General features: G+C 41.9%; 4 protein-coding genes and 3 long non-coding RNA genes across 8 annotated transcripts; 6 read left to right on the forward strand and 1 right to left on the reverse strand.

Annotated features, from left to right (window-relative positions):
- The first annotated feature begins 35,889 nt into the window (after positions 1 to 35,889).
- On the forward strand, positions 35,890 to 37,549 carry LOC125887756 (uncharacterized). Its single transcript, XR_007449202.1, has 3 exons — positions 35,890 to 35,985; positions 36,956 to 37,039; positions 37,335 to 37,549. It is a non-coding gene; the product is annotated as an uncharacterized LOC125887756 (long non-coding RNA).
- A 32,222-nt stretch (positions 37,550 to 69,771) lies between these two features.
- On the forward strand, positions 69,772 to 71,496 carry LOC125887366 (T-cell surface antigen CD2-like). The gene has a single exon (XM_049574122.1). It carries the CDS (start codon positions 69,934 to 69,936, stop codon positions 70,948 to 70,950), a length of 1,017 nt encoding a protein of 338 aa, XP_049430079.1. The 5' UTR covers positions 69,772 to 69,933; the 3' UTR covers positions 70,951 to 71,496.
- A 23,540-nt stretch (positions 71,497 to 95,036) lies between these two features.
- Positions 95,037 to 203,259, reverse strand: LOC125886892 (A disintegrin and metalloproteinase with thrombospondin motifs 20). Of its 2 annotated transcripts, XM_049573252.1 has the most exons (39): positions 202,824 to 203,259; positions 202,253 to 202,614; positions 197,498 to 197,666; positions 185,090 to 185,346; positions 181,738 to 181,821; positions 179,883 to 180,007; positions 179,756 to 179,796; positions 179,306 to 179,411; positions 174,647 to 174,793; positions 169,582 to 169,723; positions 168,782 to 168,886; positions 156,725 to 156,870; positions 156,217 to 156,398; positions 154,400 to 154,536; positions 152,597 to 152,714; positions 146,463 to 146,558; positions 143,472 to 143,638; positions 143,102 to 143,231; positions 142,215 to 142,341; positions 141,898 to 142,108; positions 140,719 to 140,883; positions 140,118 to 140,288; positions 139,023 to 139,142; positions 134,709 to 134,816; positions 132,265 to 132,429; positions 131,336 to 131,605; positions 128,845 to 129,006; positions 128,413 to 128,589; positions 114,909 to 115,076; positions 106,964 to 107,137; positions 105,943 to 106,113; positions 103,956 to 104,168; positions 103,639 to 103,768; positions 102,657 to 102,751; positions 102,472 to 102,566; positions 102,176 to 102,309; positions 99,584 to 99,675; positions 99,226 to 99,330; positions 95,037 to 98,938 (listed from the first exon to the last, which is right to left on the reverse strand). In XM_049573252.1, exons 1-39 carry the CDS (start codon positions 202,912 to 202,914, stop codon positions 98,849 to 98,851), a joined length of 5,748 nt encoding a protein of 1,915 aa, XP_049429209.1. In that variant the 5' UTR covers positions 202,915 to 203,259; the 3' UTR covers positions 95,037 to 98,848. The 2 variants fall into 2 exon arrangements, with proteins under 2 accessions (XP_049429209.1, XP_049429210.1); XM_049573253.1 differs by lacking the exons at positions 197,498 to 197,666; positions 202,253 to 202,614; positions 202,824 to 203,259 and having other exon boundaries at positions 185,097 to 185,233.
- On the forward strand, positions 116,550 to 124,633 carry LOC125886923 (uncharacterized). Its single transcript, XR_007449104.1, has 3 exons — positions 116,550 to 116,834; positions 117,716 to 117,769; positions 118,919 to 124,633. It is a non-coding gene; the product is annotated as an uncharacterized LOC125886923 (long non-coding RNA).
- A 19,675-nt stretch (positions 203,260 to 222,934) lies between the features above and the next one.
- On the forward strand, positions 222,935 to 226,698 carry LOC125886908 (sialic acid-binding Ig-like lectin 5). Its single transcript, XM_049573281.1, has 7 exons — positions 222,935 to 222,980; positions 223,170 to 223,260; positions 223,363 to 223,677; positions 223,973 to 224,290; positions 224,449 to 224,727; positions 224,969 to 225,080; positions 225,249 to 226,698. The coding sequence occupies exons 2-7, from the start codon at positions 223,188 to 223,190 to the stop codon at positions 225,403 to 225,405; spliced, it is 1,254 nt and encodes a 417-aa protein (XP_049429238.1). The 5' UTR covers positions 222,935 to 222,980; positions 223,170 to 223,187; the 3' UTR covers positions 225,406 to 226,698.
- Positions 226,699 to 227,120: 422 nt separating this feature from the next.
- LOC125886909 (sialic acid-binding Ig-like lectin 7) lies at positions 227,121 to 238,321 on the forward strand. Its single transcript, XM_049573282.1, has 7 exons — positions 227,121 to 227,212; positions 227,402 to 227,492; positions 227,578 to 227,892; positions 235,819 to 236,106; positions 236,257 to 236,535; positions 236,769 to 236,880; positions 236,983 to 238,321. Exons 2-7 carry the CDS (start codon positions 227,420 to 227,422, stop codon positions 237,143 to 237,145), a joined length of 1,230 nt encoding a protein of 409 aa, XP_049429239.1. The 5' UTR covers positions 227,121 to 227,212; positions 227,402 to 227,419; the 3' UTR covers positions 237,146 to 238,321.
- Positions 230,340 to 230,933, forward strand: LOC125886926 (uncharacterized). The gene is made up of 3 exons (XR_007449107.1): positions 230,340 to 230,382; positions 230,626 to 230,737; positions 230,909 to 230,933. It is a non-coding gene; the product is annotated as an uncharacterized LOC125886926 (long non-coding RNA).
- Positions 238,322 to 273,023: the final 34,702 nt, after the last annotated feature.

A 273,023-nucleotide genomic window follows, 5' to 3' on the forward strand; every position in this document is an offset into this window, starting at 1 on the left:
AGTGATGTCTCGGTAAAAAAGAATGGCATTTCGTGACACTATCCCCCGTGGAAACACAGCGACAGCTCTCTAAAAAGACAACCACATTTGGTGGATAAAAAGCTGCTGAAAATGCAGCAATGTCTCAGTAAAAATAGCTGCTTTTAGTGGTACAATCATGGCAGGAAACAAAGTAATGTCTCGGTACAAAACAATGGCTTTTCATGACATTATCCCCTGTGGAAAGACAGCAACGGGCTGCTAAAAAGACGACCACATTTGGTGGCTAAAAAGCTGCTGAAAATGCAACGATGTCTGAGTAAATACAGCCGCTGTTTGTGGCACTGTTCTGGAAGGAAATGCAGCAATGTCTATTAAAAACAATTGCTTTTTTTGGTACTATTGCGACAGGAAACAAAGCTATGTCTTGGTAAAAAAGCCTGCTCCCATGCCAGTGGAAACACAACCACAGGTCGCTAAAAAACAATCACGTTTGGTGGCTAAAGAGCTGCTGAAAATGCAGCGATGACTTGCTAAAAAGCAACCTGTTTTGTTGTTCGTTGGTCTCGAATAGTGGTCTGCAGTCATCCACAGCTTGGCGGGCATCTCGTCACGCTATTCAGCATCCCTTCCTCCTCCCGATGACAAAGTCAGATTATACACGATGTCACTTTAGAAATGTTGATAAGCTACGTTATGTACAACTTTAACATATATGTAGTTAGCAGAAACATGCAATGCCAACATTTTCCTCTGGTGAGTGAACTCTTCTTCTCTCGTTTCTCATTTTAGCATCAGAGCTAAGAGTTTTAGATCTACTGAGAGATATCTGACCTAAATCTATTTTATATTTCCCTGCTTTATATTTCAAAACTACACTGAAATTAAGTCAACCCTGCTAGCATTATCTTGAGGCAAGGAAACACAAGTTACAGCACAACATCTGAAAGGAGGGCATTTCTAAAGAGGAGTGTGTGTCAGGTTTCTGTAACACAGCACTGAAGCAGACAGATATCATTTCAAACCACTGATTATTTTGGGGAGCCATTTTGCCATAAACCAGAATGTTCGACCGGCTAGACCTGAATGTTAAAACCTCTCTCGATCACTTATCTTGCCTCTTTTCAGATCTTATCTCCAGCTTATCTAATGAGATATTTATGGCCGCCTTGGAAAAAAAAAACAAAAAAAAAAACCCCAGAGCAGCATCACTTACATGACTTTGGACCATAAAGATGCTCGGCATACTTTCCAGCGAATCTCTCGTTAATGTGGCATGCGACTTTCCCCCCGTGATTTTAATAACATAGAACTTGATTCTGATTGCTGTGTATCAAATGTAATCCCAGTGAATTGCTGAGCATTAGGGCCCCAATTGGTCAACAAACCGATGTGTTTTTTTCCCGTCCCAGCTGTTTTGTATTTGTCGTGCTGTGTGACAGAGCAGCGCTGAATGTGTCGGTCGGATTGTCGATCCTTTTAACAAGATTAGGAGCTTATGGCACTGCAACCCTTGAAACAGGAGCTCACCAGCAAATCTGCTTTAATTACAGATGACATTTTCTTCTTTATAAGTGCTATTTACTGTTTGCATGTAGATCCATGTAAAGGTGCAATGACTTCACACTTTTCTTTGTCTCTCTTTGTACTCTTTTGTCTCTGTCTTTTGTCTCTGTCTTGCCCTTCAATAGAAGCTCTCTTCGATTAATTATTAAAAGAAAATCCCTAATGTGAACCTGTGTGCTTTCAGGTAATGGAGCATTTCTCAAAGTCAGATCACTGACTGGGAGACACAGTTTTACAAGCATGTGGGAACTCTGCATTCAGCTGTAGTGAATCCCTGCATCTATATTCTATACTCAGGAAGTGTAAATGCATCTGGTTGAGTAGTAAACAGTGGCATACCATGAGGGTTGTTTGGTATTTGGCCTGAAATTAAAGTAATTAGGCTGTCTAAGGGACACAAGTCTCCATTTAACACCTCAAGCCACCAACAGTAATGTAGTTATAACACTGGTTGCCAGGTCGAGTGAGGATATTTGCCAAAGTGCTAGTGTGGTCTTAATCAAGTGGTTTGCGCTGCCTTCCATGTTTGCTCTAGTTTTTATGTGCGGCTGCATGTTTGCTTGGGCCCAGGCTGAGTGAATATGAAGCTTAACTAATTTTGCTGAGATAGTTAGATTCTTTATTATGTGAGTTATGACTTCATGTAACCGACTGGGGTATTGCTCATTGGAGTGTCAGAGATAAAGAGCAGCCAAGTCACCAGAAGCAAATGTCGGCATTGCACGTTTCTGCAAAACACGGATGCATTACGTTTGTACATTTTGTATGTTTCATACATTCATTTGTCATCCATTCATTTTCCTTCACCCCATATCCTGTTAGGGGTCACTGGAGGGCTGGAGTCTGTACCAGCTGACATCAGGCAAGAGGCACACCCTGGACAGGCTGCCAGACTATCGCAGGGCTGACACATCAAGTAGACAACCATTCACGCTCACATTCACACCTACGGCCAATTTAGAGTCACCAATTAACGTAGCTTGCATGTGTTTGGACTGTGGGAGGAAGCCGGAGTACCCAGAGAAAACCGACACTGACACGGGGGAACATTCGAACTCTGCACAGAAGGGCTCCCCCACCCTGGGGTTTGTAGGGGTGGGGGAGCCCCGGGTGGTGCAGGGGGTGTTGGACAACTTTATGCCGAGGTGCAGACCACTGCTTGAGACCAACAAACAACAACAACAGCGATTGTTTATTAGGGAGCCATTGTTGCGTTTCCATTGGCAATTGTGGCACCAAAATTGGGTGTTGTAAGCAAAACATGATCTTTTCCGGTACTTAACCAAGTGTTTTTGTGCCAAAACATAACCACAATAAGCAGACATTAGACACAGTGTTGTAGAAATGTAAAGTTTCAATGTATTTGCGACATAATAACGTATAATGCAACATATCCACTGCCTACAGAAATGTACAATGCCAACATTTATTCTGGCAATTGGATTGTAAAGAGATACAGCTGGGAACTGTGTCTGCCCCTGAAACATATTCCATACACATATTTTCCTGTAATTCCATTTGAGATATGCAGTAATTGCTTGTTGCTGGTACATTACTCCCACAAAGAGAGAAAATAAATCCACTCTGAGGCGCATTCAAACAATTTGGGAGGGGATTCTTTTTCTGAAGAGATCTTGTTTCTTCAAGTTTACTCAGGAAATCTCCAGTCCAAACAAAGGCAGGAAAACAAACAAACAAGTGACTCGGGCAGAGGCTGATGGCTGAAGGCAAAGGCGGGACCAGTTGACAGAGCAGCTGGACCTCTTGACCAGTCACCTGGCTGCTGTCCATACTCAAACACTGGTGACTAATTAGGGACCACTGGTCATCCCAAAGCCCCAAAAGGCTCAGCTTTGCTCAGTCTGTTGACTCGATTTGTTGTTGGACAGCTTGTCACAGATTGACAAATGGGATCACATTACTAAAACAAACAAGTTAATGCATGAGCTGGAGATACAGCGAGCCAGTCAGCTCCTGATTAGTTTCCACTGTAAGAATGGCAGTAATAAACTCAAGGGTCCCACAATAACAATAGGCTCATGGCACTCTGTCTGGCTGGCTGATTGGGCATTCTGTGAATACCAGGCTATTATAATTGATATGCTTTACTGTAGCCTTTGTAGTCTCTAATTGGCTCTAGCTCAAGCTCTCCTAAAATAACTACAAACAACCACTGAAACAAGAGATGGCTTGTTTGCTGACAGCATGCTAATTATGGAATTGTTACAGGGAAGAGGAAGCAACCAACTGCTCGTTGCAATGTTATGATAATTTGCTGGCCTCCATCCCTGTATCTCTGTTAAGGTTTGCTCGTGTTATCATTATTTGTTAATGGTCTAAATGCAGAGCAGGAGGAAGTACAAGGAATTCCTTCAACCCTTTGGAAGATACTTTCATTTTGTCAGTGCACATCCATTCTCTGCCTTAGGGTGCTAACACATTAGGACAACAATCGGCTGTTGGTCAATGTCAGGCCATCGGTGAGCCACTGTTGCCCTAGTTTTTGTGGTGTAACCCACATTGTCGGCTTTTGTTGGCTTTTTTTTGGCTGATTCAGCATGTTGAATTGGCGTCTAAGATGGCGAGGCCCGCCTGTGACAGATCATTCTGATTGGCACTTCAGCTCAGCACATAAGAAAAACAGAAGTGAGGAAAGTAAACAAACGGCTCAAGTCAAGAGGGAGTGAGCTCAAAAGAAAGTTGTTATTAGGTAAAATTACATTTTAAGCCATTGAGCTCTTTATCAGAAACAGTTTGTGATGGTTTGTGTTATTGTTTGCTTACCCACTGTAAATATGCTTTCTTCTTTCAACATCAGGTTATGTTGTTGATGTGCTAACTGGCTAACTAATGTCTTGAATCCATCCTGTTAGTTTTCTGGTGTCCCTGTGTGAATGAGGAATACAAACTACTGCTGCCTGCTGGTATGGAGCGTTATTTCCTCTCACGCAAGCCAGGAGCATACATGCTGGTTGGCTGTTGGCTATAGTCTTTGCAGTGTGTTCAGGTGCAACTTTATGGCCAAAACACAGGCAATGTGAGGGGACAGACAATCTTTAAAGGGATAGTTGATCAAGAAACCCTCAGGAAACCTGCAATGTATTGCTTCCACACCTCTGTTTTTTTTTTTAACAGAATAAAGGAACAAAATGTAATACATTAAAAAGTAACTAAACCCCGAAACCACCACTTTTTTACAGTTGAAAACTAATGTATGTGGTTATTTAGTGGTGTTGCTGATGGAGTCAGATCTTGATATTTTGGTGGAAAGTATTTAAATTGTATATGTTATAAATATGCATGCAACTGCCATCTAGTGGTTGAAACCTGGCTGTTGCAATCAAATTTTGGTACTGGCTGATTTGGTGGCAGCTTTTGTCAGCAACCAACAAATCCATCCGCCTCCTCCCTTCCACTCTGCTGGCAGCATAGGGGAGTGACTGGGCATGTCCAAGCCCTCCCCACAACCCGCCCATATTTATACTTTTTTCACTTCTACAGGCATTTTTTGAATTTCCAAGGTAGAGGCCAAACCCCCTGAAACAGTACTGGGCTTTGAAGCCAGTAGTGGCCAAACTGTATAATTACAACTTCCAGGTCCGTTGCGTGATGCCATTGGCCCAAAAAAAACTTTCCACATAGCTGTGAAAGAGACAACTGTAAATTAGTAAATAATTTTTTTAGATCATCACAACCCCTCGTAAAAGGGTGCCTTTCACAATCAGGATTTGATCCATTTGGTCTAAGAGCCCAGAAGACTCACAGGATTTAATCATTTCGTCCCCATTCAAGATAGCCGAGGGCTTAAACTGAAGTTAGCTGCCTGGATGGCAGAAGTCTCTAATGTGCTTTCTCTATGGTCCAACGGTGCAGAGGATCAGAGTAATTTTAGACAAAGAAGTAGAACTTTTTTGGCTTCATGTGCCACTGAGCAACTTTCATATGAATGAATGGGGCCTTGCCTCTGATACTATATCCAGTTCTCTTTATACACCCATAACAGAGGCAATGCAGCCAAAACTCTGGTGTTTAGTTAGTCTTCAATTAGTGAGCTTTAGTTGGATTTTGTTACCTTCATACCGAGCCAGGCTAGCTGCTTCCACTCTTCATGCTAAGCTAAGCTCACCATCACCTGGCTCCAGCTTCATATATACGATAGAGAGTGGAATCAATCGTCTCATCTATCTCCTGAAAATAAAATGAATAAGTGTTTTTCCCAAAATGTCAAACTATTCCTTTCAGCTATTGAGGTTACACAATAACACATGAAATTTTAGTTCACATTGGCTCGGAGAGGCTCCTTTCAGCAGTTATTCAAAATTAATGTATTTTCCTGATATTGTATCCACCATCTGCAATCATACTTCTGCTGTTCTCCCATTTCATTTTAATTTATGAACGAGCTGCATCCTTGGCATTTTTTCAAATGGAGTTTCCTCTCTTTGATTTAGGTGTATCCCTGAGGAAGTTTACATATGCAATAATCCTGTTCCCTGAAGCGTATATTGTTTAAGCGAACAATATTTCCACCTTAAAATGAGGCTGTGGCCTAATTATGATGAAATAATGGTTATTAAATTACATAGTGAGAAATTAGAGTTTGCATGCAAAGCTAGGCACCTTTACAGATATTTACAACCATCCAAACTCTATTAAAGGCTGGATACAGATGGTGCTTCTGCATCTGCATAACTTTGATCTCTGGCCAATTTGTAAGGCTTCGGTTTGTGTATTTTCAGCAGGGAATGTGCACATGCAGGTGGAGAGTCTGAGTGACTGCACTAGTTGACACACAATGCTCTCCTAGTCCAAGGCACGCTGACTGAGGAAGGTTTGTGGGCCTCCTGGCAGGAAAACCAGGGAGCTGGGTGAAAGACAAACACTAAGAGGGTTTGACCGAGCCATGCGCCCAAACAGATTTGAGTTCAATGCATTATTTTCTCTTTTCTTAGAGTTTGGTCTGCATCTTTGTTCGTGTGGGCGAGCTTCCTCGCTGAATTTTTCACGCCCCTTGAAATGTTATGCCTCAAACATAAATTGTCAGAGGATTAGACCCTGATGTTAGCCGGTTTCCGTTGCTGTTTTTTTCCATCTTTGTGTCCTCCCTCAGCCTTTCATTCTTATCCCAGACACTGCAATGCTTCTGCTATTAATTCCCCAGCTGTGGATTGAAGCTCCTTTAGGCATGCTGCATTCCCCAGGCCGGTCTTCTGTCGCCTGTGAGATAGCACAGAGCACACAACCTGCACCACTATTAAGATTCCTTATGTTACCCAGACAAGGGACATAAGAGGACCTCTGCTTACTCTCGGCCTCTACTTTCTCTTTGCCTCTATAATGTCTTCCTTCCTTCCTCTTCACCCCCTGTCTTCACCAAGGATTCCTCATGCTCCTGTATTTGCTCCAGCTCTCTCCCTGTCTGAGTTTTCAGACCTTGTCCAATCATAACTAGCACTCTGGCCCCGGTGTTTGGTTTCGGTATCACTGTTGGTGGCTCTTCGACACTCTGCTTGGACTGCAACACCTCCTCCCCAGCAGTTATCCCCTTGTTAAAAGAACTTTGGAAGACTGACGTTACACTCCAGGCAATTTTTTATGCATACTACCCAGAGTGTGATTGCGTGATTGCATCTCCAAGGGAGAAACTGATGAAGAAATCCACACCTTCGTACACTCAACACAAACTTGAGAACGGCTGTGGTTGAGAGATGTCGCCTGGAAGCTATTTGTATAATTTCTAATCCCTTTTCAGTGTTATCCCCTCTCTTTACTTGGCAGTGGGAACCGTTTGCAAAAAAGGGGGCCGACCCAGTGGATAGTGTCTGTTTCCCTCATAACAGGGGCTGTACATCTTCAACTGCAATCCTGTGCAGCTTTCAGCGGCACTAGGCTGTAATTTAATGTGTGCCTGTGGAATTCAGCGCGGGGTCATATTGCTTCAGTAAAATACCATCAACAGCTTTGTTCCGCCACAAAAAAATACATTAACAAAATGAGGTCAGCCGCACTTCTGGGCGACACTTTGCGTACCGCACATTACTTTTTACAGACTTGTTAGAAGCCGAGAAAGGCCAGATAACCAGATTTACAACCCTGGTTTGAGTATCAGCGCTAGCAGGCATAGGGTTCTGCTTTTTCACTGTGACCCTGTGATCGTGGAATTTGCTCTGATGAAAGGTGTCTTTCCATGCAAGGCTTTTTCATGTTCGTGTAGATCCTGAGGATCATCAATCTGGGGCTGCGCCAGTACAACTCTTTCTGCACCTCTGCAAGACTGACAGGCTGATGGTGGAATGTTTTTTTGGAGGGGTAGGGGTGGTCTTGGAAAGGTAGAGTGAGGGTAGCAGCTCCTCAGAGCAATCTGCCCCATTCTCTAAATTCCTTGCTGGGCAACCTGCTTTAGAGGAGCATGTTTCAGTTGGAGATGCTTGTCTGTCGTTCATCCAGCAGGAGTTTTTTTCACTGGAAAACTCAGGGCCTCTGCTTTGCACCCCTTTCCACAATCGCTTAAACTCTCCTTTCTCTCTCCCTCTCTCCTTCCAACCCTCTGTCCCGTGGAAATGCGCCATTGACAGATCTTTATCAGCAGCCCCATCCCTGCTCGGGCTCGCCGTATGCCTTTGTTTTATTTCACCGACCAAGCGCTGAGCCAGTATGAGGGATTTGTGTGTGCTTCCCTCTGCAGCTCTGCAGCCCTAATGTGAAACTGGTGTATTTGTGGTCGTGACAATCCTTTTCCACTCTACGAATGTTGCTCGGGATGATAATAACATGGGTCCATGCCTGGGGGACAACGCAGTGTGGTCAGGGTCAGCCGCAGATGGTTGTGCCTGTGGAGGATATAAACAGCGGAAATGTCAAAACAACCCTCGGACAAGTAAAAGGAGAGGAGGCAAAATACAGAGAAAGTGAAACAGAGAGGGGGTAAAAATGTGCCAATGAGCGAGCGTTGAAGACAGATGGAAACAGACATTACAAAGAGGAAGATTCTAAATATAGATAACATGAGGAGGACATGTAAAACTGCCCGCTTGTCCTTGTTGGCGTGATTATATGGTGATGGCGAATGGAAAGTATGTTTAGCAGTATATAAAACACAAGGCTGTGGGCAGGAGGTGTCGCCTTTCACCCCCCTGGGCTGGGGACAAACTGGCTGGATGAGTCTCCAGAGAGGACCAATTCCATCCAGCCTCTCCAGGCCTCGTCAGACTCCAAAGCTACACTACGTTACCCAGAAGGCACGGCCACCCAGGCTTCTAAGGGTTGGAATGGACAGAGAGAATATAAAGTGTTAATCCATCTCAGCTCTCTCTGTTGGCAGCAACTACAGGACGCCATATGTGAAGCCAACTGCTTGTGATTTCCATTTCCCATCATTCCCTGTTTGTTAATATCTCTTCACTCATTTTCCCTATGCGCAAATTGTTAACTAACATGATGTGAACACCGGAACAGGCTCAAATAAGTCATTACTGGTAGCATGTGTAATTGAACTGTAGTAACCATCCATCACTCCATCACTAATGCCTACATCTCCCTGCTCATCTCTCAGCTCAAAATGTGTTATCCAGTGGATTTTTGCAGGCTCTAGGACAAACTACAGATTGTACTTTCCCATTTTTTACTGCCGCCCACCAAGGACACAAAGAGTATAGAGTGGATCAAAAGAGAGACCTCCCCTCTCTTTCAGACAAAACTCAGATCAAACAGAAAAACTAGGCAGAGCTGATCAAATATAAACTGACATTCTGTTACTGTATTGCCTTTTGCTTGCCTAAAATGTCTTCAAATCATATTTTAGTGCGCTGTTAGGCTGTTTTCATAGTCTGTAAATCAAGATGAACAATGCTCCTCCACTTACTCCCACTCTACAAAAATGAGGCCAAACTATCTTGGATACACCCGCTGCCATCTTGTGCTGAGGATGTAATTTAGAGCCAGAGTCTGCACAGTAGCGAGTTCCTGCCCACGCACCTGTCCAACCAATTGTGAGCACTGCCATTGATCATGAGCACATCAGCTGGCTCAAACAGCTTTTAATCATGATGTCATCATGTCCTCATTTTAGAGCACCAAATAAGATAAGAAGTACCTAAAATGACAGAAACCATCTTTGGGAAAAATTTGTTTGACGCATACTTTGATTTTTTAGTTTAGCCTGTGTCCTATCCACTAACATGGCCGGGGTGAGTTTTGTGAGCTCTTCTCCAGCCAGCCACCAGGGGGAGATCAAGATGTTTTGGCTTCCCTTTTGGGGAGCTGTCAGGTCGTTTATCTTCCTGTACAAAAGTACGCACTATTGCATGCAGTATGCACACAATTGGGACATACTACTTCCTCATAACGTTACGCCCTGAGCTTTGACCTAGACCTACCTATGGCTCTGATGTTGTTACTGTGCAAGTAGTAATAACTGTGCACATTGTAGATTCTGACATATTATATTCACGATAGTAACATTACATTTCTCTGTCATTGTTATTTAATACTTTTGCTCTTTTTGTTGTTGGTTATATTTATGATTATTTTATTCAATTAAACAATTGATATTCCTATTATTACTAATCAGCTGGTTATCCGTCACCTGAATACACTGTCACCAATCATTGCAACTTCTGACAGTGGATGTGACGTATCTTTCCCTGCGCAGTGGAGTGGCTTGCAAACTGCAAAATCAGATCGGATGTAGTAGTTCATCCTGGTATTTTCGGCATACTGCATTTGGCATAATATTTATCTTACTATATAATGACGAAAACTCTGTGTGTTTGTTCCACGTTTTTCTCCTCACTGACTTGGTCAATCCATGTGAAATTTGGCACAGTGGTAGAGGGTCATGGGAGGATGCGAATGAAGCAATATTACATCAATTGGCCAAAGGGGGGTGCTATAGCAACCAATTGAAATTGCAAACTTTGAATGGGCATATCTCATGCCCTGTATGTCGTAGAGACATGAAACTTTGCACAGAGATGCCTCTCCTCATGAGGAACACATTTGCCCCAAGAACCCATAAGTATATAACTTCCAGTTATATAGATTTTCCGCCATTTTGAAATCAATCTCTTCCTAGGAAGTTTGAGCGATCTGCATGAAACTGGGTGAACATAATCTAGGGACCAATATCTAAAGTTCCCTCTTGGCAAAAGTTGGACAACTTACTAAAACTGAGCTTCTATAAGGCAATGACTTTAACTATCTGCCTTTCAATGTGCTACCGCAACTAGCCTACTAATGTACAGTTCTATCCCACTATTGGCAATGGTATTACTGTACTTTCAGTAAAGCAATCGTACTATCAAATTCACAAAAACTCTGTCTGAATACATTGCTCTTATTAATGGGTTCAGTTGACTACTTAATCTGCAGTTTCCTATGACCTGTATCCCAAACACACACCATGTGAAACTGTATGTGGGCAACTGTGCACTCAATGGGTATGGACTAGTTGGGACATACTGAATCTTTGTCTGGTATACCATATAGTATGGTAGTATGGGGATTGGAACACACAGTATGGCTGTAATACGAGAATTTGTGAACAGGAAGTGGGCGCCATACTGTTTCCTGTATTTTAAAAATGAGATCAAACAGTAAAACTGAGCGATGCTGGTCAAATTCAAAACAAGATCCTGTCACTGTGTTGCCCTATTTCTCTCTTCAGTGTTTTCAGAGACATATTTTAAGCTCACTGTTTAACTGCACAAGTAGATTGTTTGTTACCACCAGGCAGCAATATTGTTTTTTTGTTAAAAAAAAAAAAGTGAAAACAGCTCGTATCACATCACCCACCAGCAGGAGTGTTTATGTGGCAGCACAGTACATTGTGGTACTTGTAGGTTTTCTACATCTTGAGCAAACGCCACAGCCCCTTTTCTCTGTTTCCTCTGGTCACGTAGCACCACTTTCAAAAGTATTTCTGGTGCACAGACAGTCAGACCGTTTTTCCAGCAGTGAAATACGTCTTTAAAGGACAGTTATGCTTTTTACGACCTTCAATTAACCTTTGAGTGACTCATCCCAGGAGGTCACTTGGTCATGTCTTTGGCATTTGAACAAACAACTGGTGCTGTTGTTTTTCTGATGAGGGTTGCCTCCTCAGCTTGACTTCATGTCAGAGCCATAAAATATAATAAAAATGTGTTTCTAAGCTGTCTGGTTCTTTTATAATGCTCCAATGCCTTTCTCATGTGTGAACACAGTGTCCTAGATGTGCTTTTGCCAACCACATACTGACGACCAGATGCGTGATTTGAAGGAAAGAGCCCAGAATAGAGACGGGTGACACATCTCACTGCGCCATCTTTCAGTCTTCTTCTCTATGGCTCGCTTTCTGTTTCCTATGCACGCACACTCAAGGTGGCATCAACTGCATGACTGGGAATGTCGCCTCACAAAGACAGTTTGCTTGTCAGTCAACGCTTTCCTAATTAGACACACTGTATCTGTGAATGTCATCTGGTTTCATTGCTTTCAAAATGATCTGCATCTCTCACTGATGTGGAATTTAATGAGATGGGGACATGAAGGAAAGCTGGACCATGTGCGTGGCCTCTGTGCCACTCTTAATAACCCAGCTATGACTATTGTCAGTGCATCATTACCATTTCCACTGTGTGATTTCCATTGTACACTGCGCTCATTAAAAGTGTCACCAGAGAGATTTCACTTCTTTAGCCTGAAATAAGCCAACTCGAGGCCTTTGAGAGACGGATCTGTCTAATTAGCCAAAAAGAGGATTTTCCCCTGAGATCAGCTTCTAAAAACACACACTTGACCTTTTGAAATTTGGAAAACAATCAAACACCTGTGCCAAGCAGGGAATTAGCTGAATCGGATATCTGAAGAAACAATCATTACCTTTGATCCTGCATCTGTGTGTGTGTGTGTTTACTTATGTGGCAAGGCCCCTGTGAGCGTACTCCATTTTTAAATGTGTAAATGGGGAGTCTTGCTGTAATACAGGATTCTGCAGAGACAGACATGCACACACACTCACAAACACGCAGAGTTGGGGGTCATGCTGGCCCATTAACAGCCAGTCTTCTGTGACGTTCAGAGACAAACACTATTATAATATTTATGACTCATTTACAAAAGCTGCCATGTGTGGGAGAATTAGATAAATGTTTTCCAGGGAAGTGACATGTGGGTGACTGTGACTGAGGAAACAGTGATGGATTGTGACTACATGGTGAAATGCATCAATCAAAAGCTAGTTTCAGTTTTCCATCCTGTGTACTCATGAACTGCAGCCTGGAACAAAATGACGCCGTGCTTTAGATAAGCTGCTGTAAATTCACTTCATAAAAAGAAGTTTTACACTGCAGATGAATTTTTTTTTTTGTATGGGTCCAACCTTGGCAGTAAACCTCAAAATTAAGGTGTCAGCATTTACATAATAAGCTGACTTGGAGTCTTTTGCACGCTCTCTTCTTAGGCAACTGTGTAAAATTAGATTTGCATATTAATAAAGGTCAATAAAATAAAGTGTTGAGTCACGAAAGTTTGAAGAAAAACAAATTACGTTGCACAACACAGCTGAACTCATTAACTGGGATATGAAAACAGCGTTTCCTAATACTGACTTGTTCTGTGATTCAGACCATCACATGTGTGTGCAGTAACCTCCGAGGCTGAAAAATGAGGCCAACATGGAAGTGCCAAAAACTGCAGTTCCTCTAATGGCCACTTGAGGCTGCCTCCAGAAGCGAGTCAATCCCCATAGACGCCCATGTTAAAAAGCCCAAATTAACAGCAGAAATAAACATGTTTACAGTTTTGGTCTCTACAGCTAATTTCCTCCTTCATGTCACCTGTACGGGGGGTGATTTTTTTTTTCTATAACTCACCTGTTGAAATGTTAATGAGGCTTAAAGTAATGTGTAATTAAGGGCGTGGCTGTTTCGAGTGTCAGGCGGGTGTCATCTGTTGACAAGTCTCTGTTTCAGCGACAATGTTGGTTAGGTAAAGTAACCAGATTTACAAAGTATAGGTGTAACCGTAGCTGTTGCAATTTCAGTGTGTTTTCAGTTCATAAAAGTTCATTCTAACATTTTGGTAGGCTAAAAAAAAATATTTTTCAGCATTTAATTGTACTAAAAGATCCTCAAAGAAGTTGGATGTTCAGTTTTTTTGGTAAGCACATTTTGCTTTAATGGTTTTAAACTTGTTTTTTCACTAGTAAAATTTAGCATTAGCATTATCACAACTAACTATAGTTGTAAATGTACTGCGCCGACCAAGCTAGCGGCTCACGTGAGGGTTAACTCCATCTTCTCATCCAAATATGGCCACTTCTGGCTCCAAAATCCAAGATGGCGACAGGGAAAATACCAAATACAAGGCTTTGAAATGGGAGTCTATAAACCAGTTGGTGAGGTCACAGTAGCTACGTCGATCATAGAGTCTGCCAGAAATGAGTCCTAAAACCTGGAAATTAGTTTGCATTTTTCCACTCCTGGCTCCCCCATCTCAAAGTCAATGGGTTTTTTTTATGTGTTTTTGGTTTTGGATGTCTGAAATAAGGTCTGTGGTCAGCACAAGCTTCAGAGACTTTCACGTTATGTTCTCTGACATAAAAAAAGTCAGTAAATACCACACTTGAGAGTACAGAGCATCATCATGCCAAGCTGCACTGAACTCGGCTTTACAGTCTTGTTATGGTGGTGACTTTAGGTCATGTGACTGTAGAGTAGTTTCTTTATAGCCTATTGTTAGCTTTATACTTCTGGCGATTACATTTAGGCTTCAGTAATCGTGAAAGTGGTGTTAATTTGTGAAGATTATCTTGGTGAAGAAAACATCTAAGTATCATAAACGTTTGTTTGCCACAGAGCTTATTTTCATCAATAATCCAAAATCCAATGGAAAAAAATCACATAGGCTTTTTGATGAGGGAACCAAGGCGATGCTAACCTCTGCGTCGGCCTACAGAAAAGTGTCATCCCTGGGGCACTTTATTTATATGCTACAGTCTCTGTGTTGGTAATACGAGCAGAAGGCTGTGGTTTTTAAGTAAGTCATTGTAATGTAAAACTGACTGTACATACTGCAGGACAAACAATTATATTTCTTTAAATATACCTTAATATTCAATTTAAAAAAATCACCTTAGATTCTGTACCCATTTAGGGGTATCTATCACTTTTAAAAAGAGATTAATGTTAATATTAAAATGACTGTTTATAGAGCTTCTTGCCAGTTGAGTTATTAACCACATGGCCAACTGTGTAGAGAAGAACAAAAGACAGCACCCTTAAAATCCTCTGTCCTCAGTATCCTCAAATGTGCATATCGCAGCCTGTTCAGTTTAATTGTATGCACTCTGTATTGGGCCTCATCTGCATAGCAGGGTGTGGAGAGGTCTGTCCTACTATAATTTCCCTGAATGGTACATTCATACATACAAAATAACCTAATTTGACTGTGATTTGACAGGCTACAAGACCTCATGTGTCCTCCAACAGTTAACAGAAATACATGCTTATTAAATCTTTGCTCTACATCACCACATTACAGACTGCGTAACTGTAGAATCCACCATCAGGAATCACTGACCCTTAGTTTCTGTAAGCTCGTCATACAATAGAGGCAGCAGCCACTTGGAGATCAGTTATAGAAATGTCTGAGGAGCTGTCATGTGAACAAAAGGTGTTGCCACTCAGATGGTGTAGCATAACGTCTGTGTATACACCCCTGTCAACTGCTCTCTTTCTCCTGTTCAAGTGCTCATCCATCAGTTTAACCCAACACTCCTTCACTGTCTCCTGCATAATCAGTGTGGTGTGGAGTGATCCGAGCGCCCAGGCGACCAACAGCCGCGAGCAACGGAGAGTGTCATCGCCCTCCTTTTCCTGCTTCAGGCATGAGGCATTTGAGACACTCTGCTATGGATCATGTACACAGTCACGCAGACACACAGCACAGGCAAAACTACAGCTACACACTTTCAGGTCAGAGAGGTGACGGTTAGAGTGTCGGAGCTGTGTCCATCACTGCGGATATAGTCTGTCACCATCATAATGGGATGGGATTTGAAAAATATGCCTGCAAGAGAGACAAATAAGAGCTCTGGACAGAGGAGGATTGTTTAAGTGTTTGTAGTTTCTGCGGGCACTTTTTGATGAAGACAAATTATCCTCTTTCAGCCAGCACTGGAACAGCAATTGAGTTGGACAATGGGGCCGATCAGGCCAGTATGGAGATATAAATACAGGGTGAACTAGGAGCATAATTCATTGTCAGGGCACACATATTGTTCTGGGTTATATTAGGCAACGGTTTATTCCAGAGAGGGAACGTGGGCCAAGACAGGATCACGCTGCAAAAAATATCCATCTTTGAAAAGGCACTTATTCTTTTAAACATTTAAACACAACAAAGTGGAATATTTTTAGACTCAGTCCGAAATAAACTTACTTACTTGGTCCTTTTTGAAGTCCTACAAAGTAAAGCAGAGCTCTGTTCTAACTGAACTACCTCAAACTGTGGGGCAGGAAGCTTTAAAGCTGCACTAATCAATAATTTCATAACGATGGGACAAATGACAAATTATAACTCTGCAGTTCTTTGAGTTTACAGAGCATTTTAGTGTCTTTCAGCCCACTGTTTTGGTTTTACTGCCCACAACTTTATTGTTGTGGTTCACTCTTACTGCTCATATTTACCTTATTTTTTGTTTAACCTTTGTTTAACCAGGAAGTCCCACTGAGGTTGGAAAGCTCTTGCACCAGAGAGACTGGCCGAGGTAGCAGCCAATCAAAACACATTAAAATGCAACAAATACAACATATAATACAAAAATCCACAATAAAACAACAACTATTCAAACATAGTGGCCTGTCAAGAAAAACAAGCACGTCTCTACATTCTTTATGATGTCTTAAATTCATCAGTGGATATTCATTCATTCATTCATTCATTCATTCATTCATCTTCTAACCGCTTCATCCTCTTGAGGGTCGCGGGGGGGCTGGAGCCTATCCCAGCTGACATCGGGCAAGAGGCAGGGTACACCTTGGACAGGTCGCCAGACTATCGCAGGGCTGACACATAGAGACAGACAACCATTCACGCTCACATTCACACCTACGGACAATTTAGAGTTATCAATTAACCTAGTCCCCAAATCTGCATGTCTTTGGACTGTGGGAGAGACTGTGCCCGGAGAGAACCCACGCTGACATGGGGAGAACATGCAAACTCCGCACAGAAGGGCTCCCACGCCCGGGATCGAACCAGCAACCCTCTTGCTGTGAGGCGAGAGTGCTAACCACCACACCACCGTGCCGCCCATCAGTGGATCTAATAATATATAATATAATAATAATAATAATAATAATAATAATAATAATAATAATAATATAAGTTTTTCTAATTTTAGATGTTTTTGAAGGTTGTTCCATGTTCAAGGTGCACAGTAGGAGGATGTAGTTTTCCACACATCTGTTTGCCCAGTATTACTTTGTAGATAAAAGTGATTTGTGTGATCTTGATATCCAGGCCCTGCTCCCTGAAAGTCTAAGATTTGAATCATCATTCGGAGACCCCTCAGTTGATGGATATTCTGCAAGTTGAGCAGTCACTTTTTAAAAAAATCTTTTTGTCATTCAGTGTGCAGCTACATCTGGGGATGTTTTGGTCCCCAGATGTAGCTGCAGGGTGTGCGCTCCTCTCTTTCATGCTGCTCTCCTGTGCAGGCAGCTGCAGACCCAGAGCTAGGGTGAGTCGGAGTGAGACAGAAGCAGCTGCATGAAGGAAGAGAGGCTTTGCCCAGTAAGGCGAAGAGATAATGTTGTTTTCTGCCTTCAGCTCACAGCAATTTGATATGATACAGTCTCTGGGCTTCATTTGATAACTAGTGTCTGCCAAAAAGTTGAACATTTCCGATTCATCATTAGCATATTTACTATGCATTAGCTTAGAGGGCTAACTTGGCTTGTTTACTGTAATTCATGACAATGCTGTCACCCTGGACATCCCGTCGAAACCCTGTTCAAACTCGTAATCTCTCTTTGGAAGAAAAGAAATGAATAGTTGAATATTCATATTGAACAGCCAGATTCAACTCACATACTTATGAATTAGGTACAGCCCTTAAAATTTCATCAACGAGCTGTGATAAATTCACTGTACACCACCCACCTAGCAGCAAATGGCAGACAGACAAAGCATGTAACTGCTAAAGAGACAGATATTCTTCTCCGGGGATGGTGTAGACCAAAACAGAGCTCGAAGAAAAGCATAAGAGTTAACTTTGTCAGATCACCAGGAATACGCCTGCATGAATTCTTATATTGCTTCATGTTTTCTAAATGTGAAAACACAACTGTTTTCTAACATGCTAGCCATGAGGCCAGCCTGTCTTGGAGTTCTGGCTCCATGTGGACCAAAAAAATGGATCAGTGCTTTAAGGCATTGTTAGCCCACTCAATAGACAATTTCATATAGACATGAGGAGAAATCGCTGCAGCGAAACAATGACTGGTACAGAATGGTGAGTATTTATTCAATGTATGGCAATCTAAGATCCTAAATAAAGGATCGACACTGCTGACACTAGCTCTTTGTGGTGATACTCATGTCGTAACAACTGCTTAACTGTACATAAAAGGAGACTCTTAAAGTTTGGGCTAATGTGAACGGCTATTCATGACTTCCCCTCAGGGCAGTTAAACTCTGGTGAACAATACAATAAGGCATCAGAGGAAAATGAGACTGGTTCCAGTGTGTTATTATGGCGATACCACAGAACAATACCAGACAGATGTCACTGCGAATGAGACAAGCCGTGATGAGAGGATTGAAGCGGTGTCATGAATGACATAGTTTAAGAGACATGAGTCACTGTGCAGACTGTTTTCCTCACTGCTCTTTCTCATACTCAGCCATATGACTGGCTCCTTTGCCCAAGTCAGCAACATAGTTCTGGGCTGGCAGTGTCGACGAGTGCGTGTGTGTGAAACAGAGAGGAAAACAAAAGAGAAAAGAGGTGATTGTGTCTGAGCTGAATGTTTTCATTGTCATCTGTTAAATCTTCCTAATGACGAGACTGCAGACTGTTAAATAAACAGTTGCAAATGAGCCCAGCAGCATCATACTGCGAAGAAAAAATGTTTAGTCTAACACCTAAATTACCCAAAAGAGTAGCAGCTGCATGATTGCTTTTGGAGATGAGTCAGAGCATGTCTATTCATTAATACAAGTGTTATATATTAGTTTATAATTAATCTTAAATCGCCCCCCTGCTGCACTAGTCCCTCCAAGATATCTCTAGTTGTCGATAATAAAACATGTATCAAGTGTACAGCGTCATAAAGCCAAACTGGAAGCACAAGAAGGCCTGACAGTCTGTACAGATTTATGTTGGGTTCGCGCTCCAAGGATTTACACCCTTTTGCCTGAGCACAAACCACAGCTGAAATAACCCAAATGGGTCCAAACCCTCAAGCAGTCAGTACCACTTCAAGTGAGTAGCATGAATTATATGGAACATTCTCTTTTTATGTGCTATAACGGTATGAAGGAGTAGAGAAAAAACATGCTAAGATGGTGTCATCTTTGCAGGATGTGATAATAATCAAGCAGAATAAATTACTCTTCTATCAAGGCACAAGTGAAGGAGGGGGTTTTATATGCTTTGTTTGATGGAGGGAGGGATCCAGCAGCTGGACCAGTGGTCTTTGATTCAATCTGATCTTTGTCAGAACCCGCAGCCTGTCCACCAGCTGTGTCCAAACAACCCACACCCTCTGCCTGCGTCTGGGAGCCTGACTGGTGGTGGTGGGAGGGAGGCGAGGGCGTGGGTCATCTGAGGGTGTACCAAAAGCTCTCCCTCTCTCTCTCGCCACGCTACAGTAACTTCTGCTTTTGACATGTGGAGGCCCCGGGCCCATCCATCCTCGCCCTGACAGCTCAGCTGCTCATACAGGCAGCGGAAGGTAGACAGATTTGGTGTAGGCTTGCTGCTTTAAAGTCATTATCTGTGATGTTTTTTTCATTTATAGAAATGTCTGTTTTTCTCTCTGTCAGTTCATATAGCACTGTGATTCAGTAGTGATCCTTAGCCAATCAAACACTTACATATTTGCTGTTGTTAACACCTCATAGTGCTGTGGCGCACTGGTGTGCAGGGATTGTGCATTTCACACTTTCAGCTGCGGTAGAACTGAGATTTTACAGCTAGGTTTAGTGGTGAAGAGTCAATCTACAACTCTCTAAAATGCAGGAAAATGACACCACAGTACCAATAATTATTATACGAAAATACTGGAGCATTGACAACTAACCAACAAAAGTGTCTAAATTAGCAGAAAAAAAAAAGTCAAATGAATTCATGCAACTCTGGGTATGGTAATAATAAGCTATGCATGCTGAGCAGTAAAAGCAGAGCATTAATACAAACCATCCTCAGCGGACAAGCTGGCTCGTCAAAAGTTTCGTTCCACATCACACTGATCCTCCCTCAGAAAAGGAGCCAGGGGAGAGATTGGAAGAAAAACCTGGATGAAATAAGAGCGATGTTGCAGTGCAGATGGTGTATCTTAATAGATGTGAGCTCAGCGAGCTGTGATAAGGGACCATGTCTACTTTGAGCAGGGAGAACAGGCAGACCCAGCTCAGGGAGCTGTTCAGCATCTGCAGTCAGACATTAATAGATGACGACGAGTACTACGTTGACAAATTGAATGCCACCGATGAGTAATGGCAAGAGACTTGTAAAACAGAGACTGTCACAGGGAACCGCAGACTCAATTGTTCCCAAATGCATTGGTGCATGTGCACAATAATGGAGAAGAGGTGTACCTGAAATACTGATTATAACGTTTCTACTTTGCAGGTTACTTATTTGAAAAATGGGATTGCAATTTTGATGCTGCAGGTTTCACTCCCAACTCGTCAGTGACGCTGGAACCCCTCCTGTGTAAGTTCTGGATGTTCGGGGATGGCAAGTCATTTTACGCTTATTGCATGTATTGTGTCTTTTCTTTTTTCTTTTTTTTTTTTAAGATATTTTTGGGGCATTTTTAACTTTATTTGATAGGACAGACAAGTGTGAAAGGAGGAGAGAGAGGGGGAGGGAGTGACATGCAGCAAAGGGCCACAGGCTGGAGTACAACAGCCTTGTACATGGGACGCCTGCTCTACCACTAAGCCACAGACGCCCCATGTATTGTGTCTTTTCAAGATAAACTTCACTTTTTATAGAAAGTGTGCAGTTTCTGCTTGATGAATGCTTACAGTCTGTTTCACAGTAACAGTGAACAGTGACTTCCTTAGGTTTTGGCAACAACAGTGCGTGGTTAGATTTAGAAAAAAACATGATTCGGCTGTAAATAAGTATGTTTGTTAGTAATGTAATATAATGCCTTGTGACATATGTCACTAGCATTGTGTGCTACACAAACTAGCACACTACGGATGTGGCTCAGGAGGTAGAGTGGTTCGTCCACTAATCATAAAATTGGCAGTTTGATGGATACATGTCGAAGTATCCTTAAGCAAGATACTGAACCCCAAATTTCTCCCAATAGCTGAAGCAATGAATAAAAAGAAACTGAGTAGAAGGTGGCACCATGTATGGTTGCCTCGACCACCAGTGTATGAATTTGTGTGCAAATGGATGAATGTGACATAGTGGTCAGAAGACTAGAAAAGTGCTCTGCAAGTGCAGACCATTTTACCATTCACTACGCTGTCATTAAAATAACTCAACTGACTTTTGGTTTCACATGGGACATGGACAGCAGGCTTCCAGGTGAAAGTCCGCAGTTTGTTTGACCCATCTGCAGACCTTTCCACTCTTTATACTGTGGTAGTTGCCCAGATCGTCAAAGCATGCCTCCCTCTGGTGCGTCTCATACAGCCTCTGTGCATCGGTGTCTGACACAGAGTAGCAAATATGTTTTGACTTTTTATTTTTGGACAAACTTTAAAACTAAAAAGCAAAACTGTAGATGGAGATGTGCTTCAATTAGGTTATGGACTATGTATGTGGCTGTAACTGATATTTTTCAAGTGACAACATGAAAACTGTTTCAGTGTAAGACAGCTCGCTCATAGTGATGAACCTACAGAGATTTATCACCGAAATCTGCAGCTCGTCTCGGCTTTATAAAGCTTCACAGTGAGCATCAGCTCATTGTTTAGCTGTCCGGCCCACACCTTTACTGTTTTGATTATCTCAGTGCTGTCATAGTGTCATTTTCAGCCTCAGCAGGAAGATTAGAGAAAAAGCTCTAAAATCCCACTGTACACAACCAGCTCAGCATTAAACAGCTAAGCTACAGATATGAGAGCATTAATCAATCCTTTCATTTAACCCTTGATCAGGAAGTGAAAGAGCATATTCTCCAAAATGTCAAACTATTCCTTCAACATTTTTACTCCTACCAGCATTGCCTTTTCCCAAACAACTGGATATGCACATGCCTTCTGTCTATGGCTATTGTAGCTATGGATATTCTGAATTTGCACAGGACCATGTAGTACAGACGCCCTCTGGTCATGCAACTGCTAAACTTACATGGTGGCTTTGCCCCTCTATAGCGTTTGACAGTAATCTTTCAACGTCTTTGTAAACTATGTACACACAGAAACCTGTGGCTGTGAATAGGCAAAATGTAGTCTGAATCCAATCTCTCCTCACACTGGGATCTGGGGATACTGTATTAATAACTGCAAAGAAGCAAAGCAGCACACTCCGCTTGCCTAAAATGTGCGAAGACCATAATAAACTTTCAGCCGGCTGCATGCTGAGAATAGTTCTGTGTTCCGACACCTTTTCTCCTGACTGGCGATGTTGCAGCGAGAAACATAGCGAGGGATTGAGTCATATGGTTTCACTTTGAGGAATATACTTTCCTACATGCTCTCTGAAAAGCTCCTGTTTCCATTTTTGTAGGTGTGGTCTTCTATTTAGGTCACAACAGAACTCAGAGGAGAGGAATTCCCTGTGTATCCATGCGAGGGAGGGTTTTTAATGAACTGCTCAGTGATTGATATGGGGCGAGCCAGGTTACTTTTTCATGGAGGCACGACTGTTACCGCTTCAGTTTGGGAACAAGCGATACATAGCCAAGTTTATTTTTCTAAAAAGAATCTCAGGGAACTGCTGGAACATGCCTGATCCAGAATCTGATGATATGCATAGTGAGAAGTCACAGGAAAGTCTGTGTGTTCAGAGCCATGATTATCCTCATGCAGGGAAAAATTGGAACCATACACGCACAACTCTTCATCAGGTTATCATAAGCTGCATACCGAATCGTTTTTCATGTGTGCAAGAAATGCACGTGTGGAGATTGAGGGTGGAGGATCCGTGTGTTAAGGCCAGCCAGTGTGCTTGCAGTCCAGCCAGAGCTCCCACTCATACCCCAGGACAGCTTTCTGTGATGAATAAAGAGGATGCTTTATGGCCTCTGGTCCTGCCGGGTCTTGGCCGGTCATGCACCGCAGCACTGTAGTTTATTCCAAACAGCAGAAAGCAAGCGGTCTCATTAAATGTAAAGTCGGTTTGCGAGTGAGTTTGTTACAAACCACATATCAATTTCATTCGCGTCTCGGGCATTTAAAAGTAACCTGTGGTGGATTGTACTCTTGTATAGTCCTCAGAGGGTGTAAAATGTGGGAGTTTTTCTCCTGCATTTTATACGGAAAGGGAGTGATTTCATGACTTCATCCTGCAGAGACGGAGGATATTCCAGTTCCTAATGTGTCATCCTTCGGGCATCACCTTGCTGGAATGCTTTCCAAACCACGAAACCATCAGCAGATGTTAAACATGCTGGGAAAATGTTCAAACCCATCTTTTGGTTCATCAGAAGACAATTCTAATACCTTAATCCTTAACGCTGGTGTGAATCCTTACCTGACTGGATACAGTCTGTCATGGAAATTGTATTAAGATTAAAACTTTTCCTTAAAGGTCCAGTGTGTAAGATTTAGAGGGACATATTGGCAGAAATTAAATATGACATTCATAACCATGTTTTCAGTAGTGTATAATCACCTGAAAATAATAGCTGTGCTTTTGTTACTTTAGAATGAGACATTTATAACTGCATACGGAGCTGGTCTTCTTCCCCGGAGTCTGTCATGCTTCTACCGTAGCCTAGAATCGACAAACCAACACTGGCTCTAGATAGGGCCTCCTGCAGTTTTGCCTCAGTTATCGTAGTTCCCCTACATGCTTAGCACGCTATCCATACATCCATTTTCATCCGCTTATCCAGGGCCAGGTCGCGGGGGCAGCAGGCTAAGCAAAGCACCTCAGACGTCCCTCTCCCGAGCACTTTTCAGCTCCTCCTGGAGGACCCCGAGGCATTCCCAGGCCAGATGAGATATGTAATCCCTCCAGCGTGTTCTGGGTCTGCCCCGAGGCCTCCTACTAGTGGGACGTGCCCGGAACACCTTCAACCCCTTTCAAGCTCCCTCCGGATGTCCGAGCTCCTTACTCTGTCTCTAAGGCTGAGCCCACACACCGAGGAAGAGGAAACTCATTTCGGCCGCTTGTATCCGCAACCTCAATCTTTCGGTCACTACTCAAAGATCATGACCATAGGTGAGGGTTGGGACGTAGGTGGACCAGTAAATCGAAAGCGTCGCCTTCCGGCTCAGCTCCCTCTTTACCACGACGCCATTTCATCTCACGCTCCATTCTACCCTCACTCGTGAACAAGACCTTGAGATACCTGAACGCTAGATACCACTAAATCCTTCACAATAAACCTTGAAGTAAAAGTATAAATATCATATTGGAAAAAAATACTCCATTACAAGTGAAAGTCTTGCATTCAAAGTTTACTTAGCATGAAAGTGCAGAAGTATTACCAGCAAAATGTACTTAAAGTATCAAAAGTAAATTGCAAAAAAGTTGGATTGTTAAAAATTGTTTTGTACTATAATCTGTACTAATGCATTATTACTAAACTCATGGTGTGTTCTGGATATAATATCTGGAACTGAAAAATAACTAGTGACTATAGCTGTCAAATAAATGTAAGAGTAAAAATGACAGTATTTTCCTCTGAAATGTGGTTGGCTGAAGTAAAACATATCATAAGAAAAGTACAAAGTACTTGAGTAAATATACTGAGTTCACTCCACCACTGGACACTGTCTAGTTTGACAATTAGCAAATTAGTTTGAAAAACTGTCGTCACATTTTGACCCCCTTCCATCTGACTGGTTTTGAGCAACACTAGCAGTTTTCTGTGGTGTTTGTGCATGAGTAGGCACTTTTCTGCATGTATGCTTTTGCTTGTGTTCGTCCGAGCCGGCAGTGTGGATTAGGTCTGGTCTCTGGCTCTCGTCAGCACATGCCGGACACGGCGCTCTGAGGCCCTGCATTCATTCCATGTTGTTTTCATTCCCCCACCTTCGCTAGGTGCACAAAAAAATGTTTTCTCAAGTCTTCGCATTCCAGAAAAAAAAAAAAAAGTGCTAGCATTTACTTTTACACACACCTGGATTGTGGCCTTTCATTTGATACCCAACATTTTTCAATTATGCAGCACAGCCCCCAAAAAATATGCACCATTTTGTCTTCTGTGCTAAACCGTTTTGGCACACGGGACAAGCAAACAAACTGTAGGTGAAGCTTGATTAAACACATATTTCCTAATCCTTTGTTTATCAGAGAAATCTGCATTTATCTTGGCCATTAGTGCTGCCGAAAATAGCTGCATGAACATGATTTTTTTTCACACAGAGGGGCCCTATCACTCTGTTAGCACTGTAAACTGGAGCAGGAAATAAAGGCCTGTAATTACAGTCAGATACAGAAGGTAAGGAAGTGAACTAACATTCCTGATCAGAGTGCAGCCTAGATGGAAGACACACGAGACTTCCTCCAGTACACATTCATTTATTAGCTTTTCATTAGGGAACTCACCCTCAGTTTGATCCCTCCCCAAATAAAGCTACACAGATTTTCCAAGAAGCAGTTTTAGGTTTTCCTGCTCCTTATAGGCAACCTGGGGTCATGATTTAAACGTCTGCTTTCAGTGTAAAGCTAACAAGAACACTCACCACCACAACATGACCAACCACTCTATAAACACACACATCATGGTTTCATCAATCCTGGCATAACATTGTTATTCCATGTTGACGCTAATGAGTCTTTTTTTCTTTGATCCTGATGACATCCTCTGACATTCTGGGCCTGGGCAGCAGACAGGAAGCAGTTGGCATGCTCTGGCACATCCTGAGTCTGGCCAGCAGCTCTGCAGATGGTTTGAGCTGAACGTGTTGTGTCATCTCACAGCCCTCTTACCGGAATCAGACTTGGCTGAACACCTCCTGCCCTCAGCAAACCGCACCACCATGTATTAATATAATTAATCAGGAAACATTGCTCACAGGAAGTTAGTGTTATGTATCTGCTTGTTTTGTTCATGTTACTGTTAATCACACATTTACATGTCTTTGCACAGATCAGATACAAAATGTTGCTGGATTGCATCCAGACTAAATTCAGGTTGTGAGTCATGTTGCTTCTATGTGGCTTTTAATATTCAAAAATATGTGCAACATCTTGGGTTTAGTTTGAGTTTAGCTAGATAACCCTAACTCCTCTACCCTTTGGCAGTGTGTGCTCATTTTGGCCCTCAGCGTTACTCTCTTTGTCAGTTTGGGTGCCACAAATCTGCCCATCCAACCTGATCTGTAGCTAGTAGCATGGCAATATCAGTCTGTTGGTCAATAGGTGCACCACTGAAATTATTTCAACAACTACTGGATGCATTGCCCTAAAATTTTATACAGACATTCATGTTCCCCAGAGGTTGAAGCCTACTGAGTCGGGTGATCCCCTGACTTTTCCTCTAGCACCACCATGAGTGTGAAGTTTGTTGTTTTAATATAAGGTCTCGGATTCATCCCCTCAGGGTGAATTGCAACAACTCTGGTGGCCCCTGACTTTCCATGTAGCACACACATCAGATCACATGTTATATCTGCTATGCATTAGTATACTAGCATTGTCATTGTAAGCAAGTTCGCATGCTGACATAGCTCAAAAGGCCTCTCTGCTTAATAAGCCTCAGAGCTGCTAGCGTGGGTGTAGACTCTCTTCTTATACTCTCCTGGATGCATCAACAGTCTATGATCTCCCTCAGCCCTAGTGTGAGCTTGCAGATCATTGCCAGATATTTTCTAATCTACATTAATTATATTAGCAATGATTCCAGCTCAGTCGGCAGAGGAAAATGTAGGCATTGTACGTTTCTGCAAACCATGAGGATACATTACATTTGTATGTTTCATATGTATCATATAAATGTTTTAAAGTGACATGGTATGAGCTAGTTTTGTCATCAGGAGGTGGAAAGGAGGGTGGATGACGAGACAGTTGCCAATCTGCAGACCACCACCCAACTGCAGACCACTGATTGAGACCGGTGAGCAATATTGGTTAATTTTTTAGCAACCTACTGCAGCATTTCCAGTGGCATTTGTGGCATCAAATCTTTTTTTTTAAATTTCTTTTCTTTTATCAGCACATCACTGCATTTCCACCTGCATTTTTAGCACGGAAAGTGGATGTTTTTTAGTGGCACATCGCAATGTTTCCATCAGTGTTTGTGCCACCTGATGCTGCTGTTATTTAAGCTACCCGTCCCTGCCTTTCCAGCAGGTTTTGTACCACCAAACTGGATGTTTTAAGCCAAAACATGATATTTACTTAACCATATCCAAGTTGGTTTTGTGCCTAAACAATAAACATAACCACGCGTTAACTACAGCATTGTTGAAACTTAAGTTTTAATGTTTGCACCTGCATTTGTAGCATGGAAAGAGGATGTCTTTTAGCGGCACATTGCAGTGTTTCCATCTGTGTTTGTGCCTCCTAACACTGGTGTTTTTTGAGTTACCCATCCCTGATTTTCCGGTAGATTGTGTGCACCCAACCTGTGTGTTTTAAGCCAAAACATGATATTTTCCTCACCATATCCAAGTGGTTTTTTTGTGCCTAAACATAACCACATGTTAACCACAATGTTGTTCAAACTTTCAGTGTAGCCACGACATAATAATGTAACTTATCTGTGGTTTGCAGACACATACAATCCAAACACATTCTGGCGGTTGGGTTGATGATTCACAAAATGATTTCACCTCCTCTACTTGAAACCTAGAGTTACTTTAAAACCTTGAAATTACAAGCATTTGTCCACTTAAATCTACTTCACTGGATTTAAGTAAAATGGTTGGAGTTTAATCTTTACTTCTCACCACGAATGTGAGAAAAATCATACATTTCTCAGCATGTGTTTGTGTTATAGATGCATATTTACTGAGTGATTTGTATGATCGCTGGTGCGATAGAGGGGATAAATGCCTCTGCATATCTCACAGCCAGGAGCATGGATGACTGTCTGTCTCATAGTTGGGTAGTTGCCCCTATGGCACCTTGGATCACACAGACGACCTCATACCAGAGAGATGCGCTGTACTGACGAGGAGCTGAGATTCTAGCACCACACAGACAGCCCTGAACAGGGCAGGCTTTCAAAACAACGCTGCCAGTTCCGTTTCCTCTCGCTGATGGTGTGATTTGTGGATGAGCTGAACAAGTCTCCATTGTGGCAGCAGCAGGTTACCCGAGGCCTGGACTCTGCTAGACATTAAAGTCACAAAGCATATGTAGTGTTGTCTCTACTCTTCAATTCCCTCCCCATGTCTAAATGTGGTCACTCCTCCACAGGCCATCGAGAAGCCCAGTTTGGAGAGCTAAAATACATTCCCTTCTCGCAGGATCTTGATATGATTCACAGCTCAGTTTCCAGCGGATATGTGCTAGCATAGTTTTTGCTGGAGTACTGGCCTTTAAGCAGGAGGCCCCGGCTTGCTTTGTTGTGGTGGGAAGCAGCGCTGCTATCCCAACAGAGATCTCTGTCGCACGGATTTCGGACAGCAGGAAAGCCAACAAGAGGGGCTTTCATATGAAATCCCCTGAACTGGTTGCTACTGTGCCATCATACTTCCCCTATACCTTACCCAGCGGAAACAGATCCTATCTTTCCTTATCGTGGGGGTAACTTAACCCATATTTATTCAATTTCCACCGGTTGACTGCTTGCAGAGGCAACAGTGACTCACATCATCACATCATATAAGCAGATAGAGAGAGATACATAGTGCATAATGTAACTCATAACTCATAAAAGCTGAAATTTTCCCACACACCAGGATAAGATCCAAAAACTCTGTTAAAGTTTGGACCTGGCTAAAAGGAAAATACCAATAACAAGCAAAGAAAGACAAGCTACGTCTCCTTTTAACAAGAAAACATGTCAAACACTCACTTGGCTCCCTGAGCTGGACAAACCGTTGAAAACAAGCCGAAGGCAAAAGTGGCAGCTAAGAATGAAGGGGAAAATGATTACGACCGCACAGACTTTGGCTTGGACATGACGGATTGTTTACTGCCAAGAACAGCAACTCAGCCGAGGAAACAAGATCATTCTGACACTTTCCGAACGAGTCCCCGGCTCTTGTGGAACACGCCATTTACTGACCAAGTTTAATTAAGAATAAATTGATTTCAAGTTTTATATGGCTGTAACTTGGATGGACACAGCACAGTACACACATAACATAAGTCATTGGAGGGGAGGTTTTCCCACATGATATTTCTCCCATAAATATGAGCCTGCTGCAGCTTTGTCAATAAGCATCTGCTCTTGACGGGATAATATCTAAAGAACAGACACAAATTGAGGGGTTGCATGAGGGCTCAGATAAACATCATGTTGCTGGCTCGCTTTTCAGCCAGGAACACTCCCTGTGCAGCCACAAGAAAAAAAGCTGACCTTCTATAAAGGTTATGTCAAAGTCTCAGCAGTGTTGACCAAGTGAAAGGTTTGAGCTACTGCCTCTAGGACAATGTAGTCCTGAACATAGAAATAAAAAGAGTAGAATGAACATTCCCATCCAAATCAACATAGCAGGATGGTCAGAGCAGCAGCCAATTTTATGTGCACTGTTGCCTTTGCAACTGATGTAGCCATGGATGTATAAAGAAACCTTGTTACAGCGTAGGGGGTGGGATCGCGTCCATTCCTATAAAAGTTAATCAGTGGCACAAGAAGCCAAAAATGTTCAACAGCCTGGGTGTAAAATTACCCGGATTATTGCCGCTTCTTCTGCATCATTGGGCCCATAGACTAGACGCACTGAAGACTACGGTCTGCTAAACCAGCTACTTCTGGTTAAGCACTCCACTAACTTGACTGGGGATTATATGATTTTATCTTGTTGCTCTTCTAGACTTTCCAAAAGTACAGTGAAAGCCATTATGTGGGGGTTGTGATACTCAAAAATGTATCCACTTATTTACAGACATCTCTTTACCAATGAAAGTCTATGGGAAAAAGACTTTTCAGGGCCCAGCAACATCAAGTGATGGACTTGGGAATTGTAATTCTATTGTTTTGCCACAATGAAAATTGGCTTACTGGGGGCCTGGTTTTAGGGGACTAACTTCTGTATAAACATCTGTAAACACACTAACTTGCAGCAGGTCACAAACTTACTGAGGTAAGGTTTTGCAGTGATGACGAAACGACAGAGTAGTAACATTATGTTTTTAAATTCGCCATCCATTACTTTAAAATTAAGTACTATAGCTGCATCTGAAGAAGGACAGCTGCTTACTTGTTGAATTAAGGATTTATTTTGACCAAACAAGACAACACTTTTTCACTCCGACCTTGTCACATAGACGTTTGGTCATGGACTTGCCATGTCCAGATATTACGTGAAAGGGCCCTAGGTGTGTTGGTTTTTGACGCACACGGACACCATGTCAAGTTCTACCTCTTACATGCATTGTCTTCTCTCAAAATACACTTCAGTTTTCACAATGAATGTACAGTTTACATAGAGTCTCTTTTGGAATAAACACACTACGTCAGCACAACATTGTAACTTGACGTTTTTTGCCTTCAACTACTAACGCACGTAGTTGGGTTTAGGAAAAAAGAACAGGGTTTGGCTTTCTAATCTTACAGGATGGGAACATCACTCTCCTGGGTGAAAGTTGGTGTTTGTTGGACCCATCCACCACCTGTCCCTCCCACCATACTCAGACTTTTGTTGCCTTAACTTTCATTTGTGTCCCACTGCATTTACCCCTGACACCGCCGAGCGCCATTACACTAGGATGGCGACCGCCCACGAATCATGCCGATGTTAGTCTGAGTGGGCAGAAGTTCGCTGCATAGATCAGCCTCTCATTGGGCGGAACGAGCCACCTGCTGAAGTCCCGCCCTACCACCTCTGGTTGTGTAGCAGTTTAACCGTTTAACACGTCCTTTACTAACTTTTGCGGTGTTTGATCTTGCGGGGATGTAGCCATTTTTTTGCCATGGTTCGCATCCTGTAGGCGATATTTTTGTGGGCGTGTTACACCAAAACCTGTTTCCCCCCGGCAATATTTTTGCAAGCGCACCGTTGCTGTGGCCAGGCCCAGAACGATTGTGATTGGTTGAAAGAAATACAAGCAGCCGGGGCGTTTTTTCCTCCAATCTTAAAGTGAGAGTCGGCCCAGCCAGACCTTTCTTTTCTTGAGAAAGGTCTGGTGAGCGAGACTATGCCGATGTTAAAGGACTGCTTTTTCATCTGACACCGCAAGTCAATGCCCAAGTGCCGGATTTCAACAACTTTGGAGTGAGATTGTGTTCAAGCAGAGCTGGTGATTGTTGGAACAGTGGACCGACTGGATTCGTAAAATGGTTTTGGGGAGTTTGTATGATGTGTGTTTTATGAGGAGTTAATGTGGTAGATAACCTAACGTTAGTCAGTTAGTTCAGTGAAAGAGAGGATCTTGGACTGGTGTATGGTCGTATTTCTCTGTTTAATAAGAAAAATAATTGTAAGAATAAGCCAAAACGGAGTTCTCAAGCTAGTGAGTGTGGCACACCTTACAGCCCCACTGACATGTGTTGTCACTATAACAACTAACAACAATCGCCATTTTCTTTTTAAATAGTCAAATGACCACCAACAAACAGATCAGTGTGTCTTTTCTATTCATTTTATGACTATGGTCCTGACTCACGCGGACACAGAAGCTGATGTCGGCCCTCGGCCCTTGAGGTGTCTGCCTGCTTCCCAGTCGTGGAGGGTCTGCCCTCACAGCCACAAGGTTCACCACTCAGTGAACTCAGTGCCTAGAGGGTCAAGGGTCAAGAGCCCAGGGCCAGGCCACAGCCTCAGCAGCTGACAGTTATGCTTACAGATCATACTCAGCTAGCTGATTTGTGGGGTTTACATAGAGCATGGGCGGGATTGTCAAACAAAGCTGTTTATGGCCTACGTGTTTACCTGTGTCCTGCCCTGGAACATTATTTACAGCCTATTATTCTAAAAATACAACACATGAGATATTTAACAGCAAGGACAGGAAGCCTCCAGTAACTATGTCGCAGAAAATGTGAGAAAATATTACTCACTTCATGACAAACAGCGACATTCGTCTCCAGGCCATAAAAAGGTGTGCATACAGTAAAGCTTTTAAACTTTTAAACTAGCTATGGTGAAAAGCTGATTATCTTTTAAAGAAGGACAGCAACAACAAAGTGGCCCATTGCAAATCTTGTCAAGGCTTTTTGAAGAGCGCTCTCGTAACGCCTGCTGACCCCGGGGTAGAGTAAACATTCCATTTGGCCTTCATGACTCGCCAGTAATTACCCAGACTGCCCCAGGGCCTTGCTCACTGCCTGGCCGGCTAACAGGCTGGCTGATTTTTACTAGCTAACAGACATACAAAGAAACATGCATGCATTTCCTAACAGGTTTACCCCACATTAACGAATCGAAGTGCATTCACAAGGGGCTTGTAAACTGACCTTCATAAAAGTCGGACTCAAAGCAGGGGGATTCTTTCTAATGGAAAGCAGCTTGGAGGTGTTTTAATGGATGTGCTCAGCTTTTTCCATTCTTGTCAACTATCTGGAATGTTTTTACATTAGAAATGTAACTTACCCAGATGTGTCAACTCAGTGAATTGCAGCACTGGAGCGCCTGTGCCTCCTTACATACAATCATTACGGCATGTTGACCACTGAAGGCTGCTGTCGGTTGCAGTAGTTGTTACTGTCTGCCAGCCTCGACCCTGGATTGACGCACTGACGGCTGTTTCTGCCAGTGTGCTCACACATTACACACACAACCACACACACACACACACAGGTCTGATTGTCCTCTGTCCGGCTCCACTCCCTCATTATCTGTGTAACTGCATGTCTGAGACCTTTTGCTCAGCGGCCAAGCCAAGTCTCCACAATGCAGACAAACATCCCAGCCATGATAATTCACCTGTGAGACATGAATTTGTTTGTCTCGCCTCAGTAATTTGGTTAAGATGTTGCTCGTGTTCTGATGTTCATTAAATCTGGTGGAAAACTTACAATTAGGAGCCTCACATGGAGGCAGGGGACAAATCTTCCAGTTCAAACTCTTTATTGGCCTGACTAAGTAAAGATTTGCAAAGCCTGTACTGCAAGATTTACAGTCTTCGTAAAATCAGACTGTTTGTACCCATTTCTCTCGCTGTCTCTAGCCCCTCCCCTCTGCCTCACCATTCTGTATAAAAGGTACAATCATGGGATAGGCGGACAGAGTTGTCTCACCTTTGAGCTGGCAGTGGAGGGCGCAACAACGCCAAATGGACAACTGTGTAAAGTAAAAGGGACAGGCAGCAGGATTGGACGGGTGTGTTGTTTTGATGATGTGTTGTGTGTGACCCACCACGGGGAGATTTAAAAAGCAGCTAGCAGTAGGCAGCTAACTCAAAACAGAAGAGAAGCAGCCGAAAATGTCCACAACTTGGGAAGACAATTAAGTGCAGGCTGAGGTACTTACACCTGGGCCAAACTACCTGCGTGAGCAATGCAGGTGCGTCGCAGAACCTCACTTTTTATTTTGGTGCCTGTGCTAAGAGATCAGAGCAGCCACACTGCCCACATGAGCAGCGCTGCTCAGGTACAGCACAACTGCTGCTTAGCCCCAGAAAATCTAGAAAAGAGGAGTTTCACCTACTTTATCTGTGTGATGCGCGCAAGGTCTTCACTACAGTTTCAATATCTTTATCTGTCACAGTTTCTCTCCAAATAAAAGCCCTCTGATGTTTCATTATTTGTCAACACAAGGCTTTTTATTGTGAAATATTGTCACGACCATGTTGTTGACTATGCAGTGGCTTGCACTGCTCCATAATTAAGTGAAGTACCAGCTTTAAATTGTGGAAATACAGTAGCTACAGCAGCAGGCAGCAACAATGCTGTCTGTGTGAACATCTCATGCTTGCAAGCCGCAGCAGTTCAGTGAGGTAGCTGTCACGCACTGTTCATGCGGGCAATGTGGCCTGGGCGTTACCCTCCGAGCAGAGGACTAGATCAACTGCCATATAGCAGGGCGGTAAATGATTGCCACTGTCATTGTTCACAAAGTGCTGCCCAGCGAGTATGTTATATTTCCCAATAGAGGCCAATGCTGTTTTGTTACACATCACGCCTGTCACATGCTGGGGCAACGTTATGCCTGCGTTGTCTGGTTCTGTATAAAAAAGCAATAAAGCAAGTCATGAAGGGTCTTCGTTGTGGCAGTATCGTGGGATCTCTGTGTTAAAAGGGTTTCTGTCACACACACACACACTCATCTGCCCCCAGGTATGTACGGTGATGCTTGTACATGTCTGTTTGTGCAAGATTGTGACCCCCCTTGAGCAGGTGATTCACAGTGAGGGATTGAAACAAAGGTTGAATGAATCTCGAGAGCCCATGCTGAAAGAGTCTGGGTGGCCAAATTAAAATGCACTGAGGAATTTAGTTTTTGGCAAAGAACGGCTGTATGGGGAAAAAAAAAGAAAAAAATGAAGTATGAATTTGCATATTCTGCACATCTAATATCAGTAAATTAAATTAAATTTGTCATGTAATGACAACGGCTGCAGCACAAAATATTGCAAAGGGTAAATAAAACATAAAGAACTTTAATTAAATCCAACTTGAGATCCCATTACAGTAACAACAACAACAACATCCCTCTCACACACAGTTTACCTTCACATTTAAGTTGTCTCAGCACAGTGGCCAATTTAGCCAATCAGAGTGACACGATCGTCAGCTTAAATAGTAAATGAACGTGTTGTTACTTTGATGGATGTGCGTTTCCTGAGGGCCAGCACTCCTCTCAGCGTAAAACCATACATCATTTTTAATTGGCTGGGGTGGACTGGAACTTGTGATAATTAAAATGTAAAGTCCTGGCAAATGAGCTGCCTTTCCAGCAAAGCCCCACAATCCTACTACCTTTACATCCATTAGCGGTTTACCAATAAACTAAGCATGTGTGAGCCTTTAAGCATGTTAACTATATGTATAGGAGCTGGGAGAATGTCTGGCGGATGAAGAACATAAGGAAACAAAAAAAAAATCTATGGCAGCTGTGGTGGAAAACAAAGCAATACATATTTAATATCTTTTTAAAATACTTTTAAATCAGTTTAAAAACTCCTTAGAATAGATTTCACAGCACAAAGCCATGTTACCATGTGTTGTAGCAAGTGGTTTAAAGGGACTAGGGGAGACTCCTGAGCTGAATGCAGGTACTGTTCATGCAAGGCCCTCTCTGAATACATGTTTACTCAACCGGTCACATGTCCAAATCTAAGCAGGAAAAAAAAGCCATATTACGGTTTTCCAGACAGATTAACCCTAAGATTCAGGTTAACAGCCCTCCAGCGCAGGAAATTCCTGTTTCACATGCTATGAGGGACTCTGTCGTTTCTGTACTAGCCAGAATATGAATTTTGATCTGTGCTGTAACGACCTCTGCGAATGTAATCTTTAAATTTAAGGAGTTTTGAAATTAAATTAGTCATTTAAGTCTTACAGATGGGAGAGTTTCTACAGTGTCTGGCAACATGTCAGACATTTACCATTTCATATACGGTTGAAATACTGAACCACACACATACACTTACAAGCCTCTTTAATGGAATAGCAATGAAAAAATTTTAACTTCACACAGTGTGTTTAAAGGTCAAACACAACTTTGTGTAAATCGTATCCATCGTCTGGTACAAAATTGAGAGGGCATGCAAAGAGTGAAATAAGATTTCAGTGAATGGTCGTGCCACATTAGGGGTGTCCGACAATAAAAGATATTCCTGGAGCTCGTGAAGAGAGTCTGATAGGGTGGATTTTCCATGCTTGTGTGCACCCAGAGTCTGTGTAAATAAAGGGAAAGGGCTGGTAGGGCTCTCTCAAGGCTGTGCTCTGCTCAGGCCTTATAAGGAGGCTCGCTGATCAACAGAGCAGTCGCTGGGACATTTGATCCACAGAGACAAATGGAGAGCACTTGCACTGGAAACAGTGGGCAGACCGTCTGGGGGAAGAGGAGCTATCATGGTTAACCATCCTGAAGGTATCACTCACATGTCTCAAGGCACTTTCCAGTAAGTTTAGTCTGAATTAGGAATGTCAGTTTAGCTTGATTTCAATTGCTCAGCACTCATAAACTGGTATTTAACTAGTATATTTTTAAGAAAATAGCATGAAATGATGAAACACAAAAGGCCTTTCCTTTCAGTCTGGTGCTTCATTGACTCAGTGAGCTTTAGCGCTGCATTTCAAAGTGCTTTCCATTAAGAGGTGGTAAAATTTTAATGTTTTTGGAAGTAAGTAGTTGTTTTGCTGACAAACAGCTGGCTAGCCCACCGTCTGGGCTTTAGGTGTTAGCCTTAGCCACTGTGCACCACCCAGGTCGAGTGGAAGCACGGCGCTGCTCATTCTGTGATTACCGCCCAGCTTAATTTTGATCCACAAAACCCCTTTAGCATTGTTAACTGGCATTTTTGGCCTTTTTATTGATTGGATAGCTTTATATAGACAAGAAAGGTGGGAGAGGGGGGGTGACATGCAGCAAAGGGCCACGAATCAGAGGTGAACCTGCACCGCTGCAAGAACTCACGACATGGGGCACCTTAGCAGGTGAGCTCGAGGTTGCACCGAGCCAACATAGTCAACAATGCTAAAGGAAGTTTGCAGCTCAAATGTGAGCCACTTACTCCCCCAGCGCGACCTGCAGGAAACCAGAGGGTGAACACAATGTCCTCGCAGGAGCACTGTTGGGTCAGGATGTTGTTTACTAGCGGTAATCGCCAAATTAGCGGTACCACTGGCTAGCCCCCATCAGATCCAGGTGGTGCACAGAGCAGTAAACTAAAGAGTTGAATGAATCTGAATCAGAATGGCTTTTTTATTGTCATTGTATCATTAAAAAACACAATGAAATTAGGGATGCTACTCCTGTAAGATGCTGATATTGGGCTTTATAAATAAAATTGAATTGAATTGAATTGAATTGAGTGACTGACTGAACTTTGCACCTGTAGGTAAATAAATATTGCAAGATGGAGCAAGATGATGATGCTTGTTTGTGCAGCGGCTCTCTGCTCTCCAGTTTGGTGCCTTTTTGTGTAAGTGCTGTTTTTGATTGTTGAGTTCTGTCAAGCAAAGTATATAAACTGAAGAGCTACAATAGACTGACGTGTGAAAAACATTTGGTTAACCAATTAACAGTTAACCATTGACATTGATCTGAATGTGTGGAGGCGTTAAAGCATCTGGAAGAAAAGAATTTTCTTTTAAGAGTCATCAGTGAAGATATAAATCATTTCACTGTTAACGTGAAAAGAAAGTCCGATGAAGATATACTGTAAAATCTGTCTCAGCTGACTGTAACATGCAGGATCAGCTTACTTTGCCCCACAGGCATCAGCTGCTGATTCATCGAAGGAGCTGGGATGAGAAGGTGCTGCAGTTCTCACCGAGACCTCAAGATGAAAGGGACGAATGTGTTCATTCCCAAGAGCTGTTGACAGCAGAGCTGACTTCCAGGTCAGGATGGGTAAGGATCATCCACAGGGCCCAGACCTTTGCGGTAACCATCAGGAAAACAGCTGGTCCTGGGCTCTCCTTCCACCCAACCTCCGTCACTCATTCCACTTAGCAGGAGCTGAGTCAGACACGAAGTGGACACTCCTCTTACCGCTAACCACAACCCCAGACAGTTTACTGTTATCTCAAGCTTACTCCATCAATGGGAGCTTTGACAGTCTTGGATGATTGTAGGGTGACTGTGAAAGCCCATGCGAGGGATTTCTCAGGGCATCTGCTTGTGAGAAATCCTCCTGTTGGTGGTATTTTCTTGGCCGTACGCTGAACCTGAGAGAGTGATAGTGAGAAGTCTCATCATGCAGGCGCATGCGGGGCCTCAGGTGGCACAATAGATGTGAAACAGCAAGAAAAGTCAAGCAAGACGTGTAGGAGGTGAGGGCAGGGAAGACCACCAATTGCACAGCAGTGAGGCGAAACATTACACATTAGCACCGCTGGTTCACTGGCTGGCCTTACGTCGAAGCAGCCCAGTTGAGTAATTCAGCCCTGTGACCCAGTACCCTTATCACTGAGTGTGTTTTGATCACTGATCACTCAGTGGAGCCCCCGCAGGTTCCACATCATATAAGCCAAAGGGGGTGAATACCTGTGATGCAGAAAGGCTGTTTAGACATGGTGTTAAGTGAGTGACAGTGCCGTGGTGCAGCTGTGTGGCTGACAAGTCCAGGATGCAGAGGCAGGTGTGAGGACCAGACCACCTACAGTTGGAGCTGAGAGGACACATTCCCCTCCCAGTCCCCCCTAATAGTGCAAAGTGTACCAAGACAGTCAGCTCCAATTTATGTGAAGTTTGCATCTCTTCCTCCTCGTTTCTGTCTATGAGTCTTTACATCTTTATTTAACCAACAGAATGTTTATTATGAATGAGACCCTAAAATTAACTCCAGGTACAGTAAACTGGTGAAGAGCAGTGTTTCCTAACTGTTTTGGCTCCTGACCTCTTATGCTGTATTCACATTGTATCGTGCAGACTATAATTATAAGCAGTAGAGTGAGGAAAAACATTCACATCAACATCATCATCATCATCATCATCATGTTTGAGATATCAGGGTTTTCTTACAGCTACCATATTTCCTTTTTGATAAGAATAAACCGAGAAAGAGTCAACAAAATGGAAGTTACATCAACCTAAAATCCAACATTTTAAAGAGACTATACAAGGGTCATTTGTATCTGGTATCGCTTCTTAACAACTACAAATACACAACACAACAAAATTCCCTCATTTTGATGTGATATTCTGTGAATGCAACCCCTTGTCAATTCATATGCTAACTGGTTGTGACCAGTTAAACTAAAAAGAAATATTTTTTCAGGTGTTACCATGTTGTAACCCCTTGTGAAGATTTATTTAGGACATAACTATAAAAATAACAATGACAATGCAGATGTTAACAGATATGTTAAAATCTACAATCTGTGCAGTTATAAGTTTTCAGTTAGACTACATACATTGCAAAGTAACAACAGCAGAGCTCTATAGGTTGATCTTCATCTCTGGCATGGCGTTTGTTTTATTTTCACGGTAACAGGTATAAAAGCAAGAGGGTCTGGGCGTAATGTTATGAGACAGTAATATGTCCTGATTGCGTGCATTCTGCATGCAACAGTACATACTTTTAAAGGGCAGCTGCAGTACCTACTAAAAGTAAAAAGAAAAAGTATGCAATTCGGAATGCACCCATGGTCACTTTTTGCTCCAAAAAACCCAGCTGGCGACAGCTGAAATGCTGAACGTCGCTTTAAAACAGCAGTCCACAAACCAACAGGTGACGTCATGGTAGCTACGTCCATTATTTATACAGTCTATGGTTAAGCATAGGAAAGATCATGATTTGGGTTAAATGTTTATGAAGTTAACACATCGTGTCTCATGCTTCAAGTCAATTTTGATTTTTCCAAATTTTAACCAAGACTATAACTTCTCAACAAAACAAACGTGCATTGAATAAACACAACCATAAAAAGCCCTAATCATGCTATAGTTCCTAAAGCAGCTTTTGTAGATAAAAACAAATTCTGAACATCTCACTGAGTGTTTTGAATTATCATGTGGCTTGGAAGATTTGTCATTTAAAATGTAATTTTCTACAATTATTATTATTTTATTATTATTATTATTATTATTATTATTATTATTATTATTATTATTATTATTATTAGTAGTAGTAGTAGTAGTAGTAGTAGTAGTAGTAGTAGTAGTAGTCATATTTTTTTTCCCCTCTTTAATTTGTTTACTTTTTGGATGTTGGGGGAAAAGGTTTTGGTTAGAGTTAGCATTTCTTCACTTTATAAATGAAGTTAAATAAAACTGTAGTAATTCAAGCGGGATAAATTTCTCTTAAAACGTATTTGCTGTTCCAGATTAGTAGCGCAAGCATAAATTCTCTGTGACACGGTCGGCCATTAAGAGATAATGGGGATCAAAATAAATAAACAATTAACAATGAATTATTCTTGTAAAGTTTAGACTCATTTGTGGATAAAGTCATTTGATGTTTTCCTCCAGTGTAAAACCCTGTTCTGCCCTGAGGTTGTGATTTACACAGCAAGAGGCCCCTCAGTAAACAGAGGGAGCAGACGCACTGCTCAAGGGCTCCTCATTCATCTCCTCATCCCAAGGACACTGACAGCTGGCCTTCGTGACGGGACAATGAGTCCGAGAGGAGCTCCAGCAGAGAGACGCTGGCTAAGGGCCCTCTCTGCTCCAGAATGACACTCTCTCTCTCTCTGAAGGGGTTAAAGTCTTAATCCTCCTCTATTCTCTATGGCATAAGGATTAGCCAGACAAAGTTAATACGCACACCTTCAGGTTAGGGACCAGAGGAAGATCCCTGCTCTGTGGCTGCTAAGCCTGTCCGCTGTTTGCAGACAACATGCAGCCTTCACTGCCCTTATTGGCTGAAGCCATTTTGGCCAGAGGGTGACCACCCCTATTTCAAAGCCCTTTATGTAGAAAGAGCAGATTGTTTGACTTGTCCCTGTGTACTTTATGCGTATGCATTTTGTCACCACTTAACCCCGGAGCTAGGTCATGATTGAGATAGAATTTGCATTCATTCACCATGAAAATATTCTAAGAGTTGTGTAAACAAGCACATAAATAGAGCGATTTCACAGCTCGCACTGCTGACCCTCAAAAGGGGGTTTGTTTGCCGCTGCTCAGCAGTATATAAATATTCAATTGCCTGTTAGCCACGGCTGCTGCTAATCCTCTGCAGAAGTCGCTGCCAAGTTGGAACATATTTGAGGGCAGCTGGATAATAAATCACAAGAACTCAAACACAGAAATATACCAAAGAGCTGGCTGTTTACGCCTTTTGTTCTGGAGCGATGATGGTTGTGACAGAGGGCTCGTGAGATGGGACAACACACATCAAGACCTTCAGGCTCTATATGGACTGTCTGTGCTCTGAAGCAAGTGAGATGAAAGAAGAACACCACTTGTGATGCAACAAAGCATTTACTGTGCACTGGACAGCGCTCTATGTCCCGGAACTTCTGTGATGATCACATGATGTTTTATGCATTTGCATCTGTTGACCCCAGAGTGAATCACTTTTTCAAATGTTGCTCATGATCCAAAACAATTTCTGATTCAAGCAAAAAGCAGAAATAAAAATAAATGGTGATCATATTGCAGAAGATGACTCACTTCTGCTAAGTTTAAAAGTATTCCTATAATGAGTGGTTTAGTACTCATCACCATGATCGACTGAGGCAGGCATCAGGGCTGCATTGTCTGTACAAACGTGAAACTATTTGTTTCTCCCCAGTGTGTTATTCCACGATGATTGTAAAGAGCTCTACATCTGAAGATTTTAAATCAAAAGCTCTAATCAGAGAAGTGGAAAATTAATAACATTCTCAAGCATTAAGAGGAAAATTGCGTGCTGTCTGCTACTTTCTTTTACTTTTACAGTACAATAATTCACTCAAACTGTTTATTGGCTTAAGCAAGTGGATACTGGTATGTTGTGTAAGTGAAAACAGGTGTCCAGTGCTGTGGCTGGTGGGGAGACATACACCGTCTGCAGTATGTCTGTATCTATGCATGTGCTGTATTTCTCATATCATCTATCTGCCATGGGCCTGCAGTTCCTGCCTTGCTACAAATGAACAAAACATGAACAAAAACAAGGCAAAGGCTTCTCAGACCCAGTGAAGTCAGTGAGCGAATGCTACTGCATTAAACTTCATATAGTGGCACATTTCAACCCAGAGGCATATTTTGAGTCCAACTATTTAGCTATTTTTCAGTTTCTCATGTTGTGGTTATTGACTTTTATTTTATTTCATTTTTTGGCAAATGCAACAAACTTAATATTCACCCTTTCCACCGGGCAGTTTAGTCCAGTCCAGTTCAGTTCAGTTCAGTTCAGTTCGCTATGCTTTTTTTCTGTTTCCACTGTGAAAAGTTGTGGATGGTACCAAGGGAACCTTTCTGTACCATCCCCATTTTTCGTCACCCCTCTGTTGGGGTACCTAGCACACAGATCTGGCACAGAGCTGTGAACACCGCAGTCTGTTGATTGGTCATTACAGGACGGTCAATCTTGCTAAAGGTATGGACACACCAAACCGACATCAAAGAACTAGCAGCGACGAAAGCCAACTGTTGTGTCGTCTATGTCACCTCACATCGCCCTGTGTCAGTTGCATTTGAACACACGACAAAGACTACATCCGACGGCCAGGTAGCATGTTCGTTCTGCGCCTGCGTGAGAGGAAATAACGCAAAAACGGAAACCGGAAGTCCGAGGATATATATATATCTATGTGCATGAGATAAACAAAGTAGCGGAGTGAGAGAGCGGTACATCCTGTCAGCCCAGGGGTTTCCTATCTGTGCAGTCGAGCACCGCAGCACCTCCACGGACTATTACATCCAGACGGTCCCGGTGTTTCCTCCGCAGGCTCCACTTCACTCAGCTGCCCGATAAACCTGCTGCTTCTTCCCACTTTAACCTGAATAACAAACAGGGGCTCGGTGCTCAGGTTGGATCCAAACGTTTATATTTATTCATTTTGACCGGGTTATGTGAAGGTACCATGTCTGACGGGTTACTTTTGGATCCAAAGGTACCATACCGAAAGTGTTTAGTGGAAACAGGGCTGTAGAGTCACCAATTAACCTGCATGTCTTTGGACTGTGGGAGGAAGCCGGAGTACCCGAAGAAAAGCCACGCTGACACGGGGAGAACATGCAAACTCCCCTCAGAAGGGCTCCCACACCCCAGGGTTCGACCCTCCCTCCCTGGGTGTGGACCCTCTTGCTGTGTGGCGACAATGCTAACCACTTTATCACCGTGCTGCCCACAAAATTAATAGCCTACATATATCTATATGCTACATGTAGCGTATGTTAACTACATTATATTATATTTATACATTAAATATAAGGTGTTCGAATTAGGACCAATTTTTTTTCGATTTTAAGTATAGCCCAGATCAAGGTGTTAAAACCAGCCCTGTACCCTCTGTCCCAACTGTTCCAGGGAGGCAGAATCTTTTGAAAATGCACTCCTTGTACAATTTACAAAATCATGCTTTTCACATTTGTGGTAGGCTCTACAAAACTTTGTCAGCAGACACCTGTATCTGTTTAAGTATCAACTTATTTTCATTACTGTTCAAGTAGTCTGTGAGCAATGGAACGTTATTTCATATCGGTACAAAAATGTCCCAACTGACCCCCCTGTCCCCTAATATCTACCTGTAACTCTATCCCTCTATTTATTATTGCTTATTCTGCTGTCCACATGCTTTGTCTTTAACACAATTAAGTTCTGGAAATTGTTTGAGGATCTACAGTCTTTGCCAGAGGTACTGTAGGTATCATGGGAAACATCAGCAATTCTGTTGACAATAGCCACATTTGGTTTATGGGACAGAGTACGACCACATATTCCACAGGGGAACACTGTGGCGACACTCAGGACATTGTGGAATATTTGTGTGACATTCGCAGTCGTAAATTGGCGCCTGTGCTCACACCACCGCTGTCAATCACGTCGGATGGCCAGTGAGTGAGCATGTGTTTGCTGAAGCACTGTCTTGCCACAATAACATGTTTACACTGTGGAAAGGAAAATCTACTGGGCTTCTAGTGAAAACAGGCTTGTGTCGCTGAAAGATTTTGATTGGTTAGCATCATTACTGATTCAAATAATCGAAAGCTGGAAAAAAATAAACTTCATGTGTAAATGAAAAGATTTTGGGTGAATTTTGCCTATCACCAATTTTGCCTGTTACCTTATTCCTACAGTTATAAACATTTCCATCTGGGTAATACTCAGTCCTCCTCTGTTGTCCAATAAGGAGCTCTGCTTAAACAATTTAAGATTATGTCGCTTTGTTGAGGGCACCTATGAAGAGAGAAGTGAGAGTCACACTGTTCCAACACACTGGCACTCTCTGTAATGAAATGTGTAATTTTACACTTCTTCAGACACCCCTGTATTGTGAGCTCATAGCCTCAGCCAAGTCTGCAGGAAGGAGCTGTTTAAAAGATTAGTCCTCTGATTTAAGCATTGCAGTTCTCTAATACTGTCCAACTCATGATGGGTAGTTTGAAAGATTATCAATCGATGCAGCAGAACTTAAGTTACTGCCTTTTTTTATTCCATGCATTTTTTTCCACAGCAAGACCTGGTGTCCAGTTTATCCAAAATGCATCTCGACTGTTGATAGTTCAGTTGGACATTCAGGTGTATTCATGAATGTATAAGGAGAACTGGATGCAATGTTGGAGGTGTTGGAGGCCCATTAATTCCTATATAAGTCGCACAGTGGTGCATGAAGCCATAAAAATTGGTCCTCCTGGTGTAAAATAACCCCAAACTACCACATCTTTGGGCCCACAGAGCAAATGCACTAAAGACTTTGCTAGTCAAGTGGCAAACTTCCTCTGGCTGAGCTTATTATTTCAGGTTAAGCCTTCCACATTGAAATAATTTGATTGGAAAACAGTATGTCTGACTCATTAAACATCTTTAACTTAAATGATTTATTAAAAAGTACCTGCCTGTGAAAGCAGGGAGTTGTAGATCAAACCCTAACATACAGCTTTTCACTGGGAACTCCTCTCCATCTGTATACCATGAAGCCTTGTTCCATAGTACCAGACCCTCCCCAGGTATCAGTGGAATCTATGGAATGGCTAAACTTTGTGTAGAAGTTCTTATGAGATCACCTTGATCCATCTGTAATCCCACACAGATAAGATGTATCCTACCATATCTCAGGTGATATAAAGAATAGCTCCATTCATCTTGTCAATGAGAGGGACTCTGTGTAAAGCACAGAAGTCCCTCTGCTGACCAGAGTATCCATCATTGGTCATTACAGGACATGAGTGGCAAACCAGCATGGCTCAGATCCAGGTGGGACTTGATTGCCAATCGGGCCGAGCAAATTCCAGAGTTCTGTCTGGCTAAAGGCACAACGCAGGATATCAATAAAGAAGCTGGAGCTTTGGAGGGGTGCTTTAATCCACAGTGAAACCAGAGCGGCCTCTGTCACCGAGCCTTGTTTATTACTGAGGGGATTAAGGTATTGCTAGGTTAAGAACAACTTTGATCATGACTGCTGGCTCCTGGAACACACAAAGGCTTGAGCATAAGCCAAGGCAACAATTACCAGCCGACAGAGGGTCATTAGACAGAGGGCTGCTGCCCACGTTCCAGACACTCCAACCCCCCCAACCCCGACCAACCAGGACCTTTGATAACATCAAACCCACTTCCACTTCTCCAAGCTTCGCCACAATCACGCCAAGCAAGGCTGCCTAATGCTAAGTGCAACTCTGACAGACTCTGCTGAGATCCAGCATTCCCCACAACTAAAGAAGAGAGGAGTGGCCCAACAGGAAGTGTCCAGGGTGGGCCAAAGTGGGAGGCTGTGAGCCTGCGGGTGGTTAGGTCCACGGAGAGTTCCTCAGATCTGGCTCAAATGTGATGCTATCTCTCTGCTGCGCCTTGAGTAGTGTTATTTTAGTATTACAGTTTTACTGTAAATGTGACTAATGTGTTTTTTTACCGAATTTATAGCTTTTTTTAGAAATAGAAAATAACATCCCAAGGGTTGGGAATGTGTAGATGTTTTTCCAAGTCAAAAGTTAGACAGTTGAATTCATTTAATGCAACTTTAAATGCTCAGCTACATGTACATGGTCATATTCCAGCATTTTCTGGCTAAGCAAAATAACTAAAGCTAAATTTATACTTGACACATGTAAAGGTAAATGTATATAGTAGGTTTTGATTTATGGATCAGAGGCAGGTTTACCCACTGATAGCACCACCGTAACACTACACAGAAGTTGTGTCAATGATCAGGATGCACTTTAATTATTCACCCAACCCTTTGTGTTTACGGTCTTTCATTCACTTTGTGATATAGAGCGATGATGGAAGGAACACCTTGTCTCATCTTTTAACAGGGAGACAATTGCTGTGCCATTTTTTATGTTTTTATTGACTCTGATAGTTGCCCCAGGGCCTCCTACCAATGGGACGTGCCTGGAACACCTCCAGCGGGAGGCGCCCAGGAGGCATCCTCGTCAGATGCCCGAACCACCTCAGCTGACCCCTTTGAATGCAAAGGAGCAGCGGCTCTACTCTGAGCTCCCTCCCTCTCTACCACATTCTCATTAATATCATTGTGGAGGTACACAGATCAAAACACTTTCAAACATATCTGTGCAAAGGAACAGTGAAGTAGTTATGCAGCAGTATTGCACAGTACTTTCTCTCCAGTCGGACCATCTTTGTGTCCGCATTGTTTGGCTCAGTGGTTTGCTACACACATGCAGTGTCACAGGCCATTCTGAGGCTTGTAAAGGAAAAAGAATCAAACACAACTTTGCCTCAGGTTATCTTTCTGGTTGTCTCCAATCGTAACGTGTGTGTGACAGTTTAAATTAGAGCGTGAAATCAGCAGGCTGACCTTTAACCCATCTGGTCCTGTCTGCCCTCTTGAACCCTGTCCTGACGTAAAACTAAGGTCACTCACCAAATGTCTGCAAGGTCAGTGAAGGGTTAATATACCTGTAAACATGGAGGTGGAGAGGGTTATATTGCTGATCAATTTCCAGAACAGAAGTGCTCGCCATCCAATTGCCAAAAAAATGCGATTCTCAGAAATTTTCACCATGTCAGTATTGTATGGACTCTTGAAATGAATTGTCTGACACAGTTACTGGGCCCAGATCTGCTCAGTTCTATGCCAAAACACTGACTCTCTGAATAGCCACAACTTAATCTGGGACATGCAAGTTCCTATCATGAATATGTAACACTAAGTGTAATTACAAAAGCCCGTCTCCTGGCTATAGTCCTGTTTTGTGACCCATCCACCACCCCAACGTGCCTCCTCACACACTGCTCAAAACCACTTCCTTATTTACTCCCGTCAGCGCGTTAGTCATATGACAGCAGCCTTCCAAAATAGGTGGGCTGTGGACAAATTACTGACTCATGATGACGTGGGATATGTACAAAACAGTATGAGAACAACCTGCATCATTCATGGGGCATTAATTCATAGGATATCACGTGAGTGTGTATTTGTATTGTGTGTATTGTATTGTGTGTATTTTCATAAGACTGATTGAAGATGATTATTAGAACCATTCTATGAGAATACATTGAGGCTGGACAGTTGCCATTACACAAACAATGTCAAATATTTTCACATTTTTTTAATCACCTTCATTAATTGTCACTTTAGACAGTGGCACGAACAATACTTTCATGGAATATAACACAATACTACAATACAATAAGGTGATTATGATAACCAGTATATTCATAATATTATTATATCATAGTTATATTTTTGTGTCAACAGTGAGAGTGTTAGAGTTTTGGCATACCAGCCCTCCTGAAAGAATTCCACCATTTATTTGTTGCGGGAATAAGTGATGCAGAGATGTTGTCTGTCACTGAAAACGTGAGGAAGAACAAGGGTAAAGGTGTAAAGGAAGTCACTGGTGGAGGTGGGGGACAGGCGTGGAGTTTGTTTTGTTTGAAGAAGTGGAACGTGACTGATTTGAAAGAGAAACTGAGGATTTGTAGCTGATGTTGAAGGGATTTTTTTGACCTTTTTACGACTTTTGGCACTTTGTATTTAGGAGAAAAATTGAATTTATTTACACTTAAAAGTTTTCCATTCAAGAATTTTACATTAAAATTTCATTAACCTGTAAAATATGGCCTTTAGCACATTTTCTAGAGAGTGTTTCAGTCTTGCAGCAAATTGTTGTATCATGTTGCATACATGTCTGCACAGTGTTATATTTTCACAGCTCGCTATCAGTAAATACTGTACAGTATGTATTGGACTAAAAAGGAGTTGCAAGCCTTCAAAGGTAGAGTTATTTAAAGCTTTGAATGGGTCAGTTGGGCTCTGGAGGTGTGGTTACAGTTGGCATGACCTGTTGTGGAGGGGCCCAGTGTGATATCTTTTCATGGGGCCCAAAATCCCTGGTGGTGCCCCTGGGCTAAGCGTCTGTCAAGAGCTTGATAACGTTTGACTTTTCTTAGAGTGGTGAGGTCCAGGCCACTGTTACACCGGCTACTCAGTCTTAAATCATTGGGTCAGGACAGTGAGAGTGGAGGGAAAACACTGCTATCTGTTCTAATGTTTTGCTTCAAGATTAGTTTGTGCAAAGTAGAGACGACTGGATCTCAAACTGCCACCAGCTGTGCTGAGCTCAAGACATGCTGCCAAGTTTGCTTGCTAATCAAGCAGCTTACAGAGCAGGTTTCTTCTGTTAAATGTGCTTGTGTAAGATATGTAGTCTCATAAATCTTTGAGTCGCCCATCAAAATTCCAACTCAGCAGTGTTTGTCAGTGAATACGCAGCGCTGACATAATCAACAACACTCCCTTTGGGTCTGATTATGCCACAAAATGATGCAGTCCCTAAAATGTTTTCCACTCGCGCTGGAGTTATTGCTTTCAGCTGGCCGAGCATCATTGATCCCCGTACTAAGCGCTTATATTGTACATATCAACAGGAAACAAATCGGCAGCGAGCAGACCCGCAGTGTTTTGGTTAAAGTCGTAGACTGTGAGATGACTGGCAGGAAATATGTAAATAATAGCTTTATATTTACCCTGGTTTCCCGCAGAAGCCACAAAAGCTGACAGATTGACAAAATTGGAAGGTAAATAAAGTGTTTTGTGACAGCCGTACATCAGCAACTGCATGAGTAAACATCTTGCAATAGTTGTCATGTCTGAGGAAAGTAGAGGATTTTAGGTGGAATCAATTGAGGCATCAGTCTGCAGAAAAAGTGCTTGCTGGACCTTTGAAACAGTCTCTAAAACCCCATCCACCCACACCTTTCCGATGTGGAATTAGTGGGATTCATGGCATCTTGACCTTTTCTATGATGGCAGGCATTTCACCCTGCCTTCGAGCATGGCCATTTGGAACAGCTATAAACACTGATTCATCTGAAACATGCCCCAGCCTTTAGTACAGCAGCATTTTGACAGTATTAAGTGGAAATTAGAAAGTTAATGTCCAAAAATCTGTTTAAAATCTGTTTCCCTTTACTGCAGAAAGGCAGAGAGAAATTTCTTTGTGCAGAAAACGTAATAAGAAACTGATTTAAGAAGTCCTTTTCTTGGAAAGTGAACACAGACATTTGCTGTATACTTCAGCTGTCCAACCCACAGATAGAAAAGATTCCTAAGTAAATGGGATTAAAAAAAAACACAATTCATGAATTCTATTTTCCCCTTATTATGCAAGCTGTATACTCGAGTTGAAATCAAATTTTCCATGTTCGAGAGAGGGTTTCTGAGCCAAAGCATTTAGCTTTGAATGCAAATGTGTAAACGTATATTATGCAGCGGATATATTGAAACATACATTTCTTTAACTCTCAACAGCACTGTGGTTGATGTGTGGTTATGCTTAGGCACAAAAACCACTAGGTTTTGGTTAGGAAAAGATAATGCTTGGGCTTAAAATACCTGTTTTTGTTGGCATAATCACAGCTGGAAATGCCACCAATGTCTCGCTTATAAACAAGTGGTTTTATTGTTTGTTGGTCTGCAGCTTGGCAGCATCCTCACCAAGGTGTGGTGCCATCAACCATCACGTCCACCTCAATGACAAAGTCAGCTCATCTACATGTAGTCAGAGCTACATCACTTTAGAAACGCTGATATGATACATATGAAATGTGAAAATGTGACGAACATGTGGTTTGCTAAAATGTACAATGCCAACATTTTCTTCTGGAGACTGCGCTGAATGCACACAGTCAGCAGAACTTCAAAAATTTTCACCACCTACTGCTGCCCCTACTAAGAATTTTCCTGGTCAACCAGTAGTCGTCATTTAGGGCCATTAGTTGACAAGTCGCCCGCATGTTTACAATATTAATTCAATTATTAAATGATATATTTTGGGCGGGGCAACACAATGGTTTGAGTTGAAGGTGTGAGAAAGAATAGTATCAGTAACATTGTTAACACTGTGCTACATTACAGAGAAATACAAAACCGTACTAATGAACCTTCATTAATATAGGCCTATATTTTATCTACAAGTGCACATCACACACTGAGCGAGCTGTCCGTTAATGACACTGTGGGCTAATGGGCATGTAGCTACTTACATGTTTCACATGATTCGTCATGTTTGTAGTCGACCAATGAAGATGAGTTTACATATCACCTTGGGTTCGTCCTTCACCTTCTCAAAATGATCCCACACTTTGGATTTCCTGCCCGACATGTTATTAACTAGCCTGTGGAATAACCGCAGGTACCAGCCCTGGAAATTAACGCTGAGCGTGGCCACTTCCTGTGTCTGTCCTTTCAAATTAAATTCCTGCATGGTCCGGTCATATAGGTTTGATTTATTTTGACAAGGCACAGCTCCTTCACAGCTCCTTATAGAGTTTCACGTTTGATTGTTTTTTCTCTGACTAAGTGACCAATTAAATCTTGCCAACTAATGACTTTTCTGGTCAACTTACCTTTGGTCAACTATTAGGGGGCAGCCCTACTCTCTAGTACATCCTTCCTGCATTTGGTCATCAATTTGTCTGATACAGTTCATCCTTTTCTTTCACTTGCTATCACTGCATCTCACAATCTGCAGTAGAAACCACCACATGGGAAAAACTTGAGTCATAGTGAACGCAGAGGCTTTAGCTTACAGTGCAGTATCCGACAACAGTTTGCAAGCCTTTATAAACATGCCAAATTTGATTGCATTTTGAGTATCTCGAGAGCTGTAGTCTTTGACACTGTCCAAAGAAAAACATCAATTTACTTTCAGTTGCTCCAGGCTGATTTTTGAACCATAGGCGATATTTTGTCAAGGCTTTTGGGAATGTTATGACAAACACAGCACACTGAGAGTTTATAAAACCTCTGCTATCCCCAGATTATCCTTGAACTCTATGTTACCTGTAGTTGGTAAGCTATACTTGGCAGCCATGGCTGACACTGAGATAGGCCACATGACACACACTGCTGGCCTTTATTTCATTATTATTCCAGATTAGAGACGGATTTTATTCATTTTCTGTAATTTATTAGTTTTGACTATAAATGGCAGGTGAAGTTTCATTTGAGATTCAGGGCAGTGCTCATGTGACCTGAATCCAAAATCTACTCCACAATATACTGATGATCCTGCTGCACACAGACATTTCATTCGAGGCTGAAATATTCTGTGCTGCTGCAGTCATGTTTCTAAATGAGGGTTTTCCAAACAGGGGATTTCTCTTTCATACTTTCCCTCCCTCTCTATCTCTCACTCTCTTGGCAGACGTGCAAAGTAAAAGTGTAGCGTATCATTAGATCAGCAATGGTTCCAAGGCCTCTGCCCCCATGGCATGTTCAGGCTTTCCAGCGAGACCTTACTCTTATCGGAGACAACGCTGCATTCCACTGCGGGCTAGATGGAGTCACATTTTTCATCCCTGCATTGACAAGATTTACTATTGCGCCCACTATCTCTGTGATTTGTAGGTACAACCCACTTTGAGAATCTCCCATTTACCTCTGCTCCCTCTGGCACAACACAAGGCTGAAATATGTTGAGAAATATGCTTAGTGTTAACTTTAGCACTGCCCTGTCAATGAAAATGTGTTTTTCTGTAACACTCTGTCTCTTTAGAGATCCAATCAGGGTCAAAGTTGTCTTTTCTTCATCTTCTTTTTGACTCATTAGTCCATTAACAGGAGGAATGGTTCATAAGATGTCTCGGTAATAAAAAGGAAAATCTACCTTCCTGAGCAAGAAGCAGATTTATGTATGGGCCAGTACCTACTATACACTGCTGAAAGATCCAGTGTGTAGGGTGAGCAGGCTGGCAAACGTTAAATATAATATTCACAGCTATGTTTTTATCAGTGCATAACCACTTGGAAATAAGACTTGTTTTTGTTACCTTAGAATGAGCTATTTATATCTACATACAGAGCTTCTTCTTCCACAGGGTCCACCATGTTGTTTCTACAGTAGCCCAGATTGGACAACCAAAACTGTCTCTAGATAGAGCCATTTATAAATTCACATCAGCCACTGTAGTTCTCCTACGTGCTTGGCATATGGGAGAAGTTTAGTTGGTTGCAACCTCCAGCGTCACAGCTAGATGTCACTAAAACCTACACACCAGACCTTTAGGCTTTGGATAGTACAAAATAAATTTGTCAGAGTAACCACTACTGCTAATAAAACACTGGTGTATTTGTCCGATGCTATAAGTTATGAGCATGAAGCTGAGTAAATCTGTACGCATTTTTCTGTTGAGTTGAACTTTGGTGACCGGTGTTGGTCGATAGCAAACCCTGCTGACCTCGAGGGAATGGAGAGCTGGCAAGAGCTCAAATGGAGGAAGCTATCATAGCTGTGTTGCACCCGGTTGCACCATCCTCTTTCATTATCCGTAACCGCTTATCCTGTTCAGGGTCGCAGAGGGGGCTGGAGCCTATCCCGGCTGACTGGGCGAGAGGCCGGGTACACCCCTGGACAGGTCGCCAGACTATCACACAGCTGACACAGAGAAACAGACAACCATTCACGCTCACATACACACTTACGGGCAATTCAAAGTCATCAGTTAACCTCACCTGCATGTTTGGACTGTGGGAGGAAGCCTTGGAACCTAGAGAAATCCCACGATGACACGGGGAGAACATGCATGTGCTGCCAGTTGCACCATCCACTGTTATTTAATATGCTGCTGGAGTATATTGCTCCACTGATAAAAACACTTTTTAATGACATTAGCATCCATTTTGAAATGCATGTTTTAGAATTCAATTTGCAGACAAGAGTGCAGATTTCATTACAACACTGGGGGGACACATAGTGCTCCTCCCTCAGGAAACCTTGAGTGTCAAACACTTCTACTATGCAACAATTCTTGCCTTTTTTGGATTAATTTATGGTGGAAATGTCTTTAATTCAGTCAAAATAAAAGCCTTCTGCTGCTTTCATGCTTTATCAGGAGGAGGACAAATGTAAACGTTAAAAATAATACTCTCCTCCGATGTTTGAAGAGACTATAACAGGTATTTGATCTTGATCTTGCATTTACGTCCATCTGCCAGTACCACTTTAATTACTAATGCTATCGGGCCATGTAAGCAGTTCGTTCATGTACTGTAAGAGGCAAACGGGAAACCCTACTGTTCTTTTTTTCTGTTGGGCCAAGCACCAACAAACTATCCTCTTTCAAGCCATTCATGCGGCCAACTGGCTCGTCCTCTGTCTTTTAACTTTACCCACCAAAACACAGAAGCTTCAGTATTCAAGGAATGTTTGGCGAGGTCGACGCTGCAGCCCGATTACAACTCATGAGTTAAAGAGCACGAGGATTACAAGGAACTGACAGAATGGCCTTCTTCCTGCATTTAATTAAATCCCCCTTTCTGTCTTTCTTTGTATCCACAGACAGCCGAGTCTGTGCCGCCAGAGGCAGGGCACCATACCAGGGTGCTGTAAGCTGTTTAACCTACATGAAAGTGTCACAGCTGAATAGAGAGGATGACCCCTTCTCTCTGGTCGCCATATCCTTCTCAAAAATCATTTGAAGTTAAGCTGTGTGTTAAACGAATCTCTGGTCGGCAAAGATAAGATGGACTCTACGGGAGGCCTCCTGATGGCCTCTTTGGGGGTTTAGTGATAAAGATTGAATAGAATATAACTGTATTTAAAGCTAGATAAACTTTTCTGAGAATATACACTGGGACAAAATACATTTTTTTGAAGTTTGTGTGTATATTTTGGCAAGAGTACATAAGGGAGGGGATTGACTTTTCCTCCCAGTGATACACACACTCAGCCTCAGCATGTAATTATCATGAAATCTGCTTGAGTTCAGAATTCTGGGGATTTTTATGCAGTCATTTATGAAATGTACTTTGGATTGTCTGGAGCTTTGTTGGAGCAATGTTTTAATCGAGTCAAAGGGGGTTTACCCTGGAGAAAAATATATTTTAAAGGTAGACGCTTGATATAGCCTTCAAATATGCAATCGTGTCCCTTGAAAGCTGTCTGTTATTTCCCTTCATATTCAATAACTGTACATGGAAAATTAATTTAAAACATTAAAATCTTGTGCTGTCATTTCTCCAAAACAAACAAACAAACAAAAAAAACAGAAACACTTGGATGTCTTTCAGCAGTTAGTTGTGAGAGGGCTGAATGATGTTGAACCTGATACTGGCTAATCTCTGGAAAGGCTCCATCCTTGTTGTCGTCACATTAAAGACATGAGCAGACAACTGGCCAAACACTTCAAAGCACTGGGAGGAGAACAATCACTTTCAGAATTACTGGTTTCCTTTTGGCTTATCCCCTTTGCCGAAGGAATTTCTTGTATGTAAATAGCTGTTTGCACGGATTTGATCAGCTCGGACCACACCCGACCATCGCACAAGCCAAACTGTCTCGTCTCACCCGCTGAAATCTGTGCAACCATATCACAGAGCCAACAACATAGCCTTTCTATTGCTCTGTCAGATTCAACGGACAGACATGACCGACAGCTTTATCTCTTGGATGCGAATACGTTTTTTGATCTCTTGATCTCTTCTCACATTTGAACCCACATCAAAAGGCTTTAAGCTATTCAAAGAAGGTGGAGAGTATGGCATCCTGCCTTCGTGGGAGCTAATCCAAGCCAGGCAGAAGCAGAGGAGAGGAATGAAGATTGATGGATGGCCTGACATACAGATGTAGCTTGTGGCGTTGCCGGAGCTGCGGCGCTGCGAAGCCTCCGGGATTCACACACTTTGTTTAAAAATCTGTCACTGTACTATATTACAGCCACTTATGTTTGTCTCATGTCCTGAGTGTGCTTTGTCAATTTCTGCACATCTAAAGCTTCAGCAAATATTTTCACTTTTTATCTTCGATGGTCTTTATGCTCACATAAATTCTTAACAGAGATATCTAAGCTTAACTGACTTTAATAAAATCAACGATAAATGTTCCCTCTTCAAAATCTATCAAGCACTTGACAGAGAGTTTGAGTCAAGCGCTGAGAAATATTATTGCATATATTAGCCTACGTATGTCAACAGATTGCTATCAACAAAAATAATCACTCAGGTGTCATCACTGTGCCGTTGCAATTAAACCTTGGAGACTACAGGAAGTGACAGCACCTGGCCATGTATGCCAAGAAATACAGCACAAAACTGAAAGAGTTTTTTTTTTCCCCATTTCTGTTTGTGTATTGATTTTTTAAACTGATACAAAGTGTTCATTTGTGAGCTTTGGAGGTGCTGGAAGATTTTTGAAAGACTTCTGTCAGTCTTTTATTTTCCTTCTTTTTTATTTTTCTCAAGATATTTTTTTAGGCTTTTGCCTTTATTTGATAGAACAGATATGGTGTGAAAGAGGGAGACAGAGGGGGGATGACATGCGGCAAATGTCTGCAGCAAGGACATAGCCTTTTGTACATGGGGCACCTGTTCTACCAGGTGAGCTAGAGGGCACCCCTCTCTTTCAGTCTTTACAGTGAACTGGGCTAATTGCCTCCTGGTTCCAGCTCCATACTCAATAATGCACAAACTTGAGTGGTATTGATCTTGTCATTCCGCTCTCAGTAAGTTATTGTATAAGCTTATTTCCCAAAGTCTCAAACTTTTCCTTTAAGTAATGTTTGTTGGTGTGATATGAGAGGTCAGTAAACTCGAGGCCTACTGGGAATTACCACCACACTTTGCACCTCTGCACAGCTTTAGCCACATTCAGCTCTTTTTAGTGTTTCCTGGCAGGCACAGCTCACAGCTTTCCCATCTTATACCCCCACTCATTGCATGGGCTTAACTCGGTGCTTCCTTTAAAGTTGCAGCACATTACATATGTGGAACTACTATACTGTGGAGAATCATCAGGCTCATGTCAGGTATGAGCTTGGTTTGGGCTGTGGTTGTGTACAGCTTTGAGTCTTGGTTGGTTTTTATACCTGGTGCAATGGTAAGCCAGACTATGAGTAACCCTAGCCTAACATGCACCCCTTCAAAATTCTGATAAACTTGTAACTCTCAAGGCCTAAAATCGTCCTTCTCTTTTCTGAGATATGTTCTCTTGCAAAAATGAGGTGCATGCTGTCTCAGGCCTCCAACAGAAAAGAAGAGGCACCACAAAACAATCCTCCTTTATAAACTCCACCCCCTCATTAGTGGGCAGGTGTGTGAAATCCACCTGAATGCCACCAGGTGTGACTCGTTTTTACTAATGAAACAGACCATCTTGCTTTGCATTACTCGTTAACTCAGAGAAAAAGAAAATGAAAGATCAAGAGAGAGACATGAAGAAAATCTGGATGAAATAAAATGTTTGACTGTGTGTATACTTTAGCCTAAATCACTCTGACTTTTAATTACCTTCACATTTTAAAGAGCACCCAGACCTGACACTCCACTGTTTATAAAAGCATCAACAAATGGTGTCATGTTTCCAAATTTAAACATGATGGTATAAACTGTATAAAGTGTCACAGCAAGCCTACATTTTGACTGGTTCTCAGCCAGTCTGCCTGACAAAGCAGTAGTCCCAGACTCTTGAGTTCAGTGAACCTTATAATTGTGGCTTGTCAGTGTGATGAAATAGTGCATTTTTCATTGCACTAAGTCAGGCTGCTATTTCTCACCTCCAGCTGTGCAGTGATTTACAGCCCGGTGCTGTGTCCAGCCTGACACACACTGTATTTTAGCTTGTTCAACAGAGTCATTTAAGCAGATATACAAGCATTTAATCACAGGCTCTCTGATTTATATCCCCACACCCTTGTTTGTTTTTAAAGTTATACAGCATTCATCTGCAGGTAAATAGTCATGGAAATTGATCTGCAGGATATTGTACAGTAAACCATTGGTGGATTTTGAGACAATGGGCCCCTGGGCACAGATATGCAAAAGGCCTCACAACCTCTTCTACATAAGAGCAAGACACACAGACTTTGTGGTGTTTTTGCCCCTTTTTTATGTTGTTTTTGTTGTTTCAGCTCTGTGTTATCATTATGCACGTTTTTGTGGTTTTGTGTTTTTTCCTGGTAATTTTATGTGTGGTCATTTTGTGTCTCCCTGTGGCTGTTTTGCGTCTCTTCCCAGCTGGCACCTGCCGTTAATATGACGTTAGAAAGACGTTGGATTCTTGCATCTTGGTCAGAATGAAATCAGGTTGACGATATTTTAAATGTCTAACAGTGTTTAGTTATAACCTAAAGACTAAATGTCGTTGTTCTGCGTCAAGATGGCGTTGACATGAGACGTTTGGAAGACACTGGATTTTAGTTGACCATCAACAGCACTTAAAACCAACAAAATAGAAATGTCATCTGTTGTCAAATTGATGTTGACATTAGACTTTGTCCTGATATTGAATTTTTGGTCAACCTAAACAACATTGGTGGCAAGCTGGGTACAGTAGCAATTTTCAACACATTCTCACTCGAACCTCATCACATATCAACATCTGGTCCTGGACCTTCCGCTGGGTCCTAAACTGGGTTTAGGAAAAAAGAACACGGTTTGGCTTTATAATCTTACAGGACACAAAAACCGCCCTTCCGGGTGAAAGTAGGTGTTTGTTCAACCCATCCACCATCCTTCCCACCTGCCCTAGCTGGACTTTTGCCGTCTTAACTGTCGTTCTTGTCGCGCTGCGTTTCCCCCTGACACCACAGAGCGCCGTTAAACTATAATGGTGACTGCCTGCATATCATGCCAACAAAAAGGACGGCTTTTTTCATCAGCGTCTGACGCCTCAAGTCACTGCCCAAGAGCCAGATTTTGACGACTTCGGAGTGACACCGGGTTGTCATTTGTGTCTCTTTGAGGTCACTTTGTGTATCCTTGTGTAGTTGTTTTGTGTGTGTGTGTGTTTTTTATATCAGTTTATTTTCTTATTTTAACCTTTATTTAACCAGAAAAGCACTTTCTTCAGGCAGCAACATAAGTTACAGACAGAAGAAAAAACACAGAATAAGAATGTACAGCTCTAAAGCAAGCAATATAAAACACAAAGTAAGATCACTACAAAGAAAAGCCAAAAATGGGGAACTGCAGGTGGTTGGGCTTGTGCCCGGTAGTCCGGTTCAGTCATCCATCCAAGCAGTGAACACATGTTAAAAGTGTGCTCTCTCATATAAAATGATTAAAAAAACAAAGCCATTAAGTTAGCAGAGCAGACAGAGAAGAAAAACCTAATTTCAACAAAAGTAATTAAACAAGGAGATTAAATGGGTTTATATTTTGAATGGGATTTTACACTTCTCGGTAAAAGAGTGGAGATAAAAAGAACGCAAGTAAAAATGAGCAGAGGAATGGCCTTTATTGCAACATTCAGGTTTGGCAGCATTGTTAGCAAACAAAAGGAAAGGCTCTGGAACAAGTAGGATGCTTCATCTGTGATGGATTAACTGATCATTGGTCATAAAGGCAAAGTGCCGACCACAGGATGACCTTCAGGCAAGTACAAATGGCATAATCTGTGGTGAACATCTCTCAGAATACAAGTGTTTGTTCATTCTCTCCAGCTGTTCGGCAAACTTTGTCTTAACAGAATTTCTAGACTTGGCTTTGATGGACCTAAAAATCTTGTTTTGATAAAGTAATTGTTCAGGGATGGTTTTGGTATAAACTCATAACAAATGAAGCTTTCCTGATTGGTCTTAATTACACAACTACATTAAAATAATGGAGAGTTGTTCATGTCCAGAGCTTATGGTCAGCCACAGAATGCCTCTCTTAAATATCCTCCGTTTTCATTGGCGAGTAAGACACTGGAGAACAGATGCCCTGCAGCCATAAATAAAAGAAAAGGGGAACAAAAACAATCCTTCTCAGTTGTTTAAACTTGAACTCCAGCGGGCTGATAGGAGGAGGGGTTTCGGGGTCATCGGTGCCAGAGTGATTCCCTTCTATGCGATGCCTCCCATCGCACATCAAAGATCCTCAGCATCAGCAGATAACTGGCCGACCCGGTGAGCAGAAACAGCTGGGCCAGAGCAAAACAAAGATGATATAAGCGGCTTCCTTTTTGGTGGCGTCAACAATGATAAGCCCCGGGCCTATATCGTGCTTGAAGCGCACTACCCCCCCCCCCCCCCCCCCACGCCCCACCCCACCCCCACCACAACCACCAGCACCGCCAAAACCAGACAATTTAGAGAGCCATGTAATGCAAGAGGAAACATAAACTGTGATCTTTTGAACTCTGTCAAAGGAAAAGGTCTGGCTTTTGTCTCCATAACCATTTTGGGGAAGTAGTGGGAGCGACTTTAAGTTGCAGGGACTGTAATCTGTGAAAACATTCAAACATGCCCTCATGACAACAAGGGAGAATAAGGAAAGTATATCAGAGCAACACAGGATGTGATTGGACATAAAAATGATGTACATGTGAGAAGATTTCTCCTTGAGTTAAAAGTCTGACAAATTGTGTCCTGGTTCCTCTGTTGCCTCTGTGGAAGACACAGAGAGCTCATTTTACACCAGCCATCATGACAAATCTCTAAAACACAACAGAACAGCACACTTACGCACTTCCTGCAACAAATAGAGAGCAAAACTCTTAACATCTCATGCTGACAGACACGACAGCCGAATAAAGATGCTTCTCAAATGACTCACGCTGAGCAGAACAGTACAGACTGCGGGGGCTGCAGACCTTACACATGGACAGAAGATCGTTTCTAAAAAGATGAAGTTTTCCTGGACGTTACCCAAAATGGAGGTAAACATTTTTGTGGAATGTCAAATTTCCCGTTGGATTGAGCTGACAATGCTCCAGGCCTGAATGAAGATCAAACTTCAGATGTTGCCGGGAATAAGTTTTGCAGGAATAAACATGTTTACAGCCTGGTACAAAAATGGTTTTGGTCTCTATAGCTAATTTCAACAGTCATGACAACTTTATGGAGTGATTATTTTTCCATAATTTACCCATTTACATTCTATCAAGGCTTAAAGCTACGCATATTTAAGGGCAGGGCTGCTTCAGTGATAGGCCGTCTGAGAGGTGTTGCAGTCTAAAAGTTTCTTTATGCTTCTGCGTACACTTGATGCAACGTACGCACCGCATTTGCTGTGTGCCTATAGTTCATGTTGGTCTATGTCGCTACGCAGTTCCCCGCCAAAGCGCTTGGGAGCGCGGTGTTCTTTTATAGGCCTACCTAGACTCTGTGACATCTATGGTTATTGCTTGTTCATTGTTTGTTTATCTTCAGGTTTTGCTCTAGTCACAGTGAAGATAGCGACTAAGAGAGAAAGACTGTTGCTGGAGCTCGAAATGATCGATATTGAACAACAAATGCTCTTATTACAAATGTTACGACGATGACGACGACGTAGAGAGAGGCGGCTGCGACGATGGTCCGTTTGAGGCGGTGTTGTGGTACTGCAGCAGGAACCTTGCGAAACGCCGGAAATTATGTAGTCTGTGTTGGTTACAATGTTTTGGAGGTGCACATCGCATCTCTGTGTCGGTCACAGAGGGACGCAACGCCTCCACGAAGCCCTCTGCGTCGTAGGTTCGCAGAAGCATAAATCTTGCTTAAGAGTCACATCCATCCCCTCACTCCTTCACCGCCCTACTTGCATGTCCAGACATGGTCACCTTTAGCTCCAAGAAACCAAGATGGCGACAGCCGAAATGCCGAACTTGAGGCTTCAAAACAGCAATCCATAAACCAATGGCTGATGTCATTGTAGGTACATCCATTATTTACTACAGTCCATGGTTTAAACTTGTGTATGAAACTTTTTATTTTGCTGCTCATATTGACCAGGACTCTGTGTGGCAGAAGAGGTGTTGTATCTCAGTGTGACATTTCTGGTTGAATGAAGGATCAAAAGAAGACTTGGTAGCACACATTAAACTTAACATTCAAAACATTCAAAAAATCTTATTCACTTTGTTCCCCCAAATCTATATGTTCAGTCATTGGCTATGTTCGTACAACAAGCGTTATTGCTCAGTTTGGATTTATTGCTAATTAATGGCTGATACTAGATTACTAGACTTCCATTGTGAACTGGTTATGGTCCTGAACTGACACGCATGCACAAAATAACAATGACAAACACCTCACATACAGCACACTGTTGTACGGAAGTAAACAAGACCACTGAAGTCAGCACTGATGGTTTCATGTGTAAGTTAATGTGCAATAAGAGCCAGCAAATTCATGAGCAGCTGATAACGAGGATGAAAAGAAGGAACGCCAAATTTTTAATTATGACTTTTTGTGGAGCTATGGCTGCTAGTTCTGTACGGAGGTGTGAGTGGGTGCAGAGTCAGAGCCAGGAGTGGTGGAATCGTGACGTGAGCGGCTTCACTGAAACAGATCTCATCCAAAATTTCAGGGATGTCAAGAGTTGCTTTTAACTACATCTGTTCACTGCAGCTGTCTTCCACGTTCGTATTCACAGAGTGACCAGCACAGAGTTGTGATCCAGAGTGACATTAAAGTCAAATATGACCGTTCAGACTGAGGTCTCATTACAAAAAATCAGTCAATAAACTTTTTGTCCATTAACAATGGGGTTCTTATATAATCTCAAAAAATGACAAGGTTAATGGGATAGAGCTGTGTGAGGACTTATACAGGATTATGCTAATGGGAGGTCTAATATGATTACTGTGTGCACACGCTGTAGGATGATGAGATTACTTTCACTGTTGGATGGTGAATACTTGTTATGTTAATGCATGTCTATATGTGACAGTTAACTTCTCCTAATTAACCCCCCTTACTTTGACTGATCTGACTGGGGTGCAGGTCCACTCAGAAAATGAAGACTTAGCTTTGGCCGCATGTTTTTAAATTGTAAATTGGCAGCCTGAGAGTAGGACTGGTCTTTTACAGCTTAACATGCGGCAAATAATAGACGAGGTCTGTCATTTGGTAATCTCTGAGTGAGAGCTGTACAGTGATAATCCTTTTGCACGTCATTAAATAATTTAGTTGGGTACTACATCAGCAAAATATTGTGGCTAGTAAGCTAACCAGTAAGTTAATAGCTCGGCGGCTATGTTAGCACAAGTTCTTCGCTGTAGTCTGAACAATAAGTTAACAATGTGTATTAATGAAAAATATTTGTACCACATTTGTAGCAGTTCTGTCTCATAACTGACTGTAAACCTGCTTCCTCTGTGGCACTGGTTACAATCCTGAAGAGCAGGGTTATCCAAAATTATGTGGTGCAATGAACATAATGTGTGAGTTTTCACTGGCCTCAAATGTCAGCACTGATGAGAGGGTTTGCAAGTAAACAGTCTAAATTTGTGCATCAAAATTCACATGAGGTATACTCTATAAAAGAAGCAAACCAAAGATATGTTGCATTTGCACCTTTCATAGTATCATATCAGGGTTTCCAATGTGACGTAATAAATTAACTATGGACGTGGAGGGGATGGTAGATGGCGTGTCACCTAGGCGAGACTGCTGCCAGAGTGCAGACCACTGTTTGAAACCAACAAACAACAAAACCAGTGAGGCATCATTGGCATTTCCAGCTGTAATTGCGCCACCAAAAACCTGTATTTTAAGCCCAAACATGATCTTTTCCATTTCCACCAGTGTTTGTGGCACCAATCCTGAGTGTTTGTAGCAGCACATTGCTGTGTTTCCTATCTGCATTTTAGCCACCTGATCGGGATTTTTTTTACTGACCCATTCCTGCTTCTCCAGCGGCTTTTGTGCCACCAAATGTGGGTGTTTTAGGCAAAAACATGATCTTTTCCTGACCAAAACTAAGTGGTTTTTGTGCCTAAACCTAACCACATCTTCACCACAGCACTGTTGAGAACATTTCAGTGTATCTGTTACAATTTTTTTTAAGGTTTGCAGAAATGTACAATCCGAACTTTTTTGTGGCAGTTAATTTTGGTTCATTATAAATTTTGGTGTTATCATGGCCCATAGAAAGCATCTGTCCATCCTGTTCAAAGCACTTGGCACATAGCAACAACACTGTCCCCGATTATATTGACTTTGGAGAGCAGGAGGGGCCACCCAGACCCCCTCATCCCCCCAGGGCCATCCAGAGCCACAGCCGCGTCTGGTGAAAGTGTGAGTCGAGGATCTCACAGCCAGGCTGTTACGCCTCCATCTGGGCCCCTGAATTAAACATCAGTTAGGCAGACAGGCTCCCTGCCTGAAAGCTTCAGGCACCAGGAACTGAGGCCAATTAACCCATGCCCGCTCTATTCAGACCTTACTTTGTAGCCAATTAAGAGGGCATATTACAGAAGGGGATCAAAAGGGATGATAAAACGGTTGGGTTTGATTTGGCATCAGGCACGTAGGGAACTTTTTTGCATAAAATCATACTGACAGAAGGGGAACACTTTGTCCTTACAGAGATTGCAATTATTATAAGCTAAGTAAACATGTTCAAAATGCCCTGGGATAATCGTTTATAATAACTGGGCCAACATGAACTTTTGTTTCCCCAAAGCTTCTAAGAGCACTAACAATGTTTGCTACCAGCAGGTTGAGAATAACAGAGCTATTTTTGTTGAAGCACTGAACATGGAAACTCTTGCCTTGACATCAGGCACTGTGTCACATTATGTCACGATGGCATCAGACGTAAGTTCATCTTCACTACAGCTCGCTTCCTCTTCTCCATCTCTGACGCCCGTCTAGTGTGAGGAAATACTTCTGCAGATGAGCCGAGAAGAGGAAACACATCAAGAGCAGAAGTGAACAGAATCAGGACAGTTGTTGTTCTTCTACCATTGTAACAGATGGAGATGATCGCAGATGTGGCACAACCACAAGCTTCCAGTCCAACAGCCGAGTGCGTTGCTATATTTCACAATAAAATGTACTATTGAGAAAATCCTGTCTCTAAAGATGCCTCATTAATTATTTTCCTGTCAGGAAAAATAAATGGATTTTATAGAGGAGCTATGAGGTGGAAACACCACTTTCCCTACGTTGTGAATGAGAAAAACATTTGTAGGTTAACATGATGCAGACTGTGGTTGATTTACCTCTCATGGAGCGGTGCTATGAGTTTCCCCCGAAGAATATGTCCTTCATTCCGTGCAGGCTGTAAGTATTAGGACAGTGATATGTTTTTCATTGCTTTGGCTTTAAGCCAAGGCATTGAATTTGAAATGAAACACTTGCTATATGAGGCTGTGGCTGTTCACAGTGATATTAGGTGAAGGACTTTTTGCCTTTGGAGGGAATGGAGAGGGGTTTATATGAAAATGAACACAATGACTACATGGTTTTTCAGATAAGGATGTAAATACCAGTAAGTTAAAGATGGAAGTGAGTGCGTTGACCTCGTGTTATTTTAATTTTATTTCAAACACAATGCACAGAATCACAAGGGAAAAACTAAACTGTCCTTATACTTACATGTGAAACATTTTGGATGATATACAGTTCCTACAGCCACTAAGGGTGCTTTCACACCTGCCCTGTTTGATTCGGTTCAATCGAGCTCAACTTCATTTGTCCCCCCAAGTCAATTGGGCAGGTGTGAACGCAGCAATCACACTTGGGTGCGCACCAAAACAACCAGACCGAGTCCTTCTTGAAGAGGTGGTCTCAGTCTGGTTACAAACGAACTCTGGTGCGGTTCGTTTGTGGTGAGAACATGTTCCAACCTGGATCTGAACCAAATGCAGTCACATGACACATTGTTTGGGTTAAACATGAGCGGAGTTTGCATGTTCTCCCCGTGTCAGCGTGGGTTCTCTCCGGGCACTCCGGCTTCCTCCCACAGTCCAAAGACATGCAGATTGGGGACTAGGTTAATTGGAGACTCTAAATTGTCCGTAGATGTGAATGTGAGTGTGAATGGTTGTTTGTCTCTATGTGTCAGCCCTGCGATAGTCTGGCGACCTGTCCAGGGTGTACCCTGCCTCTCGCCCGATGTCAGCTGGGATAGGCTCCAGGCCCTCCCGCGACCCTCAAGAGGATGAAGCGGTTAGAAGATGAATGAATGAATGAATGAATGTTACAGTCCTGGAGGATTATTAATGTGCACCTCCTCCTGTACTGCCTTAATATGCACATTCAGCACATCCAATGCATCAAAACATTGTTTTCTAGTTGGAGCCACGCCTCGTTTTCAAACTGTATGGTTTGCCTAAAATGAACAATGACAGCAATATAGTCCACGATGAGCAGCGCTAAAATCAACCTGCGTAGTTGTCCCTCCATTGTGACATTAGAAAGTGTCACACTTATCTTCCAAGTGTACTCTTCTTCAACGTTTTGTTTACTTCCTGGATTTTCCCACATGGAAATTCTGACCAATCAAGAGCAACTTTCTCACGCAACGCTTTTGATCTGGTCTGCTTGTAAATGCTGTCGTGAGAACACGAACCAACTCTAGGCAATTATGCAACTCTGTAACAAAATTAGTCCCTGATTCGGACCAAAGCAAGACAGCTCTAGGTCTGAAAGCACCCTTTGGGGTGGGGAGAATCCACCCTGAAGACTTTTTTGGAAACTTTAAAGCTAGACTGACCATGTTTGAGCATTTTAAGCAATATTTGAATATTGGGGTGAACGTGTCCCCCCAGTATATAGAATTACTGCCTAGTTCTCCGGAGCAATTTTTAATTGACAGTGATTTATGAGTGAAAGGTGCTTTTTTTTTTTTGTTTAATTGTTGTTGTTTTTTTAACTGAGATCCACGGGCATACAGGGAAGATGGATCATTATTTAATAGCCTACAATACTGACAAAAAAATCAGATAAATGTTTTCATTTCCCCAATGCATTGATCTTTTGCTGGTGGTGCCGACACAACTGTGATGTGTGTGCTAAGATGGGGAATGTAAAAAACTGGATCATTAAACCCTTCCAGCTGAACAACCTTCATTGCATTTCTGTGCAAGTTTTTTTTTTACTTCAGGTACTGTACATTGCAGAATTTAATCAAAAAGGTGTAGTGGGAATAGACACCTTCTTTGGCTTATGTCAGCTTTGATATGAAACACAAGCATACCATGTGTCTGCTCTGCTTTTCCCCTCTGTCTGTGAACCTGCTGCTTTCAGCGCGCGCACACACACACACACACACACACACATGTTCCTATCTGTGAGCTGGCAGGGAAAATTCTCAGAGATATAATCTTTACAAGATTTGTAACTAGGAATTCATTGCATTCAGCTCTCAGTACGCCCCCTCCGAATAGCTAACATTTTACACCAATCTTTCCCTTCAGGGTAGGAAAAAGTGTAATGACGGTGAAACTAAAAGAAACAGGTGTTCTTCTTGCTATAGGTGTCTTTGAAGGTCCTGAGAGTTACAGAGAGATTGTGAATCATTGCTAATTGCATTAAATTATAGTTGTGGGGTGCAAAATGAACTCATTCTGGTGTAACTCCAGCCAGCACAGCTATAATGGTACTTTGGATGCTGCGAATTTTAGAATGACAAGGGTATGTCTGGCTGTTACCTGAACAATGACTCTGCTTTGCTGGAAATGCTGTAGGGGATTTACAGAACGCTCACTTGATTATGATGATTAGGGAACATTTCAAGAACAAATTTTTTGATTTATTGTCTTGAAAATATGCCAACTCAGTTTCAGCTCCACCAAATTAAAGACCAAAGCAAAAATGTGCCACTTGGAGATTCGGATTAAAACCACAGAGCCAAATAAGGTCAGAATATATCTGGGTTTGGCTGGAGCGTCTGTTATTGTTTGTTTAAAGTTACAGACTGTTGTGCAGCTTTCTGTACAAGCTCCTCTCTCAAGAGAAGATTTACTGAAATGATTTAATTACATTTTTAATTGACAGCATAGCCCCGTCTCTAATTACAAAATACGCATACTCTCGAGTTGAGCTGCTCAACTGAACGCACCAAAACAAAAGCATTTGCAACAGATATTTACACGAGGTGGTGGCCCCTCATTATTCAAATGCTTTATCAGAAAAGGCAGCCCCTGACTAAAGCAATTTAGTGTAGACAAATAAAAGTAATTTGTATTCTTTGACAGGCAAAAACCAATAACCAGGATGAATAATGTAAAAGCCAGCGGGGAAATATCTGCCTGATAATAAATCTTGGAACTCCCTTCATAATGTTTCAGTAACTTAATATACTCTGTATCTTTAGTTGCTGATATATTAAACTGTGCATTGGTGGCTGCGTTCTGTTTGCAGAACACACGTCAAGCCGGTTATAACCTGATACAGTTATTCATGTAGTGTCTTTCAGATCCATATTGATTCACAGTATGTGCAGTCTGAGATGTTCATCTTAGCAGTTTGACATCATGTTAAATAAGCATAGTTTAAAATAATCTATAAATGTCAAAGTAAAGCACAAGTTGTTTCATGTTTTAATAATTAAAACATGCATTTCATGATGCTAAGAGTGGCAGAATTACTTCAAAACTGACTCATCATCAACACCGGCTGTTCTTTGGTGACCCTTTGCAGCAAATCCACCGGTGTTTGTGGCACTGAACCTGGGTGTTTCTCCCCTACACACTGCAGCATTTGAGCCAGCTAACCTGTGTTCCTTTTACTAACACATTGCAGCACTTCCCAGCTGCATTTGCATCACTGAACCTGTGTGTTTCCATCAACCCATTCCCCTCTTCCAGCAGCTTTTGCGCCACCAAACAACCACATTTTACTCTGAAGTCATTGAAAACCGACACTTAGTCATTGACTCCCAGCATCAGACATCAATGAAAAAAGCCATCCTTTCACACTGGCATGACAAGCGGCCGGTCACCGTTATTGTTTAAGGACACCCGGCAGTGTCAGGGTGAAACATGGCTGGACAACAACAAAGGTGGTGGAAGTCCAAGTAGGGCAGGCGGGAGTGGTGCTGCTGGTGTTCACTTCCTGTTAGATTGTTAAGCCAAAACCTGTTCTGTTTTCCTAAACCCAACCAGTAGCGTGTGTAAGCAAAAAGGAAAAAAGTCGCAGTGTTGTACTGACATAGTGCATTTATTTTGAAAGCGACTGTATGCAAACTGTACATTTCCTGTGAAAATAGAAGTGTATTTTGAAAACAGACAATGTCATGTAACAGGCTGAAGTTGACACGGCATCCACGAACGTCAACAACCAACACACCCAGGGTACTGTACCTTGCACATCAGATCTCGACATGGAAAGTCCATGACCAGAGGTCGGTAGTAACTAGTTACATTTACTCAGTTACATTTACTTGAGTAACTTTTTGGATAAATTGTACTTTTCAGAGTAGTTTTAATGCAAAATACTTTTTACTTTTACTTGAGTACAATATTTGGCTACTCTACCCACACACGCACACACACACACACACACACACACACACATACATATATATATATATATATGTATGTGTGTGTGTGTGTGTGTGTATATATATATGTGTGTGTGTGTGTGTGTGTGTGTGTGTACACACATATATATATATATATATATATATATATATATATATATATATATGTGTGTGTGTGTGTGTGTGTGTGTGTGTACACAGTATATATAAGAATATATTTGTGTTTCTTGTGCCTTGATTTATGTTATGTTTGTAAAGATTTAATTTATTTTTGTTTTAGTTAAGGAGTATCGTTTAAAACACATGAATTTGCAGATTATTATTTTTGATTGATTCATTACGTTCATTTTCTTATTTTACAAATAAATCAGACGTTACTCAACAGTTACTCAGTACTTGAGTAGTTTTTTCACCAAATATTCTTTTACTCTTACTCAAGTAATTATTTGGATGACTACTTTTTACTTTTACTTGAGCTCCTCTACCCACCTCTGTCCATGACCAAAAATCTATATGTGACAAGGTTGAAGTGAGAATGTGTTGCACCAAATGTGGGTTCTTTTTGTGCCTAAACCTATAATCACACCTGCACTATACTATAGGTTACTAAGAAACATGAAGCTTCAACGTATCTGCTTGAGTTAGGGTAATATGTTTTATATATTAGTGTTGATACAAAATACAAGTTACCAATACAAGTATTGGTAGGTTTAAGTTATTAGCCCTCAGCAACTGGCTACAAAAGAGAGTCAACAGATGGACATCTGCTGTTGTGTTGGATGGGTCTGTCACCACAGTTAAACTGGCAGGCAGAGTTTTGAGTTACATGTGACACCCAGTGCTTTGACTCTGATTCTATTGTTATCAACCTCGAACTTTAACCCTATATTTAACCCCACCTCTGTCTGAGGCCTTTTTTAAATCCCCTTTTCACTGCTCTTTATTCCTCTCTTTCTTAAAAATGTATACAATTTCTCTTCTCTCTTCACATTGGAATGTAATGTGAATATTAATGTATTTTTTTTTAAAAGATAATATCCTAGACAAAAAGTACTAAATAAATAAATTCATGCAACCAATGCCAGCATATGTTTTTACCTTATTTCAACATAAAATGTTCCCCCAACAACTGTAAAATGTACAAATCAGAAATGGAATATCTGTAAGCTACATTTCCCAATACGTAGTAAAAGTTACTCAACTGTAGTTTTGTTTCCCTAAACAGAAGGGGTTTCAGTGGGTTATCGAGCAATGTTTTGACCGCAGTTCTTTGCCATCGGGTCATGCTTATTGCAGTCAGTTGCAACATAAGACACATATTTCTATATATTGCTGTTACTTCCTGACGTGGACAGAAAATCTGAGTTGCTGCATGACTTTGACTCTGTTTTTTTTTATCTTCAGAGAACTGAAAGCAGACTCTTGACTAACAGAGTTCCCTTCCCACTGAAGATTCACTTCTCTTAAAAGGCTTGAAGTTGGTCATTTATGTGCCAGTCATATTCTGAGTGGCGAATGTAACAAGTCATCTTGACGGGGCTGCTTCTCGAGCAGGGCTTTAAGATAAGATATTAGACCACAGACTGAGGAAAAGTTGAAGTGATTATTGTAAGGATACCTTGATCTACCCTGGTACATCATGGCGTGTTTTGCTGTCACACTTGGTGTCATCATTCTGTCGGGATCCATCAATCTCTCAGCGGCAAACAAGGACACCTGTGATCTTTACGGTAGAGCTGGACAGAGTCTGACTCTGCCGTTTGTCTATGAGGGACTGGCAAGCACACATGTGCTGAGATGGACTCATAACAGCACCATCATTTTCTACAGACAACAAGGCAGAGTGTCCGTTGGAAAGTCAGAGGACATCTCTACAACTGGATCTCTTTTGCTGAGGAACCTACAATTCTCAAGTGCGGGGCTCTACCAAGCAAATTTGCTGAATCCCAATAGTACGCTGGCTAAAACATGGACCGGTCGTCTCTGTATGCTGGACAAGGTAGCAAAACCTCAAGTCACTTATGTGTGTGACGCCAAGTCTAGTGCTGTGAAGCTAAATTGCAATGTAGCTCAACCTCAGGGTTTGGTGTTCTCATGGACACTCGACGGGAAGACCTTAACAAGCGAAACAAGACAAACACTGAGCATATCACTGGCACAGCTTAAAGGGGAGAGGAGCTTCACATGTAGTGTGGCAAACAAAGTCAGCACAGAGAAGAGTGACACTGTTCATCCGACCTGTAAAAGTCCACCGCCACCACCTGTTCTCTGTTTTCCATCCAAAACTGTTATCACAGTGCTGGCAGGAGGAGCAGGTCTGATTCTGATTCTGCTCACCATAATCATCATATTATGTTGCTGCCACAGACAAAACAAAACCCAAATGAGACGCAGGGACAAAGGGGAGCTGAGGATGCTTTCCCTAAGCAAACGAGAGCCGGACTCCATCAGCCCGGAGTATGAGACGATGCACCCGAATGGAGACTCTCCACCCCCGGTTCCCAAGTCTTCACCCAGAGCCTGTTACGTGAGTGTTTCTCAGCCCGAAGCTCAGCCTGAAAACAAGCCTGCACAGCTATCTACAGCTGCTGAGGGACAGCAACCTTCACCTGTGCCAAAGCCGAGGACGAAAGCTCCCCAGACACCAGGCGTCTGAATGTGCCTCTCCAGGACTCCTCCGGAACTAAGACAAAAAGGCATGTTTAAGAAAGGCACTTCGGAAAATGTTGTATTTTTGCCCACGGTTTTTGCAGACACATTCTTTATGACTTTAATGTTTCAGATTATACCTATATAGATGCAGTCATTTGACAACTATCTGAACAATCTGTGTCTGAGATCAATAGGCTTAGTCATGATGTGACTCTTGACTAATAGAGTTTCCCTCCCACTGAAGTTTCACTTCTCCTAAAAGGCTTGACGTTTGTTTAGTTTCTTAGAAACTTCAAATGTGATATCACAACTTATCTACGCTGAAGTTTTGTTGTAAATATTTTCCATTTAGCTGTAGTGGTGGAGTTAAGGGTTGGTGTAGTCTGATCCCTGGTACACATTATAATAGAAGAAACTGTGATAGATGAATTTCAGTATTGATGTATTGTTCCAGTGTGTAATGTTACTTATGGTCCAGTCTGTTTATGTGTTTTATTATGACTTCTCTGACTCCAGAGCCATTGTACTTCTTTGTTATAAATAAAGCAATTTCCAGACAAAAAAAGAATGTTTTATTGTGAAATACTTGATATAATAAATTAAAGGATATCGCTGGTGATATTCTATAATTTTTTATTGTCAACAAATCCCATGAAAAGGCCAAAACCAACGAAACATTATTCTGTCTTTCAGCACTTTTCAGCTTCCTCAAACCTGTCTGCGGCTCTCAGCTCTGAGTTTGTTGATTCCAGCTGGAGACATAAATCTTAGAAACAAAGATACAAATAGATATAAATGTTCTCATACATAAAAATGATAATAATAATTTTATAAAACAGCTGAGCACTGTAGTTTGTAGGTTTAACAAATGTTTCTCTAACAAGATTAAACTGTTTATTTGATGGGGACTCATTTAGGCAGTGGGTCAATACAAATTGGTACTTTAACAAGTATTTACAGCACCATGATTTGTCTGTGAAACTGGTAATGAAGGAAGATGTCACCCTATACGTCAGTGTGGCTGACTTGTTTTGAGACAACGATCGTGTATGGATTACTGAACGGGGCTACAGGGCACAGGCCCAGGGGCTCAGAGTGTAAGTGGGAGCAAATATCACCGACTCTAAAGCCTGGTTCACATTACACGATTTTCACCGTGATTTTGATGTCGCAGAGGATCTTGACAGCCACCTTGGGTCAGAGGTGAGTCGGCAGATAGTCTGCCATGACGAGTCCTCATGTGTGAACAAGCCTACGAGCAAGTCGGCCCCTCGTCTGTGACTGGATATCTGACATGCTAGAAAACTGGAGAAGTCTGACACAACTGACAAAGAGCATCAGCCAATGAGAGGCAGGATACGTCCCACATCAGCACGCAGGAGGACAAGCTGCAGGGTTGCCACTTGCCAGGTCCACTTATTAGCCGTGACTTTGGGCTTGTTTTTTTTTGTAAAGTTGCTTACAAACATTGGTAGCCAAGTTAAAAAACGTAGTTTGGTGACATCACCGCGTTATCTGGGGCTCTGTCGGCGAGGGCTCGGTGGAGAAATCTTGTGGTGTGCACACACAGGTCATAACGCAGTTGGCGAGACTCCCGATGACAGAAACACACGTCGCCAGGTATGAACACTTAAAATTTAGAATAGTCTCAGTGATGCAAAATCAGGGTGAAAATCATGTAACGTGAATTAGCCTTAACACGCACTGACTAGGAAGAGATTCAAAATGAATGCAAAGAGATGCAGAGGAACCGGAAATAGACACAAAATGACTACAAAAAGGGGAAAAACAACCAAATAAGACACAATTACCTCAAAGAGACACAAAATTACCTCAAAGAGAAACAAAACGACTCCATAGAGATCCAAAATGACCCAAAAGAGGCTAAACAACTGTAAAAGTGTGTGTTTCTTGCTCCTATGTCAAAGAGGTGTGGGTGCGTTTTGCATATCTGTGCCCAGGGGCCCATTGTCTAATAATCCGCCCCAGATGGTGTTGATCTATGGCCCAGAGAAAAAGGTCTTAGTTTTTACAGTATGTCTTCATGGGAATTTGCTGATAATAAGAAAAACATAGAATATTGCCAGATTTTTCCTAAAGTTTGTTTTGGTATGGTTTGAGAACTTTTGTATCACAACAAAGATGTAATGGAAAAAAACAAATAGGAGGAAATGTGAACACTTCTTGACGTCCTCTGTTGAAAACTATTTTTGGCAGCTCCACTGATATCTGCACTTTGCGTTTTCTGTATCATCCAGTAATCACACTGTGTTTATAAAGATGGTGTTTGACATAAAAATGGCCGTCAGAAATTATTTTATATCACGTATTTGTACGGAAAAGGCGAACTTATCTGTGCAAAACACAGCCCTTTGTTCCAGCTTCTTACATGTCAGCATTCTTGCACTTATTAAAATTTGCTTGCTTGCAAGAAGTTATTAAAGGGAAAAAAATCAATAGAGGAATGGATTAGCTAAGGCAAATATCTATTATCTCCAATGGGTAAATGGTAATCCACACATGAAAGTGTTTGCTGTCTCGCCTAATGCTGTGTGACAGCCACATAATGGAATCCCCCTGAGCGTCATTGCCTAAAACTTACAAGCCAATGTCATCTTTTGTCAGGCCCTGCTCCACTCCTGCTCTCTTTACATGGCTGAAATTTCAGCCCAGCCAGCAGGGATTTGGCAGTAAAGCTGGTATCTGCTCCTGGAACAATGCCATTTGTCTTTCTTGAGAAGTGCTGAGACTTGGCTGGCAACACGCCCCGTCACTTCCCCTCACTGGCTAAAAATGTGCACCATATACATAGAGAGACTGATAGAGCAACACATATACACATACAGGCATACTGTACTCTCAGTGCACACCAGGGACTATATTTCGAGATACAACTTAATGAAACACATCTCATATGCCTTTGCCAGATTTGCCCTGGAAATGGGAGGGAAATACCTCTGAAATGTGTTTAATCAGTGGCTCTTGGAGTCCAGTGGATATACCCTTTTGATCTTGAGAGTGTGTGTGTCCAGGAAAAGGGTCAATTACCCATGGAAAGTATTTATACTGATGTCAGATCATTCTTATTACAGTTCTCTTATTGTCACGAGCTGCCAAGTCTGGGGAAAATACAAATCAGAAAATCAGAGGTCAGCCAGCTCACTGGCCTTTTTCATCAGATTTGACTGAAAATACAGAGATGATTATGACCTATTAGCATTCTTGAGCCAGTGTAGCACTCTTTGACCTCAGTTCTTTTTCTGAAACTCAAAGCAGTGAGTTAGTTAGAGACAATCTTCCAATCTGTCTTAAGTTTATTGACAAAGCAAAGCGGCCAATTGCTCTTGAAAATCAAACAGAGATATCCCATAATAACTTTGAATATCACGTTGTTCAGCCTAATAGCCTTTAAACGTCATTCAGTGTGGAAAATGTGTAGAGGGCTCAGGCTGTGGTCTTGCTGAGCACATTAACATTGTATTAAACAGTGTTAAATCCATTTTTAAACATACTATTAAGAATCAAATACACAGTATCTGTCAACACAGCAGTCCTATTTATCTGTTCTCCTGCATCTGAACACCTCGCAGTTTTTTTTTCCATACTTTTTTCACACCGCACATGCAATTTGTGGACTGGCTCTGCACGGGCTGTGGCTGTCTGCAACACACCAAATCAATTTCACAAATTTGCTGAGGAATCGGGATGCACTGATTTTTAATGGAGGCAGAATACTTTCCAGACCTCAGCGAGATTCAGCACCTCACGGACAGTGGCAGTGGAGTTTTCTATCTGACTTAATAATACAATGTACCTTTGAACGGAAATTTTACGATCGCCACTTAAATGGGTTACACCAGCTACTATTTGTAATTTATGTTTGTGTGTAAAGCTGTTACTAAGGTAAGTAACTGTTAGCTATAGTTTGTCTTGAGGAATGAATTTAGGTCGTAAAATCTTAATCTTCTCTCTCTGATGTGTAAATTGGTTGAAGGAATTGAAGGAATGATTAATCAAAAGCAATGCATGTAAACAAAGAGTCACGGCAGCATCACAAGCTGAAACATAACTTCCATAAACAGCACAGTAGCAATCAAACTCTAGCTTTGTCACTTGGTTTTGTTAGCTATGCAGCAGTTGCACCTGGCTGGTAGTTGGGTGTTAGGAGCTGCAAGGTATTATAGTAGCCTCTTGTAGTATTACAAAAAAAAAAAAAAAAAAAAAAAATTAAAAATCACATCCCAGCTACATCAGCTGATCTCAAACAGCCCAATTAACTGATGGAAAAACTGATTGATGGAAGGGAGTCAGCTGACAGTTGACAAATCTCATTCTGCATGCCTGCCCACTGTTGCTGCTTCCACTGCAAGCCGCTTTGCGACCCGCCTCCACCCCAGCTCCTCCTTTTCATGCTGTGTCTGTGTCTTATCAAAAACATTTCTGTTTGTCATTGACGCTGGCTCTGTTCTGTTCCTGGTGGTATGTCTTAGGCTTTCCATGTAGGCACAAGGAAGGGCAGGGAGGTTTGCTCTCTCTGCCTTAGGCTTTCTGTGTAGGCCTAGGAAAGGCAGAGAGGCTCCAGAGTGGAGCCATACGTCAAATATAATACTGCAAATGGAAATAAAGTTTTTTTTGACTAAAGTGGTCCTGACTTGTGATTTTTTGTTTGTGTGGCATCATACCAGTGTAAAGTCTATGGGATGAGCAATAACACGACTATGATAAATCCATGGGTGCAACCTGTTTCAAAGGAATTCTACACAGCAATCAGAGCATATCTATGATTCAGAGTCTGGGCTGGGATTGTCTCCACACAGCTCTCAACATGGAGGTGGCTAGCAGTGTGGACCAACGTGTGCTAACATGGCAAAAGTGCTGACAGAGCTAATGGTGTTAATTTAGGGGGGCTCGAGGGTGGGCATAACACTTCCGCAACAACGCCGTCCTGATACTGCAGGTCAGGATGGCATTATCTGTGGTAACTGCCGTATGAGCGCAGCGCAGAGTGGCTATTAGCTAGCCTGTGGGATACACACACAGTTACATGCATTAACATGCGCACACAGCAGGATCTTCTACAAAAGAGAAGCTCAGATAACAACACACAGAGGAAGCGTGACTCCATTCTCTGCACAGAATTCCATTACTCAGCTATATCTTTACATAGCAAACAGTTGTTTGCTACTGTGTTATTGTTCCGAGTTTTATATAAAGCTTCTTTGATAAAGGAATATGTAAATCTCTATTCAATGAACACTCCCCTAAATTTGAACTTTAAAGGATCAGGTGCAACTGCTTCCTGAGATTGCAGGGATTCATAACACAGTACTCTTCAGGTATTAATTTAAAGTTTTTACTCAAAAGAATAAAATGCAAAAACCACATTACAACTTGGCACAAAGCCCAGGGCTGCAGTGGGGTGATAGTTCACTCTTTAAAATAAAAGTGCCAAAGCAAAAGTTCCTGAAGAGAGATGTACTGTAGAAGGGATTTGCCAGTTTCTTCACAAGCAGGGCAGCGACTTGGAACCATGGGAGATTAAAGCCAGGACCCCCGACTGGGACATCTTTAGCGTGAGTCCTTAAAGAACCTGAACAGTATTACATGATGCTCTCTTACATGAGGTTTGCACAGACTCAGTATCCTCGGGGAAAGGAGGTCACCTGACATTTCAGATGAAATAAAGTGTAAACCAAAAAGCTGGCATGACCACACATCCTGTCCTAGCGAAGTTTGACCGTTGTGAGTGCTTCTTTGTGATGGTTACACAAGGATAGTTTGTTGAATCTCTGTTTATAAAAGGATTTTTTTTTTTTACCGGATTTCCCGAGCAGAGCAGTTTCTCAGTCTCCTCCTTGCACCCTTGCCAAATACTCCATCGTTGTCTACTTTGACACGGTGCAAGAGACCCCTGCAGAGGCAAATTTCATGAAACCCCGTGCAAAATAGGCTTCCAACACATCTCTGATCTGTAGCCCAACAATTTTATAATTTTTTGTCAGGGATGAAAGTTGCAGAAAGCACATGTTTTTAACAAGGTCCTGGAAGAAAAAACAGAGAATAGTTGCCTTGAAAGATTTGATGGGTTTTTGGATTCATTTTTGTGTTTTGTTGCTCAGTCCCTGCTAACGTCTGCACTTTGAAACAACAGGCCAATAAAATTGAGTTTATGGGCTGGCTGAGATCACGGAGAAGAAATCTAAACACACATATCTGGCTTTGGCTCTATGTACTGGCTTCTTTTTGAGGGGCAAATGCACAATTATCACCTTTTAACCAACACTACAGAGGCTAAATGAGAAATTGCTGCTTGAGTCCCACATTTGGCATCTGCAGTGGTTAGGAATGCATGTATAAATCACTTTGATACCATATCATGTGCCCGGGAAATGAGACACAGGGGTCATACAGGAAGAAGAGATGGACAGAATCAACGTTCAGACCATATTGACAGTGTCAGTAAGTAGAACAAATATTCCCATAATTTAATTCTAATACCTCAGCAGCTGCTCTGAGCCGCAGAGGCTGGCGTGTGAAAAGAGAAAAGGCTGGGAAAACAACAGCCCTTTGTCAGACACAGACTTAGACAGGAGCGCTGCTGCCATTTGTAGCCAGTGAAGGAATGTGACAGCGCCAAGGTCTACAGACATGATACAGAACATCACTCGCTCTCAGCAGATACTTTAAAAATAGTTCAGTGGAGCAAAACACCACTGTAACATGGTGTATTGTTTAGTCACTGGGTAAGAATAGTGCTTGAAAATACTGTATGGATCCACTGGCCACATTGAGTAACACACTTTTATTAATCCAACTTTTTCTCTCTGCAAATACCACTGTTGCCTCGGGAAGGTTGTTTCCATCTACAGGGTTCCTGCAGATCCTTAAAAAGTCATTGCATTAACTGATCTAAAAATAAGGAACATTATGAGGGGTTTTTTTTGTTTGTTTTTTTGAGGATGCTGCTCAGCTTTCAAGTGGTCAGCTCGCAGCCAGTGTTAATGTTGACGATTTCCTCCTGTTTCTCCGTAATACTATCTTTATCGTCATATTTACCCAACGCTTATCTGCAGCCGGTCATTCTGCTGTTAATGAGAGCGTCATTGTGTACAGGACGATGAATCAACACCCACCTCCACCTTCAGCCACACTTTTGGGAATGGTCACAATGGGACCAGATGGGCTCCTTCTTAATGAGTACAAGCTGCTGCTGTTTTTATTCACTTTTTATTATTTCTTGCACTTTGAGCACCCTTTTTGTGCACAGATGTTCTAAATAAGTTGACATTTTTTTGCATTGATCTCAATCTGTGAACCTTTTTTTGTGGCTGTTTTGGTGTGCTTGTATCTCCTCATCTTTCTCTGACATAGCAATGCTGAATCTTAAAATAATTGGTAATATCTATCTTCAAAAAATAATTGACCAGATACCTTACTAATGCAGATCATCATATCCTCATGCAATGGTTCATAGGATAATCCTATGAAAAACGCAACATAAATAATGTCACATAGGCTAACATACAGTTACTGGGGGAGGTTTAGTAAAGGTTTAGGTTTATGTGTGTCCCCACCACCCCAACCTGCCTTCTTACAGGACTGCTTCATTCTTTACTCCGGTCAGTGCATTGGTCTCGTGATCGCTGCCTTCCCAGATACACGAGTTGCACACAAATTACTGGTTAATGATTATGTAAGATATGTACGACTTTTGGTGCATTACTTTTTGTGTGAAAACATAAGAACAGTACATGAGAGCAGGCTGCAGATCAGGAAATTGCAACCAGAGACATTTTTGTTTCTGGCCAGGATGCTCAGAGCAGAGGATCCACTGTCCGCCAGCTACCTGTCACTGTACCTTGGATGACATGTGGAAGTGCAAATTCAACAAAAAATGGCAATTTAAACAAGATTTTATGATATGGCTGACAGTACAAGGCAATGCATGAGGCTCGGTGTGTTCAGGCAAAACGTTTTTTAAACTCAGCATGATGGAAATTAAGGCAGAACATGCAGACTGGAAAATAAACTATTGTGTGGAGTATGTTTTTATGTTTTTTTCTTTAATGGTATATCCTATTTATTTCTTCTGGGCGTTGTGTAGACTTCACAATATCGACATAATTATATCCCAACCCAACAGACGTAGGGTTTCGGCTCGAGTCAGGAATGAAAATGGGCGTTGGGCACGACAATCCATCATTTTATCCTGTAAAAATGCCGTAAGGCAGCTCCTGAGTCCAAGACACATTTTCCTGAGGGGACAATAAAGCATATCGTATCGTATCGTATCGTATCGTATCGTATTGTATCATATCGTATCGTATCGTATCGTATCGTATCGTATCGTATCGTATCATATCGTATCATAAAATCACCAGTAACGTTCAACATTTAAAGTAGATCATCTAACTTTTTCACTGGAACAAAAAAGTCATGTTGTATGTTAAATAAATGTTTGGGCCAAATTGTCCCTAACTCCCATCATTGATGTTGATTCTTATTTTTTCTCTCCAAATTTAATTATTGTCATATTCATCTTCAATTCCATTCTCAGAACCCTGCATTTAAATGTAAGGCAATCATCAATACAAATACTATCTACAAATTCATAAAGCTACGCGTAAGCCTGGTTCTGTTTCATAAATCTCAGTAATTGTGGCACAGGGGGCACGTGCATGAGCCCTGTTTCCACTCCCACAGTTATCCCTAAATGGACATGGATGCATCTGCATCTGGCTCGAGGTGTATCTCACAGCTTGCCTCCATCTCCGGCTCTGCTACAAATTCCAGGTGAAGCTTTCATTCAGGGGATGAGTCTAAACAAACATTCCAGGAGAATCAGCTGAAGACAAAAGACGGGGGTAAACTCCAGTTCAACAAATGCTGTAAAGCAGGCCTGTCATTTCCACTACAACCAGAGCTCTGTAATAAAAATGCTTCTATCAGCCAAATTACCCATCCGCGGTCGTGCACCTGATATAAATCAGATGGATGAAAAATTCCACCTCCTGGTCTAATAAGCATCTTGTGTGCACAGACTCAACAAAGATCAAACATTTCTCTAACATTCTTGGAGATATGGTGTGCATGTGCCAACACAAAATTACAACCTGGCAAAAAAATATTTTTACACTCCACTGTGTTTTTGCACAGTCAGACTTTTTTTTTGTGCTGTGCTTTGACATGTGGGGCAAAAGCATTTAAGATGAGTCTCCCAGATAGCTATAATACCTTTTGAAGAACACCCAGAAGAGATAATTTGGATAGTTTGAAGCCTTTGTCTTGGGCTACCGGCCGATCTCCTCTCAGAGAAAAGGATCCCTTAAGCTTCATTGTGTGTGGGGATTTATGCAGGGATGACAGCACGTCAGTGATGGGCCATGCAACAATAGATGAAGATGAGAGAAGTGTAAAGGTGCAACAGAGGGCTAAACAACACAAGGGTTTGCTTTGGCTATGCCGTGCCTATCTAGCAGAGCATCAACACAACACTCCAATGTCCTCTCTGTGTGGCCTTGGTTTCTTCAAATGTCTTTGAAAGGTACTCTGCCTTTTGTGGCCTCGTACTGGAAAATCACCCTAAAAGGACTTTATCACCAGAATAGATAAGAGGGTTGGAAAAAATGTGTGTTTGCAGGTTGTTTGTTGCTGCCATGGAGACAAGCTAGTTGAGCGAATTACTAAAAAAAGTAAACACACAAATTTAATATGAGCAAGGCAAACAGAAATTACAATCAATGTCAGACCAAGCACATTCACTCTTTTGTTTTCAGTCCCAAATGCAGCAATAATAGGTACAAAGTATGAGCCATTTATAATGTGTGTTATTAGCTTATTAGCTGTGTGTAGTCAGGAGTCCAATAATGACACAACAATAACACACACAATATGACTGATGACAATTACAGAGAGTACAAATGTATTGTACAAATGCGTACGCAAGGCTTATTACTCCACCAAGCACGACTGTCTAATTAGAATACAGCTAATCATGTGTCTAACAAGTCTTCTGGGCCAATTAATCTGAGTCCATCTTGTCCTTATGGCAACTGACAGACAGTCTGGTCAAAGTGGCCTCTGATGCTGCACTCCGTGCCAATAAATGTGTCACAAGCAGCTGGGTAGTGTACGTTGTTGAGCTGCGCTACCATATGGAGTGCTAAAACGGAATCGGTAATCCTGCTGCCATTGTGGCATGTGAAGAGCTCATGAATCTTTCTTGCAGGACACATTATATTTCATTCAACACTGTCTGGGATGTCCGTGTGCAAAACGGGAACAAAGGCGAGGGGCAAAGGCATGAGGCTTGAATTTGAGGCTGCTTTCTAAAACTATACAGGGAGGCTGCGGCGTAGAAGGTCGCTACTTGGTTCCTTTTTAGGGCTCAAGACATGAAAGTTGAGAATGTATGTTTGTTACGTTGCAGAGCAGCCACCATTCTGATTTACTATTTGCTTACAGAACACACTGTTTCTCACAGGAGATGGATTATAACCTCAAGAAAAGATTCCAGCTCTGTCTCACGTTCTGAAGAACACTGGCTACGTCTGAAATTCCAAACCAGCATGTGATGCTAGAACAGTATGTGAGATTTTATAGTAGTATGACACCAACACTATGTGAATTGCACACTATTTCCGGTGAAATATTACGATGTGCAAACACTGGACACTACGCCAGCATAACATGCAATGCGGTCAACGAGAATATTTATAACAGACAGCCAATAACGTTTCAATGTAAGTGTCAGTGTAGGGTTTCACTTTGCTAGATGGCATGTGCCACTGAACAACTTTTACAGGAACGGGGCCCAGCTCCAACAGTCTCTAGGTCTCTTTATACATCCATAGTTACTGTTGCGATGCTTGTTAAGCTTTCTGCTCCAGCATAGCAGTGCGATGCCGTATACAAAAACAATGGAAGCTTGATCTCTTTGATTGGTGATCATTTTTTTACATTTCACACAGAGGTAGACAAATTCAGACTTACTTGGTCCACGTGCACCCCCAGAGTGCTTAGGTGAGGTCGAGGCTTTAAAATAATGTAGCAACCAGACCATAAGCAGCAAGAGACACAGAGCCAAACAAGAGTGAATCTGCGGTTGGCTTTTATTTTCACTTTTGCTGGCGAGTGTGTTTATAACCACTGGCCTACAATCCTGTATAGTTTACCTTTAAATACATGCTCGATCACTATAAGCTAAAAGAAATCTCCCAAACATCAAGAAAGAACGGCACTGTTGTTGTAGCCTATCGCAAGGCAGCGAGTTAAGTGGACTATACAATAAAATTAAATGTATTTTGTCATGACCTAACCACTATGTTCGGATGTTTACTAAAGAACAATATACCTGCACAGAGGTTGGATTTCTGCTTCATTATTATCATCTTTGTTTTCTTACGAATATGTTTCGCTTTGACAAGAGAAGAGGTTTTGACGATGAGGACTAGTTTGGGAAACGTTAACTCTCTGTCAGGTAATGAGTTTGGCTGGAGCTGCTGGACTCTTTCCCAAATCTCAAGAGCAGGACACAGAGCCACTAACAATAGCCTATACTTGAAAATGGTACGTGTCAGTCTTTAAAGGGGCTTTTCCTAACATAATTTGAACCCCATAAAACAATGCAAGTAGTTAACGTTGTGTTCTCGACCTGGGCAGTAAATCCACACTGTACTGTTGATAGTGAGCTTGTTAGCTTAACTCCCCAGGGCAGATAATCATGCAGTTTAATACATTCCTTACAATTTTGCTGTTGTTTTTGGATTGAAGAAAGATGCAACACTCCTGATCCTCATTCTGATTTTTACTCTTACGCCGAAACACACCAAGCAGCAGCCAAGTGCGGCCTGCAATGAGCTGCTATGCAATGTCTGTGGTGAGCTGCAGCGAGTCGGCCAAAGTTGGGGATAGATTAACTTTAAGCAGCAAATTGTGGCTGAGAACACCCACAGCCAATCAATAAATACATTCCTGTGACTCCTGTGACATGTTGACCTACGATACAAAACATTTCTTCCCGCCTGAATCACATAAACACGCTTTTGGCTGCAGAATAATGCCTCTGTAGTCGCACTTCCCCACTGCTCGGTGTGCTTGCGGCATTAGCCTTATGCACACCACTTCATCATCATGAGAAGAAATGCAAAGCTTCTTGATGGCAGCAATTTACAATTAGTTCAAAAGCTGCTTCAAACACAGAGACAGATAAATTAAGGTGTTTATTTAATGTATTATGTTGCGGAGCCTCTCTGTTCCTCGTAAAATGCATCTATTCCTCCACTAAATCCTCCTCTCAAAGCTCAGTATTACAGGCACTGAGTGGATGGCTGATGGTGTACTTTAAAATAATATGAGTGTATTTGAATATAAGTGTACTCTATTATAGAATTAGAACATCTCCAGATGCCAAATTGAGGCTGGAGAGCTTTGTTAGGAGCTATAGTGTGGTGAAAGCTTCTCATTGGCTTTTGTGCAGGCCTATTGAAGTGGTTTTGTCTGTGTTTGAGGAGCACTACCACCAGACAGGCTGGATAGAGTGCCCCTCTTGCTACGCTAATAGACTAGCATATTTGAGTGTGATTGAAGCACACACACACACAATCAAACAAATGGCCTAATACAAAGCAATACCCAGACACTCACACATATAGACACCGTGTCTGTAGCCCAGACTGGAAGGCATGCTCAACACAACACAGCATCACTTAGACTGGCTCTTAATTAGAGCAGGTAGACAGAGGGGTGGAGATGTTTTGGGGGGGAGGACGCTGTTTGGTTTGAGGGCCTTTTGAAGGATGAATAGCTGGACAATAGTGCGGCTTTCTTGTGGGTTAAATATGATCACACCCTGATAAAAGGAAAGAATGATTGATAATCACAGCAGAAGTTATTTTCATTGAGTCTCGGTGGTAGAGAGTGTGCAACCAAATGTTTAATTAAGTGTCTAGGAATTTTCCATTTTTCTCTTGTCTGCAGACTGTATCCTCCTTTGACAGAGGAGGGCTGGTGTACACGTCTCCTGGGTACAAGAAACCAAAACCTATTATGTAGTAAGCGCAGAGAAAAAGTGGCTTTGAGGACCTTCAGAGACATGATTGATGTGCATTAACCCCGTCAGATGCAGGGTTATGGATCAGTGCAAAACACGACATAAATCACTTCCAAATGGTCTCACCTACCACTGGTGCTCCCTCTAATGCCTCTATAAATGCAATACATTTTCAGTCTGCGATTGTAAGTATTGTTAGACTAGCAGCAGAATTGCAGAAATGATCCTAGCATGTACTTGTTAAGGACAACAGTGCCCTCCTTAGCTTGTGTAAAGAAAGGCCACTGTCACAGTTTTTTGTCTTTGTATATCTCCTCAAAACACAAATTCCAACGGCAAAATATTTTGAATTCTGACAATAATGTCAGAACAAAACTGTCTGCATCAGGTCATTGCATTTGGCAGTTGTGTGTTGTTGACATTAGCTTTGTTTCCTTCATTGCCTAACAAATCTGCAGCTATATGTGTAAAAGTTACAATAATGATTTTCCAATCAAGAGTTCTATCTCTACTCTCTAATAGGTGGAAAAGTAGAAAAACAACAGCAACAACAACAACAACAACAATGGTTTCCCATCCCTTGGCCACAAACTGGACTTGAACATTTCAGGAAGAGGAAAAAATACAGAAATGACCACAAAGCAGGGCGTTAATATAGACAGTGCAAGCAGTGCAGTTGCACTGGGGCCCGTGAGGTGGGGGGGACCGTAGAGGGCGTGGACACTTATGAGTGATTGCCACCTTGAAAATATGCCTGTGTTCAAAGAAGAACTCTCATTGAATTACAAGCAGTGCCATTTGCTACCTATACCCTTGAGAAAGGAAAATCCATCTCCTTCATGTTTATTTTTTTTTTCTCTGTAAAATAGTCAGTAGCATCTATAACAAAATGATATGCTTATTCTATAACTGTAAATCAACTGTATATAAATCAACTATTCTTTAACTATAAATACACTTTTAAGTTGTTGAATTAGATTAATAATTTTTTATTTTCTTTCTGTATTTTTTGTGATATACAGATATGCAACGATGATTGCTGGGTAATACGTATCCCGTAGTATACGTATTACCCCATGTCCCATGTAAAGTCTCTGATCATGTGACAGGAGGATATGTGTGTGATGGCATGCACCAGGGCCTGTCATAATAGCGTGCACTGGGGCCCGTTGTAACCAACTTAACACCACTGCCACAAAGTATTGTTTTTTTCACCAAATAAAGAAGTATTTAATTTCATTTAATTTAATTTAATTTCTTGTTGTTATGTTTTTGTTTTTATATGTATATAAAATGTTTATTTCAAGCACATTGAGCTATTCTTGTCATATGAAATGTGCTATACAAATAAATTTGACTTGACTTTACTTAATACATTATATATGGCTATTAATAAAGAAGTATACTATATATTATTTTTGTTTGCCAAAAGGTCAGTCACAGACAAACGAATAAGCTGTATGTGGCAAGACGCCAAAGAGAACATTGGGGTTAATGCATTATTCTATTAGATAACACTTTCGATCAACAATTTTGACTTTTTTGGGGTGACTCTATCTTTGAGAAAGAGCATTCTGGCTCTGTGATTTTTTTTGTAAGGTGCAGTGTGTAGGATTTAGTGGCATCTAGTAATGAGGAATGCAGATTACAACCAGCTGAAACTTCTCCCGTATGCCAAGCGTGAACTCCTAGTTAGGATTCCATCACTATTCATTGATCAGGAGGTTTTTACCAGAAGCAGAATTACCTGAAAAGGTCCCTTCTTCTCCAGCACAAACAAACCAATGATTTAAACCAGTAAAAACACTGAATATAGCAGTTTCAAATTAAAAAAAAACAGTGTTTTTCCGATGCTTGTCATGGAGGGAGTGCTAACTATGGTGGCCGATGGGTAAACAGAAATGGCCCTATCTTAAGCCAGTGTTTAGTTTGTCCATTTAGGGCCACTGTACAAACATGCCGGTGCAACATGGCGGATTCTGTGGATGAGGACCTGCCACGGTTCTTATTTTCAGGTGTTATGCAGCTAGGAAAACATCCTCATTATATTATACTTTCTGCCAATATATCTCCCTACACCCTGCACACTGGACCTTAAGTTTGATGCATTGCCTCTAGTTTGAAAACGTCTGGTCCTCTGCAGCAGGAAAACAATCGAGTATGGAAAAATGGACATAATCTATTCTGAGCTACCTTGACAAGAATTCCCTCGTGACCACTAACGTCTTTTTCATAAGCTCTGCAAACTTTTCCATTGAATAAATACAGCATGTCACTTCAAACCCCCAAAATATTAAAGCCACGAGAAAAAAAAAGTATTTTTTGGGGGGAGGATTTCTGTCGCTTGTATGGTCTATTGTCTGTGTCATCACATGACAGTGTGTGTGTGTGTGTGTGTGTGTGTGTGAGACTAACTGGGTTGTACTGTATATACACCTCACAGGCCTCTTGTTAGTGTGAAATGCATGCGAACAAAGGCGACATTCTGTTAAGAGGTTTAATATACCCTGGTGACGTGAGCCACAACAGTGTGTAAAAATCTCCAGAAAGCTCATTTGATTGGAGTGTTAAGCTGTTAAAAATAATTAGCTTTTTTCCCCCTCTCTCTTGTTATCCAGTGTCTTGCCTGCTAGTTTCACACACAAAAGACCGGCTGCAGCTCACAGCTATAGTCGAGTCTGGCCTTCGCCTCGTTCATTCTAACTATATGCTGACATGGGGCAACATTTTCCAGGCTGTTTAACAGCCTCAAGTTTTACAATGGGAAAGTATTTTCCACAACGAAAACACTGCCACTGGTCATAATGTGTGCATTTCCTAAATGACTGTCAGCAGGCTTTTATGACTATTTAGCTTTGTTCATTGTGGGAACCACAGCTTATGAACCAGAGTACTTTAACCTTAAGAAGAGCTGAGTAATGTGAGGTATTTTGCCTTATTGCATGGAGTCCTGACAGAGATCCCTGAGCAGATAATAATCCTTCAGTGTCTTCTCCCCAGTACCAGCCTTAATGTGTGATTCACACTGCAGTCTCACATTCACGGATCAAACAATGCAAGTCCATTTTTCACCACACCACATGTGCACACGGGCTTTTGGCACATACATGCGTACCCCAGGGGTCCGACACCAACCTCCCACCCCCTTCATACCTCCTCCAGTTGGACCATGTCTGTCTCTGACAGCATACCGCCCAGCCATGTGCGGTGAATAGGTGGTCAGCCCTGGACCAGGGGCTGCAGTCGGCCACACATCGCATGCAGCTGTTACAAAATGGACACTCTAGACATGTAACACAATACCTAAAAATGACCTCATTCAGTCTCAGCCAGTTAGAGTCAAAGCTGACACGATTTCTTTCAAAAGCGCTGGCAGCCAGGCTGACGGTACAGTTTATAATGCCTGTGAGGCAAAGTGCCAACGGCTTCTACCCCAAACTACTGATAGCCCAGTTGGCAGGGGGAGATAACTGTGTAATCGTGTGTGGTTTTCATGGATTTTCAAGCAGACATGGTGCATCAAAAGATGAAACTGATACTGTTCAAGGCCAACTGTTCCACTATAGGATGGATGGGTGTGTGTTAGTAAGTGAGTGAGGGGTGGGGGGGAGTGGGAGTGTGTGTATGTGTGAGGTATACAAGGACTTGAGCTCGCTTAAACAACCGTCTCCTACTGCAACAACTTTCACTGGGAAAATCGTTTCAGAGCAGGAAGCTATATGGCTTCTGCTCTGTAAGCAAAATACAGAAAAGGCTGGAGTATTGACAAAGTGGAGCTACAGTAGTGCCCAATCATCAGATCACTTCAATCAATCAATCAGTGATGACACACACAAGAAAATATGTCCATGCAGACTAATACACAGTTTGCAGAACCCATTGACAGACTACAGGACTTCACAAACACCACAAAGGCAGTGATGTGTCACATGGGGGGAACAAAAAAAAACCTAAAACAAAATGAAAGCATAGCCACTAAAAGGTGTGTGTCTTAGGTCACAGTTGATGTTGCATGAGCCTCCACAGAACACCATGGAGATAAGCCAGTCAGTGGTTGTGTGGTGCTTTGTCGCCATCTACTGGCCGGCTGCAGAAATGCATTACAATGTTTACAGAGATCCTCACCATATTACCACACTAGTTCAGTGCCATTGACAGTAAATGTAGACGCTCCTGTTTTAATTTGTGAACTATAATGAAAAGGTTTATCTAAATTGTAAAGATATTAACTTTTCCAACAGAAGACTGTGATTCTGCCTCACAATTTTCAACCATATTTCATCAAAAATCATTAGACCTCTTGTAAATCACCGTTATTACTGGCGATGAAAATTCACCCCTGAAGTCTTCTTACAGAGGACATTTTGTCGTGTCACAGTAAGTAAAGCACAGGTGTAAATAATACAAATCAATTTACCTGCTTCGATGTCAGGGTGCTGGTAATGTCCTTTCTTGTTCACTGCACACTGTCAGAGCTTACTGGGACACTTGAATAAACTGGAGCCATCGTTAATGTTGTAAGTAACACCTGTGCTGGTCCTACAATGACAAGTCTGTGTGTCTGCTGTGTAAAAGGCCTGTACTCCAAGGCAGTGTAAAAATAGAAGCTTAACATACATAGAATAACAGCGCCAGCACACACACTGAAAAATATTATTCTTAATACAGCCAGTAAGGATGAAATGCAGCAAATACAATGTTTTAGAGAGGAAATAGATGTCAGTCACTGCTCAGTGGTTTCATTAGTCAGCACTATTCTTTGCAGTCGTGTACTGTACATGGTAAAAGCATTCTAGAAAACAATCTGAAGAAGCCTGATGCTAATCCTTGATGTTCTGTAAGCAGCAGGACCCCTATCATAAACTATACTTTTATGCTCTTGATGGTGAGCTAATGCTGCTAACAAATAACTTCCACCTGTCTTTTTTTCAACAAGATTGTAGTGCACTTAGATGCACTTTTGTGCTGACAGTCATTATACTTTCTGCCTGTCATGCCCTGGACTGAAATACCGGTAACAAAGATTGCAGGCCTCAGCACACACTCTAATATTTATTTCTCACAATTACTAAAGGGGTATTTTGGCATCATGATGGGCGAACAGCAAAATAACAAAAATATGGGACTAAATTAATCAAACTTAAATGACGTACTCAATCAAATATGAAGCCAAAGACAAATTTCTATGCTACAACAACTAGCAACAAGATCAAATAAAAATGCTAACAACCCCTGCAGATCCTAGGGCTGCTGAAGATACTTGCATGATACTGTTTATGTTTTACAAAGGTTTAGACAAGGCAGGCTGTCTGCTAACCTGCAGCCCATTAGCCAGCGGGTGAGAGACCAGAGAGAGGCAGAGAGAGATCCATAAGCACATAGAGTGGGTTAGAGCAGTAGAGCATATATATATATATATATATATATATATATACATATATATATACATACAAATACAGTGTTGTTATATGACCTCGAGATTGTAACTTGTACAAAGGCTCCAAAGTCAGTCGGCCAGGAAGAATCTAATGCATCTGCACTTAACAGGAAAACCTGTATGGACCATAACAAAACACAACACAACACAACATAACACAACACAACATAACATAACATAACATAACATAACTGTTGAGCTGTCACATCACATCAAAAGCAGTGTTTAGTGCCATAAAACTTTAATAGAGATGTTGAAGAAGTGAAGTGAGAGGGGAAAAAAACTGGCATTTATTAGAAAGAAGATTACTGAAACAGAGGTGAGAATGGGCTTTGGGAAATTCAGCAAAACTGAATAAAGCTAAAGCAAAGCAGATTAAAAGCTTACTCCTTTCTCCCCCTCTTTCAGTAAATGGCATTTTACCTTCTCAGCTTCACCTGACTGGAACCTACACCTGCACAGGTGAAGTATAGGGTGAGTTCAAGCTTTAAAATCAAACACTGATGTAAGATTTTTCAGTTACTGCAGCACCCAGCCTCTCCCTGCTACAAAGGATATCCCTGATTGTACTGCTGATCTACAACATCCCAGGCAGGTTACCTACTGCAGGGTGCACCCCTTTAAACAGATCACAATCCTGTGAAACAACATAAAACAAACACATTAAACCAAGTCGTGATTAACAATTTATTAGATAAACTTAAACATTCGACTGACATTGATAGTTAAACAGACAAAAACACTATTAATGTTGAAACCTTTCAGAGTAACATAATGTAGGCCATCACAGCTGCCTCCTGCAGGGACTGTAGGATCTTGTTTCAGACAGTAGGGGTCACTGTTTACTCAGTTTACAGAAATCAATGTTGCAGAACTATCACAGCAGTGAGAGGTGATGAATGTTAATCACTTAGCCTTTTATGCTTGTATTTAAAGTGTCAGATATGGTTGTAATTTTGGAGCTGCTTCACAGACATTAAATGGGAATGAGCTTAATCCTGTTGTAGTATTCTCCCTTCTGAAACACAAAATGTCCCCATATATGTAAAATATTCCCCTGGTTGCCTTAAGCACACTAGTTGTTCATGTTTACTTATATGCTTGGACTCTTTTAGACCATAGGAATGACACTTATGGATTTTGAAAATGGGTGTAGTTCCACGTTAAATAGCAAATGCTTAATGTCAGATATGATATTACATTAATGCTAACAACACAGAAAAACATTTGTGCACAGCACAGTTACATTAAAAAAAACATGCTAAACTTAAGCATCTCACAAAATGTAATCTCAAACTTAATTTGCCTCTGAGATTGGGTGCATTGCTTCACGTGTCAGTGCAGCCCAGGTGAAGAGTGGTGTGTGGAAACGTGCTTTTTGGGGCAGGTTGCAGCTGCAGATCGCGTTGGAATGTCTGCGCTGTTACCTCAAAGCAGACTGTGCTTCATGGTAAACATCAATCATTAGTGTCTTTTATGAGGATTCTCTGCGCAGGTTTGTGTTTTTCAGCTCAGTCATTAAAGATGTCTGGTTTACACTCACAGCAAACAGGCCAGGGAGACTTTTCCCCCAACTCGTCCATACAGCCCAGAGAGTCTGGAAGGACCTCAGCACAGCATGGTTTCACTGGAAAACTGCTTTTGAGGGGAGCTGTTGTCGTGCTTCAGGACTCTTCCAAATCCTTAGATTAGATTTTAGGAACCGAGGCAGGCTCCTGGCATGAAATCAAAGCAGTTCTTGAGGGACCAAAGTATCTGTTTTCATTTAATGTACAAAGCTATCTCTGTGCAATGAGCCCTGGAAAAGTGGCTTGTATGTAAACAGTTTGCCTTTCGCTGAAGTACCTGCACCTTTATTACTGACTCATTTTGGTGACATAATTCCTCGAAAATGGTACTTTCCACCTCTTGGTAAAGTTTTCAAAGCTTTCTGGGAACTTACCTCACCCGTTGATTTGACATAACAATTTGATGAGTCATGGGTAGTTGACAGCTTCAGCTGTTTCCAGAACTCAAGAAAATGTGTACTTCAGTGAGAAATGGATTTAAAAGGTATTTGCTGTGTTTATGTGTCTCTTAAGTGGAACCGAGCTCTAGAAAGTCGTGTTGTGGAAATGCAACCTGCACCACTAAGTGAATCCACATGGAGCCACAATCTGGCGAGCACAAACACCCAGCCAGCGCTGACCTGATGCCCTTCTTTCTTAACCAACTGGCCTCTTTGTGATGGAGATGAACTTTGCTATGGTGATAACACAGACATGAGTTTTTGCTCACATTATTAGTTTTAACTGATTTTGTTGTCTCTGTTTAACAAGTCCCCCTCCAATGAAAAAAAGTTTCTTATTCTAACATCACTTGGTTGTTTGACCTTCACTGTGCAGACTGATGTATGTGCAGCAGAAGTGATACTAGAAATTAGCTTTTTTTTCATCTGCCATAACGGGAACATTTCTCTGTGGTTAGCTTTGACTATGCTTATAGTTTAAGACCTGTACGCACGAGCTTGATTTTGTGACACCACAACTAGTTTGGGAGCCAGATGTGGTCTAAGTGTAACATACACAAATGTGATGTGCAGAGTTGATGCCTCCAGTGACAACCTGCTTTAGCAGTGACGTACTGTAGATACATCTTGTGTGAAGAAGTTAAAACCGTGAAATAAATAAAATTTATAATATTCATATAGATATTGTTTAGGCGGCACGGTGGTGTGGTGGTTAGCACTCTCGCCTCACAGCAAGAGGGTTCCTGGTTCGATCCTGGGTGTGGGAGCCCTTCTGTGAGGAGTTTGTATGTTCCCCCCGTGTCAGCGTGGGTTTTCTGCGGGTACTCCAGCTTCCTCCCACAGTCCAAAGACATGCAGGTTATTGGTGACTCTAAATTGTCCGTAGGTGTGAATGGTTGTCTGTCTCTATGTGTCAGTTCTGTGATAGTCTGGTGACCTGTCCAGGGTGTACCCGCTCTTGCCCAATGTCAGCTGGGATAGGCTTCAGCCCCCCCGCGACCCTCAAGAGGATAAGTGGTTAGAAAATGGATGGATGGATGGATGTTGTTTAATGACACAGAAACATTTTTAATTTGCCTTTAGTGTTCATTTTTCAGGAGGTTTTTTCCTACCAGGAGCTGAATTATCCACAGAGGACTTTACTTCTCTGGAACAAATGGAGCAAGTGATTAAAACCATAAAAACACTAAATAGAGCAGTGTCATGTTACAAATCAATATGCCTCAGCAAGTCGCAGACAGGCCGTTAGCCCAGCACCTGCTAATGTGTGCTCACCTTTTCTCTCTGATAACTTAAGATCAAGACGTTCAGGAGGTTTTTACCAAAACAAACAGGCCCGGTGATTTAAACCAGTAACAACAATACATTTTTTCTGCAAACTGCTGTGGCCAATGCACATGCACAAATGCAAATGGCCCTATCTACAGCCAGTGTTTGGTTTGTCTGTTCTGGGCTACTGTAGAAACATGGCGGACTCTCTGGAAGAGGACCCACTCCCTATGTAGATATAAACAGCTCATTCTAAGGTGACAAAAACACAACAATTCTTATTTTCAGGTGATTATACACTAAAGAAATCACATTTTTAATATTATATTCCATTTCTGCCACTATATCCCCCTAAATCCTACACACTGGACCTTTAAGTTGTCTTAAAACATACTTCTATCAGAAAGCATATCCTCATTTTATCTGAGCTGCCTGTATATTTTGTTTAATCTTTTGCCTATTGTTACATATGTGTCCTTCTTGTTTTTTAACATTCACTTTTTATCTATTTTTTCTCTTGATGACAATTTATGACATTTTAGTTTGTGTAACGCTCTATGTCTTATTATGTGTTTCAGCTGTTTATGTTTTGAATGTGTTCAGTTTTACTGTAAAGCACTTTGTATCTGTGTTTTAAAAGGTGCTATATAAAATAAAGATTATTGTTATTACTATCAGCATTGATATTAATAGTAATGCTGTCTTAAAATTTAAGAATCAACTGGTTTAAGGACCCAAAATGCAGAACTGCAAAACACTGGCCACATGAGGGGAGAGAGGCATACTGCCAGATCCTAACATGTTGAGCGATTTCACAGAAAAGAGAAAAAAATTCAGCTTCATGGTGTTGTTGGAGGAAAAGTCAGGGGATCACTTAAAGTCAGAAGGATTCATCGTCTGGGGCAGTGGTCTCCAAGTGGTGGGTCGCGGTCGAAAATTGGGTCGCAGGTCCATTTTGAATGGACCGCAAGTGACTCGTGAACATGTCAAGTTTGTAAAAACACACTATGTTTTAAAGTACAGAGAAGTTTTGGCAGAAAACTTTTAATTTGAAGCCCCATTTCCTGCTGTAGAGTGAGGGACTAATGGACAGCTACTTAGAGACAGCAAACTAGCCCGACGGCATGGGCAAACACAGTTATAACACTGAATATAAAAAACTGTGTGGCCCTTGAACTAATGACTAAGGAGAAATCTGGACCCTGTGGCTGCACCAGTTGGAAACCACTGCTCTGGGGAACATGACTGTACTGAATGTCATGGAAATCCATCAAACAGTTGTTGAGATATTTCGCTTTCAACTTTCACTGACGCTAGTCCATACCCACTGAGTGCACAGGTGCCCACGTACAGTTTCACATGGTGTTGTGTTTCTGTGAATTTGATAGTACGATTGCTTTACTGAAAGTACAGTAGTACCATTGCCAATAGTGGGATAGTTAGTGGGCTAAAACTGTACATTAGTAGTTGAGGTAAAAACATTGGTCCACAGGGGGAGCCACAGCGATCGGTCGCATTTTAGCCATTTTTAAGCATTTTTCTGTTGTTATAGCGCCACCCAGTTGCCAATTAGAGTTAAATTTCTCCAGTCACCTTGAGGCGTCCTGTTCTACATATCTACCAAGTTTAGTAAAAATCCATATGGCGGTTAGGCCTAGATAAGAAATGAGCTCTCTAGCGCCCCCATTTTGTTTGATGGGGTCAATAATGGAGGGGTCCCCTCAGATTATGTGTGGTCATATGCCTACAAAGTTGCGCAGTGATCAGTGAAACCCTTGAGATGTTACACACCTTTATGTGATGAGCCACGCCCTCTGCAATATTCATTGCCTTATAGAAGCTCAGTTTTAGTAAGTTTTCCAACTTTTGCCAAGAGGGAACTTTAGATATTGGTCCCTAGATTATGTTCACCGAGTTTCATGCAGATCGCTCAAACTTCCTAGGAAGAGATCCATTTGAAGTGTTTTTCAAAAAATTCAAAATGGCGGAAAATCTATATATCCAGAAGTTATGGGTTCTTGAGGCAAATTTGTTCCTCATGAGGAGAGGCATCTCTGTGCAAAGTTTCATGTCTCTACGACACACGGGGCATGAGATATGCCCATTCGAAGTGTGCAATTTCAATCGGTTGCTATAGCGCCCCCCTTTGGCCAATTGATGTAATATTGCTTCATTCGCATCCTCCCATGACCCTCTACCACTGTGCCAAATTTCACATGGATTGACCAAGTCAGTGAGGAGAAAAATGTGGAACAGACACACAGACAATCACTGTATCTAGAGCCATGCTGCTAAAAATAACCATAAATCAACTTGTGAGTCAGCTGAAAAGCACCTTTTATTATTACTTATTTTAAACAAGGTTAGTATAGTAGCGAGACATACAGTATAGGTACGATTAGTAAGCATAGCACCAGAATCATCATTCATTTCTTTTATACAGGCTACATACATACTGTAGGTACACATGATTCTTTAAAACATCTTTGGATAAAGCATGGCAAACAAGCACACTGTTTCTCTGTTCAGTACCAATGCCCATTCAATATTTAGCACACTGTTTACAATTCAAGTATGAATATTAAAAATACACATATATCATAAGTTACAAATCTTAACGGTTATTACAAAAAAACCAAACAGGATTACATTTCTACAAAATTTTATGGCACATAGTGCATCAAGTATTCTTTAAATTTCTGATACAGACCTCATAGAACAATTGCCCATCATAAAAATGAACGATGGCCAAAGGTTTTCTAGCTGCTCATTGACTTTTTTTAATATATTTTTCAGCCATTCTTTAAATCAAAAGAAGCTGCATTGTCTGAGAAGAAGAAAAATAATCTGCGTCTATCTTCTAACTTTGGTTAAAGCTTAACATCAGAGTACCAGCATGTTAGATTGCTTAATAGCTGTAGTAGTAGTGGTCATGGTGAGAGTCGTTTATGATGAGTTAAGTTAAGGGCAGATTTCCTCATGCAGTGGTTCATCTGATTTACCTGGCAACAGCTAGATTTTCAGCTACATTAATTAGAGGACCATCACATGCATTACAGGCAGATCCTACATCTACCAAAGAGCCGAGAGCCAGCGTTTTCCTTCTCAAGATCAGAGGTAATTCCAGTAGTTCAAAAGCACCATTCAAAAGATCCTCATTTAAGGTTAGTGGTTATACACTACAAACAGTAGTAGGCTAATACCTTTTTTTTTTCTTTTAGCAAAGCAGACAAAGGACAAAAAACATCAGACAATGGCTTCTCCGTTTCGTAGTAGTCATTGTGCCTTAAAACATAGAACATGTCTACAGTCATTACAGAATAAATATGGTCAAACATAAATATATTACAACACATATCTCAGTAGAGTATGGATGTCGGTGAGAGGTAGGGGTTGCAGGTACCTACAGTAGGCCCAATGGAGGGTGTGAGGTGAGACGTCACACCTGATACTGTGTCATGGTGTAAAAGATGAGAACTGTCTGTGTGGTGTGAAAATTAAAATAAAACAAAAAAAAATCCTCATGGTTGAAAAAAAAAAAAAAAAAGCCACAGAAAACTTTTACTCTGTGCTTAAACACTTGGAGATACTGAAAGATGTCAGTTATTTCCTCACAGCAGTAGTGTTTATTCTGCCTCTATGTGGCAGCCATGTGTCAGTAAGTGGACTGTGCTGGTTTCAGTAGTTCTGAGAAATACTTGACGACAGATGACAGCAGACAGACGTTAGAAACACACAACAATGAAAACGAACATCATCTAAAGTTGTTCTGAAGGCTCCTCACGTGCTCCTAAAGTTTGACCTCTGACATAAGGCAGGTCATATCAGTAGTTAGTTGCAAGCTCTGTCTTTAAGTCTAAAGCCCAAACGGAAGAGTTGACATTTTGAAATATCACGTATTCACCTTTTTGCTGACGGTAAGATGAGAAGATTGATAATACTCTCATGTCTGTGTGGTAAATGTGAAGCCAGCAGGCTTAGCTTAGCATAAAGACTGGGAATAAGGGTAAACAGATAATCCAAAGGTAAAGATCATGGATAAATATGAAGAGAACTGGACACACTGTTGGAAGCAGGACCCTGTACATTCTTAGGAAAGTTGCTCAGTGGTGCATGAAGTCAAAAATGTTTAACTGTCGGGTATAAAATTACCAGGATGATTGGCATCTCTTCCACATCGTTGTACACGGCTACTTCTGGTTTAGCACTCCACTAACTTGAATTGAGATAACATGATTTAATCGTGCATCTCCTCTTGACTTTCCAAATGTTGTCGGACCAAATGGATCAAATTCTTAAAAACTTGAAATTAAAAATGTATTCACCGATTTACAAATGCCTCTTTCAAAATGTAAGTCTTAGGGAGAAAATCTTTTTGGGCCCAATGGCATCACATGATGAACTTCAAAGCCTGTCACACTTCCTGAGGGTCCTGTAAAGATGCCGGACTAAAGGTGCAGTCACTTAATTGAGTGTCCGCTCCCTGGCAAACTTATGTGTGATGTCAAGACCGCAGGAAGTTACTGCACACGTTCAAGCTTTTATATATGCTGCATATGTTCTGACTATATACAAAGATGGACACAGGACAGTGCCCCAAAAGTGAAACCAAACCATCTCAATCGCCCCCTGGTGGCTGGCTGCAGTATAGGTCATAAACCCCACCCCCTCTGTGCTAACAGATAGGACATGCGTACACATGAAATAAACTTTTCCAAAAGGTTTCTGTCATTTTAGATGGTTCTTATCATGCTGATGTATTGTATGTTCAAGTGTTCGTTTTTCAGATAAGTTTGTTTTTTAATTAGTTGTTATGCTAAGGAAAAGGGGATTTGGGGTCATGATTGACAGCTGTATGTGTCAATCTGTGGCATGCCAATGGTGTATGAGTGTATGGGCGGGAGCTTGACACCACGGCTCCACTCCTGGAAATGACATCACCAGCGCCCCTATCTGGGATGTTTCGGCTTCATTTTTGTACAGCTGGAAGAAGTGGAGACGCATTGTCCATCTATATACACAGTCTATGGTTTACATAATGGCCTGGCCTATTACCCCCTCTAAAACTACTACACATTGGTTTTGTACAGAGTAAACAAATCGGATACATGTTCATTTGTGAGCTGCTGGTGGGCGGATTTTGTTATCTTTAGACAGAGCCGGGCTATCAATTTCATCCTGATTCTAGTCTTTGTGATAAGCTAATCTAATTATCTGCTAGTGGTTACCTCACATTTATCTCATCTCACTTTCAACAAAAAAAGTAAATAAGCGCAAATGTCAAATTATTCCTTTAAACTTGTGTTAGGCCAAGATGATCTGCAGTGTAGCTCATTTAGTAGTCTCAGAAAAATACAGTGTTCTTGAATTACTTCTTTTTAAAATCAGCCTATTGGTTGTCATCCTGTAAAACAACAACACAACCATCCCTCACATACTATTGCAGTGTCTGTAGCACTTCTTTGTCATCAGAAGACTGCAATGATTTTTATACTGTCTCATTCATTGCAATTCAGTTAGATAAGTTGCAACTAAATACTTACAGTGTAGCTGTAAAAATAAATATCTATGTACCGTGGAAATTCACATATAACAAGATTGGTTCCAGGTACTTCATGCCAAAATTCTGGCTTTTTTTTTTTTTTACAGAATACACTTCACAGAAGAGAAAAAAATGTTTTTTAAAGATGAGAATTTCTTCCTTTAAGTACTGAGTTTTTTGAACTGTTTGTGTAGATGCTTTCTCAGTGTTTTGAAGTTTTGTATCCCTTTGTATAATGTTAAAATAAAAAGCAAAACAGTGTCAGAAAAAAAAAATCATTTTAGGTTCCAAAGCGCAGATGTGTTTGATAGCTATTGCAACACTGTTGGCATGCAAATCTAGCTGGCTCTTCTTCAGAGTTTGCAGTTTGGATGAAGGACCCGACAGTGGTCCTGTAGTACTGCACAGTACGTAGTGTCTTGAATGCTTTAGCTGCCATTAGGAAACTGGGGATGTTACTGTGGGATGATTGCTGTTAAATGCTCCTCCGCCACACTCACAGATGACGACGTGGTCCAACAGATCACTGTTATTGCATGTTCCTTGGCTACTGTCTTCAGGAGAGATTTAGGGGGGTTTGGTCTCTGCATGGCCCTCAGTGGACTTGAAGGAGTAGGCCGTTGTGAGCTTGGGGAATGCACTTCCCACAGAAACCACCACAGCGGCCGTAGATTCTTGTTCCATCCTACAGACGGAGACAAATGAGAAAGGAAAGAGTGGGCAAAGGGTGGCTTTTTACGCAGAGAATAAACGCTTCAGAAATGTCACTGGGGATTCCTCTTTGGTGAATCAGACAGAAATACAACACGCAATTCAGATGACATTTCAGAGCGACAATCTCATTCCAATACTCCAAGACCCAGCATGAAGCACAATTACACCCCAGTACTGTATCTATATTCACAACGTAATCCATTCTCTACGAGCCAAATGGCATCAGTCATGCAAAAGACAACCATTTAACCTTCTTACCTCAGATCTGTGGACTTTGACGGAAACATAGTTGCCCTGTGATGTCCACTTGGTGGCCTCAGCTACTTTGAGACCAGTGCCAATCAGATTAATGCTGAACTGGCCCTGAAAACACACATCAGATTGATTTATTTCTGAGCTGTTCTTTAACCAGGAAGTTTGAGCTCATTCATACTCGTAGAAAATGTCTGTGACAGTAACTCAAGGAGTAATACTGCAGAGTCGTGTAGTTTCGCTGCAGGTCCAGGGAATTATAGCAGCAGATGTTTAGTAAAAAAAATCACTTTAAGGCCACTAACACACAAAAACTACACATGAAACATTTCTATGAAGTCACAATGTACAGTATTTCACCAACCTGCGGACACTTGGCTGCACTATAACAATCTCCCGCTGTAGCAAAGGGCACAGGTCGACCGTGAAGAGTCTGGGAAAACTGGAGGTCTGTGACTGGTAAACAGCAAAGATACAGATCCAGAGTCAGAATGTGCAACAGCAGGAGTAAACATAGACAGAAGACAGCTGCTCTAAGGTAAATAACCACACAGAGCATCAGCAACTTCAGTTTATGCAATTAAATTTCATTGCAGGGTTGATGTCACTTCACTGTCATCGCCAGACGTTTTTCTCTTTCTAGCAGACCTGTACACGAAAATGTTGTTGCAGTGAGATTTGGAGTTTGAAGCTAAATACAGTAATTAATCTGCTTATCAACTCTAAATCCCTTAAAGGTACAGTGTGTAAGATATGGCCAGAATTTTATTTAAAGCTGTGAAGAAATAACACTTTTGACATGTCGCAGATGTATTGTGCTGCACAGATAAGTACTGAAAGTAGCATGCTAGCCAGCTAGCCCCGGCCTGTCTTGTCTCAGGCTGTTCTCATGCACCACAATTTGTATTTAACACCTGTAATTACAAGCCAGTATTTCCCGTAAAACCCATGTAATTGGGAAGGCTGTGATCATGTGATCAATGCACTGACGGGAATATGGAAGCAGCAAATAGACCGAAAGTCCGTGTGTTGAGGCAGGCTGGTGGATGGATCACAAAACATGGGACTTTCCCCCAGGAGACTGATTTTTGGGACTGTGTGAAACGAAGTGAAGTTTGAGTCATTTTAACATACATCATCATCATCATCATCATCATCATGTGTCTTTGCCTGAACCTTACCTACATAACTTTATGACACCCAACCATGTTTCTTTTTGTAAACCTCACCTACATAACTTTACGTTCTGTATGTAATGTGATGACGCCTTTCGTGTTAGATTTTATTAGATATCATACAAACCGTTGTACGTGCATTTTCGTAAGATACGATACAAACTGATGTATGAGGATACGTTGCTGGGCTTGTAATACCACTTGTTCACTGAGAAGTGAGCCCCTGTGGCCTCCAGTTTGCCCTCAGTCCAACATGAGAGGACAAAGAAGTAGAGCCATTGCCCCCCCAGTTAGTGGCACAGTAAAAACAATGTGTGGCAGCAGAGAAAGGAATTGATACATGGTAAAACAAGAGTAAACACTGATGTGGCTTTTCACTGCTTGAGACAGCTCTTGGCGAATAAAGATATGAGGTTTAATGCTCAACTTGCAATGTTCCTTTCTTAACTGGTAAATAACTTCTAACACTGGCTATCTAGTGTATCTTTAGCGCAACTTATGACAACATAAGTGGTATTGAGAAACACCCCAAATGGCGTCGATGTATGGCTCTGATGTGGCTGTTTTCTTGCTACTATGGTCTAGCTCAAACTGAGCTAAGCAAGCTATAATGTAAACTATAGTCTGAAACACGTGTGAAGATTATAACACAGCAGTGTTATTTTGACTGGCTCATAGTTTCAGCATGTTTTGTGCAAAAGTGATGATAAAAGATTTGATAAGAGACGTATTAAACTTTGAGCTTATGAATCCAGGTATGTTACCAGCGTGGAGCCAGATCCAAAATGAAACCGGCTATCACAAACAGCACATCCCCGTTACAGTAGATTTGTGATTAAACCGGCTTCACGCATATCAAATCTTTGTTTCACATTTTGACTCAGTGACTCAATCTGATCCTTGTTTCCCTGCCTCTCCTGTTCGTTCCCATTTACCCTGCGTTGTCACACATGATAACCATGACCGGTACCTTTTCCTGCCCTCCCTTCACGTTGCCTGTACAAAATGATGGTAGAGTTCACGAGATGCTTCCCTTCATCTTGAACTCATTATCCCCCCCTCAGCTCTCTTCAAGCTGCCTGAAAGCCAAATGAGTACCATGCAGAGGGGGTGGGGTGGGGAACATGTGCTGTCAGGACCCATACCAGACGAAGACGATGGGAGGATGACTGTGTAGGTTCTAATCCAACTTCCCCTCAGCACACACACACAGACACACACACACTGTACACCAATCCACATTCTCTAATCAAAGGCATACTTGGACACAACAGGGAAGGTGGAGCTGACTGTAATAATGAGCAGAGGAATATGGCCTGAAGATGTGTGTGTATTAGTGTGTCTGTGAATGTGTGATTGCTCGCATGCTAGTATGAGTGTTTGATATTGATGCGACCGGGTGTGTGCGTCTGTGTCTTTGGGTCTTCTTGCATGCGCTGGCCAAAGAAAAGATGTGCGAGGCAGCATCACATATTGTCTGTCTGTGCATGAGAGCAGGCACGCGTGTCAGTACGTTGCATGCACGCATTCCTCTATTCCCGCGCTCACGTGTTTGTGCTGAGAGGCCCGGTTTCAAGCCCTCGCCTAGCGATGTGAACACAGAGCGCTGAAAGGTCATCATTTTGACTCCAGAGTGGAAAGTACGGGGAAAGCTGCACATATTGCATTTAGACGAGGCACTATTAAGCACTACGGGACGAGGCGTCTGAGGGTTAAAACAACACTGATGTGTGGTCTCATTACAGTAGACAGTGTAAGGCAATCACACAGTAATTACGCACTCATTATCCTCAGGGAGCCAAGGTCCACACGAACTTTGTGGAAGAGTGTGTATCCCGCTGCTGAGTAGTCATTCCTGCAGTCGCAGTCCTGTCTTCTGCTGCCGTTGTACGGACATTCAAATGGGTTCAGTAGCCTTTGTATTAAGGACAATGAGTGTTAGGACTTATTCAAGACAAACACAGGAATCTGAACGCTCCATCAATCAATATATTTGTACACATGCAGCACAGTAATTCATATAATCACTGAGTCACAGCTCAAGTGGCAATCAGTCATGGCTGCATTAAATACACACCTGTGTCCATACACCTCTGAGTAGTTGTCTGTCTGACCGCTGCGCAAGGTCACATACTCCTTGGGAAAATCCGTCTGCATCTCAGCACAGTAAATCTGAGGGCAAACACACATTGAGACGATACATGAGAGCCTGCCGGGAAGCTACAGGTTGAGTCATGATGTGTTCTGACAGAACAGGCGCACCTGTAGGATCCGGGACTTGACTTTGAGATAGTACTCCCCATCTATCTTCACACCCAGTCTCATCTGGACGTCTCGGCAGGAGGCGAACAACTGGCCTGGGAGACGAAATATGAAGAGAGGAAGGAGAGGTTTCAATGCAACAGCAAGGGGACACTGATAGCTGAAATCTGCTTTTGAAACTCTGCTTGTGCAAGCCAGTCAAAAAAATGTGTTGTAAACAAATGCCAGAATGATTGCACAAGCTAATGCATTAAACTCCGCTATGTGAGAGGATTGTAGCCTGGTTCTCGTCTTCTTAAATGAGAGCTGTTGTAAATGTCTCATTATTTGTGCTGCCTCCTCTGCTTTCCCAGAGTGCTGTAGAGCTCATATCATGCTGATTAGCTGATTAGCATTAATACTTGACCGCAGAACTGGCTGTCACCCGAGCATATCATTTTAATTTCGCCAGTGCCTGACTTGGCAGAAGCCAAGTTGGGAATGAACAGCCCAATGCGCAAGTACTGAAAAATTTGAAATGTGGGGGGGCGAACCTACAAACTTTGGCCCGCTGCCGGGTTTTACAGAGCTTCACAAGTTCACAATGAAGGCTGCCTCGGCCCCAGCGCACACACCCTGAGGCGTTTTGACAGACTGTCCATTTCATAATTTGTAGAAATCCGCTGACTGTCTATTTACTGTTCCACTAAGTATTCACTCCAAGAGGCTTTAAGTGGAGGTCGCTGCTCTGCCTAATGTGTTAAAACAAAGCAAAAAGTTGGGTTTCTGTAAACGCAATCAGACACGGTGTTGGTTGCCATATACAGCACAGTCAATTTAAGACCATCACTCTGCAAATACCACGTTGGCAGTAAGCACTGCATGGATCAGATGGGAGAATTTTATAGATATATACTTAACAGCCAAATGAGAGAAGAGAAGAGAAGAGAAGAGAAGAGAAGAGAAGAGAAGAGAAGAGAAGAGAAGAGAGAGTTTGACCCACATTCTCTATCTTGACACGCAGCCTTGGACTCAGGTCTCTCTGAAGGACGGCAGTGTTTGGACGGTTGGCCTTTGGACGTCATACACTCCACTCTGCGCTCCATCACTCCCGCCCCGCAGGTCTGCGAGCACTGGTAAAAACACACACAAAAGCATTCAATCCCACAGCTCCAAAACAATTAACAAATAAGCTGCCACCAGATCCAAATCCACAAATGAGATTTGTCATCAGAATGCACAAGTCACCAAAATGTTTTGCGAGAATGGTGATTAGCTCGAGAGGATTTCTCACTGCCTAACAAGCGCTTTCTGTTTCACCTTGCTCCACGGGCCAGCTTTCCAGTAGGTTGTGTGCGGGCAGTCCCTGAGGAGGCAGGGCCGGGTGCCAGGAGGGTGGGGCTCGGGGCAGTGGGTGCTGGCAGAGGAGGACTGGGCAGCAGCAGCGGCGTACGGGCGCAGAGCCTGAGAGGAGGGCATCATGGAGCAGGAGACTATACGCTGCTGGTAGCCCACACCGCAGCTGGCAGAGCACTGAACCACACACAGATACACACACATGGACAGTTACTAAAGACTGGCATGAGTAAATATTTGCACAGAGCATTAATTATATACAGAAGGGGATTTCTTCTTGTGGGCCTCAGTGGTACTAATGTGCCACTGATCATCCAACTCATTGTCCACGCCTTCCTTCCTTTATTGAGCTGATTGCTGCTGAAATATGGACTGTATCTCTGTCCTGTGTAAACTCTGTCTCCAACTTTTCATGACCTTAAAAAAGCAGCCTTGTTCTCAGCTTTATCACAATTTACTTAGTTAATACAATGAGTTTTTAAATGGTTTATTCGGCCTAAAAAGCTGGAGAATGTCCCAACCTGTAAAATAATACTTAATTCTTTAGTTTATCTGAAAAAGTCAACACCGCAAACATTTGGTGATTCATGCAGACAGCAACTAGGGAGGTTCCATGTTTTCCTATGTGAGGATTTGCTGCTTTTCTTTGTTTCATAACATTTTAAATGTAATACTTTTTTTGTACTGTTGGCTGGATAAAGACCCTGACACACCAAGCTGACAGTCGGTGGTCGGTCAGTGTCAGCCATCACGAGCGTCCATGAGTTTTTGCAGTGTGCCCCACGCTGTTGGCACTAGTCGGCCCTTGTCAGCTGTTGTTTGGCTGCTTTTTTTTGGCCGATTCAGCATGTTTAATTAGCCTGTTGATAAGTGGAATCACCCTGATTGGTTTAAGTGCTATATCGTAGGCAAGTGGGCTTGCTTGAGTTTCTTGAAGACGTTTCACCTCGTTTGACCCACCTGGCCATCATGTGTGTCGTTAGGGTTAGATGGGTCCAGGTGTGATTGAGTGTTAAGTCACACAGTCGGATAAAGTCAAGAGGGCCTTAGACTGAAACAAACTAAGACTGGATGGATTAAACTTTTTAGTCATTGAGCTCTGCAGCAGAAACACTTCGTAATCGTTTGTGCTATTGTTTGCTAGCCCATGGTGAATATCCTTTGTTAAGTCCACACTGAGTCGTGTTGGTAATGTGCTAACTGGCTAACTAGCATCTTGACTCTGTCCTCTTTGTCTTCCGGGGCCCTTTTTGAATGATGAATACAGACTACTGTAGCTTGCTGCCATGGAAGCTACTTCCCCTCACGCAGGCACGGAACGTACAAGCTAATCGACTGTTGGCTGTAGTCCCTGCCGTTTTCTCAAGGGCACCTTTTTAGCCGACACACAGGTGATGCGAGGTGCCACAACACTTAGCCTTTGTCACCTCTTTCTTTGATGTCGCTTAGATGTTTCTGGGCCTTAAGACCAGCAATCTGAAGATGTTGCCCAGAGGAAAGATCTCTTCTTTTTTCAAGCCTATTACTCTTAAACATAACTGAGCTTAATATAATGTCAGTATGAGATTTTGACCATTTTCTCACACTTCTTAAATTCAGCTCCTGGGAAGTAGCCCTCCTCTTGTCCCCGCCCGATCCTATTTTAAGATCCTAAAATGTTCTTTTCCTTCTCTTACTGCTGTAATCTTTATTTGTATGAAATAATCCACTCTTGAGATAACAATAAGATCCAAAAGAAACATGATTGGCTTATAAATGAGCCTGCATATTTCAGTAATTTATCTTGGTGATCAAATTCAAGTCTTAACTCTGTATTTTATCTGTTGTCAGAGTTAAGAAACCTCTGATGAGCCTGTGAAGCAAAAGATCTGTGTGTGTTTCACTATTTTTTTTCATTAGCTGTATTAGCGGTAGAACAAAGCTCAGTTGTCAGTACTTCTTCTATTCCCACCTGTGACCACTCCCCTGTAATCCACATGTAATGGCAGGGAGCTCTTTTGCAGGGCTGGTGTGATGGTGGCTGGGACGATGGCTCACAGTAATCGCCCTGGACGGGTGTCATCCCCGGGCCGATGCATCCCACCTTCCTGCCTCTCATGCCTTCTCCACAGGTTGCATTACACTACACGGAAAATAGCAGCACAGGAGGAAATCAGTAAGAGTGAAGAAGAGCTGGCAGAGGGGGGGCAGTGTTGTTCTTTCAGCAACATCATCGACTTCTTAGACTCCTGCTTGCCTCTTTAGCTCTCCACACAGACACTCCTTTTTATGTAAAGGTTTACACAAGTAGGGGAAAAAAATGAAGTGTTGTGTGACAATGCCAGCATTAGCTCGAGAGAGGCACAATCCCAAACATGTGCTCTGGTTGATAATGTTTCCATAAAAGATAAAAGTTAAGCCGGGTGTCCCTCAGGCCCTGTAATGGTTTATAGGAGCATTTAAAAGTAATGATATGGACCAGAATCCTAAAATTAATTTATGTAAAACGTCAGCTGTGTGTGTATTTTTGGGGCCAAACTGTGAAAGAAACGAGGCTGTGAGTTCTCGAGGCAACGCAGACAGGAATCTGAGCACTGCAAACATTCTGCAGCAGGACGACACGGCGCTATGTCCCTACATGGTGCCCCTCTTTTATGCCTTGCTTTGGAGGACAAAGCACAGGGCATTAAAAAAGATGAGCAAAGAAAACAGCCTGCTAGCATGACACAGAACAGTGATGCTCAGCAGGACAAAAGCGATGATGGCCATCAGTACTTTGAGATTTGACATGATGTGCCGACTGATGGTTATCGCTAAAGCCCTCACAATAGATGCGAGAGAGCGAGGGTACCTGCAGGTCGTCATTTAATGGTGCAGAGAAAGGGAGAAAGAGCGGAGATCTCAGACAATAAAAACCTTAATGAGATGGTTTAACATCTGTTCATAGGGGGGCTGTCGATAGGAGGAGAGAGAAAGAATGAGCCTGGACTTACTTCTTCCCATTCACCAGCGACCCAAGAGTAATGTGTGCATTCTGCAGTTTGGCAAGGACGGACAACGGCAGGACGCTGTTGAGCATCACATAGATCATCTCTGACCCGTCCAGTGCCTTTCAGTCTGCAGTAAACATCTCGGTTCTGGACTCCGACTCCACAGGTGACAGAACACTGGTGAAACGGACACAGAGCACAAGTATGATTGAGAAAAAGGCAGTGAATGAAAACTAAATTTAAGGCTTAACATGTTTCCCATACTGTACATAATGCAGCCAAGGATATAATAGCAGTCTACTACTTATTTTCCAACTTCAAGTCTCACACGGAGCTGATCTTACAGGAGAGTTTACTCATCATGAGTAGTGATGATGTCATCAGTGTTATCTTGGCTTGGACTTGGAGACTTCAAATTTCTAACAGAAAGTCTGAAACTGAAGGGTTTAGAGATATACTACGCAAGGTTTTCCTAAAAAACAATGTATAGACTCGTACCTAAGTTATCCCTCTCAATCATTACTTATGACCCACTAGAAGTGCACCCATTTGTGGGTGTGTACTCCCACAGTGCTCAGGTAAGGTCCGGGCTTTATAAAAGTAGTGACCACATGCCAGACCTTAAGCAGCAGGCTTCTAAAGCTCAGTTCAGACCAAAGATTCGTGACAAGATGAGCTGAGACAAGAAACTACTTGCAATGTGCCGCAACTAGATGAGACGGTGTATCATCTCTATACAACAACTCTCTGTACTTCTGTTCTGATTTCTAGCTTTTCAGACTTATTTTGTGGCTGAATATAATTTGTAGCTTCTTATTAAAATATGAGTGAGGACAGTGATTTACAGTGTGGCACCTGCCACAGCAAGTGAACACGCCATCTGCGGTCACTTCGACTTGACCAGTGGACTTTATTACAAGCCGACTGGCTATAGAAACAGATGATGTGCTTTACGTTCTAAAGTCAGCCGCTGGCGATTTGACCAGGCTTGAGTCGAGCTCAAACTGGCCAGTTACACCACTGCAACTTTTCTCTGCAACATTCTAAAAAGGTTTCATCTCGTCACGAATCATCAATCTGAACTGGCCTTAAGGAACACCAGAATATAGCGAGGCAAAATGCCAAACAGAGGTGAATTTGGGTTTGGTTTTTACCTTCACTTTCGCTGGTGAGTGTGTTTATATACGGAATTGACAATTCAGCGTAATTTATCTTTAAAATAAATGGCCATTTAGAAGGTTGAAGGGTCTAATGAAAGATGCAACTGACTTCTGTTAAGGGAAGTGTAGAATCTAGTGTTTTTGGAGTTTGACTAATACTGTGGGCTGTAAGTCCAGATACGTCCACATCTGCTGCTTCAATTTCAGTCCCTCTGTATTTGCTGCAAAGTTGTCCCAGTGACTAACCACAGTACCGCAACAACAAAAGACATTATAAAAGACATGTCTGTAAAACTGCTGACAAGAAACCTTAAATTGCTAACAAATTCAAAGATTACTAGGGATGTAAATCCCAAATTTCATCACGATATGATATTATATTAATTCCTTAAACACTGTAACAATATTTGCTGATATCACAACATTTGCCATGATATGATTTCGATTTGATTTGATTGATTCAGGGGCCTGAGATCGATACAAGCTGACATCAATCAATATCCTCAGTCTTTTCTTTGCTGCTTACCATTATCTGCCTCGTGCTTGGCCACTAGCGCCATTTGAATGTTTAGGAAAGTGGTGTTCTTGGACTGAAATGGTGACGGACATACAAAGATGATGTGATGTATCAGTGTCTTCTCTTTGCACTGATGATATTGGGTCATTGATTAGATCAATGTAGGCCTGTTGTTACACCCCTAAATATTACTCTTTTTTATTTTATCCCATGAAGGTGTAGTATTTCTTATACCTTCCCAAATACTAGGAAAGCTATTTTTTTTTTTTTTTTTTTGCTCATCCCGATTGTAAAGTCTATAACAGAGTCTGGGGGGCCTGGAGGGCATGCATTACATTGAGCTGCACAATGTGGAAGCAAACCAAGAGAGTAAACTACATATATGAGCTGGGTTAGCAACTTTTATTGCAATGAATGGGCGACATCTTATTATAGTCATTGTAGAATGGGACAATAAACATGTCCTCTACAGTGAATCTGTGAAATAATTATCTGTGATGTGCTTAAACACAGTGGCACAAGAGGAAGAGTCATTAAGTCAGTCAATTGGTTTAGTGATGTGAAATTTACTTACATGAGCCACCAAAAACTACTATTCGTAACGGACTAAATGGGGCTGCAACAGCAAAACCACTGAGTGTACTTAATTTAGCAAGTATGTATTTAACTGCTTATGAACTTGAGTTGATATTTGTAGAAGAACAATTGTGTCATTGCGTCTTTCAAAAGTTTCAGAGTCACTTTAATGTGACAATATTTAAAGATGTTTGTTTGGTCTGCAGTGCCAGATTAGCTGCTTTGATGCCCCTGAACAATGAACTTAATAAATCCAAAGCCGGTTTGACGCTTCTTTGTGAGACGTATATCTGGGGTCACACAAAGGTCTATCTCAGACATCTCTTTGATGTGCTTTGAGAAGCATACCTGCATACTGAGGAAGCACTCTGTAAGGCTTGAGCTGATCAGCCTGATTTCTCTCCAACTCTCCTACAGACCTCAAAGAGCAGTGCCAGGCCTCAGCGATCTCACACAGTCAGAAAATCTGCGCATTATACAGCCAGTATCAAATTTCCCCGAAAACTTCCAGATGTATTTGTGTTGTTGGTTTCTCACTGCAAGTGTGTGTTATCATTGTGGAGTGTGTGGTTGAATATGAAGGGTCAAGTCCTTGAGTTTGGAAAGAGAACAAAGAGCATCGTAGGAAATCTAACCTTCAAATAAAAAAATACTGCTTTTTAAAATTTTACAAAGAACGAAAATAAAAAGCTGCTGTTAAATAGATTTTTGTCAATGTCAGCTACTGCGGCTACAGAAATCTGATTCTGTTTCCAGAAAGAGATGTAGTCCTTTTATCTGAGGCGGTGGGGACATCATGAAACTACAGATGAAAAATAAGGAGACTATTTCATGATTTCATTCTAGTGTTGGGCGAGCCTCACCAGACTTTAAAGGGTCAGTTCACCCAAATCTCAAAGCATATTTTCCCACTTTTCTCTAGTGATATCTAGCCATGTAATTTTGTTCTTTTAGCCTGGTGGTAAGAAAGCCACCTTTGATATTTCTGCTTATTGAATTGTATTTGTGCTGCTCACAGCATTGAAAAACTATATTTGAAAAACCCAACAACAATGTGTCTTTTCAAAAAGGCTATCCATTTCACAATTGATAATCCACGAAACACACTAAAAAATTGTTAAAAACTGGAACCAGGGAGGTCAGTTTCGGTTAATTTTGCTTTGAATATCCCAACACCCATTAACAGGTAACTAGTCTCTATATACAGATTCTACATTCAGTGAATGTAGAGTCTGTGGGCAAACCTCGGAGATCTTGCCTCTGGAAGAAGAGCTTATATATAAACGGAAGTTGAAAACGGAAATTCCTCTGCCCAAATCAAACCGGAATGCCAAAAAATCGGGGGTCTGTCCCCAGAGGCTGTATCGCCATCTGCCGGAAGTCAGACGTCGAATACAGCCGATGGGTTCCGAGAATGACTGGTAACTAACTGATTAATTTTAAGTACAAAAAAGCAGAAGGACTTGAACAAGAGGTCTTTCCTTTTAGTCCTGCGCTCTACTGAACAAAGCACCATAGATTTAGAGGTGGTGAAATTTTAACGTTTTGTGCTGTAAGTGCCTTTTATCTAATCTTCTGTTGGCTTTGCAGAAACACAGCCGGCTAGCCACATTATCATGCTGAAACGTATCGCCCACTGCCCACCCTCTGGTCTCCTCTGGTTAGCATATGCCGCTCTGCACACCACACTTGTCAGGTGGGAGATAGCTCTCAGCGCTGCTCATTAGCAATTGCTGCTGTAGATGCCTTGCTGCAAAACATGGTGCCCATCCTCCAGTTTCCCCGCAGAAGGCCCTTGTGGGTAAGCGGCTTCATTTTGATCCACAAAAGGCTTTAGTATTTTTACTACCGCTTACAGTGGTAGTTAACAATGCAAAAAGGGGTTTGCGGTTCAAAATTGAGTCGCTTATTCAGTGGAGTGATCTGAGGGGAGACCAGAGGGTGGGCACAATGTTTCCACATCAGTGCTGTTGGGTCAGGATGGCGGTACTACTAGCAATCACCAAATAAGTGGCGCTGCTAGCTACTCTTTTAGCTACTCTACCAAACCAGGGTGCTGTGCAGTGCAGTAAACGGAGGATTGGCAAAATTAACCTATAGACCAAGGGAAGGCAATGCATGCAGCTCTTTAGCCCCTCGCCAGTGGCTCCCTGTGGCTTTGACAAAAAATTACACGGAGATTAATAAAGTTAAAGTATGAAATTATCCTAAATAGGCCACTGCAGAGTAGCCACCTTGTAGTAAAACATAACAATGAATGCTAATTTAGATCTATTAGTACTGTTTGTAACATATATTTAAGACTTAACAGGCTGTGTTAGTTACATCACAAGGCTCAAATATGTTTTGCTGCTCCAGACAGATTTTTTATCTATCTTTTATTTAATTCTCTTTTGATTGTCACCAAAGGTTGCCAACCTCTGCTAAAGACCAACATGTGTAACTGGTTGAAAATATTCTCAGTCAGTTAAAAGTTGACATCCACATTTGGAACGACTTTCTACCCCTGGAAGAAAAATATAAAATATATTTCATTTAATTTGGATGAACCAACCTTCTAACAGCAATCTAAAATACTTCGCAGGAAAAACGTGTGCACAGCATTACAAACGACCACTAAAATGAGAAAAATTATTCTCATGTCCTCGACTCAATGGGCAGTCCAAACCCCTTCAGCTCCTCTAACATGTTGCCCATTACACCCCCAGTCAGAGGTGACTGAGAGAGCCGGGTAGCTGTGGAATAACTCAAACAGTGGGTGCTGAGGTTTCAAAGTTGTCACATGCATGGATATTAAGATATAAAACATGTCTTTATGCTCTAGTTGAGGATTTCATGGTTGCTGGTGGTATGCGGAGGAAGATGATTGCTTCCAGACACCAGCGGGAGAGAGTGAGTGAGAGGGGAGGTGGACACCCTCAGAGAGTAGGGAGTGGTAAGAGTCTTGTGGAGGGAGGAGGACATGGGTCTTCATGGACCTTTTGGGATTTAACAGTTACTTGGAAAGGAGGAGGGATATGGTTGATTTTCAAACAGGGGATGAAACGACTTGAAAAACTCTCGGTATTTTTGGGAAAAAAATTAGTGATCAGGAAGTATTGGTGAAAGCATATTCACACATGATACACACCTTAGAGCAGCTAAAACTAATAGTTTTTATTTCACCAGTGGATCCCGTGATTGTATGTGAAAGGGGGCACTCATAGTAATGAATCACAAACATTTATCACCCTCTGCAGAGCTTTATAGTGTCTTTTTTTACCCATTATTTTAGTTTTCCAGCAAGTAACTCGATTGTTTTGGTTCACTCTCTGTCTCATTTAGCAATATGAAGTTGATAATACATCAGTGCTCGGTTCTCAGATGTTTCTCAAGCCTCTGAGCAACTTATTGGGACAACTTTTTGAAATTGGTCCAGTATTGAGCGAGAACACTGCAGTGGAACCACTCAGGGCACTGTACTGTCAATGTATGTCCACTAAAAGTCATTGTTTTTGCCACTCACAGACACAAGTTGTTATTCTAAGAGTCTGACAACATTATGGAAAAGATCTCTACAGATACAGACCGTCTGTTAAATAGTAAGATCCTTTTTGTTTGAACCAAAAACAGCCCCTATATCGCCATTGCTAAAGCCACCAGACTCCATTTAAATAAACAGTAATTTTATCATTGTGACACACACTTCATTCAATGCTGACAGAACAAAACGAAACTCACATAAACCATCTTGGTTTGTCTTTCCACTGTTACAATAATCACCGACTACTGGTCGAAATAAACCTTTAATTCAAGTTAGATGTGAAAAGTGAGAGGATGGACAGACATCAGAGAAGCAGCGGGATAAAACAGTTTTTGGAGCTAAAATATTTTCACATCTAACTGGGTGAATTAAGAGTTTATTTGACCAAACAAGAGCTGGTGATTGTTGAAACAGTGGAAAGATGAACCAAGGCAGTTTTTGAGAGTTCTGTGTTGTTTGTATTTGTTAGTATTGTTTCCTTCGACTTTGAATGAAGTGTGTTTTCTTATGACAAAAAAAGCCATTTTGGGGCTGTTTCTAGGTAAACAATTGGATCTCACTCTTTAACAAATAGTTTTAGCTCTGTAGAGATCCTTTCCATAATGTTGTCAAACATTTAGAATTTAGAATGAGCCTGAGCCTGTCAGTGGCAAAAACAAGCACTTTTAGTGGATGTGCATTAGGGCTGCAACGATTAGTCAACTAATCGATGACTAATCGACTATTAAAATAATCGGTGACTATTTCAGTAGTCAACTAATCGTTTTGAGTCATTTTTCATAGAAAAGTACTGTAAAAGTACCTCAAAAAACTCTTATTGCAGCTTCTTACGTTCAAATATTGGCAGCTTTACACACTCTCCCATGACGGTGAACTAAAACCCTTTGGCGTGAGTACAAAACAAGACATTAGATGACGTAATTTTGGGGTTTGGGAGAGACAGACCAACATTTTTCAACATTTTAAGACATTTTTCGATAAAATGATTAGTAGCCTAATCGAAGAAATAATCGACAGATTAGTCGACAATTAAAATAATCATTAGTTGCAGCCCCAATGTGCATTGGAGGTACATTTGCCCAAAGTGGTGACATTGCAGCGTGTTTCGTGGCTTCTGGCTGTAGTGCTCTCGCTCAATACTGGACCAGTTTCAAAAATTTGCTCCCATTGGTCACTTAGACACAAAAACATGAAACATCCAGGTTGAAAAAATCAAAAGATACCATATAAGGGGCAACTGCTGGAAGCTCTTTGTATTTATTGTGTATTTTTGAACAAACAATATGCTTGTTTATCAATGGAATCTGACAGATAGTGACAAGCCATTGCTCCTTCCATTCTACTCTATGTCTTAAATAAATTCAGTTTTGAATATTTTCCTCCCTGTGGGATCTCGACGTGACTTTCAGCCAAAACTGTGCTGCAGCTACATGCATTTCCTCTTGGTAGCAACTATAGCGGCTTTGTGGTCGGCTCCACAATGACTGTGACCTCACCCCCCTGGTGACTTCTCTATGCGTGGCCTTTACCCTGCCAGTGTCTGGGTGCGCTAGTGTACAATGGTACAGAAACCTGCTGTGCTTCAGGACGTGTGTCATTCTTAACATCCCGCTTTCATCTGTATGGGAGGCCACGCTCGGCTGCAGCTGCAGCTCTGGATCTCCATGTTTACTGCGTTTCATTAAGATAGCGTGTTTTGAGCAGCAAAGACATTCTTAATCAGATTTAGTGTATGGAGTGTGATTTACATGAACAAGCTTTTGTGTGTCACGTAACACACAATGCTCTCGAATGATGCTGGTCAGTGTGTGGTCTGACGAAAAGCTTCAAAAGAGAAACTCCTCGTAAAGCTCTACTGTAGATTACACAACTATTTCAACACTTTGAATCTTTCAAACCCGACTAATCTTAATGTCAAGTGCACCACATAAACAGTTTTACAAATCCAGCCTGTGGTGTTTAGCTCACACTTGTGGAAATGACACATTACTCTTGACCAAGAATAAACTGAGTGGTGATTGGTGTGTACATGTCCTACATCTGCAACCTCTGGGAAACCTTCTGCTGTGTTTGTGTTTCAGCTGCTAGCAGCAGTTACTGTTAGTACGCTCCCCGAGAGAGAGCCTGGGCTATTTTGTGAGCCGGAGGAGATGGCGAGAAGAGCAAACATACCTCCCTCCACCTGTTGGCCTTCCAAGTGGGGCATCCCCGCGCCCGACAGGCCTTCTGTGTCCGCGGCCGAGGCAGATGACTGCAGTGTTCCTCCTCTATTTTGGTTTGGTTCTGATAAACACAGGCTATCTCCCGCTGCTTGGTCCCCCGACCACAACTCACTGAACACTGGAGAGGGAAGAGAGAAGGGGGATGGGTGTTGGGTGTTGGGTGGAGAATAAGACAAAAGAAGGGCATGTTAGCTGAAGAAGATCATAGCTTTTAGTCTCTACTGATAGTGGTCATAATCATGGATACAAAAAGGTATAACCAAATGTAATATTTAAATGCTGTGAGAACCAGGGGTAAAATTTGCCTCTCGAGAATGGAGACAAAAAGGAGCTCAACAAAGCCATTGAAATAAACATTGGTGAATTACAAAATGCTTTTCTCAGATCATTTAAACCTCAACTCATGAGCACTCAGTGCACCCGACAGCTTCCTTGTTGCATTTCATGGCCAAGTGAACACACTGCAAACAAATCTAACTAAACAACTTAAATGGATTTCACCAAAAGCTTTTGTCAAACACTCACACGCTGATGGAATGCAGCCAACTATTTAACCTGTAAACACAGGAATTACTTTTAGAGCTGCTGTGAACGGCAGAGGCCGAGGCAACAGGAAGAACAGACGCAAAGTGAAACACGGATGCATGGCGAGACAATCATCTGGTACGAATAAGGTACTCAGAAGTACTTCAGGAGAGCTTGGGAAACGACGACGAAGAAGAAAGAGGAAAAAAAACCCACGATGAATAAAAACCAGACACCCTGATGACAGCTCTGAAACAGGCCTGAGATTGTAGATGAAAATATTCTAGAGTCTTCAGTCCCCATGAGGCCAGACAGCAATTAGGGTGCCCGCTATTTCTGCTTGACGAGTGAGCGCCCCCATACAAAGCCAATCCAAAAATGGCGGCTGGAATCGAATACACAAGACGAGGAGAGATGCATTTTGTCTTAGCGTATTTTCCAGTCCAGATAATAAACATAATATTGCATTGTCCCCTAATTATGATCTCAGAATGTTGCATAACACCAAACACACACATTTTTTTCCTGTGTGCTCATAGTACCAATCATACGACAGATGATGGACCATGGAAACCTAAATATCTTCTAGGATTTTGTCATTTCTTTCTCCAGTTTCTAGAAGCTACAAGCCATTTCTTATTTAAAAAGAATACTTCTGATCAAGGTTTGAGTTTCTATTTGAACCCTTCAAACAAAGCCAGCTCCAGCCTTTTCTTCTTAAGTGTGGTGCGGGCTGTGGTTGACACTGCACACACACGTATCATACGCATTGTAATTACCATGGCATTTTAAACACAGGGCTGCCTCAGCTGACGGAGAACATCAAAGCAGAGGCCAGAGCTGAGTGACTAGTCCTGAGCATGGCAGATTCACATACCCGCTGTGCACACTCACTCAAAAATGATAACAGAACTCCCTCTACCTCAGACAAGAGCAGAGACAGGCAAACATTTTGGAGGTGAGGAGAGAGAGGGGGGTGAGGCGGAGGGCAAGCCCCTCCTTATGGCTGTAAAAGCAGGAGGAAAAAAAAAGAGACAGGAAAAAAAAAAAAAAAGGGAGGAAGAAAGGAAATCGCAGCCATACGGGCTGCGCTCCCCCAGCTGAACTGTATCTGCATTTCAACGGTGGGAGAAAAGACGCTCTACGGCGAGGTGCTCCTCCCTCCGCCCTGCCAACCTCATCTGTCAGCCATTAGTTAATCAGGGCTGGTAACACAGAGCACAGAGAGCTGGCACAGCTCGTGGGACCAGAGGACAGCTTCACCTCTGAGAGCAAGAAGAGGGCAAGGACTCAGGGACCTCTGCTTCACCGATCTACAGCTGGGCTGCTTCACTCACCAGCACCCACTCAGGTAAGACTATTCCACTTATCACTTACTTTCAGCCGCTACAAGTGTGACAAGTTGCCATCTAGTTGCTTGAAAAATAATGGTGCGTGTATTTGGAAAATGTCAAATGTAAAATGGATGGTTTGAATGTCCTTTAAAAGCTGGTTCCTTATTATTATTACTGCTTGGTAATCTGATAGCATGTGGTGCCTTGTACTGATGTAATGTGACTTTATCTGAACTTTAATATGTCATATTCATCTTAAACAGATTATGCGGGTGCTCTGGTGTTACTCAAATGTGTTGCTGAGGTTTGAGACCAGGTGTTTTGAATATATTGGAAGATTCTCACTTTAACGTGAGGAGACAAGCGACTCCTTGAGCAAAAACACATAAATCAGTGGGTCACACGGGAAATGAAACACTCTTGAGACAGATCTGCCCGCCCACATTGTCCCAGCAATTAATTTCACATGATGAGGCAGGTTAAATCTACTATAATCCGGTGAGGTCCATCTTGCGGATTACTATAAAATGGGATGACTCAACTGCTTTTGTAAAACAAGTTTCCTCCGAGCAGAGCAGAACTTCTGCACAGAGACACATAATTGATATTTAAAGCCATCCATAATGAACAGGCAGCTCTAAATTATTCTACTTAGCGGCTCCAAAGCGGCTTCCTTGATTTCACAGCTCTGGAACAAATCACATAATTGAGTGTGAAACCAGCCCCAGCTAATTCATGACTTTTCTACGTGCTACAAAACCATAAAACAGCCTTTGGAGTTTCGATGTCTGACTTGGATTCAGTCAACAGAATGTGATTTCACACAGGCAGATTTCTTCTAACAGGATAACCAGACTGATATCAGATACTGTTTGTGAGCATTATTGTCTTTGTCTAGGACTGGCAGGCGTCAACCTCGACATGACCCCACCCACTGCTTCACTGTGAACAGGTAAGCCAATAGGACACATGGAAACTGTTAGGCATCCAAGAGAAACTCCACTAGAGTTTAAATATCTGTCACTAAGCCAATATGGCCATCAGAGCAGCTAACGCTGTACAGTACCTCACACAGAGAAGGCAAACTCCACAAAACCAACAAAGATCAGAACTGCTTTGTGTGTACATGTGCATTTATTTGATCACTGATCGCTACAGCCTGCTGCAGTGCATGAAAACATTTATTACTGTGAGAACTATAATTATGCTACAAAGGTTTTTTTTTGTTTGGTGATGAAAGCAGAATCGAGGGTTTTGAAAACAATGGTTTATGTCGGGGCTTCGAAATCAAAAAGAGCCTCGTAAAGATCATAATGTGAGTTCTGCCAGACGTCAGGTTGTAATAAATGTGATGTGATAAATGCCAGATCAGTTGTAAAGATACCTGTATTTAACATTATTGTTTGACATGCTGTTTTTTCACCTTGCTTCTTAACCACTCTGATAATGTCCTGCGAAATAATTAAATTATGAACAGGACTACAGCCAGGTTAGAAATAGACCGTGCACGCTGAGACGAAATAGCGCATTATGAAGTGTAAAGGTTGTTAAAAGCCAATTTAGACCACAAATGAGTCTTTTTTGGTGATGTTTCCTATATTTAGTGATTCTAAGTGAGACCATATCTTAAAATGTGAGAGCCAAGGTCGAATTCCAATCACATTGCAGCACGCTCGCAATGCAAAAGGATGGTAATACCAAGCATATGGTAACTGTAGTTACATAGACTCTTCAAAGGAGCTCAGTGTTGACCCGGAGCAAGAACAAACTTGCAAGTGCAGACTGTGAAGGGAGTGTAGAATTATACCCTGGGCTACATGTTGTCAAGGCCGTGAGACACAGAAAGAAAAGATAACTGCTCTTTATAGTCAACCATGCAAAATCTTAATTTATCTGCACACCGAAATCAGGCAGGGAGCAAGTAGTAATAGTTGGGAACTGAATGCACTTTAAGATAGCTTCATGTCTTTTGTTAAAGCTTAATCACCATGTTCTCTGGTGCATAGATTAAACTGCAAATCAGAGAAAGAGGGAGACAAGAGGAGATAAAAGGTTCACAGAACATTCAGGCTGCTTCTCTGTTCATGGTCTTGTTTTGCAGGGAGGTTTCAAAGACAGAAGTCAAAACAACATATGTTGTCAACATGGGAACAGCTGGTAAGAGCGGCGTCATGGGGCAGAGGAATGTCAAGAGTCATAGATCTTTTATCCATCAGGCCAAAATAGCTACCCGGACTTGTTTGAAACCACGCACGGGAGCAGTGTGAAATTTATACATCCAACTCACCTCACACTAACCTTTACTAACTTTATCCATGACCAATCTTACAACATGCTTTGAACTATAGAAACCAGATGATGAATTTAAAAAAGTACATGCAAATATATCCACGAGCAAAATACAGATATACTTTGCTGACAGAACAGTCCAGTGCAGTGATGGATTTCAGCTGTGACAAGTTGATTTTGCCGTATTATTCATCGCAGGATGGGACTGATTGTGTGATGTGGAAATAATTTCCTGCCTCTGTCAATGCAGTTCCTGACAGACACTCAGCTGCAGGAGCTGCAGCATACTTCTGATTGGCGAAAACTAAACAGTATATTCTGCGCTCCATGCCAAGTATGACTTTGCCATCTTTTAAGAGTTAAATAAACAACCGGTTGAGTTGGCATATACAGTTTCTCCAACACAGTTTCCTTTTTAAGTCAACACCACTCAGAAAAGATACACCAAGAAACCATAAGTCAAAACCAAATGACAAAACAGACGTGTTTTTCCGTCTGTCTAAACATTCCACTGAGAGCTTTTTCCATTACCGTGTTATACTGAAACATGCAGCCCTGCTCGAATCAGTGTTCTGCTGCAGATGGGAACGAGGGATAACTTTAGAAAAGTTACTATAAAGACAGAACTTGAAATATACAACAGACCAGCCGTAAGGTTATAAAATAGCGACCTTTGGCACAGAACGTTCAAGTCTGAGTCCCTCTTCCTGCTAAATGTTGCACAGCTGCTTTTCTAATCTGTCATAGCAGCCAGCTTGCCACAGCTTGCATACAGGGAAGTCTGGAAAAACTCCAAACGGGATGATCCTGACCTTGCATTACAAGGACAAGAAAGATAAAATATAGAGCAAGTGACACAAGAGAAGGAGAATACAATTTTTTACATTGTGTTTTCATAGTTTAAAAAAAAAAAAGGAAATGGAGGGAAATCAACACCTGGTATGTGTGTCTTATTACCACATATCCAATATCCAATTTATGGCAGCATTATAGAGGCAACAGGGAGCTTTTGGTACTTAAATCCAAATAGCAGTGTTTACCAGAATTGCTGTTGCTTTTTATACGTTACCACCCAAACCCCTTTGTCCACTGTGCCTCTTTGAAGTAGTGCTAAACCTGTGCCTGATCTCAGCCAAGTCCATGGGTCCTTGATGTCAGACAAAGGCCTCCATCAGAGGAAAAATCCACCCGAAAATAAACAAATAAATAAATAAAAATAGTTATTCCTGACATATCCTGCCAACCCAGTCACTAGAAAAAATGCTGGCATATACGTTTCTGCAAACTACAGATACATTTTGCACGTTGTCATGTAGCAGATACGTTGAAACTTTACATTTCAACAACACTGTGGTTCACATGTGGTTAGGGTTAGGCACAAAAACTCTTGGTTATGGGTGGCACAATGGGGGGCACAATCTCGGCAGGAAACCAAGCAAGGGATCGCTACAAAACATCCACGCTTGGTGCCTAAAAATCTGCTGGAAACAGCAACAACTGGCTAAATCACAGCTGGTTTTGTTGTTTTTTGGTCTTGAACAGTGGTCTGCAGCTTGGCAGCCATCTTGCTTAGGTGTAGCACCATCCACCATGTTCCCCTGATGATAAAATCAACATGTAGATTACATCTCTTCATACGTACAAATGTAAAGTATTTGTGGTTTGCAGAAATGTAAAATGCCAAAACTGTCTTCTGGCGACTGGGCTGACGCTGCCTGGTCAATACACGTCAAGCTCAGCTACAGAGGATCTTCATCTGTCTACAACATCAAAAACAAACATCAGGTTTTGGCTTCAGCCTGTCAGACTAAACAAGGAGGGCCTTCTGTAGACTCAACGGTTTCCAACGATGGTAAACTCTCAAAACAAGAGTTGGTAAGTAACAAAAGATAGAGGCATTGGTAATGTTCATTGTTGGGGTTGATATTAAGCTATACAAAGAATAAGAGAATAAAAAACACACACCTCATGGAATTATAGCACTTTGAACATTAAACTATTTTTGTTATCATTGGTTTTTGTTTGCATGTCACTTATTTGCACTATTTTTCAGTGTCTCATAAACAAAACAATTAACCAAAAATAATTGGCCGATTAATTCACAATGACTAAATCCTTCAGTGCAGCCTTAGAAATAATCTGTGCACAAATACTCAAGGGTGGATTTTTCCTTTGCATGTTGGTGTCTTTTACTATTAAGCGGAAATTACTTTGATGAATGGTGCATCAGGCACTGACTGACATACTGGAATTTCCTCACATCTGTGGACCAGTGGCCTTGCTAACATAGAACCATTAGAAACAGACCCGACAGGTAGCTAACTCACAAGGAAAGCGCAGCACACACAAACTTAAATAGTACGATACAAGTACAGCTAAGTCTCTGACCCTCTACAGTGCAGCTAAACATCACACAGTCTTGTATGTTGGAGCTGAAATGGAGGGCTATTAGCTCCTTGTTACCTAAAGTGGGCTTGAACACCTAATCTATCACTGCCTCTCCCTTAAGAGGGCGGAAAAAGCTCAAACTCCATTTCACTCCATCAACTTGATACCATCGACAGGCCCAAACAGGACCAGGCCCCAGCAAGTCTGACGCGGTAGCCTCATGTGAGAAGAATACACATTTAAGTGGAGTCTTAGAAGCGACTCCTAGAGGCTTAAAAACACTTTATAATACCTGACCGACGAGTTGAGGAAAAGCAGGCGCTCTACCTGTGTCAAAGTGAGGCCATGTTCCCTATTATTCGATGAGCCTGGGCTACACCGACCTAAATGCTTCCAGACTTTCACGCCCTGTCTCCTCTCATTCCATCTCACTGCATCTGCTCCTAACTCAGATCACCCACAAAATAACATCTACCCTCACTAGATGGGCTGCTCTCTTAATTTCTTCCAATGCCCTGCACAAATGCACTGTGGTTCCGAGTCAACTCTGATTCCTTCAGATACGGTTTTGCTCCTACAGGCATTAATATCACTGTTTAACTGCTCTCTAAGCTACAATAAATAGTGAGGATGTTTATGCAGGTGCTGGCAAACAAAATCTATGTTACGGTGGGTAATATGTTAACTTTATGTTATCCGACTGCTTGACCTACACAAGCCTTCCATTCCTAATGCGAAAGCCATGCTGTGATCCAAATATTTTGAATCTTCAGATAACATCTCGCAGCATCTGGTTTTCTGCCTCCCAAGTCTTAGTGGTTTGCCAGAATCTGCAGGCCATAGTGCTTGACTTTTAACCAGCAAATCATCAACTGAACTATTTTGCTTTCTCTCAAAAGGCCGAATTGAAACATTATCTCCCGACTCAGATTTAAATTAAAGCCATGACAAGAAGAAGGGGGGACCTTCCAGCCACCGCCTCGATCGCTCACACTCGACTGGCATATGGGCAGCATCAGGAAACACAAGCCCCAATGATGTTGCGACCGTCTGACCCCGGGGTGACAGGTTTGGAGGGTGTTCTTGCCCACTGCCCCCCAGGCCAAAGTCAAGTATGTCAACGTTGTGCATGTGGGTTTCATTTGAAGCAGCATGATTAGTTCACAGACGCTCAACTGCGACCCCCCCTTCCTCCTCCATGGGAAACCCACTCTCGACAGGAAACGGTATGTTTTTGTTAGCAACAAACAGGCATAAATTACAAAAATGGAGCCTCGGTTGCCAATTCATCACACACAGCCTTATTGTTACTGCTCGCACACGTTTGACATCGACATTGTTTTTAAGGTAATTACTATTAGTTAATGATATTTGCATTCCTGATCGTTTATGTTGAACTGTGTCTGCAATCATGAATTTGTGCAATAAATGTGATAATTGCTTCGTGTCTTTTCTTCTTTATATATGACAAATGTGTTTTGATGATTTGGAAAATGAACGCAGCTTTGACGACGATCAGTCAAGAATATAAATGATCAAACATCCAGGGAGAAAAATGGAGGCAGATTACTTTGGGGAAACAAACTAAAGCAAAGATCTAATTACATTTAAATTGTACTGCTGTTCTGTTAGTGAATGCCAACATATAAAATTACTCTTGTTGGTCAAATGTTTATGAAGGAGTAATGCACATTTGTGAATATTGTCAAGATGGTAGCATACCATCATTAATAAAGCCATTACCTCTTAACAAAGTTTATTTCCAGGATTTTAGCCTACGTCTGGAACACGAGAGGAAATTAAACGACTTGTCAAAAATGTCTTACAAGTAATGATATCTGTAGCGTAATAAATACATGAACTCATTTCCCAAGAGGTGATTAAGCAGTATGAATAATGAGGATTCTTTCTCGTGTTTTCATGTGTAAGATACATTTAAGAATACATGTATATATTGACGAGCTGCTGCTGCAAACTGATGTGACTGATACTGCCGGTGCAAGTTTTTTTATTTAGCATAGGCCTGCTACGGACAGAAGAGGCCACTGCACAAGGTAAGACGCACTCAGAAGCCATGGGAGATATTTTGACAATGTTACATAATACAAGAACCCCTGGACTACTTTATCCTCCTCTGGCCTCTGGAAGAGCATCCCCCACACGTTTGCCATTTCACTAAGACAACGTTTAATTTTTGGTTCCATAAAAAGATTAAAATGTTTAAAAGATTGTATGAATGCTTGCTGTAATATCTGATAGAGGGGTTGGTGTATAAAGGTAATTTGATAGCCAATGTTTGCCTCTAATTTAAGTCATTTAGTTTAATTACGTGTATGCTTCACTACATAGAGCTATGTTAAAACTCTGCTGGTTAATTAAAGGTTTGCATTTGTATATTCTTGTAATATGATCTGTATTGAGTGGTTTGAAGGCTATGGTAAAGTATTTACTTGAGTTCCTACAGTATTTTAATATACAACCTGATATATTCTCACACAGGTGCTTTACAAAGCTATGTTAATGTGTGTTTTCCTTCAACGAGTGACCTCAGGACAATATCAAATACATAATTCAATAAGCAGCTTTCTGTAAATACTAGCTTTCCAGGGGCTTTCTCTTGGATCTCCTCAGCTAAACAACCCTTGCCAGCATGCATTAATACCAATTATTGTTGTAGTAAAAGTAATACTTTGTCGGTCTCCTGCCAAATGCGTTACAGAGAGCTCCATTAATGCAATGGTAAACAGATGTGCCACCCAGCGCCAAAGTTTGATTTGAACCGTATATGTTTTCTCCAGGGAGATTACAAAATAAAATGTGAAAACGCATAAAAGGAAAAGGCCTGCAGGGTTTTTACACAACGTTATGCAGAGGTATGTAAAGTGCTCCAGATACTATAGACGCAGATTTTAAGTATGCCCCCCAAAGACTGAATTATTATAAGGATTACTGAAAAAGGCTGCTATGAAGTCAATTGAGGGTCAAATACCAAAATACCACATAATGACCTACAAGTCAAGTTCTTGCTATGAGCTGTTTACAGTACCTCACCTACACACTATACACTGCATAAACTGTACCATGCATGCACCGCAGCATATCACTGTACTATGAAACTACTGTGTATAAAAGAACTGCTTTCCCCTCTTAAAGCAATAAACTATAATCTAAATGTTACTTTTCTGCAGTGAACTGTGTCTTATTTTGTTTTCCCATCCTGTACTGCTGCTCCCCAGAGAGACATCTGCAGGATTTATATGTGTTCATAACCTAGCATAAGTCCAGCTCAGCCTGTCGAGTACAAAGCAATTGCTAAAGCTGTTAAAGGTACAGTCCTGTATTTTGTTTGCCGGCAAAATATCGCATTGAGAAACAACACAAATGTCACAGTTATGTTTCTTTAATAATCTTTACAATGGGAGAAAGCTAATTCAACATGTTTATGTATTTATGCATGTGAATGAAATAAATAGCAAAAAAAAAAAAAAAAAAAGAACAACAACCAACCAAAATATGCAAAATAAAATAGAGTTGTCCCATTGAGTTTGGCAACTTTGCACCATAGGGTTAGAACAATTGAAGGAGTGGGTGTGAAACTGCCATGGCTGAGGAGTCTTGGTTGTAGTGGAAGTCTTGGTTGAGAATGACACGCACACACACACACAGCGAGAAAAGCAAAGGAACAAAGAAGGAGACTGCATACATCCTTACTGAGAGGATGCCGACATAAATACAGACCCAACTGCAACACTTCACCTGAAATATGTGTCACTATAGTTTCACGTTGCCTTAACCAAAACATAATTCACACGTCACAGTTTAAAACTGCTCGCAGAAGCCTGAATCTGCAAGGCTGCACCATCACTGCAAAGTGTCAGAGTGCCTGACTCAGAGTTAAACACAGACTGTACATGGCAAAAATACTGTAACTCCTGCTTTGAGTGAGCTGCACATTTGCTGGGATAAGTAATAACTTGTCACAGAGCTTTTAAACTCTGACCTTAAGGTGTAACTTGATGCCTGGCTGAACAGCAGTATGCCATTGCTTAATTGCACCTGCAATCACATCTATCAGTGATGTCAAGGTGCACTGACACACCCTGGAGTACACCTCTACATCACTGCAGCAAGGCAGGGGTTAAAGGGATAGTTTGGGTTTTCTCAAGTGAGGCTGTATGGGGTCAATAGTCAGTGTATTACATGCAGTAGATGTCTGTAGGCGTGGCCCCAGATTGGAAAAGCATTAGGAGAGCTGACACGGAAGCTGGACAATGTACTGCTGTGGAGGGGGCAGCAACAAAACATATTTTAGCCACTTAAAGATGTCCCACCTAAAAAAAAGTATACGCTATACCACCAAACCCCATTGACAAAAACAGTCATTTTGGCTTGTTGTATACAGCAGCTGCTGGTTTACCGCTGCCTCATTCGGTTGGTTAGTTTGTGCTATTTTGTGACTCTGAACTAATCCTTTTAAATGCCAAAGTCACACAATAACACAAACAATATACATTTTTGAAGCAGTGGTAGACCAGCAGCTCCTGTGTTTAGGAATGCTAAATCATTGTTTTTCTCAATGGAGTCTGGCTTTGAAGAGAGCACAGATCACGGCTTCAGTTCCTTGTCGGAAATTGTTGTTTGACAATAAGATAAAGCACTGAAAACTTTCTAAATAGGTGGCTTTAGGTGGCTAAAATAGATTTTATAACTGACCCACCCACAGCAGCACATTGCTTAGCTTCCATGCTGACTGACATCTACTGTACTGTATGTGACACACTGAGTACCTCAAACAACCCCACTTCAAAAGCTCTGAACTGTCCCTTTAAACACCAAAGGTCAGAAAAAACAAGATTTTCAGCAGGTGTTTAGTTGCTCTTTGAGGCTATAACAAGTAAAAGCAATAGGAGCAGCTTTGTTGGACCTTATTATTGAGATAAAATCTGCTCTGCATGCTTTATTCTGGCCGACTAGCCCGGGAGATTCAGACGTATATAATGTTGTGATGCAGTAAACTGCCAAGTATTAATAGTTTCAACCTGCTTGCTTATCCCAGTGGCATGATGTTTCAAGTTCACACTGGAAACAAAGCTGGCTGTAGATTCTGAGAATGTATGTGACTCAGTACAACAGGGCCAAAGCCACTTATACGGGATTGTTACCCATAAGCCTTTATGGTTGCCCTCGGAGTGTTGATATCACTGATCAGGACACATGGCTGCAGACGCTGACGGAAGTGGCCCATCATCTTTGCATTGGTAGCGTTCATTTGACGTGTGTATAATGACAAATAATTCAAGTAAAGTGTTGCATCAATGTAGACTGGAACAAAACATTAAAGCTGCAACAATTAATAATCTACTGTAAACAAATAAATAATTTTCATTTGAAAAAAAAAAAAAAAAAAAAAATCCTTCAGAAATACAAAAACTGGCCAAAGGAATAAAGAGACACAGCAACAAATGACTTGAACTTTATAAGGCGGAGGTATCTGTGTGCTTCAGTTTGCTTTATGGACAACGATGAAAGCTGAAAAGAGAGCGGCTCGATGATAACCCCGATTTACTGCATGGACAGTTTTGTGTTCAGTAAGCTGCGCTGATGCTGCTTACCACTGACAGAATAAATAAATTCATACTAAGCCTGGAAATATGATAAAACTCTTAATCTTCATGATACCGACAATGCACCATTATATAATGTTAAATTCAATAGCACCTTATCATAAAGAATATTAACATGACTATGAATTGCATTTTAAAGTTGCTGTTTTTGTTCATGCACTCATCCAAAGTGCCCTCCCGACAACCATTTTTGTGACATTTGACAAAAACAACTGTTGTGCCCGATGGCTTGATTGTATATTAAGTAAGAACCAGGTGTAGGAAAATGAATGAATGAATGGTAATTACAGTGTAGTTAAAACCATTTATGCCTATTTTCCTATGTGATACAGACTACATATACTGTTAAATATACTGTTAAAACTTAAAATAACAGTTAATATCTTAAGATATTGCAATTCTGCATTTTAAGGCACTTACTTTTAATGTAGTTTTTGGGATATTATTTTTTCAGATGTATTTGTATCTTTTGTTTGATAGTTTTATTTACTTCTGTGATCATTTAAAATAGTTTACCCTGACAGAGATGAAGCCATTCTAAATTGCAATTCAACTTAAGTAAAAAAGACATTATCAAAAATACAAATGAAACATGTTTTGAAAATATTTTCCTCTGTACAAACTGTATGTACTCATCGAGAGATACGAGAGGTCTGACCAAGAGCACCAGCGAAAATATTAAATAGAATATTCAGTAACCAAAACTAGCTACTCGAAAAATAAAATCATACTGTACAAAGATACACATACAAAATGCACCGACAGTCATTTGTTGCTGTTCAATAAAGGTCATAATATTAACTCTTATACACAAATATACACTTGTGTACTTGGGATACAGGGTGAAGACAGCAATAACAACACAGAACATTTACTTCACGCCTCATTTATGAAATAAATATGTTCTAGAGTTATGCTTCTACAAATATATGGCATTGCTGGACAACACTGTCCTGATTTATGGGTCTTAATTTGGAGCCTTAGCTCGAAATGGGATCCATGTGTTTTTAATGATCCCTTAAGTGGAGCAGCATTGTGTTTTTGTGTATTTTTTTTTTCTTGATTCTAATCAGCACCATGCCACTGCAGGGCCCATCTGGGTGGGCTGAAGCTGAGCTAGCCCACAGTGGCGCTAGATACCCAGCGCTCACTCCGGGATCTCCTACAGTGTGAGGCTAAAGACACACTCAGTGCACACGTCTGAAGTCATTTTAGCACACGATATCTACTCACAGTGACGTGCCCTCAGTGAGGAAGATAAGTGTTGGAGGAAAACGAGTTAGTACTATCGTACCGGCTTCCATGGTCGGCGTTGCCAGGAGGCAGAGCCTGGGCAGGGCTGCAGGTTGCATTGCTCCATGTCGGGCGGCTTGTCAAGGATGTCACAGTTGTAGTCGTTGAGCCTCTGGCCGTTGGGCCTTTGACAAACCACCAGGCGGGTCCTCCTTCCTCCACCGCAGGTCTGGGTGCACTGAGGATAGCAGACAAAACATTCTGTTTAATGATGTTATAGTTTCAGCAATGACTTTATAACAGCTGTTTCAGACTGAGGTTGGACGAATGCCTGTCTTTGGTACAACAAGTGATTAGACGGAGACAGACGGACAGACAGAGAAGACATAACAGATGATAAAACACAAAAACATGTATGGGAAATGTAACAAGGTTCACAATGAGTGAGTGGAAGAGTATGACAGAGTATTTCCAACTCTATATATAACCTCACCTCTCCCCAGACGCCGTAGTTCCACAGAGGACAGGGTCCAGAGTCGCAGCCTTTAGACTCGGCAGGTTTAACCCTCTCATCACAGTAGCTGTTGCTGCGTCCATCGGCATCCTGACAGACCACCACTCGCCTCTGGAAGCCTCCTGCACAGGTACTGGAGCACTGCAGGGCACAAAGTGTGTCAATGAGGCTACGATACATGCACACACAAAGGTACAACAGATGCTTTCTGCATAAAAAGCCTAGTATGAGTAATTAAACACGACTTCTTACTAAGATGATTGGAATGATTGGGATGGCTGGAATGGACGAAACTCAACTTCCATTCATTATTCGTACTACTTATCCCAGGTGACATCACAGGGCTGACACATAGAGATAGACAACCATTCACACTCATATTCACACCTACGGCCAATTTAGAGTCACCAGTTACCCTAACCTGCTTGTCTTTGGACTGTGGGAGGAAGGTGGCAAACACAGGGAGAACATGCACACTCCCGCACAGAAGGAGCTGGCCGTCAACCCTCTTGCTGTGAAGCGACAGTGCTAACCACTGCACCACCGTGCCACCCATTCAAGCCTCAGTTAATCATTTTTTTCTGACACTAATTACTTTATCCCACAGTTTTCGATGCAAAAGTTTTCAGCCAACATGCATGTCTGGTCCTTAAATTCAGGTCCTGACTTTTAAAAAAAATGTTGGGAAACAATCTATCCCAGATACATGACAACTTTTTATCATGTCATTAAGTTCTACTTGATGAAGAAGGCTGTGTGATACGATGGAAAGCTCCAGCAAACGCCAGTAGTCTATCATCTAGCATATTACAGCATGGTGAAGGATTTTACAGATTCTGCTGAAAGATATAAGGTAAGAAATAAGTGTTTACAAACCAGAAAAGGGTGCACAAATATAAACACAAACACATATGCGACACACAAGCTGCTGAATTTACTTGAGCAGAGCTACACTGTTCAAAAAGACCCTCCAAACATGGAAAACATCAGTCCATGACGGACAGTCTCGAACACTGGACAACACAGCCTTCAACAGAGCAGTAGGTGCACTCTGCATCCAATTAAAATGACACATCCCCACTGTCACCGGGAGTGAGCACATTCAGTGCTCTCTATATGTGAGGGAGGGCAGCACACAGTGAGACTCAACAGCAGTGCTTCCAGTCAACTTCATTAAGTGAGACTGAACAGGGCAGTGGGATGAATGCCTCTGCTGGGGGGAGGGAAAGGTTGGTGTCAGGAGAATATAACAAAGTTCCTGTCTTGGCTTTAAAGATAAAACCCAACTAAACATCTATGGCTTTCACACACACATAAACTAGATCTCAAAAGTCAGTTTCACAGTAGAATAATCAGGTCTTTGGCCAACATTAGCTGCAAAATGTTGTCAATTATCCTCCAGCATGATTTTGTCTTGAAAGCTGGGCTCTGTTTAAATGAAAACTTAAACGAAACTGAGCACACACAAACAAATATGAAAACATGAGCACAATCTCAGCGTGAAAAAACACGTACCATACAACAGCAACAGATTTAATCAACCAAAAACTGAAGGCCCTCAGGCATCCTGGAGGTGATTGTGGGTGACATTAAAAGCAAGAATCACCCATTACACCTCCATCATGTGAGGCAAAAATTGCTCTTTGCTCTATTTGCTCTAGTGTTCAGATAAGGTCTGTTCTGGGTACACAAGAGCAATTTCATGGCAAAACATATGCCAAAAAAGGCACCATGCAAGCAAAACTATACACAGGAGCCCCTATTCCAACTGCACCAATGCACCTAATTTGGCGCAAGCAGATTCCTTGCAGATGTGAAAATACCAGACACGGTTAAACGCAAAAAAAAGACCTTGAGCCTGACAAAAAAAAACGCATTGTGCCTGCTTTTTTGACAATTTGATTCAAGGCCAAAGACATTAAGAGAATCTGGAACTGCCCCAAACCATTTGAGTGTGTTCCTGCCCAATCAATTTCAGACTAAGTTTCAAAGCTCTACCTTGCGGTAATTTAGAATATTTCTTGGTTACACAGCTGTATAGAGTCCTAAGTGTCTATATGTACACTGACACACCATATACATATACATATACACTCTGCAGTCCTTAGCATCGCATCCTGTCCTTTGGTGCTGTTTGTAAAGTCCTTGACTATGTATGGCCGTCTGCCCTGAGAAATGAAAACATCTGCTACCTGCAAGTGTGTTTACAGACACACATGAACACAGTCTTCATGCAAACATGGTATACATACTATGTATCATGTTGGCCATACATAAAAACATCTAATTCTTCATTGGCTTTCTAAAGAAAGTCATGTTAGGTGTGCTAATAGGGAATCAGGCTCGATAAGAAGATCTTAACTGTCAGTTAAGGATGCAATGTCCAACTAGGATTTCCAAAATGATTCTTCCACAACGCAAAATACTTCTGCACATCCATATTTCCCCAAAGATCACATGCTGAACATACTGCGCCCCAGGGTCCGGTCCTCCACTGGTTGTCTGCTGAGGGCACATTCCAGCTGCTGTGCCCAGGATGGCGCCCTGGGTCCTGAGGATATCCGTAGGGCTGGTCGTTGATGCGCTGACGGTGGTAGATGGAGGAGCAGGGTACAGCGGTGCATTCCTGTTCTGTCGCAGGTTTCTCATCCGGGTCACAGAAAGACTGATCCACTGGCTGGTGGTAGTTAGAGCACACCACCTGTCTGGTGCTTCTCCCAACGCCGCAGGTCACTGAACACTGGGGACGGCGGAGAGCAAGGTGTTTAAAACCGAGGTGAGGGTTCAGGACTTATTAAACTACTGATTTAAAAAATAAACAGTAATTTAGTCTTCAAAACGAATTCCCATTTTCCTCTAATTCTGTCATAAATAAGATTTTTGTAGGAGATTTTCCAGGTTCTACATCAGCCCATGGTTTGCGGACTGTTGTTTTTATTGACTGCTGCCATTTATTGCTTCATGATGTGAAGCCTGATGAGTCTGTAACTGAATACAACGGAACTTGAACTCAACCTAATATGACATGAATTGAACAAACTTGAGACTTTGTCTTTAGAGAAATTTCCTTTGGGATTTTATCTTTAGAAGGACTTCATCTCACATGAACACTTGATTAAAAGATCATGGCAGTATCTGTAGATCATCCTTGGCTCCTGAACTGCCAGTTAAACAAACACCGCTGGTCTTTCAGTGACATCATAACAGCTTTTGCTTTTTTTGCCATGCTGACATTCACAAATTAATACTTGACTGTCGAAGATCACAGCAGAACCAAATGCGCACTTTGTTTCAGGGTCATTTTGACATTATGGGAAAAACAAACTGAGTGATGACTGAAAGTCTCCGCAGTGGAAAACATCTGTATTGATTGGACACAGTGTTGAAAGTTTTACTCACAGGAGACCACTCCCCGGCACGCCATTGGCCACACGGGCTGAAGCAGGCGGAGGACTCCGGGGGCCTGGGCAAGTGGGCGCAGTGCGACTCGTCAGCCACTCCTCCTTGGGCATCTCTGCAGCTCACGTAACGCGCCCGCTTTCCCTTGCCGCAGGACACCGAGCACTGGAGGACAAGCAGATACAAGCAGAGTTGGGATAAATATTTGTCTTAAATGTTTGTATCATGTGGTTTTTAAAGTGATGCCATTAGCTGCATTCTACTTTCCTGACTCAAAATTACGGTAGAGGTAGAGTGCAACTGTTTAGAAAATGCACCACAAAATTGACTGGTTTTAAGTGACATGTAAGCTATGCCATACAAAGCAGCAGCCCACAATGGTAATGAGAGCATACTATATACTGTATACAATGTATAGCATGTATCTATGGGTCTATAGTACCTGTAGTAAACATATAATTACCCAGATATTGTATAAAGTTACATTGGTAAGCTGCAATTATGTTAAATTTGAAGTTACCAGACAGCCCCTTGTTTCTTATAAAAGCATACAAAATGCATGTGAAAAAAAAATCAGCATTCCTAATGATTTATTTCATCAGTTTCTGTGCAGGAAGAGGATTTCTGATCACTTTTTCATGGTTAAAAAGTTTCTCCACCACAACGCAAAAAAAATTCAAATTCAAGAAAGTTGTTTTTCTTACTTTAAGATTAAATCTTCCTTTTCAATATTTTCTTTTTCAGTATTTCTACTTTAGCTAACAAAGAGTTACACTTGTATCATTCATTCATTCATTTTCAATAACTGCTTATCCTGTTAGGGGTTGCTGGGGGCAAGAGCCTATCCCAGCTGACATTGGGCGAGATGTCAGGCACACCCTGGACAGGTCACCAGACTATCACAGGGCTGACACATAGAGACAGACAACCATTCACACTCACATTCACACCCAATTTAGAGTCACCAATAACCTGCATGTCTTTGGACTGTGGGAGGAAGCCGGAGTACCTGAAGAAAACCCGCACTGACACGGGAAGAACATGGAAACTCTGCACAGAAGGGCTTCCCCATCCTAGAGTTTGAACCCCCCACCCTGCTGTGAGGCGACAATGCTAACCACTGCACTATCGTGCCACCCACAGTTTAATATAATCAGCATCATTCTTGCGTTTGGCCAAGTCGTCAAGCTAGTTTGCTGTTTCTGTCAAGTACCTGTCCGTTCTCTCACTCATTCTACAGCAGAAAATGTTACTTCAAAATAAAAACTCTGTGCCAGAAATTCACTGTGCGTCACTTGCGGACCATTCAGAATGGACGTGCAACCCACTTTTGGACCACGACCCACCAGTTGGGAACCACTGCTCTACAGTATGAAATACTTTGCTTGTTTATAGAGATGAGTGTTTTGCAGTTGAGTAATACTCCCTGTCATGTGCTCACCTTGTGAGAAATAACAGTCATTTCTCAGACTGTAACAGATAAGGCAACATTTTTGTGGATTTTTTTACCTGCTGTCACAAATAAAGGCATTTATGTTTTTTCTCTACAGTTGCTGGTGTCCTCAAACGACTCCCTGATCAACTTTCACCTGCTTACACTTTATATCTGTACCCGTGCCATCTCAGCAGGACATCGCAGTAAACATTTCTGAGGGGATGAATACCTAATGCAATCAAATGGCTCCAGCTCAAACAGGCATGTTAATATCCCTCTCATATCAATGACTCTCTGAAGAGGATGGCAGTTCCGCTGCCCGGGGGGGAATGTATGCATGTGTGCGTGCACACGTGGTGCGTGTGTATTACGTGTGTGTCTGTAAGACCACACTGGCGCTGGCCTCTTTGACATGTGAGCTCACACCGACTTTCAGATTGACAGACGGGGTTCAATCTTAGAAACCGTAGACTCGTGTTTAGATGAAATCTGGTTTTCATTTGCGACGGGTAACAATGCAAACTATCAGGGAGACAGAGGGGCCTCTCAGCTCAGACAGTGGAGCCTGTGTGTGTGTCCGCATATGTGTGTGAGTGTGTAGATGCAGCAGGGGGTAAAAGAGACAATGCCAAAGAGGATCAAGGTCCTGTACATTATGTACTATATGAAGGAATGTTGGGGTATACAATAAAGTTTAATATGTCAACCTAATATGTGCAAACACACATGCAGGAGACCCATCCTTACTGGAGTGTGGTTTTCTTCAGTTAAACACACACACACACCCGTATATAAACTATTTCATCAGTATTCTCATTTTTCATTCTTTGTCAAAGACAGAGGTAAGTCTGATTCCAGAGCCCAGCAGATCATTTCCCTCAAGCTACACACTTTGTTTACCATTCAACAACAACTGCATCACTTTTGTATATTCTTTGGACTGACTAAAGTAAACCCACAGAGTGTAATGTGCTCCAATAGACCCAATAAACCCAATTTGTTTCCTTACCGCAGTCCAGGAGCCGTATCTCCACTGAGTCAGGAGCTGAGCGGAGTTGTCAGGACGAGGTGTGCTTTGCACCGGAGAGGCCCAGGCACATGCTGGCATCTCACAGTCCTGCAAAAACAAACATGCATATGCAGTAAAATTAGTAATTACTGAGAGTTATAACTCACTACACTGAAGCTGTGAGAGTAAACATGCCAAAATATTTTCTAAAGGCATTTCAAAGACTCCCTTCGATCCAAAAATCAAGGTTAAGATGTCTCCAGCTGTAAAAAAAACTTGACTTGTGTTGTTTAGTTCTACTTCCCAAAGCTTGTAGACCCAGCTTGTAGGATGTCTGTCTATATGATCGTGACCTCAATTCTAACAGCTGAGACAGATCACTTATCTGCAGACTGAAAGGTCATCAGTTCAACACTCTGCCTCCATCAGTGTCTTATGCAATACCCTTAAACCACTCAGGTACAAGTGTGGTGCAGCCTTATGGTCTGTGTCCACCTTGACAGTGATTTGGACTTTGGGTCAAAGCAAAGCAGAACAGGCCCACATTTAAAGAAGCTGCTGGTGTTAACGAGGGCCACATTTACACTAGTAGGGTTTTAATGATCTCCGTACATGAGTGTTAGTGCACCTTTTCAGAATCAATTTTCATCCATTTAACACAACTAAAAACACATAACACATGGCCATTCACATACACTAGGCATGCACATACTGGTGTAAACAGGAAGCAGACTGTCTACTCTGCAGTTTGCTGCATACAGCCAGTACTACAGGGATGGCAGAAAGTACAAACTAAGGCGACATTTAAGAGCAGTACTGGCAGGGAGCAACATCCACAGACAGAGGAAGCAGCAGCAATGGGAAAGGAGTACGCTAACCACACATAAAGGATGAAATCACAAGAGGCCTAGCTATAATATTTTGGTTAAGTAAGCAAACGTGAATGTCTGTCATCGTTTCCAAATGTCTCTGTTTCCGCCCTTCCAGACTAAAACGCAGCACCGGAAGTTTTTAAACTAATATGGGGTCAGCAGTGTTTTCAAAGGTCTCTGTTTTAGGGGTTCAAAAATGCCAGAGTAAGGTAGCAATAGTTAAGAGTTTTAAAATGAAAACGTATTTGTGTGTATGTAGCCTAGGTCACAACTTTTTAAGTTTGCAGTGAAGGTCATGTGCCTAATTTAGGAGCATCATCAAAGAGTGAAGATCGAGGATACTCCACATGTAATTAGATCTGCTTTTAACCAATCAACAGATGATTGAAATGAGCTCTGTTTAGCTTACACACCAAAACAAAGGAATGCACTAGTTTGCTGAATCATGCTTGATTTTAAATCCTGCGTTTCTAGTTTAAGTCATTGCTCCAAAATAATGGGAGTTTAAGAGGTACTAAGTTGGCTCTGCTCGTCTTCCTCATCGTCCAAGCTTGAATTATTATATTAACAATGGATGAAATGACTGTGAAATGTGGAAGAGGTAGCTCATAGTGATGAACCCACTGAGAATTACTGTGCTAAGCTCCAAGCATTTCAACATCTCATTGTTTTGGTTTTCCAGCCCACAACTTAAACTAAAGCACATTATCCCCATTCTTGCCTCCCTACACTGGCTGCCTGTTAGCTACAGAATACAATTTAAGATTCTGATGTTAGTCTACAGAGTGTTAATTTTGTATAACGTGACTGTTGCTGTTACTGTCACAATGTGGCAACAGTACGAAAACAAGAAGGATACAGTTGTTGCTATAGGTGCAAAAATAACAGTAACGATATATGATAATTACTGTTATTATTATTTTACTGCTATTATCACTCAGTTGTTTGTGTTTCTCTCCTTCCTTTAGTTTTTGCTTTTCTGTGTGTGCGTAAGAGCTCTTTGGATCAACTCTGTGTTTAAAGTGCTACATAAATAAAGTTGACTTGACTTGACACAACTTAAAGGAGAAGTCCAGTATTTTGCACTTTGAGCCCCATTTCTGGCTTGTTTATGATGAAATCGAGTGGTTGAGGCCAAAATAGTGATGTTTGCTCATTTTCAGAGAATTTGGCTTTCCTCTGCCTGGCTTAACACTGCTGCCTATGGCCATGTGTGAACCTGTCCTAAAACCACCCTAAATGTTCGTTTTCAAAGCCATGAAACTCACCGGGTGGTCAGTGGTGTTTGTTGATGTTTTGACATAAAAATCGTAGCAAGCTGTAGTTTCCATCTGTGTTTTCGCTACTCATCTCGATTGTGGAACTATTTTTTTTTCACCTGTGTGTAAACTTCCGCTTGATCGTTCGTTTGACCCTGAAGCGTTATACACTCCAGCCCACTTGATGGCGATAATGCTCCTTTACGTGGGTGTCACCAACCGGCAGGAACAGAGAAGCAGAAGAAGAAGGTTGTCGTTGTGTTCAAATGCATCGTACTGCGAAGGTTGTTTACAAGCGAGTAATCCATTGTGCAGTTGTTTAAACTTATTACAAAACTTTATCGTTCGCTCTCGTTCTTCCTCCAGGAGCGCACACAGCGAGCCGGCACTTTCGCTGAGCTAAAAGACTACAATGACTACAACCTTGTTGTAAACAACCCCCTCTCCGTTTGCGGTGGCGGATTACCACCAACAGACAATGAGGCTTCTATAGAAAACGAACGGATTACACAAATTGTCAAATAAATCATCACGGAAACCATAGTTTGCTACGATGTTTATATCAGAACATCAACGAACACCACTGACCACTCGGTGAGTTTCATGGCTTTGAAAATGAGCGTTCAGGGTGGTTCTAGGACAGATATACACATGGCCATAGGCAGCAGTGTTAAGCCAGGCAGGGGAAAGCCAAATTCTCAGAAAATGAGCAGTCGTCACTATTTTGGTCTTAGCCGCTCTATTTCATCATAAACAACACAGAAATGGTAGCCTGGTTCCAGACCATAGACCCCGCCCACTCAACTGAGTAGGCTTGCATCTCTGGTCTGGCATACTGCAATGAATTTGCGATTTATCTCTTCCACATGATGGACGGACCAATGAACGCTGGGGGTGGGGGCGTGTCTAGCGATTAGCCAATCAGCGCCACGCTGATGTCAAGCTGTGCGCCGGTGGGTAACTGGTGAGGATAGCAACAATGGTGACCACAACAGATCCTACAGACCACATTAACGATGCTATCGAGGTATTTCGCCACTACTCGCGTTAATGGAGGACCAAATTAAGGAAGCTGCTAAACTGGATTTAACGGCGATGCAGCTGGGCGTGCACGACGATGGAGACATTTTAAACGGGCAATGCTCGCTTGTTTTCGGCACCCCTGAGGCATGGATACTAATGACGTCAGATTGTGGGTGAGTCGTTGATCTCTACTGATTGGTTAGGGAAAAAATCAAATTCCCTCCCCCTTGTAAATCGCCCTCAATGGAGGCAATGTCAGACTGAAGGTTCTGGGAGCTTCAGTCTGACACTCAGGCTACAGAAATGGGGCTCAAAGTGCAAAATACCGGACTTCTCCTTTAACTGTTTGGTTCAGTCCTTCGGCTCTCACCTGTCGCAGCCAGCAGTTGTTTTTGCTGAAAAAGTCCTGATAAACCTTTTGTATGCTAACAGAACAGACTGACAAAGTCTGTAACTAGCTAGTGAGGACAGCTGAGTACTTTGTGGGGGTGCAGCTTCTGTGCTGCATATTTCCCTCAGGAGTTACTGGAGGTCAAAAACAGAGCCAAACTGAAAATGAATATTTAACTGACAGCTGTTATATTAGCATTCATTTGTAGTTGTGGTCAGAGACATGACTCCAAATAAATGCTACTGTTGCTCTGTGTTGGCTGGATGTTTGAAAAGAAAATGGCTGAAGTGATAACAGGCCAATGTTGTGTTTACCCTGTGTTAACAACTGCCCTCAGAGTGGCCAAAAAAATCACTCAGTGCTGCTTTAAGTTGGCTTAGCAGTGATACTACCTTGTCTGATTGATTTAAAGGTTAAAATAACCCAGGCAGCCTTCACTCAGTAGTTCTTTTAAGTTGGCAGAAGCACATTTTGAAGTGTCCATAAGGGTGCATTTTACTGTACACTTCAACTTTAAGTCTTATTTGAAACATTAACTGTGAATATATTTTTTAACATCAGGGCGGTGAATTTTCCCGAAAACTAAACATAATGAGCCTCATGTCTTGTTTGTGTCCTGACCTCAGATGATGCATATGACATCTGAATTCAATCTTGCGTGCAGCATTAATCCTGTTAATCTTTTATGACTCGCATCTTATTTACCCTAAGAGCAAATCAGACTCTGAGACAAATACGGGTGAACCTTGAATTGAATGTTGTTTTTTACCTGGCTGTCTCTGGGCCTCGCCGCAGCATTGCACTCTCTGTCATCTACCGTGTCACCATAGTTCCCCGACACACACCTAACAGCTCTCATCTGGTAGCCGTGGCCACAGGTCACCGCACACTGAAAGACAAAAATCACACACAATCATACACACACATAAACACAGGAAAGGAGAAGCCCGGTCAACCGCAAAGCTATCTCAAACTCTATCGAAGTATGTCAAGGTTGATATCTTATACGGGGCCTCAGTCACGACTCAGCAGAGCCTGGGTAAGACTCTGACATGCATGCATACACACACACACATATGGACACATGCGTCCACATACACACCCACAGTCTAAACTCGACCCTTTACCCAATTCTTACCTTACATACGAGGTGATCCGATCGTGGTCAGGTACAACGTGAAAGCAGAGGAAGTGCCACAGGATCGGTTTATTTAAGCAGCAAATTATGATTACACAGGCATTAACGAGCCGATATATTCCAGCTCTGTAAATACCACTATCTGACTTCATACAAACACGTGTGGGAGGGCATTAGATCCAAATGTATAAACCAGACTATGAATGGCCAAAGACATCCATTCATACATGTTTCATTCAATTTGTGCTTTACCATTAACAGGCCTAAACCTACACAGAAACACTTGGAAAATTAGAAATCTGAATGTGTGTGTGTGTGTGTGTGTGTGTGTGTGTGTGTGTGTGTGTGTGTGTGTGTTTGCGCACCCTGGGTCAGGTTTAGTCTGACAGGATATGAGGGCAAAGTGAAAGCACCATGGAGGAAATGGCAGCTGGAGTCAGAGCACACTCCTCCGTAACTTGCCGGTATATCGGGTTGCATTCACACACACATAACTTGAAATATACACCAACGCCGCTACACACCACATTCTCTCTCTGTGACGACACACACGCACTCACATGTGCACACACAGAGTAACAGATACGAGTCAAACACCTAGACAGCAAGCCACATGTGAAACCCATTTCCTCGGTCAAACACTGCATCAAGTCACCTCGCCCCTGTGTGTCTATGTCTCATCTGTGTGTGTGTGTGTGTGTGTGTGTGTGTTTCTGCAGGACTCACCGCTCCCCAGACGCCAACCTGCCAGGACGCACACTCGGGCAGCTCGCAGCTCCCTACAGCAGGAGGTTTGCTGGATGGGTCGCAGAAGTGCTCGCTCAGCTTTTCCTCCCCGGCTCCCATGCTGCAGGACACTTGTCTGTGCCTCATCCCCTTCCCACAAGTCACCAGGCACTGGGTGGGGAAGGTGGGTGTGGTAGGGTGGGGGATGATGGTGGAAAAGGAGGAGAAGGAGTAATTAATATGACAGAAAGTGTGTGGACGTTCAAAATTTCATTCATTTTCTCGATACAAAATAGTTAACAGCACACATTTCTATGCTAATTTCTGCCACTGGAGGAGGAACACACATGCAGGGCTGCTATGTCGGGCTGGACTGGATGTGGCTGGTAATCTAGTAATTGCATTTTATTTTATGGCAATCTGGTGCCTCCCCTGTATTATAATTTACTCCCCTGACCTTACTGTTAAACCCGAGTAGTGCTGAGCTGTGCTGAAGGCTGCCTTTTTCGCTGTAGGTGTGTAAAAGATATTAGATTTATCCTTTGCAGTCTGCCTCTAGAGATTAATAAAGGTGTATTTATAATATAATAAAGGTTCCCACCTCACTCCACTCGCTAACAGTCCACTTCGGACACGGCTGCTCGTTGCAGCTTTCAGTGACCACCCTCTGGTATTCGTTGCAGTCCCGGTCCACCAGCCGTCTACCCAGGTTGTTCATACAGTAAGACTCTCTGCTGCGGCTCCCGCGTCCACAGGTCTTAGAGCACTGTTTGCAAGAATACAGTCAACATGTTCAGCTAATTTAATCACACATTCCAATCCAGTGATGCATAATGAAATGATTTTTTTTACAATAAAGAAAATCAAAAACAGTCTTCATATTGACTGGTCTCTGTCCAAAAATGATGAGCAACACATATTGTATATTAGGGGTGGGAAAAACAAATCGATTCACTTAAGTATCTTTTTTGAAATCAATTTTTTATCCCTGAATCAGAAGTAGAAAGAAGCTGTCACTTTCATTGTGGTAATCTCGATTCAAGAAAAATAAGGCCAAAGCGAGGAGGTAGAAAATGGCAGATGGCCCTGCTCGAATAGCATCACGAATCCCCGCCCGATCAGCAAACTACCTGTTGCTGCCGTTACCAGATTAGACCCAGCCTGTTCTGAACCCTGGTGCTGGGGTTTGCACCAGCTGAATTCGACTTAGTACAGCTGCTACTAAGTCCATCTCCAAAGCTCTTTCTCACTAGCTTGCCCAAACTTTTCTCATTTGTGGTCTGATAACACAAACAGAGAGAACTGGTCGAGGGGCTAAGCGAATCCATGCATTGCACACAGCTCTACAATGGAATAAGATCTTACATATTTCAAATACTTTACTGTTTTAGGGTTTACTGGAGTAACATAGTAAAATAAAACCATAGAAACAGTTTATTTACCTCTTTTCTATGAGGTATGTGATACTGCTGAGATAGAAGTCAGAAAGACTGACTGACGTGATGTGCACTCTTTTAGGAAATATGTCTCGTGATATACAGTCTCTGGAAGTGCATGATTTAACTTTTTCCTACTGTCTAGTGTTAATAACGAAAGCAAAAATAGCATTAATTGACAATATTGAACATATACAGTACATATCGAAATGACACCCATGTATCAAAAAAAAAAATGAATGCATATATACATTATTAGACATTAGAAATGTAGAATAAATAAATACTCAGTCTGTTTGGCCAGTAAATATATATATTACAGGTGTAATACAGTTGGATTGTACCTGTGACCAGGCGCTGTACTGCCAGCTCTTCAGCAGACAGTCCCCATGGCAGGGCTCTCTGGTCTGAGGTTTAGCGGAGTCTCCACAGGCACTGGCCTCCATCCTCTCACTCTGTCTCTTCATCAGGCTGTACTTCATACACTGAACATCCAGGCTGCGGTAGCCTGGGCCGCATTTAGCAGAACATTCGCTCTTTCCAGCGACATGCCACCTGTGTGAGAGGAGCGGGAAAATTTTTTTAAAAAGTTAAGCTGTGTACACTGTGCAGGAATTTGTTTTTTGGGTGTATGTGTGCGTCTTTGTGCAATAATCCCCACCTGACTTCACAGTCAGTGTTGCAGGGCTCAGCAACAGCAACAGGACGAGGTAAATGTTCACAGCGCTGGTCCGATACCTCGAGGTGATCGCTCTTACGCACACACACTGCCTTTCGTCTCCGCTCACCTGCATACACACATGTACACAGACACATGGGGTGGGGGGGTGGGGGGGGAGGGTTCACATCAGATAACATCTGGCAGACAGTTCGCTTGCCAAAATATCACATTTCTTCACCTTTAACAAGTCTGACCAGCTTTCTGACATCCAGTCCTTCATCAGACAGCCTCAGGGGTCCATGTTGGTCTCACACCCTACAATTACATCTCTTTACTGGATCCCACTGTGCCCTCTGACCCACTGGGAGCCTGACTAACTTGCTTCTAAAGGGGAAATTTGAGGGGATTATTTGGGTTAAGGGGCAGACGAAGGGGAAGGTGTTGGGCGATGTGATTGGCCGGGGTCACATTGGGGTTGCCAGGAGGGGGATTTATGGAAAGAAGGGATGAGTGAGTATGTTTTTAAATTCAGAGGTGAGTGTAAGTGATGCAAGAGAAATGCTAATCCTAATGTGCCCTGACACTCAGATCCACGTCCATGTAATACGATTTCATGCAGTAAGAGCTGTAAGACACATTATGATTCATAATAATCTCACACTTTTTAACACATTTCTGCTGGTAGCTTTTTAGAGTTCACATCAAAAGTAGCTGTGAAATTTGCGTGTCAGACTGCAAGGCTCTAACAAGACTGAAATATTGCAGTCTGTGAAATAACTTTAGGCCTAAAAGTATAATTGAGAAGATTTTCAAGATTCACTGAAGCAAAAAGAAAAATGATCAGATTCTTCATGTGTGGAGATTTGGAAGCCGAGCTGAGGTCTTACCCTGACAGATGCGGTTGCACTCGAGCCAGGAACCTGAGGGATCCCACACAAACTGCTCCCTGTGTTCCTCGATGGGTATGTTGAAGGAGTAACGGACATCTGGGTTGTAGAGGTTTCCCACACACAAGACCTGGGGAAACAATGGTGGGAAAAGCAAGGTCAAAAGATTTCATAGTGCTTTTCTTACTTCGTCCACACAGAGATATCACCCTTTTAGATCGGGCTCAGTATGTCGGTAGATAAGAAGACAGCAAACTTCTGAAGAGATCAAGACTAAAGGATGCAAAACAGAAGACTACAGAACAGTAAAAACATAACCTCCTTGGCGGAGGTAATTAAGATCAAAGAGGAGAAAGTCTCCTCCTGATACCTGCAGAATGAGCTCCTCCTCGATGCGGTCAGTGCAGTTAATGCGCTCCACTTTTGTGTCCGAGCCGCTGTAGTCGATGATGGTTCCCTTGAAGGTGATTTCCCTTTTAAACATGGCCACTACAAAGTTCCCATTTAAGAGGGAGTTGGACTGGCTGTCGGATAATGCTGGAACAACAAACAGACACAAACCGTAAACAACACTGTCCAAACGTGAAAGAATTGCTTAAGTGAAATGTTTGGTTTTATTAAATGAGTTTGGCTCTTGCAGACTTGAGGTTTTAGGGAATGTTTACAAGCTGTGGCATTCATCATTTCAGGCAATATGTTAAGTAAACAGTCTTTCAGTTGCCAACCTATTGTTCTGCAAAGCCATTTTTGCAGGGAAGGTATGTTGAAACACTGGTGGCACTAAATTACAGTTATTCGGAGAGAGACGAGAGAGAGTTAGGCTGCGTGACTCTTCCTAATGACTGACATTGCAATGCAAACAAAGGATCTCCGCTGACTGCAAATATAAACATGTACATAAACATACACGCACAAATTACACACAGGAACACATGGATAGACACTAGCATTTGGCAAACTAGCACATGAACCCAAAATGAATGCTGACCACCTCTCTCTCTTTCCCCCGAACACTATGATTCCAGAAAACATGCAGTTAATTACAATCTCAGAGTGCATGTCGCAACAATGTATGTGATTAAGTCTCTAGACGCAACTTTGTTTACAGTGAGGTCTGTACGTTGTTGGAAGCCAGCAAGTCATCTTTAGCCCAGAGATGACTGTGGGGTCTGTGGGGTTTTGACGACGATCTGCAGACTCTGGTTGTCATCATTGACAGTTTGCAAAACTGGAAAAAAACAATACTTTGGAAAATGTGCAGATACACAGCCACAGAGTGCACCTAAACACATCTGAAATCTTGTAGTTGTTATGTGCCTGATGCTGGCTAGGAAGACGCTTCTTTTTAGGCATATTTTGCAGAGAAATGTACACCTTAAAGGAATGCTACACAATATTCAGAACATATGCTAAACACCGGCTGAGCAGCTAACGGTGCTAACAGTATGAGCAGTGCTAACAATGGCAACAGTGTCGACAGAGCTGATGGTGTTAACAGGAGGAGGGGGCTGTGCCGATATCAGTGGTACCTGTCATATAAGCAGAGTGCAAAGTGGCAGTGATGATCTAGCCAGTGGGATACACATACAAGACTTACACGCACCTGCGGCCAGATAGTCTTCCACAACAAAGAACCGAGAAGCTTAGATTACAACGCATGCACGGGTAGCATGACTTCTCTGCTCAGGACACCATTACTTTGCAAACAAATGTTTGCTATATTAATGCTCTGAATAGCATACAGAGCTCCTTTAATGCTTGAACAGTGGAAAAAATGGCTTAAAATGACATGATGGCACATTACAGGATTAAGTTTGTTCTCCAGTGCACAAGCTCTACTAAATACCTGCACGTCTTGATACAGATGGGTCAAAAACAAAAGGAGAAACCAACATAAAGTGTCTTTAAAAAGGTGTTGAGCCACCATCTGCTTCCAGAGCAGCTTCTCTCTAAGCTTGGCAGCACTGATTCTCCAGGTCTCTGACTCAGCCGGCGTGATGAGCGCTTTTTCTGTAAGATCTTCTCTCATTTGGTGCAGTGATGATGGCGCTGAAGAGCACTGCCTATTACATCACTTCAAAAACTTCAATAGGCGTTACTTAAGTTGAGATCAGTGACTGCAGAGGCCACAGCAAATGCTCCACATCATGTTAAAACTTTCCCTAATAAAGGTCTAGTTAGGAAGAACTTGGCTCTGTTCGAATACTTGTGTAGTATGACAGATGTTTTGTACAATTTATCCAGAGCAGCTTTCTATAGCAGACTTTACAAAGGGCTTCATGATAAAATACATAAGAAAGACATTAAATAAAGACACAATACAGGAGTAACAAATAATATAAAGATTGAAAGTAAATAAATAAAACTTAGCAAACGAAAATCTACACAGATCTGCTTTCTAAAGGTGTCCAAAGTGTCTAAAGTGTCCAAGTCCAACAGCAGAGATTTGAGCCACAACATCAAAGGCACAGTCTCCTTTTTTTGTCATGACCGCATTGATCTTCTCAAAAAAAAAAATTCTACATACTGCATCAGCCGGAGTTACAACATTGACAGGGCGTTGCAAATACCAACCACGTTTAATACAGACACCACCACTCGCTCAGTGTGTGGTTGTGGCGCTCAGCAACAGCAGGAGTCGAGCCTTTCACAGCAGCATGGCAGCGAGACCCTGCCAGATGTGTTTTCTGACAATCTGACTTAAAACATCTTGAACCCGACTTGAACCATCTGAAAATGGGCGCCCGCCCTTACAACATAGGCAAAACTCCTTTTCTCTGTTTTTTCCCCCACCCTGTCTATCTCTCTCTCATGTGCAAGCACATACACACACACACACAGAACCCCCCACACACACACACACACACACACACACATCTGAGCCCGGTGGGTCCATCTAACCCTATACCCCTATATCCACTTTCATGCGGCCTGGGCTCCACATGCCTCTAATTAGCACCTATTGCTGCCTCATTTATCTTTCTCAGGGGCTGACACTCCATTTGCTTTCCCAACCAACCCCTCTTTGCCATGACCAGATGGACCAACGCCCCTCCACGTTTCCTCCACATACACTCAGTACAAATGACATTTCCTTTCCTTTATAAAAACAGTTTGACAACAGTTTGGCCCACGTCTCCTCACCCTCCTTCACTAAAAGCCTGCCTCTACAGCTCTGGGTCACCAACTCTAGGTGGTTTATGGTCATGTTAGGGGATAATGGCATTGACCTATGAGATGAGGGCTGAAGGGCTGTAATGTATACATCTTATTAGGTTGGACTGCTTCCATTTTGGATTGATTGTCCCAAGAAAACCTGTAATTTAATACAGTGTTGCTGTAAAACACACAGCACACTCACCGAGGTAGTTGTCGTCCTCTGGCTTTCCAGAGTAGCTGACCTGTTTGATATCAATGTTGGTGGCTCCGGCTGGGATCCGCACCACTGTGTTGTAACCTGAAGGGGAAAACATGGAGAGACAGACAGACGAAACATGAGAGTGAGACAGAGAGCGCGGAAAGTTACACAATTTTTTAGGGAGTCCCAAAAGGGAACAAAGTAGCCACAACAACAGCACTGAGCGGTCCCACCTTGATTTTCATAATAGCTTCACTATGCTACACCAAATCCCAGTCAGGAAAGTCCGGTTCTAACCACGGGGGATTTGAATGTCACACTTGGAAAAATACAAAAAAAAAAAGGTCCCAGTCCTCTCAAATAACCTGCAGGAAGCCTTGTTTTAGTCTCAGAGGCCCGACCGTGAAATGATATGTAATTATTCCCTGGACCTACCTTTGGCCTGTAATTACTACACCGGGCCTGTTGTCCAATGATAAACTAACATACAAAACGAGTGAGCATGAAGGAAAGAGAGCACGTAAAAGCCAAAGGGGCGACAACAAAAATGCAGCAATGGAGACTGAACAGAGGACAGGAAACGAAATAAGTGAAAGATCAAGTAGAGGAAAAATTATCTGTATCATCTTGTGAGAATTGCTGGGCGTGAGTGCTTAAATACATTTTTGGGACCGACCGAAAATGAATACATAGCGACAACTATTGAAAACTTTTAGCTGACACCGAATGCTTGCTTAGATTTGTACTCTTCTTAACTAATTTTTTGATCATCTAGTTTAGGAACTAAATCATTTTGCCGATTCAAGACTGAACTTTAGCTTTGTACAGTTTATTGCGAGTAAGGTATTTTAAAAAAAGCCCAAACAAACCCACACAGCATAAGCATCAAAAGATTTCTAATGATACAAGTTATACTCATTAAAAGAAGTTGCTACAGATTCTGTACATAAAGTTAAACATATACTATGCAGAAAGTGTCATCTACTATATGTGAATCAGAGGCACGGTGGTGCAGTGGTTAGCATTGTCGCCTCACAGCAAGAAGGTTCCTCGTTTGAACCACGGGGTGGGGGAGCCCTTCTGTGAAGAGTTTGCATGTTCTCCCTGAGTCAGCGTGGGTTTTCTCCGGATACTCCATCTTCCTCCCACAGTCCAAAGACATGCAGGTTAACTGGTGACTCTAAATTATCCGTAGGTGTGACTGTGAGTGTGAATGGTTGTCTGTCTCCATGTGTCAGCCCTGTGATAGTCTGGCGACCTGTCCAGGGTGTACCCTGTCTCTCGTCCAATGTCAGCTGGGATAGGCTCCAGCCTCCCTGCAACTTCTAACAGGATAACCGGTTATGGAAAGTGAATGAATGAATATTTGTGAATAGTATCGTCAATGGTCAGTACCTTTTCATAAAGTGACGACCTAACCTGCACGCTGTGTAAAGATTCTTCAGGAAAATCCTGCATAGCATACCTTTAATTCAAGATATTTCAGATTTCTTAATTGTCACTGTGCAAACAAACAACAAAATTCAGGTGTGCTCGAGGGCCGGGCTCAAATATTAAAATAACTACTAAATAGTAATAAAATTATACACAAATGTAGATACCTTTACCAACTCCTTTACCACTCTTTACCAACATATGCAGATAAAATGGGATAATAAAAAGTGCTCATGCATATTATTGCACATAAAATAAGTTACTGCACTTAAGAAAAAGAACTGTAATGTGTTTAGGTGGGTTCACTTCAGTCCACAGTTCAGTATGATGATGGCTTAGGGGTAGAGACTGTTCATGAATCTTGTAGTGTGTGTTTTGATGAACCTGAGGCTTTTTTTTGAGGGCGACAGGGCAACAGATAACAAATGTAATCTCTCACAGATTAAAAAAAAGCAGAGCTGATGAGAAACAACTCAAAGACACTGCTGTTTTTAAATTCAAATCCATCACTTGAGTAAAAATATATCCTTTAATAGCAACATTTTGAGGATTACAAGGGAAGAAAGTTTTAGCCATAATGTACTCATGATGAGCCGCTGTTTGGTGCAACAACAATTCTGTACTTCTGGCCTCTTGGTAAGCCCAGTTGAATCACTGGAGGTTTAAAGAGATTACCACAGGTGTAGTATTGGTGTATAATGTCTGTTAGATACAGTTGGAGACTGTCAATATTCACTTTCTGAGAGTTCAGCTTGAGAATTTGAATTGATATTTATCTGCTCAGACACCATGTGGCCTTCCAACTACTTCCTGCTGTCACCAAAATAAAATAAAACCTGAATGGAATGAGAGAAAAGGTGTGAATTGATGTGATCTGATGGTTAACCTGACACCTTGAGCCACTCGGGGGCAGCACTTGGTTTATATATCTTTCTCTCATCAGCAATGTAGATCCACACACACACACACTGTAACATCATCACATGTCAAATCAAACATGACTGAAAAACCTATCCATTGGAGGCCACACTGTACAGGAAGCTACTGCTACAAATTTCTTCACAATAAAACCTTTCCGCCACAACCCAGAAACCTATTTACAATTTACTGCAACTGTGTCTTATGTCAAATTCCTCTCCTAAACACTGGGGACAGGATAAGCTAAAAAAAAACAGAGGCGTACGAACTTCAGAAACCACCAGCACGCACCCCCTCTGAGGAAACACGCTATCCACAAGCCATCAGAGGCCTCAAAGATCCCCCAGCTTAGCAACTGACCACACACACAATCCTCCGCCACCACAGAGTGACCCAGTGATGAACAGTAAACACACCACCCCGGGGAGAGAGAAACACAACTGCGCTGAACTTAAGGACCACTGGGCTTTACCTCAAACATGCCTCCCTCTGCCACTAGCAAGAGAGAAGATGATGTATTAATAGCCTGTGGAGGAAAATTAGAAGGCGTCACGAGCTCACCCTGGTGCAAGTTGTCAGACGATACTAAGTTGATGACAAACATCTGCGTGTTTTGTAGTTACTGTGAATGGATTATTTTTCCACCCTGAAACAGGAGGCATTTAACCTCCAAGTTTGTTTTTCTTGTCTGCATTTCATGCTTTCAAGTCAGGAAGATTTAGAAAATGTAAGTCAGCATCAAGTCCTCTTGTAAATCTCAGATACAGCTTTAAGTCTTAACTGACTTGAAACTTGATAATCTGAAGACATGAAACAACCAAGTGTCAAAACACAGGACAGCAACAGGCAGATCTCATACAGCTGCATAGTTTAATTATAAGGCATGTGCAATGAAAGGACCTAGGTTTATAAAAACACCATCAACACTTACAAACACCCTTAAAGGGGCAGTGTGTAGGATTTAGTGGCATCTAGCAGTGAGGACTGCAGATTGCAACCAGCTAAAACTTCTCCTACGTGCCAAGCATGAACTCCTGGTTAGGATTCCTTCAGCGTTCATTGTTGTGGAGGTTTTTACCTGGGGCTGAATTATCCACAGAGGTCTCTTTTTCTCTCAGACAAATGGACCAGGTGAATTAAACTGGTAAAAACACTGAATAAAACAATTTCAGGGTACAAATAGATGTTTCGCCTATGCTGGTTGGCTTGTTGCAGTCAGGCCACAAGCCCAGCGTCTGCTCAGGTGTGCTCACCTTCTGTGTGGGGCAGTAGCGTCACTAAAAGTAGTGACGTTACTAAGTTAACTCCATTTCTCAGTAGCAAGTTGGTAATGTCACTCCTTTCTGAGTCAAATAGCCAGAAGCACAGTTGATTAATTGACAGAGTAGCGTGGGAGCGTCCACAAACGTTACAAGCTATTTTTCTGGCTATTCTTGGCAAGACCTGCCCTACTCTGCCTTTGATTGGCTACATTGCACTTCTTAACACGTCTGTCACTTGTCTTACCCATGGACTGAATATATCTAGTGGATTTGCAGTGGACACAACAGAAAAAGACACAAGAAGGGGCAAGAATAGAGACAGAGAACAGTATGAAGTAGGGAGAGAGGAGAGAGTGTTCATTCTGTAATGCCCCCAGAAAAAGAAAAATTTTAATCTAGGTGTGTTATTTTCAATCAATCAATTTTATTTATAAAGCCCAATATCACAAATCACAATTTGCCTCACAGGGCTTTACAGCATACAACATCCCTCTGTCCTTTGGACCCTCACAGCGGATAAGGAACCCCCCCCCCCCCCCCAAAAAAAATACAAAAATACAACTGAGTATCATCCACATAACAATGGAAATTTATAGAGTGATTTCTAATGATGTTACCTAAAGGAAGCATATATAGAGTAAATAGGATTGGTCCAACCACAGAACCTTGCGGAACTCCAAAACAAACTTTAGTACATAAGGATGATTCATTATGAATGTCAACAAACTGAAAATGATCAGATAAATAAGATTTAAATCAGCTTAGTGCAGAACCTTTTAGGCCAATTAAGTGATCCAGTCTCTGCAGTAGAATTCGATGGTCAATTGTGTCAAACGCCGCACTAAGATCTAATAAAACAAGTACAGAGACGAGTTGATTTTATTGTTTATACTACTGTCTTTTATTTATCATGGTTTTATTGACAGAAAAACATACTTTGGAATTCTGTTTCTGAATCTGTTATTTGAGGACAGGTCCAAATGTCACAAAGTCTTTTTGCTTGCCTATTTGTTTGGCTGACACTTTTTCTTATCGCTGAGCTAACAGTGATTTGATAAAAATTTAAAAAAAGAAATGTAGCTTTGCATGTAGCAAGGTACTTTTGCCATTTTGCTGGAGAAACATAGCAAGCTTAGCTATGTATGTAGAGTAGCTAGTAACACTGTAACATAGTAACACTGCTCACCTTTTTTCTCAGATAACTTAAGATCCAGACATTCAGGAGGTTTTCAACAGGAGCCAAATCATCAGCAGAGGCCTCTTCCTCTCCAAAACAAACAGACCCAGTGATTTAGAGCCAGTATCTAGAGCCAGTATTCGGTTTAGCTATTCTGGGCTACGAAAGAAACATGGCGGTGGTACGCGGTGATCCCCACAGACGAAGATACACTCCCTATGTTGATATAATCATTCTGTCACAACACAACAAATCTTATTTTCAGGTGATTATACACTAAAGAAAACACTTATGAAATTTAATTTCTGCCAGTATATTCCCCCTAAATCCTACAGACACGACCTTTAAAGGAAAATGTTCCAATGCTGTGTCACTTCAATAATCAGTAACTTGGCACTTAGAAGACTTGAGTTGTGACTTGGATTTTACCCCACAAGATAAAAAAAGAAACTTTGGTTTAACCTGTAATTTCGGGTCATCTAGTCTGGTGAAGAAGGGAAAGAACGATAAAGACAAAGATTGACGAAAAGAAAGCAAAGTGAAGAGACAAAGGTAGAGACTGAGAAATAGAGAGACATCAAACAGAAAAGGACAAAAGGGTGAAAGACAGAAAGACAGGCTTAAAACCCAGGAGCAGAGGGATATCCTGCCTGGGCTGCACTCCCACTTGTGTTTCTTAAGGTCTAGCCAGATTTCCAGGGCTGAGCTCAGTGCCTGGTTTGGTTCAATACAGTCCTCAAACCCTGTACCCCCAACAGCCAACAGAGTGAAAAAAGAAAGCAGATGGATAGAGACGCTAAAGCTCAGCGCCAAACTAATGCGGAGTAAACATGACGGAGGCCACACCCAGGGCTTTTATTCTAATGCTTCTGCTGTTTTGCTGCCCAGACCTAAAAAGGATTGGATGCAATCAGCAGTTGGCCCGCACTGAGGCACCGCATTAAGCAGGACAGTTCAAAGGGGTGATGTCAGGTTTGTGTTTGCTATCGAAAGACCTGACAGAGTGAGATCGCTGTTTTAATCAGTATCTGAAGCTTTGGAGAAGATTGGTGCTCTGCGTTTTTCCAAATTCAGCTGAGGCACGTATCGTTGCTGAAAATCAAGCTTAATATGTTTAAACATATCCAGACATGACATCAGCACCTAATACACGCATGCAGCATGTCAGCCTTGCAGCCACGTGGCACTGAAGTCTTTCTTAGCTCTGCTATGTTTACTGCGTGTCAGATATATCATAGATCCTCCGCAGAGGCTGCTGACACACAGTATGTTTAATAGCAACACCTTTTTTTGTAAAGAGTCAGCTATTAGTGTACTGTGCATGTAATCTGAGCAGCGGGACTTACCGTACTGAGCGTCGTTGAAGGTCCCTGCCAGGGTTTTGCACGATGAGTTGTCGCCGCCGCACACTCCGCATTTGTCATTCCTGGCCTTTGAGTTGAGAACGTGGTCACAGCCTGCTTGCTGAGGAGGGACAGATGAAGAGAAGATAGACATGTGTGACTGTAATATGACATCCTGTACTTAAAGGAATACTTCACCCCCAAAATGATCATTTGTTCGTCAGTTACTCCCCTCCTGTTACGTTGAATTCATGAACAAAATTTAGTTTTTCTTGCATGCCTCTGCAGTGGACAGAGGATTTAAAAATTGACAAAATTCTCAATGAACTGATGTCATGATATCAAAACATCGGTATACAAACTCTCACACTTCTTGTGCAGTATAATCCAAGTCTCATTTATCTGGTACTTTCCAAACACATGCACTCGCCAAATTCTTACTACTTCAAACACCTCCATATAAAGTGTTCAGTGAATATGCATGTGTTTGGGAAGTACTACACATACGACTGGATAAATGAGACTTATACTGTAATTATAATATATTTATATTATTATTATTATTATTATTATAAATTATAATTATACTGTACGAGTTACAGTGTTTCCCACGTAATTAGAATCTATGCATGCCATTTTTTATTTTCTTTCCTGTGTGTTGTTGTGTATCAGTCTGCGCACACGTTTTACTTATATTTAGGAAGATATTGTGCAGCCCTAGGTCTTTGTATCAAGATTCTACATGGTGTTATGAACTTCCCTGAGTGTTTTATGTACATTTTCAATAGCCTAGTGTCACACTCAGTTTTCCTGTGTCATGGGTCTTATTAAAGTGTATTATAGAGCTCATGAGTGTCAAGGATGTTTCACTCATTTGGATGTTTCTCTGTGAGGAAACACATGACAGAGGAGTTTTTACCAGAGGTTTTGCGGGTCCATGAACAGAGTGCAGATGGAACTTTTTTTCCTAAGCAGCAGTTTGTGGAGTTTTGAGTTAAAGGCTGGATAACTGATGAGTCGATCCAATCAGAGCTGATCAGATCAGATCGATTAGAGGAGCAGCTCTTGCAAAGGTGAGTGAAACCAAACTTTTGGACCCAGTGCAATGAATGGATAAGTTTTACTTTTACGGTGCCTGACATTCTGCTGTTCTACCTGCACTTGGAGTACACTCTGCACTTTGAGGATTTGGAGCGATGAATGGTTTATTAATTCCGAGTATGCAACTAATGAATGGTCCAACTCCAAATATAGAAAACCAAAACACGGCGGCAGATGTTTTAATCACGGCAGGTCACGACAAATAAATAAATGTCTGGGAAACCCCGACTTGTGTTTTGATCTTCGTGTGTTGAGAAACACGGACCCTCATGACTTGAATTCATCAAGAATTTCCTTTTTGGTCTCTTGGTTAACCAGGGAGCTTGCGAGAGAAATTCAAAGTACTCCTTTAAAATTATAAGTTGAAGCTGTTTTGAAATGCACATTTGCAAGCACTGTTTCACCTGGACACCATGCACTTGACAAATGCAGGTGTTTCTGATTATGACCTCCAAACACTTCACTGAAAACTCAAGCTGTATCCTTTCCAGTAATTACAAAACGTGAATCATGTTAAAGTATGAGCAGGCAGACAGCGTTCCTGCAGCAACAGCCAAAATGTAACACTGACACACATATATGAACCTACATATCATGATAGCATGAGAATAAGTTAAGGCTACGATGACGCTGATGCTGGAGCTTGTGTGTGTGTGTGTATGTGTCTGTGTGTGTGTATGTACAAGTTCATTATAAGAGACATACCCTGCAGAGGCCTTGAACACAGATGTCGTAAGTATCTGGCCCACATGGCGTGCCGTCGATGACGCGGTCCTTCAGCTGATAGTACGCCATAGTCCCAGCAACTCGGCAGAAGAGCTTACAGCGATCCTTCATTAGTACTGCATGGAGAAAGAAAACAAACTATGGAAAAAGTTGGACTACAGCTCATTAAGTTAATGAGATTAATAAAATAGAGATCTTGAACAATAACAAGATAAAAAGCCTCGAGATGACTTGCACGTGCTGATGAAATAAAACTAAACATAACACTTTTTTGATCTTGTACCTATTTAAATTGTTTTGCAAAGTTCAGAGTCACTCTCTGGCTTGAATTGCCAAATTTTTATCCATTGTTTGGAAGAATCACTTTGTATCTGACAGTGCACTGGCTCGGGGGCTTGGCCTGTTTGCTTGTACAGCATCAATTAAATGAATGAATCACTTGCAGTAACTTAAACATGGTGGTCTTTGCCAGATGGTAATCTCATGTAGCCAGGCAGGCCATCTCAGGAAGGAATGAGATACGACTGCAGGAGGGAAAGCTGCCAGGAGGTTTGTATGGAAAGGCCGTGTGTCGCTTTAATGTTGCTGTTGTTTAATGTCAACTTAAAGGGATACTTTGCAGATTTTCCACCAGCTTTGTATCATTACACTGTGGGTAGTTTGTGTCAATGAACTGTGGTAAATGTCCAGCGCCCAGATCTCCCTGCTCATCTCTCAGCTAAAATCTGCCAGATGACGCATTTTATGTCATCCAGTGGGTTTTTTACTGGCTCTAGGGCTGTTGCTTTGACTACAGATTGTACTACTGCATTTTTGAATGCCCACCACCACAGACATAAAGAGTATAGAAGCGGATTGAGATAGAGAGTCGCCCTTCTCTCTTGCTTTCTCTCTTAAACTCTGACCTTACAGTAAACCTAGGCAGTGCTGATCAAATATAAACCAAGATTCTGTAACTGCATTGCCTATTGCCTTAGATGTCTTCAGAAACATATTTTAGTACTGTAATTTGAGAATTTGTGAACAGCAAGTGAGCACTATACTGTTTCCTGTATTGTAAAAAAAAACTGTAAACACAGAGATCACATGGCAAAACTATGCAGTGCTGATCAAATATGAAGACTGACTGCATTGCCTATTTCTCACCTAAAATGTTTTCAGAGACATATTTTAGCGCACTGTTTAACTGCAATTCACAATCATTTGTTACCAGCCAGCCACCATAATGTTTCCTGTGTGAGAACGGCCAAGTTCACATTACATCACCCACCAGAGAAAACTTTTTTTAGTCTGGTGTGGTGCAACGCTTTGTGGTTGATGTAGGTTTTCTACCGCTTCAGCAAAAGCAAATGTCACATCCTCTTTTTTCTGTTTTCTCTGGTCACATATTGTATTTTATCTTTGCATAGGCCGCCGTTTTAAGACCATTTTTACAGGGGTGGAATATTTCTTCACGGTTAACCTCATGGGTGTGCAAATTATGACATAGAGAGGACACATACACAGATGCGTACTCTACCTTACATATGCACCCACTCTATCTTTTCTCCTAATGTATTCAAAATGCATTACATTCAAGCGCCGTACACAAGCATTATGATTTTTTATGTTTGGGCCTCCCTCCTACACACAATGTGGTGGGCCACATTCAAGTTAAATGCATCAAACACACAGTATCACTGCCTTCAAACTACATTGTATAGTCGGGTGTAAATAGTTTCCATCTTTGATGTCGCAGCTCAAGTTACCGCAAGACATTCAAATTACATGCTTTAGGATGAAACTGGTGTACTCACTGCCACTGTACTTGGGGACCCAGCGGACGGTGGGAGGTAGACCGTTGATGTTGAAGTGCTTGCCATCGAACTGAGAGCACTGCTCTTCGCGGAAATCCTTCCGTCCTCGCGGACATGGCTCAGTGTTGCAAGAGCGGAACTTCATCCTGCGACCCACACAGAACTTCCCGCCATTTCTGGGCCTGGAGTGAGACGAGACGGATCACAGGAGCACTACACTTCTACACTTCTTTCAGTCTAAAGATCATGTTTGCTCTTGTTTGACTGGTGCTTTATGACTTCAAGCCCACACTGTTTACTTTTAAATTCACACTATAGAAACAAGCTGTTGCTTTAAATCAGTTTGAGGCTAAGTGAATCTGACATGTAGATTTATTTCTCACTTTAGCTTGTTTACACCTCTTGTTCAGGCGTGACTGCTTGCGTTTTTACTGCTTCTCTTACTGGTTTAGTCTTACACATATTTACAGTCTGTAATGGCTCTGATTGTCAAAACTGTCTTCCTTACTCAGGCTTGTTGCAGTCTCTGGAGGTGCTCCGGGTTCCTCCACCACAGGACCTGGAGCAAACACTGTAGGGCCCCCAAGGACCCCACTCCCCATGGACTGGCTGCAGGTCCAACTCCTTGTTTACACACATCCCGTGTCTGCAGTACTGCATGTGAATAGACACAAAAAAACATGACTGCAACTCCTGCAGACGTGAAGACAAACACAAACTGCAGAATTAGTGCAGGCACAGCTGGGAGTGGCGTTCCTCTTTGCCTTCTTAATCCTCCGTTTAGATTTCAAGCTATATCTTAAAAGAAATCCTAATTCAGCTATTGTTTACCCTTAAGGAAGGCGTCCAACTCCTCCAGCTGTCCAAAGAGAAATGGGAGAGGGAGGGAGCGGCATGGATACAGACAAAAATAGAGATAGCGGCAGACAGTAAAAGAGAGGAAGTGTCAATGAGAGAAACCAGAAACTGAAATGTGCAGTATGTGCCACAATAGTTTTTTTAGTGATAGCCAAACCTCTAATGCATTTGTGGGTATTCTTTTTGAGGGGAGCTAATTGCTCGGCTCCTACTCTGTTCTTGTCACGTATCCCTACCCTCAGTCAGAAGTGCCAAAAACTGCAGTTCCATGAATGGCCACTTGAGGCTGGATGCAGAGGCATTTAATCCCCATAGACACCCATGTTAAAATGCCCATCTTTACAGCACCAATAAACATGTTTACAGCCTGGTACAAAATCAGGTTTTGGTCTCTATAGCTAATTTCACCCTTTATGACAACTGCACAGGAGGTGAATTTTTAAATAACTTAACTGTATACATTGCATCAAGGCTTAAAGTTATGCATATTCAAATGTGGGGCCACTTGAGTTACAGGCTGTCTGCGAGGCGTCGCTACAGTGTATGAGTCAGATACACCCCTTGTTCTTCCACAGCTCAACCCTCTCATCCAAATATGGTCACGTCCAGCAAAACCTAAGATGGCGACGGCTGAAATGCTTAAGTCGAGGCTTTAAAACAGAGTCCAAAAACCAATAGGTGACGTCATGGTAGCTATGTCCATCATTGTATACTGTCTATGTATAGAAGTCTCTGGTGAGTTGCAGAGATTAAAAGTAAGAGACGGCAGTGTGAGTCTCACAAGCTGTCGAATTTTATGTAAAACATAGCTGCTCCACAGCCTCTGTCTTTGCACAAAGTCACACTGCTGTTCACATGAGTCCCCTGTTTCCGATAAAGACCATAAGCCTGATGCAACACATTGATACAAATGGTCTTGGACATTCAACACAAAAGTTTATAAGAAACATATCAAAATGAAAACTATTTGCTCTGCAGGGACAATTGAGGATATCCAGAGTAATTCTTTGTAAATCATCTTCAGCTTGCCTTGTCAACACAAAATTACATAATATCTTTCATACAGCAGACCCACTCTGACAAAGGAAATAAGGCGCCTGGTATCAAACAGTGTGTACCCATGAACCAACCTTTGCCAAGAAGTGCTAACACTGCTTTCATAAGCAAAGCACGGCAGGCCCATTTCCCTTTGTGTGTAACCAAATCCCCTTCTCAGTGACTAAGATATCGGAGGGTCCTGTTCACTGAAAGAATGCAGGACAAGACGGCGTCTGTCTGGGTACGTAGCCCGCCGTCCGGGCACACAGGCACGGGGAGCAGTGGCACCGTGATAAGGAAACTCTAGAGTTGTGATAACAAGAGGAACAAAGTTCATTACTGGCTTGACATCAGGAACTACCTTCTGCTGTTCAGCTGTCTATCTCCTCAGATGCACAGTTTTAAACCCACAGAAGGATGCTCTTTGCAGACACCTCAGTGTGTTCATTTTCTTACAGAGTTTGGTCCCTAAGGTACATGCACAAGTTGTTACTTCCATTGCCAGCTCTTTCCAGATGAGAAATGCATCTACTATCCTTTTAACTGGCCACTCTCCCAATCCCCGACAAGACATTCAATCCCTGCTCCAGATCCAAAAAGACTCTTGAGACCTGAGAACAGACCTGTGTGATATCCGCTTCAGTGAATTTTCATAATCACGCTAATAAACCAGGGAGGATATCAATCAAGTCATCTCCTCAACAATGGCAACTCTGACCTGCTTTAACATTAATTCACAACTTGCAGCCATTACCTCTGGTGAACACCTGCAAGTGCAAAGTCATTTGCGCAAACACATGTAAACATACAGAGAATTTGGCACGGCTGCCTCTACTATCCTGGCCTAGTTTGCATGTGTGTTTTACACACTTGCGGGTCTAATGATGGAGTGTAAAGTCTGCGCACAATGACAGACAGGTGTTAACAGCTCCAGGGTAAGGACTAAACAAGCCACAAACATTTCCATAATGCAGACCTGGTTTGAGTTTCTTCCTGTCTGGCTCCACTGTAAATGCAAACCGAGGGCACTGATAATTTTGTTGGAGCGCAAACAATGGATTTAGAGAGCAATTCAAATAAAAGTCACTGAGAGGAATGTGATAAAAGATCCACATGAGTTGAAATGACTTCCACACCACGAAAAGGCAAACAGGCGCTGGTCCTTGTTGGTTGAGCAGTTGTCTTAAGAAAAAAAAGCTAAACAATTGGAGTTCATAAAATTGTTGAAGAAACACATTTTAAGACATTTTTCCAGAGTTTTCCTTTGACATAACAAAGAGTCTCCCTTCCCTTATAACTCTCACACCCCCTTCCCCCAACCTCAGCTTAAGGACTGTCAACCGGGACCTGGGCATCTCCTCTGTACCTCCTTTACACAGCCACCCATCCCCCTTATCCCTGTATGGGAAATTGCAAGGGCCATGCAGGGACCACCGCAGTGCAACCAGGCGGCAGGGCCCGAGGAACTGTCAAACACAAGGCGGACTGTCTGTCAGAGAGGACCAAAGCCTGTGTAAGCCTCTGAGGCATTCCACTCCCCCCGCTGGCACCCTGTGTTTACAACCGTTTTGTTTGGCTTGAAAAGGTGATGTGGGTGAAAAGAAGAAAGAAGGAAAGGGGGGAGTGGAAGGAAAAAAACATCTGTGTGAGATGATGTATGTATGTGTGTGTGTGTGTGTGTGTGTGTGTGTGTGTGTGTGCACATGTGCGACTGTGTGTTAAGTGTGAGAGTGATTGCTCAGAGTCTGAAGGCATCTGGGGGCCACGCTCAATTCCAATTAGCCTCTCTTTCCGAAGTGCACAAACACACCCTTGGAAAACGTTGAGGTGAAAGGCTGGAACGAGCACCGAGGACACCGGCAGTCACTCTCCTAGAAAGACTGTCAAAATTTGCTCTCAGTTGGGTATGTGGTGAGACATTTGAAGGTCTTGTGAGAGGAACCTGTCCAGCTGTGACTAGCATGTGTTTCAAATTAGGAATTCCACAAAGACACACGCTGACTCACCAACTCATACCAAGACATGTGCATATGTGCAAACACATATCACATGCATGCATTTAGCACATACTGTATCTAAATATGATGCACACAGGGAGGTGCACATCATACCTTTGCCTCTTTCAAATCACAAACCAACAAAACTAAATAACCAACTCAGCCAGTAGTCACCAGCATGCTAACCCTGACAGTGGGAATAGTATCTAAGGACAGCAGCATCTGCTCCGAGCTCCTCAGCTGGCTGCTTTGGAAGTTAGTGCCCTGTAATTGCCAGGAAACTGTTGCAGAGAGCACCTCATTTCTGAACCCAAGCCATACATCACTGCAGGAATGAGAAGGCAGAGGACTGATTTAAAAAGCCCTCCGCTCTTTCATTTTAACACGGCCATTTCCAAAAGGCTTCACCTTTCATGTTGCGGTGTCTTTCTCATGGCTCTCGGTTCGGAGTTCACTTTGACTTTGGCCTGTTGGGGGGTTTGCGTCTATGTCTCTGACGAGTCCTCTCCACAATGCGCAATCAAAACAGAATGCAACAGGAAAAAACCTGAAACATCTGGAGTCACCTGTGGAGCAATGTGGACCACGGCTGCAGCTGATATTCAATATGTCATAACTCACTGTTGCATGTTGTATAACTTGACCTGGAGGTGAGAGGCGATAGAGAGCCATGGAGCTATACGGTAGTACGCGATTATCTGCAAAGCTCTCTCTGGGCGGGCAGGGGACTGGAAATAAAATGACAGCTGTTATTATAGACTGGATTTACACAACTTATTTCTCAGCCAAGGCGTGCATGTCTTTCCCTGTTAGTTCCATATTTCCTCTTTCCGTTGTGTTGAAAGGGTGTTAAGACAGGAGGAAGAGAGATGACAAGAGGGAGGGGAAGGTAAGCAAGCGAGTGCAAGAGAAACAACATGATGCAACCGTGACCCCAACCAACCTCTCTCTATCTCCTTACTTTGTTTCCTACCCTCTTTTTCCACTCTCTGTGATCCCTTCCTCCCCCACATCTTTCCAAGAAGTGTAAGGGTTGTCATTAGAGTGAATGAGTGGTTTGGCCCTGTCAGCTGTTCCATTCACGTGCACTTCAGAGACACTTTTACTGATGGTATTTCTAACTTAAGATCTCTTAACAACTGCTGGGACACACATACCTCTTGTAACCTTATAAAACTTGGCTTGATCAATATTTTTGGTGTCCTTTGTTGTGATGAATCCATGGAGAATTATTTTCCAGCTCTGCTGCTCTACAGAGATTTTTTTGCCTCTTTTAGCTCATTATTTTGCTTGTTCATTTATGTTATATTTTTGGTGACATTGGGCAGCACAGTAAGCTGTAAGCTCCAGAGGTGGGCCAAGTCATTGTTCCCAGACGTCAGCTCTATGCAGAGCCTACACCATAGCCTTCGCATGTGGCCTACGCCGTTGTGAGCATTTATAATTGGTCAGTGGTGTGTCTGTGTTACTCTGCAGTTACACCTCCAAAACACCAGTCGGCATCGGGGTTTCGTGAAGTGCTGTAAAGTTTAGTTCAAAACACACATTAAACATGGCTTAAGAGAGACGATTTCAAACACAACAAGTACACAAATTGGCTTCACTATAACTCGGAGCATTCACAGACAAAGCACCTGTCTTCTGCTGGACACATTTTCCCCACAACTACAATATGCTAATGTTTTTAGCACAAGCCTATGGCATCTTACATTGTAAAAATTAGCCTAGCAGCTAGCAGACTTTTCCTTTACTCATATGAAGCCAGGGACAACAGCAACGTTTAACAAAACTAACAGCTCCATTACAGCTCACAAGGCTCACCGACAAAACAACTGTCTTATACTAAACACGTTTTCCACACAAATATAACATGCTAATGTTATTAGTGCCAGCCTATGGCATTTTACATTGTGTGAATTAGTTTAGTATAGGTAGTAGAGGTAGATTTCCTCTACCAATATGAAGCAGAATAAATCCCAGATGGATAAATCACACACAAGACTTCTAATGCTTTTTTGTGGGGACTTTATTGTCTTCACAATATCTTGTTTCTTATCTGTGAAATTAAAGTAACTGAAAGCTTTGTTTCCACTGAGGGAAATAGTTTCACCTTACAAAAATAGACAGGAGGTCTGCGTCACCGCAACGTGTACTTATATTTCTGGGGAAGTGCACATCAGGCTACAGTGTAGGGTACGGCATTGATTTGACGCAGAAGTGTAAATCCCACTTAAGTCAAAAGTCTTTAGATTTAAGTCCCACGTAAAGCCTCAAGTTAAGACTCACATGTCCCAAGTGAAGTCCCAAATAAAGTGCTCTTTACCAAATATAATTGCATTTTAACAACAGAGTACTAATATGTCAATTTACAAAGATCATGAATGCTTTTTAAATTTTTTATTCATTTGTTAAAACAAGTTTGTTAAAAAGTTACTTAGCTGTTGAGCCAATGTTAGCTAAGCATTACCTTTAAATGACATGTTTTAAATCTTTGGGTTTGGGAGAAAGTTTCAAGTATTTTCAAGTCAAAAGGCTCAAGTCCAAGTGAAGTCATGTGTGTTTAAATCCAAGCTGAGTTTTTGATTTTGTCAAGTTGAGTCTCAAATCACTCGAGTCTGACATGAGTCCAAGTCATGTGACTTGAGTTCACATCTCTGGTAAAGACAACATTGACACATGGTCGCCATATGAAATAGAAATGTTGCTCCATGTCTGCTACATGTGTGAAAAGGCATTTGTTATAACTGCTCATAAGGTGCATCGTATGTCAGGTGTAGTGTGAATTTCAATTTTGCAATTATTTACACATTCTGCAAGTATCCAATGAATATATCACTTTGTTCACAACATTCATTTATATTGATAAATGATTTTTGTCACATTTGACACCACACTATAATCATTCGAATACAACTTCCTCCTTCAACACAGCCAGCAATGAAAGCTCCACTCACTGGCTACTGGACAAAGTAAGTCCATCACCGAACGTGGCGAATGCTAAAACAACAATCCTCTTGTTAGCCCAAATCCACAGATATGTCCGTGATGATGGCAAATCAAAGTGCCAACATCCTGCAAATATCCAGAGATTACCAGAGAGTGACACTGATACCAGTTCACAATCCAAAGCTCCGGTACAGGCACACACACACACGCACACACACACACACAAACACAAACACACACCCTGTCCCCACATCGTACGACAAGTCTGTCAGGCTGCCAGGGAGCTCCAGCCAACACTCACCGCCTCCGCCAACAGACTCCATTCTGCCCTGGCTTCACTTTTCAAGACCTCACTATCTCACTTTAATTGGCTGAAACCAGAGCAGGTCATCATTCTTTTCTGAGGAATGCTCTGGAAATCAAAAACAACTTCCCGTTTATTCACTTACACTAACCACTCAATTAAGCCCCTATTAAGAGGATCTGGGAAACTTTTTAGGTTTTACACCTGAAGAAAAGCTCAGCAAACAGATGTTAAAATCAATGAAATTAAAAAACACTTAATTATTTATGTTGCACCAAATTCCCCAAATGGCAAGGGAGCTTTCATTCAAAACCACATTCAAAATGACAATAAAATGAACAAAACTGAGGACAATAAGAACTTTGACAACCAAACACCACAGTTTATTTAAGTTCTGTCTCCACTTTTTTCCCTCCGCCACCCACTGAGAAACGTTGGTGAGAAGCAGAGATCTTAAAATGGTCGCGATGTGGATACAGGGCTATGCGGTCTCTGGCTATGGCTTGACAGACTCTTATTGCCCATGCTGGCTGGCCACTAACAAACACCCATAAACACACACGAGCATGTGTGCCTGTGCGTACACTAACATTAAAGGGAGGTAATTCTGCAAGAACAGAAATGCAACACACACAAAAGCACTACACACAATCAAAACACACACACAAACAGACACACAGACGCACAGGCAGGATCCTTTTGAAGAGTGAGAGGGACCGAAAAGGGGGGGAGTAGGGGAGAAAGAGAAGGAGAAGAGAGGATGGAGGGGAGGGAGGGTGGTGGCGGTATTTATAGACAACAAGTGATGGGATGCCCTCGTTAGTGCATGGCCCACTGAGCCAGATGACAGACGCGCCGCCAAGAGGTCATGTGACCGCATTACTCACTCCGGCTCCCTGTGAGAGGGCCCGTCGAGCAACAGAAAGGGAGCAGGAGAGGGAGGAAGTGGAGGAGCAGAGAGAGTCAGAGGAGAAGGGGAACAGAGGGGGAGAAAACTACCCATGAACCCTGCAGTGCCCGTTGCCCTATTTCAGCCAAGCTGTATACAAACAAACTTTTTTTCACCCTTCATTTGGAGGACGTGCCACTTTTGGGGCGCTGACCTCAATTACCCGATGCGGTCACAACTCTGTTTCGTAACCAGATAGAACAAAAACTCTCCCCAGACATCGCAGTCACAAGAGGTGACAGCTCATCGTTCAGAAAATTTACTTTTTAGAGAGATGACGTTTCCTGTGTAATTGCTCAGAATGACACGGCGGGCTTTGGTCTAATGATAGGCTTCCACAGAGATCTTTAAAGGGGAGCTGTGGTTGCTAAGACAATACCTGCTGCTAGTTTCCCCCATGGAGGCCATAGCTGTAATCCTCTAGATCTGACACCCCCCACCACACACACACACACACACACACACACACTCACTCCCCCTTAGGGCTCTACAGACACCTCAGAGCCAGGAGCTCGACCCAAGACCCTGTAAAGCCTTAGACCTGAACCTCATGACTTCTTTGAAGAAAGAATGAGAAAGGAGTTGGCAGAAGAGGTGAGAAGGTGTCATGGATGCAGCGCGTTAAGAACGACGAGGAAAAGAGACAGAGAAAAGCCACAGTGGACAAATTCAAGATAAGCACCAAGAAAGAACGATACAATACTGATGCAAAAGAATCAGGAAGAATCATCTGAGTTTGCAGATTATCTTTTGAGGCACGCGAATGTACTCGCACACACACATACACACAAACACACCGTACCAAAATACCACATAAAAGAGCTCTTGTATGGGCAGGTGAGTGTTGGTGCAGGGTCCTCCTCTCTTTCAACTCACACTACTTCAAACAGCCCCCTGCATGCACATGAAACTGGGCCCTCAGCACTACAAACAAAGGTGGTGCCTCCACTCAGACACACAAAGAAATGAAGGAAAACAGTTTGTGTATTTGTGTATGTGCATGTAGCAAAACAACAACATTTAAAGGTCTATTTAGCATTGATGTCATATTTTAACAGCAAAATCATTCATGACAATTGTTTTTATGAACCTGCAATAATGCTAAAAGGTCAGCAAACCACACTAAATCTTAACTAAAAGACTATTTTGGATCTCAGAAGCTCATTTTTACTGTTTTTGTGTTTTTTATTTTCATACGTTTTGTTAAAGCGAGGATTTTCATTGCCAATGACTGTTTCTTTGTAACTGTTGTGTATATGACAATAAATAACTTGAAATTTGATCACATAATGATAACACATTTCATTATATCTCAACAACTTTTGGATGGACTTGCATGAAACTTCACAGAGACCATCTAGTCCCCGGAGAGTGAATTCTAAGGGCCCTGACACATCAAGTCAACAGTCAGCCCTTGCTCAATGCTGGGTCCACAGTGAGCGTCTGTCACCCTACTTTTTGCGGTGTGCCCTGCGTTGCTGGCACTAGTTGGCCCTTGTCAACTGTTTTTTAACTGATTCAGCATGCTGAATAAGTGTCGGAGCCGACACAGCCCATCGGCGAGAGAAATCACTCTGACTGGCAGTTCAGCTCAGTGCATGAGAAGACAAACGGAAGTGAGGAAAGTAAACAAATGACTAAAGTCAAGAGCTCTTTAGCAAAAACGCTTCATAACTGTTTTTGTTACAATTTGCTAGCAAACATCTGTAAGCGCTGTTAATGTGCGAACTGGCTAACTAGCGTCTTGAAGCCGTCCTGTTGCTGTTCCGGTTTCCCTTTTTGGATGAAGAATACCGACTACCACCACCTGCTAGCATGGCGAGTTATCTCCTCCTCTTACGTAGGTGCAGAATGTTGGCCACTGGCAGTGTGTTCAGGTGCAACTTTATGGCTGGGACAAAGGTGACGTGACGTAACACAACCTTTGTCGTAACTAGTTCCTTGTTGCTGGTTTGGTTTGTCTGGGGCTTAAAGCTTTTGGTGATCCCCTGACCTTCCCTCGAGCACCACCATGAGGTTGACATTTCTGGATTTTCAGTGAAATGTTTTGACAATTATTGGATGGATTTCCACAAAATTCAACACAGTTATTCATGTCTCTCAGATGATGAATTCAACTTTTCATCTAGCACCACCATCAGGTTAAATTTACTTTGTCTCATACTTCATTATATGTTACTTGCACATCTAAAAAGACACCCCTTTTAAAATAAATTTAGCCTGGTTTTAACTCAGGTCTCTGTGGACCTGCAAATTACCAAATCAATGTTTACTGGGTTTCAATAAAGACCAGACATCTATTGTAATCTAGCTTAGTCAGCTCAAATTGGGTTTAGGGTTTTTAGCTTATTAAAGCAAACCACTTTGTGTGATTAAACTAACAGTGTTTCTCCTCAAGTGTTTCTCCCACATTTGGGCTGAGAGCGGCATGGGAGCTGCGATCCCAGGACCATTACGGTTTAGTCTGGTTGTTGTGGTTGGATTAAGATGTTAGCTATCCCCTGTTAACCTCTCCTCACTAGACAGGGCCTGATCCAGGACCTAACATGGTGAGGAGGGAGATGGAGCCAGATGAAAGGATATGAGGGATATAAGACTTACATGGGCCCACACTGCAAGAGACTCCTGAAGGGCAGAAGGTTAAGGAGAGTAGAGAACCCTCCCTCTTTCTCCCTCCCTGATGCATGTTCCGAATGCTAAACATCAGCCCACCACATCCTCATCCCCCCTGTACCTCCTCCTCGCTCTACTCCTCCCTCCTCTCCTCCCACCTCCTGCGCTGCAGAATCACTGATGTGAGGTCTTTTGTGAGAGTGCTGGCTGGCCTCAGCCTGGGCTCTGTTACGGCCTGACCACTGACCCACTCACCCGCCTTTTAAAGAGGTTTTAGGGTCATGGGTTCACAACAAGGTGACTCAACTGTGAACGGCGGGTGGCATCCTCTTTCAAAGGGCCCACGTCTTCACCTTTCCCTCTCAAGACTCTTTCTCCCTCTTCTTCGCCCCCTCTGTCTCTCTTTTCTTTCCTCTTTCTCTCTTTCCCTCTCTGCCCCCCCCCCCCCTCCCCTGCAGCCCGTCTTTCCATGTATCCTCAGTGACTGACCCGCCGTCTCAGCCCTAATTAGCATAGCATCCCAGAGCGAGGAGAACATGAAGGCTAATGGGGGTTGGGGCCCCGTAACAACACTGAGGGTAAAGCTTCAAGTTTCTAACTAGGGCCATCACCTGACCACATTTACATGGGTTTCTGCAACCAGAATGCAGGCTGGAGAGTAATGCATGATAAATTATTCCTTTTTCTTGGTAGAGGAAGTGAAGTAGAAGGGAAAGGCATCAGGATTCAGGGCAGCGCTGCATGGGAGGTTTGGCTTGTGTCAGTAATGTATTTTGTCTGAAATACAATGAGGCCAGCTTTAACAACAACGCTGATTAGGGAACAGAGGAAAAACATTCACTGTGGAAATACGGTGATCCGAAACAAATACTGATCTATATTTAGGTTCAAAGCTAACTCAGTCTGCTTTCATGATAGCTGCAAACAATTCATCGCTATTTTCTTTTACTCTGTGTCAAATACTAGTTGGGTGGGCTTAACTGCGACAGGATAATTAATGTGTCAATTCAAACTATCAAATGAAGCGAAGAAAACATTTTGGTATGAGTTAAGGAGAAGTTAGAGTTAAGTTAATTTTGTAACTTATAAAAATAAACTGTGAGCATTTTCCAACAATGTGACTGCAGCTGCATTGAGACCCAAACCTCCACCCCAAAACTGACAGGCTCTGAACATCAACTGCAGCACAAGTGTCATCATTAGGGCTGCCCGCTTTTAGTAGACCAAACATTAGTTGACCAGAAAGGTCATTAGTTGGCAAGATTTGATTGGTCACTTAGTCAAAGAAGGAGAAAAACAAACAAACGTGAAACTGTATTAGGAGCTGTGCCTTGTCGAAATAAATCAAAACCTATATGACTGGACCATGTGGGAATCTAATTTGGAAGGACAGACACAGGAAGTGGCCACGCTCAGCAGTCAGACAGGAGTCAGGTTAATTTCCAGGGCTGGTACCTGCGGTTATTCCACAGGCTAGTTAATAACATGTCGGGCAGGAAATCCAAAGTGTGGGATCATTTTGAGAAGGTGAAAGACGAACCCAAGGTGATATGTAAACTCATCTTCATTGGTCGACTACAAACATGACGTATCATCTGAAACATGTTAGTAGCTACATGTCCATTAGCCACTTGTTTATGTTTTACAAAGGGTTTAACCTGAGCAATGCCATACAACAATAACAGCAATCATGTCACATATATTCTAAATGGTTCAACGAGTTCAGGTATCAGAATTTGTATCGGGAAGGAAAAATACTACTTGAATACTTCTAGAGTTAATAAAAAGCTTTAGTATAAGACATAAACCTTCTATGATCTGCTCATTAAGCACCACAGAGCCACATATGGACCAACTTACCATTCCATGTCCACAGTCAGTCCCATCAGCCAGTGGCATGTGCTGTGTGCGACATCCTTTATGGTCCCCCTCTGCACTGGTACACCACAGCCTCTTGCACTGTTTCTGCAGGAAAAAAAATAAAGCAATTAATCATATTTGTCTGAACAAGAAAAGAGCTCGTTTAATGCGTGGGAACACAAGCTTCCAACATGTGCAAAATACACTTATAACTAGAAATGTTTAATTTATTCGATAACTTTTGATTTCATCCAGCTGACAGCTGAATTTAACTGCTGTTTCTTTCCATACTGCCTCTTTCTTTTGGGAGGAAGAGTGTGTGATTGCAGACCAAAACATTGCTGTTGGTTTCTTCAAACGATTTTTCAGTCTAAGTAGCCGGGAACTGACACTTTCTTTTGTGCTTCATTGCTTTCTAGACATGTGCAAGATGCATTTTAAAGGCCCGGCATTGGGTTTTAATTAGTGGTCGTGCAGTCAACAATAGGCAGAGTTTATCTGCCTCTTTGTATGTTGTTAAACTGCATGTCACACATTCCACATGGGAATTTACCATGAATGTATTCCATTGAATATTACAATAAAGAGTCATAAAACTAAACCCAGTTAACTGACTGCAGTTTCATATCTGTTGGCCTTTATGGAAAACTGCTTTGCTCAGATGTCTGAGGGTTCATTAAAACAAGGTTTTCTTGTACATCTGAGCAGATGACAACCATTTCAGATCTACTTCCATCTGAAGTCTTAATTCTTCACTTTTTCAGTGTGGTTTTGTTCGCTTTGAAAGCAAGCCAACTTACCATGTAAGGGCAAATTTGGGAACCGGGTCCAAACATCAGTTCACACTGTCTGTTGGCATTGTAGATTTGACCAGGGAGGAGGGTCGGCAGCTCGTACGTCCTGCCTACAGGTTCATCAAGAAGGCACTCTCCATAGCCGGTGCTAAAAAAAAAACAACAATGTGTGTACAGTAGATTAAAAGGAAATCACAAAACCATACAAGTGTGCAAACAAATACACATGCATGCACCAGGCCAAGTTTCACGGTATGAACATTTTCAGGATAATCCAGTATTTTCTGACGCCAAAAAGTGTCAACACATGTCATCTCTTTCATAAAAGCAATGTAAACTATTTCACTGTGTGTGATCATCCTCAGATGTGTTTTCCCCTGTGGGTGGTCTGAAAAGTTACCTAACAGAGAGACTGACACCACTTCCCCTCAATGGCCTGTTAGTAAATGCTGTCACTATGAAACTGGAGTCAGGCGCCACTGACTGAATAAAACAGCATTCTGATACAGGCAGAAAAGGCTCTGCATACGAGGTGTATTTCTCTTCGCAGAAGAAAAGCAAGAGAATTTGGAACCATAAAGCTCCCTGATTAAGTTACATAAATTGGTGCCAGCACCGGCATTGCAGCATAATGACAGATTGTGCTGTGTATCAGCCACGCCCTGAGCCATGACACAGTAACAGAGACAACAAAAGCACAGCTGGACTGAACGCATGCACCTACACCCTGCATATAAAGCCATCAACCTTTACGGCCATGAAAAGGCACAAGTCAAACGTGTTAGCAGAGCGAGCCGAGCCTCAAAGGATCTCTTCCTTTTCTTGTTTACTTTTGAGAAAGGAAACTGGCGGATGAGACATGTACAGATGTGTAATTACACAACATGTCTGTGCCGCGCTGACAAATTTAATCTGGGATCGAGCTGCTAAAACACCTGCTCCATACAGCACCAGCTGATGTGACAGGCCGATAATTACACAGGATTATCCTGAGTTACCGTCACTTTGTTTCTTTCCCCTTTCATTTCCAGACATAATGTCAGAAAACTGGAGCAAACAGTGCTGGGTGGCAGGGGAATGAATGCATGAGATGAATAAACCTGCAGTTGAAGATACTGTGAATGAAAACTTTACAGCAGCCTGTCAAAGAATCGTACAGACAGTCCATATTACAGCATCTTTCAGCAGTTGGTCATCTGTCTAATCAGTGTCCTGGAACCTAATGGAATGATTATTAAGACCAGGACAGACAGACAGACGGAGGGAGAAGGGGTCACTGTGGTCATTTTTTAAATGAAACGTCTACTTTTTCTTTTTTTTAAGAATATTGGCTGCATGCGATTCAAGATGGCGAGGCAATTCCTCTCTGGCAGCAGAGGAGATCCCACACCTGGCAGCCATTGAGAAACTTGAAAGTGAGTTTATTTATAAGATGACTTATAGTTGGCTGTTTTGTGCTTGTCATAAGAGACTAAACAATAATAGTTTCCATGTACACCATACTGGGTTTCCCTGCACAAACAGTGCAACAAAGTCTGCTCATATGTCAGACTGATGGTTTCTGCAGAGGGAATGACACAGAGCATCACTGCACAGTGCTTGATCAAACAGCGCCAAGTAAACTGCAACAATGCTGTCATGTCGCTGACAGCATGTATCGATTACTGTACAGGAAGATACAGAAAAATATAATGAGAGAGGTTCAGTTGAATTTGAAGGAACATACTGAAAATAAAAATCCATCTTGATTTTATTAAAGTCTCCCTGTGCTCAAAAACATGCTTTTCTTCTGTTTACGTCTCCTAAAGTGAATTATCTTGACTATACAGACTTGTAACTGGGCAAAGTTTGTCACTCAAGAGGTGTTTTTACATTACTCTACTGAAGGGGGGCAGTATCGTGCATTTCCTTGAAATCTATGATACTAAACGTACACCGGGCAGCTTGATTAGGTATGTCACTAATACTAAAGCCAATTGGGGGTAAGAGACTTTGACACCAGGCCCGCGGGAAAGCTGCTCAGCCTTGCAGCCAATGTTTCCCAGTGGCCACTTACTGTATTGCAGCGAAAAAATCACCTGCGGCCCCAACAGGACTTTGCCCATAGGCCACCACTATAAAACAGACGTCCGTAAATCTGTTGACAGGACACCTTGAACTGCAACCAAGGTGAGCTATGACTCTTTTTTTATTATGGATTTTTGATCCATGGTTAATTCGAAGGTTTTACATTTGTAAAACTCTAAAAATCTGCAACTTCATCACGATATAAAGTCTATGAGGCGAGCAGGGCCAGCAGAGGAAACACTACTGCACATTTTTAGTGGGCCACATGCCATAGAAGAAACCCTGAGGCTTTTTTTGGCGTATGCACCAGGCAAGTAACTCCACTGGAATGAATATGCGCCATCTTGGGATTCGGTATCTAGTTATTATTATAAATCTATGTTTGACATAGAAGCAGCAAAGAAATCTGACACTTGTCAACTTGTCAAAGAGCAAAAACTGCACAGTGTGTAGTTTTTGGATGTAAACCAGACCCTGGAGCTTCCTTCAGATATCTACAGAAAAACCCCATCACAGCAGATATTATTGTATGTTTTACAATCATTAATGCAGTCTCAGTCACTGCCATTTAGGCTACAAGCTAACAAGCTAACAAACAACAGAAGTAAAAAATGCTAATTACACTTACTATTCTGATACATCTGCTAAACACTGATTCTGGTGACTCCTCATCTGAGTCTGGGTCTGACTGAGGCTCAAACATACGGATGAATCTTTTCTATGTTTCCTCTGACCTTAGCCATCATGCTGGCATTGCTCTTTTACTGGTCAACGTAGCACGAGCAGTGCTGGATAGAACAGAAAGCAAAACTTAGCGCAAGCAAATTTCTCAATGAGGGAGAAAGAATAGATCTGCTTCCAGCCCCTTTTCAATTTTTTTTGCATTATATGGGAAAACCATGTTTAACAAAATATCAGTATAATTACATTTAATTACTTAAAACATGTATGGACAGGGACTTTAAGAAAATGACAGATTGAAAAGTATTTAAAAATGGCTTCACATGGGGTTTATTTTAAGAGTTGTTGCTGCCAGAATGGTTGGGCTAATGTCTGAGGTGTGTAATGGAGAATGATAGGGCTTGTTGCTACCAATGACTGTGTGGTTTCAACACCCAGCGAACTCAACAATTAGTAGCTAACAACAGTCAAGGATTTGCATTTTACTTTTTATATTTGGATTTTGAGGCATAAATCAAACGGCACGGTGCCACGGAGGGAATGAATGGTTGCTTTATGTCGCAGTTGACACATAATCACACTGAACAACAGCAGGACGCTTTTCATCAGCTCTCAGGTGCGGGAGTTCAGCGCACATTATTACAGCGACAGTGAGATAAGGGGGGAGAAGGAGGGGAATCCGTTGCCATTTGAAGAGGGATGTTTGAGAGGTGGCGCAGCCTTTCGTTTTTTAAACTGGTAGGAGAGCGGCGCGGATTGAATTTGCTCTTCAGGGAGAATGGGCAGTCAAAACACTGACGTACTTGACCAGGTCGGCCCGCTGAGCAGGAGCGGTACTGTAGAAGTGGTCGTTTGAATCAATGCTCCACATTGTTGGCTGGAGACAGATTTCAAAAGCACTTGGACGACACTCTCAAGGGTTTTCCCACCGCTGCGGCTCCCATACTGAATTACTCTCTTCATACCTGCATTGTTTCATACGTTCCATATGGTTACCAAATGTTCAAGTTTATCTCAAATGTGTCTGAGGTTTACATCATACTCCTGGTTATTGTGCAGCAATCAGCCCCACACAGAACCCCAACACAGCTGACAGTGACCGAACCAAATAATAAAGAGATTCATGGAGATCCTCCTCATCTTCAGCTGAATGTTCCGACCGCTCCACGTTGAGGTCATAGCTGGCTGGAAACTATGTGAAGCACAACCTTAAAACTCCATACGAGGCGTCGCCTAAGACTGCGCTCTCAAGATGCATCTGGTCAACAAGGCCGTCCTTTGTGAGAGCCTCCACAATCAACAGAGGAAAGGAGGCAAAGATTAAAGGGTCATGTCCAGGGAAGATATAATTATAACTGACATTTCCCATCTTAAAAGAAAGCCTTTCACCAGGATCAGTGACCACAGAGCGGGTTAGGAGTTGCTGAATGAGCCGTTGCCCGTGTTACAGGTTTGAGTGTGGAAAGCAGGCTGGTGACTCGATTACTGTTTGCCCAGCATCTTGAGAGCAGGGCTCTGTCTGAGTGGGGAGACAGCTGAGGGGCTGCGGAAGACACATCGCTCAGGTCAGCCGAGGAAGACCCCCGGATTCAAACAGGAAATACTCTTTCAACACCAGGCAATAACAAGTCCACACAGTTTACATTGCGCTGACCTGTCTGCAGAGCGCTGCGAGGGACGTAGAAGCAGTTTGTTTAGCCGGCCACGTCACAACAAGAGAAAGTTAATGGTGTGCTGAAAATGTGGATGTGATAATAAGAGATTGGAAAATAAATGGTGGAGCTTTCTCTACCATGAGAACAGTCTGTTATCAGTCATTTGCCTTATAATTTAGTTTAAAGGAGCAGTGTGTAGAATGGCAACTGGAGGTGAGGGCTGCAGATTGCAACCAGCTACACCTTCTCCCATGTGCCAAGCATCAACTCCTGGTTAAGATTCCTTCGATTTTCATTGTTCAGGAGATTTTAACCAGGAGCCGAATTATCTGCGGGGGTCGCCTCTTCTTCAAAACAAACAGACCAGTTGATTAAAACCGGTAGAAACACTAAATAAAACAGATTCACATAACAAATCAGTGTTTCTCCAATGCAGTTTGGCTCGTTGCATAAGCACCTAACTCAATAACTTAAGATCCAAGCGCAAAGAAGGTTCTTACCCAGAGCCGAATTATTCAAAGAGTTCTCTTCCTCTCTAAAACAAACGGAACCAGTGATTTAAATGCGTTTCCCGTTAAAATCAGTGTTTTTTCCAATACTGTTTGGCTGTTTCCCCCTAAATCCTACACACTGGGCCTTTAAAATTGGAAAGAAGAGCTGGTACCTACTCTAGAAACTCTGTGATGTACTTGCGGCTGCACTTGGACCACGACCAGGGATTGGTGTCATAGTTGAGCGTGGGAGCCATGACATGATACTGGTGCTTCATGCCCGCCTCCCGACACTTTGGGTTGTCATCGTGAGGCATGTTGAACCTGGTGCGGAGAGGGAGAAGAAAGGGGGGGGTTAGAGATGTGGCGAGGGATATAAGGAACACACACAAAGTGATTATCAGCTGCTTAATGGCTCAGTCGTAGCAAGGAGGATAAATGTCACAGGATTTACATTCAGCCATTTTTAACAGGGGATCACTCCACAACGTCGCTGTGGGTCGCCACACACAGATGCAGACACATCTACGAGTGATACTTCACACTCTGCACCTTTCCCTCCGCTCGTCTGTTTTTTGTTTGCGTCTTGTTTTACATACGTGTCTCCCAAATGTTTAGACAGTAAAAATCCCAGACAGGCTTCAATAAAACTCCAACTGGCCAGCAGGTGGTGAGACATTTTAAGCAAAACGTCATTCTTTATCTATTAGCATCCATCCGCTCGACCATCATGACCAACATGCTAGTGAAAACCACCTCCAGCTCACCACCAAGAGGTCAAAGGTCAACATCTCACATTCTCAAAGAGCTTAATGCAGGGGCAGAGGGAGGGGCAGTATGTCTCTGCACATCAACGCACATGTATGTGGCGCCAGTGTAAACATGTATACATCAGAGCCACGATAAGGGCTGCAACTAATGACTCTGTTTATTAGCTAGGAATTCCTTGCATTCTCTGACCAACGGTCCACAATGACGAATCCTTACATTTGAGAAGCTAAACAAGCTTGGGGTTTTGGCTTAATAATTAACTTAAAAGCTTAAACAATTATCAAAATAGTTGGTTATTAATTTTCTGATTGTTTCAGTGTCACAAAATGCAATAAAACGAGAGACTTGGCAGAAGAGCAGCTGAATCAAGTGAAGTACACAACATGGCATCTGCAGATTAATGAATTCATCCAGGCTGTCTGCAGCTGGCAGTCTCATAAAGCAAGTCTTCTTGATCATGTCCAGAATATCGAGTCCGATGGGGATGTCCTGTTTTGTGCTGCGGTTTGGCGCACTCCCATAAATACATGCAGTGCGTACACGCAAGCTCACACATGTGTATATACACACAGGAACCCATGCAGCTGTATGATGTCTGAGATGTTTACAACAGGATGTGGGCCAGTGCTGGGCCCTGGACTGTGGCTGAGGGTCAATCCATACCGTCACACAAACAAGACCTAGCATGGCTGGCATGAGGCCCACCCTACGGGGGCCGAGGGCCTGAAGGCAAACACCCAGGGAATAATTAAGCCCCTGGCACAGTAATGAGCTCTGCACACACACATCGAGCTGTTGGCTGATGCTGACAACATCAGATCTGGCTCAAACGGTATTTGCAAACTATTCTTTGTCACCTATGATGCAGAGGTGTGTCGCAGTGGTGCAGACAGTGACAGGTAACTTTAAAAAAGATCTTGATAGTTTGCTATGCAGACTTTTTTATTACCATGAAAGATTTGTGACGAGAGCCAAACAATTTGTACTCCTAACACATTATGATGATTTAGATCTGAAGGGAACAAATGAGGATACTGGCTTGAAATCCTGAGATGAGAGGCTTTTAGCATAATTAGGTCATAAATAAGAAAGTGTTATGGCTCTCTGTTTGGCAACCTCAAGGGACAGATCAATAGAGGAGTTGATTCCAGTGGGAGTGTATCAACCCCGGCACTTAATTATTAGCATCCAGGCTAGAATGTGATTAGTTAGAGTCCACTCACATTTACTCAGCGCTCAACAGAACAAATTGATTTGTTCTCTGCACATGACATCCTTCATGCCGCGCTGTCATCCAACATGATTTTCAGCGAGACAAAAACAGATTTCTGTGCTGAAATGCCCATAAATTACTGTGAGAGTAAGACATGCTGCCGGAGCGATGACGACCTGAATTCCTGCAGATTGACTGTACATAAATAAGAGTCGGAGCAAACAGCGCAGTCTGCAGGAACAGCCCTTATCAGCACTTCAACAGAGACAGAGCTCAGTGACACCAGAGGGAAAAATGGATTCCTAACTTGTCAGTGGATTACACATCTTAGCTCCGCAAAACAAACCATCTCTGACAATTTCGGTAATTGTATCCACTTAGCCAGCTTGCTGAGTTTAGGCGTGATCAGGATAATGCCGGTGAAGTGTTGTGGTGTAGCCTTTCATACATCCTAAGATGTTAAAGCGGAAGGCCTGTTTGCAGCTGCAGACTCTAACGTCACATCAAAATGTCAGGAAGATTTAGACATTTAGAGCCTCGGCATCGTCTAGTGACAAACTTGATTATATGTGCCACCTTTGAACGGCTATCAAGTGACACCGCCTCGCCTGAAAATCCCCATGATGGCTATTAGCAATCACACGTCCTTGCGGTCATCTGAGAAAGGCCTCCTCTCCATTAGTCTAAATCTTTCTTTAATCTGCAATGGCTCTTGAGGCTCCCACTACCTGACACTGGCTTTCCCAGAGCGCTAAACACTCTGGAGAGCTCACGCCTGTGAATGCAGCGATTAACCACGCCAAGAAGAGGCAGAGCCAACTGGGCCTCCAGCTGCTTGAACTTAAGCATAAACAGATCCACACAAGATGCAAAGGGAAGACGAGGGGGGAGCCGTAGATTCTGTCCATCTGGCCGCTCTGGTCCGATCTCTCCACTGGAAGAATGTGTGAGCGGGGACAGAGGAGGTAGAAGAATATCTTTCATTCTTAACCAGTGGCTCACACACACACGACACTGGTCCTTTTTACCAGCCTGCAAAAACAGACAAGCCAACCGGAAAGAAAATCTGTCACTCATTCTTTCTGGGAAGGAAGAACAGGACAGAAAAAGATGTGTAACCCCTAAGTATCTTTACATCAAGTTTTTTATGTAGATTGTAATTTAATGCTCTGCTCAGAATACATGTGTTTGCTCAATATAAATAAATTCTAGTTGGTATTAAACATCTTCACTTTAATATAGACACACTCTGCAGCTTTAAATAGTGTGGTTACAGAGTCAGTGAGAATGCTGAGCAAACCGAGTCCAACCTAAGTTGTTTACTTTTCATTGTAGGTAATAGCTTGTTTATGAGTCTTTCCACTTTTCCTGTAATGCGATCGGCTGGTGGGCAGAAGCTAGAGAAGAGCGTATGCGGTTGAGCGAGGAAAGAGAAGAGCTCGGATAGAAGCAAGAGAGAAAACATCTAGGAAATTTGGTGTAACTTGTGTTTGCAACTTATAGTGCTGCAGAAACTGGAGTGTATTACGACTGCAGACTAGTGAAAAGCTGCGAGTCTGTGCTGTGCATAACTAGTGAAGCTCAGACACAACCTGTTGCCGCGTTCTTGAAAGCTGGCACAAAAGAGGCACAAGAGTGGCAGCAAACCTTGCATTTTCCAGGTGATTGAAGACGCAGCATGTGTACGGCCCCTAATTTCCAGGGCTGGTACCTGCAGTTATTCCACAGCGGTTATTCTTTCTCACACCTTCAACTCAAACCATTGTGTTGCCCCGCCCAAAATATATCATTTAATGATTAAATTAATATCATAAACATTTGGATGACTAGTCGACTAATGGCTCTAAATGACGACTATTGGTCGACGAGGAAAATTCTGAGTCGGGGGCAGCCCTAAGTGAACAACAAAGATAATGGTTTAACTAACTAGGGAATGATGTTTATGAACACAGGGTGCTACCTATTAAAATACATGCTAAAAGCCCCACAGACAGATGCATCATCTTTCTCAAAAACATGCCCAAAAGTGTGCTTGCTGAGACGGAAAAGAAGATGTCCGTGTCAAAGAAGAACCTGTGTGTTAACCATGATTCAATTAACTGAACTGGATTAAATGTCAGAGGCTCTAATGAGTGATTTTCCATTATTTTGTCTATTGGATATTTGGAATAAACATCTCCCACATAAGAGACAAAGTCCTGTGTTTTGACTTGGTCATCTGGATACAGATTATACATACAAGCCTTTTTTTCCACTTCGTACAAGTGGCAATATTTGCTTGTTGTGAAAACACACTCTGGGAGACAGGCATGTTGTGATAACACTGCCATTACTCGCCAACAGACAAAGTTACATATGACGACACTGTGACATCTTCAGCTTGTGTTATCAGTCTCTTGGGCTGATACATGGAGAAGGGGCTGGGAACAAGCAGACAAAATATTTAGCCTTGCTCTGTCTGACAAAGTCCTGTGTGCCACTCTTACGAAATCTTTGGACGTATTTACTGTATTTGGAGAACAGAGAACCCTATGTTATTTTGTACCACATATCCACACTGAATTTCATCGGAGTCCTCTCGAGACAAAGCTCTTACACATACAGGGTTAACTTCTTGAGCTGTGTAGTAAGGTATTACAGACTGGCATGTTATTAAAAGTCAAGTTTTTCACTTTATTATGTTTTGCACCTGTGTCTGCTGCGCCCTACGTCTCTTGATAAGAGGGCTTTTGTTGGTCAAAGCTGGCTGTGAGGGGTGAGATAGTGTGTGTGTGTGTGTGTGTGTGTGTGTGTACAGTATGTGTGTGTGTATGTTGGGGTAGGGGGTGGAAGGGCTCTGTGCTGCAACTTACACATGGCCCAGCTCATGAGCGATGGTGAAGGAGGCACTAATTCCATTTTCCTCACTGATGGAGCAGCTCCGGTACGGGTCGCACATTGTCCCCAGCTCTGCGAGCCCTAGAGGGTCACGTACACGCACGGAAAAACACACAAATGCACATAAACACTTACAGACACACAGCTATTTGAAGAAAAAAAAAACTGCTGCTTGAGTGTTAAAGGCGATTAAACCATCAAAACTTTTGTTCCGTAAGAGAGATTAGCACCGCCACCGACTCCCTCCATCCTCCCTCCCTCCTCCCATTTCTACCACTCTGCTCTGTCACTATAATATTATTAGCTGACAGCCTGCCGTAAACTCATTACTGCACAGTTTATGAGATGTCGTTAACAGAGTGGAAAGTCAATTGAAACGGACTTGAGGTGGAGATATTTGTGCAAAGAGAAAGACAAAAATTTACCTAATGTGTCACATTTATCTTTCGCACGGCAGATGTCTTCTCTGAAAAAAAGAAACACACCACTCTGTTAGATCTCTTTCAGTTTTCTTGCAGCTTGGCTTTTTGTTTGCAGGGGAAGAGTGTGTACCTGGTGATAAGGAGTGCCGTGTCATGGTGAGAGGGATGGTTGTCATCCTGGATGTTTTGGCTCTGCTGCCAGACACAGAAGTTGTGGAGAGTCGTGGCGGCGTTGAAACTCACTGTGGGCCCTTCCTGTTTTGGGTGAAAGACCACTGAGGATGTAACTAAGAAACCGTGTATATGTACTGTAATGTTGTAACTAGTAGTTAAAGTAACTACGTCTTGAAGGGGCTGTATTCGAAATTAGGAGCATATGTTGTCCACATGGCTCCCAACATAGAAGCCACTGAGCCAGCAGGTAGCAGCTAACAGTACCACTCTATAAACAGCACTAGGCCTGTCACAATTATTATGTTATCAACTTATCAAGGTCAGCAAAAATGATCCATGTCATGTCCATACATGGTACAATATTGCCTTTGTGTTTGTTAACATGAGAATGTCACCAGCATTTCAGTCAACATGATGCCAGAATAAATAGCCAGCAGTACATCGCCTGTTAAGAAATGACTCTCTACACCCCTGTGCCAAATGTTTAATACTAATTTAAGTGCAGTTTTGTTAAAAGAGCCTGAGAGTCTATTGAATTCATTGCTTAGGTCAGTGGTTCTCAAATGCTGTGCCACGACAGACTGGTGTGCCTTGATTACCACACATAATTATGGCAATATTCAGCTGGGCCTTTACAAAAAGTTATGAATTAATTTTTAATTGACTGGATTAGTATGTTGTGCACACCCATTTCCTGATAAAGAGGCAAACTCTACCTTAAAAAATGGATTTTAATTTAATTTATTTAAAAACCTTCAAAGTGTGTGACACATCACGTTATTTTACATTATATCCCATTTAAGTGGATGTATAATTGGTGCTTTGATGTAATTTTAAAACGTTTAAAATGAATTCTTGAATCATTATGATAAGAAATATTTTATGAGTAATAGTTGGTTGGAAATTGTCATTTGATATCAGTAAATAAAACAAACATTTATGTTGTGATAAGAGTGATAACATGTTACAGAGGCTATTGTGCACAGATATGAATACAGGTGTGACTTGAGATTTTGGCTTACCCTTTGGTGCGCCTTGGGCACAAAAAGTTAAAAAAGATTTTTTTTATTTAAGACATTTTCACATTCCATTTCCTATATTTGAATATTCTTAAGAATTAAAAGTTAATTGCACTTTTAAAGGATGTATTTGCATTATTATGCTAATATTTTATTATTGTGTCTATGGCATAAAATGGTCTTAAAATAAGGATAATATAATTTCTCGCAATTTTTTCTGAGGAAAATACATCGGCCACCAAACGTAGCTATGGTGACAGGCATAAACAGTGCAAAACAACATTGCTGACAGAGCTAACAGTGTTAACCGGGGGGGTGTTAAGCTTCAGCAATGACGCCGTCCCAATAACAGCATGCACGTGCATGTGCAGCCATACCAATTTCCAACAACAAACCATAGAGAAGCTCATATTAAAACACAAACACAGAGGAAATTACCGATGACAGCATTTTACTCGCTTTGTTGGGATGACGTGGTCTTTGACACAGATTAAGCCAAAGATCAGGAGCCTCCCACAGCTTTCCAAACAATGACAATTCCCTTTATTTAACTATTTAACAATCAGTCAGAGTGACCAAACAAACTACAGTGAGCCAGCCACCTCTCATTTGCAGGTGGCTATCTGCCTCACTATAGTATCGTTTGTTTTCTCTTGAGACTTGAAACTGACAAGGCAGGCAGTGTCCTTTCAAACAGGCCCCACAGAGAAAAGGCCAGGCCAGGGACACCTGCACTGACGTCAGCTGTGTCAGAGACCTGGATACAGGTAGCATTCAAGACCCCGCACTCACCTGTTCATTGTGGACGACGACTAGCTTGACAATCATGATGTTGATGAGGTTTCCTACGCTGGGGTCTCTGTACACTGCTGCTACCTGTAACAAAGACAAAACACACAGACAAAAAATGCAAACCTCCACTAACCTGAACCAGAGCACAGACCGTGACAGTATGAAAGCTAGTCTCCTTCCCTTAACTCAATACTTGGAATGAGAAAAATACAGCTATTACTCTGTCTGGTTAAGCTCCATGAGGTTTAATCAAAATAGCAACAGTTCATTCAAGTCAAAAGAAACGAAAAATGTCTCCTTCAGGCTAAGTTTAATCAACAGGGTATTAAAACCAATTACAATTCCCCCAAAGACCTTGGCAAAGAAAAAATAAACTAAAACCTGGACCCAGCAACAAACGTGAAACTTCAGCAAAGCTGGAGTTCAGAGCCCCTCTGTGAGGACAGCAAAACATTCCCTCTGTAGTTTTTACCCTCCGCTTCTCTTGCCTCTCTCGTGCACCCCTGTCACGGTCGGCCAGCAGTCTCCTGAGGCCGTGCGCTGCCTCCTGACAGGAACTCATTAGTCCACTATAAACACTTAGCTTGTCTTAGCCTGGGGGAAGGCAAACGTGGCCCAGGCCTGTCCGGAGTGGGCAAAGGGAGCCTGTCTTTGCATGCTCGAAGTCCAACTGTGACGCAGGACATGCTCTCACCCCAATGTATGTTATTGTATCATCAGTGCAACAACTGCAAGAACCAGAAGTGAGAGGGGCTGAGCAGGGCCATAGCTACCATCAGGGACACTGGGGCTATACTTCTGGTAAAAATTCTGGACATTTTAGGGGTCAAATGGCAGGACGAGGAGTCTATGCTGTTTTATAACGCACATTGTACACATAGTGTTCTTTTAAGAATGATTCTGATATGTGCATCCGTACGAAAAACAAACATTTTAACGTAAAGAAAAGAGATTTAGCTACTAGCTGTTATCCGTCTGCAGTCCCTGGCCAAGTATAGACAATCTCAAGGGATGCTTTGCCAATTTTCAACCAGCTTTGTATCACATCAGTGTGGGCAGTATGTGTTAATGGACTATGGTAAATCTCTCTCCATCTTGCCAGTGCTCAGATCTCCCTGCGCATCTCTTTTCTGTTCTTTTTTTTTTTTAAGATATTTTTGGGGGCATTTTTTAGCCTTTATTTGATAGGACAGACAAGCATGAAGGGGGGGGGAGAGAGCGAGGGAGTGACATGCATCAAAGGGCCACAGGCTGGAGGCGAACCCGGGCCTTGTACATGGAGCGCCTGCTCTACCACTAAGCCACCGACGCCCCATCCCTGCTCATCTCTGAGCTGAAATCACTTCATCACAGATTTTTGCTGGCTCTTGGGCTGTTGCTCAAACTACAGAGTGTACTCACACATTCATATCACCTGTCACCACTGACGTAAAAGTGTCGAGGCAGATGAATCGAGGGGGCCACCCCTCTCAAACTCAGACCAAGCTGCAATGTGTGGCAGTGCTGATCAAATATAACCGAGATTCTGTCACTGTATTGTTTCTGTCTCGCCTAAAATGACTTGAGAAACATATTTTAGGTTATTGTTTAACTGTAATACGAGATTGTTTGTTATCAGCTGACTGCCATACTGTTTCCGGATAAGAATTAAGCATTACATCATCCACCAGAATACAATTAAGAGAGAGCGTGTCCCCTATAGATGCCTGTCTCTAATATAGGCCTTTTGAGTTCGGTGATTTAAGCAAATAATAGCCCGGGCTATTAATTTAAGTTTTACGGTATATACAAAATGTGACTGAGGCACTTATTAGCATAAACAAAACTTAAAAACCTCAGTTGTATCAAACCCAATGGATCAGACTGAGTAGATTTCTCTGTTCATATTTTGGCTGTTTTGGTTAAACTGTGGCTAAAGTAAAGTGACTGAGACACTGTGAAAGAGCAAAGGGAAAAGTCTGTGTGTGTGTGTGTGTGTGTGTGTGTGTGTACCACTGGTCTGCAGACATAAGCATGGCAGAACTAATGTTTTGACTTCAAACCTGGCAATGAAAAAAGGGCCTGGCACATTTAACACTGACTGTACCCGTACAGTCTTACTTAAGGATAACACGCCACTGACAATCATTACTCCGCTATATGTTAATGAGTGTTTTGAACAGTCTGTCTGACACACTGCTGAGAGACAGACAGCAGAGGGTACACACAGTTCAGTACAATTGATAACCTATCCAGCTCTGACACACGCGCACTCCTCCAACACTCTAATACATACGGAGACATTCAATCACAGTATTACTGGCCTGATTACCAGCCAGCTCTCCCAGTCAGATACAGAACTCATAAAGACATCAAGCTGCTGAGTCAGGCTTTTAGCAATTGACTGTGCCGCTTTCGTTGAAGCAGCCGCATGCGAGGGTCACATCAGGGTTTACAGCCAAAATGTCAAACAGTAACATGTGAGGCTAGAAAAACACAGACCTAGACTGAGGGTTTTTGTTACACATTTTAAAGGCTTTGTTCACCAAATTACAAAAGAAAACAGATCTTAACTCTAGTGTGCTGTGGAGATATTCTGGGTTTTATTTGCCCTGGGTTCTGAGGTGTCAGTTTCTGAGATTTCTGCCACCACCCTAATACAATAAAGCTAAATTGATTTTTTTTTATGTGGTGCTCACAGCATTGAATAAAGCTTTACGGTAACATTTCTTTTGAGAAAACGACCCACTTAGTGGGGAACAATTCTGAGCTCCCTGTTTTCATAGGGACTATTTCCTGAGAATGTAGGCCCAGTGAAAACCGCTTACACAGGGTCTCATTATCGAGAGTAGCAAAACCTTTTTTAAAGCGTCTGTATGCTTTATTCAGAACATTAATATGTATGTACAGATATAGTGGAGTAATGGCGTCCTGAGTAGAGAATAAAGTCATCCTACCTCTGTAATCTGAGCTTCTCTGTGGGTTGTTGCGGTAGCTGGTCTGGTTGCGCGTGCATGTGCATATCCTACTGGCTAGCTAATCGTGGTTGAAATACTGGGATATGAATTTTTCATTTGATATTGAAAATTGTATTGGTATCATCGTGAATGAGATGATATGGCACACCCCTAGTCAAAATTGAAACCTGAATTAAGATGCCTGGACAGATTCTTTCAAACCCAAATTATCTGCATGGCAATACACAAATACATTCAAATATGTAACAATGGCACAACAGTGTGCATGCACACACGTACTGTACATATTCACCTACAATGACCCTCAAACCAAATCATCTAACAATACTGAACAACATTAAAAATCTTCAACACTGAGACAAAATAATAATTTTTAGAAACATTGTTTTACTTACTACTGACATGATTGTTAGGATGTAGTGCTCTAGGTTGCGTCCATGGTGACGCACCATTTTGGCATCCGCTGTCACCATCAGCTCAACATAGCGAGGGTAGGAGAGGAAGCGCTTGCGTCTGCGTGGGGGTTTGGGGTGTGTGCTCGTGGAGTTGTTGTCATAAATGTGTTGATCATCTATCGTGGCTCTGAGAGAGATCAGCTCCTCTCCCATACTCCCTCTGCTCTCAAAAGCAACCGGCCTCTTGGAGTTCTCTGCTTTAAGAAAGAAAAATGATGATGAGTGATGATGAGGAGAGGAAAAGATGTTTGGAACTTATTCATGGGAATTAAAATCTTGATCATGGGGGAGAATTGGAGTTTTAAATACTCAAAATTCATCCACAGTGGACACTTACTGCTTTATGCTGTAAAGGCATTTCATGAGAGAGCATGGTACGTGTACAGTTAAGAGCCAAAGGTTTTAGCTTAGCTGAATTCCAATGACATAACAGAACCATGCTGGACTTCTATGGCAAATACCCGCCATAAATTATTGTGTCATTCCAGTGCTCAGGAAAGAAGTTGTACCAAGAGACACGGGGTCAGTGGTGAGCTTTGAGTGTAAGAGTTTTTAGGTCAAGCAATGTGCATCTTCTCAGCCTGAGTGTAAGCCACACAAACAGAAAATCCCATGACGACATTTTACCGACTCACAGAGGGACTAGGCTCAGTCTGCAATCTGCAAGAGGATATAAAACCACCTCAAAATATCGCGTCTCTCTGACCCAGTTTCTTATCTGAAAATGAGGTAAAATGTGGACAACCACGCTGAAAGGTAACATAAAATACAATGTGTATATGATGCCAGATTGAAACGATTCCATTTACAACCTTGAGGTGAGCGCTTTCAACACAAGCCCGAGATGAGAGGGGGGAAAAAAAAGATCCAGGACATCAGCCATATACTGTGCATACTCAACTGGCATTCCCTCAGCTGAACTGCACGTGTTGAGCTGGCCATGAGCGATAGATTCCTTCACCATGACAGAGTGAGGTTAAAAGAGGGAGGCAGAGGCAGAGACACAGACTAGGAAAGCCTGAAGAGCTTGTTTCATTGGAGGAGAGGAGAAGAAAAATCTGCAAAGGTTAAGGTCGAAGTGTATTTAATGACATATACACTTATGACAGATATGACTGTCTGTGCACAGGGGTGATTCTTGATTTTAGCAAAAATGCACGTTTGGGACGTATTGAGCATACAGCTAGATAAATGAGATTTAAATATACTGCACAAGTTGTGTGAGAGTTTCATATGTTATAGTTTTGCTGTTAAACGTGAATGCCTATCATTGCAGAATTTTTTTATTTTTGGATTTTCATACACCATGGAGGCAGGCAAGAAAGTTTTCATCCCAAATTCAATGCAACATGGAGTGAGTAATTTGGGGAGGCTGTGGCTCAAGGATACAAGATACTGGACAGAAGATAATTGACAAGATACTGAACTGAGCTGTTCCATCAGTGTGTGAGAGCGTGTGAATGGTTACTGGGTAGCAGGTGGCACCATGTATGGCAGCCTCGGCCACCAGTGTGTGGATGTGACACGAAGTGTAAAAGTGCTTTGAATGGTCGAAGACTAGAAAGGCGCTATACAAGTGCGGCCCATTCACCATACTTAATATACAAATGAAGCTCTTGCGAAAGTTCAGTGAGGAAGACAACACTTTTCATGCTCAGGCTGTACGTTTTCATTCACCCCTTGCATGAATGCTCACTCAGTGTCTCTGGGTGTCATTGTCTGGGTCTGTCAATTGAGCTGATTCACAATCATCCAAGAGTACAGCACCACACCTCCTCTGTCAGCCTATCATCTCCCTGCTCCTCATTTTAAATATGGTTCTTTCTCTGCCGTAGTTCTTTCTAGCTGCTAGTCCTGCGCACCCTCCACCTCCCCATCACCACCTTGTCTTTACAGATTCATCCGCCTCATCTACCTCAGTAGTTAGCAGCCTGAGAGTCAGCAGCCACCACCACCAGTGTCTGGACTCCGTGGGGGGGATTTATCTTGCTGCTGCTCAGACGTCCGTCAATCACACACTGTCTACCTCTGGTGTCCAAGCACCAAAGACTTCTGTTAAATTAATCAGCACAAATCATCTGTACACTCAAATTCTATATTAGATATTATCTTCACTTCATTCTTCTGTCTCTCCTGATATTGAAATGCTCACGTGAGAGCAGGGGGTAGTATTCCTTTAAGACTGTAGCCTGTCAGAGTTTGGAAAGAGAGCTCCAAATTGCTCAAAAACAAAGGTAATTCTGTTTGGGACACACAACTGCAGTATATTCCTGTTACTGACCAACAAACCAGCCCATACTGAAAACAGAGCTATGGATCTTTCTCAAGAAAAATCTCTCCAGCATCATCAATCAAGTTAATGGCAAACACATCGCAAAATCATCTGTGTATTCTGAACATCAAAATCTTTCAGCCGCAATCGATAATTTATGAGCACTGGATGGATTTCAACAGCCATATTGTGTTGAAACAGGCCATCTGAGGACTAAGTATTCACACACAGGCTATTGTGCTGTCCAGATTTGCGACGATGCGTTGCCACATGCCATACGGTGTAAGAAAGACTGCTTGCAGTAGCTTCTGCCATCTCTCAGCCAGGGGAAGATGGATTTCAAGGGCTACCCGACAAAGTGAGAGATAAATGTGGCAGGAGTGAGTAGTAAATCATGCAAACACACAGACATGACAGCTGTATAGGCACAAACTGAGATTTTTCATATTCACAACTCATGCAGCCCCAAACACACTCAATACTTTTAAGTCAGTCATCACCTTCTGCTGTGTTTTGTGTCGCCTTAAAGGAAATATGCATGGGAATGTGGGAAAGTAAAAAATTTCAGAAATAAATTAAACATAAAATGACATTCACTAAATAAATGACTTTTTAGTAATTTTATGACTGTCAGTGTTTACGAGCCAAGCATAGTTTGGAGTCCGTCATCCTAAACAACCCCCTCAACTTTAGATAACCCGATCATAGTGAAGAGTTCCATTGTCTTCTACAAACTCAGTCTTTCCAGAGACTCACACAGAGAGAGATTGTGTGCAACTGTTAGGTCAGAGAAAAGCAAAAAAAAAAAAAAAAAAGAAAGAAGAGAAAACTCGCTGGGTGCTCCGAGATTATTCAAGTGATGCCCCCAGCGGGCACGCGAGGCGGAGCGTGACTCGCTGGCACAAAGGCACACAGCTCTTGCTACCGTGAGGCCCAGCCCCATGCCAGTGCCAGCATCCAAGTCAGCGCCAAGTCTGTCTGTGCCCGTGTACACAGCCCAGGCAGCTGGGCCAGAACAGAGCTTTGTATTTTCCAGGAAAAATCTTTCCGAGGCCAAACCCACTACACTAAACCCCTTAAACAGACTCATCACTGCAGACAGTCTGACATCAAAGGGATTATCAGAGAACAGAGGAGTATCTACATCTACAGAAATTGGTGTTAAGTCTCAGAGCAAGCGAGTGTGAGATGAGAAGAAAAGAGAAGAAGAAGAGGAGGAGAAAATATGGTCCCTGTTATAATAGCCTTTGAATCAGTGCAGATTAGCCACACACAACCTTTCCCAAATCGCCTTAGGTTCAAATCCCCCTCTCACTAGGTAGTGAGCCGCTACTTACACCATGAGAAGACAGGGGTGACTGCCCTGACCCGCCGGACATACAGAGACAAGACATCTCCCTCTGAGCACTGGGCATCAAATCACCTACACACGCACATCTCTGGATTGTAAATGTTGGAATTGATTACCAAACATCAAACTGTGAAACGTTTAATTTCTCTTTGCACCAGCAAAAATTTCACGACCTTGAGCCCGTAAAATCGAGCTCCAGCGGTTCTTCATAAGAGAGAACAATAAAGCGAGCCCTGCACAGCATGAGAGCATTTATAAATGTTGTAATTTAGTTGGCTCCAGTATGCACATAGCTGAAAGAGAACCACACCACACTCACTTTTCTGCTCTAACGCCTACTTGAATTGTAAACTTACAAAAAGCTTTTTTATCAGAGTGCCAAAATATAATCAAACCCAACGAATATTACCAACAATATTTATCTACTCACTCAATAACATGTTCAATTGCACGCCAAGTGCCCCACACACATTATGAGCAAACATTTTCATACATATTTCAAGATTCCAGTTGGGTTTGAATGCTGCATGTGTTTACACTTAAGTATTTATTTACATATATTCACAAACATTCACAAGTATGGAAGCATTTTCAAGCTTGTGAGTGCACTCTCTGGTTTGAGTCCATTCATGTACATCCACCCTGTCCTGAAGGATCTCATTGAGATTTCAATCTAGATCAAAGAGCTGCTCTTTGACTCTCCTTCAGCTCACTGTCAAAAGTATCAATGCCAAGGGCCCAACAATGGGGAACACACATTTCATTGTTGAACTAATTAACATTCTTTTACAATGGCCCACTGAGAGTTTAGGCGCCCTATTCCCCGGGTGCCAATTAAATAGACAGTATACCTTACATTGTGTATAGGTGCTGCCTTGGTTCTACTGTATACAAGGTCAGACACTCTGGTTACTGACAGTACGACTCAAGAGGGGGAAAAAAGTTGAAACTCCTGCAGACAGAGGCACAATTAAGTGCAATTCTGTGGCTAGACAGAGAGAAGCAAAGGCAGCTAATTGTTGCTGCTGAAGAAAGCTTTTAAAAGTGAAGTGGCATGGCTTTTGACCTCACTGGAAGACGGTGGGCTTTGTACACTAACAGTGCTCTCTGACTTCAGTTGTTATTTTCAGTTCAGAGACATGCTAAAGACAGCATGGCGGTCAGCTAAAGAATGTGTTTGGAGTAGCAGACCTCCTCTGAGGAGACAAAACACTACTTATGGATCTGGAGTCCTAATGATGGGCAGGGGCCTGGAGTGTTTCTTTTTGTCAGACTCAAGCTGAAACTTTCTGACTGTAAGATTTAAAGAAATTCATCCTAACAGACTGCAGAGGACCTGTTAACCTACTTGAAGACTGCACAATTTGATGTTTTAATAACAGAAAATGTTTAAAAATCTGCATACAAATACACATGATGTTAGACAACCTCTTTGATTGGCTGTTTTTGGAGAATACGAGCTGTAAAAAAGAAAAAATGTCATTGTGTTTTACAGGATTGTGCCTATTTAAAATGTAAAAGTGCCATTGACATTGGTTCATCTGAATAATTCATCCAAGAGCTGTGGAAGTTTACGTAAAAGAGGCCATATCTACAAACATCTGGCAGCCAGTTAAAGGTATTCAGTGGGGAATATCAAAAAGCAAATTTTTTTGTGCATGTGCCAAATTTGGTGAAGATTGGATGAAAATCTCTTTGGCATTTACTGAAGCCTCTAGATCCAGACTCATATCAATTAGTACCCTCTTGGTTGATGGCCACGCTTTTTCATCATGTTTGATTCAATTTTTTTTTTTTTTTACATATTCTGGTGACAGACATAAAGAGGGCCAAAAAGATCCCCCCTGGATCGAGGTAACCAATGAAATAGCATCTAAAAGGACACATAGTGTGAGGACGCGATTTAAAACTATACTGACAACCTCTCCCCTCATTTCTAGTCTGTATCATAGCAAGTTCTGCATCTAATCTGCATGAGGAATCCACTTTGAGAAAGGAGGTTATGGTTTACAGTAGGCACGGGGTGGTGTCACGGTAATACCAGGGTATTTAGAAATCCCAAAGGTATGATTTTCAATACTGTCAAAAAATACAAAATACCCTTTTTCTATTAAACCCATACGAAGATGCTGTACTGAAGTGATGTAGTGTACAACATGCGCCACCAGAGGTCTCTACAGGTCAGTCTCTACAAGTGGAACATTGCTGAGAAAGACAGCAACTGCGAGTGGTGGGGATAACGTTACAGGATTGGTAAAAAAGAAAAATGCCTCTGCTCCTGTTTGGGAGTCTTGCCAAATATACCTTCAACTTGAGATAACTTCTTCCACACATCATCTCCGTTCAGCCCACTGATGTGTCGGCATCCACCATGGCAACAAGTGTCATTAAGTTCTCTGCAAGAAGGGTGCTGATTTCCTATCTATTTGTTATTCTCTGGGCCATAAGTAACTGCATCTTAGAAACACAGCATTGTAGACTCGACAATGACATACATGCTAAAATTACTTCTATTACCAGTAGCTCATTTTTTTTATTGTTTCTTGTTTTCCTTTTTTACAAAAAATACTGCCATGTACTGTATGATATGAAATATCAGGAATGTATGAAAAAACAGATGCTACCCAAGCCTAGTTTAAAGTTAAAGTGTAAATATAAGGTAAGAGGCTTTTGAAAACCACAGCATGATAAAACCAACAATTAACATGGCATCTGACTTTGGTGTCTAACAAGAAGAGGGGCAATTAAAGGATAAAGGATAGTTTATTACAACTTGGATGTTATGTTCCTAGTTTTGGCCATCATTCCTGCCGTAATTGCAACATTGCATCAACTTCTGGGAACTGCATCGTTGAGTCAGACAAAGGGACTTTGCAGTGGCACTGTTACCATGCTTCCAGATCTTCAAATTACTTTAGTGAGTATGTTATCATAAAAAAGATGGACAAAACTATGAAAACTAGACCAAAGTTGAAAGTCAACAGAAAGTTAAAAGGAGCAACGCACCTTGAACACAGTCAGCATGGATGAAGTCATTACATCTCCCATCTTTTTGAGCATACCAAGAGCCTATTTGAGACCCCGAGACAAACAGTTCTGCCTTGACATATACAAAGCAGGTCTGAAGGTTTGAGTGATTTCTGGCCTCTGAGATGATAAACAGCCAGCGCTGCAGGCGATGACACTGATGCCTCACTGGCCAGCTCTCAGCACTGCCTCTCCCAGTCCACCTCAGTGGGAAACTGTCGCTCACCTGTCACCCCCTCTCACCTCTGACTGTCACCCATGCCACCATGCAGTCAGTCACTGTCACTCAAGTTGCTCCAACCGTTCCAATCAGACTCCATCTGTTAAGAATGCCCAGACAGTAGACAGTGGCAGAAAATAGCCCCAGCTGGAATCTGTCACGGGAACTCCCGAGACAACACAACACATTGGGTTCAATAGGGCTGAGGCCTCGGGGCAGGCAGACACATGGCTGCTATTAAAGTTATGGACTGTCTGTAGTTGCCCAGCCCTGTTCGGCCCTGTCCAGAGTATCTGTTATCTTAAAATCAGATGCCAATGAGTGCAATGGTTCATATTATTAGCTGCTTGAATTAACTGTCACACAGTGTTGTAAAATATAAGACAATGATACAACAAAGCATCAAGCCTGAAGGGAAAACTTGCATATTACGCAAAACTAACACATGTTGGCTCAAGACTTGCAGTCAGTGCATGGAAAAACACGTTTCAACTCATTTGACTAACTAAGACATTAACATCTTGGTGCTCCAAAGAAAACGCTATGTCCATTCGAATGGACAATCAAAAGACAAAAGAAATTTTGATTGTTTTTCTATGAAGGCCGATAGCAAGGCCGTGGGTGAGAACACTACTTTAGAGAAGCAGGTGTAAAAGAAGAAAGGCGGGCAGTGGGAGGTGGGGAATAAGCTGGGGCCTCTGCCAAGCTCTGCAGCAAACCCGACAGGCACATGCAGTGCAGGCCAGGACTGCTCAAACACATGAAGAAAGAAGCTCCTTGCTCCATTCCTCTACCCTGCTTCGCTCAGCAATTCCCAATACTCAGCGGGAAGCTTCATCCACTGACGGCCAGAGAGACGACATGCACTCCTGACACACACTCGAAAGCAAACCACATCTATGCATGCACACAAAAGGCCAAAAACAAACTTTTTCTTCCTTGCAACAATAGGTACTTCCTGAAATGGGGGAGGTTCAATCTACCCAGGGGGCATCAGGGCAAAGAGCAAGCCTAAGCCTTTTGGAGCCATCTGACACTCAGAAGCTCCCCACCATCTAAAGCCACACCCTAAAGGTGAGAGAGGTTGTCTGAGCGATCAGCGCCCGTCCATCACACCCTGCCCGGCCACCTTTCCTGACCCCTGTCAAGAGCTGCAGTTAAGAGGAAAACAAAGAGCTTAATGCATACATAGTTCCAAGTGAGGCCCAGCAAACAAGCCAGCGAGCCCAGTAACCACGCACCTCTAGGAGGGGAAAAAACTCAAGGTCACATCCACCCGTCCAGTGAGTGACTCCAAACAAAGAGGAAAGTGAGGTCACAATCAACAAGTGCTTCCATTCACATACATGAAAGCGCAAAGGGAGAGCGGGCAGCGATTCAAGTCGGCTAGTTCAAACCCCAGGCGGGGGAGGGCATTTTTCCATATAAATGAACCCATTGACCAAAAACCTGATGCTAGCATTTGAACTACCATGTATACACAGTGGGCACCAAGGGGGGAATCCTATACAATGATTGTGTTGAGGGTCAGAGGCCACAGATGCCATGTGTGCCAAGTATTGCTGCATCAAAGCCAGTCACTTCGCTGTCCGAGCTGCCCTCAGTTAGCCATCAAGAAATCGGGTGAAACACTCGAAAGCCAACACTGGAACGCTGGTGTTTGGGTTTACGGCCGGTGATGTTCGCTGTCAAGCTGTCTGTATTCAAGTCACTGTTTCTAATTCAGACAAAATATGACACCCCACGGTTTTGGAAACGCAGCCAACGAGTGTGAGAAAGAGATACTGCACGGCTCCCCTTCCCTCTGTCTCTTGTTTGTCTTCACATGGTTTTTAGAAAGCAAAGGGAAGAGAGCGAGAGAGAAGAATCTGCCCCTATCTGCAGCCACCCTCATCCCTGTGGCTATCTCTTTCGAAGGACGAGGCAGGGATTCACATGCAAGCTCAAAGACAGATACCCCGTAGAATGTGTCATTAAAGGTCGGAGCCGTGTTGTGATTTGAGCCCAGTAAGCTTCTTCCCCAGAGGCTTTTAAAAGCCAGAACCAGGCACAACAAGGCGCTCTGTGACGTTAAAACATTAATCACCCACTCAACAGCTATCTACACTAGAGGTATTCTAAACAACAGGGAAGCCACCCAGGTTGGCAGACAGAAGACTGATACAGTTGCTAGAAATGTCAGTCAGTGGGAGCAAATTTCAGGGTCATGTTCGGATTCTTTGATTCGCTCTTTTTTGATTTGCAAAGTCTGTTGTGGTGTCTAGTGCAGTGACTCTTTGGAAACATCTAAAACACATTTTAAATTCACATCTATTCTGCAACACATGGAACAGACACACACGGTGAGGAAAAGCAGCTGAGGACAGGTATATAACCATGTCATGATGGCTGAAATAACAAAACCTCATTTTCCATCAAGGCAACACTTTAAAAGCTCTTATCTTTGCACTTCAGTTTCTGGCACTTCACCGCTAGTGACAGCACATGCACGAAAAAGTCAAGTATTTGTACGTGTCAGAGATGACAAGTTAAAAACAAAAGTTCATCTTTGTTAAGTTCATGTGGAAACATAGCCTTCCTCTCCTTTCAACAGGTTTTTGCAGAGTGTTCAGGGACTGTACAAACTCTGGAAACTCTTACTGTGTCTGTAGATACAGAAGTTCCAGTTATTGTTCTGGCACTGTCTGTAGCGCACCGTGGCAGAACTATGACACATCATATCTGAGGGAAAAGCTTATCTCACCAGAGGTATCTCTCCAGTGATATACAGTTTGTTTCCTGGAAGTCTGGTTGATAACATGCAGCTTGTTTCATCTTTGTCTTTTTCAAAAAGATATTTTCTTTTATGACAGGCAAAGAATAATACTCACCATAGTGTGTACATAGCTCTTACAAAACAACGTCTTTACAGAGCAAAATGCTGGCTTGCAAGCAGATTGGAAGCATTGTTGGCTATTCTGCACTTCCACGTGTTTGGACCAACGGTGATAGTTGACATGTTTCTGACCTCCAAGGCCCAAAAACCTCTTCAAACCTGCCAACGCCCTCAGCACTAACTCCAGCTCCTAGTTTTGATTTAAGGCAAGAGTCCTCTTCACAGGAACATAAAGTGAAGAAAGAAAGAAAAAGAGAGAAAGGGTCATAACATGATTGACCCTGACAAAGAGTGCTTTTATAGCTCCTCATATAGGGGAGATATTGGGAAAGGAATCTGCCCCCCGCTAACAACACAGGTTCTCCAGTCTGTCATGTTCGTGATGAGATAAATCAGAAACTGTTGTTTCTTAACTTGCTATATATGAGTTGCCTTGGAGAGTTATACTGAAAACAGAAATGCACTGTGAAGTGAAAAAAACTGCTGCAGACAAATGCATCTGTTAACCCTTGAGTTACCATGTCTCAAGAGGATAAGCAGTTTTGAAAATGAATGGATGGATGGATGGATGGATGGATGGAGGACAAAATGTTAAAAACACCTTGGTGGAGCTAGAGTAATAATGAGCTCTGAATATTAGGGCTGGATATTGTTTGTTTGTTCACTCATTTTTTTGTTCATCTGTTCATTCACTCACTCGTTCCTTGTGCTTGTGCCTGAATCTTATAAATCTGAGTCTTAATTTTGTTGGAGCTAGTATGCTGTTTCTGTGCTTGAGTTTCACATCGCTTTGTCTGGCGTTGTCTTGAGTTCAGAGCCTATCATTATGAGTATTTATGATCAGACTCGTTCCTGAGTCATGCCCGGCCTCCCCCACACTCTTGGGAGAAGCTTCGAATATTAGCTGACAATTGTTACCAAATCTTCCGAGCCCAAAAATGGCATTCAGGACAGTCCTACAGTATATCTGTATATATGTACATAATTTGATACGAAGAAACATTAACCAGCAGTTAGATTTTCACTGCCCCCCAAAATACTGCTGCTCAGATCCTTTTCCCAGCTAACAAGGATTCTACTCGTTGGTCCTGTGCTCCTCAACACGTTTTTCTCTCTCAGCAATTAGGCTGTGGTTAGGAGCCCCATACTTAGACGCTGATTTAGTCTAATGGGAAACATAAGGAAAAGAAGGATAGACAGACTGTACAGACACGGTGTAGAGCGGAGACAAGAGAAGGGAAGAGCTACATGTTATCTTTATCTCTTTAACACATTAAACCAAGAGGCAGATGTCAAAATCCAAGACTAGCAGCAGCCACTACAAGCGTTTTGCAAGCAGAACAACACGTGCCGAGCCAGTGTTTATATCTAACCTGCTAGTAGCAGCGTGTACTGCACTCCTTCCCATAAAAAGACAGGACAGGCCTGTTAGTCTTGGCTTAGCGTGGCCTTCAAAGAGCACATTTATCGCCACATCTGGAGAGGGGCCTATCTGATAAAGCTGAGGAGCCACAGCCTGGGACACCTCACAGTCCTACCCCCGCTCCACTGGTTCTTTTAATCCTGCTGCTCATTGTTTACCTGCAGCCCTTTGATGAAGCCCTACAGGTGTTTCATCCATGTACGCATCTTCCTCCCTACTATCTCATGCTGTACACTGAATCATTCCTAAAATACCAGTTTATATGTGGGATTATGTGTTGAAAAGTCAGGATAAGACATAATGTAACTGGATAATGACAAAGGAGGTTCCTGGGACATCAGAAGTCGGGGTCATTCACCAAGACTCCACTCACAGTTCTTCAGGGAGAGTATATTGTAAAGTGCCTCAGAGTGGGGGCGGAGAGACCCTCCAGATTTCTCAGTCTCTGTTTACCACACACAGACTGAAAGAGTGAAAGGGCAAAGCATATTAAGGAGGTATTGACCTGGCCCATCAGGTCAGTCCAAGTTCTTTAAACCGCCGCCTCACACAATGGCCACCACCAGGCGACAATGGCCGGGTTCAGACAACAAGCAAATCAAGCGGCCTGCACATAAAAGATTTATTGCATCACGCAACAAAGGCCGCCCACGGCGCTCCCTGCGAGGACGACTCTGAGGCCCTCCATCGCGGTGAACTCCGCTCGGTCACCCCGCTTTCTCTTGAGGGCCTCTCCACCACCCAAAGGCCTCAACCATAAAAATTCAAATGAAATTGGGGGAACTTTCAAGCAGTCTCCCATGCGGAAAACCTCTCCAGTTCTTTTCATCACAACTGCAACCTGAAAAGTAATTATTCCTTCCCTCTGAGCTCCTGCCACAGACCTGGGATTGAATGCTCCTGCAGAATGTGAGTGAAAACACCAGGCAGTGCTGGAGCACATTTCGCTTAATTAAGTTGAGGAGTTTTCAAAAACACCCCATCATCAAGGCTGAAATATTTTGGGTAACCTGCAAGCCAAAGATCGTGACTAGGTATAATTTCCATTTTGTGTTTATTGGTATTGCTCAGAAAGTGAATGCAGGTCTGATGAGGTTCATCAGAAGGTAAGTATTTGTGGGTGAAAGTCAGACAGACAGTGGTTACAGGCAGTAAAGTTAGGCAGTCTGTAGTCTGTTACCTGAGGCAGCACAGGGCTCTGCGCTGTTGTCGGTGTGCGAGATGTTCTTCTTCCTCTCGTGTCGATAGACAAGATGAGGTTTGTTGTGTTCTTCGTCATATTCCTCCCCTGCAGCATTTAAAAGAGGCTCCATGAAGTATTCACCATGTTGTGTCGTAAACGTTCCAATCTAGAGCAGAAAAAAAAGATGTCATTGATGGCTTTGGTATGAAGCATGCGCTTGCATGTGTGCATACTGTACTGTATGTGTGTAGGTTTCATTTACAGATTAGGGTACAGTATCATTCAAAGAGGTTGCTGTTCAACTGCAGTCATTCTGTGTTGCCCTTGGGCACCACTGTGCACATTATTTCCACGCTTTTGAGCAAGCTCTGTTTTTTGACAGGTGCACATGGAAAGAGCATGCTGACTCAGAAAGGTCAGATAATATCTGTGACTGCTCACTATCAGTCATTGTGTAAACTGTAACCATGACAACAACCAATCATAGCACATTTTAAGCCTTTTATACACTTATCAATGCACAAGTAAGTCATTAAATCATTTCACACCTTCTTGCACAGGCTTTTAAGAGTGCTTAATGCAACTGTGAGAATGCATCTCCCCGTAAACCTGACACTGGGACGAGTGACATCATCATACACGGACAGAGCTGCTGACAGAGGAATGCTAATATTGATTTGGCAGCTCAGTCCTTCACAAAGCTTCTTAGCTCACTCAGCCATGAGGCACAATGGTGTTTGTATGGTAATTTCATGTGCACACTTAAACAGGATATTGGACACTGGAATGTTATCTTTAAGGCGGCATTATTCCATAACCACCCCCACGAGTGATGGACGCTTGACAATGGAAAACATACAAATCAGATATGGAAAACGTGTACAAACTGTGTGTGTACCTTTCCTCTCCGCCTCTCAAAGGGTGAAGGATTAGTTGGCTCGCGCATATGCACCATACTTCCTCGAAAGTGCTACAGGCCTTGAGTGCTACATGTGTTCAGCGCTGCAGTGTAATGAGCTTGTGAAAACAAGACACAGGATAGAAATAACCACACTGCTAGAAAAAAAAAAAAAAAGCACTTCAGAGCCTCAGTGTTCAGGTTTGCAATGTATGAATGAATCAAAGTACTGGCAGAATCCAGTTACAGTGTGTTAGGCATGGCAGCAAATGCTGATAGTTGCATTAAGACTTAGGCCCTTTTAATTAAGGGGCAAGTTCAGTATTTTTCAACCTGGACCACATTTTCCATGTTTTTGTGTCTAAGTGACTCATGTGAACAGCATTTTTCTAAATTGGTCCAGCATTGAGCAAAACTGCTGCAGATGGCAGTAGCAAAACAGGCTGCAATGTAATCATTTTGGGCATGTTGGCAGCGTCAGTTTATCTCAACTAAAAGTGCTTATTTTTGCCACTGACATTTTAGATTATTATTCCAAGTGTCTGACACCATTATGGAAAGGGCCCCACAGAGACAGACCTTTTTGTTAAAGAGTAGGATCCTTTTTGTTCAACCAGAAGCAGCACGGACATTGCCATCGCCAAACCCACCAGACTCCATTAAAATAATGATAAATTTAGTGTCGTATAACACACGTCATTCAAAGTCGACAGAAACAATATAAAAGTCTCAAAAGCCATCTTGGTTCATCCTCCTCCACTGTTACAACAATTACCAGTTCTGGTTTGGTTGAAATAAACCGTTCATTCACCCTGCTGGATGTGAAAACATGCTGGCTTATACACGCTAAAATTACTGTTTATTTAAATGGAGTGTGGTGGAATTGGTGATGGCGATTTCTGGCTGTTTCTGGTTAAACAAAAAGGATCTTTAACAGAAAGGTATATCTCTGTAGTGATCCCTTCCATAATGTTGTCACCGCCGCATTCACAGCTGCTCGGTGAAGATATAAACAGAGGGTCGTTGCGGCCTTTTTTCACTGCTGCCGGCTGCAGCGCTCTCGCTCAACACTGGATGAATTTCAAAACTTGTTCCCTTTAGTCACAAAACATGGAAAAAATAGAATCCAGGTTGAAAAATACCAAACGTACCCTTTAAATATGAAAATGCTACAGCCTTACTACAACTACCAGTTATAGTGATCTTAATATAATGAATGATTTATGCAGTGTAACAACTGGTAGATGTTCACCTTTATCTTGTAAATCACTATCTGTGGTGAGTTAACTTTAATTAGATGATTATGGTTGAGCCTCTCTTAAGTTCTCATGTGGTGTTAATGGAAGGCTGAACAGACAAATGCTCTGTTTAGTCAATGGAGGGGGCAGAGTTTCAGGGTTTCCCAGCATTAGCTCAGCAGCAAATCTGGCAAAAGTTTGGACAAACACAATAGTTGCTGTTCAGCAGCGGGTGCTGAACCGGACCTTACAACTGAGGGACTCCTATTTGAAGCGAGGTCGCCTTCATGACATGGATGGCATGACTGTTGGCACACATCTGTTTTTATCAAATCCCACAAAGACACTTTCAAACCCCGGTGGGTGCTGAGTCATTCGAAAGTGACGCACAGTTGCAGTCAATCTCTGAAGTTAAATAGGACATAAAGGTGTCATGAGCCTGATCTTTACACAGAGGTACATGGCTTGGTGCTGGAATGAAGATAGCCTCATTACTCAGGACAGGCTGACTCACCACACACTTCTATTATGTGAGTGAAGTGAGAGAGCGAGCTCCTTTAGGGGCATTTCCCACGCTGCGAGCAATCCTTAAGTTCCTCACGCACAACCTTCATTGGCAGTTGTCTCCTCTTCACAGCATTTCTCCCCTTCTCTGCCCGTCACAGCTCACTTTGAAAAGGCCAAAAGCTCCTCAACCCCCCCCCCCCCCCCCGAATCCCCCCTGGGGACGGCTTTGAGCAACTCTGGACGAAAGGGGAACCTGCTTTTTCTAGAATGACCCCTTTGTTTTAGGGCTTAATTATTCCTTAATGACCTCATCCCTACAAAATGTGCTTGGCCATTAAGCCCCAGTGATCAGATACGGACACATTTATGACCCAATAGCCTCTGGTGCTGTCTCCATTGTCCTGTCATTCTCAATGAGTGATGATGCGGATAAGCAACAAAGATTGCTTGAAAAAGGATGCAAACATGTTTGGATAAGCGAGTCATACATCAAAGTTGGGCAGAGGGGCAATTAAAGGCTTATTACCCTGATAATTCCAGCATACTCCATGTCTTAAACTGCAAAGCAAACACACAAAAAACAAAAACTTTATGTGTATTTCTCTAAAGCTACACTGAGTGGGAGTTAACCCCGACTAAAATGTCACACACAACAATTGTTTACCACGCCAGGTTTCAACAGGAGTGCAATCACTGTATGCATTGTGAATGTACTAGATCAACATGCTATCCTGGTACTGTACACAGTGCTCCTATCTAAAATAAGGATTATGTCACTGATAGGGGTTGCGACGGGGAGGGAGACTCCAAGGCTATGGTCCTCCTGTCTGTGTTGCTCCGGCCGGCCCCCACCATGCTAAGTCCACACCAGAATCCGGCTGGCGCGACTGAGGTCAACCCCCTGCCCCTGGACCAGTAACCTTATGTGACCCATGAAGTCATCCCCTTCAACACTCATCAGACTCTCTCACACAGGAGTCAGCAAACTAAACGACTTGGGCATCAGCATCCTGATATGCTACAATGGGACCATAAACTCATTATTACCCAATAACTCCATTACAGCCCCGTAAGATCTAGAGCTGCAATGAGGTGCAATCAACAGCTGCTTTAGACTGAATGATAACATCTGTTGCTCAGGGCTGCAGCTAATGACTACTGTCATTAACAATGGACCTGATGATCATTTAGTCTATGAAAAGTGAAAAACTACCTAAAAAAGCCCAAGGAGACATCTTAAAATAGTTTGTTTTGTCCGACCAGCGGCCCCAAATACATAGGTATCCAACTTGCTTACTTACATTTGTGACTGATTTGTTACTTTAAAATTTTACTTGATTGTCTTTTTGCATATCCGCTGTTATTACGCTTTGTTTAGCAAAGATTTAGAGGTTTGTTGTAGCAGCAAAGAAGAGGTTGATAAAGCAAAAGCACAGACATGACCCCAGATAACTGCACATACTGCAGATTCAACCCTGTGTGTAATTCTACTGTTGCTTTCTTGCAAGGGTGCTGGTTTTGTTTCAACATAGGAGGGCGGGACATATGAAATGAGGGGTTTGGGCATCCACAGCCAGAAAGTTTTGAATGTCAAATACTTAATTTCCTGCATTCATTCTGGTGAATCTTAATGCACCAATTTGTGTCCTTTTTGCATTCATTTATGGTGTAAAAGTCTGGAAAAATGCACAAAATATTTAGGGGAAAATCAGCCTTTTTGCTTGCCCTATCCCCAGTGTTCACTCTGCAGGGTGTGCCAAAGACCAGCCACTTCAGCCAAAGCTGAGCATCTTGCTCTAAAGCACACCAGCAGCAGGGTTTGAGGCTTGTTGTCACATCAACCCCCAGTCTCCAACCACCACACCACCCTGATGCCCAGACTGCACTGTGCACCAGCAGCATCTCCCCACAGGCACTGAGATGATGCAGAGCTGCGCGCTCTCCTCCTCAGTGACATTAGTCCTGTAACACTTGCTCTTGTTACACTCCTGCACACTTCACTTAAGCTGCGGGTTATAGGGGACATGCATGGATGGAGGCCTGTCAGCATCGCTTGATTAAAGCGTCTTAAAAGAAAACTTTAGCGGTAGTGAAAAGTCAGTTACTCACAAGGCCAGTGCATAGGCTGAAGACGGCAGGATATTCGTCCCTGGCGTTGACTTGTCCGCGGAAAAAGCAGTGGCGCATATCGCTCGGGTCATGGAAGTGGGTGTCCGTGTCGTTGCTCTGTTCCGCTCCCAAGTGTGTCACTGTGTAAGAGGGGGCGATGAAGCTGGAGTCTGCGGTCAGATTGAGATGAAAGCGTTCCCCGAATGCATCAATCCTGTAGTGAACCCGTAAGCCCGACAGGTCCTCATTTAAACTTCTCCGTCTCCTCCTGTAGTGCAATTTGTGCGGGAATGATTCTCCGAAGTCATTCATACGGAGCGGGGTGATGATTTCATACGATGACAGCTGCTTGATGAAGCTTTCTGCAAACAAAAAAAAAAAAAAAAAAAAAAAAAAAAAAAGTAAAGAGAGAAAAGCGGTGGCATTACCAGCAGCGCGTCAGTGTAATACATGCAGCTGCAGCCTGACAGCCCTAACAGCGCACCAGGCATCATTACAAACACCACACATTACTGTTTAAACACCTTCAGCAGGAGGCTATCACTTCACCGTGATCAAAACAAAACGCTACCTTGTTTCGGATGCAATCGGTGTTGCAAAGTGTCCCGGACAAGCGCTGACAGATGACACATTAGTCCAACCAGCCAGATTGCAAACTGCATGATTTCCTCCGCGAAGAAACCCGGGCTGTCGTCTCCAAGGCAGTAACCCTCTGTGTCTCCCGAGCGGCTCCCCCTCTCCCTCTCCTTTTCCCCGGCTTGTCAGCAACAGGTCGTGGGATCCGCGGAGGCTCTCTGCAGCGCAAGTCTTGCAAAGTGCACTGGCCTCATCGCATAGCTAAACATGCATCCACTACCCCTCTATAAACGCCAACTATTTATGACATATTCATCCCGCTGACAGAAAAAAAATATGCTGCCTAATGTAAACTGCAGTCTATACTGAAAGGAGGGATCAGTGCCAAGTACGCTTTCCCTTAGCCATCCCTAGAACACCCCGTGCACCCTAAGCACTCACCAACCGCGAAGCAACGCCCCTATGGGCTGCCGAGCCAATGGTGAGTGCGCCTCGACCACCACACATGGGGCAGGCTCGAGTGCTGCAGTGGTAAAAAGCCTGGAAACAAAATATGCCAGTCATCATGAGAAAATCAACCAAAATCACGAAATCACCTTGAATTCAGGGTTTCAGGTTTGTGCCAGTGGTGATTTTTGCTTACACAAAATGAGAGTGGCACACAAACCTTTGAGGAAACCATCCATTACAAGTAGTTAAGCTTATTGTATTTCAGAATCTCAAAATAATAATACTGTTAGATTAGACGATTAATGGATTGTGGAGACTTTTGATGTATCTGAGGTGTTAAATAGTTAGCTCATATTGGTTTTAAACAACAGAATGTATTGTCTAGCTGTTTGGGATCAGTAGGATCTAATACATATTAGAAAACTAAAAGTCCTAATGTTCTCAAACAAGACAACAATAAAGTCCCAATGTCTTTAAACAAGTACGTCCTGATTGGTCAAATTTGTTGCCATATCAAACTACAAACATTATTAATCATCAATACACAAGTTTCAACCATAAAATGTGATCAGGTTTTGGACCTTGTTGATTTTGTGTTGGGACCGGCTGCAGGCTGACTTGGCCGAGATGCTGGCCATCTTGGTTTTACACGGATTAATGCACTACACTCTTACTACCACTAGATGGCACCTAAAAGTGTCCACAGATGAGGACAACAGGTCTGAGTTAAGAAGAATGAAGTGTCAGGTCAAGCAAACCCAAAAATGTGATATCCTCATATGAGTTCACATGGTCTCAGGAGGACATTGGCCAATATTAGCTTGTTATTGATAATACCTGTATGGATTAAAAGGCAGCCAGGTATTAACAAGAAACTGCAGCAAGAACACGTCAAAGGTACGTTTAAGGTCTTCTATAAACAGAGCTTCAGTAGTAGTAGCACATTATTCAGTAATAAGATGTGTAGTGTAATGGATTACAGTTTGAGATTTAGTAACTACACTACATTAACTAACCCTTATAACACTGTTGTGTTTTCTTTGTTAGCTTGTCTGGTTAGGTACATTCAGGAATCAGCTGATTTTGTCCAGAGTTGGCGAGTGTGTGAATCCTACGGCTTCACTGAGGCTAACGTTAAGGTTAGAAAATATTAAGGACATAGCCTGGCTGCTTGTTAAACCATTAACTTTATTTTTCTATTTCAAAAGTAACAAGTAATGTAACAAATTAGTTTTGCTGATGAGTAGCTTGCACAATTATATGTAATGAGTAATTGATTACATTTTGCCTAGTAATTTTTCTAACACTGTTGCTGACAGGTTATTTTTCAACAGTAAAATGACCCTGTTGGTACATAGCTTGGTATTCAACCCTTTGCAACCTGAGCACATTGGCTTGATTCCTTTAAAAAAAACATGGGAAGAGGGCAATGAGCAACAAAAGAAGAAATGACCCCAAAATTTAGCAAGAAATTAGTAAAAAGAGAAAATTAAAACAAGAAAATTTGTTAAAAATTAATAGATAAATAAAAGAAAAAAGTTCAAAACACACAAACAAGGAAACAACCTCAGAACAGTGCTTAAAAATTAAAATAATTCTGTAACAATTTTGAAAATGTAATGAAAAAATGCAATAATGATAATAACTATGAATATAGTTTTTTTCTGGCTTTTTTTTTTTTTCTCTTTTTGTTATCTAAATCTTTTTTTGCGTTTTGCAATTTGTGGGACATTTGTTACCAAGTTGATCATTGCCTTTTCCCCATGTTTTTGAGAGAAATCACACCAATTTTGCTCAGGGTTCAAAGGTTTCAAAGGGTCAAAAACACATTTAAGGTATCCTTCTTTTTTTTCTTTTTTTTAAAGATATTTTTTAATGTAGCCTTTAATGTATAGGACAGACAAGTGTGAAGGTGGGAGAGAGAGAGAGAGGGAGTGACATGCAGCAAAGGGCCACAAGCTGGAGTCGAACCCGGGCCGCTGCGGCAACAGCCCTGCACATGGGGCGCCCGCTCCACCACTAAACCACCAGCGTCCCACGTTTAAGATATCCTTATCAGGAATATTGTTTATGTCAGCCCAAATGTATATGTTAAAACACTTATTTTTAACTCCTTCAACATATCAATATCATAGTATCAGCAGGGCTGTATTAGACTGTGCATAACAAGGAGACGATCATTTTTTTCCATGGACAGGATAAAATATTAGAAACAGAAATGTGTCCACCCAATGGGTGGATAAATATAAATATACTAACATCTTTCAGATTATAGTATGTTTCAAGTCACTGTGTTATTGTTGGCACAATCCGTGGAAAAGAAACCAAGAGGGGTTGAATCAACACTTAATGTGAGCAGCGTCATAAAGGAAAGACTTACTTTAGGGTTGATGTATTGAATTGCTCAGCATGCAGCTACAGGTGAACCTCATAAACTCAGTGTGCAGCAGCCTCTTACATATTTCTCTCTAGTGTTATAATAGTCTTAATATTGGCTATGCTGATAATACTGAGTATAAATGTACAATTAGTACATTTTGCTGCAGCGATATCAACAGTGCAAGTCTGTGATACTGTTTATAATGCTCATAAAATGCACACTTTGCAACCGGATTTGTATCATAGCAGTAAGTGTGAGTGAGGTGCAGTGCATTCTGGTAGTTGTAGGTTTTCCACCTCTTGAGCAAAAGCCAGTGCTGCAGCCCTTTATCTGTTTTCTCTGGCCATGTAGCACCAGTTTCAAAAGTATTTGTGTCTTTCTGCTGCATAGACAATCTAGTTTTATGAAGAGCATCTTCCCAGCAGTGAAATACATCTTAAACCCTAATTAGTGTTTCAAATCCATGTTAATCTTTATGCCTAATATTCACTGTATTGTGCATTTAATGTATTACTTTGACACCGGTATGTAATTATAACTCGTGGGAAAATATTAAGCAATCAAAGCACAAAATAATTAGCACAGAGGGCCTTATGGGCCATTCTTCACTGTCATCCATTGGAGGAAGTGAGACTTCCTTGGCCATGATGTGGTCAGCTTCTCGTTAATCATTTGGGCACGTAAAGTCCTACACAAAGTTGATGGACGTGTGAAAAGAGTCTTGTTTTTCATGTCCTTTGAAGACTAATGTCACAGCATTGTGAGTAATTAGACTCGGTGGGCTCACCGGAAACACTTTTGGATCCTGTAAGCTCTTTCTTTGACACAAAACATCTAGTCTCCAAGTCATGGCTATTACTTTTTAAAAGTCTCTCTTTCTCTCACTCGTCTCTCTCTCTTTCTCCCTCGCTGTCTCTCTCTGAACTCTGTGGTTTCATGGACACATTTCAGCTAAAATCACAGTGTGGTCAGTGGTAGCCCAAACTCTGGTTTGCCACTTCACTTTTATTGTGTTTTTGCTGATAGATATGGTCCTGTCATCACTGCAATTATGCTGCAGTTCACAGCTACAATATATGAGACAAACTCTTAAATCCATTTAGGCCTACGTTTTGTTTCTTTTAACATTTTATGCACCCTTTTATCACACAAGAGAGAGCAATGCACCTCAGAATCCTCAGGTTTCTATCTAAATGTGTAAACATCTGCTATAATAAGGCCTTATAACGTGAACCCGCGCTGAAAGACATCTGGAAACAGTTCAGACTTGCTAATAAAACAACACGATTCACACATTCCCTTTTCTCAGAGTTGAAAACTTTCATAAAAGAATGGATAGAGTCGATTCAAATGCACAGTGTTCAAGCTGCATCTGGATTTCAGAGCTCCTGAGATGAAGTTATTGTTATTTTTTTGAGCAAAATCTCTCCACTGTAACTCCTCTGATGCCTCCCTGATGTGTTATTCATTCAGTCTCCGAGCCTCCTGTGAGGCTATTCATTCGGCTAAACCACTGTCACTATTCTTTCATCATCGAGAGCTCAGTGAGAATGTGCAAAAAAGAACAGAATTTGACAAACAGAAAGCAGTTGTGACAAAAAGGCATATTTATATGTAGCTTATAGGAAACGTATAAGTGATAAAGTTGTGTGGAAGAAACAAAAACTGCTCTAAACATGTTTCTGGCAAAGTAATAATATATAAAACATCCATATGCAAAATATAATTATTCATTCTCGGGCCAAAAAGAAGTCACATCTTTAAAAATCAGTTATCTTAAATAGATGATTTTTCTTTTTATGGAAGAGTGTGCTGGGGCAAAAGGGCTCCAGAAAGCTTATGGTAAACTTTTTTGGGTGAAAATAATGATAGGCCCCAGATGTGCAGCTTTCTCAGACTGTAACAACCACTGCAGGGAAGTTACCTACTGGATCCTGTACTGCATGGCACACAGGTGCCAAGGCCTCCAGCAATCACTTTAACTTCATTTCACCCAGCCAGCCTCTAACTAGCTTTCATCACCTACGGCACATTTTAAAGTTAGCCGTGTGACTGCACTAGATGGCTTATTTAGGCTCAGTGTAGCTACCCACATACTCATTAATTCTCCACAGATGCCAAAGTTAATGGATGAAACATCCTCAATTTCTGCCAGATGTCGAATCAGGTCTCTGCACATGAGTCACTTTCAGCTTTAGGCCTTAATATATTGTGGTATCCTCACATTTAAAGTGTGCTCCCACCTCTTTCAGGCCCATCTTATGGATTAATGGTTGTAAAAAAAAAAAAAAAGTAAAGTTTATCTGTCGCCATTAGGCCTGTGATGCCTTCATTTCTAACATGTCTCCAGCCAAACCCACCAGGAAGCTGTGCCCTCAGGATAGCCCCTAATTGCACACATATTGAGGCTATTGCTTCACAGATCAAATGACAATGTCTTAATTACAAAGTGCTGATCAGGGGCTGGTTGGTTTTCACAGGTTAACCATCCCACTGCCTCAAATCTGCAATGACATGTTTCTGACTGGCCCTCTTCTTTTGCGTGGCCCTTGGCCACAGCTGACCCTGTGGGGTCAGGGAAAAGGGGAGGCTGAGGTTTACTGAAAAGAGGACTAATTATTGAGAACATTTCCCAGTATGAAGCACTATAACATATAAGCAATTAACATAAGGACAATAACATTTGTGGTGTTAATACTAGCACTTCTTATCCTACTTCAACTTAAGTTAGTATCTTAACTTTTTAATTTGTAGTTAATGTTAAGAGGTACACCACATAAATAAAGAATTCCAATATGTTATTTCCATGACTGAGGAAAGTTCAATCAATATTTGTGAACGTGAGCTACTCTCTCTACAAGCCAGAAACCACAGCCACCAGCTCTATGCAGAGTCAACGCTATAGCTTAGGCACATGGTCTATGCTGTTGTGAGCATTTATACTTGTGCGGTGGTGTGTCTGTGTCACTCTGCAGTTACACCTCCAAAACACTAGTCAGCGGCAGTGTTTTTGTGATTGAAAACACACCCAAAAGACACATTAAACATGGCTTAATAGCAACAATTTTGAACTCAAGTACACAAATCAGCTTCATATAACTCACAGCATTCACAGACAAAGCATTTGTCCTTTGCTGGACACATTTTCCCCACAAATACAACATGCTAATGTTTTTAGCACAAGCCTATGGCATTTTATATTATATTAATTTGTCTAGCAGCTAGCAGGCATTTCCTCCTATCATATGAAGCCAGGGACAACAGCAACATTTAACTTATACTAAACATGTTTCCAAACAAATATAACATGCTAACATTATTAGCAAAAGCCTATGGCATTTTACATTGTATAAATTAGCCTGGCGACTAGCAGAGATTTCTGCTGTCAGCGGTGCAGTGATGCGAGGAGAGGGATGAGGTGTATTAAGTTGAGCCACTTGTCAGCTGGCAAAAGACAAGACGTGATTGGTTTGTTTCGATTTACACCCGGACCAACAGTCCTACGTTGTAAACACAGCCAGCATGGTGAGGAGGCGGTTTGTCAACTTGCTTCGCGTGTGTCTGTGCAGGAGCCTGAATGAATGCTCCATGAAGTATCGGATGACATGGTTTCATCAATGTAAACATAGCTTTTTGGGACACAGCGGCTATGCGTTTGAAAAAGTGAGGCGCTAGAGTGCGCTATCCGTTTGAATGCAATATACGATTTCAACGTTAGATGGGAGAAATTCCTACACACTGTGGCTTTAAAGTAAATAAAAACTTTGTTTCCACTGAGGGAAATGGTTTCAGCTTACAGAAACAGACAGGAGGTCTGTGTCACTGCTACATGTAGTTACATTTCTAGGGAGGTGTATGTCAGGCTACAGCACAGGTTACGGCGTTTATTCGATGCAGATGTATAAATCCTGCTTAAGCTTTACTCTGTTACTCTGAAATTGCAGATTAAATAGTCAACTGAACCCATTAAGAAGAGCAATGTATTCAGACAGAGTTTTTGTGAATTTTGTAGTACGATTGCTTTATTGAAAATACAGTAGTACCATTGCCAAAAGTGGGATAGTTAGTGGGTTAAAACTGTACATTAGTAGTTGAGGTAAAAACATTGGTCCACAGGGGGAGCCCCAGCGATCCGTCGCATTTTAGCCATTTTTAAGCATTTTTTTGTTGTTATAGCACCACCCAGTTGCCAATTAGAGTTAAATTTCTCCAGTCACCTTGAGGCGTCCTGTTCTACATATCTACCAAGTTTAGTAAATATCTATATGGCGGTTAGGCCTAGATAAGAAATTAGCTCTCTAGCGCCCCCATTTTGTTTGATTGGGTCAATAATGGAGGGGTCCCCTCAGATTATGTGTGGTCATATGCCTACAAAGTTGCGTGATGGTCGGTGAAACCCTTGAGATGTTATACACCTTTATGTGATGAGCCACGCCCTCCACAATATTCATTGCCTTATAGAAGCTCAGTTTTAGTAAGTTTTCCAACTTTTGCCAAGAGGGAACTTTAGATATTGGTCCCTAGATTATGTTCACCCAGTTTCATGCAGATCAGTCAAACTTCCTAGGAAGAGATTGATTTTAAGTGTTTTTCCAAAAATTCAAAATAGCAGAAAATCTGAAGAGCCGGAAGTTATGGGTTCTTGAGGCAAATTTGCTCCTCATGAGGAGAGGCATCTCTGTGCAAAGTTTCATGTCTCTACATCATACAGGGCATGAGATATGCCCATTCAAAGTTTGCAATTTTAATAGGTTGCTATAGCACCCCCCTTTGGCCAATTGATGTAATATTACATCCTTCCATGACCCTCTACCACTGTGCCACATTTCACATGGATTGACCAAGTCAGTGAGGAGAAAAACGTGGAACAGACACACAGAGTTTTTGTCATTATATAGTAAGATAGTAGATAACATCACAAATTCGAGTTTTAGCATTCTAGTTTTTAGATTTGGAAGAGAGTTGTTTAGATTCAGGAATATTTTTGGATTCTGCCAGACTGTAAGAATAACATGTATTAATTTTGAAAATGGCTGTAGTTCCCCTTTAATATTGCACATCATGGCTAATCATTCCAGATCAAAGTATCAGATACAGTTCATGTCATGATGTCCGTTTTACCTGCATGCACATGTTTTTAGACTGACATCTGACTAAAGGAAAGAGTTACAAATGCTCCAGCTATGTGAGCATGTGAAAGATGTGGCCAAGGGTTTGTCTCCTTATGGGAGCAATCAATTGTGGTGAACCACCGCACATCAATAGGAATCATGTATCAAGTATGGTACATTTGATTTTATGGGTTTCGATGGTTTGCGATGCTGACCACAAAACATTTAATGACGTTTCAAGCCTTATCCTACATTAATACTTTTTTATTGTGCACCATCTGGCTTATTTCTTTGACATTTTATCTTGCTTTTCCTGTTTGTAAAACGAAGTAGTTGTTTCTTCTTTACTTCCCTTCTAGCTTTAATTGTTTGATACTTGTTTCGACAGATTCATGCCATGATAGCAATGCGGTGCGTACCTATTTTTGCTTACAATTATCCTACTTGGCCAGTTTAATTCAGGGATACACACTGGAATTTGACAGAGGGTTGAAAAAGGTGGCTTGCCCATATGAATACAACTGAAACAAAACTTAAATGTCATAACATTAACATATCATGTTTCACTGAGTCAACATTGGGAAAATCAATAAATTCCTGACTTAGTGTTTGGAGCTCTCCCAAGAATCGCTGTACAAAGTGCCGCTCAGTTATTCCTACTGTACACTCTAACCAAAGGCAGCAGTAGAAGCTCTTCCACTGACATGTCAGGTGATTTATCATCCAGAATTCAACTCCACCCTTCTGCTTTACCCCAACCTTGAGCCAAGCAGCTCAAACAGCTCCAGAGCCACTCTTCCCTCTCATGGTTCAATGAGTTTGAACTTCCCAGTCATAACAGCGAACCGTACCTCCTGATACACACCAGGGCCTTGCCTTTACCAGCCACTCCTTGCCGGGGTTACAACCTCAGCTTTCTTTGACTCATATCTGCACGTGTAGGAGGTCTCCTGTGCAGCGATTGTAGCATGATCACGGAGAGCGATTTCTCACAGGAGTGTAACCAAAAACTGCAATACATCACAGCATATTGTTGTAGTCGTGTTTGACGACAAGTTCATCATGACAATCCACAGAGCTCAGGGAAGTACTCCACAGCATTTCATGGCAAGCAATGTGTTGCAACAAGATACTGAACTCTACTTATTATGATCTGCATGGTGCAATGACTTTGAATCATCTGAGGATAAATGAAAAAGTCACTGGGGTGTAGATAGCAGGTTACTGTGTCACTCAAGGAGTTACCATAACATACTGGCCACACCTTCCCTTTCTATCCTATCTCTGCTCCCACCCTCCCCCTTCTCTGACCGTTCAGGTGGTTCTCATGGTGCAGTGATCAAGGAGCTCGGCCACCTGAGACGTGTGTTGGCTTGCACCACAGATTAAGCCCCCCCCCCACCCCAAAGAGGCTTCCGCCCCCCATTGCCGCAACGAAGCTTCATAAGCCGCTGAATTCCTAGTGCCCTTTAAACACAGTGGTCTGTCAACCTCTTTCCTGCTCCCATTGAGTGAGGCATTGTCTGTTTTCGCCCTGCAGACAGCTGTAAAACAATGTCAAAGCAGCACTCTCTCACCGCTCTCCTGAGTACTGTCTCATTGATGAATCATCATATTGTGGCAAAGTCACAAAAAAAAGGTTTACAGGAAACAAAAAAATTCCTGTTTGCCGAAAGAAACAAAACACTGAGGCTTTTAATTTTACATTGTGATGACTGTAGTAAAGACAGTTGTATAAATAAATGATGAGGTCTTGTTGATGTCACACAACCGGAGCATGTATTTTAACATCCTCTTTTCACAGCAGGGTCAGTGTTTATTATCGTACTGCTGAGGTCATTACATCACAAGCAAAAGCCTGCTGAGTGATATAAGTCTGCAGGATTGTACAAGGAAATTACCTGTTACATCTTACAATAATGAACATGGAATTCTGGGTACTTACCAAGGAACAAGTGAGGAACAAACTGGGAATGAAAGCATCCCTAAGTCCCCAAATATCTCTGAACTTGAGAACTGTATGGTAGGCAAAATTGTTATACGAGAACAAACTTGTAAAAGATCCTAGATATCTGGAAATCTACATCTTATCTTGCTATCTTACTTATATAATGACGAAAACTCTGTCTGTGTGTGTGTCTGTTCCACGTTTTTCTCCTCACTCACTTGGTCAATCCATGTGAAATTTGGTACAGTGGTAGAGGGTCATGGGAGGATGCGAATGAAGCAATATTACATCAATTGGCCAAAGGGGGGCGCTATAGCAACCGATTGAAATTGCAAACTTTGAATGGGCATATCTCATGCCCCGTGTGTCGTAGAGACATGGAACTTTGCACAGAGATGCCTCTCCTCGTGAGGAACAAATGTGCCCCACAAACACATAACTTCCAGCTATACAAATTTTCCGCCATTTTGAATTTTTGGAAAAACACTTAAAATCGATCTCTTCCTAGGAAGTTTGACCGATCTGCATGAAACTGGGTGAACATAATCTAGGGACCAGTATCTAAAGTTCCCTCTTGGCAAAAGTTGCAAAACTTACTAAAACTGAGCTTCTATAAGGCAATGAATATTGTGGAGGGCGTGGCTCATCACATAAAGGTGTGTAACATCTCAAGGGTTTCACCCATCACCACGCAACTTTGTAGGCATATAACCACACATAATCTGAGGGGACCCCTCCATTATTGACCCCATCAAACAAAATGGGGGTGCTAGAGAGCTAATTTCTTATCTAGGCCTAACTGCCATATCGATTTTTACTAAACTTGGTAGATATGTAGAACAGGACGCCTCAAGGTGACTGGAGAAATTTAACTCTAATTGGCAACTGGGTGGCGCTATAACAACAGAAAAATGCTTCAAAATGGCTAAAATGCATAAATCAAAACGGCGCTGAGCAAACGCTGCCTCAATAGGTTAGTGTTTAGCCACCTAATAAAGGCCCAAACACACCATTTTTGGGGCTTTGCTGAAAGACTGGTGCTGCTGCTTTTCTTGGAAGGACAGTCTCGAAAGGATGTCCACACCCTCCCTTCAGCTCTGTGTTGGTCTTCAGCAACACCTGAGTGCTGCTAAATGCTCCGCAGTGTTCTCCAGCTAGGCACTAACTTTGTGAGTTTATCTGAGTTCATACTCTGAACACATCTGCCTGCTGCAGGCAAAAAAAAACACTGTAAGAGCAGTGAAGGTAAACCAATGGAAACTGCATTTAGGTCATAATTTTCTGCACAGAGCCACAAAAATGGTAAGTAATGGCAGTGTATTCATAAAGGAATAAATGACTTGATTGCTCAGTATGACTATACGTACCACTTTACCAAACTTGTGTCACTCAGCAGCTGTGTCAGAGCTGAGCAATGACTCATTTGCAAAAGTGCTTAGGATGTACATTCAGATAACTAGAAAATATTACAAAATGTCCTGTTACCATAGCGTCTTGAAGAGTTTGTTCTTAAGTAATCATCATGTTTTCCCTTATTAAGAGTTTTAGCCACATCAGCCATCATCAAACAACTAGTGGCAACAAAAGCCAGCTGTTGCATCGCTTCATGTCCCCTGTGTTTTGACCAAAAAGTTGCACTTGAGAACACCGCAAAGACTACAGCCAGTGGCCAACTAGCATGTACATCCTGCGCCGGCATGAGAAGAAATAACTCTCCATAGCAGCAGGCAGTGGCAGTCTGTATTCGTCATTCAAAAAAGGAAACCTGAAGACTGACAGGACGGATTTAAGAAGCTAGTTAGCCGGTTAGCACAATAACAACATAACCTGATGTTGAAAGAACAAAGCATAGCCCATTTAGCGTGCACTAGCAAGCAATTACACAAACTGTTTATGCTAAAGAGCCCAATGATGAAAAAAATAACACTACTGTTACCTGATTTATAATATATATAAAAAGTTTGTTTCAATCTCACTCCATCTTGAATTTAGCCATGTGTTTACTTTCCTTTCTTCCATTTTTCTTCTCATGCACAGAGCTGAACTGCTAGTGATTTCCAAAGGTGCAGGACATGCCATTAACACTAGGGCAACAGCTGCTCACCGCCGGCCTAGCACTGACCAACAGCTGACCGTCGGCTTGGTGTATCAGGGTCCATAAATGACATGGACAGCATTGGTGGGGGGATTATTACTTAGCACTTTGTTGTGCTGGTAGCTTCAGTTGTGTGTGTTTTTGCTCTCTTTCCCATCTTCTTCCAGCCCAGATTTGCACCATATGTGAGCTTTATCTCTCAATAAACAGGTTTAGCCTTGAAAGCAACAGTCTGATTCCAAATATGCGCCATTTACTTTGTGACTTCTCAGCTGATCCCCCCCCCCCAAGGGCCAAACACTTACTTGGCTCTGTTTTCCACATCAGGAACTGTATACATTTCCACTGCTAATAGGGTCCGTAGGGACACAGAGGTGAGAGTAAAAAGTGGGGCTTGCTCTGCATGTGTGTTTGGGAAGGGTGTGAAGGGGAAAGGCCTGGTGTCATAAAGACCAAATTTAATGCATCACATGATTGTATCAATTACTCTAAAATTGGGAGACAAATAATACATTCAAACGAAGTGAGATCATGTTTAATGCTGAAATCTACTTTAAAAAGATCACCAGGAGGGGGGGGGTCATAAACTGAAATAAGACATCACACTCATAAACGTTATGCAGAGTGGATGATGATCTAACCAGAAGCTATGCGAGTGCTTCACGCCCAGTACGTACCCACCGTGACTCCACTCACAGCACGACGCCTGCCTCACAAATCACATGACTGTCTCCGAGTGATTGGGTTTCACTGAGAAATGTATTCGCTTTCTGCAGTTGTCTGCAGGCAATCCTGCATCCATCCCCACGATAGAAATAGTGGGTGATGATGTCTTCTGACGCTTTTCTCACATTCCTCACCAGCAAGTGTCGATGTATTTTCTTTCCCCTGCAAAATGCCTTTGTCTTTTTCATGAGGTGTATATGTCAGCTTTTCAGTTTTCCTGGTCTAGTGGACAAGAGGAAACATTTTGATAGCAAGTGCCAGAGCTCCCGATGTGACAGACATTAATCTGACATCTGATATGTTTCCATATCATGACTGAACGCTACACAACTCACCAACACTCATCATGTTTTACTCAAAGCTTGAACAGGAGGAAAAATGCTGACTATTTCACTTTGCAGGGCTTTGCATTTTCTCATGTCACATAGTGGACTAATTTGGTAGTGATAAGTGGCCAGGGCACGCCAGAGACAGCTGCCTAGTATTTGGGATATTAACAGCTGTGAACTTTAAGCGGGCAGTGACTCATGAGATTTGATGACAGTCCAGTAGGGGGTCCTTGGAACTTTCTGCGGGTCCACTTATAGTACAGAATATACACACAACATCCTGGAGACAGAGCCGTGTATGTGAGGTCACGGGTAAAGATGGCCCCAGTCTGAGCTTTTTTTCTGCTTGCTTGGTAAATGTTATTACTGACCAGTGTTGGGCTTTGATGCATTACTTGATAACCTATCTATCTATCTATCTATCTATCTATCTATCTATCTATCTATCTATCTATCTATTAGGGTTGCCCCTTGAAAGTCAGAGATTCGAATCGTCAGTCAGAGACCCCTTAGTCGACTGGGATCGTTCAAGTCAAGCAGTCGCTGTGTGTGGAAGGCAAAGCATTCGATTTAGTGGTCCATCTACTTCCCAACCCGCACCTATAGTCATGAGCTTTGGGTAGCGACTGAAAGAATGAGATCACGGATACAAGAGGCCGAAATGAGTTTCCTCTTTAGGGTGGCTGGGCTCAGCCTTAAACTGAGTTCACATTACACGATTTTCACCCTGATTTTGCGTCACAGAGTCTATCGTAATCTTTTGAGTGTTCATACCTGGCGACGTGTGTTTCTGTCAGCGGAAGTCTTGCCAACTGCATTACGACCTGTGTGTGCACACCACAAGATTTTGCCACTGAGCCCTCGCTGACAGAGCCCCAGATAACGCGGTGGCATCACCAAACTTCGAGACAACACATCATGAAGGCATGGATATTCTTTATTATCCTGGGTCCAAACACAACGCGCTCCCGTGATCCTGTGGACGCCGCCATTGTTGTTGTTGCTTGCTGGCCGGCATGTCAGTGTTGCCAGATCTTGGGAGAGAAACAAGCAACCAGGGCTATGGAAACAAGCCCAAAAGAGGCGACAATCATGCGTTTAAATAACTTATTAGACAGATATATATAGAGAAAGGTGACGTTTAGAGAGCAAACCCAAATAAGCAACTCCACTTTAGAAACAAGCCCAAAGTCGCGGCTAATAAGCGGACCTGGCAAGTGGCAACCCTGCGGCTTGTCCTCCTCACATTTCTTCCGTCCTCCTGCGCACTGACGTGGGACGTATCCCGTCTCTCATTGGCTGATGCTCTTTGTCAGTCGTGTCAGACTTCTCCAGTTTTCTAGCGTGCCAGATATGCAGTCCCAATCACAGATGAGGGGGCGACCTGCTTGTAGGCTATCTCATAGAGATAGGGTGAGGAGCTCAGACCTCCGGGGGAAGCTCGGACTAGAGCTGCTGCTCCTTCGTGTCGAAGGGGGCCAGTTGAGGTGGTTCGGGCATCTGATCAGGAGCCCTCCTGTTAGAGGCACTTTTAACTGGTAGGAGGCCCCAGAGCAGACCCCAAACACACTGGAGGGATTATATATCTTATCTGGCCTGGGAACACCTCGGGATCCCTCACTATGAGCTGGAAAGAGTCGCTGGGGAGAGGGATGTCTGGAGTACTTTGCTCCGCCTGTTGCCCCACAACACGGCCCCGGAAAAGTGGATAAAAATGAATGAATGAATGACTGGATAGTGTGTTTACAGAGAAATCTCAAATTTTACTTTACGCAGACTTTAATTTTGACAAAATTTAAGGCAGATTTTATATGTGCTGTGATGGTCTACACAACTTAAGAAAGTTAAGAGTCAGCTATTATGGAAAAGAATGAAAACCAACAGGCTGCCTGTTCAGGTGAAAAACACACACACACACACACACACACACACACACACACACACACACACACACACACACACACACACAAAATTATTTTTGTCTTTCCTGGAGTTCAAATGACGCTTCGCTAATTCCCGCCCTGTTGGGATGGTCCATCGTGCTGTTGGAGCAAGCATGGAGCCCAGACTTTCACTAACTGCACTCCCTGAAAAAATATTCTCAAAATTTTAGAAAAACAAAAAAGCCACAGAGAAGCAGGCAGAGGGGTCTATAATATGTGTTTGAAGGATATATCCAAGATGTCAAACTGACTCAGCAGCAACAACAGGTTAAAAAGACAAAGATAGTTAGAAGCTAAAGCCGAACTATAGGCTACAGATCACAGTGTAAGCTGATGGCAACAGAAGACAATGAAGGGAAACTTCGCTGATATTCAACCAGCTGTGTGTCAACATAGTTTGAACGTATATGTCCTTTCAACCTCTCCGGGGGGTATTCCATCAACATAGCTAAGAATATCCAGACTAAGGTGTAATCTTGAAGTCTGACTAAACACCAACTCCCAATCTAGCGCCAGCCCGTTCCATCAACTGAAATCAGCTGGCTCCAACTGATGCTAATTCAAGCCTCAACTCATGCACGCGCCCAGGGAAAATAAAAAGCCCACACTAGTCGAGTGCCGAAAATGTTGCAGAATGTCAAAAAGCAAAGAAAAGGAGCGAGCGGAGGACTATAAGGACGTAATTACAAAAAAAGGCAATACTGCAGCAATTAATAAAGCAAGGGAGGTGGCGTGGCGGAATATTGCTGACAGGCTTAATGCGTAAGTGACAAAGAAAATTCAGCATTTCAGCATAATATCATGTTCTATAAATCCTGCATCAAAGGGACAAATATATGTAGATAAGAACACCTATTAAATCTAACAATTCAAGTCTTCCTAATAAAATTCACCAAATGTGTAAATTAATATTAGTGATAGACTGTTTATCACATTTATCTACTGATTCCTATGTAAAGTTCAGATGATGCTTTTAATCAAACTATTTTATGTGAATCATCGCATATATCACATAATGGATTGTAGATTATGACATTTCAAAATGATCAGTTTATAGGAAATAATCACATGACATTTATCTATTGATTGTAGAAAATGACATTTAGCAAATCCATCACTTCAATGGAGATGAGTCACTGAAAAGGCTTTTTTGTGATAAGGGGCCTACCACGAGGAGAATATGAGTATGGCTTCAAACTGGAATGGGAATGTAATCAGACGTACATCTTTCCAAAGAGGGTTCAGATCTCAGTTTCTGGTGAGTGATTAATTTCATTATTATCTAATGTTTGTTGGTTTATTGTGTGGGATTGAAACATATATCACATATGGAAAATTAAAATGTGTGTAACATTTTAGGCCCAGTGCATTATGGTGAACATTGATTGTGCCTGTAAAGTTCACCGCATCTTTAAAGGTTGAGTTACAAACCACAATGAGTGTTTAGAAGTGAAAACATATCTACTGAAAGAAATTTAGTAAGCACTGTGTGTTGCAACATCCATAGCCCAAATAATACCACAGATTATAATTCTGATTGTGTTTATTTTCAGCAACAACCCACACAGCAGCTGTGACGGTTCCCTCCATGGAGGAGGGTCGAGCAGCCACACTGCGATGTGATGCGTTTCCTTTGTGCACTGTTAAAGCAAATATCCACTGGAAATGGACAAAGGCTGGTGGACAGCTTGGACTTGAGAGTAATGATGATGATGATTATGATTATGGTGAACATTATCTATTTAGCATTTTGTTTGGTTGTTTGAAATACGTCTAACATGCTAATGCATCTAAAGCGACACCACCCTAGTTTGAACGTTAACCGGCACGACTAGAAAAAGCAATCTGGTGCAAGCTACGATATCGTCGTTGTTTAAAAAGGAAGAGCGTTTCCCTGACCATCATGCTAAAGAAATAACCAACGCCACTGGAGTTGAGTAAAATTGTTTAAGCTGCACTTTAGATATTGAAGCATGTTTTGTTTACTGCACTTTAACAAAGTGGGAAAGCTAAGTAAGTTCCTAGTAAAACTGAATCTGAGCAGGCTTTAAAGCTGACCAGCTGCACTATACTTTTTATTTTAATTGAGTAAAACTGTTTAAGCAGAAATTTATATTTATATTTTTCATTCAAAAAATGTGTTAAAAAACAGCAGGATTTTATTTTTCACTTTTATATTTCTATTTTCATTCAAACAATGTGAAATTGTAGGATTTTATATACATTTATACACATTTGTTTCATTCAAAATTGTGTAAAAAGAGTGAACTGCTGTGGTGGTATGTTTTAATAAGGTTACCAATAAGTAAAAGATATTTAATAGGTGTCTATTTTTTTTATTACTGTACCGAAAAAACCGAACCGTGACTTGTGTACCGAGGTACGTACCAAACCGAAATTTTTGTGTACTGTTACACCCCTATTAGGAAGCTGTTGCCAAGTTGTTATTATTATATTATTACAACTGATCAACCTTTCTTTCTCTCAGTTTCCCCCAAAATCCTACACAGTTCCCAGTGCATGGTTGAAGGAAAGCTCTTGGTCTGTGTGTGCATCAGTCGGGGGAATCCCCTGGCACCCATCACCTGGCCTTCTCTCACAGACTTCTCAGTCACCAGCTCTAGCAGCATCCAGACAGTGAACAGCATCATCACCATGTCTGCTGCTGACTACCACGACACCAGTGTCAAATGCATCAGCAGCAATGAACTGGGCCGGGCCCAGGTTGAAATTCCACTCCAGAACTACACTGAAAACAGACTGAACTGTGAGTAGTCTGTCATATCTGCTCAGAGCATGGTGCAAATACCTTTCTGTCTGTAATGATGTTTGCAGTGATGTTATGTAAGATTAGCAAGATAACATTTAGTTTCATGGTGAATTTAAATGCTGCTTTTGTGATATTAAAATGGCATTATACAGCAATGAGTAAGAAGTGTTAAAAAAATAAAAATATGATAAAAAATGTTTCAGTGGAGTTCAAACTATGTTTTTCTTTAGATGAGTTGGATTCAAACCACAGCTCTAATGCAGTCCTCCCCTGGATAATCACTGGTGTGTCTTTAAGTCTGAACCTGATCCTCCTCACCAGCCTGATCATCTGCATCAAACGGTAAGAACACAAAATTATAATTAATATCTATCTATCTATCTATCTATCTATCTATCTATCTATCTATCTATATCTATATATATATATATATATATATATATACACACATTATTATTAGTCAAACAGATTAATAGTCAATAAGTCAGAGGATTATATTTTTACATTCTTTTCCTCTACAGCTGCAGGGGGAAAAGTCAACAGAGGGAACTTGATGAAGACATGAACACTCATGCTTCCTGAATCAGCCAGATGTTGGACAAGAATACAGTGTTATTTCTCCACGGACCAGGGCGTATCCAGGAAGGGTCCTGGGGTGGCACGGGACACACCTTAAATTTCATTGGCCACCCCATGTGCCAATCATTATCCCACAATGTGCTATCGACCTGGTTGGGGCAGAACCATAGTTCATATTGTTGCTGTATTGCAGATTTGAAGTTCTGCACAATTTTGTGAACACACATGTTTATTAATTTTAATTTTGTTTTCAACTGAAGCTTTCAATTTTATTATATTTGTATGGTGATTATGGTAATTACTTTTAAAGTTCTCCTTTTCCATGTTGAGACCCATGTTTTCAGTCTATGTTTTGCTTTCTGTATCATGACTGTACATGACTTTGACACTGACCAGATGCTGGGCGGTCAAATCACCAGGGTGGGATTTACATTTCACCTCAGAGATAGTTTCCTATCTTGTATATTAAAAGACATTTTTAAGAGGTATGAAAGTAACAGCTGAAATACATGGGGCACAGATGCAGCACGTCAGGTAGGCAGGGTGGAGCCGGGTTTTTAACCTGCTCCACAGACTGTGTCTTTTCAGTGTGTGTGGTTGCTGCCAGCTTCAATGTGTGTGTATTGAGCTTTGCCAAATGATAATGCAGTTGGTTTGGAAGTGTGGCTATATTAACTGGTACTGAATTAATAAGCCGGATTGTTTTAACTACAGGATGCAGTGGTTTAATTGATTTATTTTAATGTAAAAAGGTTGCTCTGCTGCTTCACAATCCCTCAGAGGTATTTATTTAAATCATTTCTAAACAGACTGTACTCGTATTTTACACAGTTCTATGTAGCTTTTACCTGCTGGAAGGCCACAGAGCTGTGCGTATTAGTAGTAGTATAAATAGCACGGTACCACGTGGCCAAGTGTGATTTCTGTGGTCAATGTAGCAGCTTCAGTTGATTAAAATGGCCTCTGCAGGCATGCTGTGGCAGACATGTTGTGCCTCATCCGCTACACATGTATTTTGGCTGTAAGGTGTAAAATACTTTTTAGATGTGATATTGTTTATCAGTGAACAACTTCCTGTCAGATCACGCAGCACCAGAGATTCACACTAAAGGTTTGAGTGTTTTTGTTCATCAGCTAAAGTAGCTTATATTTTTTAAAGACAAAATAACGTATGGACTAATTACAAGAAGTAGCGCCTCCTCCAGCATGAGAAATGGAAGTGTTATATTGATCATTAAAACTTTGTACATCTCGCCTTTCTACATGTTGTTAAAGCGCACAAACAGATGTTCCTCAAAGTATGTGAACGTTTTTGTCTCAGCCCCATTACCCCATACTGTAACCTCAGAAATGAGGATGTATTAAAAGGAGACAAATACTGGTTGCTTAATCTTCATATTTAACACAGAAACTAAAGACGACACAATTTAATTCTAGGCATTAAAGAATATACTGATGTGTGACAGTAAAAAGATTCTCTCCTGTTTTCGTTGTGTTGTTCACAACATTTCCCATGTTAGACACCAACATTACATCATGTCATTTTTGTAGCTATACCCGAAAGATGTAGTGAAACCCAAACTATTTGTTGTTATTGTTGTTTCTGTGTGTTCACTTTATTGTCAGAGTGCACAAGTTATCTTCCAACTGCTTACACTGCATAGTTTAATGCATTTCTGCAAACCACTTCATGACCACTTCCTTGTTCACTATTGAAAAATAACAGAACTACATGTTCATGAGTTACCTCAAAAAGGCAATACAGATCTTATAGATGACACTGATGCAACAGGAACAAACAGCAGTGGCAGCAGACGGAGGGTGAGTGTACAGACTCTACATCTTAATACTAAGACTTTGTATAACATTCATTAGTATTTATTATGTATGTTTAAAAATTACAAAGGTACTGTTTTAATACAGAACATACTACGTGGGAAGGTAATGAAGCGGTTAATTATTAAATGTAATATTTGTCATTAATTAATAAATATTTAATGTGCTGCCCAGATCCTCCAGAACACAAGGATGACTTTGATCTACTCAGTGATTCTCTGCCTGTTTTTTAAGGCCAGGATCTGCCAGCTACAGTGTGTCAAAGGTATGATTTATTGTATTTTACTGCAGTAAATGTCAATAAATACATCATATATTCAATTATATTAATTTATTTTTTACTTTATTTAATTTTATTTTTTTGCAGAAACTCTTGACGACACAGAGTTTTCAATCAATGTGACCACACACATTGAAGTGGAAGCTGGCGACTGCATCTGGATCCCATATGAATTCACCTTTCCAACAAACAAAGTTACAGCTCCATATAGAAAGATTTGGTTCAAAGGAGATCCACAGAATACAATAAGCGCAGAAGTTGTTGACACAGTAGAATCTGAGACAAAAGACACTTCAATCCTAGATGGCCTACCACGAGGAGAATATGAGTTTGGCTTCAAACTGGAATGGGAATGTAATCAGACGTACATCTTTCCAAAGAGGGTTCAGATCTCAGTTTCTGGTGAGTGATTATTCTCATTATTATCTAATGTTTGTTGGTTTATTGTGTGGGATTGAAACATATATCACATATGGAAAATTAAAATGTGTGTAACATTTTAGGCCCAGTGCATTATGGTGAACATTGATTGTGCCTGTAAAGTTCACCGCATCTTTAAAGGTTGAGTTACAAACCACAATGAGTGTTTAGAAGTGAAAACATATCTACTGAAAGAAATTTAGTAAGCACTGTGTGTTGCAACACCCATAGCCCAAATAATACCACAGATTATAATTCTGATTGTGTTTATTTTCAGCAACAACCCACACAGCAGATGTGACCGTTCCCTCCATGGAGGAGGGTCGAGCAGCCACACTGCGATGTGATGCGTTTCCTTTGTGCACTGTTAAAGCAAATATCCACTGGAAATGGACAAAGGCTGGTGGACAGCTTGGACTTGAGAGTGATGATGATGGTTATAATTATGATTATGGTGAACGTTATCTATTTAGCATTTTGTTTGGTGCAAGGTTAACCCTCACTCCTACAGCAGATCACCACAACACCAACATCACATGTGTGGCAGATTATGGTCACAGTGTTGTGGAGACAACTGTCACCTTAGATGTGAAATGTAAGTACGCTGCAGTGTTTGTTTTACCAAATATGAACAATATCATATTAGAATATATCATGATTCAGTCATCTGCAACCCATCTGTTAGGGTTAGGAAGCTGTTGCCAAGTTGTTATTATTATATTATTACAACTGATCAACCTTTCTTTCTCTCAGTTTCCCCCAAAATCCTAAACAGTTCCCAGTGCATGGTTGAAGGAAAGCTCTTGGTCTGTGTGTGCATCAGTCGGGGGAATCCCCTGGCACCCATCACCTGGCCTTCTCTCACAGACTTCACAGTCACCAGCTCTAGCAGCATCCAGACAGTGAACAGCATCATCACCATGTCTGCTGCTGACTACCACGACACCAGTGTCAAATGCATCAGCAGCAATGAACTGGGTCGGGCCCAGGTTGAAATTCCACTCCAGAACTACACTGAAAACAGACTGAACTGTGAGTAGTCTGTCATATCTGCTCAGAGCATGGTGCAAATACCTTTCTGTCTGTAATGATGTTTGCAGTGATGTTATGTAAGATTAGCAAGATCGCCTCTAAACATTTAGTTTCATGGTGAATTTAAATGCTGCTTTTGTAATATTAAAATGGCATTATACAGCAATGAGTAAGAAGTGTTAAAAAAATAAAAATATGATAAAAAATGTTTCAATGGAGTTCAAACTATGTTTTTCTTTAGATGAGTTGGATTCAAACCACAGCTCTAATGCAGTCCTCCCCTGGATAATCACTGGTGTGTCTTTAAGTCTGAACCTGATCCTCCTCACCAGCCTGATCATCTGCATCAAACGGTAAGAACACAAAATTATAATTAATATATTATATCTATCTATCTATCTATGTATCTATATATATATATATATATATATATATATATATATACACACATTATTATTAGTCAAACAGATTAATAGTCAATAAGTCAGAGGATTATATTTTTACATTCTTTTCCTCTACAGCTGCAGGGGGAAAAGTCAACAGAGGGAACTTGATGAAGACATGAACACTTATGCTTCCCTGAATCAGCCAGATGTTGGACAAGAATACAGTGTTATTTCTCCACGGACCAGGGGCGTATCCAGGAAGGGTCCTGGGGTGGCACGGGACACACCTTAAATTTCATTGGCCACCCCATGTGCCAATCATTATCCCACAATGTGCTATCGACCTGGTTGGGGCAGAACCATAGTTCATATTGTTGCTGTATTGCAGATTTGAAGTTCTGCACAATTTTGTGAACACACATGTTTATTAATTTTAATTTTGTTTTCAACTGAAGCTTTCAATTTTCTTATATTTGTATGGTGATTATGGTAATTACTTTTAAAGTTCTCCTTTTCCATGTTGAGACCCATGTTTTCAGTCTATGTTTTGCTTTCTGTATCATGACTGTACATGACTTTGACACTGACCAGATGCTGGGCGGTCAAATCACCAGGGTGGGATTTACATTTCACCTCAGAGATAGTTTTCTATCTTGTATGTAAAAAGACATTTTTGAGTAGTATGACAGTAACAGCTGAAATACATGGGGCACAGATGCAACACGTCAGGTAGGCAGGGCGTAGCCAGGTTTTTAACCTGCTCCACAGACTGTGTCTTTTCAGTGTGTGTGGTTGCTGCCAGCTTCAATGTGTGTGCAATTGAGCTTTGCCAAATGATAATGCAGTTGGTTTGGAAGTGTGGCTATATTAACTGGTACTGAATTAATAAGCCGGATTGTTTTAACTACAGGATGCAGTGGTTTAATTGATTTATTTTAATGTAAAAAGGTTGCTCTGCTGCTTCACAATCCCTCAGAGGTATTTATTTAAATCATTTCTAAACAGACTGTACTCGTATTTTACACAGTTCTATGTAGCTTTTACCTGCTGGAAGGCCACAGAGCTGTGCGTACAGAAAAAGTATTAGTAGTACTATAAGTAGCACGGTGCCACGTGGCCAAGTGTGATTTCTGATTTTATTTCTATTTTGGCTGTAAGGTGTAAAATACTTTTTAGACGTGATATTATCAGTGAATAACTTCCTGTCAGATCACGCAGCACCAGAGATTCACACTAAAGGTTTGAGTGTTTTTGTTCATCGGCTAAAGTAGCTTATATTTTTTAAAGACAAAATAACGTATGGACTAATTACAAGAAGTAGCGCCTCCTCCAGCATGAGAAATGGAAGTGTTATATTGATCATTAAAACTTTGTACATCTCACCTTTCTACATTTTGCTAAGCGCACAAACAGATGTTCCTCAAAGTATGTGAACGTTTTTGTCTCAGCCCCATTACCCCATACTGTAACCTCAGAAATGAGGATGTATTAAAAGGAGACAAATACTGGTTGCTTAATCTTCATATTTAACACAGAAACTAAAGATGACACAATTTGGTTCTAGGCATTAAAGAATATACTGATGTGTGACAGTAAAAAGATTCTCTCCTGTTTTTGCTGTGTGCACTCACAATCTTTCATTCTGCGTTGATCCATTTTACTTGTGGCTACACACCAACATGTTCACAACATTTCCCATGTTAGACACCAACATTACATCCTGTTATTTTTGTAGCTGTACCCGAAAGATGTAGTGAAACCCAAACTATTTGTTGAATTTGTGTGTTTACTTTATTGTCAGAGTGCACAAGTTATCTTCCAACTGCTTACACTGCATAGTTTAATGCAGTATTTTCACTACAACATCTCCAACAGTCTGATGGCCATTTCTTTATCTTCCCTTTTTGTATGGGAGTGTCAAAGTACCAACAGCACCAAAATAATGTAGTGTTTTCTGCAAACCACTTCATGACCACTTCCTTGTTCACTATTGAAAAATAACAGAACTACATGTTCATGAGTTACCTCAAAAAGGCAATACAGATCTTATAGATGACACTGATGCAACAGGAACAATCAGCAGTGGCAGCAGACGGAGGGTGAGTGTACAGACTCTACATCTTAATACTAAGACTTTGTATAACATTCATTAGTATTTATTATGTATGTTTAAAAATGACAAATGTACTGTTTTAATACAGAACATACTACGTGGGAAGGTAATGAAGCGGTTAATTATTAAATGTAATATTTGTCATTAATTAATAAATATTTAATGTGCTGCCCAGTTCCTCCAGAACACAAGGATGACTTTGATCTACTCAGTGATTCTCTGCCTGTTTTTTAAGGCCAGGATCTGCCAGCTACAGTGTGTCAAAGGTATTTTTTATTGTATCTTAAACTGCAGTAAATGTCAATAAATACATCACACATTTAACTGTTTTTTTTTTTTTTTGGTACGCAGAAACTCTTGACGACACAGAGTTTTCAATCAATGTGACCACACACATTGAAGTGGAAGCTGCCGACTGCAATTGGATCCCATACGAATTCACCTTTCCAACAAACAAAGTTACAGCTCCATATAGAAAGATTTGGTTCAAAGGAGATCCACAGAATACAATAAGCGCAGAAGTTGTTGACACAGTAGAATCTGAGACAAAAGGCACTTTAACGATAAGGGACCAACCACAAGGAGAATATGAGTACGGCTTCAAACTGGAATGGGGATGTAATCAGACGTACATTTTTCCAAAGAAGGTTCAGATCTCAGTTTCTGGTGAGTAACAATTCACTGATAATAACTGCTTGGTTTATTATGTGAGACTAAAATAAACAGAATATTTATATTATATATGTAAAATATAGACAGAAACTTCAGCCCCGTCTCACTCCCAACTTGACTAATACCGCTGCTTTGTCAGTGTTGTTGGCGTCACACACCAATGCACAGAGGCACCCTTTCTCAGTGGTATGATACACACCGGCAACTACTCTTACATAAAGAGCAAGACAGTTCATATGGGGCTGGCAGGAGGGGTGTTGGATGGGTCAAGAACTCTGGACTTTCACTCAGGAACGTTGTTCATTTCCTGTGTGAATTTTAAAGCAGCTGTGCGGAACTTTTTACCATTTATAAAACTGTCCCTAGTTTGCATCACCCCCCCTTGAAGATCCGCATATTTATTTGAACCCAACAGCAACAAAAAAGCCTTTCTCTATATGGCTATTTAGCGTAGCCTGGCTCCGGTCGGACACAGCGGAAGTCAGCAAACCAGAATACGGCACCCGGAGGCAGAAGTAAGTCTGCACGCCCACAGCGGCCCACAGCCATTAAACCACAGAAGAAGAAGGAGCCGTGTTTTACGAGTAGGATTTAAGAAACAGGCTAAATGACATGTAGTAGGGAGTAGTCTCTTGTACAGTAGGTGATGGTATGCACCTGGAAGTTATTTGCAATCCGCCAATAAACTGAGAGAGGAAGAAGAGCTGTGTTTACAGAGAGTGTTCTTTGAGTAAGCGGTACGCAACAGGCATTGCTGAACACATAACAGTTTTACCAGATGTGTCTATAAGGACTTGGTTGTACTTTCAATGTCATGGCGGATAAAGAAGGAGCACCATCTAAAAGAAAAAGAACAGAAGAACAGAAGAAGGCTTAACGGGACAGTGATAGGGCTGGAGCCCAAACGAGTGTAAACCTCGGTCAGGCATTCACCAAGTGGAGAGAGCTGAGAGATTTGAAAGGTTTTAAAACTGATCCCGAGTTGGCCCTTTTCCTAATCAGGTATGTAATTTTTGTTTTTATTTAGAGAACATACCGCAACTTGTTAGACGTTGTTTCACTTCAATATATGACGACATGGAAGTTACAAGCAAGCTAAATGCAACGTTAGCTGATGTGAACCGCTTTTGTCTAGTAACGTTACAACAAACGCCACAAAATTATCTGTGACTGTGACCATGAACACAAATATACAGCAGGCAGTTGTCCTCAGTTTATAAGAAATTCAGAGCTACACCAGGACATTTATGATCTTCCTCTCGCTCTTCAAAACAAATGCATGCGGTAATTGCTGGTTGCAGTCGAGATTTTACACCAGGCTGTGGGTGTCATACCGCTTCGACCAAAGGGGGGCACTATAATCAACGAAAACGTAAAGTTCCGCACAGCTGCTTTAAGCCAAACCATAATGTTTTGCGCTAAACTAAAGCCAAGTGCTTTTGTTGCCTAAACCTAAAGAAATAAGATAAAAACTAAGTGTTTGACTTATGTTGTAGGTTTATAGCTTTAGACTGTATCCATTTAATAAGCAGAAACTGTACATTTCCAGTGAAACTGAAGTGTATTTTGAAAAGACACAATGTACGTAACAAGCATAAACTGACACGCTGTCCCTGAGCATCCAAAACTGATGCAGGAGGGTACACAGTGTTTCATATTTAGACATGCAGGTCCACTGAGAAAGCTGCAGTATTTGACAGGTTGAGATGAGAACGTGTTGAAAGGTTGTCACTGTGTGTTGCAACAGGCATAGACCAAATAATACGACATATTATAATTCTGATTGTGTTTATTTTGCAGCTTTAACTGAAACACCAGGTGTGACGGTTCCTCCCATGACAGAGGGACAAAGTGCCACACTGCAATGTACGGCTCGTCGTTTATGCTCTGACAGAGAAGATATCTCCTGGGAGTGGACAAATGCTGGTGGACGATCTTTACTTGATGATAATGACATACTTGGCGATGCGTCTATTTCAAGTATATTAACCCTCACTCCTACAGCAGATCACCACAACACCAACATCACATGTGTTGTCAATTATGGTCATAGTGTTGTGGAGACAACTGTCACCTTAGATGTGAAATGTAAGTACGCTGCAGTGTTTGTTTTACTGTGTGTTTAATGTGTCTGCGACACATTTGTAAGGTTCAAGTTTAGGGTGTTTTAAAAACTTAGTGTTTTCTTTTTTTTCTGTCTTTCTCTCAGTTTCCCCCAAAATCCTAAACAGTTCCCAGTGCATGGTTGAAGGAAAGCTCTTGGTCTGTGTGTGCATCAGTCGGGGGAATCCCCTGGCACCCATCACCTGGCCTTCTCTCACAGACTTCTCAGTCACCAGCTCTAGCAGCATCCAGACAGTGAACAGCATCATCACCATGTCTGCTGCTGACTACCACGACACCAGTGTCAAATGCATCAGCAGCAATGAACTGGGTCCCAGGTTGAAATTCCACTCCAGAACTACACTGAAAACAGACTGAACTGTGAGTAGTCTGTCATATCTGCTCAGAGCATGGTGCAAATGCCTTTCTGTCTGTAATGATGTTTGCAGTGATGTTATGTAAGATTAGCAAGATTGCCTCTAAACATTTAGTTTCATGGTGAATTTAAATGCTGTTTTTGTAATATTAAAATGGCATTATACAACAATGAGTAAGAAGTGTTAAAAAAATAAAAATATGATAAAAAAAATGTTTCAATGGAGTTCAAACTATGTTTTTCTTTAGATGAGTTGGATTCAAACCACAGCTCTAATGCAGTCCTCCCCTGGATAATCGCTGGTGTGTCTTTAAGTCTGAACCTGATCCTCCTCACCAGCCTGATCATCTGCATCAAACGGTAAGAACACAAAATTATAATATCTATCTATCTATCTATCTATCTATCTATCTATCTATCTATCTATCTATCTATCTATCTATCTATATTATTATTATTATTATGATTAGTCAAACAGATTAATAGTCAATAAGTCAGAGGATTATATTTTTACATTCTTTTCCTCTACAGCTGCAGGGGGAAAAGTCAACAGAGGGAACTTGATGAAGACATGAACACTTATGCTTCCCTGAATCAGCCAGATGTTGGACAAGAATACAGTGTTATTTCTCCACGGACCAGGGGCGTATCCAGGAAGGGTCGTGGGGTGGCACGGGACACACCTTAAATTTCATTGGCCACCCCATGTGCCAATCATTATCCCACAATGTGCTATCGACCTGGTTGGGGCAGAACCATAGTTCATATTGTTGCTGTATTGCAGATTTGAAGTTCTGCACAATTTTGTGAACACACATGTTTATTAATTTTAATTTTGTTTTCGACTGAAGCTTTCAATTTTATTATATTTGTACGGTGATCATGATAATTACTTTTAAAGTTCTCCTTTTCCATGTTGAGACCCATGTTTTCAGTCTATGTTTTGCTTTCTGTATCATGACTGTACATGACTTTGACACTGACCAGATGCTGGGCGGTCAAATCACCAGGGTGGAATTTACATTTCACCTCAGAGATAGTTTTCTATCTTGTATGTAAAAAGACATTTTTGAGTAGTATGACAGTAACAGCTGAAATACATGGGGCACAGATGCAGCACGTCAGGTAGGCAGGGTGGAGCCAGGTTTTTAACCTGCTCCACAGACTGTGTCTTTTCGGTGTGTGTGGTTGCTGCCAGCTTCAATGTGTGTGCAATTGAGCTTTGCCAAATGATAATGCAGTTGGTTTGGAAGTGTGGCTATATTAACTGGTACTGAATTAATAAGCCGGATTGTTTTAACTACAGGATGCAGTGGTTTAATTGATTTATTTTAATGTAAAAAGGTTGCTCTGCTGCTTCACAATCCCTCAGAGGTATTTATTTAAATCATTTCTAAACAGACTGTACTCGTATTTTACACAGTTCTATGTAGCTTTTACCTGCTGGAAGGCCACAGAGCTGTGCGTACAGAAAAAGTATTAGTAGTACTATAAGTAGCACGGTGCCACGTGGCCAAGTGTGATTTCTGATTTTCTTTTTATTTTGGCTGTAAGGTGTAAAACACTTTTTAGACGTGACATTGTTTATCAGTGAACAACTTCCTGTCAGATCACGCAGCACCAGAGATTCACACTAAAGGTTTGAGTGTTTTTGTTCATCAGCTAAAGTAGCTTATATTTTTTAAAGACAAAATAACGTATGGACTAATTACAAGAAGTAGCGCCTCCTCCAGCATGAGAAATGGAAGTGTTATATTGATCATTAAAACTTTGTACATCTCGCCTTTCTACATGTTGTTAACGCGCACAAACAGATGTTCCTCAAAGTATGTGAACGTTTTTGTCTCAGCCCCATTACCCCATACTGTAACCTCAGAAATGAGGATGTATTAAAAGGAAACAGATACTGGTTGCTTAATCTTCATATTTAACACAGAAACTAAAGATGACACAATTTGGTTCTAGGCATTAAAGAATATACTGATGTGTGACAGTAAAAAGATTCTCTCCTGTTTTTGTTGTGTGCACTCACAATCTTTCATTCTGCGTTGATCCATTTTACTTGTGGCTACACACCAACATGTTCACAACATTTCCCATGTTAGACACCAACATTACATCATGTCATTTTTGTAGCTGTACCCAAAAGATGTAGTGAAACCAAAACTAATCCTTTCTATTTCTTTCCTTTTGTTGTTGAATTTGTGTGTTTACTTTATTGTCAGAGTGTACACGTTATCTCCAACTGCTTACACTGCATAGTTTAATGTATTATTTTCACTACATCATCTCCAACAGTCTGATGGTCATTTCTTTATCTTCCCCTTTTTGGATGTGAGTGTGAAAGTTCAGACAGCATCAAAATGATGTAGCGTTTTCTGCAAACCACCTCATGACCTCTTCCTTGTTCACTATTGAAAAATAACAGAACTACATGTTGATGAGTCACAAAAGCTTTAGCTGTTTGATGATTAATACGTTCATGGATTTGACTTCAGACTGCTGAAAACAAAAAGATTAAACCATTATCCAACTGCGAAAGAGGGAAAAAAAGACCAACAAAGTATCACAGACGTTATACAGGACACTGATAAGGGTGAGTTTACAGATTCTACATTTTAATACTAAGACTTTGTATAACATTTATAATGTATGTTTAAAAATGACAAATGCACTGTTTTAAAATAGAATATACTACATGGGAAGATTATCAATTGTAATATTTGTTATTCATGAATTAATATTTAATGTGCTGCTCAGATCCTCCAGAACACAAGGATGACTTTGATCTACTCAGTGATTCTCTGCCTGTTTTTTAAGGCCAGGATCTGCCAGCTTCAGTGTGTCAAAGGTATGCTTTATTGTATTTTACTCCAGTAAATGTAAATAAATACATCATATATTTAACTTTTTCAATCAATGTGACCACACACATTGAGGTGGAAGCTGCCGACTGCGATTGGATCCCATATGAATTCACCTTTCCAACAAACAAAGTTACAGCTCCATATAGAAAGATTTGGTTCAAAGGAGATCCACAGAATACAATAAGTGCAGAAGTTGTTGACACAGTAGTATCTGAGACAAAAGGCATTTTCATGATAAGGGGCCTACCACGTGGAGAATATGAGTACGGCTTCAAACTGGAATGGGGATGTAATCAGACGTACATTTTTCCAAAGAGGGTTCAGATCTCAGTTTCTGGTGAGTAATAATTCACTGACAATAACTGCTTGGTTTATGATGTGAGACTAAAATAAACAGAATATTTATAGTATATATGTAAAATATAGACAGAAACTTCAGCCCCGTCTCACTCCTAACTTGACTAATACCGCTGCTTTGTCAGTGTTGTTGGCGTCACACACCAATGCACAGAGGCACCCTTTCTCAGTGGTATGATACACACCGGCAACTACTCTTACATAAAGAGCAAGACAGTTCATATGGGGCTGGCAGGAGGGGTGTTGGATGGGTGAAGAACTCTGGACTTTCACTCAGGAACGTTGTTCATTTCCTGTGTGAATTTTAAGCCAAAACATAATGTTTTGTTCTAAGCTGAGCCAAGTGCTTTTGTTGCCTAAACCTAAAGAAATTAGATAAAAACTACACTAAAAAGTGTTTCACTTATGTTGTAGGTTTATAGGTTTAGACTGTATGCATTTTTTTTTTTGCATCTCATACTTTATTGAGTTTTCATTTTTTAACAAACCAAAATTAAAAAACATACATCTCAAAAACATGACACCCACTAATGAATAATGCAAAATTAAGATAACTAATCTTATGGGTTACTAATTAAAGATCTAGTAAGAGTAATAAAATAAAATAAATAACTTTATAAACAGTCCATGAAAAGTAAAATTTGTACAAGCACGACATGTTTAACATTCTTTCTAAAAGACTACCACAACACTGCTGAGTGTCCATTCATCGTCCCATGTGAGGTTCAGTGTCCACAGACAGTCTTCCAGCAAACAGATCCTTGTATTGCACCCAATCCAACTCCATCCTCATCTTTGTGACAGTCCCTCAAGAGCAGACTACATTGACCATAGTGTACAGTACACACATACATTTTAGTTACCCTATAAAGAATATAATCTTAAGAACATGCCCCATTTCTCATTATATTTTTCAATCTCATTTATTATACTATAGGATATTCTTTCAAAAGCCACTACTTTACCTAGCTCTGTAAGCCAGTCCTGAAATACCGGGCCTTCTGTATCTTTCCACTTTCTCATTATCATCTGTTTGCCAATCATTGTACTTGTCTGAATCCAAATGGTTAGGGGTTTTACAATATGGGCCATGGGTTTAGGATTGCCTAATATGTAAAGACTGGGACAAAAATCAAAATCCACTCTTATGACCTCTGTAATAGTCTCATGGACCCCTTTCCAAAATGTCTGAATCTTTGGACATGACCACAGAGCATGTGTGAGGGTACCTAGCTCCCCTACACACCTCCAACAATCCGGTGTTTCCTTTATACCAAGCCTGAATAACCTACTTGGGTACCAATAGAATCGATAAAGGATTTTAAATTGAATTAGTCTTATTTTGATATCCCTAGAGACTTGTTTAGTGATCCCAACAACAGTATCCCAATCGTTTTCTTCAAATGTTATGTTCAGATCCCTCTCCCATAAAGTTTTCAGAGCTGCGTTGGTCGCATAACCAGAATTGTTCATAAGCATAGAGTAATAATGGGAAGCCCCATGTCCAACCCCTGCGATCTGCAAGATCTCTTTAATGAGGTCCATGCCCTGGGGTGGTTTGCATATAGAGCCAAAAGTAGTGACAAGGAGGTCTCAGCTGTAGATACCTCCAAAATTGATTGTTGGCTAGTTTGAATTGTTCAACTAGATTGTCAAATGATTTAAGGACACCATATTTATAAAGGTCACCCAGATTATGCATCCCCTTAATCACCCACTCCCTCCATACAGGTGGTGATTTATCAATAAGGAGTTTGGGGTTGTCCCACAGACCAGAGGACAAGCTTAAAAAGGGGTTGATTTTAAATATTCAAGACACTTTTTTCCACATTCCCTGTAAATGAGAGATGATAGGATGGGATCGAGCATTTGGAGGCATTCTGGCTGTTAAGAATAGCAATGCAGGTAAAGAAGTACACATCGACTGCTCTACTGTGTGCCAAGGTGGTGCTCTTTCAGGGGTAGACTGTATGCATTTCCAGTGAAACTGAAGTGTATTTTGAAAAGACACAATGTACGTAACAAGCATAAACTGACACGCTGTCCCTGAGCAACAAAAAACTGACGCAGGAGGGTACACAGCCTGTCATATGTAGACATATAGGTCCAGTTGTTGAGATGAGAACGTGTTGAGAACCTAGTTGTCACTGTGTGTTGCAACAAGCATAGACCAAATAATTACGACATATTATAATTATGAATGTGTTTATTTTGCAGCTTTAACTGAAACACCAGATGTGAAGGTTCCTCCCATGACGGAGGGACAACGTGCCACACTGCAATGTACGGCTCGTCCTTTATGCTCTGACAGAGATAATATCTCCTGGAACTTGACAAATGCTGGTGGACGATCTTTACTTGTTAATGATGGTATATTCAACTCATTGCTTGGTGCAAGTATATTAGTCGTCACTCCTACAGCAGATGACCACAACACCAACATCACATGTGTGGTCAATTATGGTCACAGTGTTGTGGAGACAACTGTCACCTTAGATGTGAAATGTAAGTTCGCTGCAGTGTTTGTTTTACCAGATATGAACAAGATCATATTAGAATATGTCATAACTCAGTCATCTGAAACCCATCTGTTAGGGTTAGGAAGCTGTTGCCAAGTTGTTATTATTACAACTGATCAACCTTTCTTTCTCTCAGTTTCCCCCAAAATCCTAAACAGTTCCCAGTGCATGGTTGAAGGAAAGCTCTTGGTCTGTGTGTGCATCAGTCGGGGGAATCCCCTGGCACCCATCACCTGGCCTTCTCTCACAGACTTCTCAGTCACCAGCTCTAGCAGCATCCAGACAGTGAACAGCATCATCACCATGTCTGCTGCTGACTACCACGACACCAGTGTCAAATGCATCAGCAGCAATGAACTGGGTCGGGCCCAGGTTGAAATTCCACTCCAGAACTACACTGAAAACAGACCGAACTGTGAGTAGTCTGTCATATCTGCTCAGAGCATGGTGCAAATACCTTTCTGTCTGTAATGATGCTTGCAGTGATGTTATGTAAGATTAGCAAGATAACATTTAGTTTCATGGTGAATTTAAATGCTGCTTTTGTAATATTAAAATGGCATTATACAACAATGAGTAAGAAGTGTTAAAAAAATAAAAATATGATAAAAAATGTTTCAGCGGAGTTCAAACTATGTTTTTCTTTAGATGAGTTGGATTCAAACCACAGCTCTAATGCAGTCCTCCCCTGGATAATCGCTGGTATGTCTTTAAGTCTGAACCTGATCCTCCTCACCAGCCTGATCATCTGCATCAAACGGTAAGAACACAAAATTATTATATATGTATTATTATTATTAGTCAAACAGATTAATACTCAATAAGTCAGATGATTATATTTTTACATTCTTTTCCTCTACAGCTGCAGGGGGAAAAGTCAACAGAGGGAACTTGGTGAAGAAATGAACATTTATGCTTCCCTGAATCAGCCAGATGTTGGACAAGAATACAGTGTTATTTCTCCACGGACCAGGGGCGTATCCAGGAAGGGTCCTGGGGTGGCACGGGACACACCTGAAATCTGACTGGCCACCCGAACTGTATAAATAATGAACGTAGCGACAGTCACTTCACCCATTGGTTTGTGGTCTGCCATTTTACAGTCTTTCGGCATTTCAGATGTCGCCATCTTGGTTTTTTGGGGTCAGAAGTGACTGTATTTGGACAAAAGGGTGGAGCTTTGGGGGAATGAGGAGTGGATTTGAGTCACAGATGTATTGGCCTCACTTTAAATATGCATAACTTCGGGTCTTGATAAAAAAAAATCACTCCCTGAACAGCTGTCGTAGATGTTGAAAATAGCTATAAGGACCGAAACCATTTCTTTGTACCAGGCTGTAAACATGTTTATTTCTGCTGTAAAGTTTAACATGGGGGTCTATGGGGATTTACCCTGTTTTTGAGCCAGCCTCAAGTGGCCATTTGATGTACTGCAGTTTTTGGCACTTCGACATCAGCTTTATTTTTCAGCTTCAGGAGTTGCTGCTTGGTGCCATCCTGTCATCCCAAACTATGATTGGCTACCCACCTGGTCAGAGGTGGAACCTTTGTTCATATTTTGCTTTTTTATTTTGGATTTGAAGTTTCACACAACTTTGTTAATACAACAATTATGTCCACACAGGCTAATATTATTTACTTTCATTTGTACTTGTTTTTGTGTGTATTTTTGATTGTACACTGCTTTCTTTTGTATGTAGCCTACTATTATATTTGTATGGTGCCACTCTGTTGTGTAGTGATCAGTAGGTATATTTATCTTTAAAATTAAAATTTTGGAGGGGCCTAGTGGAATAAGTAAAAGAAATGGAGCAGTTAACATATACAATCAGAGAAAATCTTCGAATGGGACGCACATTGTGGGCCAAATGAGAGGGTTATATAGGAAATGGGGGACAAACATGAAATTAGAACCATAATGCACCTCAGCTAAATACAAAATAGTAGACACTTTGACAGCCAATTGATTGCTAATTGAATTAATAAGGGGAGCACTTTTGTCTGTTTGTGATTGTTTTTCTTATCATCTGTTAATATCATTTTGTATTTACTCATTTAAGGGTTTGGATAGTATACACATCATTGTATTTAGTCACTTTTTATTATTACTGATATAATATTTGCTACCTTGGTGAGGGTTTGTGTATGAGTAATGTTTTGTTGTTCCTTTATTTGTGCTTTCTTTATTCATTTTGCTTGGTGCGTTGTTAGTTTTTTACCTTGATGATATGTCACAATAGCATTTCACATGTTGGAAAAAATAAAGGTAGAAGACAAGACTCTGTTCCACCCTTGTTTTATACTGTGGTACTATATGACAAGACAATTATGCTGCATTTGAGAGCACTGGGAGGTGGGATATATCCCACCTGGAGTTAACTAGATCCCACCTCAAAGCATTCCAGACGATCGATGTTGAACGTAAACAACAAACATGGTGGACCGCAGATCCAGGTGCAACTAGATATCGCTATGTGAAGTAATTGGACATTTACATTTCACCGCATATCGTCATGGAAAGACACTATAGCAACATACTTTCACACCAACAGCGTGCAGAAGAAGTTGTGTTAACATTACAGTGTGTAATATCACCACATACATGCAGAGAATTATAGTTTCTTGTCAATTCGTTGAAGTTCTACCTCTCACAATGTGCATTTCTGTGCGCGCCGCCATTGTTGTGCTAACGTCATGTTCGCAGTGAGGTCGGGGTAGCTCGATCTGGCATGACTCCGCAACTAGGACCTCCAGCTTTGACGGGCAGTTCAATGCATTTTTCCTAGTTGGAGGTCTGAAACCTCCCAGCACTTAGGAACGCACCATTAGGCTCCCATTTGTATGCCTTTCAGTTTGCCACCCAGTATTTAAAAAAACACTACAACTCCCAGAAGGTGGAGCTTCTACCACCAGGGTTGCACACAGGCATATTGCATACAGCCAGTGATTAGACTGAGATTGGTTACTTTTACCAGCCTGTCCATTGTTGCCTCATGTGTGCTCTGATGAAGGTCTAATAGACTGAAAGCTCAATAACAAAGATGAAGAAAAGACCGTAATGTCAGCCTGTTCTCACTCCCAACTCGTGAAGCGCACACAGGCACCCTTTGCGGCAGTGTGATACAAACCGAGCGGTGGCTGTTTCTGAGACCACAACTGTAGTTTAAAGAGCGGAAAAGTCTGCATAAGATGGTTGGGAAGGGATATGGATGGATCAAACACTCATTCCACACTTTCAACTTCGGCCACCCAAGCCCAGACTCACTCCGAAGTCATCGATATCCAGTGACTTGTGGCGACAGAAACCAACGGAAAAGGGCATCCTTTAATGTCAGCATGACAGGCAGCCGGTTGCTGTTATAGTTCAGTGGTGCATGGTGGCATCAGAGGAAAGTTGGAAAGGATGAAAGTTAAGGCGGCTAAAGTCCGACTGGGGTGGGCAGAAGGGTCCAACATTCACCGACTCTCACCTGAGAGAGCAGTGTTTGCGTCCTGGAAGATTCTAAAGCCAAACCCTGTTCTTTTTTCCTTAACGTAACCACCCTGCACGTCGTATCTAGATGTGGAAAGTCCATGACCAAACGTCAATATGTGACAAGGTCGCAGTGAGAATGTGTTGGCCACCCCAGACACACAACTGCCACAGACCAAATAAGTTACTTTAAAAGTTCTCCTTTTCTTTGTTAAGATCTATATTTTCAGTCCTTGAGTTATGTTTTGTTTTCTGTATTATCTTTATGTAAATCTGTGAACTAAATCCTGTCTGTACATTACTTTGACACTAAACCACAGAGTGACTGTATGAAATAATGGAAGTAGCTACCATGACGTCATCCATTGGTTTGTGGACTCCTGACCATATTTGGACAAGAGGTTGAAGCTGCTTGCAGACAGCTTGTCACTCAAAAACAGCCTTGTACTTTTAAGCCTTAACAAAATATAAACAGGTGAGTGTTATAAAAATTCTCACCCTGTGCAGTTGTCATGCTCAAGTAAATTACCTTTAGAGACCAACACTGTATATGAAATAATGTATTGATTCTTAAAGTCATACTCTGTAGGTATTTCTTTTCATTTAAATAATTCGGTTTATTTTTGCCTTATGATTTTGAAGACACAGTGGTTGGAGTTTAACTCAGTTCCTCTGTGTCACAGCTGCATGTGGGTATTAGTCTATAGTTAACTCAGGTGGTTATACCTGAAATAAAAAATGTTGGTCTCACTTCTTGTTTAATTTGAAATGATGTCATACTAGAGCTTGTAACTGGTTGCCAGTCTTTAATACCAGATGGAAATAGAGATAATATGTACATCTGCATTCTTTTCACCACAGCTACTCCAACAATCTGATGGACAGATCTTTCCAACTTGTGTGTCTGTGTGAAAGTAAAGATGGCAGCAAAAGCAAAAGATACAGGGTTTCCTGCAAACCACTTTATGAATAAACCATGACCACTTCCTAGTTAACCATTTAAAAGCAACAGAACTACATGTTGAACTGCACAGAGCTGCTAACGCTTTGGCTGATTGATGTTTTGTATGATTGTGAATTTGACTTCAGACTGAAAACAACAAAGGAGATCATCATCCAGCTGCTAAAGAATAAAAACCTCAAATAGCGTTGTAGATCTAACACATGACCCTGCGGATTGAGAGGTGAGTTCACAACTTGTACACCCTAATACTAAGACTTTAAATAATATGTATTATGTATGTTTAAAAATTACAAATGTGCTGTGTTAAAAAGAATATTGTAAATGATAATATATAAAACAATTAAAATACTAATGTAATGTTTGTTATTAATGAAAAAATATTTAACGTGCTGCCCAGTTCCTCCAGAACACAAGGATGACTTCTACTCTACTACTACTCTACTCAGTGATTCTCTGCCTGTTTTTTAAGGCCAGGATCTGCCAGCTTCAATGTGTCAAAGGTTTGAAGTATTACATTTTCAATTACTGTGAATATGACGACATATAAATTACACTAAAGATGATTTTGATGATTTTTGTAATTGTTTTAATTTTGCTTTCTCTGTCAGCAACTCTTAACGATACAGAGTTTTCAATCAATGTGACCACACACATTGAGGTGGAAGCTGGCGACTGCATCCGGATCCCATATAAATTCACCTTTCCAACAAGCAAAGTTACAGCTCCATATAGAAAGATTTGGTTTAAAGGAGATCCACAGAATACAGTAACTGTTGTGATGAAAACAAAATTTCAGATGAAAGACACTTTAATCATGGATGGCCTGCCACGAGGAGAATATGAGTATGGCTTCAAACTGGAATGGGGATGTAACCAGACGTACATTTTTCCAAAGAGGGTTCGGATCTCAGTTTCTGGTGAGTGGTTATTAGATGTTGATTTATTTTAATACTTATTAATCATATATTACTTCATGGTACATTTAAAACATGCAGCATTTGGGGCCTGGTTCATGCACTCATGCCCCATTGCCAAAAGAAAATGTTGCCATTGTATATCTCTACAAAGCACACATACATTACATTTGCATGTTTTATACATGTTATATCAGGTGTTGTGATATATAAGCTGGCTTTATCATCAGGAGGTGGTGGTGGATGGCATGACACCTTAGTGAGACATGTTGACTTTTTTTTATTTTCAGCATTAACCAGAAGTCCAACTGTTCAGACTTCTCCCATGAAGGAGGGACAATATACCACAGTGGGATGTCGTGCTGATAATTGCAATAAAAGACCGAAATTCCACTGGGAATGGACAAAGGCTCATGGACAGTCTATGGTGTTTTATGGTGGTCCTTCTCCCATACGTGATTTTAGCAAGAAATCCTTTGTAGATATGTTACATCTCATTCCTACAGCAGATCACCACAACACCAACATCACATGTGTGGCAGATTATGGTCACAGTGTTGTCAAGACAACGGTCACTTTAACTGTGAAATGTAAGTACGCTGCAGTGTTTCCTTGACTGAACAATATTATTTTAATATCAGTCCAACTAACACTGTATCTTTCCTGGTTATTTTCAACACAATCTCACTCCCAACTTGTCAAATACTGACGTTTGGTCAGCAGCTCTACATGTTAAAGTATGGCCTGATTTCCATCGAGCAGTACGTTTTCATGCATTTTTTCCGTTTTCACTGTGAAAAGTTGTGGATTGTATCAAGGGAACTGTTCCGTACCGTCCCCATTTTTGGTCCCCCCTCTGTTGGGGTACCTAGCACACAGATCTGGTGAGCTAGAAACACTGCAGTCTGTTGATTGGTCAATAGAGGACGGTCACTCTGTTCAGGGCTGAGCTGTGGCTGGTTTTGAGGCTCATGTAACCACTGTTCATACTGTGGCAAGTTTTACATATATTAGTAAACTATAACTATGAAATGAAAGGATGTCTTGCTGCCTCTCACAGCAGCACTCTCACAGTCGGAGAAATAAATAACTTAATTCACTGAGGTGACTGCAACCAACTTTTGAGGTGGAACGTTTACTTGTAATGTTACTCAGTGCATGAGTGGACAATGTGAATCCATCAACACACCTTAAAGTTCAGTATGACAAGTGTCCATTAGTTTTTATTGTCTCTCCTAGACGACATACACTTTTGGTAATGAGTGGATCTCTATATCTCCTCACTTGTGGAGAAAACATTATACTATATTAACATTAGCTTAGCCTCACTAGCTTTACCATTAAAGGAAAACTCAACCTTTTGGTAGAGAATGTTTTTTAAGAATTATTTGACCCTTATTAGATTTAGATTTTTTTTGTATGAAGTAACGTAAATCTGTTCAGTCAGACCTCTGTCCAGCACTCGCTGTATTTCCTCATTACCGGTGACACAGATGTAAGTCTGCACCTCATATATTGTCCGCAGAATGAGGTTGCACACCGACATTTTCAGAACAAAATGAAGCAAGCTGCAGTGAGAGTCTCTCTTCATGAGATATTTAAAAATAGCAGGTTTTTGCATTTAGTCCTTCTCAGGCAAACTCAGGGGTTTAGTGTTGCCGTAGCCCACAGGAACTATGCTTTCTTTTTCCAAGGGAGGATTAGAATATATGCAGTTCACATAACCCGGACGAAATTCATATATATTAACGCAAAAGCTTGTAGATCCACTCATTACTAAAACTGTATTTCATATAAAAACTAAAGTGATGGTCACAGTTGTCATATGGAATATTTAAGGTACTGATGGATTCACATCATCAACTCATGCTTTGAGTAACATTACAAGTTAACGTTGCACCTGAAAAGTCACCGGCAGTCAGCTCAGTGAATTTTTTATTTTTTTTTTTCTCCGAATCCAGCTGCTGCAAGAGGCAGCAAAACATCCTTTCATTTTATAGTTACAGTTTACTAATAAAACTCTCCACAGTATGAACAGTGGTTACATGAGCCTCAAAACCAGCCACAACTCAGCCCTGAGCAGAGTGACCGTCCTCTATTGACCAATCAACAGACTGCAGTGTTCACAGCTCCACCTTTTAGTACCAGATCTGTGTGCTAGGTACCCCAACAGAGGGGGGACCAAACATGGTGACAGTATAGAACGGTTCCATTGGTACCATCCACAACTTTTCACAGTGGAAATGGGAAAAAAGTGGACCAAACTGAAAGTTAAGAGTTTGTTTGATCCATTCACCTCCACTCCTGCCCACCCTGTGCAGACCTTTTTTTCGATGGTAGTTGCTCAGAGCATCAAAAAATCTTATACCATTGCTAAAGGGTGCTTTGCATCGGTATCTAATGCCAAGGTCCACTGACCAAGCATCAAGTTGTGATAAGGTGGGAGGGGGACCAGGTTGTTCTCTTAATCTTTCTTTCTAATCTTTCGATCTTTTAGTTCCTCCTAGAATCCTACATAGTTCCCACTGCGTGGTTGAAGGAAAGCTCTTGGTCTGTGTGTGCGTCAGTCGGGGGAATCCCCTGGCACCCATCACCTGGCCTTCTCTCACAGACTTTTCAGTCACCAGCTCTAGCAGCATCCAGACAGTGAACAGCACCATCACCATGTCTGCCGCTAACTACAACAATACCAGTGTCAAATGCACCAGCAGCAATGAACTGGGCCGGGCTGTGATTGAAATTCCACTCCAGAACTACACTGAAAACTTGAGGCTGAAGCGTGAGTAGCCTGTTACATGTCAATTTGAGTTGTGGCCTTTTGAGAGGTGGGTGGAAAATGTTTTAAACTGCAATCAATGTCCATAAATTTGTCAGATGAGATGCAGAAGTTTGATGCAGCCCTTCCCTGGAGAATCACTGCTGGTGTGTCTTTTAGTCTGAACCTGGTCCTCCTCACCAGCCTGATCATCTGCACGTACAAACGGTAAGAACGTAAAAGTGGCTTGGATGCAAAAAATACTAGCTGTCAGAACAAGCTGGTGATCTAAAGATGACAACAATATATATGTGAATTGAATATATCTCAAAACCCATCAGAGGTCTTTCAATGATTTCTTTTTTCTGAAATTGCAGGGGCAAATGTACGCGGAAGAAAGTTTGTGAAGAGATGAACACTTATGCTTCCCTGAGCAAGGCAGATGTTGAGCAAGAGTATAGTGTTATTTCTCCGCATCCAAGATGAATAATGCATGTCATTCATTCGTAACATGTTGATTCTGTTTTCCATTCTGTATGTTTTCAAATTCTGATTTTGTATTGTAATATATTTGAGTTACTGGTAGTCACCTATTCTACTGAACTGTTTAAATATTGCACTGACTGACGGTTTTTATCCTTTGCCTCACTTAGTTGCTGAAAGTCTGGTATCTACTACATAATAAGCATACACAAGAGTATGTCTGTGTATTACTTTGACACTGACCACCCGCTGGGCAAGTCTCCAGGGTGAAATGTACATACCACATTAGAGATAGTTTCATGTCTTGTTTATTTAAAAAAAAAAGACAGTTATTGTATGTGTGCATTGGAAGAAGTAGCAGAAATGGAAAGATGATATATACCTTCTAAAAAAGCTACTCTGCGTGTCATGATTATTGGAGGCCAGCAGTTGTGCACGGGGCATGGCAGATCATTTGTAAGCTTTAACAGTGTCAGTCTGTCTAAAGCAGCACTCATCCTTTTACACACCCACTGAGCTCACTGCTATTCTCCGCTCTCACAAAAAGCTTTTCGCCTCATTTCATTCCCTTACAGTAGGATTAGAGCCTTGGAGCACAGAGGTGTTGTGCGCACACAGACACACACACACTGTTTTTTTTTTTGTATCTCTTGGTGAAGACCAAAAACTTATTTTTAGAATCAGATCTCGTGTTTTTAACCTAAAACCTTAAAGCGATAGTTTGATATCTTTGGAAATGTGCTTGTTTGCTTTCTCACTAAGTGTTAGATAAACAGATGGATACCAAAATCATGTCAGTACAATAAGTATAAAGCTACGGCCAGCAGTTGACTATCTGAGTTCATCATAAAGACTGGAAACAGGTTGAAACAGCTAGCTTTGGTCTGCCCAAAGGCAGCAAAATTGGCCCACTAGTGCTTTCAAAGATCACGTATTAACACGTTATCTTTATTCAATGCGGCAAAAAACTGAACAACCTTCAGACTTGATGTCACCTCCATTTCCTAACTTTATGTCTAATCCAAATTCTAGCTCACTACCATAATCTCAATTAAAATTCTAGTGTTTTTGGCCTTCAAATAAACCAGCATTCATTTATCACAACTAAAATCTCCCCTGCTCCACTTTCTCCTCTTAGTATTGTTGCGGTATATTCCATACAAAGGTCCATACAAAGCTACACACACAGACATGTACAAAACCACTCTCTGTTCAACCTCTGCTTGAGCTGACTCTGCCAAAGGAGGGTTTCAGTGTGTCGAGGTGTCCCCTGATGAAGACCTGCTTCTCCCAGGCTGAAAGATGGCAGCTCTCAGAGGGCCCAGGGAACTTTCAGCCACAGATAACCTCGCCTCAGAGATACTAGGACATCTAAAATTAGTGTTGTCAGAATGCCCCACGATAAGGAAGTTTGAGATTTCACACTGCACACTTTGTTCAAGTCCCAGTGCTGCTGTGTGGGTACAGTGTGTGTGTGTGTGTCTGTGAGTGAACAAGAGACAGAGAGGAACAGCTAAAGAAAGCAATATTGAACATGTGTTTCTGTTATGTGCGTGTTGTACAGACATTAGAAAACATGCTGGCACACAAGATAAAAAACCTCACAACTGAAATATAAAAAACAGACTACTACACGTTTCCACCATCTGTTTTTGGAAAACATGCATCATAATGTAACTGCATCAAAGTGTACAGCAATCTGTAGGTGTTTCCAGTAGCCTATTGATATTGAATTATAGCAAAGCACTGGATTTCACTGTTTGATTGCACCACCACAGCACTTACAGGCCTGGGCACACCAGGTTTTAAAGTGGCAAAATTTTACAGAGAAACCAGCAGTGTTGTACACAGTGGCATTTAACAAGAGCTAGATCTAAATTCAGTTCACACAGATTAAAATAATCTAGCTGGGCTGACTGGTGGTTTAGTGGGTAGTGCAGGTGTCCCATATACAATGCAATTCCCTTGAGCAAGGCACTGAACCCCTAACTGCTCAGGGCGCCTGTCCAGGGCAACTCCCTCACTCTGACATCTCTCCATTTAATGCATGTATAGGTCCAGTTTGTGCATGAGAGTGTATTTCGGGTTTGTATGTATATGACAGAGTGGAAAAAAAACTGAATTTCTTCAACCCTTAGTAAGTGGCCCTTGGCATCACATACAGATGCACTGAGGTACCCTTAGCAGCTACATGAGATGCACCAAGCGGCGGCATTTTTGGATTCATTTTGGACACTCAGTTGTTCTGAGTGTCCAAAATGAATCCAAAAATGCCGCCGCTTGGTGCATCTCATGTAGACAAGCGGCAGCATTTTTGGACACTCAGAACAACTGCTGTAGTATAAAGAGTGACAAGGTCTGAACAGGGTAGGTGGGAGGCGAGATGGATTGGTCAAACACACTCGGGACTTTCATCCAAGAGACCACTGTTTGTGTCCTGTGTGAAACCAAAAGTCAAGCAACTTATTTCAATAACAAAGTGTCTAGGTATGTGTAGCATACTATGCTAGAAAGGTATGTCATGTGATGTTATATTATGTTAGTAACACATGTATTTATTTTAAGCTAAACCATGATGTTTTTTTCTCAATCTAACCACGTGCTTTTTCATTTCAAATAAACCTAAAAATTAAGATTTTTGCCTACATTCTAAGAACTGTTTGAAAAAAGACTTTGTCCCTTTAATGAGCGTAAAACTGTACCTTTCTTGTGAAAACCCAAGTTCATTTTGAAAAAACGTAACACATGTAGCAAGCATAAATTGACATGCCCCCTCTAGGAGTCCAAAACTGACAGTGGAGGGGTACCTGGAGCGTCATAATTTGATGTGTAGGACTACCAAGCATCACTGTTTATCGAGTTAGGAGTAAGAATGTGTTGGCAAAAAGAGTTTCTATCCTTAATAGCTGAAGTTACCGTGTTGTCATTATTTCATTTACTTTTATGGATAAAGAGAAGCAGAGGGCTTACAGTGGAAATAGCTTTGGTAGATCAAACAATACATCTAGTGTTACTGAAATGGAAAGATTAGCGTGTTTAATACATGGCATTGTTATGTTGTAACACTATTGGACAACCTCAAGGCCTTTCTGTGCCACAACCTGCATCACAACAATGGTAATTAGTCCTTACAATCTTCTTTTCTGGTTTTTGTTTCCTCTCTACAATACTGAGACTACCTGCAGCCAACAGGAAATGGGTCCAACACCTTATAATTGGCTGTCCGCTTTTACCTTATCTTGAGATAAATGTAGACAACCAGTCTCCGTACCTTATCTTATCATGTTATCTGTGTGTGTTTGTTTGTGTGTGTGCAGTCTCTGTGCTGTACAGATGTATGTGATTTACATTTGGTGCAACAAAGTCAAATCTGACGGCAGATTACTGTTTGAGGCTACACAACTTCAAAAGATCCTGTATCCAAGAATCTTATCTTGATTAAATACAACCACAATGAAGACCTCAATTCTTTACGCATTCATCTGGAGTTACAATTGTATCAAGGAGTCCCGTGATTTGATAACAGATGCGATTTGGCAAAAACCAAAAAGATATGAACATGACACTTGTGCAAATGTGCAAGAGAGGGTAGATGCACAGTTTGGTAATAAGAACCATTTGTCCTTTTCCAGATCACAAATACTTAATCCAGAACAGGCACTGGGAATTGAAAGTTTGAGAATGAATACATTTATGACAAATCCATCATTCATAACAGCCTCCGAGAGGACACATTGTTCAGCCGTAAGCATGAGCTATAACCTTTGGCAGGTTCATGGCATCAGAGACTTATAAGAAAAGGTTCAATACCTCCTTCCTCCCCACCACCTCCATCCACTCTCTAACCAAGAGAGAGAAAAAAGTCACAGGCCTGTTTCAAATCCAAAACTGTGTAAATCCTGTGGCATGACTCCATGAAGCGATCCTGGGGAAGGAGGATAGTGTTTGGGGGATTAGCCCCAGTCCAGGTGGTCTTCATTTAGCCCCCTACCCCCATGAGGGGCCTGTGGGCTGCTGTAAGAGCTCAGCACGTGGTCATCACAGCTTCCACCCGGCTCTGATCTCCCATCCATCCACCTTGGTTCTGTTTTTATATACATTTCAGTGGTATCCACCTGAACGCTGCAGCTTGTGAAACACTGTTGAATCTTTATTAAGCATGATAGGGTCCATGATGGAGTGCATGTCGCATCATGTTCCCTCTGTTTTGCAGCTGTGGTATCAGGTTATTACTGCAGAATCTGAATGATTGATGTGGAAGAGCGAAGCAGACATGGACGCATATATAGTATGGTTACTTGGCATGTAAACTAACATGCTTGTATCTTTTGTTCGAGGCCAATGCAAACAGGTGTTCTGCGACAAACAGCAGTGTTTTGCTGAAATAAAGAGTGTGTCCAAGTAAAAGTAATAGGAAATAAGAGAAAAGGAGAAGTCAAGGGAGGAAAAGAAGAATGGCAACAGTCGTGATGACAGCGTTGATAATGACGGACTGAAAACTGAACAACAGCACAAACTCAGATCAAACTTAACCAAATATGTCCTCAACTATACATCTTCTCCTCAGCTCCTTAAATGGGTGTTCCAGGTATTGTCCCTCTGCTAGTTAGAGTTTGAAGTTGTGTAAACAGGACTAAATGGCAGGGAAGCTGCTGAAGATCTGAGAGAAACTCTGATCAAAGGCACCTTTACATGCAGCCGGTGTCAGCTTTGTGCATGTGTGTATGTGTGTGTGTCCCACAATGAGATGACAGACATAGATCTGTCTGGTGTGGTTCCTTCAGAGGCCCTGTTGCATTTCGACAGCCTCTGTTTGCACAACACAAGCCACGGAAAGCGCGCTCACCTGCACCGAAGCTCACACATCACCTCACGTGGACTCCTCCCGCTGGACTGCGGCCACCATATGTGCTCAAATAAGTGTAAGGAAAAGCAGATCTGATGCTGACATTTTAAAGAAAAACACTGGAAACACTTCAATAGGGACGGTGAATGGACAAATTACTCTGCTTCAGCTAACTGGACAAGTGGCATGTGAGTGATGGACAAATTCCCAGGTAAAAGCTTTGGGAGTTAAAGACACCTTTATCCTTGACACCTCTTGAGCAAACAAAGAAAGGGAGAGAAAAGAAAGAGGGAAGGGTGAAAGAGAGAGAAGCTGAGGGGGTTGAGTTCAAGACAGCTTCCCTGCTCAGCGAGAGCTGCCTTTGAAAATCCCTTCAACAAAAAGAAAACGGGGCAAAGTAAATGTCTTTCCAGGAAGTCCAAACTCTGGAGCGTTTTTGCTGATTATTGTTCGAGGTGACATTGCATGAGAGCTCTTTTGGCTGGACTGCTTCCATGCAGTCCAATCCTGAGGTAAAGGGACCACCCATTAGCCTTGCCTGTAGAAATGCCCATTCAGTCTATTCACAGACCTGCCTGTCTCTCTGGGCTTGCTCCTGGCCAGGGATTGTGGCTGAGAAGTGGGGGGAGTGGCAGGGTTCCTAAAAGCGGAGATCTGGAGAGTGAAGTCTGGTTGCCGTGGGCTGCCGAACGGGCTAGACCAAGCCAGAGTCGAGGGGGTCTCCTTCTGCGGGAGAGCAGGGCTTTGATTCGCCACTCGGCTCCACAGTCGTGTCCCAGAACAATCGACAGCTAAAACCCCAGGGGCCAGGCTTGGTGAGAGGAAAGGTTAGCGGTAGGGTGGGCGCATGTTGTGCATGGTGGTGACAGTGACATTGACAATGATGGGGGGACAATGTGGCGGCAAGCAGCTGTGTGGGAGGTGACACTGGGGTGAGGAGAGAGGTTGAGTCTCAAGGGGCTCTGCTAACAGACTTCTTGGACTGAAGTGTTGGAGTGAAAGGGACAGGCTTCATTTGTGGGCATGCCTTCACTTTAGTTAAGAACTGGGTAACCATAGAAAGCGTGCGTTGAAATTCTGAGGCATTTGTAGGGTTTAAACTTGGTTTGTGTTTGGTATAATGTGTAATACTGCAGGAATCACAAGCCAGGTTGTTTTTGATGCAAAACCTACAATTGTATACGTCCACTCATTGGATATTAGCCAATTAGGAGAGGTTGTTTACGTTTCACTCTGTCATTGTCTGTCATATAAGAGTTGAAGGGCAGCCTTGACAGAACCCTCATGGCTCCAACAGATGGGATCGGGCCCACCTGAGTTCAGCCTCACGTGTCTGCTTCATATTACTGTTCCCAGCATCTGACAATGTGGCTCACATTATGGGAAGCTGCACAGCACTGCGGTGAGATCGGAAATTGATTCAGATAGTGTGCATTGAAGGGAATGACCTAATTACTTGGCAATTCATCAGTTGCAGCAACCTCCCCGAGAGCGACTCGCAAATAGACCCCCCGACTGTACAATTTATTGGGTGTCCCCAAAAATTGAATTTCCTTTGACAGATTAGAGGGCTTTGTGAGGTTTCCTTCCCTTCAATAGCTGGCATGAGGCTGAATTACCCTGTAGGTTTGTGTTACAACCCATGCAGCTGAGAGGGCAGCGGGCCAAACCGTCTGACAATCTGAACTCACTTTGGTGATCAATGCAGCACTACGGACAAGTCCCGAGGTAGGAAAGAGCAATTTTCAACAGAAAAAAATCACATAGTAGTATGGATTTATGCTGACTTCCACCTGCATCAACAACTGTCCTGTCACAGGAAAATCTTGGAGGCAGGCTTTGAACCACTTCAGCATTGGCTTTAAGTGTGTCTGACAGATAATTCAGTAGAGAATCTCTTTCTTCCCTGTTTTCTATAGATTTCACTCCGCAGGTAGAGATAATCTGAGCTTTGCATAATCTACCATGTGGTGCACTATAAACAAGCAGGCAAAGTTCATGTTTCCCATACTGTTATTGTCGCTAATACTGATGAGCTTTCAATGTCCTACGACAGAAAGAAAAGTTTCACAGGATGTGGACAAAATGTGGAGAAAAAGGGGGACTGAGGTTACATCCACACTAATATGTTTTGGTCTCAGAACGCATAGCCACTGCCATGTGTACGCCTAGCCTCCATGCTGATCGGGTAATTTGGGACCCCTAAGACGCAGACCTTTGACAACACTGCTGACCCCACTTAAGTTTGAAAGTCTGGGGTTGCGTTTTAGTCTGGACAGTCGTAAACAGAGACTTTTCAAAACGATGACGCAGATGGCTTCCTGAGCCAAAATACTGAAGCTAAGCCTAACTTACATACCTTATGTGATTTCATCTGTCTCATGTGGGTAGCCCTCTCCTTTCCCATTGCCATGGCTTCCAGTGGTGATAGATAATGTTCCTGGTGGCGCTCTGATATGCCACCATTGTTGCTTTGCAATGACTCCCAATCTGTTTTCTGCCGCCTTGACAACATTATACTCATGTTACAGCTAAAATACATGGGACACGGCCACAGTGCGGCATGTCCATTATAGTCAAGTGAAGCTGCTACACTGACCACAGAAGCCGGGCTTGCCTGCACAGGCACTGTGCTGCTCAACATTGTTTTTACCCAGATGGTCATTTACCTTTCTACGTGTGGCTCCGCAGCCCTGTAACAGTTGTAACAGTTGCCCTTTTAGCGTTTTTATGGTTCGCTGCTAGCATATATTGACATAGTTTTTGACCTTTCTTTGTAGTAATCTTATTTTGTGTTTTACATTACTTGTTTTAGAGCTGTGCATTTTTATTCTGTATTTTTGTTCTATGTTGTCTGCCTGTAACCTAGGTTGCTGCCTGTCTTGACCAGGACACTCTTGAAAAAGAGATTTTAAAATGAGTAAAAATGAGTCTGTTTAAAATGTACTAAAATGGATGTCTCATTGTATCAGAGGCAATGCGATGCTGCAGAGCAACCTTGTGTGTGTTTTTACGTCACATTAAAATAAATCAATCAAATCAATGCATCCTGCAGTTATAACGATCCAGTTAATTAATTATGTACCATTTAATATAGCCCATGCTTCCAAACTCTGCATAGTCAACTGCATTACACTTGGCAGAACTCAATACATACACATGAAGCGGGGAGCAATCACACAGCAGATATAGCAGGTAAAAAACCTTGCTCCACCTACGTGGCATGTCACGCCAGTGCCTCATATATTTCTGCCATTACTTTCAGTAACAGTTCCACCTCATTGTCGGTCCAGCTGAAATCTCTGGTCTTACTTTTTGCCATTTCTGTAGTAACTGAGCAACTAACGGAGCAACCAACTGCAGAGTAGACAATCTGCTTCCTTTTTACACTGGTGTGTGCATGGCCAGTGTACGTGAATAGTCATGTGATGTTACCTGTGTTAATATAGACAGAGAGAGAGATTATATCTGAAATGGTGCTAAAACACTTGTATGGTGATCGATTCCAATACAATTTTGAAATCAAACCTGTAAAAGTGGATGTGGCCTGAGATTTTATCACAACGCACCAACAAGAAGGAACAAACTGCTGCAGACTGTGCTACATTTACTATAAGATAAAAAAAATGCTGTCATATTAAGATTCTTTTACAGCAGGAGTACAATAAATGCAAGTTGCAGGAGACAAGATGCTGTGCAACTCAGAGATTTGGGCTTTACTTCACTGAGCTGCAGGTCAGCAAGTGCGTGTGAAATACTGTTCTGTGTGGCGCCTTCAACACTACATGCCAACACAGCAGAAATACCTTGTTTTAAAATAGCCAGTCTCATCCCAGAAGAGACTTCCAACACAGAACACCTCCCTTCTCCTTGAGCTTGATGGGGCCCAGTGAAGGAGCCCCCAGAATGCTGATAACTCCCCCCACCATTCACCGACACTCTGGTTCATATTTTTGTAGAGGTCCATTGACTTTCTCCTTTTCAGTCTCCCTTTAATCCCTGGGTCTGTGTCCTCAGTGGCTCTCTACAGAGGGGCTATTATTCAGGGCCTTATTACTGCGCCCCTCGCGGCTTATCTCCTTCCTGGTGACAGTCTTTTCAAGCCTCTCCCTAATGACCTGGGGAAGCTCACATGCTCAACTTCCCAGGGCTGCGGGGCCCCGCTGATGTCAGAGGGGGTGGCCCCCACGCAGGGGCTCCTGGTCCTGCCAAAGAAAAAGCGAGAGGCACGGAAAGGTCCTGCCTCAGCCACCAAAGCATCACACATTTACAGTTTCCGTGCCTCTGTTGCCTCCTTCTCCTGGTGCAGGTGACAAAGCCAAGCCCAGCACAGAGGAGGAACACTCCAAAAGACCAGGACTCAAAGGAACGAGCTCAGAAACTCAGCTCCTCAAAGGTGGTATCAAAGTCAGATGTGGTACCTTTGTTTATGATTTGTTTGCCATGATGAAAAAATGAATCAAAGTTTGTTGTACTGCATCATGGTGATGTCAGATTTTGTTTAGATGTAAAGCAGCAAACTTTGAAGTGATGCAATTTCATTAGCTAAAAGATCTGAACCTCATGTTGATATTCCAAAGTGGTCTGCTGGCACATGCTGTGATACATCCTGTATTCTTAAGCCTTGATTAAAAGTCTGCATTGCCAACCATTCATCTTTGTCAAGACAAGTAAGGGGACTGAATTGCATTTATAAGAGTGAAAGCTTTTCACTCTACTTACATGGAATTTCTTGTCCCAGTAAATCAAAAGAATGGATCCCCAGAAGGCACCTCTGTTTCTATTCAATTATACTAGATTGCCTCCGACTCCCTTTAACGTGTCCCAAACATTTCTATTACAACATACAACAAATATCATGCATAGAGGCTATTGAAGCATAGAAAACTCCAGCTGTTTGCAGCCCAGCTTGCTCATTCACATGCATTTCCAAATCACATGAATGCTATAGGAATCAGCAAGGAGGAATGAACTCTCTTTTCGGGTGATTGTCAGTGAACGCGGCGTCCTACTGGTGCACCTTCTAATCATCATCCCCATGTCCCTGTTAAACCCTGTGGTGTCTTTGGAGAGGTTAGAAAAGGACATGGCTGTCCATTATACTTTCATCTCAAATTGGACCCCCAGGATACAATAAGCTGACTACAATTCGGTCATCAGAGCAGGCACACTGCTGTATACAGAGATCATGGGAAATGTGACACAGGTGTCTTCCTGCTTCCTCACATGGCATGCAGGCCTGTCGCCCTGAGGCCGGGGGGAAACGACAGCCCTTAGTGTTTGTGTCTCTGAATCATAAACTACTTAAGACTTTGAGAAAACATGTTGAGCTGGTCCAATTAAGAAAGTAATGACTTTAGTGAGGCTGTTTACAGCACAAAAGCTGGAGACATGCAGTGCCAGCCCTGGAGGAGGTAATGTGGTCATCTGCTTTGCCTGCACTAGTTCCTTTTTCTGTTTCTTCCTAGATTCCCATGTGCTCCATCTTTAGAGCTGTGAAAAATTCTGAAAAGCTCTGAGAGTGGTATTAGACCTCTGAATGAAAAGGAATAAAAGTGAAAGCTGGTTTCATAAATCTGGGTCCTACTCTTGTTGTTTTGGCCATAATACAGACATGTTTGTTGTAAACATCCATCACAGTTTACAGTCTGACTTCCTGGTTCAACTTTGACCGAACTGTACTTTCTGTAGTTGTATGCATGCACTAACTCCATTTTACCCCCAAATAAACTGGTTTATAATCATCTCTGCAATATTAGTTTGCTTACAACCAATCTGAATAACTGACTGCTTGTATTTCTTGCCTTAACTATAATGCAATAAGGCCCAACACATTCTCACTCCAACCTCATTAGTTTCCACGTCCAGATACAATGTGCAAGGTACCCTAGGTGCATTGGTTGTGGACGTTCTGGGACACCGTGTCAAGTTCTGCCTCTTTCATGCATTGTCTTCTTTCAAAATACACTTCTGTTTTCACAGGAAGTTTACAGTTTACATAGTGTCTCTTTCAAAATAAATGCACTACATCAGTACAACACCGCAAATTGAGTTTTTTTTTCCTCCAACAACTAATGCAAGTGGTTGGGTTAAGGCAACAAAAACACGTGGTTAGGTTCAGGACAAAAGAACAGGGTTTGGCTTACGGGACGCAAGTGCCACTCTCCTGGGTAAAGGTCTGTGTTTGTTGGACCCATCCACCACCCCTCCCACCTGCCCTACTTGGACTTTCGCCGCCTTAACTTTCATTCTTTTCCTGCCGTGTTTCCCCCTGATGCCGTTGACCACTGCTAAACTATAAAGGCGGCTGACCGCCTATCATGCCGACGTTAAAGGACAGCTTTTTTCGTAGTGTCTGATGCCGCAAGTCACTGCCAAAGCGGCAGATTTCAATGACTTTTGAGTTAGACTGGGTTGTAAGGCCACCTTGCTCCCAGATCTCAGCAGTTACTTTGGTGAGAAACATTATCGTAAGCTACGGAAATGATGGCCCAAACTATGTAGACCATAACCAAGCTGCAATTAATAATTCCTCAGTATCTCAAAAATGCCCACCTTCCTACACATTATCTTTTCACATATTGAAAGGTGCCTGTCAGCAGAACTTGTGGAATCTGCAAAGCCTCTTGGGAGCTGAGCCACGGATGCCCTTTAACCCTTTGCTTTGTGTTTTCATTGGTGCTTTTAGCCATACCTAAACCAACTTTTAATTACCCCAAAACACTCGTGCTCCATCGACAAGGTCACAGAGGGGACGGAAAATGTGCAGGGAACGCAGCAAATGCACCAAGATCTGTTCAAAGAACTGAAAGTGAAAGAACAGCCCAGAAACCTAATCAGCAACAAACCAACCATACACCCAAAACTTCAACAAAGCATCTCTGCAAGAGAGGGATTACTCTCAGAGTGCTAAACAGGCCATCAAATTGGGTGGAAATCCATTTACCGGTGGAGTCATCATAGTCCCTTTTGACTGTGTAAGTGACCCATTTGTAAATGCTATTACTTCAGTTCTGTGAATCAGAGGTTGCAAAAGAATACACAACAAAGTACAGCTTCAGGGAGTTATTTGCCAATTCCATTTTCCAGCATTTACACCGACAGTTTCACAGTGACACAAATTACCCCCACAAATATAACAAAATGTTCAAAGCAATGATCTATTTTAATTAAACGTGTGCATAGAGTGGTATTTTTATTTGTTTACTGCCTAATGCTATGTCGTTCTTTAACTTTAGATTCCCCCTTAATCCTCAGTAAGAAAACATCCTCATCATCTTGTTTTCCATTTATTTATAGCTTGTTTTGTTAATATGAAAATCCTGATCTGTTTTCTGTAAACAGGCACCAAATCTTAAAAGTGTCCATGAATGAAAGCTAGATACAATACTGTGTTGTCTTAATCCTGACAAGTCAGCACAACATCCCGAGATCAGACAAACAGTTGTTCTGTCCCCTGTGACTCCTGTGGTTATGGATCCTGACAACTCAGTTGAGCTAAAAAAGACCCAGGGACTGTGTTCCTGCACGGTAACAACTGGCATCAAAGGGGAAAAGGGGAGAGAGGGCTCTGATAATAATGGAAAGTGTTTTGACATCCAGGTTTAAGTAATTATTGGATTTAGATAAGAGGGGAATTCCATCCGATGTGAGGTAAAATAAACAAAACAGGAGATTGCAAATTATTCCACCAACAGCAGAAGTCCCACTGTAGCCGCGGGGAGGGTGCAGCACACTGACATTACATCATGGATGTAATCGCACATGGAACAATGGAAAAATGCATGTTGGTACAGTGCTGTAGAGCCTTGTAACCTCCCTGCAGGGTCAGCATCAGGGCAGAAGGAATTTACTGCACAGGAGAAAGGCAAAGTTCTCCAGTTTTTAAAAAGAAATTAAATTAAGTGAAGAAGTCTGTAAAGTTTTTTCTAAAGTGAGTAAACTAACATATTGTAAGTGACACCACACCAACTGTGACTCAACTTGTTCCACATCCTCTGCATCTGTGTGTTCTCTAATTAGAAATGTTACAACAAAATGTAACATGTAATCATGGCCTAGAAGGCACTGGTCTTTTTTTTCCAGATGCAAGTGGAGACAAATACAAATTCTATTAAGGTAACTACTAGGTTTGAACAAGCAGATGCACACACTGCATACATACAATAGCAAATTGTTTGAATTACTCCCCTAGCTGACAGAAGATTAGCTGCACTGTGTGTTGGCTTTGCATTTAATCTACTGATCATTTTGCCAGTGCTCTGTTTCACAGTGAGCAGAGTATCCAGAGGCAGAGCTCTCCTCTTAGACCAGTCTTCCTCAGGAATTACCTCTGTTTTAGACAACTCTGCAGCGCACTATTCATATGCAACACCAATGGAAGTAGCGTCTCCTATTGACCAAAATAAGAGGGGAGTTGACTTTCATGCAGAAGGTCAAATGCAGATCAACAGGGCTGCTCCCCACTAAGAATTTTCCTAGTTGACTAACAGTCATCATCTAAGCCCATTAGTCGACTAGTCACCTGCATGTTTGCGATACTAATTCAATTATTAAATAATATATTTTGGGCGGGGCAACACAATGGTTTGAGTTGAAGGTGTGAGAAAGAATAGTATCAGTAACATTGTTAACACTGTGCTACATTACAGAGAAATACAAAACCGTACTAATGAACCTTCATTAATATAGGCCTATATTTTATCTACAAGTGCACGTCACACACTGAGCGAGCCGCCTGTTAATGATGCTGTGGGCTAATGGGCATGTAGCTACTTCCATGTTTCAGATGATACGTCATGTTTGTAGTCGACCAGTGAAGATGAGTTTACATATCACCTTGCGTTCGTCCTTCACCTTCTCAAAATGATCCCACACTTTGGATTTCTTTCCAAGTTGCTTATCTATCTTTCCTCTCCTCCTGCAATAGATCTGCTTACCTTACCATCTGAAAGGACATTAGGTAATGACACCTCTTCAGACATCACAAGAAATCACTGCTCTGTTACCCACAGACATTATTCCTCACATACCAAGCAGCCCTCAGACTCAACCCCCCCTTCACCCTACCTACAGAAACGTGGTTTTACGCAAGCATGCTAACGCCCTCCTTCCATCACACTTAAAATATATGACCCATAAAAACCCCAGTGAGTATCTCTCTCCGTTTTGAAACACCTCAATTTGTCTCCCTCATCCCTGAGGACCTGTGTGGTGCTTATTTGTTTATGGAGAGAATATAGCTTTACAACTGCCAGTGAGCATTCCCGGGTTCAGCGATGCGCACCGATCACTTTGCAAAATTTGTGGTGTGAAGCTGTCGCTGTGTCCTGACAGAGCTGGAGATTCTGATGAGATATACTCTCAACAACAGCATTACATGCTTTGTCTTAATTGACCATTTTCTGAGCCCCTGTGTTGAAAAGCGGCCGTTCAATCATAGCTTCGCAACTGGAGCTCAGCAGTCTGTCGAGCTTTGGATTTCAACACATGCTAAAGTGATGAGCATGGGGCTGTAGTAAGGGCGATACTCTGCATCTAAAGAGTCTAGAGAGTGGTTTCCTTTTTCTATAGCCTGACATAACACATTCACTGTGTGGGAGCAGGCCCTGGATGCTACTACATGTCTGCCAGAGTGTTAGTTAACCTTAACCTCAAAGCCTTAAACATAAATCTGAGGTTGTTGCATGTTAAGCTTTAATTCTGATTTTGCATTTTTATTATCATACTGCACCACACACCTCAAGGGCTAAATAGCTCTACACTGCATGAGAACCATGCTGGTCCTCTATTTACATGTCTTCTAAATGGATCATCAACTGATGAGGATGCTGACTTTTTTCACTGAAATAAGGTGGCTAGAAAGTGCATCTTTACGACCTTTTGTCATTGGTGTCTAAAAGGAATTGAAAAGTTAACAGGCATACCAACAGTAACTGAGGGGGTGGAGCTTGACCAGAGGTCAATTGTCCAGGAGGTCTACTTGAAACATAAACCCCTTTTACATTGTCTCTTCAAGGCGGTAATTTCACGCTGTATGCCGCCTCACTGCTCTGTATAAAAGGTACAATCGTGAAATGGGAACAGCCAGCAGGACGGAATGATGAGCAGCACAGGTGTGACATTTTGACATCCTGTTATGCACCATGGGAGTTCAAAAAGTAGCTGTTACAGGTTAGCGGCTAACTCAAAGAGGAAGGACAAAGGCAAAGAAATGTCCACAAACAATGAGGTCTGGGAGCTCCTTACCCCCCGAGCAGAAGACGAGATCGGCCACTGTATTGTTTCGTTATGCCACTGTTATTGCTCATCAGACACTGCTGAGGCATATGCTCTAAGTCACACCCATCACGCCCTGGTCATACCTCTTTTGATTCTGCAATCCTGGCATGCAGTCTAAAATCACACACTGAAACAGCATGATGCTGTCGACGTTTGGTTCTGTATAAAAATGCAAAGGCAGCATGAAGGAGGGACTTCGTAGACACCCTACAGCACAATCACTGTGTAAAAAGGGCCAAAGTGTTATCTGAAGCCCGATCTGACTCTCCCTCCCTCTCTTGCTCCTCTTCTAGCTGCAGAGAAACTTAGGTGACCAGTGCACTACAGAGAGCAAACAGTAAACAACTCCAGACCTGGCGGCATTCATCCCTGATAGCATCTGTACTCTATCAATGACAGACAGGGTGTGGTATGACAGATTCAAGAGTTTGGGAGTGTGTACACCTTTGTGTGTATGTTGTGATGGATGTGGGGCAGTTTGTGGTGGGGTGTAGGGGGGGGCTGCTGGACAAACACTCAAGGTGATCTGTCAGGAATGGAATGGAAAGGAAATGGCCATAATCTTAGTACGCCTATAAAGGGGGTCAGCAGCCATTACTATCAAAAGAGACATTTTTGGTCAATAACGCTTTCAAATAATCTGCCTGGAGCCGCAAAACATATTTGAGCCTTATAATGAAGGTAACAGTGATTCTAAATTCATCCATGAACATTACTGAAAAGTCTAAATGAGTCTTTATTAATATGTTTTACCATAAGGTGGCTACTCTGCAGTGGGTTATTTATGAATGTTTAGTACTTTCACTTTGCAGGGTTGGGGGTAAAAGCAAACAAATATGTCCATGCACTGTTAAATTCTCTATTGTCCGCCAAGACTTTTTATCTATGTGGAATCCATAGCTAGTTTAGCTAGAGAGATCCAAAATAATCCATCACTATTGAGGTACGGCAAAATTTAAAGGAAAAGAAGATAGGCCATATGACGCACATTTAGTTGATGAAATGTAAAAACATTTCTTTTATTCTGTTAATTGACTGCATATTTTTACAATGGTGAATATAAGAATCACTCGAAGGCCTACGACAGTGAAAAACTAGAATTAAAATGTTAAAAAATAGCCGTTATTCATTTCGATATAATTTATTGCCAAAGCCACAGGGAGCCACTTGAGAGGGGCGAAAGAGCCGTATGTGGCTCCAGTGTGTAAGATTAAGGTCCCGTTTATACGACAATGATTTCAACTGAAAATGGTAAACTTTAGTCGCGTTTTGGCCGACCGTTTAAACGATTCCGTTTTCAGCGGATCGCTTTCGTGTAAACATGGCCTATGGGGGTTTTAATGACATCTAACGGTGAGGATTGCAGATTGCAACCAGCTGAAATTTTTCCCGGCCAGAATTCCTTCAGTGCTCATTGTTCAGGAGGTTTTTACCAGAAGCTGAATTACCCACAGAGGTCTCCACCTCTCCAAAACAAATGGAGCAGATGATTAAAACCAGTAAAAACACTGAAAAAAGCAGTTTCACTTTGCAAATCAGTGTCTCTCCTACACTGTTTGACTTGTCAAAGATGACCCACTAGCCCAGCACCTGCTAATTTGTGCTTGCACACTTTCTCTCATAACTTTAGATCCAGACATTCAGGAGGTTTTTATTGGGTGGGGTCTTCTCTTCTCCAAAAACTAACCTGTTGATTTAAATTGGTAAAAACACTGAGTAAAGCAGTTTCACGTTAAAAAAAATCGGTGATTTTTCGACAGCCCTCACCACAGCGGCGCATTTAAGTGAGGTGGCCAACGCGAAAATGCAAATGGCTCTATCTATAACCAGTGTTTGATGTATCCATTCTGGGCTACTGAAGAAACATAGCGGCGTCGGACTACCTGGACAAGGACCCGTCCCTATGTAGATATAAATGGCTCATTCTAAGGTAACGAAAACACAACGACTCTTATTTTCAGGTGATTATATACTGAAGAAAAAATACTTCTGTCAATATATTCCCCTAAATCCTACACACTTAATGAAAAAAACTGACACATACAAAATAAATCAGTAATAAAAATATGAGATCTTACTTATACTTCTGACAATAATTCTTACTGCACATAACAGTAACAGCTTTATTACCTCTAATCTAAGCATGCAAATAATCTGTAATTGCTACAGCATCACCAATACATTCCATTAAGTATGTAAAAAATGTAACTTTTTAAAATCATTTGCAGATCAGTTTACTCTGGGCAGGATTTGCCTCTCACCTAGCGACTGTCATAATGATAATCCCAGGCCTGTAATCTGTAGGACTCAGTTTCCCAACAGTGCCACAGTCTGTACTTGCAGCTCCCTCCGTGGACTCTGACACTCGTCTTCAGCGAGCACTTCTGCCTCTGCTTTTGATCTACTCTTCAATTACACCATGTAGCAATCATCTCCACATCCCAAAGATGGTGATTGAAGTTAAAAGGACTCACACTGATAATTTACCAACACACTCGGCTATGTTACGCGGCCCCATTTCAGAAAGCCGAGTTTTAAGGGAGTTTACAACTTTGTTATTTTTGATCCTTTAAGCTATAATTGTAGATATTTATGTTTTTTTCCGGTTAATTTCCATGCCCTACAGTAGTACTTGTACTGGGCTACATACTGTAACACGCAGAGCTATAGACAACGCTGTGTGTTTGGGTTTATGATGACACCCTCAGATTTACATGACAGCTAAGTGCTCGGAAATGGGGCCCCTGCTCTGAACATCCACAAGCCTTCCTTTATGTGACAGGTTTTTCCAAAGGTGCAAAAGGTGAAGCATGAGTGACTTGAAAGCTATTGGAAAAGTCAGAGCTCTTCTTGAGGGAAACACCAGAGGGTTTAACATACAACCCATGACAGGATTAGCACCTTTGTAGGTATTGCATAAGGATTAGAAAATGTGTGATCCTGCCATTGGTTCCCATGTTCATCATTCAAGGAAAAATATATGATAACAATTTATTTTTTAAAGATTAATTGTATAGGTAGGCAACAGGTATTTTGTTGTAAGTACAGGTCCAGTTAAATAAAATGATAAGAGACACTTTTCTGGAACTGAAAACACAGTTGATCTTTAAAATCTTGCACCACCACTATCAGTTGTTAACGTATTCTGCATCCCATTTCAGGTTTGCACCCTTTAAAGCCCATATTTCAAGACAGAATATGTCAAAATGAGATGCCAAAGGCCAATTCCAGAGGCTGTGAGAAATCTGGCCTTCTTTTAACACAACATGTTTATCCTTTGCATCTTTCCGCATCACATAACACACTGTAGGCTGTGCAGTTATGTAACAGAACTTTCAGGCAGCCCTCACCAGCTCACAGAGTGTGGAAAATAAACATATCCTCACCGTTTGTATGATATCTCTCAAATTAGTGCCCTTACTGGTAAGGTTCGTTTTAGGAAAACAATCATGTTTGCGTGTCTTCATGTCATGTACTGAACATATTTTACTTAAAATTACTCAATGATGACCTTTGGTTTCATGCAAGAAACATGCTCTGATCTCTTGGGTCAAAGTCCTGTGTGTATGTGATCCATCCATCCACCCGACCATCTCACTATGAGGCTCCAAGACCGCCACTCAGCCTTGCTTCCCCTGTGACCCAGATAGCATTTTCCCCATAGGCTACCATTATAAAAGCGACATCTGTTAAGCTGTTGACAGGACATCTCGAACTGCAAACAAGGTCTTCAATTACAAATTTTTGATCCAAGGAGGTTTTGTATTTGTAAAATTTTCTTTGAGCCAGGAAAAGCTATTTAAAAATCTGTGACATCATCACAATGTTCAGTCTATGAGCTGAGCGGGAACTCATGGACGGGGCCGGCGGGAGAAACACTACTGCACATATTCAGTAGGCTGCATACATGGGAATTAATCCCGGAAGCTAGAAACCAGGCAAGGACTCGTTGGACTGAATAGGCGCCATCTTGGGGCCTGGTATCCATATCTATCTATAATCCATCCATGCATGCTCATCTGACTTCCTGCTGTGCTCCTGTCAGCACAGCCTGCAGCACATAGGTCATGTGACCACAGCATCCTGGCTCATGATTACATGGGTCATATACAAATAGAACAGGGCAGGGATGACATTTTTCTTTTGAAGACCAACCTGAAAGATTGCACTGGTTCCCTCGGCAAAAATCCACTGGGATTTTTCTGTTGGGTTCTGAATTACTTACACGTTTTGTTCAGCAAGATTATCTCAACAACTGACCACCACTCCAGCCTTTACAGCCACGGTTGGAGTGACGATGTTCTGTAGTCTCACTGACCCACTAGTTAGCAACAACTTTTTTTTAAGACATGTAAAAGCTTCAAAATTACCAGTAGGGTATTTACTGGTGTATTTTATGTCATAGAACAAAAGATGAAAATCTCTTCAGTTAACTCATTTCCAGGTTTTAGGACTCATTCCTGCAGCACTCTATTAAAGTGCATTACTGTTATTAGGTTTTAAGTACGAACAACCACTGGAAGATTAATGTGACCACATCATATACCAGATATTTCACTGGTAAAAACATAACATGATCTGGAGAAATGGAAACAAAACTGTAGGGTGTAATCCAGTCCAACCTGGTATTCGTATACTAAATAACTGAAGTTCATTATTAAGGTCATGTGATGACATTTGCTGAAGAAGGTCAAAAGATACACTCAAAAGCTCTGAACACAGGCAGTAAGTGAACCTTGACTTAAGAATATTCTAAAAGTTACACAGCTTGTGCTGTTTAGACAAAAAAAAAAAATCAGATCTAAAAGATTAGACTCCCTCTGTGCTCAAGATGTGGGGCAGCATCAACAAAAGAGCCATTTATTTCCTCACCTCTCACACACATAACCATCCTGTCCAGCATTGTTGTGCTGTATAATCCACAGACTAAGTCTGTGGTGGATGTGCTCAATCCTCCATATCATCCACAGCCTCCATTGTTCTGAGCTGTTCTTATTTATAGTCCACTAAACATTGCCACCAACAGTTCTCACTATGGTTAAAGGATAAATCCACGGGATCAGGATGATTCAGCATTATAAGTATGCTTGATAAGGGCTTGGCGGGCGTTAACCCCAAGTGTAATCAATGCACAAAACAAAACGGCTTTGGTTTTGGAGATTGGGTGGGATGAATCGCACGATACACGCTCACAATCTTTGCCATAACGAATGGAAACTCAATGTTTGTACTTCTGAGGGGTGATTATGAGATTTATGATTTGACCACAAAGAAAATACAATCCTGGGCTGCTAAGGAGCCGTGACTTGGATACAAATATAATATTTTCTTTTGTATTTATGTTATTTATTACAACGGATTAAGCAAGTTTTAACAGGTAGTGTAATTGAAAAGGAGCATACAGGGTAATTCCACGACCACCAACTGATTTAGCTATTAAGATAAACCTAAAAGGATTTAGATTTCTAAGAAAGGTATGCTTTTATTTTTACATGTTTGTGTTGATATTTAGTGGACAGGACTGTGCATCAAACTATTTATGGATCATTCATATGAATCATTATAGTATTCTGTGCTGTGTTTGTCTTACATAGTATTTTAGCCACCAACGAGCAAACAAGCAAGCCTCAGCAGAAAAGTTACAGTGTACGTCAATGTGTCAGCCCCTTTATTTCTCCTCTTTACGCTCTCCTTGGCGTAGCCCTTAACCTCATCCATCAACGTGTTGTAACAGGTTTTCAAGAAAAAGTGAGGAACAAATAAGGTGGAGCATTGTTTTATAGTTTGAAGAATAAACCACCTGTGGCGGTCTTTTGTCATTTGTGAGCTGAGAATATTCTCAAGGCCTCAAAGCTGAGGTCTAGACCTGCTTTGAAGTCTCAGAGGAGCTCAGTCATTGTGATGGGAACAACCACTCCATTCCGCCTCGGGTTATTTATCCAACTAAAGACTGGTATTTTCAAGAGTATTACAGGATGACAATACAAGGGGAAAAACCAAGAAAAGAGAGATCAGAAAACCTTCAACAAATTAGGAATTTGTAAACCATTAAAAAAAAACAGCTTTTGTGTGCGGAGACTTGAGCAGATTAGTGTCCCTGCCCACCTGGGGTTGAAGCTCTTCACATCTTTAAACATCTCACAGAAGGTTCCTCTCGAGTGTTTTGGCATTTCTCATGGAAACTTGCATGGCACAAGTAAGAATTAAAAGGGGGAGAGACCAACTCAAATGTCAGTGGCTTGACCTTTGACTCCTCGCTAGCCGTGAGCAGCCAATCAGAATCCGCCACTGTCAAAGAGGAAACCTGTCATTTTTACTCGCAGAATCAAAAGAATAATGGACTAACAAGCCTATTTGTTTTCTTCCACTTATCTGTGTATTGAGGTGCCTACCTGGTTGTTAATGTCAGGGGAATGTTAGCAATTGCAACACACGTGTTGCTGGTCTCTTTGAGGCTGTGAAGCTCTGGATTAGCACTGACGAGCGTTGGATTACAGGGTCCCTGCTGGGATGTCAAAGGGCCACGCTGGCTCCTTTCACCTCCGCCCTCAGTGGAGCAAAGCATCAGTGGCAGGGGTTACCTACCATCAATGATTTGCTTCAAGAAGATCAGAAGGCCTTTTCAGCATTCAGGGTCACTATTGACCTGCAGCAGCCCCCCCATTCCCATGAATTACGCCCCAGTTATATCTTGGAGAGCCCACACAAAAGGATCCCCCATAGAAATCTGGATCCAAACAATAGAGGTTATAGGCTCAACGAGAACCACTGTGAAGTTTAGAGCTCTGACCACAGGGAAGTGAGGCATTGTGTACTAACAATACAAAGTGGCAACTCTCATTAGAAAACAGATACAAGTTTGTAGCAGAAAAATGTCTGAAGGATGGAAACTACTGCATCTGCTGTGGACCATACCATCAACACAACTCACCTTGCATTAACAGAATATGCAGCTGACAAACACATTTCTAAAATGCTTCAATGTTCTTTACATACAAGCTTACCCAATATGAAAATGCCGAATCTTTGTCTCATTTACAAATGTGTCCACACAGCATGCCAGAAATGAAAACCTAATGTTAAAAAACCTTTTAAATACAGTATAAAGCCTCAACTTCTGCAACAACAGCAGGTCAAAAGCTATACTGAAACAACTGACAAGCATTTTTGAAAGAATAGATCATTGAAACATTGTAAAATAGCTGATTTATTGATAATGTTACTAATAAAACTTTTACTGCAGCAATTCTTTAAATTACTGTGGACCAAATTCTATAAAGTAAAGATGTCTCATTCACTTTAGATAGTGCCCAAAATGCACACATTCAGCACAGTCAACCAAAAAATGTGGAGTGTTTTACAGTAAAAAGAGATAGCAATGAATTTCTTATGGTCTGTTTGGTGGTTTTCAAACTTTTTGTGCGCAAAGCAAAAGGCAAGCCAATATCTCAAGCCATACCTGTATTTATATCTGTGCACAATAGCTTCTATAATGTGTGTAATCACTCTTACCATGACATAAGACAAATAAAAATAAAAAATTATACTGTTTTCTCTCTCTTTTCTACCAGTGATAGGTCGCCTTCGCTGGTGCTTTGTAGTAATTTGCTCCGCACAGTACTGCAATCCATTGTCCCACTCACGATTTTATCCTTCCAAATGTTATCAACCCTCATACTGGCTGCAAACCAGGGCTTTTGATGTGTCACACACTAATAATTCCCATGCGCGAACACGGACGAATAGGTTCCCTGTGACGTTTTTTTTTTTTTTTTTCAATTAAATTAAATTAAATTACATTACATTTTTTTCATTCCATTTTACATTTGGAAATGGGTGTGCACAACATACTGATACAATATACAGTTGAATACTGCAATAATAATGTGGTTATGGCACATCAATGGAGAAACTCTGCTGTAGAGTAAAGATGACTCATTCACCTATAGATAGTCGGTTGCCAAAAATGCACACATTCAACACACTCAGCCAAAAAATGTGGAGTGGTTTACAATAAAATGAAAATGAATTTTAAAAAAGCAATGGATTACATATGTTCTGTTGTATGCAGGTGAAACTGAAGCATTAAAAGTAATGCAGTTTTTGTAATGCCATCAACTAATTGGTATTTTGAAAGTCGAGCTATGATTGACTAGAAGCTCCTCGTGGATAGAAAACATGTGCTCGTGTTTGCAAGAATGATTTGATAGTGAGTTGGGTTTGCATTGTTTTAATAGAATTAGTGTATGCAGACAGAGTTGGTATTTAATGATCAAAATGGGGTGGAAAATCAACTATTTGGCTAATTGTGGGATGTTGGTATGTTAAGAGATAAGAAAAAGAGCTTTGGTAAGTATAGGTGAACACTAAAATGTAAAGTAAACCAAAAAATGTCTGGAATTGCCATAACTTGATTAAAACATGAGTTTGCTGAAGGTTAAACTACCATTTGTTTTAGAAAATATCTTGATCTACGGCAGGGTTACTCATATTGCTTTGCCTATGGGCCACTTTTGCAAAACAATAGGAGGCCAAAGGGCAGTTAAAAACAGACATTAATAATATTTATCAGTATAGTAAATGATTTGCCTGTTTTCAACCTTTCAGTGTTTAATGTCCTCACTTGTCTTCCAGTCAAAGTCAGAAATCCGGTCAAAGCAGCCCCGTGCAAATCAGGTGTACGCAGGGGTGTTTCCAGGATTTGAGGACATTGAGGCTTAGTCCAGACACCTGTCACGGGTCCAGGGGATCCACCCCACGCACTATTTTTTTAAGTAAACAAGCACTATTTTGATGCTTAGTTATGCATTCTGGCACATTATTTACATTCAGTATAAAAATGTACAAAAAAGTACAAAAAAATCCCATTGCAAATCAATTAGTTTTCATTGTGACTTAGAAAATGGTCAGCGGGCCAGATTTGACCCACGGGCTGAAAATGTATTGTCACTGATGTGCAGTATCATGCCTTATAACTTCCAGTTTGGCTACTGACTGTGTGGGCATCACGCCAGACCAAAACTTCAAAAAAAGACTAACATAACAAAGGAAATAGTCAAGAAGAGCACTCGCAACAAGCTAATGCTAGCAACCAACATGGACAAATCACTGCCTATGAGGATATTCGAGTGTCTATCATAAGGCTGCGTTAAGGTGAAATAAAGACCACTTCCTGTTTCAGAATTCATCTCCTTGCCTTATTCTTGGAATTGAGAAACCTAAGCTACCCACAATATTTTTTCTTAGTTCAGTGAAGTTAAAAAAATGTTGTTATGTTTATATGACATAGAAAAAAGTTGTGTTTAACTGACATAAAATCCCTGTCAGACAAGTTCATGTGATGCATTTATTTTGTGTCGTACTTATGTTACTATATTGTGCTAAACTTAAAGTTTTGAGTGCAAGCTGTGTCCAAAAAAAACCCATAATTTGAATGAGCAAATTAGGGTTGACAGTGCGGCGTCTTGAATATATCCTGTTGGTCTTCTGGTTTAACTTTTTGAATGAGGGATACAGCTTAGCGCTACCTGATGCGATGGAGGGTTATCTCCTCTCATGCAGATGCAGAACATAAGCGCTAGTGTAGTCGTTGTGGTGTGTTTTAGTGTACATTTTTGGCTGAGACACAGGCGACATGAGGCGACGCAACAGTCTGCCTTCGTCACCACTAATTCTTTGTTGTCGGTTTGGTGTGTCTGGGCCTTAAATCCTCAGACACAATAGCCTACAAGGAATCACATTTTTCGCATTTCATACACTGCCATACTTGCATACATTTCAATGCCAATAAAACAGGGTCTGTAAAATTCTGCAGCAGCATGACCTTGCGGGACTTGAAGTCAGCACAACTGAGAGTGGAAACAGATTGCTAAATGGCTTCAGTTGTGAATTTTGATTGACACTCTGGTCTATGGCAAATGTTATACACATATTAAATACTAATCCAGATGCTATCTCTGGCTGTGGAAGAGCTGCTAGCAGTAAGTATTTCACAGCAAATATAAAATTTCACCTCTATTTTCCTCGACTCAGTTTTAGTATTTAATGAATGAACAAAGAAATGCACATTAAAATACAACAAATATACCTAAAGGTTTGTTTCCATGTGTCTTGCCGTGTTAAACTCAGGTGCTTGCGTGCATGGCTTTGCATTGCATGACTCGTGGCTTTCTGCCAGATGTCCCAGAATACACCCGACTAACAAGTATCCTTCAAGCAGTGGAGATGTCAGGGGAGGCTTTTTTTTCTCATGCTGGTGCGCTCGGCTGGACAGATAATTTTGGGATTGTGGCCAGAGATTTTTGAGGGAATATGAGAGGGCAACCTCCTGCAATCAGGCAGTGTCGGTGACCACTCGAGTGCAACACAACGGCGAGCTGCCACTCAAGATGCCGCCAGATCATTCCTTAGAAGTAGACTCCTGATGAGCTGTTGATGTGTGCGAGTTTGCGTGTGTGTGTGTGTCACACAGGGCCAGGGAAAAGGCCGGGTGAGCAAACAGCTGCCACAGATATTTTCTGTGTGCTACAACCCACATAAGAGAAATAGCGACGCAATTACAACTTTTTGTCCATAAGTTAGTACTTTTAAACACCAAAATGACTTTAATTTCTGGTTGACTTGAGTCATGTTGCCTCACATTATATGAAACCCAGTCATTTGTAAGCTCTGCACAACATTACGTGTTTGCTAGGAATGCCACTATTTCCTCTTTTTTAATTTCATGTTTGATCCATATCCTGTTTTCTGCATGTCTAAGCATGTGTCAATGTTGACCACACTGGTCAGTTATAAGCAGTTGCAAGCCACTATTGCCCTCTATGTGTTATATAGGTAATTGCAGTCTCCTTATTTGAACAAAATCAGCATACTTCACATGCTACAGTGTGGTAGGGCTCTTTTAGTGAATGCAGCTATAAATGCTCTGATATCATAGCAATAAAAACAAAATTAAAAAAGCAGAAAAATGCTTTACACTCCCAGAGGGGGGGGTTCCTTAAAAACAAAATACACTAAACTGGCTCAACAGTGTTCCAGTTTGAGAAGAGACTCCCTGCAGTGATCTCTCAATGTCCATAAGTAGCACCCTGCTAAAAGCCTTGTATGGACAGGCAGTAGGCATACAGACATACATTGAAGCTCTTCTATGCGACCCTGATGCTGTGCCCATACCCCCTGTTGCTCCCCTCTGTCTCCCCAAGCGGGTCCTCCCATTCATTTGGCTCATTTGAATTCCAACATGGGAGACCTCTGATGAGCTGGGTGAACTGTTACACTACACGACGAGACTGCTAATTAATCACAGCGACTGTACACACTGCCTCGGCGGTGTTGACTTGTGAACATAAATCTGCCAGTTTTAGTCTAATGAGTTGGATGCACCTGTCTGAAGCCAGTAATTACTCACAGAGACTCTTGCAGACAGACATCAGAGGGTGTTTTGTTTTGCCGTCTTATTTTAGGTGTTAAACATTTAATTACTTGGTAACCTTTGTGCTCAGCCTGAGAAGCGCTACGAGACAGTAATAAACACAGATTTGGTTCATGCAAGGACAGTTGTGTTTTTGTGCTATCATTAGAGTGGAACACAGAGCTAATCAATCTTCATCTGCCTGAAGAGATTTAAAACCTTGCTTGCTTACTTTTACTATATTGTAATTTTTTTGTCATTGTTCCTCAGTATCTTTTTTCCTTTTTTATTATTTTTCATACATCCTCAGGTCTCTCTAAGATCTTGATGTGACTTAATCAAGTAAATGTTGCATCTGTCTGTTGGCAATTTTTCAAGAATCCAGAGAACTGTGCGACAATGCTGACTACACTTTTAAAGGAACAGTGAGTAAGATTTAGGGGGATTTAGTGGCATCTAGCCGTGAGCACTATTTCACTATTTCACTGAAGCTTCTCCCGGTTAGAATTTCTTCAGTGTTCATTGTTCAGGAGGTTTTTACCAGGAGCCAAATTATCCGCAGAGGTCTCTTCCTCTCCAAAACAAGTGGACCCATCGATTTAAACAGGCAAAAACACTTTATAAAGCAGTTTCACATTACAAATCAGTGTTTCTCCAATGCTGTTTGGCAAATCAGAGACAAGCCACAAGCCCAGCACTTGCTAATGTGTGCTCACTTTTTTTCTCAGGTAACTTAAGATCCAGACATTTGGGAGGTTTTTACGGGAGCTAAATTATCGGTAGACGTCTCCTCCTCTCCAAAACAACCGGACCCGATGATTTAAATCCCTAAAAACCCAGAATAAGGCAGTTTCATGTTACACTCTTGTCACAGAGGGGCTGCGAGGTATGGAAGCTAACGCGAAAGAGCGAATGGCCCTATCTAGAGCCAGTGTTTGATTTGTCCATTTTGGGCTACTGTAGAAACATGGCGGTGCAACATGGCAACCTCCATAGAGGAGGACCCGCTCCCTGTATAGATATATATACAGCTCATTCTAAGGTAACGTAACTGCAAGGATTCTTATTTTCAGGTGATTATACACTAAAGAAAACATACTTATATTTAATTTCTGCCAATATATCCCCTAAATCATACATACTGGACCTTTAAGGTATTTCCAAAATTGTAATGACATGGAAAAAAAAAAATGTTTGCAGCAAAATAAAGAAGATTTTTTTTTGCTTAAATTTTATGACATACCAACATTTGAATGGTTTATCATTAGTAAAACAGATTTATATTGATGTTATTTTCCATTTGCTGCATTATTTCAAATTGCAAACACTGAGTAAGATTTGTTACTTCTCACCATCTTTGGATTAACTTGGTTGGTTTGCTCTGCGACAAAAACATGATGATAATAGATGAGAGGCACAAACCAAGGCGTACAGCTTCCCTATCCTGCCTCCTGTGTCTAGAACCAGCTCTCATCTCATCTGTCCTCGTTTACCCCGGAGGTTTCCTTGACATCATATGACTTCCTCTGATCACTTCCTCCACCTGCAGAGTTTCTCCCTGGTGATTTAAGCCACTCTGGCACTTCTCCCGCCTCTGCCCTTGTTCCCAAACCGCAGGGGACCTCCCTTTCTGCTCTCCCTCGCAACTTTTCTCCCTCCTTCACTCCCTAAATCCTCTCATCCTCCTTCTTTCCTCGTTTCTCGCAGTTATTGCGTGCCCTTTTGCTGTTTGCCTTCCCCTTTTTACACTTTTCTGTTTTCCTTTTTTCTTACTGCAA

The sequence above is a fragment of the Epinephelus fuscoguttatus genome, linkage group LG4, assembly GCF_011397635.1.
Source record: "Epinephelus fuscoguttatus linkage group LG4, E.fuscoguttatus.final_Chr_v1".
Taxonomy (NCBI): Eukaryota; Metazoa; Chordata; class Actinopteri; order Perciformes; family Serranidae; genus Epinephelus; species Epinephelus fuscoguttatus.

What these genes read in the sequence shown, in the direction of transcription:
- LOC125886909 (XM_049573282.1), top strand. Translation starts at nt 227,420, where the DNA reads ATGACTTTGATCTACTCAGTGATTCTCTGCCTGTTTTTTAAGGCCAGG. An exon ending in CCAGCTACAGTGTGTCAAAG is followed by an intron (nt 227,493 to 227,577) that starts GTATTTTTTATT and finishes TTTGGTACGCAG; the next exon opens with AAACTCTTGACGACACAGAG. An exon ending in TGTCACCTTAGATGTGAAAT is followed by an intron (nt 236,107 to 236,256) that starts GTAAGTTCGCTG and finishes TCTTTCTCTCAG; the next exon opens with TTTCCCCCAAAATCCTAAAC.
- LOC125886908 (XM_049573281.1), top strand. Translation starts at nt 223,188, where the DNA reads ATGACTTTGATCTACTCAGTGATTCTCTGCCTGTTTTTTAAGGCCAGG. An exon ending in CCAGCTACAGTGTGTCAAAG is followed by an intron (nt 223,261 to 223,362) that starts GTATGATTTATT and finishes ATTTTTTTGCAG; the next exon opens with AAACTCTTGACGACACAGAG. An exon ending in CACTGAAAACAGACTGAACT is followed by an intron (nt 224,728 to 224,968) that starts GTGAGTAGTCTG and finishes GTTTTTCTTTAG; the next exon opens with ATGAGTTGGATTCAAACCAC.
- LOC125886892 (XM_049573252.1), bottom strand. Translation starts at nt 202,914, where the DNA reads ATGCAGTTTGCAATCTGGCTGGTTGGACTAATGTGTCATCTGTCAGCG. An exon ending in AGGAGGAGCTCATTCTGCAG is followed by an intron (nt 143,232 to 143,471) that starts GTATCAGGAGGA and finishes TTGTTTCCCCAG; the next exon opens with GTCTTGTGTGTGGGAAACCT. An exon ending in AACGCCGACCATGGAAGCCG is followed by an intron (nt 115,077 to 128,412) that starts GTACGATAGTAC and finishes TTCCCTCTCCAG; the next exon opens with TGTTCAGTGAGTTGTGGTCG.
- LOC125887366 (XM_049574122.1), top strand. Translation starts at nt 69,934, where the DNA reads ATGGCGTGTTTTGCTGTCACACTTGGTGTCATCATTCTGTCGGGATCC.